The sequence below is a fragment of the Lycorma delicatula genome, chromosome 10, assembly GCF_047948215.1.
Source record: "Lycorma delicatula isolate Av1 chromosome 10, ASM4794821v1, whole genome shotgun sequence".
Taxonomy (NCBI): domain Eukaryota; kingdom Metazoa; phylum Arthropoda; class Insecta; order Hemiptera; family Fulgoridae; genus Lycorma; species Lycorma delicatula.
Genome location: NC_134464.1, coordinates 87854901 through 88143258, shown reverse-complemented (window position 1 = coordinate 88143258; position 288358 = coordinate 87854901). Strand labels below are relative to the sequence as shown.

Here is a 288358-nt window from a genome sequence, read left to right as displayed (position 1 = left end):
CATGAAGAAAGGAGAGCCCCTAAATTTCCTGCACTATTATTGAAAATTGGTGATGAAAAAGAACTGTAGAAAATAAGATACATAGCTTTCGTTCAAGAAAAGATAGGATGTTAGTACGCAATACAATAATTAAAGTTATATGATCTCTGAAGTTTACCTTGATGCTTTATATCCTCGGTAGCGGAAATGAGTCTAGTTTTGCAATGAATATAATCTCGGTAGAAATAAATTACGTTTTTGAAAAAAAAAATTATGGTAATTTCCGTGAATATGTATTCAGAGATTTTTAAGTAGCGATGATGCAGTCCAATAACCAGTAGTTTAGTAGTGCTCTCAAGTAATCAGGATTCATATCTCTTAACTGGAATTAAAAGTTACATCCAACGAGACTTTAAACTAGTATCAGAGCAACATAAACGTATCTGCTACATAGCCAAGAGATCTGAGATATGCGTAACAATCAATATCATCGACTATATTTCTTACATTTCATGAGAAATTGCATTTAATTCATGAATCCCTATTATTCGTACCAATCCACCACTTCAATTTTACTATTCCCCGTCACAATTTGTTTTTTTGCCTTTTTTTTGTTTTCAATATAATACGAAATATATTAATCATGTTTTATTCAAAGATGGTTAATTTTAAAATTAAAATAGAAAAGTATAATAATGTATGTTTATTGAAAGAAACCATGGTAACCAAAAATAACTTAAAAAAAAGTTTTCTTAATTAAAAATATTAACACCAAAAGTAGAAGATAGCAATCAAGTAACTGGAGCTAGTAATTGATTTAAATAGTAGATGTGATATGAAGAAGTTAAAAAGTATTGGGACTGATTCCAAAGTCGGAGCCGCAAGTGCCTGACTTTAGCCAAGCTGACATCGCTGGAGACCATTAACAAATAAAACAAAGTAAGCTTTTTGTTTTATTTGTTTTTCTTAGCAAGTTACAATTTAAAATTTTTTATTTATAATTCATATTTTTGTATTGATAAACTCGTTGATCAAACATTCGCGTTCAATGTTATCGTTGATAGTGTGGTCAGCGATTAAGGCAAAGTCGTTTTTTGTTCCCAATGGAACTTATTACTGCCTCAAGTAAGATCTACAGGTATTGCAGCAATCTCTAAATGGGGATAGCCACAACTCACTCAATGTTAAAATAAGATTGAATGTATTTTGTAAAAAGAATTTGTTAATTTCTGAAAACTGGTTCCGTTGGAAAGGTTCTTCAAGAAACATCATTCAAATTATGAGAAGAGTGTACAATGAGTTCTTGGGTTCATACTGAAGCCATCGGTTGAAATACAGGTTTTTACTCAAAATAATAAAACTACAGGTGGCGAAAGCTTCGTTTTTGTCGGAGATTTTAAACAGAATTAACTGGCATTTCCAAGAAAGAATCCTGTCTGATATAATAAAAGCATGTCTAAAGCCTTGCCGTGTGAAATAACACCGAAATACACAATAACTGAGAACATGAAACTCATGTTGTGAGAGAAGACCTCCTACCGATCTCCGACACTATTATTGAAAATTGGTGATGAAATGGAAATGTAGAAAATGACGATGGTTACATAACTGTTAATCAAGTGTTTTCCATTAACAACAAGTGTTTCGTAATGCCCTCAAGCCACCATGATTCCAATCTCTTACCGGATACTTACAATCAACGAAAGCTTAAATTGGTAGATTGAACTAACCGTATCCAGACAGTAACATCCGGTACACAGATAACAGATCTGAGATATGCGTAACAATATAAATGACTATATTTCTTACATTTCAAGAAAAATTGCATATAATTTTTGAATCCGTATTATTCCTACAAATCCACCGCTTCAATTTTACAATTCCGCCTCAGAGTTTTATTTTTTGCTATTATATTAACAGGTCGCCAAATATTCAAATATATTGGAGTGGATCTCTGTTCAGAATAATTCTCCCACAATCAGTTACATGTAAGATTTTCCAGAAGTGGAAATCTTAATATCCAAATAATTTTGACAAAAATTGAAATTATTATAATTGTTGTTTCCAGAAGTTTTATAATTCTCTCATTTATCAAGATTTAATGAAAGATGGCTAATTGTAAAATTAAAAGAGAAAAGTATAACAACGTATGATTATTGAACGAAACCATGGTAACTGCAAATAACTTAAAGTGTATTTTTTTAACAAATAATATTAACACCAACAGTAGAAAATTAGATAGTAATAACTTAAAATAAATGTAATTCCAAAATAGATGTAACTTAAAATAGATGTGATATGCAGAAGTTAAAACGTAAGTTTTTACTCATCTATACTTGTTTTGTAATAGGGTATAAATACATTAATATAATGTATTATAATGTATATAATGTATATTCCCATAGAATATTATGGGAGGTCTAGCTTTATCTTACTAGGCTTTATTTTAGTGTTCAGTGAAAGGAATAATTTGCTAAATTACGATTACGCAGCTGAAAATATATATTTTTAAAAAAATTATATTTCACTTACTATGTTCTACGACAGGGTTCTAGGTTGATATGTTATCGATGATAAAAATATATTGAGTATGAAAAAATATAAAATGAATAGTAAATAAGGTATCTAATAACTGATTAGCTTTAAAACTAAAAACAAAAAATTAACCAGTAAGTACCTGAGAAAATGAATGTTTGTATAAAATTCCAGTGATCCTAAATGAAAAATAAAACAAACACAAATTGAATTAACGAAACAAATGTTAACATATTTCTAGTAAATAAAAATCGTTCAGCAGAAGGAAATAATGCTTATCAGACGCATAATTGATATGAGTTTATTAGCTGCTACTGAATAATGATAGCAAAATGTACCATCTGATGAAATTCTACAGGTACAACATTAAAAGTAGGGTAACTCTTTTTCATAAAAATCCAATCTGCAATAGGATTTATTTTTTTTAATAGAAAAAAAAATTGGATAATACGGTAAAATTAATAACTACAGTTATAAGTTTTACTTTATAATATTAATTATTTATTATATAATAGTTAGTCAAATAAGCACTTATTAAAATGATAATATGGTATGTCTATTATTCTGTCATCTCAAGTCTGTTCTGTAATCTCAAGTCAAAGAATGGAAATCAATTAATTATACAATAAAGAGATAGAATCAATGTAACTTGACTTTAGAATGTAGGAGAAAAACATTCTGGAAAAGTTCATCAGTATAAAGACCAACAGACCCACCAGCAGGAGACATCCAAACATTAGGGTACTCGGCGAGAACCATCTCGGTCGTAGCATGGTATTAGTAACTCCCAGATAACCGCAAATCGAGGCAAGCATGTTGAATATATAAGGTGAACAAAAAGAGCTAACCCAATCCTGGATAACTCAGAGAAGATTAACTTGGCAGCGCCGGCGGAAGATGACCGATGCCGACCCAACATTGCAGGGTTCCAAAGGCTACAACTGCCATGATGTACTGACGCAACTGCCGCTGCGAAAAAGTTCGATCTGATTCTAATGGCCAAGCCGATACTCCTCGACATCCCGAATTTGAGGTAAGCTTTGAGAAGATGTTAGGTCCACAATTTAGAATATATTAAGTCAACCATGTAGAGTATATTAGTTACAGCATTTATAATTTATTAGGTCCACCAACAGGAGCAATTCAAACCAGGGATAATGGGGGAGTTAGGCCGCGCCGGCGGATGATGACCGATGCCGAACCGACACTGCGGGGCTCTGAGTGCTACCACTACCATGCTGTAGTGGGGACTCAACTGCCGCTGAGGGAAAGCTCGATCTGATTCTAATGGCCAAGCCGATACTCCTCGACATCCCGAATTTGAGGTAAGCTTTGAGAAGATGTTAGGTCCACAATTTAGAATATATTAAGTCAACCAGGTAGAGTATATTAGTTACAGAATTTATAATTTATTAGGTCCACCAACAGGAGCAATTCAAACCAGGAATAATGGGGGAGTTAGGCCGCGCCGGCGGATGATGACCGATGCCGAACCGACACTGCGGGGCTCTGAGGGCTACCACTACCATGCTGTAGTGGGGACTCAACTGCCGCTGAGGGAAAGCTCGATCTGATTCTAATGGCCAAGCCGATACTCCTCGACATCCCTACTTTGAGGTAAGCTTTGAGAAGATGTTAGGTCCACAATTTAGAATATATTAGGTCAACCAGGTAGAGTATATTAGTTACAGCATTTATAATTTATTAGGTCCACCAACAGGAGCAATTCAAACCAGGAATAATGGGGGAGTTAGGCCGCGCCGGCGGATGATGACCGATGCCGAACCGACACTGCGGGGCTCTGAGGGCTACCACTACCATGCTGTAGTGGGGACTCAACTGCCGCTGAGGGAAAGCTCGATCTGATTCTAATGGCCAAGCCGATACTCCTCGACATCCCGAATTTGAGGTAAGCTTTGAGAAGATGTTAGGTCCACAATTTAGAATATATTAAGTCAACCAGGTAGAGTATATTAGTTACAGAATTTATAATTTATTAGGTCCACCAACAGGAGCAATTCAAACCAGGAATAATGGGGGAGTTAGGCCGCGCCGGCGGATGATGACCGATGCCGAACCGACACTGCGGGGCTCTGAGGGCTACCACTACCATGCTGTAGTGGGGACTCAACTGCCGCTGAGGGAAAGCTCGATCTGATTCAAATGGCCAAGCCGATACTCCTCGACATCCCTACTTTGAGGTAAGCTTTGAGAAGATGTTAGGTCCACAATTTAGAATATATTAGGTCAACCAGGTAGAGTATATTAGTTACAGCATTTATAATTTATTAGGTCCACCAACAGGAGCAATTCAAACCAGGAATAATGGGGGAGTTAGGCCGCGCCGGCGGATGATGACCGATGCCGAACCGACACTGCGGGGCTCTGAGGGCTACCACTACCATGCTGTAGTGGGGACTCAACTGCCGCTGAGGGAAAGCTCGATCTGATTCTAATGGCCAAGCCGATACTCCTCGACATCCCTACTTTGAGGTAAGCTTTGAGAAGATGTTAGGTCCACAATTTAGAATATATTAGGTCAACCAGGTAGAGTATATTAGTTACAGCATTTATAATTTATTAGGTCCACCAACAGGAGCAATTCAAACCAGGAATAATGGGGGAGTTAGGCCGCGCCGGCGGATGATGACCGATGCCGAACCGACACTGCGGGGCTCTGAGGGCTACCACTACCATGCTGTAGTGGGGACTCAACTGCCGCTGAGGGAAAGCTCGATCTGATTCTAATGGCCAAGCCGATACTCCTCGACATCCCGAATTTGAGGTAAGCTTTGAGAAGATGTTAGGTCCACAATTTAGAATATATTAAGTCAACCAGGTAGAGTATATTAGTTACAGAATTTATAATTTATTAGGTCCACCAACAGGAGCAATTCAAACCAGGAATAATGGGGGAGTTAGGCCGCGCCGGCGGAAGATGACCGATGCCGAACCGACACTGCGGGGCTCTGAGGGCTACCACTACCATGCTGTAGTGGGGACTCAACTGCCGCTGAGGGAAAGCTCGATCTGATTCTAATGGCCAAGCCGATACTCCTCGACATCCCTACTTTGAGGTAAGCTTTGAGAAGATGTTAGGTCCACAATTTAGAATATATTAGGTCAACCAGGTAGAGTATATTAGTTACAGCATTTATAATTTATTAGGTCCACCAACAGGAGCAATTCAAACCAGGGATAATGGGGGAGTTAGGCCGCGCCGGCGGATGATGACCGATGCCGAACCGACACTGCGGGGCTCTGAGTGCTACCACTACCATGCTGTAGTGGGGACTCAACTGCCGCTGAGGGAAAGCTCGATCTGATTCTAATGGCCAAGCCGATACTCCTCGACATCCCGAATTTGAGGTAAGCTTTGAGAAGATGTTAGGTCCACAATTTAGAATATATTAAGTCAACCAGGTAGAGTATATTAGTTACAGAATTTATAATTTATTAGGTCCACCAACAGGAGCAATTCAAACCAGGAATAATGGGGGAGTTAGGCCGCGCCGGCGGATGATGACCGATGCCGAACCGACACTGCGGGGCTCTGAGGGCTACCACTACCATGCTGTAGTGGGGACTCAACTGCCGCTGAGGGAAAGCTCGATCTGATTCTAATGGCCAAGCCGATACTCCTCGACATCCCTACTTTGAGGTAAGCTTTGAGAAGATGTTAGGTCCACAATTTAGAATATATTAGGTCAACCAGGTAGAGTATATTAGTTACAGCATTTATAATTTATTAGGTCCACCAACAGGAGCAATTCAAACCAGGAATAATGGGGGAGTTAGGCCGCGCCGGCGGATGATGACCGATGCCGAACCGACACTGCGGGGCTCTGAGGGCTACCACTACCATGCTGTAGTGGGGACTCAACTGCCGCTGAGGGAAAGCTCGATCTGATTCTAATGGCCAAGCCGATACTCCTCGACATCCCGAATTTGAGGTAAGCTTTGAGAAGATGTTAGGTCCACAATTTAGAATATATTAAGTCAACCAGGTAGAGTATATTAGTTACAGAATTTATAATTTATTAGGTCCACCAACAGGAGCAATTCAAACCAGGAATAATGGGGGAGTTAGGCCGCGCCGGCGGAAGATGACCGATGCCGAACCGACACTGCGGGGCTCTGAGGGCTACCACTACCATGCTGTAGTGGGGACTCAACTGCCGCTGAGGGAAAGCTCGATCTGATTCTAATGGCCAAGCCGATACTCCTCGACATCTCGAATTTGAGGTAAGCTTTGAGAAGATGTTAGGTCCACAATTTAGAATATATTAAGTCAACCAGGTAGAGTATATTAGTTACAGAATTTATAATTTATTAGGTCCACCAACAGGAGCAATTCAAACCAGGAATAATGGGGGAGTTAGGCCGCGCCGGCGGAAGATGACCGATGCCGAACCGACACTGCGGGGCTCTGAGGGCTACCACTACCATGCTGTAGTGGGGACTCAACTGCCGCTGAGGGAAAGCTCGATCTGATTGTAATGGCCAAGCCGATACTCCTCGACATCCCTACTTTGAGGTAAGCTTTGAGAAGATGTTAGGTCCACAATTTAGAATATATTAAGTCAACCAGGTAGAGTATATTAGTTACAGCATTTATAATTTATTAGGTCCACCAACAGGAGCAATTAAAACCAGGGATAATGGGGGAGTTAGGCCGCGCCGGCGGATGATGACCGATGCCGAACCGACACTGCGGGGCTCTGAGGGCTACCACTACCATGCTGTAGTGGGGACTCAACTGCCGCTGAGGGAAAGCTCGATCTGATTCTAATGGCCAAGCCGATACTCCTCGACATCCCTACTTTGAGGTAAGCTTTGAGAAGATGTTAGGTCCACAATTTAGAATATATTAGGTCAACCAGGTAGAGTATATTAGTTACAGCATTTATAATTTATTAGGTCCACCAACAGGAGCAATTCAAACCAGGGATAATGGGGGAGTTAGGCCGCGCCGGCGGATGATGACCGATGCCGAACCGACACTGCGGGGCTCTGAGGGCTACCACTACCATGCTGTAGTGGGGACTCAACTGCCGCTGAGGGAAAGCTCGATCTGATTCTAATGGCCAAGCCGATACTCCTCGACATCTCGAATTTGAGGTAAGCTTTGAGAAGATGTTAGGTCCACAATTTAGAATATATTAAGTCAACCAGGTAGAGTATATTAGTTACAGCATTTATAATTTATTAGGTCCACCAACAGGAGCAATTCAAACCAGGGATAATGGGGGAGTTAGGCCGCGCCGGCGGATGATGACCGATGCCGAACCGACACTGCGGGGCTCTGAGGGCTACCACTACCATGCTGTAGTGGGGACTCAACTGCCGCTGAGGGAAAGCTCGATCTGATTCTAATGGCCAAGCCGATACTCCTCGACATCCCGAATTTGAGGTAAGCTTTGAGAAGATGTTAGGTCCACAATTTAGAATATATTAGGTCAACCAGGTAGAGTATATTAGTTACAGCATTTATAATTTATTAGGTCCACCAACAGGAGCAATTCAAACCAGGGATAATGGAGGAGTTAAGCCGCGCCGGCGGATGATGACCGATGCCGAACCGACACTGCGGGGCTCCGAGGGCAACCACTACCATGCTGTAGTGGGGACTCAACTGCCGCTGAGGGAAAGCTCGATCTGATTCTAATGGCCAAGCCGATACTCCTCGACATCCCTACTTTGAGGTAAGCTTTGAGAAGATGTTAGGTCCACAATTTAGAATATATTAGGTCAACCAGGTAGAGTATATTAGTTACAGCATTTATAATTTATTAGGTCCACCAACAGGAGCAATTCAAACCAGGGATAATGGGGGAGTTAGGCCGCGCCAGCGGTGATGACCGATGCCGAACCGACACTGCGGGGCTCTGAGGGCTACCACTACCATGCTGTAGTGGGGACTCAACTGCCGCTGAGGGAAAGCTCGATCTGATTCTAATGGCCAAGCCGATACTCCACGACATCCCTACTTTGAGGTAAGCTTTGAGTAGATGTTAGGTCCACAATTTAGAATATATAAAGTCAACCAGGTAGAGTATATTAGTTACAGCATTTATAATTTATTAGGCACACCAACAGGAGCAATTCAAACCAGGGATAATGGGGGAGTTAGGCCGCGCCAGCGGTGATGACCGATGCCGAACCGACACTGCGGGGCTCTGAGGGCTACCACTACCATGCTGTAGTGGGGACTCAACTGCCGCTGAGGGAAAGCTCGATCTGATTCTAATGGCCAAGCCGATACTCCACGACATCCCTACTTTGAGGTAAGCTTTGAGTAGATGTTAGGTCCACAATTTAGAATATATAAAGTCAACCAGGTAGAGTATATTAGTTACAGCATTTATAATTTATTAGGCACACCAACAGGAGCAATTCAAACCAGGGATAATGGGGGAGTTAGGCCGCGCCAGCGGTGATGACCGATGCCGAACCGACACTGCGGGGCTCTGAGGGCTACCACTACCATGCTGTAGTGGGGACTCAACTGCCGCTGAGGGAAAGCTCGATCTGATTCTAATGGCCAGCCGATACTCCACGACATCCCTACTTTGAGGTAAGCTTTGAGTAGATGTTAGGTCCACAATTTAGAATATATAAAGTCAACCAGGTAGAGTATATTAGTTACAGCATTTATAATTTATTAGGCACACCAACAGGAGCAATTCAAACCAGGGATAATGGGGGAGTTAGGCCGCGCCAGCGGTGATGACCGATGCCGAACCGACACTGCGGGGCTCTGAGGGCTACCACTACCATGCTGTAGTGGGGACTCAACTGCCGCTGAGGGAAAGCTCGATCTGATTCTAATGGCCAAGCCGATACTCCACGACATCCCTACTTTGAGGTAAGCTTTGAGTAGATGTTAGGTCCACAATTTAGAATATATAAAGTCAACCAGGTAGAGTATATTAGTTACAGCATTTATAATTTATTAGGCACACCAACAGGAGCAATTCAAACCAGGGATAATGGGGGAGTTAGGCCGCGCCAGCGGTGATGACCGATGCCGAACCGACACTGCGGGGCTCTGAGGGCTACCACTACCATGCTGTAGTGGGGACTCAACTGCCGCTGAGGGAAAGCTCGATCTGATTCTAATGGCCAAGCCGATACTCCTCGACATCCCTACTTTGAGGTAAGCTTTGAGAAGATGTTAGGTCCACAATTTAGAATATATAAAGTCAACCAGGTAGAGTATATTAGTTACAGCATTTATAATTTATTAGGCACACCAACAGGAGCAATTCAAACCAGGGATAATGGGGGAGTTAGGCCGCGCCAGCGGTGATGACCGATGCCGAACCGACACTGCGGGGCTCTGAGGGCTACCACTACCATGCTGTAGTGGGGACTCAACTGCCGCTGAGGGAAAGCTCGATCTGATTCTAATGGCCAAGCCGATACTCCTCGACATCCCTACTTTGAGGTAAGCTTTGAGAAGATGTTAGGTCCACAATTTAGAATATATAAAGTCAACCAGGTAGAGTATATTAGTTACAGCATTTATAATTTATTAGGCACACCAACAGGAGCAATTCAAACCAGGGATAATGGAGGAGTTAAGCCGCGCCGGCGGATGATGACCGATGCCGAACCGACACTGCGGGGCTCTGAGTGCTACCACTACCATGCTGTAGTGGGGACTCAACTGCCGCTGAGGGAAAGCTCGATCTGATTCTAATGGCCAAGCCGATACTCTCGACATCCCTAAATTGAGGTAAGTTGTCAGAATATGTTAGGTCCACAATTTAGAATATATTACGTCAACCATGTGGAGTATATTAGTTACAGCATTTATAATTTATTAGGTCAATCAACAGTAGCAATTCCAACCAGGGATAATCGGGGAGTTAGGCCGCGCCGGCGGATGATGACCGATGCCGAACCGACACTGCGGGGCTCTGAGTGCTACCACTACCATGCTGTAGTGGGGACTCAACTGCCGCTGAGGGAAAGCTCGATCTGATTCTAATGGCCAAGCCGATACTCCTCGACATCTCGAATTTGAGGTAAGCTTTGAGAAGATGTTAGGTCCACAATTTAGAATATATTAAGTCAACCAGGTAGAGTATATTAGTTACAGCATTTATAATTTATTAGGTCCACCAACAGGAGCAATTCAAACCAGGGATAATGGGGGAGTTAGGCCGCGCCGGCGGATGATGACCGATGCCGAACCGACACTGCGGGGCTCTGAGTGCTACCACTACCATGCTGTAGTGGGGACTCAACTGCCGCTGAGGGAAAGCTCGATCTGATTCTAATGGCCAAGCCGATACTCCTCGACATCCCTACTTTGAGGTAAGCTTTGAGAAGATGTTAGGTCCACAATTTAGAATATATAAAGTCAACCAGGTAGAGTATATTAGTTACAGCATTTATAATTTATTAGGTCCACCAACAGGAGCAATTCAAACCAGGGATAATGTGGGAGTTAGGCCGCGTCGGCGGATGATGACCGATGCCGAACCGACACTGCGGGGCTCTGAGGGCTACCACTACCATGCTGTAGTGGGGACTCAACTGCCGCTGAGGGAAAGCTCGATCTGATTCTAATGGCCAAGCCGATACTCCTCGACATCCCTACTTTGAGGTAAGCTTTGAGAAGATGTTAGGTCCACAATTTAGAATATATTAAGTCAACCAGGTAGAGTATATTAGTTACAGCATTTATAATTTATTAGGTCCACCAACAGTAGCAATTCCAACCAGGGATAATCGGGGAGTTAGGCCGCGCCGGCGGAAGATGACCGATGCCGAACCGACACTGCGGGGCTCTGAGGGCTACCACTACCATGCTGTAGTGAGGACTCAACTGCCGCTGAGGGAAAGCTCGATCTGGTTCTAATGGGCAAACCGATACTCCTCGACATCCCTAAATTGAGGTAGGTTTTCAGAATATGTTAGGTCCACAATTTAGAATATATTAAGTCAACCATGTAGAGTATATTAGTTACAGCATTTATAATTTACTAGGTCAACCAACAATAGCAATTCCAACCAGGGATAAACGGGGAGTTAGGCCGCGCCGGCGGAAGATGACCGATGCCGAACCGACACTGCGGGGCTCTGAGGGCTACCACTACCATGCTGTAGTGGGGACTCAACTGCCGCTGAGGGAAAGCTCAATCTGATTCTAATGGCCAAGCCTATACTCTTCGACATCCCGAATTTCAGGTAAGCTTTGAGAAGATGTTGGGTCCACAATTTAGAATATATTAAGTCAACCATGTAGAGTATATTAGTTACAGCATTTATAATTTATTAGGTCAACCAACAGTAGCAATTCCAACCAGGGATAATCGGGGAGTTAGGCCGCGCCGGCGGAAGATGACCGATGCCGAACCGACACTGCGGGGCTCTGAGGGCTACCACTACCATGCTGTAGTGGGGACTCAACTGCCGCTGAGGGAAAGCTCGATCTGATTCTAATGGCCAAGCCGATACTCCTCCACATCCCGAAATTGAAGTAAGCATTGAGAATATATTACGTTACCATTTAGAATATATTAGATCCACCAACATCAGCTATTCCAACCAGGGAGTACTTAGGGAATTAGGCCGCGCCGGCGGAAGATGACCGATAACGACCCGATTTTTTGTGGCTCTGAATGCCCCGCAAAACCCACGTTGTAGTTTCACTAGTCTCTCGCTGAGGGAAACTCACCCTGATTCCTTAGGACGAGGCTCAATTTCCAACCTAGATTTTAGCCCATATTATCCGAGACGTTTACTGTAATTTTTTTTTAAATAGACTATGTAAGTTTTTTAGTTTTTTTGTTTTTTAGCAAGTCACAATTAGGAATGGTATTAATTTTTTATTGATAATTCTAACCTATTATAGGTGTTTATTTAATGTCATAATCATTGTCAATGAGTTACTTCTCTGTGAATGAAAACCCGTCTTACCTATAACTATTCTTCATGAAAATATGTAAATGCTTATACCGCAAATGGGATATTTTAATTCATAGATAATTATATACAACAAAAATTCCAGTAATTGGATGTTGTTTCTGAAAATCTTCCAGCACTCAGTGTGCTAATGAATCATAAAATTAGATTGTAACAATAAACAAGCGTCACTGTGGTAAAGTGTGAAAAAACAAAAGTAAAAATAGTAATTTTTATGCTCTATGTATTTCAGATACACTATCAAAATTACCTTTAATATCTGATAAAAAGATGCTGTCGATGAATCGTATGGTTTAACAGTACACCATGTTAATAAGCATCTTCAAGTATGCTTTCATCTTGTGGCCAAAATAAAATTCTGGTGTACATATCAAAACGTAAAGAAGACAGTTGATTTCCTTTTTTTTTACTATTTAACAAACCTTTAAGACTTTTGGGATATGAGATGAAAAATTAGCACATGTTAATTTTTTGTCACGTCCAGATATTTTCTTACGCTAATTTATATATACAAAACCTAAAGAAAATATAACTTTCGATGATGATTTAATTAACTAGCAGTTATACTACGAATTTTACACGCCATACAATGATCTGTAGTTGTAATACTAGATGGGTAAATTCTAGTTTCATAACTAGAGTTTAGATAATAAAAGTTTTACTTAGTCTAATAATTTGTGGCTACCACTGATCACAGACGGTTTATGATCATTTTTTACAAATTTTTCCCATAGAAGTTTCTAATGTTGTATATACTTATTCATATACAGCATATTGATGAATGCTCGTAGATTAAATGAACGGTACTTAGTGTTTTTAAACAGAATTTGACATTTATTTTGTTCAGTTGTTAATTTAATAAATGTAGGAGTACTTGTATATGAAAATTACAAGGATGCATTTCTAAGACAGATATTCACCTTGAAAAAACTTTTGGCAGTTTTGCGAGAGAAGACCGACTTTTCGTTATTTTATTTAGTTTTCCTTTGAAAAAAGATGTACTCATCACGCAAGCATGAAGTTTCGACTCGCTCACCACTATGACTCGCTGCATAAGCGCGTATGAAAAATACACCTGTCTCTAAAGAGAGACAGGAGGATAAAAGGAGTCTCTGTTTAGCCTCCGGAACCTCCCTAACGTATTACTTCAGAGGATGAATGAGGATGACATGTTTAAATGAATAAATTTTAAATGAATTGCACCAAAAAATGTGTATATGTAATTTAATAGGCGTACAAGGGAATAATGTGATATCCATGCCGTATCTTTTAGTTTTGTTCTAAAATCCTGGATAAAAATACTTAGTTTATAGTAGTTCGTAAATACTGTTTGCCATTTAACATTGTTCACTGTTTTTCGTTTTTTTCTTCTTTCGATTAGAACTTTTTAGATTTCGTTGCATTTCCTTTTTTCTTTCCGTTGTTTTCAGTACTTTTTAATTCTTTCCGAGAATGCTTTTCTGGAGCTGTTCTTTGGTTTTCCTTTTCATCTAGTTTGAAATTCTCAATTGTTTTTCAAAACTTTAACAAAAGTTTTGAGACAAAAAAATTATAAAAATATTGTATCGGGCTACTATAAACTGGTTTCCCAATTAAGAAGAAAGAATGAAAGAGAAAATAAAAGAAGAATCAGAATATCGGGTCCTTTTAACAATTTGTTTTTTTAGTTTTGCACCTTCTAGAGCTGTTTTTCGACCGGAAGGGTTATCGGACCGGAAAAAGAAGGTATAAAAAAGCATAAGAACGCGGACAATGAAAATTATTATGGTTCAGCAGTTGTCGAGTACTGGTTCTGCAGGACGGGATTATGAATACTGCCGAGGACCAGCATACCGAGTGAATAGTTTTTCTTCCTGTTTAGCCTTCGGGAATACCGTCAAGTATTACTTCAGAGGGTCAATAAGGATGATATGTATGAGTGTAAGTGATGTTTAGTCTTGTTCAGTCTCAGGTCGACCATTTCTGAGATGTGTGGTTAATTGAAACCCAACCACCAAAGAACACCGGTATTCCACGATCTAGTATTCAAAACCTTATAAAAGTAACTGTCTTTACTAGGATTTGAACGTTGGAACTCTCGACTTTGAAATTAGCTGATTTGCATTTACCACTAGACCAACCCGCTGGGTTAGAGCGAGTAGATTGGCGAGACCGTGTTCAACGCAGGTGTGATAACAAGCGATAAGAGTAAGCGTTTGGTTAATAGCGAGTGAAGCGTACGTCACTAGCATTCCAATGTGGACAGCGGTTGAATACAAGTTGTTCGATGAGTTATTAGTAAAAAATAATGAAAGTTACAGTGTTCTATTCATTCATAAAGTGTAGGTTTGTTATTATGAACAATGAAAGTAATAATATTTGCAGAAAGTGGAATTGTATGAACTTTAGACTTTACTCTGGTTATATTATTTTTAATGCATTATATCAGTCATTATAACGTTTTTAGTAAATTAGATTGTATTTTGGTTTTTATAATTTAACTGTCGATAAATAAATCTTTTTTATTTGAATTACTGTTTTGTTATTGTTATTATTATTATTATTATTATTATTATTATTATAAATTTAAATCATCGTTATTATGTTTTTAGAGTAATAAATTGTATTCATAAGAAATCTTTGTTTTACAGTCTTTCAGTATCCTTGTCGAACAATGAACACGCGACAATATAATTTTTAAGCTACATGTACTTATGAAGTACACATGAAGTATTTATAAAATTTGTTAAAGAGATGAAGTAGATGATTCCTAGGATTATCTATTGTATAAAGATCATCTCTTTAATACGTTAGTTCCATTGTATATTTCAGCAGCTGGAACAGAGTTTATTTACCTTCTCTTGTATTATTTAAGAATCTTTCAAGACAGGTGGGCTAAAAGAAGATTGGAGCAATCTTATGGAAAGAAAAATTCGTATGTGAAAAAATGTTCATTTTTTGTCACGTTCAAAAAATGTTCATTGAAAAAACATAAAATTTTCAATTTAGCTTTTGAATATAAAATATAAATAACATGCATTAGTTTAATCACTCTTTTATGTAACTTAAAAATCTGGATAATTTGTCTATGTTTTATATAACTTATTTTTTGTTTTATTCTGTAACCAAAATTGTTAAGTATCCATACATACTACACGCTTTTTTTGCTCTACATTAGAACAAAATTAAATATACGCTCTTAAATATAATTAATATGTATAGCTTTAAAATTGCCACTGCCTAAAACTTCACCGGTTAAGTAAGTGAATTACTGCACTTTTAGACTAATTTAGAGAAAAGAAAAGTTACATCTTTATTATCATCGAATGCTTAACAGCTTCAGGTAAAGATATCAGAGTCAGCATTCTTTGCCATTGACAGCCCGCGTCTTTTATGAGGATTAGGGTTTCATCATTTACTTGGATTTGTAGAAAGCTAATCTGACAGCCTGCATCAACGGTCATTGATTAATCTTAAATAATAACAAAGTAGAATTATTCGGATTAGAGATCTGGTCGCTATTTATAAATATGAGGTCTCTGGAGACCACTTTGTAGTGTGGGCTAACCTTAAACTATCTACAGAACAGTGTTTAAAGTTAGAAATTCATAAGGACTTAAATCAACTTGAGATAATCCTAGAAATCACTAATGATAATCAAATGCTTAAATCGTCTGTAATAAAACTACCTTAGATTCTTATCAAATTGAAAATATATTATCAAACTACAAAATGTTTAAATTATTTATAAGAATTATGAAGATGTAACAACTGAATTGTACATACTTTTAGTAAGTTTGATGCGAGAGTACTTAGCTATAACCTCCTTCTATAGAATGCTGTGAAGTAGCTGTTCAGATTCATGTGTTGTAAACATATCCTGTCATTTTCTTATTTCTTATTCTTTAATAATGAATCAGCTGAGCTAAAGTATTATTATGCAATTAAAAACTTATAATTTACTTTCTTTTAATCTGTGAACTAAACACTTCACTAATTTTAAATCTGTTCTAAGTATAACATATTTATATATAAGTAAATAAAGTAAGTGTAAATTATCCATAATTGATTTATCCGGCAATTACTTAGTGTATGCTATTATCACAACCAACGTATTACACCGCGGCTGGAATGACTGTACAGTAGCCATTAAAAATTGTATATAAAAGAAATTGTATTTAAAATGTTAATCATAATAACATGTAGTTGGAATTTTTCATTTTGAACATAACTCACTTATGCCGTTACCTCTCGATGGTCTGTGTGGAACCACCATTTTGGAATGACAAAGAAACCTTTGTCAATCCAAAATGACAATCCTTTGTGATTTAATAGTAGATGAATGAATCTTTCCACGTTTAGGTACATTTATCATGTAATGCTGTAATGCTAGTGTTAAAATATTAATGTTTCTTGATAAGCTTAAGCGATATTTTGGTAACTCGAATTGATACTGGCCCAAAAAAAAATTCAATATACTGCATTTAATTTTTCTGAATACCCATTCACCCTGAATTACACATTCCTGACTATACTTTTTTCTCCTGATTTTTGCCTCATCATTTCCAATTACCTGACTGGGCCTCCCAATTTCACATTCTATATATTTTACATAGTTAAGAGCTCCTGACGACAAACCCTGCATTTATTTTTTTTATTAATTCATTGCACAAAAACTCCTTGAGGTTATTGCAACAATATCCAAAACATTATAGGGCAGTATATTATATCGTACAATTAGTTGTTTTTTTTAAAATCAAATATCTGTAAATTGAAAATTTGTAAAATCATAATGTATAGAAATATTTTTTTTTTTTTTAGTTGATTTATTATGTTACATGTTTCTTACACAGAAAACGCTGTTACAGTATTTATGTGCAAACACTATATATATATATATATAAATTTTTTTTTTGAAGTTGTAGATTTTGAGCTATCAATTTCGTGACTGGTTTGATGCTATTTCCACTACTTTCTGTACTTTGATATTTGATAAAACTCAATTTATTTAGATAAGACATTTCTCCTAAAATATAAAGACTCTGTTAATACGTCGTAAATATTTAAAGAAAAGTCTTTTTCCTAGAAATGTGTTTGTAAAAATGTGATGAAAATTCAATTGCTAAACGTTTAATTTTAATAATCTTTTACGAAAAAGCTTTGGTTGATTAAAGCGGACGTTATGTCAATTAGAATAATTGTTAGGGGCATTGTCTTTAATGCTGAAGGTATTGGGTTCAAACTCTGGTTACTTTTGGTATTTTTGACACGGTTTAAATACTTTATATCGCATTATTACCCACAAACCCCGAGATTTAATTAGTGAAGAAAGAAAAAACTTTTTTTTCACAGTTCCAAAAAATGATATCAGATACGGCTTATTTGTGATTTGCAGCACTTGAAGGAGAACAGCCGGTGCTTTTTATGAGGATTGTATCAGTTACTTAGATTTGTGGAAGGAAGGCTAATCCGGACGGTTTTCATCATCTGTAATTGATTGATCTTAAATAATAACCCGAGTAGAATGATTTGGATCCAAATCAGTACCGGTCAACATTAAAAATATTTTATCATTTGTTGGGACAATTAGTCGAGACAAATTTTTCGAATGTATCTTAAGCTAACTCAAGATATGTACCTCTCTAAAAACCTACTCTCTCTCTCTCTCTTACCTCTGAGAAGACCTCTTTTCAATGCGGGCTAACTTTATATTATCTATAGAACAGCGTTCTGAGATTATAAATTTTTAAGGACCTAAATTAACATGATAAATACATGATAATTAACATTCCATATTTAAAGAGAATTCCAAAAATTACAGAAATTTTAATTTAAAGAAGTATTTGACACAATATGAATCGTGTCAAATCACATTACTTCTGGGATAAATGCTTCAATAGGGAACTTTTCTAATCATTAATAACTCCTGTAAATTGAAGAAATCATGCCATCATCATCATGAAATCATTGTCATCAGTCAATGACAATCAAATGCTTGAATTGTCTAAAGTATTGTAGTACCTGCCATAGAATGTTTTCAAATTGGAGATATATTATGAAACAACTTCATTATTTCAAAATCAAGTTCAACCTTCGAGAAATATATTAATTATCGCTTAAATATAAGTTTAGATTAGTGATAATTCTGAGAGTAAAAGACCAAATATAATTTCCAATTTTTTAAGTTCTATATGAATGTAACGCGAGCGTGAAAGTGTCTATTTAAGTTTTACAAATGAAATAGACAATTTTGATGGTTTTTAAATTTATTTTTTAATTTAGATATTATTGTTTTACAAGGTTTTACAGGAAAGTTCTGTAAGTTTGAATTTTTGTTTATATTTTTATTTGGATGTTGATGATCAAATAGAAGAAATTAAGTTGACTTTTTAATTGCAGGATGGGGTATTACGGGGGTTTTCTCGAATGTAGAATATTTAGCTGATCGTCGATGAAGACCTACTTCTTAAAAGTATCTTAAAGTAATTTAAAGATTTATTTAAAAATTGTTATAACATAGATAATCGCATTATAAATTTAACGTAGAGAAATTTTAAAACCGAAATTTTTTTAAACTTAAAATTAAGTTAATCAGGCCATCTTAATTTTTTAAATAGGTCTAATATTTTATGCATGACTCATTACAAAATATCATTAGTATTCTTTGAACATTAAATGGAAAAGAAAAAAAAATGTATATATATATATATATTGGACGATGTTTTATACATTTTTTATGACCGCAGATCAAAAGCAAATATTATGTTATATAAAATATGTTCGTGCGCGTGTGTGTGTAGACGTTTAATAATATTCTTTTATAGCAGTTCGTTAAAACCAAAGTGCATTTTCCATCCCTATTTTCTTTCATTTTAATAACATTTAATATTCTCTTATATGAAAAAGCCATGATGTTGAGAAAAAAATTATCTTTTCATAATAATAATTTTTTTTTTTTTTAAAGAGTTTCCTTAAAAGCTCAATTTGTTTTGAAGACTAGAATTTTCCTTTACCCTACTTTAAGGACACATTTTATGATGTCCATCTATCAAAACATAAAATAATCGTTGTAAAAACATTTATATTTAAAATATTTTACGACTCAATTTACGTTTCATTATTGTACTGAATACATAAATATCGTTAACTTGTAATAAACTATTTACAGAAAGAAACATAAAGTTTATTAAAATATTTCTTGCCTCCTTATTTTGTAAAATTTTAAATCTATAGTATCAAATTATTTTATTAAATTACAAAAGAAATTCATCAGAACCCTTAGTTTACTGAATAATCTACGTCATAAAATTTTTAATATAGTTATTTATACGTTGTATAAACTACTTAAGCTAATAGATAAAATAAGGCCCTAGGATATGTAACTACGGTAACCAAATATTTTCACGGTGGTTGATCTAAGTTATATTTACTTTCCGTAATCCCTCCTCTCTTGGAATAATTTTTATTTTCATACCTCATATTACCAATCTATTTTATAATATTACTAATCAACAGTAGTTTCTTAAAATTTAACATCCTGAATTTGTACGTAAAAACTGAAATTCTATTTACTAAAATTCTATACTCTTAAAATCAAAACCGTATACGAAAAAGATTATGAAAATAAAAATGTGATTTTATCAATTAAGCATATTTTACATTTATATGATAAAAAAGCTTACAACACAGTTACAGAACTTTAAAGTCCAGCGGCTTACACATGCATACACACACAATTTAGCACGTCATTAGCGCTCCTTATGGTGACAGGGGGACAACAATTTACGCAGTATTACACCGATGGAAATATCATTCGTAGCATTTACATCGATGACATTCTGACAGAGAACCAAGATCATGGCTGTAAGATGTCAATCAGTCTGTGCGTCTAAAAGTTGACCTCTGGTAAATCCCATCAGAAACGGTTAGGAGGGGGTAGTGTGGCGACCGAAATTGTCACAAGGCGGGATCTTGTGGGAGTCAGTACACCCACTAGCCACTACTTTAGAGTATTTTTTTTGGGGTGGGAGTGTGATTTTTGAGAAAATTATTTTTGAAATATTGTTATTTTTTAATCGTTAAGAAATGTGCCAAGAAAAATATGATCTTAATTAGGCGAAATCTCAAGATACTAGAGGTGATATTATTCTATAACCTCACCCCCTTGATCTTTTAAGTTGAAAATTTAAAGCATCAATGCCCCATATATAGAAGTGATCTAACTAAGTTTGGTCAAAATCGGTCAAGTTTGGTAATTCTGGAGATAATTCTGAAGGTGATTTACAGTGAGACACCGAACACTCACACGTACATACGAACATTAACAACTGGTTTCTTGGGTTCCGTAGGTGTCAAAATCCGGTGAAAACCGCATATGCCAAAATTAAAGTTATTACAATACTTTCTCTTCTACAGTTAATAACTCTGCTATAGCGCTAGACGGGAAAGTAAAAATTATGAAATAATTTTTACACGATAATATTATGGAAAGTAAAACAATTTTTTTGTCATATAATCGTACACAAAATAAAAACTAATTAAAATCAATGAATATAGGAGACGTTGAATTTTATAATTAATTAATTTGTATTTTCAAACATATCTGAGATTAATATCGGATTAATGGGCGTCTACCGCGCCCAAGACAAAATGCAAATCTGTGTCTCATTTAAATAAGTTGCAGACAACTTCAAACAAAAATTGAAGGGTACTCGGGGAATTGCCTTTTCGGCATCAGTAAAACCATAAAGACCATTTTCCCATATTTTGTTTGATTTTAAAAAGAAAAAAATTATAATTTTTGCATGACACAAACATTTGTCTTATTTGTCTATCGGTTAATCCAGCTCAACCTGATATTTTTTTCAACTATAAATTTTCTGTCTGGCAAAAAAATATATATGTAAATTAAAAGTTTGGTTACTTGACATACATAAACAGAAAAAATTTTAATAATTGTTTTTTTTTTTGTTTTATTTAAAAATATATTCAGTAATAAATTTAATTTATACAGACCACATGAAATCCATATGGATGAGTCAATGAATATGTATATTGGGTCTATATGCGCTTGGTGGAAAATGAGAGAGAACTTGGAATATTTTACCACTCATTCTCTCCCGCCCACTTTATCTTCACGCGCTTGTATATGAGAGTATTACTACTGTCTATGTCTATATGTTTATTTTCTACACCTGGAAATAAATGCATTCAAGTAGTTTTACGTGTAAGTGGAAAATAAAACAAAAATCTTCAGGGGGAACCAAAAGCCGCAATATTTATTTAAAACAAAAATAATTCACCGACGAAATTGAAGGATAATATAAAAATAATAATTATTATTATTATTACTCTAACTAGCCGGTTAGGGCTTGCTTCATTCATCCGACCGTTTAGCCAGGACCCTCGATGACGAGTTTGTATCATCATATTTGTGCGAATATTAAATATTTTACCCATATTCATTAAAGAAAAAATTCTGATACGGACACCACATGACTTCCTAGTATGTCTATTAAATTACATATACTCTTTTTTTTCTCTTTTTCTTTTTAAATGAGTACACAAAATTTTATTTAATTAATAACGTATGATATTTTTTCTTTTTTTTTTATTGTTATTACTGAATTATGATTTATATTAAAAACGTTTTTACAATCGGAGGTTAATAATTATTACAAGTAAAAAGATTAGTAGTTTTACTTATATTTCTGTTGCCATGGTGACAAATATAATGAAGTAAAGGGTTAACACATTTACATATTATATATACACATCGTCCACATCAAGAAGCACAGTGCTTTTCTATTTATTTGCTTTTATAAAATTTTAAAAAACTTATGTCTGCAATAATCTTTTTTAACAAAATGTAAAAAAATAATAAGTATAATAAATGTTAATGTAAACAACGTACTGTGTATAGTAAACAATACAATTTATTATACAGTTGTTAGTTAAATTTTTTTCCACTAGATAGCGATCAACAACGGCTGCGCGCAGCGGCCTGGTGCACCACGTGGTCCGCTCTGCACAAATAGCAGCTACACTAAAATCGTGAGCACAACATGTACCGTATACTATTATTGGAGAGTTTAAGATAACGGTCAAGTCATTGTACTTAAAATTCCTAGATAAACTCTACCGTGAACTAAAATACTGTAGAGTCTTCATGTATGCAGATGACATAGCAATCTTGCTGCTCATAAACTGTTTGAAACAGACGAATAACGTCTTCAGGAAGATTTTACTCTTTTATGAAATGGATTCGTGAAAGGTAACTTTTCTAAAATAAAGAAAAACGGTTGCGGTTCACTTCGAAACCAGTCACAATATTACTAATAAATTTCCAATTATCAAAGCACGATTGTAATTGTAGTATCAATAATAACGGATGTGATCGTAAAATTTTGCAAAAAGTAGAGGAATCTAAACATTTAGGAATTACTTTAGATAGTAAATTAAAATGGAAAAGTCACGTAAGAAATCTACTAAAAAAACTTCATATAGTTACTAGTAAATTTTACTATCTCAGTGGCATATTACCTTCAAAAATAATGATTTTGTTATATAAAATCGGTGTTTGAATCATTAATTAAGTATGGAAATGAAGTACGGGATTGAACAGCAAATTGTTTAACTGAAAAAATTAAAAGGCTCAGAAAAGAGTATAATTTCGAATAAAAACCATCATCGGAAGATAGAAAGGAGAAAATATTTGAATGCTGTATCAAATTATCACCTGACGTTTTTTATCAGTAACTATTAATACGTATATTCCATATGAAAAATTAATTTAAAACTAAAAAAAAAATTGTTCATCAAACTTATAACTTTATTTTTTTGACGTAATTATTAATGCATTTTGTTTTGTATTTGTATTTTTGATTGTTAATGTATTTGTACTGTATGAATGGACACTTGTCGATAAGTCTTAGAGCCTTGGTGAGACCCAAATATGTATAATGAGGAATAATTTTTTCTGCGTTTCTGTTCACAATTTTTAATTAATCACTGTATTAATTTATACGCTTTATATGATTTAATTAATATTTATAAATAACAGGCTTCAAGTAAATAAAATATAAATTAATTACTTTCACGCAATTAAAATTTCAATAATTTTTTTTACCTGAATAACCTATGGAAGTTTTTAAATGTTTTAAAAGGGGAATATTAATTATACATTTTCATTATAAAAAAACCTTCGACTTTTTGAAATACCTCGGCCTTAACATAAAAAGATAAGAGTTGTTATTAATTTGTTCACGATTAAGGTAGCAGTTATGAGAGTAGAAGAGGAAGAAAAGCAAGAAGCTTAAGTTAAAAAATGAGTTAGATAAGGATGTAATCAGTCTCCGTTGCTCTTAAATAGTACACTGAAGATAAAATATATAGGAACTAAAAAAAAAAATTAACGGTAAACTAAATACCCAAGGATAGAGAATATGGAAGTAAGATTCACTGATGACATTGTTATTTTAGCAGAAACTAATAAGTTGTAAAAAAAAATACTGGATTGCATGGGGATTTTGTAGCTGAAAGAGAAAACGATAAAAAACGCTCTATGTAAAAAAGATAAGAATAAAACAAAGGTAATAAAATGCAACAGAAAGTAGTATAATTAGAAATTAAATATTAAAGAAAGAGAGCATTATGTACCAGAAGGAAGAGAATTTTGTTATTTAAAATTAACAAAGGATTAATGAAGTAATGCAGATATCAAATGTAGAACGAAAGAAAAAAAAGAAAGCTTTCATGCAAAAAAAGATTTTCTAACATCAAATATGCATCTAAAAACAAGGGAAAAAATATATTAGTATAATACTGACAAAAATAAAATATCAGATGACTGAAATACAGCGTTACAAAAGAATGGTGAAATTTAGGTGTACAGATAAAATTGTTCTTAAAGAGAGATATTTGCGGTAGACTATTGAAAACAGATAAATTAGTTTAGTGAACAGTACATTTACGTAACCAGGTTTAATTTATTAATGAAGGTATGCGAAGGCAGTAAAAACTATAAAGATAGCAATTTATTAGCAGAACTGAGGCTGTAGGCTTTTGTAATAATGTTTTCATTAAAAGATTAGCAGAGAGTAGAAAGGAATATAGAATAGCTTCAAATCACTTTTAATCAACTGACTGATGGCAAAAAAAAAATATATTAATTGAAAATATCAGCTATTTTAGCCTTCAGAATATATATACTGTATATATATATATATATTTATTTATTTATTTACAAGGGCCAATCGGAAAGTAACTTCCGTTTGGTTATAAACAAAACACACTTGCAGGTAAATATATCTTATTATATACATCTTAAAACTACATCTTTCCTCTACTTTTCAACATAATTACCGATTAAATTTAGGCACTTATCGTACCTTTCCAGTAACTTACAAATCCCGGCTGCAAATAAAAATCTCTCGCCTGTTCTTTACTTACGGAACTTACGGTAGCCTAACTTACCGTCACTATCTCGAAAAACAGTCCTGAAAACTTGTGGGAATTCAATGAAAAGCTGGAGATGGTAAAACGTCGATTTACTTTTTGTATTTTGTATTTACTTTTTTTTACCGACTTTTTAAGAAAACTACAGCACTACTTTCGGTCTCACGGTGTGAATGGAGGATGAAATTGAATTTTCTTTACTTTTTAAGGTGCAACGAGTACGAAAATACCATTTATGTATAAAATTTTACGGCTCGAAAATCTCCAAAACTATTAGATCAATTTCATTGAAATTTAGATATGTAGCAATATCAGAAGTTGTGCGTGCAAAATTTGGTGAAAATTGGTTGAGTCATTCTTCAATTACGCTCAATTTATAGGAATGGAATGGAATGCAAAGTTGGCGGGAGTTTAGAGATTCTCCCTTCGGATCGCAGAACCTGGACAGAGTTCCTCGCTGCTGGATGATTCTAATACGGGCGTGTTTTTTTAAAAGGTTTATTTTAAGTGGCGGGTCTAATTTTTCAAGTTTTGTCTTATTTAATATTTAGTATTTTTAAGGACGGATTTAATTGCGTTCCGATCCGTTGTTAAACCAGCGTTATCGAACCCATTTTTATGGGCCGATCGCGGAAGGCTAGGCTTATGCAACCTGTCCTCCCGACGTAATTCCCCTTCAGACCGTCCACTGAAGTCCTTTCGGTGCTAACGCTTCATAGGCTAGCAGGAATACGCCACAACGGGGCACTAACTATATGGAAGGAGCAATGCGCCTCCTTTTCCGGAGGAGTCGCAATTGCTGATTTATGTTAATTAATATGTAAGTTTTAAAGGAAGGGTTGTGTAGAAGGTCTTCATCCACTTCTGTTGTGGCTGCCTTTCAGGACGCATCTCTGCTGGGCTCTTTTCCGGACTCCTGTCCGTGATGTTGGGACGAGTAGAGGGTCTTCCTTCTTCTTCATCTTCTTCTTCCTCTTCTTCTAACAATTTATAATAAACAACATAACCTTTGAGGTTACATTGACTTTGAGGAAATTTTGGGCCTATTTTTTTTTTAAATTGTGACAGGCATGCACGCACGCTTAAGCTCAGTAGCTTAATATAGAGTGGAATTTATTTGTAAAATTTTTAGAAAATTTGTTCCAAAAAAAAAAAAACTAACCACCAAACTCCCTGGAGATATTGACCCCAAAATTTTAACAACAAATTTCGCGATATACACGAGTTTTTGTAAAAAATTTCGTCAAAATCTGTTTATCCAGCTAACGTTACTCAACTTCAAATAGGTCAACATACGTACATTAGTGCGCACGAAAGTTACTCCTCTTTTGAGTTCCTCGGTCATGAAACTTCGAGAGATATAAAAAATACACACCTCTTTTTTAAACTCTTCACCGTACTTTTCTTGCATTATAGCTCTAGATCTATGACACCAAGAAAATAAAATTAATGTATTGAACCCAACTATTTCGTTTATCTTCTAAAAAGAATGAATTTATTTAATACCGCCAATTAGAGTAATTACTATAATATTATTCAACCTTCTGAAAAGTCTTTTATTCCATTTCTTTATGTTTTTAATTTTCAAAATTAAGTTATTGAAATAAATATATTCTTTACTGGATTAAATCAAAATTGTTCATTTATCAATCGTAAATTTGGATTCTTTGCTTCTTCAAAAACTCCTTAATGTATATACATATTAACAATTCGTAAACTGATTTTTGCAGTGTTGTTTAAAGTACAATATTTATTGTATCGATAAACATTCTAAAATTTCATTAAAATCGTATGAAAACTTGGTTAATAATTTTACCTTTAAAATGTAACATCTTTAGACAATCTACTTATGGAATATTTTTGCCTTACATAAACCGCAACAATTTTATTCGGTTTAGAATATTTAAATATTTAGATCAAACTAAATAATCTTTCAATTGTAATTCATAACCTATATAATAGAAAATTCCTTTATATATCTACATATCGACAAATACCATTAATTTTAGATCGGCTACTTTAGCACAGCTGTTCGTAATTAATGAAAAATCAGGAACAGACTTATGTATTTAACAATTTATGTTTATGTGTATATATAGATGTGATAAATATGTTTACAAGTAATGAGGAAGTAAGAAGGATGCTCTATAAGAAAAACAAAAAAAGAAATAGGAAGTTAAATGTAATTTTAGTATACATATCGCCAGATTTTATTTAACAGATGTCAAAATCAACGAGAGAAAGTTTTGTGAAATATTTTTTTAATAAATTATATTAGTAAGTAAAAGATCGATATAAAAAAGAAGCGCAGCTGGCACTATATATACATAATTTCTTCCATTTTAACCCACTAATACATCTGGCCTTGAAAGGAACAGTTGACAAATCTTATATAAGATGTATTAAAGATTCATTACTGACAAAATAAAATATTAAGGAGAAAAAATCTACATTTATACAGCAATAAATTTGTATAGTAATTAGCTAATCATAACTACTCACTCGTATTCTGTACAAGAAAGTAATGTAATTGCGAAAAATTTCGGTTTTCAGATTTCAACGGAAATATCCATTTTGACCATCCCTGAATCCATTTTAACTAGATTCAGGGATTATGTATCTGTACGTATTTATGTATCTCGCGTAACTTAAAAACGATAAGCCGTAGAATATTGAAATATTGGATTTAGGACTGTTGTAACGTTTAGTTGTGCACTTCCCCTTTTGATTGCAACCAGTTGAACCAAAAGTCTCCAAAATAGCCCAAAATCCCAAAAAAATGGATTTTGCCCATTAATTTAATTAAGCCCTCATTGGAGTTTTTCAATGATATATCATAAGTGATACATCGGTTCCAGAGTTATAGCCAAATAAAATTTTATTTAACGAATTATTTGGATGTTAAAAGGGGAAGGCACATCGGTTCGAATCCGACTTCATTTTTTTTTTAACTTTTTTTTAATTTAAATATATTGATTTATTAATAACTCTGATTGTAAAAATATTTTTACGGTAAATAATAGTTCAATAATAATAAGAAATATCAGAAGTTACTAGTGAGATAAAATTTTATGTACTTAAAAAATGTGTATATGTAATTTAATAGGCTTACAAGGAAGGTTATGTAGTATCCGCATCAGATCTTTTATTTTTTAATAAAAGAAAGCACCTAAGAAACCCAAAAACCGGATGGAAATTTTTCGTATGTCAATGTTCATAGGTACGTGTGTGTGTGTGTGTGTGCGTGTGTGTGTGTGTGTGTGTGTGTGTGTGTGTGTGTGTGTGTGTGTGTGTGTGTGTGTGTGTATGTTGTCTGTATGTGTTCATTTTTGGCCTCTAAATTACCTTATATCTCCAGAACTACTACCAAACTTTGTCAGATTACTTCTCTTTATTGGGAATTGATGTTATTAAATTTTCAACTTAAAAGGTTAAGGGGGTGAGGCTGTAGAGCTAGGTCATCCTCAGTACCTCGAGATTTCGCATCATATTTTTCTTAAGCACATTTGTTAATTACATATCCCCTTTCACACATTTCCCCTTTCCCACCTCTTTTAAACATCTTAATCCTTTTTCTACCCTTTCCCCTTTCAATTTCCTTTTCTCCGTTTTCCCCTTTTTTCATTATCTCTTTCTCCCTTTTCCCCGCGCGTAAATCGGTCCAGTAGTTTTTACTCTATAGCGGACACACATATCGGAAACGCTGAAACGGAATCGTAAAATATTTAGTATAGCGTGTGTTGCTTTTACGTCCAACAGATAGCGCTGTTTTTCAAACAAAGCATGTTTTTTACCTGTCACAGGTGAGACATCTTAGGTATATAAATAGTAGGTTTATAAAAACACGCGCGTATTCGAGTTAAACGTTGTGTCAAAATTTCAAAGCAATCGGTGAAGAACTTTCGGAGATTTAACATTTTCAACAAACGAACATTTACATTTTTATTTATATAGATTTGAAAAAATATTTTTTTCCAAAAATCGCATCCTCACCCTAAAAAAATGCTCTAAACTTTTAAGCTTTTTTGTGATCGCTATGATGGTTGATTTTCATTGTCGTTTCTTTATTTGTCGTCTAATTACGCGTATAAATTCGTCTTTCCTAAATTGTGAGCCCCAAACGCCACCAACCAGCTGTCATGCTTTTTTTAACATTTTTCTTCTTTTCTTTTATATCGTAACCAAGAATGCTTTAGAAAGAGATTTTTTATAAAATTTAACTTTAACTCCAACTTTGGGGTCACTCAAATAACAAATATGGTAGAGTGAGTTATCAATTTATACATTTTCAAGGGCGCTGAAAACGATTTTAAAATTTAAAGTTGTTGAAATAGAAGTGCTTTTTGCTAGAGTAATACCAGATTTGAAATTTGCGGTTTTGAATCTCAAGCCAATATCTTGTAATTATAACGTGGAATTTTTTCACATGTCATTAATATATTATATTTATTTAAAAATTTCCGCGTGACGGGAAAATCCCTAGAACTGTTATCGGTTTTTATTTAATTATTAATTTAAAACTGTAAATAGTCCAAAGAAACGAATAAATTTAATCATTAACGTCAAAAAATAAATAAAAATAATAAAATTATATAATTTCGGCAATTAAAAAATCTTTGATATTTTAAAAATATTTTCGAAATTATTATAACCAAAAATTTATATCTTTACTTGAAATACAAATTTTTATTTTTAATTATTCCGTGATGATTTAACTTGTTTGAAGGCCTTCAATAAGTTTAAAACCGTTTTTTCATATCATTTTATCTGAAAAGTGCCAGATGATTTTAATTGTACCAATATTACATCTATTTTTATAATCAGTAAAGAGCGAATTTACAAATTTATGATGAAACGTTTAATATCTTACTCGTAAAAATCTGTTAAACCTCTACGGAATTAAATAATTGAATTGCCTATTACCGATTACAACATGTAACTTAAAAAAATTCAAACTTTTTTACACCTATTAATTTTTTTTTTCCATAGTACGCAGTTGTACCCATACCCATTTTCATTTTTCAAATGAAAATTTATTTTACAAAATACATTATTTTTTATATGGATATTAAAATTTTTCAATAAATAAGATTCAATTGAATTGGAAATTAACAAAGTAAAAATTAAAGTATATTTTCATTTAACTCATCATAGAAATGATATTTCTATTATCAAGGAATTATATTTATAAACTAACTCTAGTTAGCCGTTTTAACTTAACTGTTAAGTGTTCTATAGTACTCTATGATATTATTATCAACTCATCTCAGACCGCTTTCACGATATAACAAACATTCCGAGAATTAGTTCAGTTTACTTTTCAAACACAGATAACAAACCGTGTTTTTTACTGTGTATACTCGTGGGAATCTAATAACATTTTGCAACTGAAATTTTTAACTTGAGGTTATTTATTTATGCACAATATAATCTTTATAATAATAAAGAATGTAAAGGAAAAATTATTTTCATTCTAAATAACATTTCATATATATATATATATATATATATATATATATATATATATATGGAATTAAAATAGCCAATTCTAAATTGTATTCTAGCCAATAGCCAATTATGAATTGTAGGCTATTTTAATTCCATTAAAAACTAATATTTCATATTTGAAAACATGGCTAACTGTCGCATATGAAATAAATGCTCAGAGTGAAAATAAATTCTATATGTTTAATTATCTAGCATTAATTGATTTATAGCAGGCTTAAAGAGTAATTATTTAGAGGATTTTTTTTGTAGTTTAGATTTAATTTAATTTTATTAAAATATTAAGGTCAAAACTCCATAATATTTTTGTATGCTTCCACCTGATATATATAAAATTGCGGCATATACTACAACGATGAATTATTATTAGAAAAAAAACCTGCTACACTAAAAGTAAATAGGTTGACAGGTCATATGAAATTTATCTGTTTTCTGAAATAAATTTACATGATAAAGGATCAATGCACCTTTTGCTTATCAAAGTACAAAGATTTCTTCACTTTTATCTATCATTTACCGCAATTCTTTCAATCGGATCCCTTGAAAATTTCTTGAAAGCATTAATCTCCAAATGTAAACTTCCATCTATCCGTGCTTTTTATCAACGGGTTTCCGTGCTTTAAAAGTCTACCCGCATTTATTTTGATCGCATACCCCACAACCGTTCCAAATTATTGACTTTCTGTCATCTCCGATAACCATTTGTTCTTGCACGGATCAAAGTTGTTTGCTCCTAAATTTGATAAAATTATACTTCATTTCCCACATCTGTATTCTGTTCTTGCACTTCTCTAATAATCTATCTGATCAGCAATCATATTTACGTGCTAGAGGATGTTTTTGATGTTCAAACAGACACCATATACGTTCACTGATTTCTATTTTTTTTTTTTCAATAAAATAATTTTTGAGAATAAGGAAACATTCCATCATTTTACCCCGTTTGTAAGTGCAATTCCCTTCTGGGTATGGAAGATGTAGGCGCATTGTAATTTCCCAATACTGTTTCCCCGTTCTTAGACCTTTGATATCATTCTGACCATCTAGGGGAAGACATCTGCCTTTGACGATCGAAGTCGCTACACCCCCCACCCTTTCGTTCCTTGCCATAATGGGTTTTACCAGAGGTCGTCTTTTAGATCCTCTAAACCTGAAAACACCTCACAGTAATCAGTTTGGCCTCTGCCTATTTACACAACTTACGATCGCCTTCATATAGCTTCTTCCAAACACGAACACCTACCGTAACTTACAACCCTCAACTATCAAATTAACCGATTCGCGGAAGCGCGATCTCGCGCCTTCCCACAACACCAAAGGTTCCACACTAAAACTCTTCTCATATTTAACTTTAATTGGACTATAAGCTCAAATCATTACTTCATTGAGTTTTGTAAACACCAAAAATACTATTCTCATACCAACAAAACAAGTCTTGATCACAACTATAATTTCGTCCAACAAATCGATTTTTCTCAAAGTCTTCTTGATTTACTTAAAGATCAAGAAACAAATTCAAAAATTTAATAAGCTTCTAATGAAAATATACTCGCTTTGGCCCGCTTTCGGGAGTGAGGTCAATGCCCACACCCTCCCACAACGCATCTCCCTCACTGAGTTCTCAACACATCCATTCTCATCCTATCAACGAATATCTCAGCTGACCGAAGCTCGATGCTAAACGCCTATCTTGGCAAAGTATGCGCCCACTAACTGCACTGATAATGAATGGACTGCTTTCACGTAATTGTAATCAATTAAAATATCTGAATATCTTAATAAAAGTTATATAGTTCTGAAAATATCGTTTATCAAAATATTCTGAACAAATCAATAAAACTCACATATATTTCTTCTTAAAATAAATTTAAAAATATAACATAAAAATTTCCCTCGGATGAATACATAATTACAGTATGAAAATAAATTTATTATTTAATTTCTCTCTCTTTGCTGTATTTATTATTATTATTATTGTTGTTGTTGTTGAGTAATTAATTAGATGACAGAAATGGGTGAATTCTCAATAATTTATCATTTCTGTATCACGTTGTTAAAAATATAATTTAAAAAAAAAGAAGAGAGCCATGTCATACCCAGCGATACACACATGACCCTACGCATATATTCAGATGTAACATTATATACTAATATTTTATTGAATCTACAAGGGGAAGGCACATAGGTTCAAACGAGACTTCATCTCCTTTTTTTCTTTATTTTTTTAATATTTAAATATGTTGATTATTAATAACTCAATAATAATGTTTTTTTTTTTGTCTTCAGTCATTTGACTGGTTTGATGCAGCTTTCCAAGATTCCCTATCTATTGCCAATCGTTTCATTTCGATATACCCCCTACATCCTACATCCCTCACAATTTGTTTTACATATTCGAAAAGTTAGCTGCCTTACAATTTTTTCCTTCTCGCTGTTCCTCCAGTATCTAAGCGACTATTCCAAGATGCCTTAATATAGGGCCTGTAAGTCTGTCTCCTTGTTTAACTATACTTTTCCAAATGCTTCTTTCTTCATCGATTTGCCACAACATCTCTTCATTTGTCACTTTATCTGATTTTTAAAATTCTTCTATTGCACGGCATTTCAAACGCTTCTAATCTTTTCTTCTCAGGTACTCCGATCGTCCAAGTTTCAGTTCCATATAAAGCTACGCTCCAAACATATACTTTCAAAAATGTTTTCCTGATATTTAAATTAATTTTTGATTAATTTAGGTTTGAATAATAATAATAATAATAAAATATGAAAAAACATCAGAAGTTATTAATGAAATAAAATTGTATGTACTTTTTATTTAAAAAAAAATATATTTATGTAACTTAATAGGTGTACAAAGAAGTCATTTAGTGCCCACACCAGGTTTTTGTTCTACACAAATATTTAACCGCTTATTATAATTGTTGAATATTATATTTTCAGATTTATATAAGATTCTAAATCAATAATCAATATTTTCAGTATTAATTTATTTGTACCGAATATAGTTGAGTTTTAAGACCTGCTACGATATTGAATGAATGAATCGCAGTAATAAAATTTATAAATTTGTTTTATAATTATTATTTATTGTTAATAAACATTTAAGAGAAGATATTATGATTTTTTGACGGGCAGTATATTCGATCATGTAAGCACGTTCTTTTTACTGCTAAATATTAACTAATAGATGAAGAAAGAAGCATTTGGAAAAATATAGTTAAAAGAAGAGACAGACTTATAGGCCACATACTAACGCATCTCCTGGAATAGTCGCTTTAATATTGGAAGGACAGGTAGAAGGAAAAAATTGTGTAGGCAGACCACGTTTGGAATATGTAAAACAAATTGTTAGGGATGTAGGATGTAGAGGGTATACTGAAATGAAACGACTAGCAGTAGATAGGGAATCTTGGAGAGCTGCATCAAACCAGTCAAATGACTGAAGACAAAAAAAAAATTAACTAATAATCCTTTTCTTTTATAAATAAATAAAAATACAAGTATAAAATGTGAATAAACATAATCTACCCTTAGAAATTAAATAAAATTATCTGTAAATTAATTGACAACGGGCTGCTTCTTGAAGGAGAGAGTCGTGGAGGTGGCCGTGCGCAGCCGTCCGGCGCACCACCATTGAGTCTTTCTGCTCCACAATTTTATTGTTAGTACAGTATTAATTAATAATCCCTTTATTTTATTTACACGACTGCCCAAGGAGTATAATGTATTTAGGGGGTATATATGTGTGTGTACGTATGTTCCACCGTAGCAGCTCAACGACTGAACCGATTTAGATGTATAAACCCACGTTGGTATCTTACGTTACCGGGAGTGTCATAGGCTGTATAAATACGTATATATATATATATATATATACATTTATATAAATTTATAATAAATTGAAAAATCCATCAGATGAATGAGTCGTTTTTGAATAACTCGCATCTCACGTATGAGGTACGAGGTTACCGAATGGTTCCGAATGAAGCATTGAAATATGAGTTATTCGAAAACGACTCATTCATCTGATAGATTTGAACACATCTATCATTTGAACGATTAAATTATCAATTTTATTCATGTAACTAGTGTTTTTATACGACTGCCCATAAAGGAGTGTGAATTTTTTTATATATATATATATATATATATATATATATGTATGTAAGGTTGTTTCATCGTAGCAGCTCAACGGTTAAACCGATTTAGATGTATGTACACGCGTTGGAATCCTTACGTTACCTGGAGTGCCGTAGGCTGCTATATAAATATGTATATCTGTGTTTAAATAGATTTAAAAAATTTGAAATAAAAGATATATACAAAATTGTCACCCGCATACTCTTCAATTATCCTATATTAAACAGCAATATTTTATTTTCGGCAGTCTTTTTTTTTTTTTTAATAATTATTACTTGTTTTAAGTATCTTTCTAAATTCGTAGATTTATAATACATTCTAGTAGATTTCTTTTCTGGATGAAAGATTCTATTGCTTATACTACTTTTTTATCTCTACTTTCTTCATATTTTGCAATTTTACTCGCAAAACAGAAAACCTCTATAACTTCTTGTATATAACGTTCACCTGTATATTTCTCGGCAGACTTAATTTAGTAAGCATAACAAAAATGTGTTTTTATGTCAATTCAAATTATTCTTTATCTTCAAAACCTTTTATGAAAGAATCTAAATAAAATGAAATTTTTTGCTTTACATAAATAAATTTCTATCCTTAGAGATATGCTATTTTTTCAGCGCTTATATGAGTTGTAATAATTTATTATTATATAGTAAATGTATATTCTTTGAACAGATGAGACCTGTTATATTTTTATCAATCCACCTTTAACAACTTCTACTAACACCGAATTTTAAAGCTCTCTGTTATTTTCCTTTCTATTTCACAATTTTTCATGTTTTACGATAAATATTTATATATTTTTTTTTCTTTTTTTTTCAATAATTTTATTGATATTTATTAACGAATGTGAAAATAAAATGTTTGTATCTGCAGCAAAAATAAAACATCTCCTATTTGCAAAGATTTGATGAATTGTTATTAAGAGATTAAATTGTATATTTTAAGTATTTTTTAAAAGAAGTATATAGAAAAAAATTATGATTTTTCTTTTTTTAGAATTATTTTGCAAAATGTTTGATGTTATCCAAAAAACTTTACAAAAAGTATATAGCACTACACGTAAAAAGATAAATTATACTATTTTTTTTTTTTACAAAATAGAAGTATTACTGTCATTCCCCCCAAATAAAACTAAATTTAATACTTTTTTGTCATTTTAACCGATTATAATCAGTTGAATTAATTCTAAAATTTACTTTCAGAATTTCAAAGAAGATTTTAAATAAGTTTTGAATATTTAGTTTTATTTATATCTTTTTATTATCGGTAATATTTTAACTCCTTTCCAAGTAAATCCGAAAATGGCAGTGTTTATGTAACAATGATCAATTAGGCTGAGGTTTTTATTTCTATAACTCAAAGCATTCTAAATAAATTAAAAAAATTTTTAAACATTTCTAAATTAATCTTTTAAACAGATTTATCGGACCTCAAATCATTAAACTGAATACTTTTTCTATCTCTTATTATTTTCATTAAATTCTGGTATTTTCCCAACTACAATAGGTGAAGATGTATGATACACCTTGTTATATTTTTGTTACGCGATTCGTTATTTGTAATTCACTGTTGCAAATTAACCATTTAAAGAAAAACTATTTGGGGCAAATATTTACTATTACTTTCCTACGTAACTAAATATTTATGCTCTACAATTAATTAATTACGAGTTTGAAAGGGAAAGTTTTTTAATCTGATTAATTTTACAAGTCTGTATTCTTGCAGATTTTCATTTTATGATCCCGTCTAACCAAAAAACACAATTTTAGTATTAAAAGATTTCATATGAATATGTAGCCCTATGTATTGCCAAATATTTCCAGACTGGACGGATCCATTTGAATGAAATTTCGAAACATGATTTGATATATAGGGTATTTATGTCATTTAATTTTTGTCCCAACTGGTCAAAGTCCAAGGAAATAAAAATCTTGTGGGTTCAATATTTAATTTTTTTTTTCAAAGTTTACGTACATTTTTTCATATAGTTTAATTCCTGAAAGGTACCTAATATACTTTTTGATAGTCCATGTTCTTATTTAAACCCCCAAAAAGGGAAGGGGCAATACAATTTTTCTTATTTGTCATTTCTGGACTCTAATCTTGTACTAATTAGATGATTTTATTTCATTTTAAAATTTTCCTTTTTTTTTTCTTTGATTATGTGGAGGATAGTAAACTTTTATTTGTTGTATCTTCGTCAGTTACCATTTTGCTTGATATTTTTAGACTGCATAAGCCAACCGTATAAAACATTATAAGATACTTTCTCAATATAGGTAATTGATGATATTTAATTTTGGGAGCAATCGGGCCAGAGGAAGGGGATATACGATCATGATGTCTCAAAATTTTATTCGTATAGATTTTTTTTCCATATAATTCAAGAACTGTTTAGAAACTTATACACTTTTGGTTAGCGTTGATGTATTCCATCGAACCCTAAATTAAAAGTGGGATAAAGACTAAAAACATATTTTTAACCTTTTTTAGGATCGTAAAAATTTCCTTATCTATACTATTATAAAAAGAGGAAGAGGATTTTTGTTTGTTCGGGAGAAACAAAAAACGACTCGATCAATTGCAATAAAATTGTTACCCATGTTTTTTTATATAATTAAAAAGGTTTTTATATATATATATATATTTCTCAAAAAATCTCGAAGAACCAACCGATCGATTGCTTTCAAATTTTCAGGAGACGAATGTATCCTGAAAGGTGATATGATACATAAATTATCAGATGATACTTTCGTACCATGGAAGATTTAAAACCACAGACCGAGGCCCTAACTACTCTGAAGGTTAAAATATTAAAAATATTGATAATTTCTTCACTCCCAAGGAGGGTGGTTGCGAATTAAAGATACTGATTAAGGAAAAAAAGATTAAACTTTTTACTTCAATATTTTATTTTTACCTCCACTGTCAAGAAATAAATTAATGAATTTTTCGACATCAAAGATGTGTTTACTTTAGTTACCATAGTTACTATTACTCTATATTTGTAATTTAGTTTTGTTTTCGGGTTTCGATAAAGCCTGAATACTATAACTATTATTATTTCCACAACCATGAGGATAACTTACAGTCCCGGCTTCCAGGGGGTTGAGTTCTCTGGGTAGATGGGAATGGCGACCGAAACAAGCTCTACGGGTGTCCAGGGCGCCGGTCCCCCTGGCAAACTGGGAATGGCAAGCGAAGCGAGCGGTCACGGAGAAGACCCCTAGGCCGCGGCAGGCCCCTTGGACCTGGAAGTCTCCGAAGAACCTCTGAGTTGGCTCCGGGATTCGCCTGTGTTGATCTGAGCCCCGAGGTTCCAGGTTCTGGGTAGAGGGGCCGGCTAGTTTTTGAATAAAACAGATCGCATGTTTAAAAAGTCACTTGTTAAAAGTTTTCCTCTTAAGTAGTAAGCTACTGAAGGTAAAGCTCTCGGTTTGCAGAATATTTTCACCGGTTTTTTCAGATCTTCAATTACAATTTATTTTATTAATCATTTTGTGTTGGACGAGAGAAAATAAGGAGAGAAAGTTGCCAGATTTCTTTTTGCAAATAAGTTTTAGATCTACGAACAAAGAATCAGTTAGTTTTCCTCATCAATTACATTTTTTTTTTTTTTTTGTCTTCAGTCATTTGACTGGTTTGATGCAGCTCTCCAAGATTCCCTATCTAGTGCTAGTCGTTTCATTTCAGTATACCCTCTACATCCTACATCCCCAACAATTTGTTTTACATACTCCAAACGTGGCCTGCCTACACAATTTTTCCCTTCTACCTGTACTTCCAATATTAAAGCGACTATTCCAGGATGCCTTAGTATGTGGCCTATAAGTCTGTCTCTTCTTTTAACTATATTTTTCCAAATGCTTCTTTCTTCATCTATTTGCCGCAATACCTCTTCATTTGTCACTTTATCCACCCATCTGATTTTTAACATTCTCCTATAGCACCACATTTCAAAAGCTTCTAATCTTTTCTTCTCAGATACTCCGATCGTCCAAGTTTCACTTAAAGCGACACTCCAAACATACACTTTCAAAAATCTTTTCCTGACATTTAAATTAATTTTTGATGTAAACAAATTATATTTCTTACTGAAGGCTCGTTTAGCTTGTGCTATTCGGCATTTTACATCGCTCCTGCTTCGTCCATCTTTAGTAATTTTACTTCCCAAATAACAAAATTCTTCTACCTCCATAATCTTTTCTCCTCCTATTTTCAAATTCAGCGGTCCATCTTTGTTATTTCTACTACATTTCATAAGAATGCTAATCATCATTTCTATCAATTACATAAGAATGCTAATCATAAACAGCTTAAATATTTATATGAAAATTTATTTATTAGTTACGGACATAATTATTAATAAAATTGATAGATATGAATTTATATTATTTTTTTTACTATAAACCAATATAGACATATTTTAAATATGATTTTTAATAAACAAAAAGTAAGAAATTATTGAAGGTATAATGTACCTGTTAAATAAAAAGTATAAAATCATTTTACCTAATTCATATTCTATAAATTCATTTTCCATTATTCTTGTCATAAAATTTGTGAAATAAAAAACCAGGACAAAGTCGTAAATTAAAAAAAAAATCTATAAATAAATTATATACAAAAAAATCAAAAGATTACATAATGGAAGAAACAAAAAAAAAGTTGAAATCAATTAAAAAGTTGCTAATGTTAATTCTTTGATAAAGCATTTCTTTTATTTTATTGACATTACATAAGTTAAAAATTCAATAAAAAATACTTAAATAAAATTTTCCGCAGATCGATAAACTGTGTCATCACTATGCAAAAAAAAACTAGTGCTTTTAATGGGAATTAAACTTAATTGACTTTTTACATTTTCAAGTAATTCATCTGGATTATTTTATAATGTGTCGGTGGTTTATTTTTTTTTTTTTTCATTTTCGCTCAATAAAGTAAAAATAACATTAAAAGCATTGAATAAAAAGAAGCCATTTTGGCAACCACCTTACACTTTTATTCATATTTATAAAATAGGTTACTTCCTTCCTGATAACACATTTTACAGCTTGAAATCGGCTCTTATATTTTTATGAGGTTATTCGATCTATAACTTGTAACATTAAATTTATTTCCACCGTTACAAATATTAAATATTCAATAATATGTAAATATCGATTACCACTCGAAAATATTATTCGATATACCACTTTTTTTACAACTAGTGTAATATTTACTTAAGAATTAGATACAACAAGGGATATTAATAATCTTTAAACGTTTTAATTATCATAAAACGAACAGCTGGCTTCATAATGTAGCCAATACGGACCTAATTGGTTAGATAAAATGTTAAATAATTTAATCGAAACATTATCTCGTTACGTTTGGTAATTGACAACCAAAAAACCCCATATATAAATGTATATATAGATTATTTACAAAAGACACATTAACTCCGGTAAATTAAGTACATGAGCGACATCTTTTGAGTGTGTCTTTAACATACATTAAACTGCAAAAGAAAAAAATCAGATTTAGAGCGTTTAGAAATAAAATATATTTTTCCTCCTCTGCCTGTTTGTCTTTTTCTTAAAATAAACTAAGGTAACTTCTAAACCAGATCAGATATATACGCTTTGCGTAACTTTTACTTAAGATTTATATAAACGATGTAACCGACCGTAAATGAAATTTGAAACTAAAATAAAATATACGCACCATACAACTCCATATTACACGCACCTAATTCCTCATTATCTGATGATGACTGATGACAATTGTTTTTTAACAGATGAAATGATCTACTACTTGATTATAATTTTTTAAGGTATTTTATTTAAAAATTTATTTCAATAACTGTCATATATTTCTTTATATTCCTTAAATAGTTTTGAACATCACTCTGAATTCAAATTCGACACAGATCAACAACTTTGTAAAAAATTTTGATATTTTTATTTTTAATAATACGATTCATTACAACTTGATTACTATAGAAATTTCTATAACTAGATAAGTTTTCGGTTATATTTATAATATTAAAAATCTGAAAATAATTGTGCAGTAAAGTAGAAAATGCACTAATAATAAAAATAAATGAAAAATAGTGTGTTTAAAATAATTAATTAAAACGAATTTTCTTCTTATTTTAAAGCGAAAATTTACGTTCAATAAAATGAATTTATAATTCAAACGAAATTACTAATATGTCCCACCGATAAGTAACAAAATAAAGTAAAGAAAAAAGATAAATTATTTAGTTATTATAATTCTTATAAATTATTAAGGATTAATTTAAAATAAAATTTATATTGTGAAGGTGCGTACGTACGTACGTGTATGTCAGAGGATATTTATGTGTATGTATGGTTATGACAGGAAATACTGTAGGGAATTAGTAACTGGTGTCGGGAATGAAATGCTCAACAACAGTACTCGGTTTTGGATGATAGAGCGAGTATGATTCGCAGGGAAATAGAAGTTTGGTGTTACACACCTGCTGTCGCGCAATGACTACATGAATATCTACAGACTGTCGCCGACGACTATATGCACATCGGTTAGGCAACAATTTCCGCTATGACAGATAATAAATTGTTGGAATTCATATTATTTGCATATGTGTGTGTGTATGTGTGTACACACATACACACACACCAATGCCTAATATCGCTCATAAATTATAAACTTTCTAACTGAAGTAATACGTATAATTAGCATTAATACATAAAATATATTGTGACCTTTATTACACATTAATTTAATTTTAAATAAAGTTCTAGAAATACATTTACGGTCTAGTTTTAAGAAAATAAACTTTTTTATGTATGAAAAAGTTGTATAAAATAAAACGTTAAATAGAATAATTAGTTTCCAAACTATTACAGGATATAACAACAGGAAACAATTGGTATGATGTCAAAATTGACCCGTCGAGATATAAATACGTATTTTATGATTCAGTGAACCATGGCATGTCGATATCCGGCAAAAATAGGGTTTACAAATATTATTCTGCGACTTAAATATCCCTTTCGGCACGCCGGAAGGCGGAGGTAGATTTCATCGGTGCTAAGTAGAGGATAAACCTTATGTAGGGATTTCCACCTTAAGATTAAGAAAAACTTCAAATTTACTCAATGTGAAAAAGGTTTGACGTGTTTAGCATACGACAAGCCCATCTTTTTCCAATTCCCACAAAACTTTGGTCGTTCCTTGCCATAAGGGTAGATCATATCAAAAGTTGTCTCAGACAAAGGTTTTAGGTAATGTTTAGAGGACTAACGAAAACTTAAAACCGATTCGACACTGTACCTGTTAAGGGGGTATGATGTTTTTTGTATTCAAAACTCGATTTTTTCCACTCCTTGGGAAAATGGGTGGTGATATCAAAAAACTTTACTGAAGTAAGTTTTAGGTCCTTATCCAAAATATATAAAATAAAATTTTATTTCACTAATAACTTCTGATTTTTTTCAATTTTTTTTTTTTTTTTTATTGTTATTGTTGAATTATTATTTATTGTAAAACTCTGTTTTACAATCCGAGGTTAATAAATATTAATAAATCAATGTTATATTAAGTTAACAAAAATTTGAAAAAAGATTTCACCAGTGCTAAGGAGGGAATAAAAAATATTTCCATCTTAAAGTTAAGAAAAACTACAAATTCACTCAATACGACAACGGTTGTACGTGAAAAAAAGTTTCACATGTTTAGCATTTGACAAGCCCAATCTTACAATTCCAGCAACAGTTTGGTCGTCTCTTGCCGTAAGGGTTGGTCGTATCAAAAATTATTTCAGACAAACGTTTTACATAATCCTTAGAGGATTAACTAACACTTTAAACTGATTGATACTGCGCCTATTACGGTAGGTATGGCTTTCTTTTGTCTTCAAAATGCCATTTTTTCCACCCCCTGGGCAAATGGTTAGTGACATCAAAAACTTTATTTAAAAAAGTTCTAGATCCTTATCCAAAGAACAGTAAGAATTTTAATTGAATTCGATATTTTACTTAATAAGAAAGTTATAACGATATGATGTTTTTTTGTTGTTTTTGTCATCACTTGCCGAAAGGGTGGGTCATATCAAAAATTGCTTCAGACAAAAATTCTAGGTAATGCTTAGAGTACTATCGACCACTTTAAACCGATGCGATACTGCGCCTATTACGGGAAACATGATTTGTTTGTTTTCAAACTCCATTTTTTACATCCCCTGAGTCAATGGTGATATCAAAAAACTTTACTTATATAAGTTTTAGGTCCTTATGCAAAGCATCATAGTAATTTAAAGGAATTCGACATTCTAATTAATAAAATAGTTATAGCAATTTTTTTTTTTTGACTAAGATTTTCGGTCGATATTTTTTATACGGAACAATTTGAAACTGATTGGCGCAAAAATACGGCAGTTATCATCTCCACAAGAAAGTGAAAAAAAAAAAATATATATATATAATAATTTGAGCTGACGGTGGTTTTGGGGTCTGGGGATGTGAAATGCGAAGATTCGGGAAAATGTCGAAATTTTCCCGAAGTCGAATCATGGTATCCATTACAATAGGTAGCTTTCTTATGAACTCTACCTAAAAATGAAGTGTGTGTGTTTATATATTTATATATATATATATGTATATGTGTTTTTGTGTGTGTGTTGCCTAAGTCTGTTGGCATCTATTTTTTGACTTCTCAGGAACCAGCTGATCTAAAAACTTGAAATTTAGTAGGGTGATCTCAATATATACACGGCATTAATTCAATATTTTTTTTCTGAAAAAATCTTTACAGGGATAGGGAGAAAATAATATGGTAGAGTTTAATATATTACGAAAAAATATCCGATAGTTAAATTATTTTTACTATGCTTTTTTTTTTGTTCCTTTTTCATACCAAACAAACCTTTCTTTTTAAATAATAAAATGAAATAAATCTACTAATTTTCTTAAATATTATTTTGATTAATTTAACCTCAAAAATACACAGAAAATTATTCTATTATAATGATATAACATTAATTATCTGAGTAAAATGTATTTAAGGAATTCTCTATTCTCATTGGGACGAACTGTTCCCAGAAAGAACATTGGAAGGTAAAATAAAACTTAGTTACATTTTCAGATCTTCAAATTACATAAATAAAAGAACCTGTAATCTGGTTAACTGGACATATGAGAAACTACTAATACATCCCATTATCGGTAATACTCTGTGCAGTTAATTTTGTTTTTTAAATCCACGAAGTGGATAAAAGCTTTGACTTAACAGTACCTTTTTCAACCCTATTCAATCTTCTATGATTCATTCAAAAAAGATTTATTTCATTCCCCCGCACACAAGTTACACTTTATTTCTATTTTACTCACTATTCTATCGTATTAAGCTTGTTTTTTAGTTATACACAACAACTTAATCTTTTTTATATATTAATAAAAAAAAATCTGTTATGATTGGTTATTTTAAACGATTATTTTCAATCTATGAGGTAAGACTGTTATTACTTTATATAATACGATTTATTTTTTAGTGATAAACGTATAGAGAGTTATGCACAGACAGAAATAAACTACCCGAGTAGAATCTGATGAAACCAGGCGGACCCCCTTTTTGAGCCAACTTTGTACAGAACTTTGTTCGCAAACATTTCTAAAACTGTTCGACCAAGTGTTTTGAAATTTTGCACCCATGTTCTACACTACTCAGAAAATTATAATTCAAACCTTGTATTTCCAGGTATATTGGTTACTAATTTACAGTGAATTTTTAGAAATAAATGAATATTTTTTCTACAAGTCGATTCAAAAGTAAGTTATTTGTGTTTTTAAGGTCGTTGAATAGGAGTTTTTTTAAATCAAATGTCAAAAAAAAAGAAAAAACATATATATATATATATATATATACGGAGTTTATAATTTTTCCGTTCGATTTGCATAAGCTATCAAAAAATAACAAACGTGAACAGATTATGTAACTGATATAAATAAGAAAGTGTGAATAATTACTTAAATTAGTATGCCTCACAGACCAAGAGCAGGTTGTACTTTTAATCACAATTACGCTTATGTAAAGGAGCACATGTTATTCTAAGGCGAAATTTTTGGGTCACAAATGGTCTGGCTTAGGGATAAGTAGGAACAGTAATTGATATAATTTATGATTCTGCAATTGAAAGCAAAAATTTAAACAATCATACACCAGTTGCTCTTATGAAAAATATACAAAAACCAACTCTCTTTGATATTTATGTGCCTTTTGCGTCAGTAACGGTATCATTTAAAAATAAATAAAATTTCTTGTTCATAAAAACAATTCCCATTAATGCCGACATTGCGAATCAATAAAGAGTCATTGCGAATTTCTGATGTACGTAAATACGTGTATATTTTATTATAAGTTCTTCATTAATAATTAATACACATATTAAAATTTTATAATCATTTCAATTGAAATTGAATGCATCAATAGAAAATGAACTAGAATCACTGGTTGTGCCCATTTGTGTTATTAGACACCCCTAGTGTAATTGTTATTGCAAAATTCATTCTTTTAGACGTAAGAAATAACTTGGAATACCTAAGTTAATTATTCATTTTATTCTAATCGCTTTAAGATAAATATTGTAACAAGACCGGTATACCTGATCTGATAACGGATTCCTGCCAATTAAAATGAAAGTAGTAGAAAATATAATGATGGGAGAAATTCATAAAGGGGCTAAAAGAAACCCTTTTAGTAAAGGTAACAGGTCCGTTTAACAATCGTCTTTTGTAATACTGCCCGTAGACACACCTAAACAGATGTCGTTCCGAGAGAAGAGTTACCGGACCAGGGTAGGAATTTCATAGGAATGTTTGAGGGCGGACGTTCATTCCTCATCCTTTTGATCTGTCCGGCAGATCAATTGATCTGCTTTCGATCGATTTGCAGATCGATTTGAGTTTGGTCTGGTCCGGCAGGTAAAGAAGATAGGATTATAAATAACTCGCTGAAGACCAGTTGAAATCGGTCTAAGCGAGACGTTATGATGTCAGTCTGCGAGGAGCGTCTACAATAGAGTGCTACTATAGAGGAGTTATGCGAGTTTGAAGTGAGAATATTCTGCGAGGAGGACAGTGAAGGAGCGAATTTCTAGTGTGAATTAAGTTCGACGCGATTAAGATGACGTCACAAGTAATTCCAGTGTGGACAGTATACGAAAATAAGAAATGGTTTGGTGAGTTACTGTTAGACTATAAATGACAGAGATAATGTACTAAATTTCATTCATAAACTGTTAAGGTAACTCTATAAGTGAACAGCAAAGGTATTTGCAGTAAAAGAACTGTATACTTGTCTCATCTTTTGTATTATTATTGTTAACACAAGACTAGTGGTTGAGAGTGTTAACTAGTAGTCATGCTATGTCTTTTGTATTTGGGACTGAATTCTGCTTTTCAATATTCAACTGCCTGTGAATAAATCCTGACGATTACTTTGAATTCTGTTTTGTATGTAATCACTGTCTATTATTATTCGTATTACTGTGGTTGTGAATACTATTTTTATTATTTGTTTTGTTATTGTCGTTTATTATTACTATTGTTATTATCATTGTTAAGATTCATGCTTTCGTCCTCCCTTTATGTTGTAAAAATAAAATAAAACTATAATTATAGTTCTTCTTACTCATTATAGATTAAATGGATTTCTCTATATTCAGTTGGCTCTGTTAATAGCTGTTATATGAATACTGTAACAATGAATCTAATTCTCTATTGTTCAACCTAGTGCCAGCCTCAGACGCTCAACATGTTTTATAATATTAATTTACAACTAATTATCAAACAACAATGTTATATGTAGAAAACAGAAATTTAAAGATTATAATAAAATATAAACTAAAAGGAATATTATTGAATCAGTAAATAATTAAACCATTAGAATAATTAATCCTAACCGAGGTAATAAACCAAGGGGGACGTTGTTCAAAAAATTATTATTATTGATTTGTCTTGTTTTAATTATGTTTTTAGACCAATTATTGTAATTATATGAACATTTTCAGTTGTCAATCTCTCTCAATAACCTGATCGAGCCGCGAACAAGCGACAATATTATTTCCAATACGTTATATAAGGTTTTCTTTCGACTAATTCAAGGCGTCGGATACTATTTACTATACAATACTATATTGCTTATTTTATACAGGCTTTTGTAAGGCGTAAGGTGAATGTGCATTAGTTATCTGATTAATAATCATTAGTTAATACATAGTTTTTTACTGATTTGTTTAAGGTGTAAATGCACTTCCAATACAATAATCTTATTTTTTTCAATAAAGCAGCTTTTGTAATAAATGGGAAAATTTCCAGACTCGTGAAACAAGATTCGGTAAAAATGAAAATATAACTTAAAAAATAGACTAAAAGATGAAAATCAAGGTTTCCAAGAAAAACCAAAATCCAAAAGAGTGGTGAAAATGTTAAAAGAAAGGAAAAATTAACCTCAGAAAGAATGAAAAAATATCGGATAAAACGGAAATCATTCAAATTGCATAAAAAATAATCCATCAAACATATTTCAAAGCGAGTAGTTCGTAAAAGAAAGTTAATATTTTTTCCTTAATGAATCGAGATAGTGTATATATAGTTTTAGAATATAAACACAACACATTAATCTGAGACAGAAGAGGGCAGCGTTGCTTTTTCTGAGAGTAAAATTTCTTGTTGAGTGTCATAAGCATTTTGATGCACCTGAAATCTGCAGGAGTAAATTTGAAACAGTGAAATCAGTGGGAAACTAGAACACATTTCACTTTTTCTGGATAGATTTTCCTTGTAAGTAACTGTTATTCTACAATACGTCTTTGCCAAAAATTACGTTAATATATCTTTTAAAAAAAATATATATATTTCTTATAGAATCCATTACTAAGGTCTCATAAATAAAACGTACCTCAAAAATTATTTTTAAATACCATTAAAAATATAAATAATGAAAAATTCATTGTTTTCTTTTAAAATAAAATATTCTACCGTTCAGTTTTTACGTTAAGCAACCTATAAGAATACTTTTACTACAAGTAATAATTTTTTTGAAAAAAGAAATGCGGTTAATGGAACAACAGCAGAAACTACTGGTAGCTGGAAAAGAAAATTCTTTCATATACTACTATAAGTGGTATTCAAGGAAAAGCCATGTCTCGAACAGATGTCTCTTTCACTTTACAACAAATAGCTTAAGTTACTTTGTACTTTTACATTTCCTACATTTTAAGTTTTTCTTTGATGACTATAAAAATAAGATGTAGCTATAATATTTACAGTCTAGTAAAATGCCAACCCGAATAAAATACAGTTACATACAAAGTAAATAACATTATAAAATTAGATTAGTTAGACCTACGAGAAAAAAGTTTGGAAAATACCAAATAAGAACAGTGTCAGTAATATACCGATTGCACGTAAAAAAATTCGTCCATTATTTTGGTATCGTGTTCATCGCACATCAATACAAAAAAAATTTAATAAAGATACGTCCACATATGCTTTATTTCCAGTGTTTTCCTCAAGACAATGTTGAAATATGTTAATATGCTAGTACGTAACACGCTTGAATAAGTTCAATAAATAAAAATGTGTGTTTCACTTCAAATAAATATAAAATCGGACAACACAGTTGTAGGACATTCCGGATCGCGGCCTTAGCAGCGTTGTTTCTGATGCACGGCTTAGATACGCATTCACACACAGCTTAATTTAGAATATTTATCATTTTGTTTAAATATAATATTTTTCCGCTAATTTAATTCAATGATTCTAACTAAAGCGCTCGCGCATACCGTATTTAATTCGCGCGGGCGTGGCGGCGGTCGGGACTAACTAAACTAATGTAATTTTATAACTTACAACAATTAATACATTTACAAATTTCACTTGTTTGGTGAGCAGACCGGTGAAGCCGCCAGGCATTACACACTAGGTACCGAGTCAACAGGGCGATCGAGTTCGAAACCCGGCCAGATCGAGTTACTTCTTTACACTTTAAATATTATTCATTTATTAAATTCCACTGCTCACCATGTTGTGACGTCACAACATACCAGACCACTAAAATAACAGTGTTTAATGTAGGAGTGCGATTTTGCAAATTTTTTTCGCAGATATTGATATTTTCTAATTGTTAAAAAATGGGCGTAATAAAAATATAACTTTAATTAAGCGAAATCTCGAGATACTGAGGGTGAGCTTGCTCTACAGCCTCACTCCCTTGGCTTTTGAGTTGAAAGTTTAATTGTGGCAATGTCCTATATATAGACGTAATCCTACGACGTTTGGCCGAAATCGGTCCAGCAGTTCTAAAGATAGAAGGTGATTTGGAGGTCAACATTAAACACATGTACATAGGAACATTTTCTTTTTGTCTTCAGTCATTTCACTGGTTTGATGCAGCTCTCCAAGTTTCCGTATCAAGTGCCAATCGTTTCATTTCGGTGTACCGAATTCCCTAACAATTTGTTTCATATTCTACTTACCTGCCTGCACAATTTTTCCTATCTATCTGTCCCTCCAGTATCTATCTAAAGAGACTATTCCAGATTGCTCTAAGGTGTGACCTATAAATCTTGTCTTTTCATTTAACTATACTTTTCCAAATGCTTCTTCTTACTTGATCAATTTGCCGCAACTCCTCTTCATTTGTCACTTTATCCTCACCCATTTGATTTTTAACATTCTCGTATAGCACAACATTTCAAAAGTTCCTTATCTTTTTTTGTCAGGTCCTCCAATCGTCCAAGTTTCACTTCCATATAAAGCTACGTTCCAAACATATACTTTTAAAAATGGTTTCTTGACGTGTAAACAAATTATATTTATGACTGAAAGCTCGTTTCGGCTATGCTATTCGGCATTTCATATCGCTTCTGATTCGTTCATCTTTAGTAATTCTCCTTCCGAAATACCAAAGTTCTTCTACCCCCATAATCTTTTCTCTTCCTATTTTTATACTCGGTGGTCGATCTACATTATTTCTACTACATTTCATTACTTTTGTTTTGTTTTTATTTATTTTCATGCAGTAGTTCTTGCGTAGGACTTCATCCATGCCGTTCATTGTTTCTTCTAAATCTTTTTTACTCTCAGCTAGAATTAATATACAATCAGCAAATCGTAGCATCTTTTTTATTTTTTCACCTTGCACTGTTACTCCGGATATATATTGTCCTTTAAGATCATTAACTTCTGGTTCAATGTAAAGATTAAAAAGTAACGGGGATAAGGAACATCCTTGTCGGACTCTCTTTTATATTACGGCCTCTTTCTTATGTTCAATTATTACTGTTGCAGTTTGGTTCCTGTAAATGTTAGCAATTGTTCTTCTATCTCTATACTTGAAACCTAAATTTTTTTAAATGCTGAACATTTTATTCCAGTCTACGTTAACAAATGCCTTTTCTATGTCGATAAATGCCATGTATGTCGGTTTGTTTTTCTTTAATCTTCCTTCTTTTATTTTTTATAAATATTTTTTATCTATGACCAGCTAAAGGTGTTAAATCGGGCGATGTAAGCGGCCAAATATGAGGACCTCCACAACCAATCCATTTTTCAGGGAAATGATGATTTAAGCGAGCGAAAACGATACAAGACAACTGGGATGGCGCGCCATCGTGCAGGAAGTATAATTTACGTCTTTGTGCTTGAGCAACAACATTTTAAAGAAGCTGCAGCAATTCTTCTTGAAGAAAGTGCAAGTACACTTCAATATTTAAGCGCCCAGGTAATACGAACGATTCAAACAGCCGATCGCGATGAAGGCCGCATCGTACATATTTGCTAAATCGGTGTTGAAATTGCCTTCCACCATTTCATGAGGATTTTCTTTTTCCCATGTATGTTCACTGCGTAATTTGTTGGCGCCACCTCGATTAAAATTTGCCTCGTCGGTAAACAAAACATATTTTCACAAGTAGAATAGGTTATGAAAGTCCCGGGAGATCTTTTTGAAACAATCTGTAGATGTGAAGGATAAACCTTTAAACAATTGTTGAAAAATATTTAAACCAAAGGAACAAGAAAAAAAAAGTTTAAAAAAATTTTGGGTAACAAATTTAATAGTTTTCTCTGAATTGCCTTTGAAGATATTAATTTTTCGAGATATCCCGCCACCCCCTCGACGAATTTAAAAAAAAATTATAATGATCACTGCTCCAAATATAAAAATTTCTAGCCAAAGTTGAAGAAAATCGGTTTCTTCAACCTTGAGATATTAAGAAAAAAGCAGTGCAACACACACCTGCATATTATGCATTTACATAACTTCATATATATCTTTAGTATAGATGAACTACTAGATGGATTTATAAACGTAAAAATTTTCAAAAATCCTGATACTCCATTTTTAACATAATCACCGTACTTTCCCCTTTAATATAGCTGCTATTCTAGCTGTATTCGTCGGGAAAGAAAAGATAATAAATTGAATTTTACACCTCAAAAATGTTCATTGATTTCAATAAATTATATCGTTATGAACACAGAAGAAATACCAAACTTAAATTGGGCTCTTTATCTAGATTCAGGCAATTTTAATCTCGAAATTAAAAAAAAAAAATACAACAGAATAAAATTGCTAGCAACTCTAATATTTATTTGCGCCTTTTTTTTTCCTTTCTGGTATTCATTTTATTATTTCTCCATCCTCAAACCATTCGACATATCTTTGTTCTTCTACGTCATTGTTGGACGGAAATTTTTTTTTATTCTGATCTACCATTCACAGCTTCTATCTACGCTGTGTTCTTTATTGTAATTTCCTACGTCTGTTTTCAATTGGTGTCACTTGCAGACTCAACGATATTCTAAATAGTCTTCTCGTCTTGTTTTTATCCTTTCGCTCTTTCATGGAATTAGTAGATAGAAATAATTATATTCTATTCTTCTTCAATGACACTATTTCATATTTTATTGTTTTAATAAAAACTTCTGATCATTGAAAGTATCGATGAAAGATATTTTCTGATTATAATTGTAAATTTTAGTAGATCACCGTAATTTAGTAAGCTCTTAAAAATAACATAAGTATTTGTTATAAATCTCATATAGAGAGATTTGTTTCCGATCTAAAATAAAAAACAATATTTTTTTTTTAATTGATACGACCACTGTTTAGAAAAATAAATGATAAAAACCCCGAATAAAAAATAAATCGCTTTTTACGAAATTTAATTTTATAAATTGGAGATTCCAAAATTATTTAACAGTTGATTATGATAAAATCTTAATTTTTGTGCGAATAGACCAACAAAGGATTACGCAAATATCATTCTTTCGTCTTCTTATTTCTTTCTTCTCAGAATTTCTTCATCTGTTCTGATTTGATCTTTTTATCTTTTTCATTCCATTTTCTATTACTGGGATTTTTCTTTTCCGCAGTTTTGTTCAAATTGTATAAGTTTCCAAACTCATCTCCATGTGAGAAACTGTTCTGAATTAGATTGATTTTTGCATTTCTATTTTCATTTTTTTACATAACCCTGCTGGTTTTTGTATTTGTAAATTTTATCAAATATTCGTTTGTTCACTCTAGGATTCGTCCTCATCATATGTCCAAGAAATCTTAATTTTTTTTTCTACAGTCTGTTTCTAGTGTATTAATATTTTGATAAATTTCTTTATTGGATCTTAATTTATAAGAATTTTGGTATTTTTTAGTTCCGTATATTTTTAAGAACTATTCTCTATCTACGTTTTTCTAAATTTTTAAAGTAAACTTTTGTCGTTAGAGAATAACAGCTGCAATTAATGTATTGTAATGTCTATCTTTAGCACTGATGGATGCTTTTTTTTTTGTTGTAATTATTTGTAGTTAAAAATTCTAGTTTTTCCAAAATACTTTGAAAGGAATTTTTGTCCGTTTCATTATTATTGAATATGTCTCCTAGACATTTAAAGGTTTTAGTTATTTTTACACTTCCAAATTTGATATAGATTATTTTATTTTTAATATTTGCCGTGATTTCAATCTGTTCAGCTATAATTTTAAGGTTTTTCAAATTGTATCTTCTTCTGATCCCGCTAGTAAAGCTAAATCATCAGAAAATGTTAAATATTGACTATTATCACGTCTTTTTTAACCCAATCTTATTCTTGTTATTCTTTTCCCAAAATATTTTCACAATTTTTTTCTGAACATTAGAAAAATAAATGATAAAAACCCCGAATAAAAAATAAATCGCTTTTTACGAAATTTAATTTTATAAATTGGAGATTCCAAAATTATTTAACAGTTGATTATGATAAAATCATAATCAACTGAAAAGTACGGGTGACAAACCATCTTCCTGTTTTAACCCCGTTTTGAACGGGAATAGTTTGCTGATTTTTCGCCAGAATCTAACTTGCATCAATAAGGTTTTAAGGAGTAACCGCCTTTTAATCAACTCCATACTCTTCTAAAAATTTAATTAATGTTTCTCAATGTGCAGAGTCACATCAGACACAATTTTAAAATAATACAAAATGTATGACATTTTAAGTTATCTATTTTAAGCTGGTTAAGATCATTTTTGTGTGGGTTGTGAGAACGGTTCTTCGGTTCCATTGACCTTGATTTCAGTGAACAATAGAAAGTTGGTCCTTGCAGCAGCGCTTAGGTTTTGTGAAACTTTCGCGTTAATAAAATCGATTGTACCCGTGCAGCGAGAGTTTTGTAGGAAATTTGACAATGATTGGAAACGTGGAGAAAACCTTCAAGAAAAATAATCGGTCAATGGATACATCAGTGGTGTAAGACTATATCCTTATAGGAAAAAGTCTGTAATCGTCTAAACACCTTTCGATCACTGAAGACAGCAGACGTTGGAAATAGCCTTGGAAGTGAACCACGTCGTTTAGTGTGACGACATTCCTAAAATTTCAATTTATCGAACAGAATTTTGCAAAATGTTATATTGTGATTAACAATTTCATCCGTATAAACTTCACGTCGTCCAGTAACTGACTGATACACAGAGTGTTGCGCGTCCGTTGATGCCAACAAATGGCGCATCACAGCGCGATGAGCTCGAGAGTTTCCTCATCATAAGTTTTGAAGCAATATTCTCGTTCAACCGTTGCAAAAAGAAAAAAAAAAAAACTGCTAATGTTGGACCCTAAAACTCCACTTTGACTCCAAGAGCGGCCATTACATATTCCCAAGGTAATTCTGTGGTGTACTATTTCAGAACAGGGATTATTGGATCCACTTTTTCGAGGGTAACGCTGGCAGGTCTCTTTTACAGTAAAACTCGAACGTTATAATTACATGTTGGAAATATTTCTACCTAAGCAGTGACGTCAAAACTGGAACATAGCAAGACCGTGGTTTCATCAGGACGATGCCACAGGCTTTTCATGAACCCATCCTAGGTACTACATTCACCGGCTGAATTTTCTCTCGATTAGATGACATTCAGCGGATCTTTTTTTCATCGGAACATACTACAGCAGACTTTTTTATAAGGGAGTTTGAAAGCATCATTTTTATGCTTAAAAGAGTTTTTAATAATAATTCACGATCAAAATAATCAGTCTTTAAGTAATTTCTGCTTGAGTGAGAGTTCACAATTTCATACATAGATATTTATTAGATTATTCATTGATTTCTTAAGGAACTAGTCAAGTCCTTTTGGACAATTTTTTTTTTAAATTTATGATTTCAATCAAAACCGCTGATTTAATTTTCCAATCCAAATTCACACTTTCTGTAATCTTTTTTCGAATTTAATTTACTATTATATGATTTTAAGCAAAATATTTATATGAAAATAAAATTTTAAGGTTCCGAATAATTTGGTTCAACATACAAAAAAAATAAATAAATAAAAACTGTCATTCCTTGATATTTATTAATATCAAATTCTGTATGTTAATAAAATTTTAAGTCTCTTGGAAATAATTTAGTTTTTATACAAACTGAAAAACATGTGGATTATGTAACCATGTGGTGACTAAATTCTTCACTTCGTTAGATAATTGATTAATTTGAATCATTCATCCATTTGCTTCTATTCTACCTAAGTCTTTTAGTTTAAATATCTTCAATCGTTTTCTTGATTTTCCTAAACTCTTAATTTCTTCATTTAGAATGTCAACAATTTTCACTTACCTTGTAAACATTTTCTTGTATCGGTAATTAAAACCCTTTATTTTTGTCTTTCCTTTTTACAATGTTTCACTTCTACAAAGCGGTAAATTCCATACAAATATTTAAAAAAATCTTTTTCTAATTTCTAAATTTACGTTTTTTCCCCCCAAAAAAATATCCGTAATTATGATTTTCTTTCCTTATGCAAATTTTCTTTTATCTATGCATTTAAATTTTATTATTAATTTATCAAACATCTTCCATCCTTTACGTATTACTACCGCTTTAACAATATTACTTTATACGTAATTTATATTTCTAAAAATAAGAGACGTGTTTTTTAATATCATTTACCGAAATTAATAGCAGATTTAGTGACAATAGCTTTCCAAGAAAGTAGGTCATAATAAATTTAAAAAAAAATCATTACTGTTTAACGAGAAGTAAAGCTATGAGCCTACCCGCATTCATACAATGAGCGAAATAAAAAATAAACTTAATTTTATAAAGTATTTAAATTTGTTACCACCTCGTTTTCCTAAACCCTACAACAATTTTCCCTGTTATTATAAAATTAAAAAGTAATATATTTTTATTTTTTTAAATAAAATATTTTAATTAAAAAACAAGATAAAGTAAATTTCGTATTTGAATATAAAACATAAAAATATAAAAGTAGAATTAAAATTTCAACATTTAATTTTTAAATAATGGATGTTTCAGGGGTTTTAGTTCTTCTAAACTCTTTTACGATAACAATGATCTTAGAGAAAGATTCGAGTTTGTCAAATATATTCACTTCGTAATTATTAATAAATCAGGTGTTACAATTCTATTTATAAAATAATAGGCTACGCTTCGTAGTTTTTGAAATAAGATTTCCAATTTAACCGATGAAGAGAAACAAATAAATAAATGCAAAATTATAATTAATAATAAATAAGTAAATGAATACCTGATCGAAAGAAAGAACAGAAAGCCCGAAGAATGACAGAATATTGGGCAAAGAATACGAAAACTGGAACGTGGTTTTAAGGAGCCAAAATCAAAAAGAAAAAAATCCATAAAACCCTGAAAATATTTTTTGCTAGCCTATAAAAAATAACGAAATAAAAACAACTGATAATTAAAAATGATACGAAATAACTTACAACTAAACTCTACGAATAAGTGAAAAATTAGCTTCATAAATTTCAAACCGTTGAAACTGTTAGACTGATTGATGAAAATGTAAATTATTTAAACTTAATTTTTATTTTGAATTCATTAATTTACGTCTTTTTAGTCATATGTACTTTTAATAACTTAATTTTATTTATTCATGATAATTGCTTAACAATCAAAATGAGGATTAAATTAAAAACATTTGTAAACTGCTCTTCAACCCTTTTCTGTTTACGACTTCTTAGTTTCTTATTTATTATGCGTTTGCTAAATTTGAGACTTAATAACTTATTTTTTTATTACATAAATAAATGGAAGACGTTTAAGAAAGTAATATTTGCTATGATTAAATATAATAATTTTATATCTTAAGCAGAATACTCTAAGAGAAAAATTTTAAGCAAAATTTTTCAGGTCGACAAATTTCATTAACATCAACGATATTGTGTGACGATTCAAAATACAATAAAAATACTCGTATACGAATGGGGTACATCACGATGAACTTTATGATTCATATAATAACAATTTCAATATTAACAATAGATTCTGTTAATTTTTCAAAATAGAGGGGTACAAATACAGACTCACAATTTTACACACATACATACTTTCCCGGATGTATCGATATATGCTGCTATAACTAGAACGGGGAAATATATACAATGGTAAAAAACATTTTAAATGTTGGTATTTTTTTTAAGGTTTGTGCCTAAAGAGGTATTAATAAAAATGTATTAACAAAACGAAGTTTATATAATAAGTTATAAGTTTATATAAGTAAATAAAGTTTATATAAACTTTATAAGTTTATATAAATAGTAAGTAGTCTTTGAAAAAAGAAATTTATTCTAATTCTCCAGTCAAAAAAAAAAAAAAAATGTCAGACGTACGTTTTGTGCTTAAGTAAGTGTACGTGTTTCCCTTTATTTGGTCTTACTCTGGAACCCGTTGACCGATTTTCTTCAATATTTATCTTTCTTTAGCTATACCTTGCTTTAAAAACGGATTTAAGGGAGTTTTTTTGCAACTATATATTCTACATCAAACGGCTATAAAATTCTTTTGTTCTTCCCGCTCCAATGGTCTGTGGAAACAAAAAATATGTTTTTAATTTCTTTTGAGTTTATTCAAAATCTAATCCATTTCCCAAGATATCCCATGCGTTTAAAATGTAAAAATCATAATTTTTTGATAGCTCGTACTTTTTAGTATTTCTTGAAAAAAAAAAAAATCCACCAAAAATTTTCACCGCTTCTTAGAAAATTACAACTTTGTTTAATTAGAATTATGACAGTAGCTCTGTATTTTTTAAACAATTTTTAAATAATTTTTTTTTTAATTTATCACCACTTAGTGATTATTACTTCATTAAAATTAATTTTACCCGAATGTTTCCTCTTGCAGGAACTCACAAAGTTAAAAAACATTTTGCGCCTTTTAAAATTTTTAATGCTCAAAACGTATTTTGTTATAACACCAAAATAACTTTATACTTGCTACCAATATACTTGCTAAGTGGAAGCTACCAAATTTAAAAAATAAAAAAGATTTTTTTAGATTTCAATTTTAATCTATTTGAAATCAATTATATTGAATATTTTAATCGTTAAAAATAAGGTCTATCGTTGTGACAAAGTGTTAAATACGTGTTAAATAAGTGTATAATACGTTTTAATATAAAAAGTTTCCAAGTTGTGGTAAATTCCGGCTGTAAAAAGTGAAAAATATTTATCGGTTTCCAAAATAAACCGTGAAGAATTTATTACACCCCTTAATAGGTGTGAAGCGAGATCCTGTTTTAACTCGATCTTTTGGAGTTTTGTTCATTATTTTGTGACTCGGTTAGGATTGTGTTTTCATAACTGTAATAAAACTTTTAAGTGATCTTCTTTTTTCCTGTTTTGTGAAATGAAGTAGCGCGCGGCCTTTCATACAGAATTTTATAACAAAAGTTTTAGGCCTTTGAATTTTTATTTTTTCTGTTTAGCCTCCGAAACTACCAAAGATATTACTACACAGGATGATGTGTATGAATGTAAATTCCAATCTTGTAGAGTCTCAAGTCGACCATTCCTGAGATGTGTGGTTAATTGAACCCCAACCACCAAAGAACACCGGTATTCACGATCTAGTATTTAAATCCGTATAAAAATAACTGGCTTTACTAGGATTTGAACGTAGGAACTCTCGACTTCGAAATCAGCTGATTTCCGATGACGAATTCACCACTAGACCAACCCGCTGGGTCAGGACAAAAGTCCGACAAAAACAGTTAATACATTTAAATGGATAATAAAAAATCAGCTGTAAAATTCAATATGTAAAATTAATCGTAACTAAATTTACATGACTAACCAAAAAAAAAACTAACCATAATATTTTTTTCATCTTTCTTTAATTAAATTGTAAATTATATTGATTTTGTAATTTATAGAATAAATCAATATAGTAAAAGTGTTAGACGTTTATCACATACAGATATTTCATTCATAGAATCTGCAAGGTAGACAATATAAAATAAGTATAAAATGATACTGGTAAGATGAGAAATAAATATATATATATATTGAATAATATGTAAAAGGTTTTAAATTTTAAAAGAAAAGAGAGCAAAATAACAATAATAATAAATTCGTATTAGAGATGAAAGAACAACAAGATCTCATCTTTGTATATATATATATATATATATATATATATATTAATAAAATATGAAACGAGAAAACTCTAACATAAATTTCAATTAAAATTATGTGGATATATTAAATAACATGACACAAATTTATATCCATACGAAAAACTTTACTACTTAATTTTATATGAAGTTTTAAACCTTTTTATTGTAACTATAAATAATAAATCACAAGATAAATCCAATTTAAATGTAATATACATATAAACTACTTTAATTTTAATTCAAGAATAACGGCTTAATAGAATTCCCAAATACATTTTAAATAACATAAGAATTATAATACAGCTTATAACTATACAATTACAAAAATTATCTATAACAACATTCTTATAGTAAATTTGATATGAGGTAAAGCCTGACATTGAAACAGGAACAAACACCGAAATTTTTAGCGTTAATAAAAACGAACGTTTGTCCTGTAAAATATCTAGTTGCCCCGATTGGTACTCAAGTGTCAAACTACACATTACATTTTACGGACTGAAAAATTTTTAGTAAGTGGTTAATGATATTCATACACTTACGTAATATTATATAAACAATATGAAGAAACAATAATCTAATGAACAGAAAGTTTCCGTTTACGTATCGGCCAGCATATTAGGATTCCATTTGTTTTGATACCTCTTTTCCACAGCTGAAATTTCCTGATGAAAGTATTCCGCGTGCTCATCGCTCACTGCGCCAAGATTTTTCGGGAAGAAATTTAGGTGCGAATGCAGGAAATGTACTTTTAAGGGCCTATTACAACCAACATTTTTATAAGATGTTCTAAGATCGTTGACAATATTAAGGTAATTTTCCGCCTTTCGAATTTCCAAAAAAAACTCTGAGTAACATTTTTTAATGCTTGCCAAGCTGTTTTCTCTAATGGATTCAGTAGTTCCGCAAACTTTTCATCGTGTATTACTGATCGTATTTATGGACTCACAAATTTCCTTCTTTAATTTTTGCATCACTAATTTTAGGAAACTTTTGTTTTAATTACATGAAACCAGGAGTATTGTCCACGATCTTGACGAAATTCTTTTTTAATCCTAGTTTCATATGTAACGGGGATAGATACACATTTTTACGATTACACAACGGGTCATGTTTCACATTTTTCTATTCAGGAATGAGTGATTCACGTTTAGGCCATTACTTTCTAATGAAATGATGTTTTCTATTCCTGCTATCCCATTCTCAAAAAAACAACTTTGTGTATCCAAATTGCAGATCAAGAATAAGTGCAATTATCTTCATATCACCGCAAATATTCCTTTCATACACTGCATATTGAAGCTTTTCCATTATAAATTTAAAGTTTTCATATGATTCTTTCATACTAGCAAAGTGAGCCACAGGTACTGATGGGAATTTATTGTTATTATGCAGAAGCACAGCTTTTAAACAAACTTTAGAGGAATCAATTAACAAGCACCATTTCATTGGGTTATGTTCATTACAAAGCGTCTCCATATGAGAAGAAATGTTATTACAAAAAATTAAGCCATTTTCTTTAGAAAATAGTTTTTAAATTCAGAACGACGATTACGAAAAGTAATCTTAGTATTTTTTTGAAGAAAATTCCATCCTTTTTAGCCGGGAAGCAAGCATTTCAGAGTGTTCTTTCGGATAACTTTAAATCTTGTATGAGATCGTTAAGATTTTCTTGAGTCAATAAATGAGGATCAGAGAAACGGCCTTGTTCAAAGGTTGTATCAGCAGAATCTGTTTCTTTTTCTTCCCTACTTTCACCAGACTCTGAGCTTTCTTCATCTGATATCGCATGTTCTGGAGGCTTTGGTATGGGAAATTCTTCACTGCAGATTGCAAGTTAGGGTACATTACTGAATGTTTTGATTTTGATGTAATCCCTTTAATGTTTTTTAAGCAGAAATAACAGTCAGAAGAATGATTTTTGGGTTCCCTTCAAATCACAGGGATAGCAAATGGCATGTGGCGTGTGCCATTTTTCCATGCAGTGAGAAGCCTAGAACACGATAAACAACAGATATGTGGGACTCACGGCCTTCTTTGGTCCCCGACTTTACACCCAAAATAAAGATTTTTAACACTTTTTTATTGTGAGTAATTTATTATGAGTAATTTATAATAATTTTATTATGAGTAAGGTTTCGCGTTTGGAACTTGAGCGTCACTTCAACACATACATAACAAATATTGTTAGGATGATTTAAACAGACTCTAGGCATTTTGTAACTAACGACTTATTAAAAGAAATAAAGTTGTAAATATTTAATACACAATAATTAAGATACACAAAGCACTCACAATGACGTGTTTACTGGTTCACTCACAACTGGCATCGCTCTGATGAATATGTGCTACACTAGATCACGTTTGTAGATGTCTATGCACGTCTCTTAACCTGCATAACAGTAGCAACGCTACCCTTTGCGTTAACTCATTTGGTTTCATCATATATACAATGCTCTAAGAGCTTTAACTTGACAATGGACAAATGGACGAACATTTTTTTAAATATTAAAAAAAATTAAAAAACAAAAAATCGTGGATGATGGAGAAATTCCGAATACATTTTAATATCAAAATAAAAAACTGCATTATATACACCTATTGGTACTCGTGAGACAAAAATTATGTTGAACAGTGTTATTATCTTCTTTTATTCAATTTGAACATCTGTTTAAAAATACATGATCTGTTTTTAATAAATTTTACCAGCTATTTTATAATGAATAAAAAATGTAGTTTATCTGAAATTGAAGTTTTTATTTGAACGCTTCTATAAATTCCAGAAGGTTGAAATTTTCACAGAACATCTTTAGAACCTTCGTTAAATTGTCTGTAAAGTTTCAATAGAACCAATGGGGAAATGGGTGATACTAAATCAAACGCGTATAATTCTTTATGGAATCTTAAAGTCATTGTATGTGTTTTTTTTTTCAAAAAAAAAAAAAACAATTTTGCTCTCCAAAATCTTCCTAAACCACAGAACCGATTTCAATCAAACTTTGGACAATTATTACTTATTAACTTAGTAAATATCCTATGAGTATTAGACATTCCTACCGCAACCGCTTTGGGAGAGGTGATGGGTGCGAACTTATAATTTTTAACAAAACATTATAAAACGTTTAAATTCTGGAACGTTCGGGAATATTTTAAAAGACTATTAAATTTTGAAAATTTTTAGAGCTTCCTAAAAGTTTCTAGAATATTTTTGAGCATTCTAGATCATTCTGAATGCTCAAGTTCATACTGGATCAGTTTATCATGATGTGCGATCTCAATTCATGATATACAAATCTAACAATTTGTTTGTTACTCAATTACAGAAAAACTACTGGACCGATTTCGATGAATTTTTTTTAAATTTTCTTTCTTTTTACTTCCTTGTAAGAAGTAATGGAAGTATTGTGATCGCAAAAAATTTCGGTTTTCAGATTTCAACGGAAATATCTATTTTGAACATCCCTGAATCCCTTTTGACAAGTTACGGCGTGATGTATGTACGTACGTACGTATGTATCTCGCATAACTCAAAAGAGATTAGCCGTAGGATGTTTAAATTTTGGATTTAGGACTGTTGTAACATCTAGTTGTGCGCCTCCCGTTTTGACTGCAGTCGATTAAACCAAAAGTGTTCAAAACAGGCCAAAATCCAAAAAACTCTAGATTTTGGACTTTCTCTAAACTTTAGTAATAAGCACTCATAAAGAGCTTTTCAACGATATATCATAAGTGTTTCATTGGTTCCAGAGTTATAACCAAATAAAACTTTAATTAATGAATTTTTGAATATTTGGGAAAGCACATCGGTCCGAATTAGATTTAAACTCCTTTTTTACTTTTTTGTTAGTTTAAATATGTTGATTTATTAATAATTATTAACCTCTGATTGTAAAAAAATACTTACGATAATAATAAATCAATAATAATAAAAAAATATCAGAAGTTATTAATGAAATAAAGTTTTACGTAATTTTCATTAAAAAAAAATGGTTATATGTAATTTAATAGGCGTACAAGGAAGTCATGTGTTGTCCACATCAGATTTTTTTGTAAATAAACTAATAGGTTACAAAAAATACACCGATATCATAGGTTAATTTTTCGGAAAATGAAGAAATTATACAATTTTGATAAAGTTTATTATTTTGGTGGAACGTGTAAATTTCTTTATTCAGCAAGAACCCTACATCGATTTTGATGATTTTGTTTTTCATTTCTCTTTTTTTATGATTTACATTTTTACGCTTGCGAAGCCACGGGTAGCTGCTAGTATATATACAGGGTGATTTAGGAGGATAAGGCAATACTTTGACAACTCATTCTAGAGGCTAACAATAAGAAAAAAATATAAACATAGGTCCGAAAACGCTTCGGTAGCGAGTTATACAGGGTGAAAAATTTCGTTCCCGAGTTTCAGTTCCTCCGGGTAAATTAAGGCTTTCTGAAATTCCGGGAAGGTCAATTAAGGGACAAATTCAATTGTTTCTTTGTTTCTTATGGTTTTTGAGCTGGGAAATCGAAAAAATAGGTCCCAGAATCGTATATCTCTTAGTTTCTAAGATATTCCATGTGAAACGCCAAAAATAGAATCAAAAAACTTATTTTTTACGTTTGGCGTACAATAACGTTGTAAAATTGGCAATAAATCATACATTTTTTAAACATAAATTGTAGAGAATTTAATTATAAGAAGATTGATGTAAATAATGTCAACAAAAAAGAAATAAAATTTTAAACATGTCGACTTTTATTAACTCAAAACTTATAAGAAACAATTGAATTTGCCCCTTAATTGACATTCCAAGAATTTCAGAAACCCTTAATTAACCCGGAGGAATTGAAACCTTTCACCGATCGAAATCTTTCACCCTGTATAACTCGCTAACGAAGCGTTTCGGACCTACGTTTATATCAACTTTTTTCTTATTTTTAACCTCTACAATGAGTTGTCAAAGTATTGCCCTAATTGCCCTATCCACCTGAATAGGAGGATACACTGAATCTCTCTCGCGCGCGCACGCACACACACACACACACACAATACATACATACACATTACAAAAGAGAATAAATTTCTTAATAATCAGAATTCTTTTACTTAATAAAATGCCTAACCTTGAAAAATTATATAACTTATAATATAGATTAATTATTAAGCTTTATTAAGCAAAATGTTTTAATATTCTTGGTTCTTAATCTATAGCTATCAACATTCACTTATGACATAACTCATTAATCATTCCTATAATGTTAATTTTCCTCTCGCTTTTGTTCATCTATCTAGCTAGCTAGCTCTTACCCTATTTTCTCCATACATGGGTTGACTTACGATAAAATAAAGGAATTTAGTGTACTGTTAACTAAATAAAGTGTATAAAATTGTTAGGCAAAGTGTATATAAATTAATAAATAATAGATGAAAATGTTTACACTTTTTATTATTTTTTATATTATTATTTTATTATTATAAATGAATGTTTCAAGTATCTAATGATTCTGAGAGGGATCATAAATATAATGATGAAAGAAAATATAATTTATACAGAAATTATCTTTCAAAAAAGCATCTGTTATGAACGAAGTACGCTGAAGAAAATAAAAAAAAATAAAAAGTAGACGAAATATACGTACTGTTTTGTAACTGGATCATTTTTTTTAAGAAATTTTGTTAAATAGAGTTCTTTATGAGGAATGGTAAAACTTATTATTACGGAAATCTTAAAGATTAAGGAAAAATAAATAACAATGATCAAACATTAGACTTAAGATAATTAATTCGAAACTCTTTTGTAGAATATAGTTAACATATTTTTTTAATAAATATATGTTACAGAACATTAAAATTATGTTTGTTTACATATATCTCTTTATATGAAATTTTAACCAGAAATATTTCATACATTGTATGAGATATGTTAAACGATAATTTAAGTAAAATTTAAGTAAATAACTAAGAACATACTTTAAACGAAATGAGCATTTCAATTATTAATCGATCATCATTAATTATGATTTAATCATAAGGTTAAGCTAAAGATAAAGTGTGATTATTAAATTTTTTTTAATGTTTTTCGTTATAATAAGTGCTAGTTGCTGTTTAGTTTTAAACGCTTAATTAATTTTAGTAATTATAAATTTATTATTATATTATGTCTCACGGATGCGTAGTTTAATTTTATGCGGTACTAATTAGTTTTTGTTCATCGTTGTATGCTGAAATTATTTTTAAAAAGGTAAATTTTCAATAAATCCTTTATTTTTAAAATGCATTTCCCACTTAATAAATTTACAATTTTCAGCTATGAAGGGTAACCCGCTTATGCATCGTCTCTGCTTTTTTAGTTAAATAACCTCTTCATTCTGCCTTAATAATTATAAAAATTCTACTTCAAAATATTTAATATATTATTCCATACCCATCATAACGTGCTGGGCAGGCATAATTATGCCAACTCAGTTACCTAATTTAAGAGGAAAAAAATTACTTTTAAAAAGATAGGATGTTTATCTACCGAATTATATTACTAAAATTAACATATCAAGTTTCATTTGTGTGCTAGCATAAATAAATAGCAAAATCAAATTATTTAACTTTTGAAAGAATCGGGTTGGTCTAGTGGTAAATTCGTCGTCATAAATCAACTGATTTCGAAGTCGAAGTTCTCAGTTTTAAATTCTAATAAAGAAAAGTTGCTTTAATTCCGATTTGAATACTAAATCCTGGATACCGGTGTTCTTTGGTGGTTGGGTTTCAATTAACCACACGTCTCAGAAATGGTCGGCCTGAGTTTGTTCTACACATTTACCGGTACAGCTATACTACATTGATAAGTAGTTAATGAATTAAATATTTGATGCGACTATAAATAAAAGTATTAAAAAAAGAGTTATGAAAGACATTATATTATAATTAAAATAAGAGAAGAAATTAACAAAAGATAGCAATAAAAGTTCTTTAAGGTTCTCAACGAGGGAAAAAATCCCGTTATAATATAGATTAAATAAAAAAAATATTGCGGATATAAAAACCAAACTGATTTATTCTTTGATAACTGTTTATTTTAAGACCGTGGTCAATAAACTCATTATTAAAGACCATGAACCTTAGCTGTAAGGATATGAACTTTAATAACTTAAAAGTAAATTCCGGAAAAAGTATTTTTCTTTAGGTCGTATATCGTTCCAACATTTCCGCTATTTTTACCTTACTTTTCTTTCCAATAATAACCATTTTCGAATCATAATGTGTTAATATTAGAAATTAAATTGTATAAAGGATTGAATTATACAGTATTTTAAAAAATAGAATTGAATCAATAAAAAAATAAAAATAAACAATGTTATAATATCCGGGATTGGAAGACACGAGTAAAATATTACAGAAAGACAAAAAAAAGATTTTTAATGTTTCTGTAAGTGTGATACCATTTCTTGAATTGCCTTTTTTTGTACATTACCGATCTGTAAATACATGATACTTTGGTTCACGCCAAACCATAGGTACACCAAATGGGAAAGCCTTCCGTGTGCCTTTCAGCTATTCTCTTAAATATACAGAACAATTAATGCATACTATATGAGGAGGCCGCGTCTTGATTACCTCTCATTACCAATTTTACACTGAAAGTACAAATGACATGCTTTTTTAATTAAAGGTGTAATGTTTTTTCTACTTGATTTTACGGTAAACTCACCACATGCATAACAAAAGGCAGCCACATCATTTACACAATTTTGAGGCATTATGACAGTGCACTGTTAACAAACTTACAGCAATAAGACTAAACAAAATTAATTCATTCCTAAATCCATTACAAACAACACAGCTGTGTTTTCAGCTACATGTTTTGACCTGCACAGACATGATTAATCCTGTCCATGAAGGTTCACTCTTCAGTATTAGATATGATGTTGATATATGACTATATGATTTAATTCTCCGTCTACTATTGTTTGTTTATAGCTTACATATTATGTTAACAAAAGTAAACGATAAAAAATGAACTAACAAAATAAAATATAGGAGCTTAAAATGCTAACTATTCGTTAAAAATGAGAAAAAATCCTTTGATTAAAATGTAAAGCTTTTTCAAAAATGGTGGGTGATAGAAAGACTGAGTTCATATTTATTTTCAGAATAAAAAAAAAAAACAAATTAAAACGTGTATAGCATGTTAGGAAACAAAAATTATGTTTAACAGTGTAATTATTGGTAAATAAAAGAGGTCAACTAAAAATCCGGCCATATTCAGGCATTTTGTTTTTCTTATCTATTTCAATAAAGGACATAAAAAGGGTCATTCAAAAAACGTTTCATTCACTTAGAAATGGAGCGTTTATTAAGGAAAGTAGTTAAAATTAATTTCACTCTAGTTCACAAACAATAAATTTTTATTTAATCAATCTAGTTTTCATTATGTTATATAAATAGGTCATCAGACCTATTGTTTAAAATATTTAGTTTTTAAATTGTTTTATGAAAAAAATATTATTCATGATTCGATCAAAATAACTGTTTCTTTTTTATTACAGATTTTTTATAAAATAAATAAAAAATCAAACCATTTTATAATACTTTATAATATTTTATATAAATATTAACAAAACCGAATTTAATTAATTGTCTGTATTTTTAATTATTCTGCAGTATAATTAAAAATATAATTATCATTAAATCCTTCACCTGTTGAATATGTATATATATATATATATATATATATATGTATATATATATATATATATATATATATATATATATACATACAGTAGTAATAATAATAATAATAATAATAATAATAAAATAATAATATCGGGTTTCCACTAGTGGTCTTATCCAATCATTATAAGCAGACTACCGGCTAAAACCACACTCCTTTCTACCAGGACTCGACCCGGAACCATTTTATACATTACTTCAGGCCGAGTCCTCCTATCCTATCCCAGCTCTCCTGCACCACCCCCGACGTGATCGCAGTCCTACACCAGCCAGCCGCGGTCGCGTAGATGAAACCGCGGTTCCTCAAGTATGCGTCCACCATTCTGCGGAATTATCTAGGCACGTGGAACGAATGTTCCAGGGCCCGAAGCTGATCGCTCCACCGTGCAAAGTTGAACGCCTTTTCACGTCCAACGTAACGAGAAGGACCCTCACGGCGCGTAAAATGGTTGTGATCCTCTGCCCGCCAAACTACCTTAAAAACTTCTTGTACTGCATGTAGGGTCGACCGACCCTGCCGGAAACCATACTGGTTGAGCGACAGGCTGCGTGCTTGATTCGTCACTGCGACCAGTTTCTGCCATAAGAGCTTCTCCAGTGCCATCTCAGCTATGTCAAGCGTACACAATGAGCGGTAGAATGTACCTTCAGGTACTACTGGTACCCTTAGGAATCAGCAAAAGACGCGCGGTCCTCCATCTGGCGCTGAAATCATCAACCTCCAGACAAACATTATACGTGTCTAGAAGCATCGGGGCCTGCAGCGCCCCACCACATAATAATAATAATAATGATAAAAATCTTATTAAAATTTTGAATATCTGAATCCTAAAAACAATTTATTAAAATTAATTTAATTCTAACTGTAAACGTTATGATGCTCTGCAGCTTTTGTCCGGTCTATAAATTTTTGGCACGATGTAATAGAACACCTAATCCCAATCAAAACAAAATATTTGCGTAAAAATTTGAAAATATCCCTGAAATTACGTGTTCTGATATTATATCTTTTCTTGTTGTCAAGAATCTGATAATTTTTAATGTAAAATAAGTCGGCAACTCTAACTTGTAGGCGGGAATCGAAATGGTAGTTGTAATCTTACATACCAGATACAATTTTTGTAGCAATAGACCAGTGGACTGCTGTACACCGTCTTTTCTTAATATAAATGACTGTGAAAATAATGAGAAAACTAAAGATAGATAGTGAGTGAGGTTGTGGTAACACAACCCCGGCATTTCAAACCCACCGGGTTGGTCTAGTGGTTAACGCGTCTTCCCAAATCAGCTGATTTGGAAGTCGAGAGTTACAGCGTTCAAGTCCTAGTAGAGCCAGTTATTTTTACACGGATTTGAATACTAGATCGTGGATACCGGTGTTCTTTGGTGGTTGGGTTTCAATTAACCACACATCTCAGGAACGGTCGAACTGAGAATGTACAAGACTACACTTCATTTACACTCATACATCATAATCATTCATCCTCTGAAGAATTATCTAAACGGTAGTTACCGGAGGCTAAACAGGAAAAAGAAAAGAACCCCGGTATTTCAATATCCTACGTCATGGAGCTGTTCCTAACCGCAATACGATGAGTCTATAGATAAGAATTTTCAAATTACTGCTTCTGCTACGAACGTCTATCCATTATATCCTATGCACTTGAGAAGTTTTCCAAACACTGACAGTCAGATGAGGAGGCTTCATCGCTCAACCGGAAACTATACTGCAGCCCTTTATTTATTTCCACAGCAGAAAAATTATCTACAAGGATTTGAATTTTCATTCGTATAAAATGATTATGGTGCAAAATTAAAGTGAGAGTGACAATGCAAATCGGGTGACATTTTGTTCAAATTTTATTAAGCTGTTTGCCGATGAAATGATCCTGATAATGAGTTAGAAACTCCATTTACATATTTCGGGTAGAGTAAACAAACAAAATATTCGTTATTGGAGTGATATGAGTCTTAAGCAGCTTTATACGCATCCTCTTTGTAGTCCATGTATAACTGTCTGGTATTTTCTGGTAAGTTTTGGAATCACCTTTTTTGAATGTACACGTCGGGAGGATCTAAAGACAAAATATAACTTACAAGAGATTACCCCGGAAACTGCAACAAGAATATGCTGAGAGGTAAAGAGGAATGTCTGAAAATGGAGAGATTCATTGCTGAGGTTATACGAGGAAAGGAAGTGGATTACAAGAAGTGGGAAAAGTTACTTTAAGAAAAAAAAACCACCAAGATCCGGCTGCTGGGGCAGACCCGGGAACGGCATAGCCGGGCCTGGTATCCCTGGCCTTAGCGGTTAGAGGCAGAGGCTTTATGGAAATAAGGAAAAGATACGAAGCCGGTGTGCTGACCTGCCATGTCAGACGTACTTGCAGTTGGCGGGGAGGCTCATTAGAATCGCAAGGACACTCCCCTGGGCTGAGTAATACTTGATTGTAGAGCCGGCCCGGGATTCATAAGCTTTTATTTATTCGAAAAGAAAGACCACGTTCTGACAGTCAATTCTGTCTGTTTACCGGGCGATAATAACGTGAAGCGTTTTTTGAAAAAAAAAAGAAGAAGAAAATTCTAATTGGTAAAGATTTCCTTGCTTCTGAACTACTTTGTCATAGCGTCAGTTCATCATACAAGGTGCGAAAATAAAGTAATGAGACTGATGTGAAAAAAAATGTTTCTTACCGTTTTATTCATGTTTAGTGTTGTCTCCTTCAAAGTAGTTCACCTCTGATTGCACACACTTATTCCTGCGCTTCTGCCATTGATGGTAACATTTCTGGAACTCATCTTCTGTAATATCCTCCAAGACCCTCGTCACAGCTTTTTGGACATCTTGTGTTGTTTGAAAATTGTGTCCCTAGACCGCCATTTTGACTCTTGGAAATAGAAAAAAGTCGCACGGAGCGATATCTGGTGAATAAGGTGGCTGTGGTAGTACTGAAATATGTTTTGAGGTTAAAAATTGCTGTACTGACAGAGCAGTATGGGATGGCGCATTATCGTGATGCAGAATCCAATTATCAGCAATGTTGGCACGGACACGAAGAACTCGTTTACGAAGTCATTCTAAAATTTCTTTGTAGAAATATCGGTTAACTGTTTGTCGAGGATGCACCCGCTCTTTATGAACAATTCCCTTGGAATCGAAGAAGCACACAAGCGTGCGTTTCACTTTTGACTTTGACATGCGAGCTTTTTTTGGTCTGGATGCTCCCTTTGAGCACCATCGCGAACTTTGGCGTTTTGTCTCTGGATCGTATTGAAAAAACCGACCTTCATCACCAGTGATAACACGGCTCAACAAATCTGGATTGATTTCCGTTCCGCTCTAACAGATCGACTGCCACAATTTTCCGTGTTTCTCGCTGTTGTTGTGCGAGATTTTTGGGGACCATTTTTGCACAAATCTTTCTCATACCGAGATCTTCAGTTAATATTAGACGAACCGTTTCTCGATCTATGTTGAGTTCTTCTGCAATCATTTTCACGGATAATCTTCGATCAGATCGTACGATTTCACGCACCCTGGTCAAGTTAACATCTATCCGTGAGGTTGATGGTCGTCCACTGCGGTCTTCATCTTCAACATTCGTTCTGCCTTCACTAAAAATTTTATGCCACCGAAAAACTTGAGCCCTTGACATAACCTCCTCTCCAAAAGCCTTCTGAAGCTTACCGTAAGTTGTCGTCGCGTTTTCACCCGATTTAACGCAAAAATAAATGGCATACTGTTGCGCAATATTTTGCGGTTTCATTTCTGTGACGAGCAGCTTGTACTAGAAGTAGCTTATAGACCAAGGTCAAAGATGGTGTGCTACGCAGCTGCAGGGTTGCCATATCTTGCAAAGAAAAATCAGTCTCATTACTTTATTGTCACACCTCGTATATATGGTTTGGTTTCAGCACAATATGGAGGAACCATCTACAGATGCAGAGAGCATCATCCATGAGAGTGGTTCTAGAAATATTTACAATACACGTGACTTCCAAAGGAGGAAATTCTGCATGACCGGCAAATTCTTCAGACCTGTAAATATGCAACTGTTTTCTTTGAAAGTAATCTAAATTCTAGATTAGAGTGCTCATCAGTAGATTCAATAACAAAACGAACTCAAAGCCTCCATAAAAGAAGAAATCAAAGCCATCTCAGACAACATGGTGCAAGCAGCGATGCGTGATTTGCGTGACAATCTATAACTGTTTGTAGAAAAAGATGGAAGACATTTGTCTAATTTGTTACTTAGAAATTGATGTTAAATAGAATTATATTTTCTATAATTACAAAATAAAACATATAGGTAAATTATATTTTTTGTTTTTTATTTCATTTTTAAAATACAGATTCCCGAGGGACTCACTCTGTATCGCGGTGATAGGGAAGGCTGTAACTGATAGTACATAACACACCTTTCTTTGAGAAACGAAGGATTACATAAAATATCTTCATACAATAAAGAACGCATTATATTTACTTTTTTTTTAAATAATCTGATAAAAAATAACGGAAGCTTTTACCATAACAACATATTTGTGATTATTTTTATAGGTTTTCTACTGCTGATTATTTTTTATTATGTGAATATAATTATTATTATTTATGTGAATAGCCGAAATTGTCTGAAGCATTAACAATACTTCGTTGGTAAAAGATTGTTGTTATTATTATTACTATTTCCGCGATCGACTGAGCGTTTTTACCCCGGAAGCTTCGGGTTCCTACTGAATCTCGCTTAGGTATGGTATTTTACTATAGACTACAAAAAATTATATATTGGTAGCTGTTATAGAGCGTAATTCTGATGTTATTTTATAAATAATTAAATGATTTAAATGATATGAATGAATTCCTAACATTAATTCTTACTTTTTTATCTTTAATCTGCCTTTATTGAATAAAAAATATTTTTAAATTTTACGTTGTCAGATGCGATAATAGTATAATTATCTTTGCGTACCGTTATTATTTAATTATATTTTTTAACAATTTTTACTCTACAAAACTACTGTAATAGAGAATTTAATTCAAAGAATAAGTAAATTTTTAAATATATCGAGTTTTCAAAAAAAATATTGTCCATTGAAATAAATAATAAAAAAAAAAACAATTTCTTAATATTCAATTTAAAAAAATCTCAAGTCGATGAACTTAAAGTATGTCAAATTTAATTTTATACCTTATTTATATAGGTAAATAATTTAGCCATAATGTATATTTATAAAGTTCATGTTATTATTTCAAATATTGTTCTAAATAATTCTCTCAAACTGTCACTCTATAAACTGTCAATTTCCTGAAAACTTAATTATGTTCATTAAAAAATTTCACAAGTTACCTCTTGACTTTAATTATTTTGTAACATTAATCGCAAAAAAGGTTTACTCTATAACTTCCGTACATAATTACTATTATTGGAGTTAAATTAAAGAAAAACTACTTTTAATCGATAACAATAATTAAATCTCGGGCGAGCTGAGAGTCATTTTCTCCAGCGATTTATTTGGTAGACGAACGCGCATTTGTTTTAGAATTATTTTTGGAAATAAAATTGGTTTAGTTTAAAAAGTACTGCGTTAATAATCGTTTGGGATTTATCGTATTATCTGAAGAAAACACAGTTCAGAAATAAAACTGTACGAAATAAAATAAGGTAAAACTTGATTTTTACGAAGAATATTAAAGTAAAATAAGTTAACAATTAATATAATCCACTTTACCAGCACGTTGATACGTTCTCTAGATGTTTCGGCTTACTGGGAAGCCATCATCAGAAGTTAAAATTAGTGCATTAAAGTCAAAGTTTAAAAATATAGCTAAAATTTGAAAACAGTCATTACTGTCCTGGTCCTACTAGTATACTGAAGGAATATATATATATACTCAGGTGGATTAAAATGAAATCAAACAAAACCATAATTATAAAAAGAAATAATTATTAGATTAGATTATTACTTCTTTATATTTATGTTTTTAAATAATATATCGTCTTTAAAAAGTTTTGTTCATTAATTAAACCTTTATTATTATAATATATATGATGTCTTTCCAAATTACAAGTATTATAATATTTGTAAGAATTACCGAAGATATTCATAAAATTATTATGATTCTATGTATGACCGTGTTCTAATATATGTTTGGGAAAGTTTTCTCATTTATTATTTTTAATGCTTTTGATATACTCTTTACACGTGCGTGAAAAATTTACGATCGGTCATACCCACCCTATAACAAGTCGCAATCATTGCAAACAAGACTGCATACTCCTGCCTGTTCATGAAATTTGGAATCATTATCATACGATTTTTTAGTAAAATTATTATTAATATACACATTAATTTGTTATTAATAACATATGCAGGTGTTAAGCCGGTTTTTTAATATATATTTTTTTTTAATTTTTTAACTAAAATGGGTATATATTAATTTTTTATGTATATTTTATCCCTTTTATCGGGTAATAAATTTGTATTGTTATTTATATTAATTTTATTATATAATTTGTTTATAAAGCCGACACTGTAACCGTTAGCAACAGCAATGTTTTTAATTATTTCTATTTGTTTATTTAATGAAGTTTTATCACGTTTGAGATATTTTACGGCTCTATACAACAATGAATTAAAAACAACCATCTATTGAGACCACGGATCGTGTTATTTCATCTGTCTTTACGATATATTTCTAATTTTATTTAGATATCTATTTTATTATTATTATTTTTATATCAAAAAAGTTTAAACAATTATTTTCTATTTCCACGGTAACTTTTAAGTATTTATTAATTTTATTAAATTCATTTAGTATTATATTTGAATCGTTTTGAACATTTTCATTATATATAATTATAGTGTCATCGATATAACCTTTATACAATAGTACATTATGTCGAGTCAGAATTTTATTGATATAAGTATCTTCTAAAACGCTAGATTGTCACTGCCAAAATTTCCGGCAACGATTCACCCATAGCCAAGCCAAATGGTTGTTTATAATTTTGATTGTTAAAAGTAAAGTAACTCATTCGCAACATATTTTGATCGTATTAATTATTTTCGTCTGTATAATGTTTATTTATTTCATGATTGTTGTTCAAATGTTTTTAATGATACTTAAAGTTTTATTTTATATTAGAGTGCATATCACAAGTATCTTAAGATATAAATTTTGTGTTACTGTTTATGTTAATATTATGTAAAATATATACGATAACCATTTTTTAAATTATAAGTGTTATTTAATTTAATTCTTTAATATATTGGCTAAAAATTTGCTTAAAAAATATGTTAATGTAAAATCTATTAATGGTCTTATCGGTGTGTTATTTTATATATTTTTGGTAAGGTCCTTTACATATGACCCGTAATTATTAATATATTTTTTTTTAATTTAGTTTTTGTTTTATTGTGGGAAACATATTTTGACTTATTGATTAATATTTTGATTTTATTTATATATGTATTTGTAGGATTTTTTATTTTTGAATATTATCCTTCATAAACGCATTAGTTTTATCTATATAATTTTCGATATACTTCATAAAAATTTATAAGATTCACGAGAAAGAAATAGGAGATAATATTAGAAACAATATATCTAATATAATCAATAGTAATAATTACAAAATAAAAAATAAATTCATAAAGGACGATATAAATAATATAACTTCTAAAGAAACACAAAAAAAACCATTAAAACTAAAATAATTAAAGCTCATATAGTAAAAACTGATAAAATAGATACACCCGTTATCATGTACATCGAAAATTATATAGATAAGACTAATGAATTTATGGAGGATAATAATCAGTATATATCCTTCATAATAATTTATGCAGGATAAATAAAATCAAAACTTTAATCAATAAGTCAAAATATGTTATCCCGGATAAAACAAAAACTAAATTAAAAAAAAAATATTAATAATTACGGGTCATATGTAAAGGACCTTACCAAAAATATATAAAATAACACACCGATAAGACCATTAATAGATTTTACATTAACATATTTTTTAAGCAAATTTTTAGCAAATATATTAAAGAATTAAATTAAATAACACTTATAATTTAAAAAATGGTTATCGTATATATTTTACATAATATTAACATAAAAAATAATACAAAATGTGCATATCTTTAGATATCTGTAATGTGTACTCTAATATAGAATTGTATTTGCAATTTCTAGAAGATTCTTGCATTGATAAAATTTTGACTCAACATAATATACTATTGTATAAACGTTATGAACGTTAAGTATTGTATAAATTAAGTATTGTATTGTATAAACGTTAAGATGACACTGTCATTATATATAAGGAAAATCTTCAAAATGACTCAAATACAACATTAAATGAATTTAGTAAAATTGATAAATACATAAAATTTACCACGGAATTAGAAAATAATATTAATAATAATATGGTCAATATAAAAAAAAAAATTTTGGATATAAAAATACGTAATAATAAAATAATTAACAAAATAAAATTACAAATATATCGTAAAGACACATTAAAAAACACAATAATTAATTAGCATTCATTTCATCCGTGTTATCAAAAGATGGCTGTTTTTAATTCATTGTTATATAGGACCATAAAATACCTCAATCATGATAAAACTTCATTAAATAAACAAATAGAAATAATTAAAAACATTGCTGTTGCTAACGGTACAATGTCGGTTTTATAAACAAATTATATAATAAAATTAATATAAATAACAATACAAATTTATTACCTGATAAAAAGGATAAATATACATAAAAAATTAATATACACATTTTAGTCAAAAAACTGAAAAAAAATATATATTAAAAAAGGTGGCTTAACACCTGCTTACGTTACTAATAACATTAGAAGTTACTAATATCTTTTAATATATATATTAATAATAATTTTAATAAAAAAATCGTATGATAATGATTCCAAATTTGATGAACAGCGAGTATTCAGTCTTGTTTGTGATGATTGCGACTTGATGTACGTGGGCATGACCAATTGTAAATTTTGCACACGTGTAAAGAGTATATAAATAGCATTAAAAATAATAAACGAGAAAACTCTAACTTTCCCAAACATATAATAGAGTACGGTCATACATATAATCATAACAATTTCATGAAAATCTTAAGTAATTCTTACAAATATTATAATACTTGTAATTTGGAAAAACATCATATATATTGTAATAATAAAAGTTTAATTAATGAACAAAATTAAAAAAAAAAAAATATCCTTTTAAAATTATTTAAAAACATACTAAATATAATATAAAGAAGTAATAATTGAATCTAATAATTATCTCTTTGATAACATGGTTCCGTTCGATTTCATTTTAATCCACCAGAATATATGTATATTCATTCATTATATTAGTAGGACCGGGTCAGTCATGACTGTTTTTTTTTTTTAATTTTTAACTATGATTTTTTAAACTTTTTAATATATTAATTTTAACTCCTGATAATGGCTTCCGGGTAGGCCAAAGTTCTAGAAATACATATCAACGTGCTGGTAGGATTTATTACATTAATTAACCTAAAAACTCAGCAGAAATTGGATAACGTGAATTCACTCGGATCATTTTTTTCTTCAATAAACAGTAAACGTTCGTAATGAACTCATTTTTTTTTTTTTTTTTTTTGTCTTCAGTCATTTGACTGGTTTGATGCAGCTCTCCAAGATTCCCTATCTAGTGCTAGTCGTTTCATTTCAGTATACCCTCTACATCCTACATCCCCAACAATTTGTTTTACATACTCCAAACGTGGCCTGCCTACACAATTTTTCCCTTCTACCTGTCCTTCCAATATTAAAGCGACTATTCCAGGATGCCTTAGTATGTGGCCTATAAGTCTGTCTCTTCTTTTAACTATATTCTTCCAAATGCTTCTTTCTTCATCTATTTGCCGCAATACCTCTTCATTTGTCACTTTATCCACCCATCTGATTTTTAACATTCTCCTATAGCACCACATTTCAAAAGCTTCTAATCTTTTCTTCTCAGATACTCCGATTGTCCAAGTTTCACTTCCATATAAAGCGACACTCCAAACATACACTTTCAAAAATCTTTTCCTGACATTTAAATTCATTTCTGATGTAAACAAATTATATTTCTTACTGAAGGCTCGTTTAGCTTGTGCTATTCGGCATTTTATATCGCTCCTGCTTCGTTAATGAACTCATTAACAAATTTTTTCTTTTTAGTGTCTGGGACGGACCACCGTTACGTATTGTTTTATAAGTTGAAATGAAACGGCAATTTTGTAGCGTTTGAAAATGCCAAGCCCGACCGGGATTCGAACTTGGAACCTCCGGATGAAAAGCCGAGACGCTACCATTCACGCTACGGAGGCCGGCTCTTTAACACACTTAGATTATTTCACGTACTTTTTTTTTCATTTCAAACATATGATTAATCAAAATAAAATAAAGTCCCAAATTTTATTAACTTATTTTAACATAAATGTAATAATTTTATTAAACAATATTCTACTCTACAATATTACATTTAAAAAAATCTAAACCATAATTTTATAATTATTTAAACGATCTAAATATGAATGTAATCTAAAAATAAAAATTGACATTCTAAAAACGATGACAATTATTATTAAATACTGTTGGAATCGCTTCAACAATAATAAACGGGAAGAGACAGCAAGTAATTTTAATAAAACTTTCCTCCTACAAATACTAAAGCTTTTCGTTAAAAGGGCAATCAAATTGTCAATATAACTTCTTCTTTACTTAATGTTTACGTTATTAAACCTTCATTCTAATTTAAAATAGAACAAGAAAATTATTTCGAAAACTTTTAGAAATATGTGTATTATGTTTAATAAATCTACTATTAATCTTTTCATATAAAACAGTATGTTTGTGTGTACATTTATTTCAATATTTACATAAAAACTGAAGAATCTTTTAACGTGATTTGAATAACTCTTTAACTGATAAATTTATTAAACTTTTATGGTGTAAATTTGTTCAGACAATCCTATTATTAGATAAAAAAATAAACTCTTTTTATAAATATTAAACCGACTAATTTATTAAAGATTAGCAAACTTTAAAAAAATCATAGATTCTATTGAGATTGCGGAAAAATTAGTTTTTCCTTTTCAGTAAATTTTTCTTTTGGACTGGTCAAATTAAAAAAAAAAAACTTTTATTTTAATATTTTTAGTTTTATAATTTCATTCTAAAAATTTCATTACGAATTCATTTCACCGGGATAGCTGAAATATAACCGAAATCTTTCAAAGCCATAACTGGCAAACGAAGCATTTTAGGGAATGTTTATATAAACGTTTTTCCGTGTTTTCACGAGTGGAATAGGTTATGATAGTCTCGGGAGAACTTCGTGATACATTCTCAATATTCACAATTTTATAAAAAAGCAAAACCACACCATTATCTTATCAGCAAAAGCACAACGTTCCGACTTTATAACTTAAAAACAAATATTTTTTTATTGATTTTGCTAAATTTCTAAAAAGCTTAGAATAGATTTTTATGAAATTTATAAATACTTGTAATTTTTAAACCAGTATTTACGTGGTATCATCAAGAAAAGTATTACTTTCAAATACCCAAAAATCAGGTGTTAAAATGTTTAACCGTTACTAAATTATACGTAAATATCACCAAAAAAAAATACAAACTTAGATACGGATCGAATTGAGAACCAGCCCCTTTTTTTGAGGTAGTTAATAGTCCGTAAACTAAGAAAACTTGTAGTATTTTATGTTATAGTTTTTTTTTTGTGTTTTTGTTAACATTTCTGGTAACTAAATCACGTCAGGTAAAAAAAAGCCAGCAAACAATTGCATAACTTCCCCTGGCTTTGCCCGGGAAAGATTTTTATTTTAAAATATGCTATAGAATTTTGAAAAATTAATGACTTAATTATAAAATATTTTGAGTGTAATTGTGAAATAAGATAAGCATGTTGAGTAAACGATTGCCCCCTTGATCAATTGACTTTTTTATCTTAAAAATTATGCAGTTTAAAAAGTATAATTTTGAAAAAATATTTGTAAGAAAAACCTTTTTTTTCCTTTAACCCAATGAGATTTCCATCATCAAAATTATAATGTATTTAGAACATAACTGCTAAAAAAAAATCTATTAAAAAAAGTTTACTTGCCGTGTGACTCGGTTGTTCAACAGCTATCTCATATAACTTTTTTAATAAAAGTCGCAACTTGAAAAACAATAAATTGTCAGAAAAAAAAGAATAAAAAAACGTTTTTTAGTTCATAAATTGTCATTTTTTTATTGAAAAAAGTTCCCATATCGTCTACATTAATACTACATATAAATGGGTTATCAATTATACAAATTAACTTTAAAACAATAATATTTTAATTACGGGTCCCAATTATCCCCTTGCATTTTGGGGCTTAAAATTTTAATTATCGGAATACATCAATAAATTGGCCCAAATTGCTGCAATGTTATTCAACAAGGCTAAAAAATATAATTTACGGAGCCAAATTTTTAATTTGTTAGATAATGGGTTTCTGAAATACGACGTAAAAACTGTTTAGAGATAAATTTTGAAAATCCCCATCCTAAATCCGATAAACGTTTTTAAAATTTTGGAATTTTAAATAACTTTTGACGTAATTTCATCAAATTAAAACTCAATTTTCTACGACCGTTATGCAAAAAGTCAAAAATGCAAAATGGGAAACGCCTATCCCTCTATCTTTTATAATTTTTTTTCAAAAATTTAATTCAGAACATGCTGTACAAAGGAAGTTTTAGTCATTTTTGAGAATTTTTGTTTGGCCAAAATACATCAAAATACATAGGTAAAGAATACAACTTCCGGAAATTTCTATTATTTTTTGTGTTTTTTTGGACTAAGACATTTAGAAAATCCCCGACACCAAATATGTTGACGAATCGGGTATACCATCCCTTTATGTTTATACTGCTGCAACCAAAATAGTCCTACAGCTGGATAAATAAAAATAGTTATGCGATTCCTGTTTATAAAATTTATAAAAAAAATCTGATGTGGACACTACATGACTTCCTTGTACGCCTATTATATTAAATATACACAGTTTTTTAAAATGAAAAGAACGTAAAATTTTATTTCATTAATAACTTCTGATATTTTTTCATATTTCTTTTTATTGTTATTATTGAATTATCGTAAAACATTTCGTACAATATTTATTTTTTTATTCTTTTTTGTCTTCATTTGACTGGTTTGATGCAGCTCTCCAAGATTCCCTATCTAGTGCTTAGTCGTTTCATTTCAGTATACCCTCTACATCCTACATCCCTAACAATTTGTTTTACATATTCCAAACGTGGCCTGCCTACACAATTTTTCCCTTCTACCTGTCCTTCCAATATTAAAGCGACTATTCCAGGATGCCTTAGTATGTGGCCTATAAGTCTGTCTCTTCTTTTAACTATATTTTTCCAAACGCTTCTTTCTTCATCTATTTGCCGCAATACCTCTTCATTTGTCACTTTATCCACCCATCTGATTTTTAACATTCTCCTATAGCACCACATTTCAAAAGGTTCTAACCTTTTCTTCTCAGATACTCCGATCGTCCAAGTTTCACTTCCATATAAAGCGACGCTCCAAACATACACTTTCAAAAATCTTTTCCTGATATTTAAATTAATTTTTGATGTAAACAACTTATATTTCTTACTGAAGGCTCGTTTAGCTTGTGCTATTCGGCATTTTATATCGCTCCTGCTTCGTCCATCTTTAGTAATTCTACTTCCCAAATAACAAAATTCTTCTACCGTACAATATTAAAAAAAGGAAATGAAGTCGGATTCAAACCGTAAACCTTCCCCTTGTAAGATCAAAATATTTCATTATTTAAAGTTTTAATCGGCTATAACTCTGGAACCGATGAAAATAAGTAACACTTATGATAGATCGTTGAAAAGCTCTCAATGAGGGCTTATTACTGGACTTAAGAAAAAGTCTAAAATCCAATTTTTCTTTTATTTTGGGCTTTTTGGACACTTTTGATTCAGTTAAACAGTCCTAAATCCAAAATTTCAACATCCTACTGCTAATCGTCTTTGAGTTATGCGAGATGCATACATACGTACAGACGTCATACCGAAACTAGTCAAAATGGATTTGGGGAGGTCGAAATGGATATTTCTGTTGAAATCTCAAAACCGAAGTTTTTCACTATCAGAATACTTCCTTTACTTCGTACAAGGAAGTAAAAATTTATATTTACTTTGTTTTTTTAATTTATAAAAAAGGTCGGTTATGAAAACTAGAAACATTCGTACAATTCTATTTATACAAAAAAGAAGAATATCATTTATATCTACAGCATTTTTATTTATAGAATAAAAAACAACTAATATATAATTCATCATTGTATTGACTAGAAAGCAAGCAAATTGAAAAAAAAAAAAATTATTAAGGATAATGTAAACGTAAATAGTAGTTATATATCTTATTATTCGATAAAATACATTTACGATAATATTCTTTGACATATATATATATATATATATATATATATATATATATATATATATATATAGCAAAAGCTTTGACAAAGATATATGTGTATTAACGTGCAAACAGTTATTTTTTGCCATGAAACCAATATAAAGTAATCAACAAAGTAAAGCAAAATTCATATTTTTTTGATAACCTTATGTATATAAAGATTTTAACTTGCAGTTGCTATTTGTTTATACAGTTAAATTATATATTTCATGACATTTTATCATTAAGGAAATATTTTCCTATAAAAATTACTTTAAAATTAAAAAAAAAAAATATTATAAATAATTAAGAAAAATAAATTTTAAATAAGAAAAACAACATTTCTAAATTATAAAAATAACAAAATGTTATTATTGTAATTTTGTAGTGTTCATCTTTTCATCCGGAAAGTTTTAGGTTCGAATTCCAGTAAGTCTTAGGATAAGCCTGTAATTACATGAAAAAAGATGATAATGTAATGAAAATTGTAACGGTATTTTTCAAGTATATTTTTATTTTAACTTTAAATATATTTTTATATTTGTTAAATATTTGGAAACCATTAATTACGGGAAAAACTTTCACTACCTTCCCGTGCAAGATAGAAATACTGGAAAAACTTCTGAATGTAATATTTTAAAAAAATTATTTATTTAAAAAAAATGAGGATTTTTTTAATTTCAAATTAGAAAATGAATATTTGTTATTACATTGATTCATTGAAGTCGGGTTATTAACAATTTGTTCGTTTCTTAAAGGTACGGGTGTTTCAAATACAACTGTTCATCTAAACAAAATAATCTGGATTTTAGTCAGTAAAGTGCAATTTAATTTTTAAAGTGCAATGAAAGATTTATTCTTTTATTGACAAACTTAATAAAGAAGAAATGTTGAAAATTGTATTAAGAATGAACAACGCAGATTTGCTAAATTTACTGCTCGTATTTTTCAGGGATAGGCTCTTATGGAAGCATATCTGGCCATCAAGATTCCCAGATCTTACACCTAGACATTTTCTTTTTCACAGGAAGCAGTGAAAGGATCTATTTACAAGAAAAAATCCTCATACCCTAGATGAAGTAAAAATTTCACATCGAATTTGTACATTCGATCACTTCTTTAGTGTTTCAGCATATGATTTGAAACGTGTTCAGGCACGGTTAAAGAAATTTGATAGCCCTAATGAACATCACGTGTAAACGAAAATTAATAAATACTAATCCTGTTTCTATTATTATTATTTGAATATATAAATTAAATGTCTGCAAACTTTCCAGCAACCGTTTCACCTAGAACATGACTAACCCTATTTTCAAATAAAACATATACAAACACGTATAAAAATCTAGCAGAGGTAGTTACTCTTTCGCGCAAAATCTTCTCGATCGATTGACTGAAATTTTGCAGAACGTAATTTTTATTCCTTGAATGAAAATAGAACCGTTGTTGTTACGAAATGGTTCAACGATTCTAAACGATAGCCGTTTTAATGGCTAGCGATAACAACCGAATTATGTTCTTTGCCGATATTCAACTTTACTATGCCTAAACAGCTAGTCAAATTGAATTCAAAGATAGGTTTAGTATCTGAAATTAAAATTTCTACAAAATAGGTTTTCGTCTTTTTCGATATCTCGTTTGGATATAGATAAAAGTAGTTATAAAGGTGCGTCGGAGTACAACGTACGTTCCTTTAGACTTGCCTTTCTCTTTCAAAAGCCTTCAATTTCAACTTAAAGTTGCTTTGTCGATGAAAATAAGATACAAGTACAAACGATTCAAGTGGGTGATCTCCACTTGCAGAGTCAATGCTTTTCGCATAGGCAATTGTATGCGGGTTGCTCCAGAGTCTTCTGTGAGAACAATCTGTACATATACATTTCAAAGAAAAAAGCTGTAACTATTGTATATAAGTCCATTCTTTTGATTATGTTGTTTACAAAATGTTCTAGCAAAAAAAAAAATGTTTAAATGTAAAATACATAAAATAGAAAATCTGATGTGAACACCGCATGACTTACTTGTACGCCTATTAAATTACATATGCACATATTTGCTGAACTTCATTTAAACTTATTTCATTTGAAACTGAGATACGATCCTCCAATTCTTTAATAAAGTGGACAGTTACACGATTGCTAAAATATTAGTTTTTATTAACGTGGAATATTTATACAATTGTTATTAATTCAACAATTCTACCGGAAATAATGGTAGAATAAAAGTCCCTTTATTACTCTTTAAATAAATTTGTGTCTTAGATCTAATAATATGTTTTTTAAATTATTATGATGTAACCATCAACAAAATTAAAACAAAAACGATTAATCAGACTTTTCACCAAATCTGATGTGGACACCACATGACTTACTGGTACGCCTATTAAATTACACATATATATATTTTTTTTTAAATGAAAAGAATATAAAATTTTATTTCATTAATAACTTCTGATATTTTTTCGTATTTATTTAAATTGTTATTTTTGAATTATTAATATTGTAAATTTTTTTACAGAGTTAATAATTATTAATAAATCAATATAGTTAAATTAAACAAAAGTTTTAAAAAAATGAAGTCGGATTCGAACCGATGTGCCTTCCCCTTATAAGATGCAAATATTTCATTAATTAAAATTTCATTTGGCTATAACAGTGGAACCGATGAAAATAATGCCACTTACAATATATTGTTGAAAAGCTGTTAATGAGGTCTTACTACTGCAGTTTAGAAAAAGTCCAAAGTCCAAAATCCAAACTTTCTAAGATTTTGGGCTTTTTTGGACACTTTTGGTTTAGTCGACTGCAGTCAAAACGGGAGGCGCACAACTAGATGTTACAACAATCCTAAATCCAAAATTTAAATATCCTACGGCTAATCTTTTTTGAGTTATTCGAGATACATACGTACGTACAGACGTCACGCCGAAACTAGTGAAAATGTATCCAAGAATGTTCAAAATGGATATTTCCGTTGAAATCTGAAATTTTTCGCGATCACAATACTTCTTTTACTTCGTACAAGGAAGTAAAAAAAAAACAAATGATGTACGGTCACCTCCACGTGATGTTTGAGGAAACCCTAAGAACCGTGTAAAATACATTTTTCCCAACCAAAGGACTGGTATCACGTAATAACAACTATTTTTAAGTTGGAAGCCGTTTATTCTGAAATCCCCATACTTCAGATCCCTCTAAGATTCGATTCCCGTCATAACTAAACAGCTTCCTCTGAAGAAATTACAACACGCTGATACTTTTTATAAATTTAATATTTTTTTAGTTATCAAATCAGTATTATTCTCACAAACAAGGGGATAACGAATATTGGAGTGTCAAGTGGTCGAAGATTAATAAAATTTTTATTTCTTCACGAATGTAGTAGCCGAGGAAAAACTATATATAAAAGAAACAATAAATTCGTACAGAAGATACGCTTTTTCTTTAAAAAAAATAATAATAGATTGCCACTGTACATAAAATTACTACGGAATGACACAAGTTTTATGAACTTAAATATTGAATTTAATTAATAAGCACATTTATGGGTATGATGAATTTTAACGATGTAATATTTTTGGAGTAGTCTGTATATTGTGGTATTTTTATGACTATATCATCTATTCCAACTGATATAGTTTTATTAGATGCTTATTTCAATAACAGTTTTTATAACAATAAAAATAAAAGTTATTCATTTGTTTTATTTAGTTGTCTTTATGAAAAGTTTTTCTCCTAATTTTTACTTTTTAATTCAATCTATGATGTTTTTAAAGGCAAAGTGTTGTTCTTATTTTTATTATAATCGTATGTATGTGAATTAAACTATAATTCTACGCATTTGTTTTTTAATTTATTATTATCGGTCGAATTTCAATATTAATTGAAATTTATTCGCTTTTTTTAGCTCAATTGCGTCCTAGCTCAATTCTAATGCGATTTTGAAAGGCTGAAGCCAAGGGGTACTTTCCGATTTTTGAATCGATTGGCACTAGTTTCATCCAGCCAAGTCCACCCGTTTTTGAGTTACGCCCTTTTCACAACATTTTTTGAAACTGATGGCGTATGAATTGCCGTATATGTGTAAATTAATCAATACATTCGAAAAGATTCTGCCGAATGTTAAAAATAGGCCATGTCTCAAGAACAGTGCATCCTAGCCCAGTTCTAAAGCGATTTTGAAAGGCTAAAGAGTACTTTCAAAATTTTTGAATCCATAGTCGATAGTTTCATCAGTCTAAGTACGGCCGTCCTCAAGTTACGCCCTTTTCACAGCAGTTTTTTAAATTGGTACCGATATGAATAGAAATTGAGTTTTTACCACTCGAACAGTTTCAATCACTTTTTAATTAATTTTTAAAAATCGGATATCATTACTTACAGTTAAAGCAGAATGTATTCTTCAATAATCGATTTCAATCTATTAATGATCGCCCTCAATGATTACGAAATCCAATCAGAATAGGAAAGCCGATAAAATGTAAACCGATGAAAACACACATTCAAATATCACTATCAAAGATTAAAATTATCGTTACCCGCCCTCAAGGATAACGATATCCTGTCAGAAAAATAAAGCCGTAAAAAAGTAAACCATTAAAAACACACATTCAAATAACAGTATCAACGATTACGATAGGAATTACACTACGAGTAAAAAGTGTTTTTATAATAGTCTATCTGCAACTGGATTACTATTTTTTTTTTCTTTCCAGAAATTCGCTTATTTAATGATGATTTAATGATAGATGGTTAATTTTAAAATTAAAACAGAAAATTATAATAATGTATGTTAATTAAACGAAACCATGGTAACCACAATAAATTAAAATTTAGTTTTTTTAAAAATATTAACACTAACAGTCGAAGATTAGGTAGTAATCAAGTAACTGAAGCTAGCAGTTAATTTAGATATTTTTTTTTTGTCTTCAGTCATTTGACTGGTTTGATGCAGCTCTCCAAGATTCCCTATCCAGTGCTAGTCGTTCCATTTCAGTATACCCTCTACATCCTACATCCCTAACAATTTGTTTTACATGTTCCAAATGTGGCCTGCCTACACAATTTTTTCCTTCTACCTGTCCTTCCAATATCAAAGCGACTATTCCAGGATGCCTTAGTATGTGGCCTATAAGTCTCTCTTCTTTTAACTATATTTTTCCAAATGCTTCTTTCTTCATCTATTTGCCGCAAAACCTCTTCATTTGTCACTTTATCCACCCATCTGATTTTTAACATTCTCCTATAGCACCGCATTTCAAAAGCTTCTAATCTTTTCTTCTCAGATACTCCGATCGTCCAAGTTTCACTTCCATATAAAGCGACACTCCAAACATACACTTTCAAAAATCTTTTCCTGACATTTAAATTAATTTTTGATGTATTGAAAATTAAATTTTGGAATTGTTAGTGCAAAGTAAGCATTTTAGAGAGTGAAATGTTTTAAACATGAGAGCATACTCCCAGTTCAAGTATAGTCGAGTAGTCAATGCAATTTCAACAAAACTGAACAAATTTATCATAAAATTTAATATTTCATTTTTTTTTTATCTGCATACTTGCTTATAAAGGGATCACTGTATGTTTTTACAATCTTAATGTATTTTCATTATTCTAGTATGTACATATATTTAACTCATACTATCTCCATATGATTCAATAAGTTTAGGATTTCTTCCATATTCTACACTTATTTCTTCTGAATAACCAAAAAAACAAAACAAAAAACAACCATACAAGCAAAAATGAATTCACGCTTAGCAGACTCAATATAATATCACTAATGATTTTTTTTTTAATAAATATACAGAGGTGAGCAACAAAAAACCGAACCCATAATGTAACTGCTGCAGAATCAGTAGGTTATGTCGGAATGAAATTTTATGAATGATTTTTTTTTTGTCTTCAGTCATTTGACTGGTTTGATGCAGCTCTCCAAGATTCCCTATCTAGTGCTAGTCGTTTCATTTCAGTATACCCTCTACATCCTACATCCCTAACAATTTGTTTTACATATTCCAAACGTGGCCTGCCTACACAATTTTTCCCTTCTACCTGTCCTTCCAAAATTAAAGCGACTATTCCAGGATGCCTTAGTATGTGGCCTATAAGTCTGTCTCTTCTTTTAACTATATTTTTCCAAATGCTTCTTTCTTCATCTATTTGCCGCAATACCTCTTCATTTGTCACTTTATCCACCCATCTGATTTTTAACATTCTCCTATAGCACCACATTTCAAAAGGTTCTAACCTTTTCTTCTCAGATACTCCGATCGTCCAAGTTTCACTTCCATATAAAGCGACGCTCCAAACATACACTTTCAAAAATCTTTTCCTGATATTTAAATTAATTTTTGATGTAAACAACTTATATTTCTTACTGAAGGCTCGTTTAGCTTGTGCTATTCGGCATTTTATATCGCTCCTGCTTCGTCCATCTTTAGTAATTCTACTTCCCAAATAACAAAATTCTTCTACCTCCATAATCTTTTCTCCTCCTATTTTCACATTCAGTGGTCCATCTTTGTTATTTCTACTACATTTCCTTACTTTTGTTTTGTTCTTGTTTATTTTCATGCGATAGTTCTTGCGTAGGACTTCATCTATGCCGTTCATTGTTTCTTCTAAATCCTTTTTACTCTCGGCTAGAATTACTATATCATCAGCAAATTGTAGCATCTTTATCTTTCACCTTGTACTGTTACTCCGAATCTAAATTGTTCTTTACCATCATTAACTGCTAGTTCCATGTAAAGATTAAAAAGTAACGGAGATAGGGAACATCCTTGTCGGACTCCCTTTCTTATTAGGGCTTCTTTCTTATGTTCTTCAATTGTTATTGTTGCTGTTTGGTTCCTGTACATGTTTGCAATTGTTCTTCTATCGCTGTATTTGAACCCTAATTTTTTTAAAATGCTGAACATTTTATTCCAGTCTACGTTATCGAATGCCTTTTCTAGGTCTATAAACGCCAAGTATGTTGGTTAGTTTTTCTTTCTTCATTCTTCTACTATTAATCTGAGGCCTAAAATTGCTTCCCTTGTCCCTTATACTTTTCCTGAAACCAAATTGGTCTTCTCCTAACACTTCATCCAGTCTCCTCTGAATTCTTCTGTGTAGAATTAAGATTTTTGATGCATGACTAGTTAAACTAATTATTCTGTATTCTTCACATTTGTCTGCCCCTGCTTTCTTTGGTATCATAACTATAACAATTTTTTTGAAGTCTGACGGAACTTCCCCCTTTTCATAAATATTACACACCAGCTTGTATAATATATCAATCGCTTCCTCACTTGCAATGCGCAGTAACTACAGGTACTCCGTCTATTCCAGAAGCCTTTCTGCCATAAAAATCTTTTAATGTTCTCTTAAATTCAGATCTCAGAATTGTTTCTCCCATTTCATCCTCCTGAACTTCCTCTTCTCCCTCTATAACGACAATTTCTGAGCCATTCCAACAAAGGATACTCGGGGAGTTAGGCCGCGCCGGCGGAAGATGACCGATGCCGATCCGACACTGCGGGGCTCTGAGGGCTACCACTACCATGTTGTAGTGGGGACTCAACTGCCGCTGAGGAAAAGCTCAATCTGATTCTAATGGCCAAGCCGATACTGCCCGACATCCCGAAATGGAGGTAAGCTTTCAGAATATGTAAGGTCCACAATTAAGAATATATTAAGTCAACCATGTAGAGTATATTAGTTACAGCATTTATAATTTATTAGGTCCACCAACAGGAGCAATTCAAACCAGGGATAATGGGGGAGTTAGGCCGCGCCGGCGGAAGATGACCAATGCCGAACCGACACTGCGGGGCTCTGAGGGCTACCACTACCATGCTGTAGTGGGGACTCAACTGCCGCTGAAGGAAAGATCGATCTGATTCCAAGGGCCGAGCCGATACTCCCCGACATCCCGAAATTGAGGTAAACATTGTAAATATATAGGTACACTATTTAGAATAACTTAGGTTCACAAACAGGAGCAATTCCAACCAGGGATACTCGGGGAGTTAGGCCGCGCCGGCGGAAGATGACCGATGCCGATCCGACACTGCGGGGCTCTGAGGGCTACCACTACCATGTTGTAGTGGGGACTCAACTGCCGCTGAGGAAAAGCTCAATCTGATTCTAATGGCCAGGCCGATACTGCCCGACATCCCGAAATTAAGGTAAGCATTGAGAATAAATAAAATCAAACATTTATAAAATATTTACTCCACTATTTAGAATATATTAGTTACACCATTTGGAATATATTAGGTCTACCAACAGGAGCCATTCCAACCAGGGATACATGGGGAGTTAGGCCGCGCCGGCGGAAGAAGACCGATGCCGACCCGACACTGCGTAGCTCTGAGGGCTACCCTACCATGCTGTAGTGGGGACTCAACTACCGCTGAGGAAAAGCTTGATCTGATTCCAAGGGCCGAGCCGATACTCCCCGACATCCCGAAATTGAGGTAAGCATTGAGAACATATTAGGTCCAAAATTTACAATATATTTACTCCACCATTTAGAACATATTAGGTCCACCAACAGGTGCCATTCTAACCCAGGATACTCCGGGAGTTAGGCCGCGCCGGAGAAGATGACCGATGCCGATCCGACACTGCGGGGGTCTGAGGGCTACCACTACCATGTTGTAGTGGGGACTCAACTGCCGCTGAGGAAAAGCTCAATCTGATTCTAATGGCCAAGCCGATACTGCCCGACATCCCGAAATTAAGGTAAGCATTGAGAATATATTAGGTACAACATTTACAATATATTTGCTCCACCATTTAGAATATATTAGGTTCACCAACAGGAGCCATACCAACCAGGGATACTCAGGGAGTTAGGCCGCGCCGGCGAAAGATGACCGATGCCGACCCGACACTGCGGGGCTCTGAGGGCTACCACTACCATGTTGTAGTGGGGACTCAACTGCCGCTGACGAAAAGCTCAATCTGATTCTAATGGCCAAGCCGATACTGCCCGACATCCCGAAATTAAGGTAAGCATTGAGAATATATTATGTACAACATTTACAATATATTTGCTCCACCATTTAGAATATATTAGGTTCACCAACAGGAGCCATACCAACCAGGGATACTCAGGGAGTTAGGCCGCGCCGGCGAAAGATGACCGATGCCGACCCGACAGTGCGGGGCTCTGAGGGCTACCACTACTATGCTGTAGTGGTAGTACTCCCCGACATGTACTCCCCGGCATCCCGAAATTGAGGTAAGCATTGGGATATATTACGATCACAATTTAGAATATATTAGTCAACAATGTAAATTACTCAGGGAGTTAGGCCGCGCCGGCGGAAGATGACCGATGCCGATCCGACACTGCGGGGCTCTGAGGGCTACCACTACCATGCTGTAGTGGGGACTCAACTACCGCTGAGGAAAAGCTCGATCTGATTCCAAGGGATGAGCTGATACTCCCCGACATCCCAAAATTGAGGTAAACCTTGTAAATATATAGGTACACTATTTAGAATAACTTAGGTCCACCAACAGGAGCAATTCCAACCAGGGATAATCGGGGAGTTAGGCCGTGTCGGCGGAAGATGACCGATGCCGACCCGACACTGCAGGGCTCTAAGGGCTACCATTACCGTGCTGTAGTGGGGACTCAACTGCCGCTGAGGAAAAGCTCGTTCTGATTATAATGACCAGGCCGATACTCCCCGAAATGCCGAATTTGAGGTAAGCATTGAGAATATATTAGGTCCAACATTTAGAATATATTTGCTCCACCATTTAGAATATATTAGGTCCACCAACAGGAGCAATTCCAACCAGGGATACTCGGGGAGTTAAGCCGCTCCGGCGGAAGATGACCGAAGCCGATCCGTCACTGCGGGGCTTTGAGGGCTACCACTTCCACGCTCTATTGGAGACTCAACTGCTCTTGAAGGAAAACCCGTTCTGATTCTTATGGCCGAGATGCTACTCATCGACATTTCTAAATCGAGGTAAACATTTTTCTGCATATCCATTCGCTCTGAATGTTTGCATACAGTTTGGCTGCTGATGATTGTACATTTTAGCAAAATTTTCATGTCGCTAAGAACCGTTAATTAGTAAAAAAATCCCCGTTAATAAATTGATGATAATGCTCCTTGAACTTACGCAACCTCGTTTACATGCATATTTTCTTAGTGAAAGGAATTATCATATTTGTGATACTGTCATTTCAATTGATTAAACAAAACGAAAATATATTTTTCTAAGGCTATATTTTAAATTTAAATTTCATGTGACCATTACATTCAATATTTATGTCTGATGATTCATGATGCTTAGAGCTTGTAAATAAAATTAATTCTCTTCGATCATAAATTAGAAGTGCGCATTTTCCTCGTCTAAATTACTATAGCGTAAATAGATTTGTGCTGTTCGTGATGTTTGAAGTATATAAGTATAAAATTTAAGTATAAAGTATATAAGTTAAAATTTTGAATTTTTTGACTTTTTAAACTGCCTCCCTGCGGTATTGGAAATTGGAATCATGAAAACTTCGAAAGATCGCCCAAACTTGTGCGCTAGCGCAGCTATGAAGACTATAATGTAGAAAATAATATTAATCGCACTAAAAGATAAAAAAAATAATTCTAGGACGGTATCTCAGAATGGATTTGACAACAAGCTTTGATGGTGACATGCAAGATTATGTGAAAGTCCTGATAGCTTCAAATTAAAAATTTGATATTTTGGCCAATTTCTTCATATGCGTGATCAACGGCTTAAAGAGTGGGAAGCAAAGATTTGTATTCTGACATGAGCTCCTCACTCCTTAGGCCATTCATAACGCAAATGAAAAAATTGGCAAAAACACCAAATTTTTAATTTGAAGCTATGACTTTCACATAATTTTACATATCACCATCAAAGGTAGTTGGTAAATCCATTCTGATATACCGTCCTAAAATAATTTGGTTTTTACCTTTTAGTGCGTTTAATTTAAGAGTAGTGTTTTAAAAATTTTTTTACACATTTTTTACGTAATAATATTTTGTTTGATGAATTTTATTTGAATATTTTTTCCATAATTTAAAATACGGGTCTATTATATAAATATTTACGCGATGTAATTTAAAAAGAGCGGCTTTATATTAATATGTAAATGACTATGAGTAACATAAAGTAATGTAAATATCACTTTTTAAATACAAATTAAGTAATTAGTACGTAGATAGATGTGTATAAAGGACGAGTATATATACATATAAACTCTAATTTTGCTACAATATATCAAAAGAAAATATTTACACAAGAACTTGAAGGTTAAAACACATATAGCCCTTTGAAAAAGAACTATATGTTTATAAATTATCAAAATAAAATTTTAAAAAGTAATCGATAACTCGTCATAATCGACTGTTAGTTAAAAAAATATTTATTTGTAAATGTAGAATAGATATAAAAGGTGCTTAAAAACATAACTGACACATTATACTGTAATTATCAAAACGTTCGTGTAGTAAATTAGGCGTAATTTATCAAAAATTATATAGCGTTTTTACGTCACCAGGAGAACGCTATTTTTTCATAAATAAAATGAACATAATTTCATTCAAATGGCATGTATTGAGCTTTAATTTCGTCTCGATAAACATAATTTTATATTTCAAAATTAACAGAGTATTGCTTATTTAAAAACCGTCCGTCTTCCGTGTGTCACACTCTGCACCATTTTGTAAAGAGATTTTTTTTATATCAGATTACTACAAAATCTTTTCTAATAAGATATCAAAAATACAAATCAAAGGTTTTTTTAAAAATATTACCGGTTCAAATGTAAACTTTTTATAAAGATAGATTATATATTAAATCGTTTTTTATTTTTTTTATTTTATAGTTCAAACGTAGTACCGACTTAGAACTGTTAAGCGTAAGATTAGGCTCTCCTCAGAAGATCTGTGAAGACTTGCAAGGTCAAACGGTTCGTGCACTATCTGCTGTCTGATTGCCCAATTACTGGAACCGTCAGATAAAACTTACACCTGGGTTCAGATATGAAATTTCTATTAAACCAGAAAGAAGGTATAAAACGTTTATTGCGATTCCTCTCCTGCAGTGGAATGAAGAATACGATTTAGTGGTTTTTGACTGATTTATATATTTTAGTTTGTATTTGTTGTTGTTACTTGTCTATGTTTATTCTTTATTGTTTATGATTATATTGTTACTTTAGTCGCTAATGACTCTAATTATTGATACTACTATAAATAAAAGCATTAAAAAAAAAATAAATAAAATTGTAAACCTAAACAATTAAAATTTTAAAATAAAATTCTTGTTAAAAACTTGACGAATAATAAGGAACTTATTAATTAGTTTTAATGTAATTAAAATAAAATTAGAAAAATAAACAAAGGATGAAAAATATTTATTTAAAAAATAATAAATTAATATAATCAACTAAATTAAATAATTAATTAAAAAAAAAGAAAAGAAAAAAGATGCGTTATTAAAAATCTCATAAAACTTTATTTAATTTCTACAACTGATAACTGAAAAGAAGAAAGAAGACAGAAGAAGAAACAACAAGGAAAAGTGTAAGAAGAAAAATAGTATTATTAATAAAAAGGTAAGGAATTAAAAGATGAAATTCCATTTTTTAAGATGAAAGTAAATGATAAAATTAAGAAAGAGATGAATATATGTTAATAAGAAAGATGAAAAAGGAGTAGGAGAGAGAGAGGTTGCGTGTGTGTGTGTGCGCGCGCGCGCGCGCACGCTATGTGTACTTCTAAAGAAAGAGAAATAGTGAAAGGGAGGAAGCATCTGTTCTTTTATTGGCATCAAGTTCCAACAAGATCTCTTTCTTCTCCTTTACTTATTTATTACAATAATACAGTAAGCAATTCTAACTCCCTCGTACCCCTATCCCTATATTATCAAAGGAATAACGCAACAGTAAGCTTAGCGAAAACTTGATAAAACCTTTGCTTTAACACAAGTTAATAAATATATACAAAAGTATAATAATAATAATAATAATAATAATAATAATAAATGCATTCATAATAACAATAACAATAAAAACTTATAGCGATAGAAAAATTCAAAATAATTTTTAATGCAATTTTTACATCTTGTAATTTTTGATTAAATTATATGAAGAAATGAAAATTAATTAATTTTAATGGTAATTATTGATATTCTATTATCATTATTCAGATGAATTGTGTATACTGTTTAAAGTTAACCTTTATACCCTCTTTTTTGTTGATAAGAAGATAAGATTCAAATATTCAGCAGACTTTAGTCTGCTGAATGATTTTCAGATACGATAACTGGACTAATTTATTTGTCTAGAAGCATTAAATACCTAAGCATCTTTAATATACTACAGAGTCATCGTAGCTGTCATCGTAGCTCAAGAGCTATGATGCTACACGATGAAAAATATGGAATTATATGGTAAAAATATGGTAATCAGTCAAAAAGTAAGGTGTGGTGTTTTTTAATTTCTCGACATTTCATGACCCAGGGACCCAAAAAAACAGAAAAAAGTAGAGGGTATTATTCGTACATATCTTCTTTGTACGTGTGTTGGCGTGTTTGAAGTTTAATAACTTTTGACTGGACAAATCCATTTTGATGAAATATTGTACAGAGAATCATGTTTATGGGGCAATTTGTAAGTAAAATTTTGGGGTCAACACCTCCAGGCGAGGTAGATAGTTTTATACTATTTCAACCAGTTTGTCCAGTTTGTTGCCAGATTTCTCTGGCAACAAACCAGAGTGTGTGTGTGTGTGTGTGTGTGTGTGTGTGTGTGTGTGTGTGTGTGTGTGTGTGTGTGTGTTGCAGATGCAATTACATCTACCGGCTTGCCAGGTCTGCAGCTGCAAATGTAAGTGTAAACTTGTACCGATAAACATGTGTACCTGAAATAGACTCAGGTCGACAATTCCTGAGACGAGTGGTTAATTGGAACCCAACCACCAAAGAACACTGGTACCACAGTCTAGTATTGAAATCCGTATAAAAGCAACTGTCTTTAAAAGGACTTGAATCTTCAAATTCTCAACTTCGAAAATCAAATGATTTAGATATACATAGTTTTCTGGGATCAATTGACTCAAAATTTTGCAAACATAACCCCACTTTATATTATGATCAGTTCATGAGTACATGCTTATTTTACCAGTTTTAAAAAAGTTTTTCCCTAAAATTCTGCCTTCCCCAAAAATAAAAAAAATGGCCTCTAAAATCTAAAATTCCCTAAAATATTACTTCCATACTTTTTCAACTAAAAGTACTTCTCTTTGTCTCCTGGGCATATTAGTAGTGTAAATGACCCCCAAAATATATCGGAGGCAATATCAGGAGTGAGGGAGCACATCAGAATTTAAAAACATAGATTTTGTGATTTAATTTTTTTTGTTGGTTTATTTAAAACTTCTGATTATAATATTTGTTAGATCCCCTGCGATGTAGAGGACAATAAAATTTGTGTAGGTTTTAGAGCGAGTGATGAATTGAAACAACGCCTTGTTGCTTATTGAATTTTTATTTAATTTCTTGTCGTCTTGACATTTCGATAACATATAATTGAACATCTAACAAATAACGTAACACATATAATTGAACTTAATAACATATAACTATACAAATAAAATAAGCGTTCATCCGAACATTAGTATGCGCGTCCATCCTTTTCTATTGCCTGTTAAGCCACCGGTAATTACCTTTCAGATAATACTTCAGAGAATGAATGAGGATGATATGTATGAGTGTAAATGAAGTGTAATCTTGTACAGTCTCAGTTCGACCGTTCCTGAGATGTGTGGTTAATTGAAACCCGACCACCAAAGAACACCGGAATCCACGATATAGTATTCATATCGGTGTAAAAATAACTGACTTTACTAGGACTTGAACGCTTGACATCTCAACTTCCAAATCAGCTGATTTGGGAAGACGCGTTCACCACTAGACCAACCCGGTGGGTTTATGCGCGTCCATCCGGACTGAATGTACAACACGACCGCTCTCGGTCAGATTCTGGAGCCGAATGAATAAAGGTCGCTACATCATAATGACCACTCCTTGCGGTATTATGACGTAGGACATCGTATGACCATAGCTTGCCGGAGAGCTCTAGCCCTCGCTGGGTAGCAGCACCCGACGGCACAAGTGGAACGTAACAATATTAAAATAAAGTTTCAAAATAATTTCCCTCCCACCAACCCCAAAAGAGAAAACTTAGGTAAAATTCTATTTGTTGTTCATTTTTCAGAGGAATAATTTTTGGTTACTTCCAATTAACCAATAATCATAGAAAAATAAAAAAATCTTCTTGGAAGGTGATTTTGGAGGTGGGAAAGCAGAAAAGATGACAAAATATAGATTTTTTTTTAAATTTTTTTAAACATATTAGTTTTAAATATATAATGATAATTTTACAGTAGAACTTCATCATAAATTATAACCCATCCCCAAGAAAAAATAATTCTTAGCTAACTTTTTTCACGTATCCCTGTCTTTTTTTGAACAAAATTGTTATAATAAATATAGTATAAAAAGTTTTATAAATGTTATATACATTTAAATATGTTATAAAACTAATATAATAAAACGAGACATGATATAAAAAAAATAATTAGCGGCTGTTCACAATTTGGTTTTAATCACATATAAAAGACAAAGTACGCCTATAGAATTGGATGACGTATAGAGAATGAAAACGTAGTACAGAAAGGTTTTTTTTGCAAATACCGGGAAAATTATTGACAGTAAAAAGCAGTCAGGCGTAGTTACATTTTATAAAGCTGATAAAATAATTTACAGAAATTTTATCTTTTATTTTACTATTAGGATGTGTATTAAAAAATAAATTAGTTATCTCTTTTTTCGTTTTTTGACTCCTTTCTCACGGAAACGAGTTCGGTGTATGCTTATCTTACGTAGTTAAATTGAAGTTCAGAAACATATAATATATACATATATTCTTAATAGCTCACCTATTTAGGGTGAAGGCAAAAATATTGTAATCGATCCAATTTGAACATATGCGGTTTTCGCCGGATCTTGACGTTTTGACACCTAAGAAACTCAAAAAACCGGATGGAGATTTTCCGAATGTTCGTATGTACGTATGTGTTCGGTTTCGCACTCTAAATCGTCTTATATCACCTTAACTGCTGGATCTATTTTTACCAAAATTGGTCAGATTACTTCTACATACTGATGCCATTAAATTTTCAACTTAAAAGTGAAACGGGCGAGACTGTAGAGCAAAGTCTCCCTCAGTATCACGAGATTTCGCCTAATTAATGCCGTATTTTTCTTAGGCAAATTTGTTAATTATAAAATTACAACATTTTCAAAATGCAAAATCGTACTCCCACCTCAAATGCTTTATCTAGTATGTTGTGACGTCACAATTGAGCGGTAGAATTAAATAAATGAAAATAATTCTTAAAGTTTAAAAAAGTAACTCGGTCTGAATGAGTTTCGAACTCGATCGCCCGGTTAACTCGTTACCCCGTGCGTAAAGTCTCACGGCTACACCAGTTTTCCTACCTTGCCAGCGAAATTTGTTCTATGTAAGTTGTGAAATTACATTAGTTTAGTTAGTGCCGACCGTCGCCTCTAGTTCTGCCACACCGTACGAATTAAATACGGTATGCGCGCGCGATTTAGTCGTAATATCATTTATTTAATCATTGAATTAAATGAACGAAAAAATATTATATTTAAATAAAATTATAAATATTCTAAATTAAGTTGTGTGCGTTAGCCGTGCATTAGAAACAACTCACAGATGTTGGGCTTTCCCGGAACGCGATTTTAGCCGCGTGATGGGAATATCCGACAACTATTTGTCAGGTCCTTTTTTTTAATTGTCTTTTTTGTAACTTAAATTTCATAAAAAAAGGGGAATTTTTAACGATAAACAATTTTTTTTAAATTACAGAAATTACGTAAATTTCTGAATAATGAGCAAAATATGAAAACAGAAACTGATATAGTTTTCTGAAAAATTGCTTTCCTTTTTATATTCTGATAAGTGTTTTAAATTGTAATCAGTATGCTATGGATTCATGTTTCTATTTACTTATTTATGTTTATTATATATTTATGTGTACTTTATAAGATATGCATACGTATGTATACGTACACATTCTTTGAGGGATTTCAATGGAAATCCCTCTCTGCATGTCATTTCGTTTTCTGATATTCAAATTACTTATGTTTCCAATAAACTGAAACCAATTGTAATTTAAACAGTGCGGCAAAAAAAAATTCTTAAAGAACTTGATTTTTCCTCAAAATAAAATACCTTTTCTTATTTCCATAAGAAATTTAAATTTAAAAAAATAATCACCAACTTATTTCTCGCTTTATATTAACAGGATTTCCATGTATTTTTTGTTTTAAAATGAAGCCCATGATTATTCATGTTATTACTGAAAATATATACTAAATAAATAACCTATTTCTCGATATATCGATATATAATAATATAACAAGTTTACACCTCACCACCACGAGACACTACTAACGAATCGAATTTTCCGCTAGTGATCGGTACATGTCGATGCTAAGCTAAGGGGACGGACACACACACTGACAGACTCACATACCCTCTTTAGTAGGGTAGGATGTTTGTTTCTAATAACCGTGAAAACTACTGAACCAATCATCACGAAATTATACTGCAGCTTTCTTATGACTCTCGGCTTGTTTACAACAGTTAAAAACCTTACTGATTTCACTAATATATTGATCGTAAATAAAAAGTATATTTAAATACCGTAGAACATCTTTCAGCAAATATAATGTCACTGTTTACATCGATCATTGTCTATATCAAAATCGATTTCTTAAGACACTGATTATGTAACTTACTAAATGTAATGACGTGTCTATAAAATATTAATTTATATTGTTATCGCAACATAAGTAAAAAAAAAATTAGTTTGTTAATAAAATTAACGGTAATGACGACTATATACGAGTACGTATTTAACAACTGAAACGTTGTACGAGGTGTGTGAGAAAAGTAACGCTGGCAGGGCTTTTAACTGGTCGGTCACAGTCTTTTGAATGTTCTCCAGAGTTCCAAAATGACGTCCTTTTAAGACGTGTTTCAATTTCGGGAAAAGGAAAAAGTCATAAGGACTCAGGTGAATAGGGGAGTTGAAGAACCATAGAAATGCGTTTTGAGGTCAAAAATTCCCTGATGGAAATGGCAGTGTGATACGGGGCATTGTCATGATGAAGCATCCACTTGTCTGCGATGTCTGGTCTCACGCGAATTACTCTTTTCCTGAGCCTTTCAAGACCTTTGTAAAACACTTGGTTTGACAGTTTGTACTAGAGGAACAAATTCTTTATACACGATATCCCTGCTGTCAAAAAAGTAAATCAGCATGATTTTGATGTTTGATTTGTTCATTCGACATTTTTTCGGTCGAGGAGTTGACGGAGTGTGCCACTCTTCGCTTTGCCGCTTTGTTTCAGAATCGTACTCAAATATGCAGGATTCATCACCTGTGATCACACGATCGAAGAATTCTTGGTCATTATCAATCCTCTCAAGAAGATCAACGCACACGTTTCTTCGATTGTCCTTCTGTTCCGTTGTGAGGTTTTTCGGCACGGTGAAAGTGTTTAAATTTAACTGTTCACTCCTCATCCTTATTGTTAAACGTCAGTCTGATCTCACAAGAACCCTCACACGCTCAACGTTTTCGTCAGATTTTGAAGTCGAAGGTCTCCTTGAGCGAGGTTGATCTTCAAGGTGTTCTCGGCCTTCCAAAAATGATTTGCGCCAGCGGAAAACTTGTGCTCGTGATAAACAATGTTCCCCTTAGGCCTGTTTCAACTTTTCAATGGTCACACTCGCGGATTCCCCAAGTTTAACACAAAACTTGATCGCACAACTACGCTCTAAATTCCGATGCTCCATTTTCGTGACACACAAGAAAAACACAACTTCACTGATGGCGCTGTAAAAAATAATGTGTTGGGTGAACGGAGTTGAAACTCGTACTGAGCATGTGGAAGAGATGAACAAGCCGGTCTATCACAGACCGGCAGACACAGCGTTGTCGCATCGTTCGCAGTGTTACCAATCTCATTACTTTTTTGCACACACCTCGTATGTAATTCATCCAAATTAAACCGTTTTATTCCGGAAGGTGCGAATACCAGTAACTCTGAGACCATCAGATAATTATCCACACTTAATTACTAAAACCTTATTTCAAATTTTTATAGTCCTATATGCATATAGGGCGAGCGAATCCGCAACGGGTATTTTTATAGTTTCTGTAGTTATCAAAGAAATATTATTTGCAATCCTTGGAATAAACAAAATTAAATATAATTCTCTTAAATTGTTTTATATATTTCTGCATTCTTTGTTGAAAAATTACATTATATTAATTTTTTCAATTTTATTTCTTAATAGTTTTTTATCGAAAAATTTATTGTTTACAGCGCTCTGTAGAAAATATTATACAAAATTTAATAATGTATTTTACTGCAAATTATTTTCGCGTTGTTACAAAAGTAATAATTTTATTTAAGTTTTATAAGCACAAGCAATAATCTAAAAATTTATGAAGTGCTTAACAATCTTGGACCAAAAAAATATTTTTTTTTTTTAATTTTGAAAAAAAAAATTATGAATCTCGTTTAGGATAGTCAAAGATAAATAGCGTGGTTGATTTTTGTGTAACGGAAAGTACTCAGCCAAATAGCTATTGTTTTCAACTGAATTTGATAAATGCTTTCTTTAACCTTAAATCTTTTAATCTAAAATTCCCCAAAACTGTATCAATAAGAAATCCCTCGGAAGGATATTTTAAAACGGTACCGTACAGTTTAAAACTTTTTAAAAATTAGAAAACGAAACAGAATTTTCTTCTAAAAGATAAGGAAATTATCTGAAGATATATAAAATAACTGGAGAATTTTTTATTTTATATAAAAATATTTAATTTAATCAAAATTGTTTGAAATGTTTTTGGTAAATTTAGCTGTAAAACTTTTAATTTGACATAATTAAGTAATTTCACATTTTTCAGTAATTTCAGTAGAATAAATAAGATAGAAGTTTTTAATAATGCTTTGTGTTGGAAACATGTGATTAATGCTTCAATATAACTAAACAGCGTTTTGTTTTAATGATTAATTTAAAAAAAAAAACTTCAATTGAAAATAACATATCATTGGGAGTTTTTCGCTCTAACCATTAACAATTTAGATATAATAAATGAAGAAATCTTTTTTCTTTTATTTAACTTTGCTTCAAATAATATAAAGAAGATAACATAGTGGATGTTCTGGCAAATTGTAGGATATGGCAATTTATATTTTACAGCACATACTGTAATTTCAGAATCGGTTAACAACAGTGGAATTAGATATAAATATATGCATATTCCTACTACTAGACTTGCCACTAGCCTATGTTAGTATACATGAGTGACATGCTTAGACGATGATATATTACTTGCATTGCATATTACTATAATTAATACCGTAAATTATAATAATCAGGTAATTACATGATAATTATTATAATAATTATTCCGAATTAATTTTGTTTATTTACAATTAACATTAATGTAATGAGATTTTGAGATAATCTGTTTTACGTAGATTCAATTTAAAATAAACTTATTTCTTGAATTAGATATCTCTCCGATGATCGTAGTAAAAATGAACTGAATAACGGGCAAGATGTTAGTTTCGGGTATAAATCATATTAAATTACTCGAGATTACTTTACGGGAAATTATTGTTGTTTATTTACAGCTACGAGATGATGAATATTAAATTTTGCGAGTGAATTACGAATACACCACAACGCAGTTGTGGATCGTTGTAACTAAATTAGCTATTTTAGAAACACGTAAATTAATAGGAGAGCCAGGGTTACCTGACAAATCAATGAAACCCTATTTGTAAAAATTAAATATAATGATGGCCGGATTTCCAATTATCAGTGGTTTTTGAAAGCATTTGCCGAGAAACAGGTGAGAATTTTTCGTTTGCAGTATAAAATAAAACAGCAGATTATTCGTTGCCTATTATTCTTAATCGCATTCCACTCGGAACTCAAACAATTTCAGACAGCGATCACCATACAAATGTACAAAGAACATGAATAAACATTACAAACGTAGTACTGTCAACTACACCAAACAGTTGACAGAAGTTGCAAAACTTTCAGTTCGTAGACGTGTGGCGTTGGGGAAATTTCATTTTAGACGGAATTATAGGACTCTCTCAAAAATTATAGACAATTATCTTTGCGAATTTATATGAAGTAAAAGCCTATTAGCAGAGACTAACCCGATTTAAGCCGTTTAATCTATTAATCAATTTAAGGATATATTGGAAGGCATCAGTATTTATTGTCCGCCACATTAACATCGGTGTAAATGTTTTGGTTTAATAACAATTTAAAGCGTTCAATTTCTTCAAAACTAGTTATAATAAAGTGAAATAACTTGCGTTTAATAGATTTTATTCTTTCAGATAAAGTGTCATTCATTGTACGGAAAAAGGATAGAAGCTGTACAAAAGTAGAACAATCTCAGACAAAAACGATAGGATTTAAGAATGGATAAAATATGAAAAAATAAAATATTTAAATTTTCTAAATCCTTAGTTGCTGAAACAGATTAGCAATGGTATGTGATGTAAGAAGTAGAGGGACACCCACGAAAAGAGGAGCGATGGTTCGGCGACGATAATCTTCCATCTAACACACCTATCCAACATTTAGCATGTTTTAAAAAAAGATAACAGCGGCCATATTGTCACCGGAAATTTCATGAAACGTTATTTTAGTTACTTTTTACCGCCTGATACAAGGAACCTTTAATAAAAATTTAAATATGCGATAACTGAATCATAAACACGTTAACAGATGATATGTGAAAAGATCAAGTTAAAACAAGACATAAGACCTCGATTCACTTGGTCAGTAAATTTGCTGGTCTTTACAAAGATGCTACGATTTGCTGATGATATAGTAATTCTAACTGAGAGTAAAAAGGATCTAGAAGAAACAATGAATGGCATAGATGAAGTCCTACGCATGAACTAACGCATGAAAATAAACAAGAACAAAACAAAAGTAATGAAATGTAGTAGAAATAACAAAGATGGACCGCTGAATGTGAATATAGAAGGATAAAAGATTACGGAAGTAGAGGAATTTTGTTATTTGGGAAGTAAAATTACTAAAGATGGACGAAGCAGGAGCGATATAAAATGCCGAATAGCACAAGGGAAACGACCCTTCAGTCAGAAATATAATCTGTTTCCTTCAAAAATTAATTTAAATGTCAGGAAAAGATTTTTGAAAGTATATGTTTGGAGTGTCGCTTTATATGGAAGTGAAACTTGGACAGTCGGAGAAGAAAAGATTAGAAGCTTTTGAAATGCGGTGCTATAGGAGAATGTTAAAAATCAGATGGGTGGATAAAGTGACAAATGAATAGGTATTGCGGCAAATAGATGAAGAAAGAAGCGTTTGGAAAAATATAGTTAAAAGAAGAGACAGACTTATAGGCCACATACTAAGGCATCCTGGAATAGTAGCTTTAATATTGGAAGGACAGGTAGAAGGAAAAAATTGTGTAGGTAGGCCATGTTTGGAGTATGTAAAACAAATTGTTAGGGATGTAGGATGTAGTGGTTATACCGAAATGAAACGACTAGCACTAGATAGGGAATCTTGGAGAGCTGCATCAAACCAGTCAAATGCCCGAAGACAAAAAAAAAATTTACAAATTATTTTGTTTCTATTTTAAAATATTTCAATTTAGTTGTTATACATTAATTTCGTACTAGTATCACTTATTATTTTAGATTAAAACTGTAATTATACAATTATAATGTATTGTGTATGAAAATGAAGTGTATTCACACATTATGTAGTTATATTATTTAAATAAACATAAATTTAATTAATCCAATTTGTTTATTGTTGTTAAAAATTTACACTGTATATAAAAGCTACTTTTATTTTTTCCAAAAGAAAAGAGCAGAATTTAATTCCAGAAGGAATATTTTTTAAATAGTTCTTTTATTAGTACGATTAGTCGACAATTTAAGTTGAGTTTTCATAGTATAAAATATTTTTATAACCTACTTGAAACAAGTACAAAGATATTTTAAAAATAAACGTTTAAATTTTCTTTTAATCTTATATTAAATGCCGTATCCCCTCGGGAAATAGATGTTAAAAAGTATCTATTTTCAATATTAAATGACAAGAATAAATTACAATTCTATTTATTAAAAAAACCCAGTTAATCTCCCTCAATTTGACAAAAAATAAGTACAATGAAAAATAATTTAAACTGATGAATAAAAAAATAGCAAGGCAATATTGTAGTGATAAAATTAATAATATAATGACAAACGATAAAAGTAGCCGATTTTAAATACCAGCACCAAAAAAAACATTCCCGGAACACAAAGAAGTTATTATTTTTATAAAATTATTTAATTGTCTTCTAAATAAAAGTAAATTAAATACGCAACTAAAACATTTCTGATAAGCTTAACTTCTAGTATTTCTACCGTTCGTTATTCTATTTATTTTGAGCATTAAGTTTACTTTTTTTTTTTTGTCTTCAGTCATTTGACTGGTTTGATGCAGCTCTCCAAGATTCCCTATCTAGTGCTAGTCGTTTCATATCAATATACCCTCTACATCCTACATCCCTAACATTTTGTTTTACGTATTCCAAACGTGGCCTGCCTACATAATTTTTTCCTTCAACCTGTCCTTCCAATATTAAAGCGACTATTCCAGGATGCCTTAGTATTTGGCCTATAAGTCTTCTTTTAATTATATTTTTCTAAATGCTTCTTTCTTCATCTATTTGCCGCAATACCTCTTCATTTGTCGCTTTATCCACCCATCTGATTTTTAACATTCTCCTATAGCACCGCATTTCAAAAGCTTCTAATCTTTTCTTAGATACTCCGATCGTCCAAGTTTCACTTCCGTATAAAGCGACACTCCAAACAAACACCTTCAAAAATCTTTTCCTGACATTTAAATTAATTTAATTTAATTAAGTTTACTATTATGTCCAATAATATTTTACGTTTTGTTCATTATACCATTATATAGGTGTTTATTTTAAAACAAAACCAAAAAAGCAACCCAATTTTTAAAAAATGAACGTATTTAATGGCATCAGTTAAAAATATTATAATTATTTGTTCAATACAATACTGAGATAAAAATTTTTATGCCGTTCAACTACGAGGCACGCAAAGCAAGGCAAATGTTGAAATCATACAGCGGTTTCAGAACGAAGTAGCGAGGTAAAGATGAGGCGCCGTAGTTTACTAAAAACAATGAAATCGACGAATATTTTTGTCTACGATACGTCCAGGAAGAAACGCATTTATTTCAAACAGTTTCAGTTTGAAATATGAACATCGGAGAAATGACCACACGTTAACCTTCCAGGCCGTAAACCTCCCGGACATCAATGAAGATTTTAGACGACTTAAGCGGCTACACGTTCTGGACCTTAGTAAACTCAATTGTGTAATTACACAGTTTTGTACGTTAACAAATTCTTCATTCCCTTTCTCGCTGTTTTTGTTTTCACTTTTCTTTTCTAAGCGTTTCATCAATCTGTTATTTTTATGATTCTTGCTATTTTTATTGATTTCTACTATAACACTACAGTACAGTTTTTCAAAACTATTTTTTGAACGTTCTACCTTCAGAAGTTCTATATAGTACAAGTATATGCAAGTTTTGAGAAATTTCAACGGGGGTTTCTTTTTAATGTGTATATATGTGATATAACTTAAGGTTCCTAAAAAAATGTAACCGATTGTAAATAACAATTAAAAACAAGAAAATGATCTCTAATTAGAAATTGTATCGTACTGAATACAATACGCGCAGTTTTGGTAATTGTATTTGAATTTCTTCTCGGGTTACGAATGGTTTCAGGATTTTTTTTGTAAATATATTATAATGGATGTTATTTGTAAATACTGGATGTTTGTACGTATGTCACAGTTAAAATATCGCGACCAATCGATCTGAGATTTTAACGATAGCTTCTACTACTCGTAGCGGTAGAAGCGAAGACAAAAATAATTATTCAGATTTAAGTTTAGGTTTAGATTTAACCTGTTATATTTTAGTAATGGCTCGTCCATGTGGATTGCAATTCTGACTGTAGCTACTGCTGTACCTTTTTCATCGAAAATTCTAATCAAATTTAAATTAATGTAAATGCTGAGAATGTATTTCGGTTGTACACCGTAAGTTATTCGGCGCTCTGACCGTTTTTGATGTAAGGGAAGATATTATGTTAGCATTTTAAGACGCAGAGGATCAATGCTCACTGTTTTTACTGTACCTATATTAAATCTAATTTTTACTTTTTTAACTGATTTTGGCATGCTGACAGCCAATCTGCCATTCATTTCTACCTACAAAAAAACTTACAAAAACGATTGATGTCTATATATCAGGGAACTGTATTATAGTAGATTTAACCTTTTCTTCTGTTGTATGATAAAAACCAAACGTAAAAAAAAATGCTCAAAAATGACTTTCTTCCGATCTAATATGTATAAAAATAAAAAATTAACTTTGCGATACTGAAACAAGAAGCGAATTTAATTGACGAGAAATTGGTAAATTGATGAATAATTCACATGGTATAATGAAACTCAAAGAATAAATCTCTTTGAGTAAAAAAATATCTCTTCTAGTATAAAAAAAATCTGATGTGGACACCACATTCCTTGTACGCCTATTAAATTAATATATACATTTTTTCGGCACTTCATTTAAACTTATTTCATTTGAAAATGAGATTGTGATGGACACCACATTGTATCATATTTTTTTGTGGTGTCCGTATCAGCATTTTATAGTTATGTGGTGTAAGTGAGAGCGTGTCAGATTCGTAATCATACACACATCGGTTCGAATTAGACTTCATATACATATTTTTTTAAACTTTTTTTTAATTTAAATATATTGAATTAAATTATTAAAAGCTATAAAAATTTTTTGATTAAAATGAAAGTATATAAAATTTTATTTCACTAATAACTTCTGTTTTTTTTTTTCATATTTTTACGTTATTATTGAATTATTATTTACTGTAAACAATTTTTTTACAATCAGAGGTTAATAATTATCAATAAATCAATATATTTAATTTTTAAAAAAAAAAGTTAAAAAAATATGGGTGTATGAAGTCGGATTCAAACCGATATGCCTTCCTCTTATAAGATCCAAATATTTCATTAATTAAAATTTTATTTGGCTGCAACTCTGGAACCAATGGAAATAAGTACCACTTATGATATACCGTTAAAATCTCTCAATAAGGGCTAATTACTGTAGTTAAGAATAAGTAAAAAATCCCTTTTTTTATTTTTTTATTTTGGGTTCTTTTGGATACTTTTGGTTCAGTTACAACAGTCCTAAATCCAAAATTTCAACATCCTACGGCTAATAGTTTTTGAATTATGCGAGATACATATGTAGGTACGTATAGACATCACACCGAAATTAGTCAAAATGAACTCAGGGTTGGTCAAAATAGATATTTTCATTGAAATCTGAAAACCGAAATTTTTCGCGATCACAACATTCTTTACTTCGTACAAGGAAGTAAAGAACTAGAATAAATGCAAGAGTAAAGATAACGGAAATTTTTGATAATCAAAGAACATATTTCCGATGGATTGCCGTTAAATTATCGTTGAATTATGTCAAGTGTAAAATAAAAATATGATCATTATGAAAAGTAAATGCCGAATTAATATTTAACATCTGAATTATCATTTTAATTTTTTGTTACTCCAGTTGATTTATCGCGGTATTATGTTTAATTTTATTGCAAAATAATGTTGAAAATTATCTGTAATTGCGCACACTGTCGTTAAATTGTTGTAAGAATGTTAAAAACTTTTAATTTCTTTCTTCGGTGAAGTAGAGAAAATTACCATTTCAGTCGTCACCTTTCCTTATGGTTTCACAGGTGGCAGCGAATTGCTGTCTTTGACGAGATATATTTAATTATTGATAGTCAAATATGTATTAGTAGTTGACGGGGTGCGCCTATCCATTTTAGTGATATGTGACAAGGGATGGAGCTTTATATCCTGATCTCAAAGTCTTGATTAAACAACTTGAGATACCCTCATGTACGTCAAAAACACGCAAGCCAGTGATGTATGGTACCGCGCTTATTCCGCTCGCGCTTTTAGGTTAACTGTAGGAGCTAGTTAGGAAACCGGTGGCTAAACAGTTTCGAGGCTCAGTATCCGTTTGCGGCACAGATATTCGGCCTTATGCTTTAGGGCGACCGAATGGGGTGGTAGCGGGAGAAATACCAAGCAAACCAAATCAGCTTTTCCTTAATGAAGAAAATCAAGAAAAAATAGTATGCTTATTATTCTTTAAAATAGTTATGGCATTCGTCAGGTCAAATATAAACATATGTTTAATATCAGGTCTTTAACAGTTACATTTTGATACCCGGCATTAATGCGTAGTATAAACACGTAAATATGTTTTATAACTTCGTAAAAATTCCTATTTAAAAGAGATGATTCAGTACCAAGAGGATTTCATCGTTACCATTCTTCATCCTTTACAGTATAAAAATTACTTTTCATTGTTTTATGCTGGCATTAAAATACTTACAGAGCGTAAATTTATTGGAATCGGTAACAATCTAACGTTTCATTTTTTCCAAATTTTATGTTTTATTTTAATTCTATTTAATTTTTTATTTTTTCCAAATTCTTTCACTGAATCGAATCCATGATCAGTTGATAAAGAATATAGCATGCTAATCACTGTACTGACCCACTGATTACGCAAAACACTGTATAAAATATGCTATGCTGGCACTTTTTACATGATTAATAGAACAGCTAATTATTTTGTGATATTTTATACCAGATTAAAATTATAAATTTATCTATGCTGCGAAATTAAAAAATTTGGTAGATAATTATCTAATAATCCTTGTATATTTTTCATATTATATGGAAAAAAATAGAAATAAAATACATATATTACAAGATTAGAAGATTAAAAAATTTTGTGATATTATATAAAATATTAATGCTATAAAAAAATTCTAATAAAGTATAACTATGGCAAGGACAACATTTAATATATTTCAAATCTAATAACAAAGGAAATAAAAGTTAGGCTTTATAAATATTCTATATTTATGGTAACTTTTAACAATTTAATGACGGTTAACATAAAACAATATACGTGTTTCAGTAGTTAACAGTAACAACCGAATTTTCCAAAACACCCCAAAATGTATTGGGGTTGTAACAGAAAATTAGTTTGGCGCTATTGTATTCCCCCACTCCTACAGGTTATGTAATGATTCTTGTTTTGTTCAGATTCATAATTTTTTTCTATGATTTCCAATCAAAAAATAAAAACGAGTGGAGTTTTGACGTAACAGTGCGTAAAAGCACTACTAGACCGAAACGCCACTCGCTTAAGTTCAGAAATGCATTGTTTTTTTGTGTATCCCACCGCGGATTTTGTATTATATTTGTGCATTGTATAGGCCACCGGGCTGGTCTAGCGGTTAACTCGTCATCGCAGACCGGCTGATTTCGAAGTTGAGAGTTCTAAGGTTCAAATCCTAGTAAAGGCAATTACTTTTAAACGGATTTGAAAATTATATCGTGGATACCGGTGTTCGTTGGTGGTTGTATTTCAATTAACCACACATCTCAAGAATGGTCGACCTGAGACAGAACAAGACTACACTTCATTTACATTCATATATATCATCCTCATTCATCCTCTGACGTAATATCTTATGGTAGTTCCGGAAGCTAAACAGAAAAAGAAGAGTGCGGAAAGGCAAAACCACATTAAAAAAAAGATATGTAATTTTGATATTAATAATATTAATTAAACGAAACATGATCAAATGTCAAATAGAATACAAAAAGATAACCTGCTGTGGTCTTTCAGATTCAAGAACGAATAATTTTTATTTTTTCTTCTTTCAAAAGAAGTAACAAAATCTCGGCACAGCTTAGAGTTAAATATTAAACCGTCAATATGTAAATTATTAAACCGTCAATATATAAAGTTTTTCATGAAAGACTTCATATGTATGCACACGGTGCGTTTTATTTCAAAGAGAAATCAAGGTGACTAATTGAAAAAAAAATTAAATTGTTATAAAGATAATATTTACTATTTCTTTTCTGCTAAGATTACTGTAGTTTCTACGTTTACTACTGCTTATCTATCGTAGGTTCGTTCATTTATCACTCGTTAACGCGTTTCAGAACCACTCGACTGTCAAAACTAATTGTACTGGTACTTTTTAATCTTTGTTAATCTTTATATAGCGTTTAGTCAATGCCCCTACCTATATTTGACGCCATGCCTTATCTGGCCTTCTTTTTTATTTGTTGATAAATCTTTTAATTTTAATGATATATTTTCTATTTTCAATAAATTGATATTCTTGAAAAAGACAATCGCTTGATTGTTGGTCTGTTCATATATGATCGTTTAGAAGGCCATATAAGGCATGAAATAAAATATAGGAAGTGTCTTTGACTATACGCTATGCAAGGATTAACACATTTAAAAATACAAGTACGTTTTGACAATGGAGTGATTACGAAGCACGTGAAAAAATGATAAAAAAATACTCCAAAAGAAGATAAGCAGTACTCAATACAGAAAAGAATCTAAGTTTGATAATTAATTTATGCTACATCAGTTAATGTAAAAAAAATTATTTCATTTTTATATATGAAGATATATATATATACATTTATAGATACTACATATTTTTTCATTAAAAATGATAAAGTAGCAATCTTTGTTAGTACATGTATTTTGAAAGATGAATTTTTACTCCTATTTTAATTAAATATTTCTGTTATAAAATGATAAAACAAATCATTTATTGTCGTTTTCGTTTATTTTTTTACGCTGTATTTAAAACGTATATATTACACTCCACACTGTATTTTCTTATTGAGTTTTTCTATAATTTATTTGTGTATTTTACAAGGTACACGAATAATAATGTTTTCCCCCCTCATCATTATCAGATGCTTTGTTTTCTACCGCAAAAAATCAAAACTTTTCTCTTCTAGAGATTTTCGAACAAACTCAGTCGATATAATAATGAGAAAATTAAAATCCATACTGTGATTTTATAAGTAAAGGTTTAATTTTTTTTTTTTTGGACAATGTTTTGTTTTAATTTCCATAATCGAGTTTTATTCTACATTGAAAATTTATTAATGAAAATTTTTATCAATTTTTATTTATTAAATTTTTATTTATTAAATAAACATTATTTCGCTCAATAGGAAGGATGTGTAAACGGGAAATCATTTATTTCCGGCAACATTATCCATCAGTAAATTAATTTAATTGTTATCCGGTATTCCATTAAATCCTAATTTATGTAATTGAAAAATATCAGAACGCTAGAAGCTTTATATCCTGATCTCAAAGTCTTGATTAAACAACTTGAGATATCCTCATGTACGTCAAAAACATATTTTATTAACAATTTAAACAATCTTAATTCATAAATGAAGAAAATTAAGGTAATAAACTTAAACTATAACAGTTGTAAAATAGGTTATTATAATATTGCGTGGGAAGAGATTGAATATTAATTGAACATTTTCCAAGTTACATCGACAAATTTATCGATTATGTAAAAAGCTATTTAAGTTGAAGACATTAATATACAATAAAGAAACTAAATTTTAAAATTAAATTTAAATAATGTTCAAATCCTCCCGCTATACGATATTTAAGATATTAAATTCACTTTAGCATATATTACAACTTCATGTTAGCTCATTCAAATCGCATTAAAATATTGAAATACTTTTTATGAAAAATACCACTTTTATATTACGTAATCGCATAATAATTTAACTTAAAGTATCTTATTTTCTCACAAATTTCTATCTAATACATGTCTTATATAAATTTCTATTTTAAACAATTACATTAGTATAAAAAATTTGATTGAGAAATGGATGTAAAGATAAATCATTTGATACTTCATAGTATCAAAATGTTTCTTCGTAGTACTAACTTTTTAAGACGTAAATTTACTCAAAATGATATGCAGATATTTCTAGAATAAGAGTGATCTAGAAACGGTCGGCAAAGGTGAAATAAAAGTAAAAAGAAGTATATGTTTTTGCAAATTAGCATAACTTTTTTTTTTGTTTGAAATATCTATAGTTCTATAAGGATCTGCAGGATTTGTTTGCAATGACTTTAAAAATTGATAATTTAAACTCAATATAAGGATCTTTTTAGGATCTTTTTTAAATCAATACCATTTCCTTAGAAATTAAGTGTACTTATTTTACTCCATGCGATAAAAAATAACCGATTATGGCAGTTGAATATTTCAAATTTAATTTCCCCCGTAGAAAAATAAATTCGTTTTTATTCTTATTGTTTGCGATTAATTTAAAATATCTTTCACAATTTGGTGTTTTGTTTTCTTCAATACAAGTTCAAAACTTATATTATTAAGTTACACAAAGAAAAAAAATTTAATAGCTCCAAATAATGTCATTATTCGGCTCTTTAGTACATCTTTGATCTAAGATTTCAAACATGGGAAAATTATTTTTATTTCTATTTTTGATAGCAAATTAAAATTAAGAATTATACCGCTAATTAAAATAAATTTTATCCCACGCTGATTCTCTGGGGATATCTCCGAAGTGGAGTGGTAGTAACTTCGTTTTTTATCCGGAAGTCCCAGGTTCGAATCCGGTCAGGCATGGCATTTTTCATACGCTACACATTTATAGCTCACGAACAAGCTTCAAGCTTATGTGGTGATATTAAAAAAGTAAAAAGTTATCTGAAATTATCATCAAGAGTATACATAAGAAATTATCTGAACTTATCAAGAGTCGCACGGACTCTTTTCAGCATATTAGCAGAAACCTTTTTAAGAGTCGCATTGAAAATATTCGTGATTTAAGTCTGTAATATTGACTCATCATTAGTGCGAGGATTGTTTTTGAAGGCCTCGGACTTAATATAGCCCCACAAAAAGTAGTCAGGAGATGCGAAGTCTGGGGACCTTTGAGGCAATAAGCCCTTGCTTATTATTCGATCATCAAAGAACTTTTGCAGAAAATCCATTGGTTTCTCGAGACGTGATGCATGAAGCGCCGTCTTGCTGAAACCAGCATTACCGTTCTTGAGGTTCCAGGAGGGACACGAATTGGCGCACAGTATTCCTGTATACTTCACCGTTTACTGTCTGTTCGAAGAATATGGGTCCGACTATACGATGACGAGATATCGCACACCACACACCAATTTTTTCAGGATGCAAAGATGTGTGTCTTGTAAAGCGTTTTCGGTACTTACGTATTTACGCCACCGCAGCTACAGCTTTATTTAAAAACAAGTAGTCAATCGGATTTCGGTAGAAAATGGGCCGATATAGAGTTTAACATAGATTCAAAACAGTCTCTTTATTAATTTTAATAAATGGTTATTTATATTTATTTATTTTATAAATATAACCAAACTTAACCTATGCTCGCTTCGCTTGCTAACCTTGACTAATTAACAGGAGTGTTTTGATTATTTAAATAATAAATAATTTCAATAATTATTGAATTTTTTTTTATTGAATAAATACTCCAAAAATTACGGTGTTAATTAGTCAAGGTTAGCGAGCGTAGGTTAAGTTTGGTTAAATTATATTTATAAAATAAATAAATATAAATAACCATTTATTAAAATTAATAAAGAGACTGTTCATTTTCCACCGAAATCCGATTGACTACTTTCTTTTTAAATAAAGCTGTAGCTGCGGTGGCGTTAATACGTAAGTACCCGATTTTCAACCGCCCAAATTCGACAGTTTTGACTGTTCACATAACCATCGAGATGGATACAAGCTTCCATCACTAAAGAACACCGTGTTTAAAAATTAGATTCCGTTATCGTTTACGAGAGACCTAAACCGACGGCAATATTGCAATCGCTTGTTTAAATCTGGTGGCTGAAGCTCTTGGACTAATCGTACACGATACGGATACAATTTCAATTTTTTAGCGGCTTTCTGAACACTCGAATATTACAAACCAACTTGCGTGGAAAGTTTTTGTAAACTTTTCCGTGGAGAATTGAGCAATCTTGTTTTCAGATTTTCTAAAACGTCATCTGTCAAGCGAGTTGGTCAACCGCTACGTTTTCTGTCGCAAACACTACCTGTCTCTCGAAATCGGTTTGCTAGCCTAGAAATTGACATTTTTTCTGGCGTAGGAACACCAACAAATTTAATTTGAAATGATTCTTTTACACTCGCGTGCGATTTCGTAGCAAAATATTGTTCAAGAATGAAAACTCGTTCTATAGTAAAAGACATTTTATTCGTAACACGACCGGAAACGGCACAAAAGTTTACACAGCTCAAGGAGAATCAACTCACACTGCCGTATCTATACCGGTTGATTTGCGCTTCCAACTTCGTGTCACAAAACAATATTTCCCTTTCTTAGAAAAAAAATTACGAGGCACTAACAATTGAATAACAGAACTAAAAAATCACTCTGTATATGTGAATTAAAAAACAACTTAAACATATTTAGTTTTGAAGGATTGTTTTTAAATCTCTTATTTTTATAGGATTTAATTAATAAAAATTTGTCCCTTCCTTCGTATATAAGTTTTTTCCTGTTACCTATGTATATTTATGAAGTTTTATTTTTATTCATAATTTTAACATCCAAATTAGGTTAACTTTAATGTACTTTTTTTAATATTTAATAATTTAATCTTTTTATCAATGGAAAATTGATAAAAAGGATAAATAAAAAGTATATTAAAGGATGTATTAAAGTATATTAAATAAAGGATAAAGTAAAAGGATATTTACCCGGATAAATTTTATCCGGGTAATGGATACGAGAATCATCAAAACATCAAATGGCCGGCCCCAGAGATGGCCGGCCATTTGATGTTCTCAAACCTGAAGATAAGACGGTTAGGAAACAGTTTCTTCAAAATTCCATATAGACTGTGGCATGTAGCCTCTCGTCTTCTTGGAAAAAACATTTCTTCGTTTGACTGAAAGACGGGAAATTGCTGGAAGAAGGAAGTTCTTCAACATGTGAACGTAAAGTAGTCCAGTAAGGGTTACATCCACTTCCTTCTTATTTTAAAAAATATTTTCGAAATTTAAAAATTTCGTATTATTTAAAAATTGTACTGAAATACAATATTAGCTTCTTATTTTTTGAAAATAATAGTTTTTGGAAGCCCATTTTCAGAAAATATGCTTTTCATTAACTTGAAAGCCCTTGCAGTAAAGTTTGACAGAAATACACACTGTTTTCACAGTCACGTTTCTGTATTTTGCATGAGTTATTTGAATTTTATACGGGTGAAGTTTGAAATCGTTGTGTAAAATTCGCCATATATTAAGGTCAGACAGTCCGAGTGGCACAGAATGGAACGCGTTGACCGACGTGGACTTCGCCCGAACACTACTCTTACAGTCACGAAATTCTGGGGTGTACGTACAGTTTTAACGCTACCAATTTTTTTCATTATCGTATAGCTCAAAGCTTCGAACCCAGGACTTGATAGCACGATCTGATACAACAGCACAATGACGATCATTTGAGTAATAATTTCATTATGAAATTCACGCTAAGTGATAACGTGACTGTGTTTGTGTAAAACACTTTCACAGCAAAGGCACGTCGTTTTCCAATCCACTGCTTGATTACAACTAAAACGGTTAGTAAGGTACAAAATTGCAGTAGCGGTTTCATTCCTATTCAACTCTATCTCTGAAAAAACAGTAGTATAAAATCACCCGATTCATTGTGGCATGAATCAGGCCACAATCGCCGCCAAGTAACGGTAAGTTTGGAATGGTAACCATTACTACCCAGTGTAAGTTACATCATGTTTATGCTACTAAGAAATGACTAATCATAATCTGCCAATAGTTCAGAAAACAACAGTATAGCAGTGACACGCGGGCTGATCGTCCAAGCACGCCGTTACGTGTGTGTGTGTATATGTATATATATATATATATATATATGTATGACAAGTGAGCGGTGGGACATGAAGCAAGTGGTGTGTGGCACCATGGTTAGTTCGCTCACGGAATTAGGTTAGCTCTAGGAGCTAGTTAGGACACTGGTCGCTAAACTGATTCGAGGCTCAGTAACCGTTTGTGGCACAGACATTCGGTTTTATGCTTTAGGGTGACCGAATGGGGTGGCGGCAGGAGAATGCCATGCAAATCAGTCATACGTGTAGACAAACTCGATAAATATATATGCGAGTATATATTTACGTATATATATATTCACATTTAAAATCAATATTCATTCAAACCTTTTATGATATTATATCTTTAATTTTCATTTTATAACATGATTCTTTCTTTCTTTATAGGAGTTTTTAATTATAAATAGGCTATTAGTTTATTTTTATGTCTCTTGATACTTTTATAACTATAAAATTGGCACCACCTTATTTTTGCATCCGAAAATGCATAAATTTGTGTAAATTCTTATAATTAATATAATATGATCAGTTTTATATCTGATTGAGAAAAAGCGGCATGCGTAAATGATAATATTTATCGTTCATTCATCATTTTGAATTTATAAAACTCGATAAATATAAAACTAAATTTATAATATTCGAACATCAATATCAAAAACGTGATATAATTTTTTTATTTTATGAAAATAAATAAAAATCCATCCGATTTAAATTTGTATAAACAAATATACCACCCAAAAATGTTATTTACCTTCAATTTTAATCTGATAAAAACCCCAGTAAAATTTAAATAAATATTCCACAAGTTTATTGAATGTTAAGCGATAAAATAATTGAAATACAATATTAGCTGAACTGATATAACTTACTTTATACTTTTAAAAACATTTAAAGTTTTTCTTCGCAAAGTAAATAGAAAGTTTACTTACACGTAATATTTTATGCAAAATAAATATTAGAATATATCTAACTGTGTATAATTTGTATAGCTTGATTAAACTAATTATTAATTTACTACCGATTCTCATTTATTCGTAACAAATAACAAATCAATGAATTCTAATTCATAAAAAAAATTATTCTGTGGAAGTCGAGGCCGTAGGTGTAAGAAAAACTAGGCTCCGATCTACGGCTTCAAGTATGAATAGCTTAATAAAAAAATTAAAAATAAAGAGAAAAAAGTATACCGCTTTAATCTTATTTTTGTTCTTTTTCAACTTCATTTTATTTATTGGTAACAAAGGAATTGTTGAACATAGAAATTCGTTTTACGTCAGCATCAACGATTTATTTATTTTTATCATCAAAATTAATAAATAAATTAAAAATTATATTTGTTAAACGGTTTTCAAAATAAATTTGCCATTAGAAAACGCTTAATAATAGTTTGCTGAAACCAGATACTCGTATCTTAATTGTTATAATATTATTATTAGTATTTTAGCAGCTGAATTTTTAAAGTAGAATATTACAAGAAATTAATTTAAAAAATATAAATATGTGAACATAAAAGAAATGTTAACGACAAACAAAAATAATTAAAAAAATTAATTACAAAAAATTACTTTATAAATTCTAACAAAATAACGGTGTTTTGAACGTAGTGTTTTCTATGTATAGTTAAGTTTATTTGTTTCTAACACTTATTTTATATTAACTTATTTATTTCAAGTTCTCTTTATGTAGATATATTATTTTCATAATTCCTCTATCTTTTACTGATGATTACTGTTTACCGATCAAAATGCGTATTACGTTTTAATTAAATTTTTAAACAGTTCTTAACTGCTTTTATCCTTGTGATATAACAAAAATGACTTATAATAAACAAATAGCTTGTTAAGGCTACAATGATAGTTACAATATCAGTTCTATCCGTTTTCGAAATTTTCTTTATTACAGTAATAAAATAAAAATAAACTAAGACGTTTTCTTAGCTAATAATATTAATTTATTATAAAATTTAATTAAAAATACCTTATGATTTATAATATTTATATAAAAAATTATTTTTTAAACCATTTAAAAGTTCGTTCTTAATCTCGGATTAAAACTAAAACTTGAAAAAAAAATACCTTCATTATGTCTCATTTAGAAAAAAAATATTTTAAGACGATAGGATGGAAGGGTAAATTACTTAATAGAATTTCTTTTTTTTTTAAGAAAATAGGTGTGTTAAACTTTAACCCTTTAATAATTTTTTTTTTTTTCAAGCCGATAAACTGTCATTACAAGAAAAATAACGTAGAAATTAAGATAAAATAATAAAAAAAATTTCATTTTCCTGATGTTTACGTTAAAATCTGTTCAATTAGAGAACTATAAGCCACCCCTCACAGACAATAAGATGAGGATGGTATGTATTTCATGTATAATAGGTGTAGTCTTGTACAGACTCAAGCCGACCATTCCTGAGACGTGTGGGGTATTGAACCCCCAACCACCAAAGTATACCGGTATCATCGTCTAATATTCATTCAAAGAAAGATAATATAGAAATTAAATCAATAGGTTAAATATATATATATATATATATATATAAAGAATAAAAATATACATACATATACTCGTATATTCTTTTTATTCTCCTAATGTTTGTTAAATTGTTTTTTCAAAAACAATTCATTACATATATCTTCTATGATAATTATATTATTGTTATTATTATTATTATTCGATTAGGTAATAAATATGTGCAAAAATAGAAAATAAACAAAATATGTTATTAGAGTTTCACAAAATGTATTCAAAAAATCACAATCTGTTAAATCCTATAATATATCTTATTTTTTTTAGTTATAATGGATTTCAATCAAGTAACGGCCTCATCCATCGATTACTATATACGAGAATATTTTCATAAAGTTCAATTTCTTTTGGAACACAGCACCACCCGTTAATTTTTATCCAGTTTCTGAGAATTTTTTCTTATTAATTTTATAATTAATATTGATTATTAATTAAATATCCATCATTTAAAGTATAATATACCATACTAAATTGAAATAATATAGGTAAAGTAAGCCTTTCTTGATACATTAAAACAAATAGTGGGCAGTATAAACGCGCATACAAAATGGCAATATTAGTACTATTTTAGATATGATAAAAAAAAGATATGTCTTTTAAAAAGTGGTACAGTCGTCCCACTTATCATTATAATAACCACAAGTAATTAAAATCATTTAAATAATTAAACTTTATCATGTACAATCGACATACATGGCTATATTTTAACATTTAATTTTGTGCTAAATTAACTGATGAATAATAAATTGTAGTAGTGCACGTTAAATGTAATAAAATTATTTAAAAATAATAAACGTAAGTAGAAATAATTAAATTAAGAATGGTAATGAAATGAATTTCTTTTAATAGGTTATTTATCAAAAGATTTTTACAAGTATCGTCAAATTTAAATAAAAAATTCAGTACCTAAAACCTGGTTTTCTGTTGATGTTTTCTGTTGGTGCCGGTTTTCTGTTTGACTCTGCCAAATTAATTCATTATAAGCATTAATTAATTAATTCATTATAAGCATTTAATAAGTTTAGTGAAATTGTTAACTTCAGTGTTTCTAATTGGTAAAAAAGTCTACAAAAATAGAAAAATATAAAATTCCCCCTCATAAAAAAAAAACGAAAACGTAAAATTGAATATTAACACACAATGAAAAAAAATATATTTTTGAATAAATAAATTGTCTTTATTTCATGTAAAAATAAAATTCTTTAATAAATAAATAACTTTTTTAATTAAATTTGTTTAATAAATAATTAATATAATCACACAATTTATTTTATATAAATTGTGCAGTGTATATTTACAAATTTTCTTTAAATGACCCCGAGAATGTTATCTACATAAAAATTGAAATTTTCAATTATTTATTTATTTTATATGATCAACATAGGTGAGGTTACACACAAATATATATATATATATATATATATGCAAATAATAAACAAAATAATACTTACGTGTATTCAAGATGGTCCATTTTTACACTTAAATTTTACGTTGACTTCTATTTAGTTATTTTTCACAAAAAATATATCAAATTTAAAAGTTAATGAAATATATATTTCCATATTTATACTTAGGATATCACAAATTGTCACTGAAAAGAGATATCAATCTTTTTAAATACACATTTTTTTTATCTTACTTATTTAAAATGTGTGTGTTTGTGTGTGTGTGTGTGCGCGCGCGCGTAAACTTTCTCTATCACCCATTTTACTTTACATGATATATTACTTAAATTAAGTGGAAAAGTTATTTTATTTATAACAGCTCTCATTTTTTTTTACTTATATACGAATATATTTATATATATTTATTTTTTTTTTTATTTTATATTGAAAAAATAATGTGTTAAAAGTGAGTGTGAGTTTGTGAGTGGTTTTTTTTTATTAAAAATATTTTAAATTCGAATATTAGAGGTAGAAGAAATTTTTTTTTATTAAGAATATGAACAAAATATACGCTAAGAAAAACGTTTTTGATGTAATGATGTAATGATGTTCTATTATAAAGACCATTTTGATTTTATTTTAATGAAACGTATAACGATTAAAATTTTATGGTAAAATCTCTTTATTTTATTTATAAAAAAAGTTTACAATAAATCGTTTAACAATATTATACATCTTTAATAGCGGATTTACAACATTTGTTCAGTTGACCAGTTTTCTATATACCATATTGTATTGTAATTCAGTATTCTTGAATAATACAACTTTAAATAGAATTTTTATAAATAACGCTTTAGATAATACTTAAAAGACTCAATTACTACATTATTTTCATTCCTTTCAGGTATATTTTTAATTACGGTGTAGTTAAAATTTTTAACACTCGTATTTTATCCCGGTCAACTATAGATTTCTGATTTAAATATTTGGTGGCCTACAAATTACTTTATGCCCTTCAATTAACAGAAATAAAAAATCCTGAAAAAGGTTATCAATAACAGAAATGTAACAATAAAAATATTCTCTATAACTCACTGTATAAAACTTTAGGAATTTGATAACATAAAAAAGAAAATTTTTAATCTACCAGAGGAAATAACCAACAGAACAAAATATGACAAAAATATAAATTTATATATAGTTGTAGTGGAAAAAAGCTGAATATGTAATGAATTATTAACTCAGTGAATCGGTGAAATACGAAATTATTAAATTGCACTAGCTTAATATTTTAATAGGAAAAAAATCAGAACGGTATTTATAATTTATAAATGTTATTATCGAAATCACCCAACAACCCTGAATAAAATGATAAAATAAAGGGATATGTTTGATTAGTCTCTTTATCCTTCCCCACAGATCCGCAAATAGAATATAAAAAGAGAATATTATTTAAAATAAATATTGTACAAATAATTAAAAATATTTATTAAAGTTTAAAGATTATTCATTATGAATTGATTTAAGGTTAATATATATATATATATATGTGTGTGTGTGTGTGTGTGTGTGTGTGTGTGTGTGTTATTTATTATAAAAAAAGGGTAAAACTTGGATACAACCCATTTTTTACTTAATTTTTTATTTATTTAGTAATCCTAGTTTACTTTAATCCTTAAATGATATACAGCGAATGATTATTAAGGCACAAAACCAGCTCTTTTGAGACAAAAATTACATGATTGAGATATCATTCAAAAATATAATTAGTGACTAAAAGAAATATTTATATATATATTTTTTTTAATTGTAAAATTAAAACAATTTTTTTAATTTATTGATAAAAGTTAATTAATTTATAATAAATAAAAATTATAAAAACAATAAAATTATTGTTCAATATTCGTTTATAACGAAAAACTATTATTATAATAAAGTATGTTATAAACAGAAAAATCATAATTATAAATTTTTTAAAACGAATTACAAAAAAAATTAATTATGAAACCACGAAACTAATCTTCATAATTTAAGATAAAATATTTTATTCTTTTTATAAAAAAAAAAAAAAAGGTAATTCAATTCAGGTAGTTTATGACTTGTAATTTATAATAAAAAAAAGTAAAATAAACGATTTTATTTTTTAAACAAAAAAAAAGTTAATTTTTGTTCAAAAATGATTATAATGCAAACTAATTCAAATTAAATTTTTGTTAGTTCTACAAAACTATTAAAAAATATTTATCAGAATTACGTATATATATATATATATATTCATTAGAGGTAATATTAAATAAATAATTGTGGTTAATAACAAAAAACATTTAAGAGGAAACATTAAACAATCAGTAGTGATTAATTACAGTAAGAAAAAATATTAAATATCGCGCGAGTTGATGACCAACATTCAAGCGAATGAGACGCGTTGAATTCCACAGCAAGAAATTACTACAAGTGGTTAGCAGGCGGTCACAAAACGTACTGAAACCATGGGCTGATACGGAGCGCCGACGCAAGCGTCGAAGTGTTACTACGACATACACACAAATAAAGCGTATCGACGCTTTCAACCGACCATCTCTATTTCACATCTCACTCTAAACCTATCTACAAATTTATATGCACACGCGCGTAATTCCTTGTCTCTCTCTCTCTCTCTCTGTGAGTGTGTGTGTGTGTGTGTGAATCCAACTGGCATGCGTACGCATAAAGAGTTTACTCTTGAATCTCACCCAATGTCTAGTTTAAGGGCACTACAAAAGGGAATCAATCAATATTACATTGTTTTTGGTGTAAAAGTAATGAAAGTTAAATTAACATTTTTTTAAGTATTTCATTTTACTTTGATTTTTATCTTAAATTATTTATTTCATTTAATCTCAGACTATTGTAAACGGGGCAAGTACTACGTAACTGTTTAACAAACTTTATACGTACAAAGGAGCTTTGGCCTGTAGATTACTGTGAAAGTAGAACGTGACAGAAAAGCGCAACATATCAGATAAAATATCGTACGAAAAGTATTAAATTGTATTCTGATCTAATAATCTTGGGCTGTAAATTACATTTTATCTTTTCGACAATTCTTCACTCGTTTTCCGTAAATGAAAATGTTGAATTAAATTAAAAATTTAATTCAAAAATAAAATCTGATTTTTGTGAACATCGTAAATCTTATCGAAACGAAATACAAATAGTTTACTTCGGGATTGTCTTTAATAAGAAACATCTTACTGAGAACTGCTAATATACACGAGAAATGAAAGTCTCATACTGGTCATAAGCCATCGGATCTCCGTACTTCGGATACGATAGCATTAGCGTAAATAACGATTGTAAAAATGGAACAGACATTTTCTTCGTATAAATAAGTTTCTATACCGAAACTATTTTTAATCGGTGAAGAGTAAATTGATGGAAAATGGTATATTTCATCCATTCCTAGTCACCGTAAGAATGGTTCATTGACGTGTTGTTAGTGAAAGAGAAAAAATAACACGAAAAAATTTATTTCACCTCTCATCCTGGCAATTGCATTTAATTAATAACACCATTATTTCATTTCCTTGCGTTTACATAGTGTAGATATGCCGATTCATTTTTAATATAAGTAAATTATAAATTGATCTTTATAACCTGAAGACAGAACAGTTATAGAAACTTGGCTCGGACATAAAAGATATCACAATGTCACAAGGTAATGTCACAATGTCATAAGGTAGAAATACAGATATTTATTTATTTCACGGTTTTAAGGAATTTTCATTGTGGGTTTTAAAAAAATTTTTTTTTTGCTGGTTTTTTAAATTTCTCTCGTCGTGGGTTTTTTAAAAATCTTTAATTTTATTTTTTATTTATTACATTTTAAGATTAGTAGGCCTGTTTCCAAAAGTGGGAGGTTTATAGGCTGATGATGAATGTTTAGTATTCTTGACAAATTATTTAATAAACCGCACAATAATGTGGCCTTGCTGGAGTTAAAAAAACTTAGAAACATTCAAAAACGGTTTTATAGAAAAATATCTACTGCAGCGCCCCCTGGCGGTTTACAACCGTAAAACTAATCTCAGAACCTGCTCTGAGGTAAAACCGATGTGATGTAAAAAATTCCATAATAATCGGTCCAGCCGTTTTAGAGAGACACATTTATTGCAGCGCTACCTAGTGGCCTATAATCGTAAAACATGTCTGAGAACCTGCTCTGAAGTGATACCTAATAATGCCTAATAAAAAAACCGATGCGGTTTTTTGCATCCAGTAGTTTATGAGGAAAATGGTAACAGACAAACACACGCACAATCTCTTACCCCAAACGTATATATCGTCTCCGTTCCGTTGTAGGTAAAATTCCGCTTCAACAACCACCTCAACTACTCATACTGAATTGAAGGTCAAAATCTATCGAATCGATCGCTACATCTTATCGATTCAGCAAGATGTTGTGTCACACCCGACTTATGTCGCTGTATAAAATTTCACCGTTGAGATCGGAAAATGAATTTAATTAAGGTCGCAAGATTTGAAGACACGGATGAATCATTGTTAAAGAATAAATTAACCGTACGTTAAAAAAAAAGCATGTAATAAATAATAGTTAAACAAGTGAAAGAGTAAAATTTCTTATACACTACATAAGCAGAAGAGGAAAAAGTGAAAAGTAACAAAAAAGAACTAAATTCAAAGAAGCAGAACAAACAATAATTATAAAGTAAGTTTCTTTATAACTAATGATGCATCTTATTTATTTTTATGTATACAGAGTAATAGAAGAGTGGCATGACGTCAACAGTACTTTGTAGAGATGCCAAGCCATCTGTGCGCAGTCTGGCGTGTCTTACGACGGCTTACGGTGTCTTACGGTGGAAGTCTTACGGCGGTAAATGCCTGTATCTGGAACAAACGCTCAGGCCTACCGCTCTGAGACGTATGGATAATTGGAACCCAACTACCAAAGAACACCCACCGGGTTGGTCTAGTGGTGAACGCGTCTTCGCAAATCAGCTGATTTGGAAGGCGAGAGTTCCAGCGTTCAAGTCCTAGTAAAACCAGTTATTTTAACAAGGATTTGAATACTAGATCGTGGATACCGGTGTTCTTTGGCGGTTGGGTTTTCAATTAACCACACATCTCAGGAACGGTCGAACTGAGAATGTACAAGACTACACTTCATTTACACTCATACATATCATTCTCATTCATCCTCTGAAGTATTATCTAAACGGTAGTTACCGGAGGCTAAACAGGAAAAGAAAGAAAACCACCAAAGAACACCGTTATCCGCAGTCTATCGTTCAAATCCACGTAAAAGTATTTGCCGTAACAAGGGCTCGAACCTTATAACTTTCAACTTCAAAAATCAGCAGATTTTGCGACGATGAGTTTAAATACTAGACTACCTTAACGGGTTATAGAATAAGTTTAATACTTTTTATGTGCTTCTATAGATTTAAATCATAGACATTAAAGGAAATAAATAAACACTAACAGCATTCAAAATATGAACATGGTAATATAGAAACAAATTAATCGGGCAAGCCGGGTGAAAAATCAAGTAGAGAGAAGAATGAACGATAACAGAAGCTCGATCAAAGTAATTCAAGATAGGAAAGCCAACTTGTTCGTATGAGAATAGAAGAATTATTAAAAACCGTGATAGAAATGGCAACAGAAGAAAAGAAGGACAGAAATGAGTAGTAAAAATGATAAACGACCTAGAAGGGGAAATGGGAGCTAATCTCTTCACCTTGAAATAAAATGGTGATGAAGCATATGACTATCATGAAAATAATGATATCAATTCTAAATGAAGTACTTTTATTAAAAAAAAGTATATATATATATATATATATATATATATAAGTACTTTCGCGTTCTGCTCTAAGGGATACACTTAAAAGATAATGTCAGTGTAGGATTCAACCCCCTCAGAACCACATATGACTTGAAAAATTGTCTACGCTGGTGTAATAAATCTTCTGTATCGTATACTGAGCAATGTAAACTATAATTGACTACTATTCATGATTTTTTCCAAAATGATAATGACCTTATAGAAAAAAGATATAAAACATTATGCTACACTCACTTCACTATTGTGTTTGTTAAGCTATTATTTTCATCGCTAAAAAAACAAGTTGTCGGTTTAGAAAAACAACTAATTTTTTTTGTTAAATGGTGCGTCTAAGAAAAAGTCTAGATGTTCTTGTTTTTTATTATTATTGTTCCAAATATCAAAGATAAAACAAAATCTCACTTCCATTAGCAAATTACATTAAAAGAAAATGTACTTCTTATAATAAGATAATAATTTTCAATCCATGAATTTAAACCATAAAAAACATCTTCATTATACGAGTATAATTTACTAACTATTTTAATGAATTTTTCCGTTCCCAAAAAAAAAACAAAATAAATAAATTTAAAAAAATTAGAACTGGGAAATGTTTCTTAATACAACTTTTATATCGTAATAAAGGCATAAGTATTTCCTTACAAAAATGATATTAACATTTGTTTAAAAATTATCATTTTTCATGAGAAATTTTTTTATTTTATAAAAATTATATAAAGAATAAAAATAATTAAAATATGACAAATTACTTTAAAACGAGTTATTTGTTGAATAATTTAATTTTGAAGTAGAAAAAAATAATAAATAAAATTTGTTAATCTACATTAAAAAATCTTGAGATTAATACTTAATTTACATAATTTTAGTATAAAGAATTTTTAATTATAATTAAAGGGAAAAAAATTAACCTCCATTTTATACAGCAGTACGGTTAAAAAAACTGGAATCAAGAAAAAAGGGAAGAGTCAACACTTAAACCGGCTGTGAAAAACTCTAGAAATCAACGACCTATGGTTTTTCTTAATGAGAAACAGTGAAAACCCAAGGGTCTGTAAGAGATAAAAAGCTTTAGCTTTTATGTTATTTCTAAACTAAAAATATTACAGAAACTTTTTAAAAACTTTTTTTTTTCATTCAAATAGTTATAATTTAAAGTTTAGTTAATATTATAAACTTATCTTATGTCGCTATGATTATTATTATTACTCTTATTATTAATAGCAGGTACCCGCGGCTTTGCACACGAACTACGATTATTGTAGCAATTGTCAAGTTTATAAATCGCATCGCTAATAGTACGTGCAAAAATTTCTTACTGTGATTTATAAATATCCAAAGTATAAAGTAAGAGATTCAATACTCATGTGTCCTCGATGTTTGTAAACATCAATGTTTGATAATTTTGAGATAATTATAAACATGCAGTAACAATATATATAGTAACAATATATATATATATATACACACACACACACACACAAGGTAGAGGCAGATGAAATCTTTACTTCCGTAGAATAATGCAAATAGTGTTTTTGTATTCATTTTTACACCAGCGATTCGTTATATACTACGAGTAAATTTTTGGTCTTCCGTTATCACAGCAAATAAAGAGCTCGCTGTTCTTGCCTATTTGAGAACATGCTACATTCAATTGACCATCAGAAAAGCAAGCACCTCATAAACCTACACACGTAAACGTTTAAACGTAAATGTTTATGACGTACATACGTCACACACCTACGTACACCTGTACGTAAAGTTTGACCTTGTGACTTCTTGATTGTCATTGCAGAACATATATTAACCGGAGTCTTTTAAATTGAAACGTCAAGTTATACACTCAATGAATTAAACCATTTTTATCAACTCCGCCATTGAAGAAACTGCACGAAATAATGACGGTAACAGAGAGCGAAGCGAGTAATGCGACACGCTGGTAGACTAACTTGTGGCGTGTCAAGAATGTAAGTAAATAAAATCTGTAATAACGCCGGTTTTTTTTAACATATCGATATCAAAGTGTAAAACCTTCTGCTCATCGCCTGCTATGAACGTATAAAATTTAATCGAGATCGGATTTTTAGATTCTGATATTAGCGCGGACAAAAACCCAAGAGATTTATTTATTAAATTTATATAGGTATAGATGTAAATTATTATCATATTATTACTGTTACTATTAATTATTTTAATAAATTGTTAAACAGTTACCGTTCAGTTTTCAATATTCTACACTACATATATTTTACCCGATTTCATGAAATAAATAAAAATTATAAATTCTACGTATGATCGGGTGAATTTTATAATTTACGAATAATATAACTTCAATTCGATAAAAAATTAATTATTTCCTCGATAACTGCCGTAATATTAAATAAAATATTCCATAATATAAAATTTGATCTACGAGCTCTACGACCTTAATTATAATTTCAAGATTAAATCATTTCCTTACAGATATCTTGAGACACTATCTGACTAACAATTGTTATGAAAGATTAATAAAATTTTTATCAGTAATGAAATAAAAGGATTATAATATATGATGATCGTTAATTAATTAAACAAATGACTGTAGAAAAATTATTGTTTATTTAACGGTAATCAAACTACTGCTACTTTTCAACATAATTCCCGGCTAAATTTAAGCAGTTGTCCCGTTTTTCACTTTCTTAATAAAATTTAAAAAAATTATTCATCTCGTTGTCTGAGGAATTCTTAGACAGCACTCTTCACCGAACCCATTGTTGTCGGACTCGGTGCCACATAAAAGCTCCGAGAAGCTAAGAAAAAAATATGATATTGTGAGATCGAGACTGAAAAGTGGATGCGGCAACACTTCCCGATCCGATTTTCCTACGGCTGACTTTTGGGCAATATAGAGGGGACTTTATAAAGCAAAAGAATTAAAATCTTTCAGAGAAATCGAGTAGTTCTTTATCGGGGGTTACACTTCTATGTATGCTTTAATACTGATTAGGCACATTCAATTCCGACGTATGAGACATTTACAACCACCTAGAATTTGATAAATATGAACTAGGCGCGGGGTTCGTGCTTCCGCGAACTCGGTTACCTAGTTCAGAGAGCAACGATGTAGAACCGAAAAGGGAAGATGCCCGAAAGAAGCCTACAGTGAAGACAAAGGTCGCGTTTAAAATTCACTGGCATTTACATCGGTGACATCCCGACTGAGGCCTGACTGATGACTGTGAGATGTAATCAGTTCGAGGGTCACGACTAGAGACGTGCGGGGCGGATGTGGCGACCGGAATAGCCACAAGGTGGGTGTCTTACCCTACGGGGGTTGGGATGGGGATTACACTTTATTTTTAACATTCACAATAACAATTACATCGGTTGTTCTAAATAATTACGTCAAAGGACACTTATACTTCTAAAATACCAATAGTAACAACTCATTTACGGGATGACGCGTAGGATTTTTAATTTTTCCTAGGGGGAACAAACTCGAATGAATGACTCCATTTCATACAATGGCGTTTGGATTCCGGCTAAAATTTTGAATCCATCACTAGTTATAATGCGATGTTCAATAAATAATATTATTCCGCTACAAACAGCGGTTTAAGTTCCATACAAATGTGAATTTGGATGTTTTCATGACTACGAGTTAGCCGTCTAGACACCCACTTTGAATAGTTTTATCTGTCATGTTTTGCGTTTAGGTTATCACGAATAATAATAAAATGGACAGTGCCGATACTCGCACTAAAAATTTCAACAATTTCACATTTTTTTTTGTATCTGTAGTTGCAAATAAAACCATGAAACGATATCGTACAGCATCGGTCGAAATGTGTACCGGTCTTCCGCTATGTAATATTTGTTCTGCCCGAATTAAAATGTTCGATCAACTTAGAAAAATTTACAAGGTTAATACACTTTTTTCCGTACTTTTTTACATCCGCGAATGAATTTCAGTCGAATTTACACAATAAGAAAGTAAAACCTATTATCAATGTAAGTTTTTTCAAGATATACTTTTCAAGGGAGGCCCTTACATTTATAAAAAAAAGAAAAATGGTTCACGTATGAAAATATTTTTGGGCAGTTGATGTTTTCTGTAAGGGGTGAATAATTGAATGTCAGAAAATTTTAGTTTAATAAAGTATACAGTCGCATTTTAAAAAAATTAGGGTTCAAATACAGAGATAGAAGAACAATTGCTAACATGTACAGGAACCAAACAGCAACAGTAGCAATTGAAGAACATAAGAAAGAAGCCATAATAAGAAGGGAGTCCGACAAGGATGTTCTCTATCTCCGTTACTTTTTAATCTTTACATGGAACTAGCAGTTAATGATGTTAAAGAACAATTTAGATTCGGAGTAACAGTACAAGGTGAAAAGATAAAGATGCTACGATTTGCTGATGATATAGTAATTCTAGCCGAGAATAAAAAGGATTTAGAAGAAACAATGAACGGCATACATGAAGTCCTACGCAAGAACTATCGCGTGAAAATAAACAAAAACAAAACAAAAGTAATGAAATGTAGTAGAAATAACAAAGATGGACCACTGAATGTGAAAATAGGAGGAGAAAAGATTATGGAGGTAGAAGAATTTTGTTATTTGGGAAGTAGAATTACTAAAGATGGACGAAGCAGGAGCGATATAAAATGCCGAATAGCACAAGCTAAACGAGCCTTCAGTAAGAAATATAAGTTGTTTACATCAAAAATTATGTCAGGAAAAGATTTTTGAAAGTGTATGTTTGGAGTGTCGCTTTATATGGAAGTGAAACTTGGACAATCGGAGTATCTGAGAAGAAAAGGTTAGAAGCTTTTGAAATGTGGTGCTATAGGAGAATGTTAAAAATCAGATGGGTGGATAAAGTGACAAATGAGGAGGTACTGCGGCAAATAGATGAGGAAAGAAGCATTTGGAAAAATATAGTTAAAAGAAGAGACAGACTTATAGGCCACATACTAAGGCATCCTGGAATAGTCGCTTTAATTTTGGAAGGACAGGTAGAAGGGAAAAATTGTGTAGGCAGGCCACGTTTGGAATATGTAAAACAAATTGTTAGGGATGTAGGATGTAGAGGGTATACTGAAATGAAACGACTAGCACTAGATAGGGAATCTTGGAGAGCTGCATCAAACCAGTCAAATGACTGAAGACAAAAAAAAAAGTATACAGCCATATTTGGCGATCGGTCGATAACAATTGAAATATAATAAAAAACTATCTCATTAGGAAATAATATTATTGTATAATTTTGCAAAATTGTTCGAGACTTTTATTTATCCCGTAAAAAAAATCGTTTTAATATATGAATTTGACTAGAAAGATGTGGACTTCAGACGGCATTAAAATACCGGTTTACTTTTTTCAATGACATACGAAATTAAATTTATCGATTATATTTTCGCATAGGAAAAAACTTATTTAAATATCAATTTAACATACCGAGTCTGTACAAGAGTGCACATCAGTTACAAGTCACACACATTATCCTCACTAACTGCCTGAAGGGAATAGCTTATAGTTCATGAATCGGACAGATTTCTACATACAAAATAGGAAATAAAACAAATAAATTTCTATGATTTATCGAGTTTGTGTTTTCTCTTTTACTTTACAGATATCTATCTATTCATCTTCAGAGAACGAGAAAATCAGGAATGCCATTTTAAAAAAAACACAAAAAAACGATAATTTATTTTTGTTACAGATCGTCGTATTATGAACGCGCGGTTTTAATGTCTTAAACATTAAGTAACCCCTTCAAAAACACATTCCCCCTTTGAAAATCATAAAAACTGAACGACTTGAAGCGATTGAAGATATACGCAAAAATTACATTTTTAATTACGAGAGCGTGAAACAATTCCAAACTTTTAGGGAATTAGTGTCCGTAAGAAAAATTTTCATAATTTGGCTATAAAAAAAACGAACGGCATAGTTCGAGCACAGTAACCTGTTCCTTATAAATCCGCTGAGAACGAAAATAACAGCTAATAATATTGTTTTACAAAAGAGGTTACGACCTCTTTTGTAAAACAATATTATAATCGGAAATATTTATTGTGAGAAATAGCAAGTATTCCTTAGTTTTTAATCGTGTAAAGTAATGTCTAAATCCAAAGTTGATGCTTTTATCGACTGGAATATATATAATTTACATAGTCCGAGTTTTACCGAACAAATTCTATAATGGAAAAATTCAGATGATAAAACACAAATTTAAACGTATACAACTTTTGATACTAAAGGCATTTGAAATCTTTTGTTCAACTAAAAGTTAATAACTCATAAAACCAATCTTAACAATCAGATATACATAATGTATGCCCGACCTATATCAACACTCCCCGATTGTTAAAACAAATTTCTCGCTTGCCTATTTACGGAAAAAGAGCATAAAGTGAATCAATTTAACAACTGTTAGATTAAAAATAGTGCAAGGATTAAAGCAAATAAAAAAGAATATTTAACAAAATCTAGCTATTATGTTGAAACTTTAACGACAAGTACAGCTGAACTGTATTTCTCTAAAACAAATATATTTAATATCTTTAATCGTTACCCTGAGGATATCACGTTGTAAAATACCATTTATTCTCTGTTTATGTTATACCGCATTCCGACTAGTCAGGAAATCTGAATAACAACAGCTAAACGCATCGGAAACGTTTTTGTATGATTTTCGTAAAAGAATCAGCCATATCTTTTCCGCCTATAAAGCAGATCGTCGTTAATGTTTCATGAAACGATCCGGAGAAACTTTGCCGTCAGTAGATTTTCGAGTGCATCTGAGTAAGCAAGCTTATCAGACTTCTAATCTGTTGTACTAGGAAATCTATATTTAAAGAAAGCCTGTCTAACCTATCTACATTATTCTAACCGATACGATCAGCTGCTCAAGCATATGTTCGCCGACGTTCCCAGGTACTCCATGTTCCAAATTGGGGAACTTGTTATCGTCAAATGCGAGGCCGTTTGATCTACGACTAGCGGATTCGACTTTAGGAGTAAGCTGTTAGTTCCCGATTCGCCTAATAACCTTTTTCTTCTCTAATATTTCTTTGTGCATTCTGCGACCCCGATAGTTTGCCGGACGGTCAGATCGGCATAAAGCACAGGTTGCAGGAGCGCTCCTGTCCTTCCTGGGACGATCAGCTGTTCCGTGCCCTTTCCCACACTTTACACAGCGGAAGGCCCTCGTGTAATTGTTTTTGATGTGCCCGTACTGTTGGCACCTCATGCTCTGGACGAGGCCTGTCGGTTTCCGTGGTTTTTCGAAGGACACGCTGCAATTCGCTATGTATTTTAACTCGCATATCTTTTACTGTTTTTTTTTTTACAGCTCTAGGTTCGTGAAAACGTTGATCGCCCTTTGGTTATTCTGCGGCGTGCATCGACAATGTTCTTCACCCTATGCTCGTGACGTCGATTTCTTCCCTGATCATCTCCAATGAGATCGAGTAATGCATGTTTATAATTTTTTTTTTTTTTTTTTTTTTTGTCTTCAGTCATTTGACTGGTTTGATGCAGCTCTCCAAGATTCCCTATCTAGTGCTAGTCGTTTCATTTCAGTATACCCTCTACATCCTACATCCCCAACAATTTGTTTTACATACTCCAAACGTGGCCTGCCTACACAATTTTTCCCTTCTACCTGTCCTTCCAATATTAAAGCGACTATTCCAGGATGCCTTAGTATGTGGCCTATAAGTCTGTCTCTTCTTTTAGCTATATTTTTCCAAATGCTACTTTCTTCACCTATTTGCCGCAATACCTCTTCATTTGTCACTTTATCCACCCATCTGATTTTTAACATTCTCCTATAGCACCACATTTCAAAAGCTTCTAATCTTTTTTTCTCAGATACTCCGATTGTCCAAGTTTCACTTCCATATAAAGCGACACTCCAAACATACACTTTCAAAAATCTTTTCCTGACATTTAAATTCATTTTTGATGTAAACAAATTATATTTCTTACTGAAGGCTCGTTTAGCTTGTGCTATTCGGCATTTTATATCGCTCCTGCTTCGTCCATCTTTAGTAATTTTACTTCCCAAATAACAAAATTCTTCTACCTCCATAATCTTTTCTCCTCCTATTTTCACATTCAGTGGTCCATCTTTGTTATTTCTACTACATTTCATTACTTTTGTTTTGTTCTTGTTTATTTTCATGCGATAGTTTTTGCGTAGGACTTCATCTATACCGTTCATTGTTTCTTCTAAATCCTTTTTACTCTCGGCTAGAATTACTATATCATCAGCAAATCGTAGCATCTTTATCTTTTCACCTTGTACTGTTACTCCGAATCTAAATTGTTCTTTAACATCATTAACTGCTAGTTCCATGTAAAGATTAAAAAGTAACGGCGATAGGGAACATCCTTGTCGGACTCCCTTTCTTATTAGGGCTTCTTTCTTATGTTCTTCAATTGTTATTGTTGCTGTTTGGTTCCTGTACATGTTAGCAATTGTTCTTCTATCTCTGTATTTGAACCCTAATTTTTTTAAAATGCTGAACATTTTATTCCAGTCTACGTTATCGAAAGCCTTTTCTAGGTCTATAAACGCCAAGTATGTTGGTTTGTTTTTCTTTAATCTTCCTTCTACTATTAATCTGAGGCCTAAAATTGCTTCCCTTGTCCCTATACTTTTCCTGAAACCAAATTGGTCTTCTCCTAATACTTCTTCCACTCTCCTCTCAATTCTTCTGTATAAAATTCTAGTTAAGATTTTTGATGCATGACTAGTTAAACTAATTGTTCTGTATTCTTCACATTTATCTGCCCCTGCTTTCTTTGGTATCATAACTATAACACTTTTTTTGAAGTCTGATGGAAATTCCCCATTTTCATAAATATTACACACCAGTTTGTATAATCTATCAATCGCTTCCTCACCTGCACTGCGCAGTAATTCTACAGGTATTCCGTCTATTCCAGGAGCTTTTCTGCCATTTAAATCTTTTAATGCTCTCTTAAATTCAGATCTCAGTATTGTTTCTCCCATTTCATCCTCCTCAACTTCCTCTTCTTCCTCTATAACACCATTTTCTAATTCATTTCCTCCGTATAACTCTTCAATATATTCCACCCATCTATCGACTTTACCTTTCGTATTATATATTGGTGTACCATCTTTGTTTAACACATTATTAGATTTTAATTTATGTACCCCAAAATTTTCCTTAACTTTCCTGTATGCTCCGTCTATTTTACCAATGTTCATTTCTCTTTCCACTTCTGAACACTTTTCTTTAATCCACTCTTCTTTCGCCAGTTTGCACTTCCTGTTTATAGCATTTCTTAATTGCCGATAGTTCCTTTTACTTTCTTCATCACTAGCATTCTTATATTTTCTACGTTCATCCATCAGCTGCAATATATCGTCTGAAACCCAAGGTTTTCTACCAGTTCTCTTTATTCTGCCTAAGTTTGCTTCTGCTGATTTAAGAATTTCCTTTTTAACATTCTCCCATTCTTCTTCTACATTTTCTACCTTATCTTTTTTACTCAGACCTCTTGCGATGTCCTCCTCAAAAATCTTCTTTACCTCCTCTTCCTCAAGCTTCTCTAAATTCCACCGATTCATCTGACATCTTTTCTTCAGGTTTTTAAACCCCAATCTACATTTCATTATCACCAAATTATGGTCGCTATCAATGTCTGCTCCAGGGTAAGTTTTGCAGTCAACGAGTTGATTTCTAAATCTTTGCTTAACCATGATATAATCTATCTGATACCTTGCAGTATCGCCTGGCTTTTTCCAAGTGTATATTCTTCTATTATGATTTTTAAATTGGGTGTTGGCAATTACTAAATTATACTTCGTGCAAAACTCTATAAGTCGGTCCCCTCTTTCATTCCTTTTCCCCAGCCCGTATTCACCCACTATATTTCCTTCCTTGCCTTCTCCAATGCTTGCATTCCAATCTCCAACTATTATTAAATTTTCATCTCCTTTTACGTGTTTAATTGCTTCATCAATCTCTTCGTATACACACTCTACCTCATCATCATCATGGGCGCTTGTAGGCATATAGACGTTAACAATCGTTGTCGGTTTAGGTTTTGATTTTATCCTTATTACAATAATAAGGATAATAAGGATAGTAATATCCTTATTACAATGTTTATAATAGGTACACGAAAGGCTAGTTGATCCTTTCTTGTGAAGATATGACCTATTAATTCACGTTCAGGAACTAGATTTACGATCCTTTTAGTACAGTATCTTCTGAAATTATTCTAACTTGTTTCCCTCCTTCCAGTCAAATATTTTTAATATATTTATCTCTTATAAATACGCAGATTTATTGTTTATAAAAGATAAACGTGCGAATTTATTACGTAATTAACCCGGGCTATAAAAAATAAAACGCTAGAAATAATGAATTAAAACTAGTTTATTCTTCATCGCAATAAATTAAACGTAATTAAAATTTATTTGGCCGACTTAAAATAAGCAAAATCATTTAAATTTATTTTACAAACGCACAATAATAGTTTTTAATATTTTGTGTTGTTGATAACAGAAAACGTTTTATCAATATAAAGAAATAAAAAGTGCATACCACCACGTGCCATAATACAGCGGTAGATTGGTATTTCATTGCTGTTATGAAGTCAAAGAAAATATAATCCTTGTTCTGACACGTGTAAAATGTTTTTTTTTATGTCAGTGGAATTTATATACAATTAAATTAAAATTGATTGTATTAAATAGGCATTTCTGAGGTAAACTATAAAATAAAAAATTGATACGGAGGGGAATTTTTAATGGAGCGTTCAGAAAATTATCAGAGACGGTTTTAATTTAGGCGCCCTATAAGAAATGTATATTCAAACTGATTACGTTGTTGAAAAATAGATAGCCCAACTCCAGCGCGGAAGTAACTACGTAATTATTATCATTTTAATTTTGAAAAGTAGAAGAAAAATTCAGCTTACAAGATATTTATTACATAGAATGAATTTTTATTTCTAATTTTAATCGTTGTGATCTGATTAATTTCTCAACCGTTGTCGGCAATTTTGGCAGAGATATATTTGCAATTTTTAGAAGATTCTTGTATCAACAAAATTCTGACTCAACATATTATACTACAGTATAAACGTTACGTAGATGACACTATAATTATATATGATGAAAATGTTCAAAACGAATCAAATATATAATAAATGAATTTAAAAAAATTGATGAATACATAAAATTTCCCATGGAAATAGAAAATAATTATTTTAATTTTTTGGAAATAAACTACACAATAATAAACTAGATAAGAAAATAAAATTACAAATATATCATACTCATTAAATAACACAATAATTAATTACCATTCATTTCATTTACGGTCCCAAAGGATGTTTGTTTTTAATTCATTGTTATACAGAGCCATAAAGTACCTCAAACATGATAAAACCTCCTTAAATAAAGAATGAGAAATAAGTAAAAACATTACTGTTGCTAACAGTTGTAATGTAGGTACTACAAACAAATTATGTAATAAAATAAATAACAAAATTAATATAAATAACAATACAAAAATCATTACCTGATAAAATAAAATACCTGATGAAATATACATCAAAAATAAATATACACATTTTAGTCAAAATATTGAAAATATATATTAAAAAAATGGCTTAACACCTCCATATACTACTAATAACATATTAATAATAATTTTATTAAAAAATTATATGATAATGATTCAAAATTTGATAAACAGGGAGTATACAGTCTTGTTTGTGATGATTGCGACTTGATATCGTGGTCATGACCAATCTTAAATTTTCCACACGTGCTATAGAGCATATAAACAGAATTAAAAATAAAAAGCCAGAAAACTCTAACTTTGCCAAACATATAATAGAATACGGTGATATACACAATCATAATAATTTCATGAAAATCTTAGATATTTCTTACAAATATTATAATACTTCTAATTTGGAAAAATATCATATATATTGTAATAATAAAAATTTAATTAATGAACAAACCTTTTTAAAGACGATGTATTATTTAAAAAACATAAATATAAAGAATTAATAATCTAATCTAATAATTATTTCTTTTTATAATTATGGTTCTGTTTGATTTCATTTTAATCCGCCGAGTATATATATATTCCTTTAGTATACTAGTAGGACCGGGACAGTCATGACTTTTCAAATTTTAACTATGATTTTTTAAACTTTTGACTTTAAAGTTATTAATTTTAATTCCTGATGATGGCTTCCAAGTAAGCCGAAACATCTAGAATACACATCAACGTGCCGGTAAGTTGGATTATATTAATTTATTTATGTGATCTAATTGTAATAAAAAAAATTGGTTTTGTTTTAATTTTTATCCTCTTTTATAACTGTTACTTACTACTCTCCCTTGGAATAGCTAATATAAACAATCATTGTTTTAAGAAATAAATGAACATATGGTAATTTAAATAACCCAAAAGTAAGTATAATTAAAAATTTTACTAATTAATTAAAATAATAGGAATATGCTTAGCAAATAAAATACTTGCATAAAGGAAGAGATTTGTATTCCATTGCGGGTTTCCGCGGTGGTAGTGTCTTTCAACCGAAGGTTCCACATTCGAGTCTTGGTCAGGAGCTGAAATTTTTTACACCCTACAAAATTCAATAACATCAGTAACTATTATCGGGCATGCCTGAAAAATTCTAACCTGCGAATTTTCTTTTTAATAATTCTTAATATTATAATCCTAACTTAATTTACATAAAGTAAGGATCGTATTATATTGCGTTTGACATATGCAGCTAAAAGTAAGTAGGTTTATTACAGATGAATTTTTATAACATATGAAAATTTATATTACGTAATAAAATTGCAATTTATTACGAAACTTTACTGCTACGTATTTTTATATTATTTTATTTCTAAACTGTGACGTATGTATATAGTTTATGATTTCAAGTACGACCTTCATTTTTTCTTTTTCAAGTTTCGATGCAGATATGATATTACGTACGACACATTTTTATAATCTACCTTAAACAAGAAAGATGAAGATGTTATGAAAAGGAGAATGTTACGAAAGCCCTTGTATTTTTTACACGTTCCTACATCGTTTAGGTCGTTTTATAACCATATAACTATAAAAAGTTTTTTGTTTTGTTTTTTTATACAAAAGGAGTATATTTCCAAGTTTTTGTCTTTTTTATATCTAAAGCTAAACTCGGTTATACGTTTTAATACAATGACGCCATTCTACTTTAATTATCATAACAATGATAATTGCATTTTATTATTAATCTCTTTAAATTATGAAATAACGTAGTTAAATTAGCTAAACCGACAAGAATTTAAATTTTAATAAAATATACTTCCCTTATTATACCGTTACATTTTATAAAATTACAAAATAAACTAAATAAAATATCAGCGGTAAGCGTAGTCATTGTAAAAACTACGAAATGTGAATCGTTCTCTTTTTTTTTTTAATAATAAAAACCTTCTCATTTCTAAATATGTGAAACTGTTTTTCCAAAAGATCTTATCACAATTACCTCCATTAATTGTTGAGAACGGACAAGAGTAGAACAATAGCTCTGAAAGTATCTTCTGGGCGTACAATTTTATACACTACAAAATTAAATGTTTATAATTTCTTTTGTAAAATAAAAAATAAACTTTATAAATAAGTGCCTTATGCTAAGAGATGAGAGGTCATCTGTAAAACTAAACCGGCGTTAAAAGATAATTCCTAGTTACGTAAGGAAAAAAGATTTTCTTTATTCAGAAGGAAAATATCTGCAGCTCTTTATCAAACGCACATTTAAAGATATTAAAATGCAATTTATAATAATATAATATATTTAAACGGATAATAGGGCTTTGTAGATTAAAATTAAAACCATAAAGTAAAAGAAAAAACGTTTTTAAAAGTTTGCCGATTTCCGTGACGGAATGGTAACGTCACGGGCTTTCATCCGAGGGTCCCGGATTCGAATCTGCACTTTTCATGCGCTACAAAATTCCATTTCAATATTCCTACGTAAACGCTTTTCAAATCTTCTATGATAAATTAATTCAAGCAAAAAAAAAAACAAAAGGTGTGATATCAAAAAAGATTTAGAGAATCAGACGTTCTCCTTTAAGTTTAAAATTAAGATTTCAGCCAAAAGTTTTAAAAATACAGAAAGTCGTTTGATTAATTAAAGTAAACACGTTAGTTATATTTTAGCTATAAAGATATGTAAGAATTGGTTTTTTTTTTTTTGTCTTCAGTCATTTGACTGGTTTGATGCAGCTCTCCAAGATTCCCTATCTAGTGCTAGTCGTTTCATTTCAGTATACCCTCTTCATCCTACATCCCTAACAATTTGTTTTACGTATTCCATACGTGGCCTGCCTACACAATTTTTTCCTTCTACCTGTCCTTCCAATATTATAGCGACTATTCCAGGATGCCTTAGTATGTGGCCTATAAGTCTGTCTCTTCTTTTAACTATATTTTTCCAAATGCTTCTTTCTTCATCTATTTGCCGCAATACCTCTTCATTTGTCACTTTATCCACCCGTCTGATTTTTAACATTCTCCTATAGCACCGCATTCCAAAAGCTTCTAATCTTTTCTTCTCAGATACTCCGATCGTCCAAGTTTCACTTCCATATAAAGCGACACTCCAAACATACACTTTCAAAAATCTTTTCCTGACATTTAAATTAATTTTTGTTGTTAACAAATTATATTTCTGACTGAAGGCTCGTTTCGCTTGTGCTATTCGGCATTTTATATCGCTCCTGCTTCGTCCATCTTTAGTAATTCTATTTCCCAAATAACAAAATTCTTCTAACCTCCATAATCTTTTCTCCTCCTATTTTCACATTCAGTGGTCCATCTTTGTTATTTCTACTACATTTCATTACTATTGTTTTGTTCTTGTTTATTTTCATGCGATAGTTCTTGCGTAGGACTTCATCTATGCCGTTCGTTGTTTCTTCTAAATCCTCTTTACTCTCGGCTAGAATTACTATATCATCAGCAAATCGTAACATCTTTATCTTTTCACCTTGTACTGTTACTCCGAATCTAAATTGATCTTTAAAATCACTAACTGCTAGATCCATGTAAAGATTAAAAAGTAACGGAGATAGGGAACATCCTTGTCGGACTCCCTTTCTTATTACGGCTTCTTTCTTATGTTCTTCAATTGTTACTGTTGCTGTTTGGTTCCTGTACATGTTTGCAATTGTTCTTCTATCTCTGTATTTGAACCCCAATTTTTTAAAATGCTGAACATTTTATTCCAGTCTACGTTATCGAATGCCATTTCTAGGTCTATAAACGCCAAGTATGTTGGTTTGTTTTTCTTTAATCTTCCTTCTACTATTAATCTGAGGCCTAAAATAGCTTCGCTTGTCCCTATACTTTTCCTGAAACCAAATTGGTCTTCTTCCACTCTCCTCTCAATTCTTCTGTGTAGAATTCTAGTTAAGATTTTTGATGCATGACTAGTTAAACTAATTGTTCTGTATTCTTCACATAAGAATTGGTAAAATTTAAAATTAAAACTTTTCAGCTGGAGATCAGGGGTTCGAATCCCGGTCAGGCAAGGCAATTTTCATACACTAAAAAATTCCTTTTCAAAAAAAAAATTATTTTTAGTATTTAAATATTGTCATTTATAATAGAAAAATGACTTATTCAAAAAAATAGATCATTGTCATAAGAATTCTAAAACGTTTGTCAAATGTCAACCCAGGGGACTCTAAAGTTTCTCCTGTGCAGATAAATAAATCTTGTGTGTTGTAATCCATTAGCAGTTTGCCGTTAAACGTTATTTATAATTATAGGATTCTATAATAGATTTAAATTCTGTTTGAAACTGATATGAACAATTGCCAAATAGAAGCAGCTTAAATATATGCGCCTTCAAATGTTTAGTATCTGATCGGTTGTAAAGGTCTGGTGAGTGTCACATTTGATTTTTCTTATTAGAAGTATTAAATTAAATGCTTATTTTCCTTCTTATTCTTCCTCTCTCTAGTCGTATTGGATTAACTACCTTTTTGTGTTTTTCTTTTGTATTTTTATTTCAGGACACAGATGTGCACTCTCTCACTCTAACTCTCTCTCTCTCACACTCTCTCTCTCATTTTCTCGTGTAGATACATAACACACATATAAAAATTTTTTGTTAAAAATGTAATAAAATGATAACTAGGGTCGTCCCTGTGCGTGTATCAGCAAAACTACTGTATAGATTTCAATAAAACTTTGCAGATTTAAAGTATAGAGAATTGGTTATTGCCTCAAATTAAAATTATCACGATATTCCAAATGGTGGTTAAGGTATTGGTATTAAAGATTTTTATTAAAGAAAAAATGTAGTCCTTTTACTTAATTACTTTTCTGTTAAAAGATTAAAGCAAAGATTTCCGAGTTCAGTTCTATATACTATTAAATAATTAAATATATTAATAAATAACTATAAAATTATTATTATTCATTACATCTTATTTTAATTACAATTCTTATTTAATATTTTTCTTTACTTACTCATTTTAAAAATTATAAACATTAATCGGTTAACATTAAATTTTAACAATATTAAAAAATCTCTGAAAGGACGGTTAAATTTTTGTATTCAAACTGTTTTGTTTTGTCTAAATCTATTACTCTATTTCTAGAAACATATAATAAGTTTATTTTACGAAAATGCGTTGCTGTTCTGAGAACTTTTATTTTTTATTTTTTTTTTTACACGAGGCATTCATTAATTTGAAAATAAAAACAACAGAAAAGAATAATAACCATTGAAAAGCATAATAACAGTTTTTTTTAACGGCAATACAGCTTTACAATCTGTTCTGCAAGATAATTGAACAATAAGTAAATAAGTTCTATATTTGAACTAACATTAAGTAGTCACAGACCCAGCGGCTGGTGACTTAACTATAACAACGAAATGAAAGAACACTCCGTACAAGACCATAAAGTCACCTAATATTACTTCAGAGAATGAATGAGGATTATACGAGAATGTCAATTACTACCCGCAATTTAGATATATTTTTGTTTATGTTGGTAGTAGTGTCCTGTTGCGTAGATGACGCATGCGTGGTTTAATTGTTGTTATTTCTGTGCAGGTTTGATGCTGCTAAGTTAGTTACATTATCGCTGCCCAGCCGTTAACCATGGCTGCTCCGCTTTCTTGCACCAAAGAAAGCAACGTTCAATGATCCGTTTTTTTGTGGTCGGAAGGTCAGAGGTCGAAAATGATCGAAGACTTTCGGTACAGTACGGGAACAGTGTGTTGCCGAACAGAGTGTCTACGAATGGATTGAGAAATGCAAAAATGACCGCACTAGTGTTACGCACGACGAAGGAGCCGGACGACCGTTTACCGCCACAAATGAGGAAAACATTGAGCGTGCACGTGACATGGTTTTATTAGATAGACAAGTAACAATCGATGAAGTGGCACATCGTCTGCGAATTAGTCACGGTTCTGCCTACGAAATCATCCACAACAGACTTGGGTTTCATAAAGTCTGTGCAAGATGGTTCCCAAAACAACTCACACAGTTGCATAAACAAACGCGCTTGGACATCTGCCGATCAAAAACATTTGGATCGCTATGGTAACGAATCTTCTTAGACAGAATCATCACCGGTGACGAAAAATGGATCCATCATTACGAGCCGGAGAGTAAACGGCAGAGTATGGAATGGAAACATCCTAATTTGCACTGCAAAAAAAAGTTCAAGACCCAACCGTCCGCAGGAAAACTAACGCTTACAGTTTTTGGGGGCTCAAAAGGCCCAGTACTGGAACGTTATGAGGAAAGAGGCACAAAAATAAACAGTGCACGTTACAGTGAGATGCTTACTGCCAAGTTGAAGCCTGCAATTCAAAGCAAATGCCGAGGACTGCTGTCGAAAAGTGTTGTGTTGTTGCACGACAATGCCCGTCCACATACTGCTGCCCGCGCTGCTGAAACGCTCAAGAAACTTACCTTTGAAGTACCAGCTCATCCTTCTGTAGTCCTGATCTTGCCTCTTCTGATTACCACTTGTTTGGTCCACTCGAAGAGGCATTAAAAGGCCGTCGATTTACCTCGGACGAAACAGTGAAAGAAGCGGTGCATTCCTGGCTCGCAGCTCAACCAAAAACGTTTTATTATGAGGTCATCAGGATGCTTGTGCAACGATGGACCAAGTGCGTTGAAATGCAAGGGGACTATTTTGAAAAACGATGTACATGTAAGTTTCCTCTCTGTATTGCAATAAAATTTATAACTACGTTGTGGATAATAATTGACTTACGCTCGTATATATGAGTGTTAATGAAACGTAGTCTTGTACAGTCTCAGTTCGACCATTCCTGAGATGTGTGGTTAATTGAAAACTAACCACTAAAGAATACCGGTCTAGTATTCAAATCCGTATAAAAATAACTGACTTTACTAGGACTTGAACGCTGGAACTCTCGACCAGCTGATTGAGGAAGACGCGTTCACCACTTGTGAACGCGTGGTGGGTCAGTCCTGTCATAAGCATTTGACACTGTTTAGTATGATATTACGTTAGAAAATTGAGCTGCTAATGGTGTTGGTGGAAAGTTATTAGAGTGGTTTCAGAATTATTTTTCCAATAGACTAGTAGCTTTTAAAATTCATACATATTACTGTGCTTTTAAAATGACATACTCTAATTCAGACATACTTGTTTTCGGTTTGATTACCACAGTTCTTGTGAGAAGATTCAACATTCTCATAGTCAGGTATCTTGGTTCGATGTTTGATTATAATATGAAACGGTCCTCTCATGTTGGTTTTTGTGTAAAAGACTAAGAATTATCTTCTTTAAATGCTGTCAGGTTTCTGATATATTTTTTTTAACAATAAAAAGGATTCTATATTTTCTATTAGTCGAATCAGTTATAAGATATTGTCTTACATCTTATAGTTTTGCACCACAGTATATTTAGAATCCGGTCGAAAACCTTTTAATTAGAATTTTTAAAGTTTTATTTGAACATACTTATATGGCCAGCGTGGGAATTATGAAGTTACGTAATTTGTTGATGTTCATTGTACTTTTGAAGAACTATTTTGGTGACGCATAAAAAATATAAAATAACGAATTAAAAGAAACGACTATATCTTTTAACCTGCCGCGATATTTCAAGAGTTACGGAAAGTCAACACCCAAGATTTCTGTTCCTTCTTATCTTAATAAATTACCGATTCATTTGAGAACTTGCCATTTAAATCTTTTAAGAGAGCATTAAAAGATTTAAATGGCAGAAAGGCTCCTGGAATAGACGGAATACCTGTAGAATTACTGCGCAGTGCAGGGGAGGAGGCGATTGATAGATTATACAAACTGGTGTGTAATATTTATGAAAAAGGGGAATTTCCGTCAGACTTCAAAAAAAGTGTTATAGTAATGATACCAAAGAAATCAGGGGCAGATAAATGTGAAGAATACAGAACAATTAGTTTAACTAGTAATGCATCAAAAATCTTAACTAGAATTCTATACAGAAGAATTGAGAGGAGAGTGGAGGAAGTGTTAGTAGAAGACCAATTTGGTTTCAGGAAAAGTATAGGGACAAGGGAAGCAATTTTAGGCCTCAGATTAATAGTAGAAGGAAGATTAAAGAAAAACAAACCAACATACGTGGCGTTTATAGACCTAGAAAAGGCATTCGATAACGTAGACTGGAATAAAATGTTCAGCATTTTAAAAAAAATAGGGTTCAAATACAGAGATAGAAGAACAATTGCTAACATGTACAGGAACCAAACAGCAACAGTAGCAATTGAAGAACATAAGAAAGAAGCCATAATAAGAAAGGGAGTCCGACAAGGATGTTCTCTATCTCCGTTACTTTTTAATCTTTACATGGAACTAGCAGTTAATGATGTTAAAGAACAATTTAGATTCGGAGTAACAGTACAAGGTGAAAAGATAAAGATGCTACGATTTGCTGATGATATAGTAATTCTAGCCGAGAATAAAAAGGATTTAGAAGAAACAATGAACGGCATAGATGAAGTCCTACGCAAGAACTATCGCATGAAAATAAACAAGAAGAAAACAAAAGTAATGAAATGTAGTAGAAATAACAAAGATGGACCACTGAATGTGAAAATAGGAGGAGAAAAGATTATGGAGGTAGAAGAATTTTGTTATTTGGGAAGTAGAATTACTAAAGATGGACGAAGCAGGAGCGATATAAAATGCCGAATAGCACAAGCTAAACGAGCCTTCAGTAAGAAATATAAGTTGTTTTCATCAAGAATTAATTTAAATGTCAGGAAAAGATTTTTGAAAGTGTATGTTTGGAGTGTCGCTTTATATGGAAGTGAAACTTGGACAATCGGAGTATCTGAGAAGAAAAGGTTAGAAGCTTTTGAAATGCGGTGCTATAGAAGAATGTTAAAAATCAGATGGGTGGATAAAGTGACAAATGAGGAGGTATTGCGGCAAATAGATGAAGAAAGAAGCATTTCGAAATATATAGTTAAAAGAAGAGACAGACTTATAGGCCACATACTAAGGCATCCTGGAATAGTCGCTTTAATTTTGGAAGGACAGGTAGAAGGGAAAAATTGTGTAGGCAGGCCACGTTTGGAATATGTAAAACAAATTGTTAGGGATGTAGGATGTAGAGGGTATACTGAAATGAAACGACTAGCACTAGATAGGGAATCTTGGAGAGCTGCATCAAACCAGTCAAATGACTGAAGATAAAAAAAAAAAAAATTTGAGAACTATAAACTGCTTTTTTAAATTGAAGACTGAATTGAGACATCAATTTCTAGCATTAGCCTAATTTTTCACTAAATTTTTTGTTCTATCTGTCAGAATACAGTGTTTTGATTTATATGCGAAATTAATTTATATTCATTTTAGACGTTAAAATTGAAATAATTTTCTAAGTAAAGACAATATTTTTATAACATAAGAAAAATGTTATTCCAATGAGAAAATATTTAAAAGTGACTTAACATATTATTTTTTATTATAAAATACTGTATTCTAATTAATATTATGAATAAATAGAAATAGTTTTGTATGTAATTCCTCAAAAAAGCTTACTGCAGCTAAAAGAAAACTTTATCGTGATTGTAATACAACTCAATAAATAAATAAAAATTATTATTTTTGTATTTCTTTTGAAGTTTTAGGTGCATCGACTGCTATGGCCATTAGCCCCTTTCACATCACAAAAAGAAAAAAAAAATGTTCTTCCCCTAAAACAGTACACAGGTGACACAGTCAAGGATAGTCTTACAAAAAAGAGCATCTAAAGATAGTCTTGTCGATGGTTATTGAAACCCCGAAAACATAACATTACAAGGGTTTAATGGTTCTTGTTATTTTAAAATATTCTAGCCATTGCTTTTGAAATTTGGTAAAAACCGTCAAAGTAAAACTTGTCTGTGATGAAAATTAAACCGCACGTTTAAAATTCTATTAAACACAATGTGAATGGATTTAAAGGGCTCTTGCCATTTAACTTTACACAGAACACTTATAATAAAATATCAAGAAATTCATATAAAAATTATCACGTTAATAGAAAATTAAAAATAATTAAAATTAAAGTTTTATTATAAAATTCTTCATTAAGACATGTGATCTAACTCTTCTTCAATTCTATCTTCTTAGTTTCCCTTTCGGCTATCCTATTACGCTTTTTTTTCCATCTTCCTAAAGGCCTCGATGTCGAAATCCATGGTATTTGAGGCCTGTAGATGGAATCTTCAGCTCCTCCGCCGTAAGTCTGGGAGGATCTCTGATTTCCGGCATCGGATGACACCGGCTGCATTGGCGCAGTCAAGTACATCACAGTCGAGGCTGATGTACGCACTGCAAGTACGGCCGAGTGTCTCGCTCTCTCAGCTAAAGACCTCTGTGATTTTGAAGGCTCCATCGTAGTCTTTTCTAAATCTTCCTATTCCAAAATCAGTATCGCTGGTTTCGCAGATCCCAGAATTGGGATTTTTTCAGTCTGAACTTTAGCTTTAGGTTCCTTCATTTTCTTCTCAATTTTCTTCGCTTTATAACCGGTCAAAGGCTTATTCTTCGGAGTAGTAGGGCACTTTTGTTTTGTCACGTCTACTTTTGTTGATATTAGACTGCTGTCCCTAGTTGTACAACTCTTAAATTTCTTATCGATAATCCATTTCACTAAAATTGTTAAGGCTGGCTCCAGTTCTGTTACCACCTCCTTTGGTTTGAAGATAGCTGCAGGAGCAACAGCAAACCGTGCATAAGACGTGGTCTTTGGCGTTCTACTATGCACGATTTTCTTTGCTTCAAAATAACTGAAATTCTGAACGATCTTTACCCTCTCTTTCGTAATTTCTTCCTTACACTCGTATTTTGCACAATTCCCCGATCTAGCACTACGTTGTCCATTATAGTTAACACGTATCGGCGGTTCCCTGCACGGATCATCCGGGTGCAACAGGTTGCCACATGTGCAAATCTGTCTCTGCGTGCATCTTGCTGCCGTGTGTCCGAATTTTTGACAACCGAAACACCGCAACGGTGTTGAAATAAACGGACGCACATCTAACTTATGAAATCCTGCCCTAATTTTTCTGGATATTTAGATCTGTTAAACGTTAACTCGTGTGACGCGGAGGGTAAAACTTCTCCATTTCGTCGAGTATTTAGCCGGCGACATGCAATGATTCCCTGTCCAAAAAGTACATCAACAATTTCATCTTCAGTTCAGTTAAGCAAATCTCTGCACACAGCTACTCCTTTAGAGATATTTAGAGTACCGTTGGTACAACTTCAATGTCTATAAGTGCAATCTTCTTGCTTTTAATAATCGGGTCGACTGTACGTCGTTGACGGTCTCAACAAATAATCCCGTCGCAGTCTTCCTTGTATTTTTAACCGACCCTCCAGCTGCTTCGATGATGCCACGAGCTACCACGAAAGGGCTGATCTTAGAAAAATCACCTTGTTTTTTGTTATTAAACACTTACTAATAGGTCCTCCACATTTTAGGTCGAAGCTTGATCCTTCTTTTCGGTTCGATCCTTCTTTTCTAGAACTATAAGCTCTTCCTTGTTACTAAACACACTTCCTCCTCTTCGCTTCCGAAGAAAGAGGTTCTCCAGGACGAAGGTTTTTACGTGGACCGTCTGCTACGGAAGATGTGAATGATAAATTATCCATAAGTTTTATTTACGCCAGTCATGATGTCACAGGATGTCTGAGGATGATATGTATGAATGTAAATGAAATGGTCTTGTACAGTTTCAGGTCAAGCATTCCTGAGGTGTGTGGTTAATTGAAACCCAACCGCCAAAGAACATCGGTATCCACAATCTAGTATTTAAATTCGTATAAAAATAACTGCTTTTACTAGGATTTGAAACCTTAGAACTCTCGACTTCGAAATCAGCCGATTGAGGAAGGCGCGTTCACCAGTTGACCAACCAGTTGGATAGATTAGGGGTACAGCAAGTTTATAAACGAGAATAACATTTGTTCTATCCGTTCTAGGTTAAGCGCAGTAAACTTACTGTTGCAATGGTAAACGACGGCCAGCGTGTTTTTCTTGTAAGAGAGAGATATAGGACTCTGAGAACGGATTTATATTCATATCTCTGCATTGATATAATATTTTTTACCTCAGAACAATCTACGTTTTAATCGGTATGGAGTTCGGATGGAAATAATTTACCTCAAAATAGAAGTTTTAATTCAGAATTGCGGTTTAAATTATAGAAATATATAATTAAATAAATTATAAATTATATATACATAATTTATAATATACATATACATACATGTTTATATTATGTACATAAACATAATATTGTACAGAAATTCAATAGGCGGGTTTTTTATTCTGTTTTTGACAGTCCTATAATATCATAAGTTAACAGTAACTTACAAAGGTCTAAAATATTTGTTTCGACGAACGGAAAATCACATGACTTGAACAGAATGTAAGAATTTAAGATTGGTTTTTCTTTTGTATAAAAATAAGCTAGCTTTGTTTTGTTTAACCAAATACAATATGTGCATCAGAACAATTTTTTTTTTTTTTTACTATATAAGATAGAACACAATATATGTATAAAAGTATAACTTTAACTGAGATAAGCTGGTTTAACTTTTAACGAAGATTAAATATGATTTCATATATACCAGATTCATTCAAGAAACTGAGACGAGAAGTATTTTAAAATTAAAGTTAATATTTTTATGCTATTAAACAGGGGGTACACTAAACGTCACAAGTGAGAACTAGACAAGAAATGGAATTAATACCATTAAATCTACGGTAAATTTACATTAAAACTATTTTAAATTTAAATAAATTTTCAGTTATTAATTTACACTTGAATTACAGACTTTACAACTAATTGCCTTTCTAAGGAATAAACACATACATATATTTTACAAATCAAAAAAAAAGTATTTAACAAAAAATAATAAATTAAAAAATAGAAAATCTACCAATATTTTCTTTTATAAAAATGAAAAAGATTTCAGTTTGGATCCATATCTTTCTGCACGATACATATCCAAAACAACATTAAAAAAAATTTAATTTTAGTTGTTTGAACAGTTAACTATTCTGAAACTATGCAAATTGTTTATCTTTAGTGTTCTTTGTTTTTTATTGGTGTAATGATTTGTGAGATAACCATGTTGTTCCTAAAGCTAAGATTGGATTGTTAAAAAATATTTTATATTTCTTGGTCCGTTTTTATGTAATAGATTACCTTTATAGATATTAAAAGTTTTAAATATTTGAGTGGTTTTAGTAATATATTTAAAAAATTGTTTTGTTTATTTTTTTTAATGAGTTTTACAGTACTGAAAAATTGCGGCATGATGATTTTTGGATGATAAATATATTATTAAATCTTTAATTTTGAGTTTTTATGGGCTCAAAATTGACAAATATAATTTTTTTATTTTTTTTATTTTTGATGGGATACATTTATATTTTATGTCTAAAGGAAAAATAACCAACACCATACCTCACTAGCTACCATATCACTTCAATATTTACTACATCATTCCACATCATTTTTTCAATTGTCGAAAAAATCTCACGCATTCGTTCTTCCAGGCTAGGTAAAAGTATACAGTGTCCGGAAAGTCTGGATTAATAAATGTAGTTGATTACTGTATAAAAAAAACCTACTCAAGTTATGCTTGAAATTATTTTCGGCCATCTTGAATCCGGCATATTGAATTCGACTTTAATTTTTTAAACGTCATGATGGTTATAATATACATAATTTCAATGTAAATATTAACGAGAAAAACTTTAGTAAAAAACTCGCATCGGTACCTTCATAAGTGTTTTAGATTGTGTACCGTTGAAGGTAAATATTTTCGGTAGAAAGGTGAGGTAATTACACATCATGTAACATTGCAGTTTCTGGAGAACATTCTGCAGAACATTTTCCAAAATTTTTTCTAGTTAATTATTCGAAATTTATCGTTACAAAATTCGATAACGGTGAATCAGCTGTTTCTAATTTTGTAAGAAATTTCGTTATCTTGTATAGAAACTTACTTGTACGAAGTAACGGAAGTATTGTGACCGCGAAAAATTTTGGTTTTCAAATTTCAACGGAAGTTTTATTCTGACCATCCCTGAATCCACTTTGACAACTTACGGCGTGACGTCTGTACGTTCGTACGTACGCATGTATCTCGCATAACTCAAAAACGATTAGCATAGAATGTTGAAATTTTGGATTTAGGACTGTTGTAACACCTAGTTGTGCACCTCCCCTTTTGATTGCAATCGGCTAAACCAAAAGTGTCCAAAAAAGCCCATAATTCAAAAAATCTTAAATTTGAACTTTCTCTAAACTACAGTAATAAGCTATCATTGAGAGCTTTTCAATGATATATCATAAGAGGTACTTATTTTAATCGGTCCCAGAGTTATAGCCAAATAAAATTTTAATTAATGAAATATTTGGATCTTTCAAGGGGAGGGCACATCGGTTCTTTGTGTACATATATTTTTTTTTGTTTAATTTAAATATATTGATTTATTAATAATTATTAACCTCTGATTGTAAAAAGGTTTTACGATGAATAATAACTCGATAATAACAATAACAAAAAATATAAAAAAATATCAGAAGTTATTAATGAAATAAAATTTTATATACTTTTAAAATAAAATAAAAAAATTGTATACGTTATTTAATAGCGTACAAAAGAAGTTATATAGTGCCCGCATCAGATTTGTTTTTTGAGAAGAAATACTTGAACTAAATTACTTGAATTAAATTAAACGAATGAATTTAATTGAACGAAATTACTACTTGAAATAAATTATAATTTATATCGGGTAATATTTATTTTATTAAATAAAAAAATATTACTTATTGCTTAGTATTACTTACTCGAACTTATTTTATATTTATATACGTATATCTACTTCATTTAAGTGTTTTGTAACGGATTTTGCATATTTTTATAATTTATTATGAAAATAAAATAAATAAATTATTATTATTTTAAGTGAATATTGTATCGCATTCTATTACTTAACTTTCCTTCAGAAGAAAAAAAACGTTAAAAAATTAATTAATAGTTTTTACGAAGATTTTGACTTCAAATACTTGTCAAGCACGTCATTTTTCTCTCATTAAAGATTTATTTCAAATCGTAAAAAAAAAGAATAGTATAATTTTCTTAATTAGGAATCAGTTGTAATTAATTAGTGAATACATATAAAATACTGAAGAGATAAATGGTTCTTTATTAAACTTGAGCTCACTTTATAAATTGAATAAAAAAGTGTTGATGAAGTTACTGTTATTATTTAAAAATGACGTCAAAAAAAATATTAAAGACAAATAACATTCTGAATTATTTTAATATTACTTAAAAGTAAAATAGTATTTCTTATAAAATTTTATAAAATAAAAAGTTAAAAACTCGTATGATATGAAAAAAGAAAGTTTTATATATCAAGTAAACTTTTTTTTTAAATTAGTTTTATTTAGACTAATGCAAGCGTTTGAAAATTCATGGACAAAATCATTAAAAGTTTTTAAAAGTTTCATTTCATAACTTAAAACTAAAAGATACTACTAAATTATAATGAATAACGAAGGGAATGGTTTTTGGGTAAGGTAAAGAAGAAGCGGTGGGCAGATATCTTTAGTTACCAAAAGATGACAAAGCGACGAAGTCATTTAAAGTTATACAGTAAGTTTATATTCAACGTCTTTTTGCTGATGGTAGAAAGTAACTGTTAACTTTAAAACAAAATATAATCTATACAATGAAACAAAAATAATTTTAAATGAATTTTTTAGATACAGTAAAACGATATAATTTTTTTTAAATTACCGTTTTATTTATTTAGTTTGACTAATAACCATATCTTACCGGTATAAAACCTGTTGGATTAGCATTATCTTTTATCCATAAACATGAAAATATTACACTACAGATAAAATCCAACATTCGTAAACGATAACAAAATTTATATATATATATATATATATATATATAACAAAATTGTTGTTTGTATATATATATATATATATATATATAAGGGCACAAAATTTATCATATATGACGTACAACAAACAAGAATAGCAAAATCAAAATGGAGTGATATAGTGACACGGAAAATCTTTTTTATCGCGAAAAATATCAATACAGATTATTTCACTCAATTTTCGACCAAAATAAAAATAATGGAATAAACATAATAAAAATTCAAGTTAATTAATTTTTTTTAAATACAACGTGAAAAAAACGGAAAATTTAATAAATTAAATTCTAATTTAGAATTTAATTCTAAGAAAGAGAAATTTAGAATAATTTATATTTCTATATAAATAGAAATATAAATTATTTATATTTCAGAATAAGAAATTTAGAATTTAAGAAAAAAGTTTATAATGTGCATATATATGAGAGATTCACGAAGAATGTAATACAATTTCAAAGCATGTTCTACTAGTGAAAATTAAGAAAGTTCATAAAAACGTAAGGTTCACTTCGTAAGCGAGTGTCGGCTGGCAAAATATTTCTCCTTGATTTCTGCGCCTCGGTAAAATATGCCACGCTGTAATTAAGGACTAAAACCTAAATTAAGGGTAAATTTTGGAAATCTGGCCTGAAAAAATATTTTGGAAATATAAAAAAGTAGATTCCAAAACGTTATTATTTTTTGAAAAAACTGGGATAAAAGGTAAAAGATTATGTCAAAAACTGCACTACATATATATCTTATGTAAAATAATTTTGTTAAATGGGTAATAAACGATGGAAAATTTTTAAAAAAACTTGTAGATAATCTAATTCGAAGTAAAATTGTACGAATAAAATTTATGGAAAGTAATATAAAGATAAAAATTAGTAAGTTTATTAAAAACAAAACAAATCGAAGTGTTGAAGATTTTTGACTAGGTATTAAATGAAACTAAATTTTCAATAAACAAGAAACAAAATTATTAGGAAAAAGTATTATAGAAAATAAACGTAAAAATTTTTTTTTTAAATAACCACGAAAATAATAATTAAATGCGCTAAAAAATCAAGTGGTAATACATTTTTAAATGTTAAGAGACAATAAAAACTGATTTGGACAGGAATGTATGAGGCTTCAATCTGATAAGATTGAACAAAAGCAAATTTGTTTCAACTAAAAACAAAATTAATCTATTCTATTTCATAACAAAAAATATATACGTTTTTTAATTTTATTTCGATATTTTTTGTTGAGAAATTTATTTTTATAATCGCTCACAAAAATGATTGCGACTTAAATATCTGGCTAAGAGTACGTCAGGATACCATCAAAAGGTAGCTCACCTCAAATATAATATCGATATTATGCATCACCTCTCATGACACAATCGAAAAAAGTAGTCTAAAAAAACAAAGATAACAGATAATAAAATGCGATAAACAATAAAGTCACAAAGCATTGAAGTAACATCCAAATAAAGTCGCAAATAAAAAATGCAAACAAAAACAATAGAGTCACAGAACAATAAAGACCCCGAATTTTCCGCAAAGAATCAGACCGTCAACTCCAGAGTCGACCACCAACTTCAACAGTCAGATTCCAGTACAGATTCTTAAAGTTTAAACTACCTTTGACATAATAACCACTGCATCATCCCACGGGTCATGCACTCCAATGATCATTACTGCTCTCAAAGATCAGCGAGGTACATGCACCTCCTCAATTGTCTTTATATTCTCACCACTGTCAGTATATTAAGCGCCAAATAATTCACATGCTTGTCCAGCTTTGATTTGAAGTCCCTACTGGTCCTCCACATCTCCTCACAAACACGTAATACCCAAGATGCCCGTGCACCTCATCGTTCCTAGAAAAACGGTAGAGCCCTTGATAAGCCATCCTGAACACGTTCTTTTGAAAACGTTGGATGATTTCAACGTTACTGTTACAAGTAATGCCAATACTTGGGCACCATACTTACAAACTGGTTTCAGGAAAACCTCATCAAAATTGAAAACAAAAAACTGTACAAGATAATTTCAGTATACACATCATTCCAATTGTAACAAATTTAGTGAAAAGTTTCTCTCTTCACTGTTATTCGAAAATCAGAAAAACTAATTGAAACACCCAGTTTTTACTCATACTTACACATCCGTAACTCTCATAACTTTATTATGAAAAGTTATTCTTTGTAAAAATTACTTCCATTATTCACTTAGATGATTTTATACTACCTCATACAGAATAGCTGATAATTGCTGTTGGGTTTAAAAAAAAATATAGGTAGATTACATTTAAACTACATATTTTTGGATATCAGCCAAATATTCAATAGAATGTGAAACCAAGATTTCTTTAGAACAACCAGATAGATTTTTCTAGCCACTTAAATTCTAATATTAATTTAAGTAATTTTGAAGATATTTTCTCTCTTTAAAATATTTTGCTAAAGGAAAACTATAAATATTTTTCTATCTACCCGATTAGGGTTGTGTAAATAAAAAACGTATTATCCCACTTTTCTGTATAATATTCTTACTACAGGCAAAACTCCCTCTATTATAAAATTGTAATAAAATTTCTGAAAACACAAAAATTGCAATAACTAGAGACCTAATTGATCAACTGGCACGGACTAAGTCTTAGAACGCTCGGCTAATGAAGTCACGCCTAATGAGGCCGTTTTCAATTATATTATATTAAGTTATTGAAGGAATGGAACAGGTTCCATTCCCTTAGTAGGAGCGGATCCTAATCCTGTAGGCTTTTTTTTTCTGTTTAACCTCCGGAGCCACCGTAATATATTACTTCAGAGGATGAGTGTGTATGATATGTATGAATGAAGTGTAGTCTTGTACAATCTCAGGTGGACCGTTCCTGAGATATGTGGTTAATTGAAAGCAAATCACCAAAAAACACCGGTATCCACAATCTGGTATTGAAATCCGTATAAAAGTAACCGCCTTTATTAGGATGTGAAAAAATCCTGTAGGCCTGCCAAGAGTGTGAAAATCATTGCTCAGGTATGGAAAAAAATTATCTTGCTGTTAACTAGTTTATGCACAATTTATTCAATCTTTGCCATAATAGAAATATGCCATTAGGATGAAAATTTTACTGGACGTCAAAAGTATTAATTAATATATCAAAAGTCTTTTTTTTCTGGGAATAATGACAAAGTAGCAAATATTGAAAGAAAACAGAATAATTGATAAGACTGTTAAATTATGACATAATTATGTATAATAAAGAGCAAAATTTATAAATTAGTTTTCCATGATTATCGGCAATAAAAAACATTTGATTTCAGAATTTTTAGTTAAAATGTGTGTGTGAGCGCGCTCGTGCACGTGTGCGTGGTTTCTGTTTGATCTATTGTCATTTCTTTATTTTTAAAAAAACTCATGAAATACTGTCAGTTTATAACCTCTTCCAATATTGACGCTTGAGGGCAGTTATGGAATGTTTCCCTCTTACGTAACAAGGTAAAAAACAAGAAATGAAAACCTCTTGGAAACAAGATTACATAGTGTACAATTGTAAGATTCTAAGAATTTCTTTCATTTCTTTTCTTGTTTACTTAAAATTCTGTCATGTAAAATACAAATTATTATTTTACTTGATTAGAAAAAGAATTATTAATGAGCCGAAAAAATGAACCATTCACAATTATTATAATATTAACATAAGTTGTAATAAATCTATCAGTAAATTATTTCTGTGTCTTTCTTGCATACACGTGTACTCATATATCACATGAAATTCTTAAAAGAGGTACGCAATAAAAAGATTAATATAAATTACCTATATTTTGCATATACTAAATTTAAAAATTAAATTTTACGGTGTCAACAAACTGTGCTAAAATGAAAAAGCGGGCCGGCCTCCGTGGCGCGAGTGGTAACGGCTCGACCTTTCATCCTGAGGTCCCGGGTTCGAATCCCGGTCAGGCATGGCATTTTCAAACACGCTACAAATTATTCATCTCATCCTCTGAAACAATACCTAAGAGTGGTTCGAGTTAAAAAAAAAAAAAATATATAGTTAAAATATTAAAATATGAAGCAACATAAAGCTATATTTTAATAAATAAATAAGAAATTTCTTTAAGATGTTTTAAAATCAGTGGAGTTACTAACTAAAAAAAATTCAAGAAAATAAACGTAATTTTTAATCTAATTAAAATTGTAATTTTTTCCCAGATAAGGGAAAAATAAATATCTACGGAAATAAACAGACTTTTAAATATTACAAAGTCAGTTGATATTATTTTTTTTTTTTTATGAAAGACCGAGTATCAATACCTATGGTCATTATCCAGGTGGAAATTTGAAGCGTATGAAAAGATGCCATCCCTTACCGGGATTTGAATCCGGGACTTCTGCATGAAATGCCGGGACGCTACCTACTCAGCCATGGAAGTTGGTAAAATTATTATTTCTTTATTTTAATCAATTTTTTTTTTCACTCAAATAAAGATGAGTGTAATAATTCATTATCATAAAGAATTAAACACACAGAAATAAGTGTGCTAAATTAGTTAAACGGTTATCCGAACGTAAACACGCTTAATTTAATATTACAATTTCTATGTGTTATAATGCGCTGTCTTTCCTGTTTTATGTATATTAAATGTATTTTACGTTACGTATTTAAAACAGAGTACAATGCTTGTATCTATTACGTGGTAATACTATAATTTAAGCATTTTCAGATTTTCTAATGGAAAAATGACACAGCAATTTTAAAGAATAAAAATCATGCCATATCAAGTTGTAAGGGAAATTTTATAGTGGTTTCCCGTTGGCCTTTTCTCTAAGATGAATGTAATACTAGAAGTCCTCAAAACACGCAGAATTTGTATTGCATTTCGGGGCAACATCAAAAAATTTGGAGATATTAAGCCCTGAAAGCGAAATTCGGTTTACTCTGTGAGACCCGGTTGTAAATGAACATCATAATTTTCAGATAAAGCTCACAGAAGAAGAGGCATAAGAAAAAACTACAATTGATTGCGTGTTTACCTTTTTTTACGCACTCTATGTAAATCCACCTAACAGAAGTTAACTTTTATTATTTCAATAACGATTTTTAAAAACAATCAGACTGAACAGAAATTATTTCTACTTAGAAATCGTAGCTAATTTTTTTCACAGGAAATAAAGCAAAAACATTAGATGAACTAAAATAAACAAACAAACACTAACTTGGAACTCTAAAGTTAAACACAGCAGCAAAATCAGAAACCTTGAACGATGTGGAAATATTAGCAGTGAATAACGAATAACCCTAATTTAGAAAAAAAGAAAAGAGAAATCATTAGGAAAATATAACAGATTAAAAAAAATCTTTGAATTTCACAATTCTAGATAGGCAGAGAAAAAATGGTTCAAACTGAAACAAGAAGAAAAAAAATAGATGAAAAAATTAAAAACGACAGAACTAAAAGTATAATGCACGAAACACTTCGAAGCGTAGGTCACGGGTTTCTGTCACAACCCAAGACTTGTGTACCGGCTCATTATCGTATTAAAATATCATGAAATTCTTAGGACAACTACGTGAATTAAAAAATTCTTATTTGTAAATTTTGGAAATACGGTTGATACCTCGACTTCTAGAACAGGTTACATGGAATGCTGCTACAGCAAGATGCGGCTTCAACTCATTTTGCTCTTCGTAGCGCTCGATTTTCCTAACTGAACAGTTTCTAAGCCGCTGGATCGCTCGTGGTTCTCAAGCACCACCGGTCCTGCTGCTATGACCACCACAAAGTCCCGAACTTAGACCAAATTTGACAATCAAGGTTTATTATGTACCTCAACGTCAACAGGCAACAAATGAAGAATTACCTAGCAATGTGAAGGAAGCCTTTCAAAGTATAACTCTAAATGCTTTGCAACATTTCAAGAAAATCGTGGAGAAGCATACCTCTGTGTACTCAGCAGGATTGTCCATATATAAATCCGTGGATAAATAATTTATAAGTTCAAATTTATATAATCGTTCAAAATACGTACTAAGTTCTCAACGTACTTTTGTCTAAGGTACGAGGAGATTTTTGATATACTATACTTTTAAAAAGATAACAATTAACTAATTACGCAAACATGTTGGAATTACTATTATATAAAATTATATTACACATGTAATGTTACTAACGAAATTTAAATATATATATATATAATTGTCTTTTTTTAATTTCAGCTACTCTTTTTTTTATAAAATAACAATCTTTTACAAGATTTCTTTATTCATAAAACTGTATATTGCATTAATAATTTTCAGTCTGTAATGTACGCTGCAGTTTTCTTCTTTCTTAAAATTTTATTTTCTTATAATTTACTTCTTTTTAATGAATTTAAAAAAAAAGGAAAAATTTCATATTCTTTTTTACCTTTATAAAGACTGAACTTTAAAAAACAGAAGATTTAAATATATAAATTTAATTCGACAAAAATCATAGCTATGTTTTAAGAAAAAAACTTTTAAACAAGGTAATTTTTCTTTTTTTTTTAAGAACGTATTCAAAGTTAAACAATGTGTAAGTCAAATGTAAAGTTGTTCTTATTCTTTATCTTGAAAAAAGAAGTTAATCAATAAACACAACGAAGGATTAAATTACTTCAATTTTTTTTAAAAATGCAGACTGAAAGTAAGTAAATGAAGTTTAATTATTTAAAAATTTCAAAAGGAATGCATCAAAGAAAAACAAATAACTCTAAGTAAATGTTTAAAATAATTTTACGTAATATTTTCTTACAACAAAGAATATACTTCTTTTATTGATTTTTTAAAGACGTTTAAGGTTATGATTCTGTGGGTAACTCCTTTCGGGATTTAATTAATAGAGAAATTTTGTAATTGTACTTTAAAATATTTACGTTTCAAGACTGTAAAAGAAGTGTATTCAATGAATCAGCTGATTGAAGTGGTAAACAAACTTCTCTATAAATTGAATGTTTTAAACAAAGATTTAATTACCATCAGATGACTAGACTTGTTTCAAGAGCGCAGTAAACACAAATGTCAACAACGCGAGTGACAAATATTTGTAAGTATATTTAGAGGTCTGTGCTAACGTGAAAGTGTTCCACAGTAAATATTGTTAATAAGTAAGATCTTCTTCATGTACCAGATTATTGCAAACTAAAGCAGTCACATTCAGTTGTTGTGAATCTTTTACTGTGAGCGTATTATATCGTGCCGGTACAGTATTATATTTTACGTATCCTGTGTAATTCATTTAATAGTGATTTAACTATGACTTCGCGAAAAAAAATCACGATAGAGGAAAAGGAGCACATTATCTGGCGGTTAGAGAATGTTGAAACTAATAAGGACATCGCCCAAGAATTAGGCGTAGGTCATTCGACAACATCGGTGATATGGAAGAACCGTGAAAAAATTCCATGAAATCAAAATTACGGTCTATTCAACATAATGTAGAGAAAGTGCTGTTAAAATGGTTTAAATACCAGAGGGCTAGTGATATCCTTCATAGCGGCCCTGTATTGCAAACTAAGGCGAACGATTTTTCTGAAAAATTCGGTAAACCACGTGAAATAACTTCTTCAGCTTGGATACAACGGCTCCGTCAGCGTCACGATATTGCGTCTGGAAAAAGAAGCGGCGAGGTTGCAGCAGCTCCAACCGGTGTGTCAGAAAAATGGCAGAAACCATTTGGCCAAAATTAAAAGAGGGCTATTCGGACGAAAAAATCTATAATTCTGATGAATCCGATTTTTTTTTTTAAGCTGACGCCAGAAAGAACCCTTCGGTTTAAAGGTGAAACGCGTTCGGAGGAAAAATTATCAAAAGAAAGACTAATAGTACTAATTGCTACAAATATGACTGGAACTGACAAAAAAACTAATGGTTATAGGGAAAAGTGCTAAACCCGACGTTTTAAAAATTTGAAATCGCTTCCTGTTAGGTACGAAAGTAACAAGAAAGCTTGGATGACAAGTACGTCTTGGCTATGAAAATGGGACCGTGAATTAAAGATTAAAAATTACAAAATACTGCTGCTCAATGACAACTGTCAGGCTCACCCACACGTTGAAAATCTTTCGAGTATAAAGTTATTGTTCCTACCACCAAAACAACAGCAGTCTTACAGCCCTTAAATAAAGTCTGTAAAAGTCCACTACAAAAAAAAACACCTAATTTTACAAATGATACAGGATTTAGATAAAAAAAGGAAACAAATAACTATTCTGGATGCATTAAATATATTAGAAAGATCATGAAATGAGTTTCTCCACCGACTGTAAAAAATCGCTTTCGACATGCAGAATTTTTACCACAGGCTGGTGAAATTACTGACGTCTCATGCGAAGAAGAATCTTTAGCTGAACGGGGCAATAATCTGCAAAATCAATCGATGTCAAATGCATTGTTTAAAGATTATCAAGAAATTGAGAAAGATTTAGAAACGCATGAAACTGTAGCAGATGATGATGTAGCGGCTTCAGTACTAGCAGAAATAGATGGGGACGTAAATAATGACAACGAAGGTAACGATGAAGACATCAACCCGCCAAATCATCCAGAAGTTTTAGCGGCAATAAAAACCGCTTGTCGGTTTTACAACATGAAATGTTCGAAACAAAGCAAAATAACAGACTTTTTGTAGAAAAAGTAATTTTTACAATTTTTCTCTATCTTCTTTTACTCTGTGTTTGTATTTATTATTGTATATTTTTGCTTTTTTATGTTATTTTATTACGGAAATAAATTATTATTTTACTGTATTGCAATACTCGTGTAGATGGGATATTAAAATATTACCACTAAGCTACCTAAACATCGGTTATTGCGACTATCGGGTATAATGACCTAAAATCGTCGTCGGTTCCTTGGAGATCACTATAAACGATATGTACTGTATATATATATATATATATATATATATACGCTAAAACAACACAGAAACATTTGGACTTTGATTCAAATTAAAAAAAGACACATACACACACAGTAGTGAAAAAAAAATCGGTGTTCTTGGCCCAATAGAAGCTTACATATGCACACGCATACCGATGCCTACACATGCACGATGCAGAACTTTTAACCTCATTTTTCAACAAAATATTTCAAGTTTTCCAAGTTAGCAATAATTTTCCTCTGTTTTTACAAGTCGAGAATGTAACTTATAATCGTAACTTATAACTTATAATCGTTATAAAACAATCCATACGCAATATGAACGGATTAAGTAAATCTATAATAACGAAAGAAATAAAATTTAACATAAAAATTCATCGCCCCAAAAACAAAGAAAAACTATTCTACTGTTGTGGCAAGAGAACAAAACCATTTAACAAATCTTCCTAATTTAAAGAGTAGTATTTAAAATAAACAACAATAATCTTTGTTTATATTAAATATTTTAAATACATTTTTTCTGAATTCATAAATTATGTAATATTTTTATTTTTTTGAAATTTGTTTCGAGTAATATCTATTTACAATAGTGTACGTTTCTGTGCATTTTTTCATTATATAAGTAAGTCAGATTTATAAACTTAGTCGATTAAGCCGTAGTTAATTTCTAAAATAATGTTTTTATATAATACTTAAATGTATCTCTACATACATTACCTGGAACAGAATCGCTAACACTGAAAACTGCCGAAAAATCAGCAGTGAATATTATTGTTAATCTTATTGTATAAAATAATACAGTTAAATAAAAAATGTTACCGATTCCTATATAAATAAGAAGTTAGAAAGAATTTAACAAAAAATTAGTATTCGTAATTCTATATAAGAATGTAGTCTTAAAAAAATTTATGTAGACACCACATGACTTCCTTGCACGCCCATTAAATTGCATATACATATTTTTGATGCGCTTCATCTAAACTTATTTCATTTGAAAGTGAGATACAATCCTACAATTCTATTATAAAGTGGAAAGTTACACAATTGATGAAATATTAGATCAAATATTATTAACATCAAATATTTTAATTCAACAATAAAAGTCCCTTTATTACTCAAGTATCAGTATTATTCTTATCTTCGTGAGTTGCTGATTAACAAAAGTTTTAGATTTCTGGTATGTCGTATAAACAAACGTTAATAATAATTAAACTATTCCGTTTAGTGAACTCCTGTATACCGGTTACAAATGTTAATTTCGACCTTACGGTGTAAAATATTTAGTTTTTATTATTGGATTATGTGGTGAATAATCAAAAATAAACAATCACACAGGAAATAGAAAGATAACATGAAAAAATATATCTCAAAAAATGACAAGAAGATGAATATGAAGAGAAAGAAAATGTTAAGAATAAGGGAAGATTAAAAAAAAATAAGAGGTGATAAATTTAAAGAGGAAGAAAATTGTAAACCAAAGAAAGAATAAAAAACAAGAAAATATTGCAAACAAAAAAATAATAAACAGGAAGAAAATGTCGCAAATAAAGAAGAACATTAAGAGATGATAACTATAAAGAGGAAGAAAACGTTAACACCAAGGAAACAAAAAGAATATAAAAATGATGATGAATATAAAGAGAGAGAATTTGAAAAACTAAAAAACGTGTACACAAATTAAGATCAGAAGAATAATATGAAACCAATGATTGGCAACAAAAAACAAATAAACGAAATGATGGTAAACTCCGACTTAGGGAGAATATTGTCTGACAATATCAGAAGTAATGAACTAAGATAGAATTTTTTGCAATTTATTAAAGATCGGGCCTCAGTGCCTCAGTGTATATGTTGTTCTTGTGAGGGTCTATTTTTTAGTCGCTCTGTAGTTAACTTTAATGTAGATAAAATTAAACAGAAATTTAACTATAAAATCCAAAAAAATAATACGATTCTAAATTATAATTTTCAATTTATGACAGATTGTATTATGTATCTATGTGTATAGACATGACATATACACATGTAATAATGTCTATTAAATTACATTCACATTTTTAAAAGTACATAAAATTTTATTTCACTGTATGATTTTTTTTTCATATTTTTTTTTATTGTTATTATTAAATTATGTATTGTTAATTTTTTTTTCCAAACACGGGTAAAAATTATTAATAAACAAATATATTTAAATTAATACAAAAGTTAAAAAATGTAGGTTTTCGTTCAAGTACTAGCTAAGTTCTGAGGAATGTAAATAATACCTAAGATCCGTACACTTTTTTGTTATCTTTAGATACTAAACAACCGGCCTCCGTAGTGCGAATGGTAGTGTCTTTGCCTTTCATCCTAAGGTCCAGGCTTCGAATCCCAGTCGGGCATGTATTTTCACACGCTACAAAATTGCATTTTCATCTTATCCTCTGAAGCAATACCTAACGGTGGTCACGGAGGCTAAAAGAGGTGTTAAATTAATCTGAAAAAAGGTTTCGGTTTAGTGCCGTTTTTATTTCCAAAATTTCTGGTTTTAAACGGAATTGCGCACAAACTGCAGTATATGAAAAAGTAAAGAATAAATTACTTAACTGGCATAAGCTACGGAAATTTATCATATTACGAAATTCTAACATCACCTAAACTTTACTGAAATTTATTATAACCAGTCGGAAGTCGATTTAGACAAAAAATACGTTTTGGCAATAAATTTTCGTTTAAAATATAAATATCTCTATCGATAAAATAATCGAATTACATCGATAATATGTTTTTTAATTAGTTCTGATTTTATAAAGGACGATAAAATAAAGACACTTTTTTGCCATTAGCGAATAATGAAAATGAAAAACCATAACGACACGACGACTATTTATGCAGAGTTGTACTTCCGTTCGTACTTAATGAGTAGCGTATCGATACAAATACCTAGGAACAGCGACTAAGTTTGCGACGACCGGAACGTAAGTTTCACACGCCCTTTTTTAACCCTCCCCTGTTTTATCAGAACTTTCAGGATCATGACTACTGGAAGAAGGTAATGAAATTTAAAAAAATTATCACATTGTGAGGTTGGAGTTTTTTTAACGTGCGGTCAGCACAATTCACTTCTGTTGTAAATACTGAATATCGAACGGGTAAAATGAATCCATTTTTTATGATTAGTTAAATAAATACGGTCTTGGAGATCGGTTGGAGATGAATTTATTAGGCTGAACGTTCCGATTGAATTACAAAAAATTTCATTTCAGTTAATATAAAAATAAAAAGATAATGAAATTTAACCTTACTTATCAATTATAAGTTATTACATAACTGTGACGTTAGTTATATGCTCAGAACATAGATGTTAAAAAAAGTTCCCGCTAAAAAACGTTGTAGTTTTTTTTTAAAGAAACTGTGTTTATAATTTTCTTACAAAATATTCTTATAATTTTTTTTTTGCAATATAGAAATATTAATTACTATAAATTGAATATAATCAGCTATTTTCAATAAATATTTCTTCTTTTTGCCAAAATTTACTCCTCACTGAAACAGAGTATTTTTCTGTTATAACGCATAAATTTGAATAAAACCGGTCCTGCGGATTAAAATATAGATCTTACTGTAGAAAACGGTGAAGACCGAAATTTTAGGTCTTAATTTTTTCAAAAGTTTTAACAGACCAGCTTGTTTCGTAATTCACAAAAAATGAGTTGAAATTTTTCTCTTTCCTATGAAAAGAAAGAAAGAAGTAAAAATTAATTTATTTGGTTACTTATTTTGTCCTCATATACTATTTACCTGTTTGATCATAAACCAGTTTAACTGAAAAATAAAGATATTTAATGGAATCATCTCTCTACAACCCATAAATTTACAATAAAATATTCTTTGTAATCCTTTTTTTTCGTTTTACGTACATACGTTAGAGAAAAATTCTAAATATTTTTATGTATTCTTTTTTAAGGGTGGTAAAATAAAAATGAAATAGAAAGAATAAATGAAAACGTTGTTTTAATATCATTGTATTTTATTCGAAAAAAATTTACTTGAATAATTTTACAACCGTATTATTTAGATTATTCAGGATTACTCTTTACACCGATGGTGGACTTTTACTCTTAGCATATGAATAGAACATACAAATGTACAGCGTAAACGATTAAATTTAAATATATTTATATTTTAATAAGTAAAGATTCTCAAAATAAAGTTTAGTTGTTGTAACAAGCTTCGCCCAGGTATTCGGTTTACCTCATTCCACTATCAATGCCTTCAAAAGCAAGTCAAAAAACCGTTTGTTTAAGAACAGATGAAATAAAATTTGAAATTTATTCATAATAATATTGTTTCTAAATAAATATACATTCCAAAATTAAAATATAAATTTTAACTAAACAAAACAAAAAAAAATCTAATATAATAAGTAATTTAATTGATATCTCGCTAACTATAAATTAAATAAAAATTAAAGTTTAAAACAAAATTATATTAAAAATAAATATATATTACCAGCTTCAAATCCAGAAAAATATTTTCAAAAAGGAAAAAACAACTTTTTTTTTTTTCTTCATTCATTTGACTGGTTTGATGCAGCTCTCCAAGATTCCGTATCTAGTGCTAGTCGTTTCATTTCAGTATACCCTCTACATCCTACATCCCTAACAATTTGTTTTACATATTCCAAATGTGGCCTGCCTACACAATTTTTCCCTTCTACCTGTCCTTCCAATATCAAAGCGACTATTCCAGGATGCCTTAATATGTGGCCTATAAGTCTGTCTCTTCTTTTAACTATATTTTTCCAAAAGCTTCTTTCTTCATCTATTTGCCGCAATACCTCTTCATTTGTCACTTTATCCACCCGTCTGATTTTTAACATTCTCCTATAGCACCGCATTTCAAAAGCTTCTAATCTTTTCTTCTCAGATACTCCGATCGTCCAAGTTTCACTTCCATATAAAGCGACACTCCAAACATATACTTTCAAAAAACTTTTCCTGACATTTAAATTAATTTTTGATGTAAACAAATTATATTTCTTACTGAAGTTACTGAAGGCTCGTTTAGCTTGTGCTATTCGGCATTTTATATCGCTGCTGCTTTTTCCATCTTTAGTAATTCTACTTCCCGAATAACAAAATTCTTCTACCTCCATAATCTTTTCTCCTCCTATTTTCACATTCAGCGGTCCATCTTTGTTATTTCTACTACATTTCATTACTTTTGTTTTGGTCTTGTTTATTTTCACGCGATAGTTCTTGCGTAGGACTTCATCTATGCCGTTCATTGTTTCTTCTAAATCCTTTTTACTCTCGGCTAGAATTACTATATCATCGGCAAATCGTAGCATCTTTATCTTTTCACCTTGTACTGTTACTCCGAATCTAAATTGTTCTTTAACATCATTGACTGCTAGTTCCATGTAAAGATTAAAAAGTAACGGAGATAGGGAACATCCTTGTCGGACTCCCTTTCTTATTACGGCTTCTTTCTTATGTTCTTCAATTGTTACTGTTGCTGTTTGGTTCCTGTACATGTTCTTCTATCTTTGTATTTGAACCCTAATTTTTTTAAAATGCTGAACATTTTACTCCAGTCTACGTTATCGAATGCCTTTTCTAGGTCTATAAACGCCAAGTATTTCGGTTTGTTTTTCTTTAATCTTCCTTCTACTATTAATCTGAGGCCTAAAATTGCTTCCCTTGTCCCTATACTTTTCCTGAAACCAAATCGGTCTTCTCCTAACACTTCCTCCACTCTCCTTTCAATTCTTCTGTATAGAATTCTAGTCAAGATTTTTGATGCATGACTATTTAAACTAATTGTTCTGTATTCTTCACATTTATCTGCCCCTGCTTTCTTTGATATCATTACTATAACACTTTTTTTGAAGTCTGACGGAAATTCCCCTTTTTCATAAATATTACACACCAGTTTGTATAATCTATCAATCGCTTCCTCACCTGCACTGCGCAGTAATTCTACAGGTATTCCGTCTATTCCAGGAGCCTTTCTGCCATTTAAATCTTTTAATGCTCTCTTAAATTGAGATCTCAGTATTTTTTCTCCCATTTCATCCTCCTTAACTTCCTCTTCTTCCTCTATAACACCATTTTCTAATTCATTTCCTCCGTATAACTCTTCAATATATTCCACCCATCTATCGACTTTACCTTTCGTTTTATATATTGGTTTACCATCTTTGTTTAATACATTATTACCACTAGTTTGAAATAAAATTTAACAAAGAATTCAAATGATGTTATTTTTCCCTTTTACTCACATTTTAAAAGCGGTTTTACTTGTTAACTTTATAAAAAAAAAATTATGTTAATTACTTCGATAGCTGCTTAAGTACTACTGCATGTATGAAATACGCCTACTATGACGAAAAAAAAGACAAGAAATCTGAAGAGATGTCAACTATAGCTCAGAGTATTGGTTTCCAACTTTTTCGATAGGAGGCAGACTTCACTGAACGCCCACAATATCGCAACACACTTGTTTGTTTTTGATTAATAATAATGGTGATACCGATGATTATAATAATAATATGTAATTCCAAGCTTCAGATACTCAATGTACATAGACCGATGTTAACACGCAAGCGGGCGGATTCTTCTAAATAGAAGCACCAAGTCAAACGGCGTCAGAAAAAGACAAAGGTAAGTACGTGGGTTGCCGTCGTATCTGAACCGGAAGTCCAATTTAAAAAGTATATATTACTTTTTTCTTAAAGTCTCACCACCACAATTATTGTGAAGTGTGCGCTAAGTGTGTTCCACAGAGTTTGTAAACACGTGGCCTTATAGTTGACCGGCCAATAACTAAATCATCTTCAAGATGTAACAGACTATTCCTCAGTTTAGATTTCACTATTTTCATCGCAAAAATTGCTGATTTGTCCAAGTATTAAAAACAGCAGAAAAATTTTTACGGCTCTCTTTGCGATTCTGGAATCACGCATAATCCAAAAGCATTGCACTGAAATGTCTAGAAATTTTGTTTTCGTGGTAGAATTGCACGATGAGTTAAATTCTTTTTATTTCATTTACAGTTAGGTTGGAAGCATTTTGTAATTTGATTCCATCAGATGCACCAAATTAGCTATTCTACTTTGACAAGGTGGGGAAGTATTTTGTTACTGAAGTTTGTAACGCATTTAGGTATTCTTCTGTTAATGTGTTCAGGAATTCTTTCTTATTTTGTGAAAGCTGATTTTCAAAACTTTCCTTCGGTTATGAAAAGTCACTTTGTCGAGAAATAAATAGCTCAACAATGAAGACTCGGTTTATTACCGAGTGGAAAGAGTATAGTTGCAGGTGTTTAACATCATTCAATATTATCGGCAGGAAGAAAAATTAAACTATAGCCAAGTTGTTGCGTACAATACATATTATATAGGAGTTATGCATATTGTATTGTATTAGAGTTTTCATATTAACCCTATCTTCAGTTATTTTAACTAAAGATAGGTTTTTTAACTTTCAACAAATTTTAATTTTTATGATCCCAAGATTAGGAGGAATATTCCTCTTATTTATATATAACAGGCGATCTAAGAAACCTTTTGCAACTTAATTACATTTAGATTAATTATTTACGACGACCTCGTACGGGGAAGTGTTATATTTGATTTTATACATTATAATAAACACCACTTCCATATTACAATCGATTTCGAAATTCGACAACTTAAAATACAATAATTATTAAATGAATAAAGTATAAAGATTATAATAGGATTATAAAGAGATATTTATTATACTCGTTAACAAATGTAGAGTGTTTGTATAATAATGTAGCTGACGAGTAATTATTGGAGATTTCAAATTACAACTGTAACATAATATTATTCATGTAAAAACAAAATGTACGGTTTTATACATTTATAATAAATCTGTAATACTTGGGAGTATTTAAGTGCATGAAGAAGGATGCTAAACCCTTATTAATATAAAACTTTATTGTTAATTATAGACTGTCGACCTAAAATGTAAATTATATTTCCAAATTTAATTAAAAAAATAAAAAATATTAAACCTACTATCAAAACCAAAATAATAATTAAACTCGTTTAAGTCGACAAAAAATTAAAAAAATTCTAAACATATATTAATTTCATGCCGACTACAAAAAGTCGTTAATTTAAAGGAAATTTAAAAAGAACACTTTTTAATTTTTAATAGTTTTTTATTATATTTCATCGTTTTAAATTTATAGTTTTGTATTTATTTAATATTTAGATAGGAATAAAAAAATTATTTTGTCCGTATGAAAAACAACTGCTCGTAAAAAAGATTAAAGTGTACTAATGGGTTAATTCTTTTAGAAAAGAGGATTGCATAGAAACAACATGAGACAACACTTCATTATTTTTTCTTTAAAAAAATTATTAGAAATACTGCCACATTGTGGAAAAACAAAACCTTCTTTATATCATTGAGTGTGACAGTCAAAATTTATCTGTAATGATTAGAACATAAGACCTATAAAAATAGAAGACCGATTTGATCGCTTAAAAAACCTCTCAAAGTACAATAAGATTGATCATCTTGTAGGTGAAGGGAGGCGGCCTCATCCGGAATACCTAACTGGCGAACAAACATCGTTGTTAAAACTTAAATTTATAATCGATTTGGATTTTTACGTACATATTTTCCGAGGAAAAATATTTATCCGGCATGAAAAGACTTTAAGTACTAGAGAAATAATGATATTGTATCCATGATCATTATTCTGAACTAAGCTGTATATACACATTCATAAATTTCTAGTAGAATATTTGTTAATAATTTACTTAAATTAAACATAATGTTATTTTTACGTATTAAAACAACCACAATTTTTTTTTTAGACTAACTAAATTTTTTCAAGAATAATCGTCCAGTGTTTGCTTACCAGTGAAAGCCTAAATAATTTCCTGTAACCTCCTTTACTGAATCAAATATACTACAGAATACCACTCTGATAATTCCATTAAAATGGAGATGTTATTCATACCGACTGATAATATTTTTCCAATAGGAACTCTCTGTATAATACACATCAATACTCTCATAGAAAACATTATTGACTGGTGTTTTGTATTTCAAGTTATTTAAACGTGATAAATCTTTAGCGTTTTAACAATAGTGTTAAAACGCAATTGTATTACATTAGATTTAAGTATTACTGAACATAAGGTACTTTTGTAAGCTGTGCTTCTATGTTACCTAAGCAAGTTGATTTACCTTTCTTCTTTTTCTGTTTTAGCCTCCTTAACCACCGTAAGGTATTACTGCAGAGAAAGAATGAGGATGATATGTATAAATGTAAATGAAGTACTCTTGTACAGTCTCAGTTCGACCGTTCCTGAGATGTGTGGTTAACTGAAACCCAACCACCAAAGAACACCGCTATCCACGATCTAGTATTCAATTCCGTATAAAAGTAACTGCCTTTACTAGAATTTGAAATTTAGAACTTTGAAATCAGCTGATTTGCGATGACGATTTAACCGCTAGACCAAAAAACAGACAAGTCTGAAGATTGAAAACAATACTTGATTAATCTTGTTAAACAAAATTAAATAATCAACCAAACTTAAATTATTAAAAAAATTTCGTATTACGTAATTAATATGTCATTTATTTATTAAAAGATACAATTTATTGATAAACACATTTTTTTTTTTAATGAAAAAACTAAACAATAGATGACGTAAAACAGTACGAGTTGAATATTTCTGTAATACCTAAAATAAAGGGCGTTACCATCGTCAAAATACGTTAACACCGACTGGTACGAGTTATTATGAACATTTACCCATCTGTCAAGCGATGACCCTATACTGTCACGTTCTGTTTGTCAACTTTACCTATTATTATTCCTGGAACAACTTTTAACTAAATCATGGTTATTGTTGTTGTTGTTGTTGTTGTTGTTATTGTTATTGTTGCTAGTTATTCTATATTTCAAAATTTATAAATCTGCATTAACCCTACGACCACACTTATATATATATATATATATATATATATATATATATATCTTTTTTTATACGTTATCGTTACTTTGATTAAAATATTATACAAATAAGTTCGTATTTCTATAATAATACAAAGAGATTATTAAAAACGTTAAAATTTAATCAATAAAAAAAATTGTCCGGATGGGAAGCTGAAATTATTACATCATTTTGCTCCTTTCGTTCAAAACAAAAGTAGTGTTAAATTTTTAATAAAACTTCATCTAATTTATAAATAAATAGAAAGTTTGTAAAAATTCATAATATTTTCTTCAAATTTTTTTAATCGAAAACTTAAAAATTTTCAAGAATATAACATTCTAGAACAATTTTTTTTAAATTTCTTATTTAAAAATAATCATATAGAATAGAATGGTAGAAAATGAATATTTAATGGTATAAATTAATATTTTATTTTCATCGCATTTATATTATTTGTAATTGTAATAAAAAGATAGATGGTACTTCCATTGTTCTTTTTTTTTTCAGCCAACTACCCGCTTATGTTACGTAAATAAACTATCAAGTCTATCAGAAAGTTACAAGTATATTTAAAAAATAAAAGAGCGATAAAGTAATTAGGGAAGCAATAAAATAATAAAAAAAAATGTAAACGATAGTGAAGATTAAAATAAACAATTAGAAATGAACGAACAACACGATAACATTAATTATACTATGCAAAAAGAAAAAGACAAAACTATTTAGATTTAACAATAAAAAGAAATGATAATAATCTAGATTTTAAAACGTACAGAAAAAACCTTTACAGATAACATCATAGAAAAAATGAATAAAAATAGAAATAAATTAAATGCAATTAAAACAAACGATAAAAAAATGGATTAAATTAACACTTACTGAGAAAGAAAGAAATTTACTACATTAAACAATTCTTTAGTAAATATATTATAAAAATAGCTATAAATACAAATAATGCACTAAAAAAAGATTTCTAATAGTAACATAGAAGAAAAAGATATATAACACGGTAATGGTACATACAAAATAAAACGTAAATGCAATGCAACATACACAGGACGAACGGGAAGAAAATTAAAATTAAGATGTAACGAACACATGAGATCTTTTAAAAATAAAAAATAAAAATTTAATTATGAAACGAATATAAAAAAAGGACATATAATTAAAATGGAAGAATGAACATTTTAGAAAATCTAGAAGTATTTAAATTAAAAATTAACAATAAAATGATCATAAATGAACAGATCAATAATCAAGCGGATGTCCTTTTCAAGAACCTCAATCTATTAAAAACGGTAAATAGATAAATAAAATTGAAAAATAAGTATAAGTAAAATTAAAAGATAAGTAACATCTTGCAATAAACAAGAAGAAAGCTAAAAAGGCGTGACGTTAGATACAGCTTTATCATTAAAAAAAAGGTGCGGTTTTTCAACATTAAATTAAAACAGAATTACATACAGTTTATGTTTTTTATTTTTCAAATTTGTCGTCTCAAACATTTTTTTACATAATTAATAAATTTCAATATGTGCGCCCTTAGTCGCTCGTCAAATGTCCAAACGATACTCAATTTCTCTCCAAACATTAGTTAACATTTCTTCGTTAACGGTTGTCATTGCTTCATTAATCCTGTTTTTAAGTGGATTTGGTCGCGAATTTTTTGTGTATAAACAACGCTTTTGATGTACCCCCACAAGAAAAAATCGCAAGGTGTCAGGTCTGGACTCCTTGGAGGCGAAAGTATGGGTCCTTGCCAGTCTATCCATCGATCTCTAAATTTTTCGTTCAAAGCGTCCGTGACCGATGCATTGAAGTGCGGGGGAGCACCGTCTTGTTGGAAATGAAGTCGATGAATGTTTTCGAGTTCATCCAGATGAGGAAAGCAATAATCGGTTAACATGTCAAAATACACAACTCCATTAATTGTTTTTTCAGCAAAGACGGAAGGCCTTATTACACGATTTTTCATCACACCATACCAAACATTAACTTCTATCCAACATTTCAACAGCGAAATTGTAATGTTTTACAGAATCATCGGGTTTCAATTCCTGCAGTATCTGGATTTTATAAGCGTGTAATTTCAGTTTTTTACGTAAAACTTTGTGAACTGTTGATTTTGGAATACCTAATTCGACGCTTCGACGGGGGATGGACTTCCCAGGACTTCTAATTGCCGATTGTCTAATTAGTTCAACCGTTTGGTCTGGTACACTTGATCTGCCGGTTGATTTCTGTTTCTTAACCGATCCGGTTTCTTCGAATCGTTTGAACTAAAGTGTTATGTTATTTTTTTGTGGTGGATCTCTTCCGAATTCACGTCGAAACGCACGTTGAACTAAAATTACGGATTTTAATTCAGCCATCAATAAAACACACTTTGCTTTGTCTTTATCCGAGAACATAGTAACTCACTAAACTCACCGCAACAATACAAGAACTGACGTTGCGGTTACAACTGCTGATAAACAAACTTTTGGGTTGAAGGCTTTCAGGGATACCGATACAACATCTAGAAATTTCCCTACAATCTTCCTATGAATTACTGAACCGCACCATTCTTTTATGATAACGCTGTATAGGGAGAGGCGTTGACTAAACGCTATATAAAGATTAACAGATATTTAAAAATGCCAGTACAATAATTTTTGACATTGGAGTGGTTCCGAATTTTGATTTATTTTTCTTTGCAAATCAGATGATTTTTGAAGTCGAGAGTTCTCAGGTTCATATCGAAGTAAAGGCTATAAAAGTTACTTTTTTATGGATTTGGATACTAGATCGTGGATACCGGTGTTCTTTGGTGGTTGAGTTTCAATTAAACACACATCTAAGATATGTCGACCTGTACTGAACAAGACTATACTTCATTTACAGTCGTACATATCATCCTGTGAAGTAATCCTGACGACGGTTCCGGAGGCTAAACAGACAAAAAAAGTACAAAATTAAAAGTAAAGGATTTTAAAAAATAATCATCGGCGATGAAAAATACATTGATTTGATATCTGCAGCTAATTTTATCTATAATATAATGTTTTATGTTATATTATAAATCGATAGTTTTCACTGACCGGTTCTAAAAGTATTACGTTAATTATTATTTTTTTTAAATTATAATTAATATGTTGTTAAGTCATTAATTAATTTAGTTAAACCATTAACTATATTTTAAACTATAATGCTGCTGAATAGCTATAATAAGACCTGATCGTAATTACGTGTGTATTAAGAAAGTTACCGAAACAATGTGTAATTAAAAAATTCATCGATCTCCGTGGCAGAGGTGTAGTGACTAAACCTTTCATCAGGTCTCAGGTTCGAATCCCGGTAAGACATAATATTTTTCAAACGCCACAAAACTTTCATTTCATATTCCTACGCCACAAACTTTGATCTTATGCGGTGAGTTAATCGTTAAAAAACAATTTTAATAAAGAAAATTGTAAAAAATAAAAATACTACTTGTAAAATATGTACAAATGAAATTTAAGCGGAAATAAAAGTATCTAATGGATAGATTAGCAAAGAGCATAATATTTAAATGTAAGCGAAGGCATTTTAAATGTTTTAAGTTTGTAGTAATAACACAACGACACTCTTTTGGAATTGCAAATGGATTGTAAAACGGAAGTTTAAATTAGGTAGTAATTTAGGTTGAGATTAATAAAAAGAGAAACAGCAGGAGAGCGGTGGGTACTTGTGACAGGAGAGGGTCCATATATTCGCCCCCTAGTCGTTGCCTGCTTCATGAGTTTGTGGTCAGTAAACCGACAACAACGCCAGTTGACCGCTGTTATTCTCTTTACTGGGTATTTAATAGTATTTAGTACATAAATCGCGCAACTTTGAATTATATTTAAAAGCTATAAGGTAAGCCTGTTTGTGATTCAAGCTTATAAATTTAAACAGCTAACTAATCGCACCTCTATGTGCACGATGTAACTACTGCTTGATTATGTGCCATATCCTTGTGGATTGCATATGCAGCCTTGCATCGTAAATTTAAATTACTACGAAACATTCGCTGAATCGTAGGTAATAATAAGGAGGTTTTAAACCGAGTATTGTTATTTCTACAACATATCAGCATGCTTCATAGAATATCTTATTTCTTTAATTTTTTGTTATACACACACACTCCTTTCGAACTTCGTTAAATTTTACTTATGTTTACTTAAATTTTATATTTCCAATATTTGCGTTTATTTTGAAATAAATATATCTTATTTTTAAAATTACGACTGTAAATTACTACCAAGTAAGTTTTTAGTGACAGTTTGACTGCGATAGTTGAAATTTTTTGTTTTTTTAGATTTTAGTTATAGTCTAATTTCATTATTTTTTTACGTTTTTTTCCGGGCGATGATAACACAAAAACTTTTTCTCCCTTAAAAAAAAATTAATCATAAATTCTTGATTACGTATTAAGTATTTCTGGATAATTATTCAAGTTTAAATGCACGCGTGCATACACACACACACACAAACGTTATTTTTTTAATGAACCTGGAAATAGGGCTTCGATAGTTTATGTTCCCTGTCACACACATACCAACCCACACACTTTCTTGAAAAAGTGGAAAAATAAAACAGATTAATATTCACTAACGTATTTTATTTTAAGACTACGTTTAGTTGTTTTCATTTATAACTTAATCATGCCTATGAATAAGTAATAATTGCAAATCATATTTAATTATTTCATTTGACACTATTTGCCACTGGTAAGATATAAAATGAAGTTTATTTCTTCTTTATTCTCGTAAGAGTCCTGTGGTCCTGTAATTTTCTTCTTTATCACAACATAGATTGTCGTGTCATCTATTGTATTGTTCAATTCAGATTTGGAACGCGTTTCGTTCATAATATAGTATCCTAACCATCAATAGTCATTTATCTTATTTTCAATGCAAATATGAAATAATATCAATGTATTTTATAATTCAAATGCGTGTGTAAAATTAACTCCTAAAGAAACCCCACTGGTCACAGGCCTTCTAAATATTTTATTTATTTACGTATTGCGAAAATAAATATCAATTAATCTTAAAATATTTTCCTTTACATTCATGTAAAGAACCGGCATTAGATACATGGTTGCCGATCAACCACGCAAATGAGCACGATAACATTTGTACAACTACTTTTTTTCATTATTTCTTTACTTCAATTATTTTTCTATATTAAAAGTAACTTATTTAAAAAACATAATTGATATTTCTTACATATGTAGAGCAACAGAAAAAAAAATGTATTCTATATATTTTGGTGATATTAGCCGCTTAAATTTTCAAATCAAAAATAAATCTACATAATAATAAAAAAGGAAACGTGTAAATTCAACTATTATTACACGGAAGTAACAATTTCAATCGATTTAGTTTTTAATGGACACCATCAATGTAAAATTACAAAAGCAAAATAAAGCTTTTTACATTTACAAATATTCCATTATTTTACGTAAAGATTGATTTTTAATAGTATAATCATTAAATGATTACTGTAACAAAATTAGCTAAAGTTTTTTTAAAAATAAGTTAACACACATATTTATTTACAACTTAAATAATTTCTCAAAAAGAATTAAAATTTTGTAATTAAAGAATTAATTTAAGAATACTAAACTTAATATTTTACACTGAATAAGTAAAGATTTAAAAAAACTAATCGTATAAAATATTTTTTTTAAAAATTAGAAATTTTTATCATTTTGTGAAATAATACGAATGAATCAAACGTTAAACTGTAAAATCGTATTTTTTAAATGAAGGAAATAAGATTATAAAAAATACCAAAAAAAAAAAAATATATGTATATATACAGGATCGAAACGTATATAGATCTACACAGTAAACAAAGCTAAAATAAGTTAGGAACAAAAACATCAATTATGAGAAATAAAATTAAAGATAAATAATAAATTAATGTTTAACTTATGTTAAAAATTTACCGGTAAAAAATATATCAGATATCTTCTTTTCTTTAATCTGTACCTATAAAGTTTCTATAATCTGTACTTGTACCGACTGACTGATTCATCAGTGCCAGCCAAAAAACTATTGAAGATACATTCATGAAAATTAATGTACACATTCTTCTTACACAGTATGTACACACTAAGAAAGGTTTTTTGAAATTTCCAGTTTAAAAAGTTAAAAAGGAGTAAAAATGAAATTTATTATTTTTTTAATTTCTCGGTAAAAAAAGAAGATATCAACTGGATTTTTGGTGTGTGACATCTTCATGTGAATAACTAAAAACTAATTTCTAATTTTTTTTTAAATTCCGAGTTAAAAGGTAATGAATTTTGAATTTGTTTTATTGAATCCCGACTTTTTTTAAATTTCTCTATAATAATTAAATGTGTCAACTTGATTTTTGGTGTGTACAATTTTTATGTGAACATCTAAAAACAAATTTTAGTTTTTTTAAATTCCGAGATTAGGGTTAATGTTAAATTTTACTAATTTTTTTTTCTGTAAAAAAAGAAATATCAACCTGATTTTTGGTGTGTATAATATTCAAGTTATTACCTAAAAATCAATTTCTAGATTTTTTTGAAATTTTACCGTGAAAGGGGTAAGAAAACTTCGAACAATGATTGTAAATTTTCCCCGTTTCCGACTGTACTAAACGAGATATTCAATCCATTTGGGCTTGCAAAAACTCTTCAGATGAATATCAAAAAACCATTTTCGGGTATTTTTGAATTTTAATATTTTAAGGGGTTGTTTTGTACATTTTTTGGCGTTTTATGCTACAGCTATTAAATCAATCTATACGAGATTAGGTAAATTTGTGATGGTAATGTTTTTAATTCTGATTATATTTCGCGAGCGAAGTAGTGATGGAAAATCCAAAAACCAATTAGTTGATCCTATATTGACCAAACTTTTGATGAAATTAACAAAATGACCAACATATTAACAGAACTCAAGCCACCCTGGAATTAGAAGTCAAGGAAAAGATTGGCCACTCATAAACGGCGAGTCAATGTGGCGAGAGCCTCATTGTCGGAATTGTCGGAACGTCTGGGTGTTCCTTGATGCCGTTGCGTTGTTGAACCGGCATCAGTAGTTTATTCAGGGAAAAGACTGCTACCGTGCTGCTGTGGGAAGCTACCCGAGAGTGATGGCTAGCCACCAGCCAACTAAAGCTCCAAGCGCTTTAATAATGGCGGACAGGTACTTGCTGACATTCAGCGACTAAGGCGTGGCAACGAATTGCTGTCTCGACGAAGTAAATTTAATTTATTGAGTGTCATATATATTTTTATCAGTTGACGGGGTGCGTCTACCCATTTTAGTAATATATGACAAGTGAGCGGTGGAACACAAAGCGATTGGTGTGTGGCACCACGCTTAGTTCGCTCACGCAATTAGGTTTGCTATAGAAGCTATTTAGGACTTGTCGCTTAATTGATTCAAGGCTCAGTAGCCGTTTGTGGCGCAGGTCTTATGCTTTAGGGCGACCGAGTGGGGTGGTGGCGGGAGAAATTTGATGCAAACAAATACAGTCTGAATATAATTTTAATAAAATAAAACATTTTCTTTTAATAGGAATAAACATTTCCTTTAAGCTATTTTTTTCTAAAAGAAAAACGATTCAACACGATACAATATAGATCTGAAAATTTTTTCAAGGAATAAATTTAAAAATAATTTTCTTAAAAATTGGAACCGACTTCAAGACCATCATGTAATGTGACGCACATACATAGAATTATAAGATTCCCACTTTCCTTACAGTTGCCGTATATATATATAATGTATAATTGGGTTTGAAAGGTTTAGGACGAGATATCTCGATTTTTTATGATTTTATTAACGGTGCTACAAATCTTGTGCAAAACTCACATTTTATATCTAAAAGGTTTTTTCAACATTATATTACCAACGCGAAAGCAGTGCACGATTACAACAAAATTTACTTAAATCTAATTAATAGGATAAACGTTATTAGCGAACAAATAAAAAAAATATACGGGTCGAATACATAACCTTTTTTACTGAAGTCTGTTAAAAAAGTATCATTTTAGAAGTTGAGTCATTTTATTTTATTACATTTCTAATTACAAATATACAAAAAGCGATAAAAAATTACGGAATTTTAATTTTGCGGTCGCTGAATTTTCAATACATGTTTTTATACGAAACAAATAAAAACAACGTAGTAAATTTATTCAGTTAAGTTCCTATAAAAAATAACTTAGGCCAACGAATCCAAATGGTGTTTCACATCATGTCAGTACTTTAATTTACAAACATGAATACTGATGTTATTTTAAATCGTTAACTTCATTTAAAAATAAAATTAAAAAAAATATATTTAAACAAGATTAAATATTTTAAATGTTAATTGTATTATAAATAAAAAATTTCTAATATCATGGAATGGTATATCCAACCTCCTTCCTTGAACCTAATAGAATATTAAAACAAGAAATATTGTGGTATAGATGAATATTAAAAAGTTTTTCAAAATTCAATTTTTTAATTTTAGCTTATTTTGTATTCCAAAAATGGTTAAAATTATACTTAAAATCTTAATTTTAGTCTATAAATAATTACATGCATAAAACATAGATAAAAGAGTCAGGCGTTAAAAAAAAGCTTATCAATTAATATTCGTAAAACTTGTCTCAACGTATTCCTTTTTTTTGTAATACCTGAAATGAATTTAGAACCGAGTCAAAATAATTTACAATTTTTCTTTAAAAGATCTCTCAAAAACTGAAAAAAAAACTTAAATTCTCAAACTGGTTATTCATTTCAACTGCGGAATAATCATCAGTAGATACAGAGGGGGAAATAGTATGTACATTAAAATAAATACCTAAAAATTTATGTATACATTTCTTATAAAAAACGTGAAAAATATGGTGAACTCTCGTTTTACACTATCACAAAGAAAATTTTTTTTTAAAACTGTAATGTAAATTGATAGTAATTCACCCAACAGTACTGAATATTTAATTAATGATACATTTAGGGAATTTCTTATTAAATTAAGCAAATTCCTCAAAAGTTTTACAACGCCGATAAAGTTTTCTAATCAATTTTAACAATTCCTAACAAGAAATACAGCTTGTAATTACGTGAATGTTTGTTAATGAAATAATATGTTATAAAGGTCTAGTTGAGCTAACTGGTAGTATTTTACACGCGCACGAAAAATGTGTTTTTCCTGTGTGTAAACGTTAACGTGTATCCTTTATTTTAGTAACATGTAAAAAGTGTGTGTTTCGTTGCGTACGAGCGTACTTGCATGAGAGAGAGAGAGAGAGAGAGAGAGAGAAAGAGAAAGAGAGAGAGAGAGAGAGAGAGAGAGAGAGAGAGAGCGAGAGAGAGAGAGAGAGAGAGAGAGTGTGTGTGTGTGTGTGTGTGTGTGTGTGTATGTGTGTGTGTACGAATGGCGACGGAAAACATTTCAAATTTGTTTTATTTTTGACCATCGTAATAAAAGATTATTGTGTATACAGTAAAATATAAAATAATAAATAACTGAAAAAACACATCCGTTTTTAATAGTACTATAATTGCATACTCACCTAGATCACCAAGCCAATCAAAAATAAAAAATCTATCAGTAACCTACAACAAAAATAAATCAGCAAAAACCGGCATTAATTTCCCAAATATAATGCATTAAATATTAAATTATTATACATTTATTTGATTGAAATTATAGCATTTACATATACATCGTGATTCACGAAGAATGTAATAAATTTTCAGGACATTTATACTAATCAAAATAAAGAACATGAACTTTTTTCTGGCATTGTTAGTTTGAAGGAATCGTTAGATAATGACATGCAAGCACTCTTCCGTTCGATTATTTAAATATTTATCGCTGTTAGAGCTTTCCTCAACCGAATTACTTGATCTTGCACAGCTACCTACCTGAACGTTTCTCCCAAGTGCGGTATACAATCCGGGCTTGTCGTATTCTTTGATACCGAGTCGGATGTTCCTCAAAATCGGTTCTAGGACCTGTTTTATTCTCGATTTTCTCGGCAGACCTCCCGACTTCAGAGGACATTACTGTTCCATCATTTGCCGACGGCACGGCAATTCTGGCTGTGGAAGCCGACCCTATCGTAGCTTTAACTAAACGTTAAACCGCATCCGATTTAATTAACGAGTGGCTAGCTAGACGGAAGATCTAGCTAAGTTAATCCGGCTAAGTCTATGCACGTTACGTTTGCGATGAGGAGGGAGGACTGCCGGCGAGTTCAACTTAATGGCGTTTTCATTCCGCATGCTAACACAGCGTGTGATACCTGATGTTGCATCTGGATCGTCGTCTGATGTTAACGATTCACATCAGAGAGAAATGAAAACAGCTTAGCATTAAGTTTAGGGAGATGCTGATCGCAAGGCAGGGAGTCGCAATTATCATAATCCGACGAGCAGTTGGTTTACATGATGATCCTGAAACCGATTTAGACATACAGGATCCAACTGAGAGTAATATTGATATCGTACAACGATTCCAAAACAAATTGTTGAGAAATGTAACAGAACCGCCGTGGTTTGCGAAAAACATTGATATCCATGATTACCTGGGAGTGCCAATCGGAAACACGGCGATTCCTTACTAAATAGACTGAACAGACATGTGAATTGGCTTGCGGTTAATCTTCTGGATAACAAATATTACTAATAATTCGCGGCTAACGTCGTTAGGCGTGTAAGGCGGCTGCACACATTAGATTTTGAGGTTCTTCAAGATCAGCTACCTTAGGATGTTATCCATCGTCAAATTTTTCGTTTCGTTTCGTCATTCCCTTTTATTGATTCTTTTTTGTTTGTATTTCGCTGTTTCTTCGATGGGTTCTGTTTTTTTTTTAGCGATTTCTTGTGCGACTGATGCTTGTACTTCTCGGTGCTTTCTTTGTTTTCTTTTGATCAATGTTCTTTGAACTAATCACTGTATATACTTTTTATCGCTGTTATATATTTACGTGTAATGTATTACGTATACATATTCATAGACATGTATGATAAACGATTCTTTTCAATGGAAACCTCTCTTTGCATGTCATTCATTTTTTGTAATCAAATATACATACGGTTTCTTGAGGTATTTAATTCTTGATTTTTGATAATTTTAAAAATTTATTACCGAGACGTTTACCAAATATTAACGTGATTCGTCTATCCGAACTTGAGATATAAATTTTTATTAAAAGTAACAAAATGGCGGACAGGAGGAGAACGAAGGAGAAATCCCCATTTTTCCCTATGATTCTTTTTGTTTAATTTTACAAGTAGAATCCGAAATAGTATAGCCAGCCCATCATTTTAGAAACACCTGTACACATATTCTGTATCAAAAACGTATATATATCAAAGTCAAAAGCGTATACCTTTTCGTGGGACACATTGTATATAATATTCAATACAAGCTGCATATAATTCTATTAGGACTTTAAACTCCTTCGTTTTCCGAGGCATTCACAGTCACGAACGGTGCTGTCAAATCTGGACTAGGCGCGGGGTTCGCGCTTCTGCGGTGTCGATCAGTTACTGTAAGGGAATCATGTTGTTAGATTGGATGTGAAGATGTCCGTTTGAGGCCTACGTGAAGGCGAATTTGATTTGTATTTTACCGATGCAAATGTCTGCCGAGGCATTTACATCGGTGGCACCATGACCGAGCCCTGGCTGATGAGTGTAAGATGTAATCAGTTAGAAGGTTTAAAGACGACATCCGGTAAAGCCCCTTAGGGCTTGGAACGGAGTGGGTGGTGTGGCGACCGGTAACGTCACAAGGTGAGCGTATTCCCCCTATGGGATTGGAATGGATATATATCGTGTGTCCCACGGAGGTATACGCTTTTGATTAAGTATCACTCGCCTACTTCCCCGTGGATTCTACTGAAACTTGATTAAAAACAATGTTAAAAAAAAACATTCAAAGACTTTTATTAAAAGAATTGTTACGCACAGATGATATTTAGAACTAGAATAATTAAAAATAGTTAGCTAATTAGTCATGATTATGACCAATTATTAAGTTGTTTTATTCAATTTGAAAACAGCTATTTAACAATACATCATCTGTATTTAATCATTTTTACCAGCTATTTTGTTTTGAATATCTGCTGATTTAGATTCGGAGTAACAGTACAAGGTGAAAAGATAAAGATGCTACGATTTGCTGATGATATAGTAATTCTAGCCGAGAGTAAAAAGGATTTAGAAGAAACAATGAACGGCATAGATGAAGCCCTACGCAAGAAGTGTCGCATGATAATAAACAAGAACAAAACAAAAGTAATGAAATAACAAAGATGGACCACTGAATGTGAAAATAGGAGGCGAAAAGATTATGGAGTTAGAAGAATTTTGTTATTTGGGAAGTAGAATTACTAAAGATGGACGAAGCAGGAGCGATATAAAATGCCGAATAGCACAAACGAAACGAGCCTTCAGTAAGAAATATAATTTGTTTACATCAAAAATTAATTTAAATGTCAGGAAAAGATTTTTGAAAGTATATGTTTGGAGTGTCGCTTTATATGGAAGTGAAACTTGGACGATCGGAGTATCTGAGAAGAAAAGATTAGAAGCTTTTGAAATGCGGTGCTATAGGAGAATGTTAAAAATCAGACGGGTGGATAAAGTGACAAATGAAGAGGTATTGCGGCAAATAGATGAAGAAAGAAGCGTTTGGAAAAATATAGTTAAAAGAAGAGACAGACTTATAGGCCACATACTAAGCCATCCTGGAATAGTCGCTTTAATATTGGAAGGACAGGTAGAAGGAAAAAATTGTGTAGGTAGGCCACGTTTGGAATACGTAAAACAAATTGTTAGGGATGTAGGATGTAGAGGGTATACTGAAATGAAACGACTAGCACTAGATAGGGAATCTTGGAGAGCTGCATCAAACCAGTCAAATGACTGAAGACAAAAAAAAAAATCTGCTGTTTATCTGATATTTATGTTTTTATTCGAAAATTGCCCGTTTTTTCTATAAATCCTACAAGGCTGAAATTTTCATAGACATTTTTAGAACCTTCGTAAAAGGTCTAAATTTTTAATGCAGTCGGTGGGGAATGGGAAGTGATACAAAATCAAAAGCGTGTACCTGTTCGTGGAACACATTATATATAATATTCTATACCAGTAGCATATTAGCACAATTTTTTGTACTACAGAAACTTTTCAAATAAATAATTTTTTGGCTCAAATGCTCAAAATGTACCAAAGTAAGCTTTTTATCAAACTTTAAACATCAAAAGACATGACCCCATCGTAAACTACTTCTTCTCTTCCTTAAGACATCAGAATTAAATTTTAATGGAACATCAATAAAGAGCAAATTTCATATTTTGGGTTATTCTGGTGCTGAGATATAAAGTGATTTGGCGGGAAAAGAATGTATACTTTCATATACGTGAATTATTTATCAAAATGTTTAACAAATGAGGTCTTTATGAGTTCCTTTCGCTCAAAAATTCAAAAATCTTGGAGGTTATATTTTTATCCGCAAACGATACTTAAATTGTCACATTTAATTAGATTTTTTATTCTGATCGATAGGTAACAATAATTCATTATATCGATCACGTCAGAATTTTTAGATATGGTACCATACGGTTAAAAAAAACAACTGCCTCCGCCCAACTCCGGATGAATTAAAAAAGTCGTGAAAAAACCTAATACACCACAAAATACGCAATTAATTAGAAAAAAAGAAAAACAAATTAAAGTTCATATTTATTTAAAATATAAATATATGAATAATGTTATAGTAAATTTTAGAAAGATGTTAAATATAAAAAATAATTCACAATTCGAAAGGCGTTGTTAATGAAAAATTATTTGAACTAGGCACAGAAAACTCAGAATTTTTTTAAAATTTGTATTATTACATAATAGTTGGAAAAACATGAACGATGAAAAAATTTAAAACGAAAATCAGTTTCACTTTCGCGGTTATAATGTGCTGCTGTAGCTATGACGGGAAAGTATATATATCGGTAAAAAAATCAACACCAAAAAATTGGTCTTATTTACGTTTTGTGCCTTAAGGAGCCATTATAAAAAAAATATAGATTTACATATATTGTAAATAAGCTGCGAAATATTTTTTTATTCCGGTATTCCCAAGTCTAGACGTTTGTGCTTATGTACGTAGGTCTGTATTTTGGCCTGTATTTAATCTTATAATTGTGAACCCTGTCAACCGATTTTTTTCAAACTTCGTATAAATAACATGTAGTGTAAAATAGTGTGGCGCCCCCAATAACTTTTGAATTTATTTTGCGCCCTTAGTGGCAAAAAGGTTTTCGACCTCTGCTTTATAGCGTAGCCAGAAGTAATGGTATACATTATTCCTAATTTTGTAAAATTTTTATAGTATTCTAACAAAAGAAATTTGTATCCAAATCTATCTTATTTCGTACTATTTAAGTGTGTAGTTTTGTACTATCATTTTCTCACGCTATTCTACATATTGTAACTTACATATTGTTGAAGTCAAATAATAATAATAATAATAAATTATTAAAACTAAATTAAATAATCGATTAATTAATAAAAAATATAATATTTATAATATCCTTACAACGGGTTTACAGTTTACATGTTGCTTTTACCTGAATACAGAAAATACAGTTTGTTCCAGTTATGAATGAACGTCAAAATATATAATAATATTATTACGTACGAGTAATATAATATACAATAGCTGAAAGCTGCTAAACGCAAGTACTATAGTTTTACGTAAAGAACATGAAAATTATATTTGAATTATTAATGAGAAACTATGAAATACTTAAGTTTAAATTTGTTATTTATTAACCGATAACTCTTTATCTAAGTTAACAAGTTGAAAAAGCTAGCTAACTTTTCAGAGGTTAAATGTAATTGAGCACTGTTCTCACCACATCAGTATTATTTAACTCGGTTGGTTGGTGAAATGTATGGATGTTTTGACCTAGAACTAATTCTTTTTTTTCACGGTAGAGAGGCCACATGTACCAAAAGGTCTTCTTATTTAAAAATCTACTTTTTATTTTTTTAACTCAAGTTTGTTACATATATATTTAAAAACAAACTGTCTTTGATCAAAATGATAAAAAATAAACTAATACTTAAAATTTGCTACATTAAAATTAAATCGTAAAATATTATTATATATTATGTAGTAAAATATTATTGTTATGTAGTAAAATTTAAAAGTTTTGGTTTAATTTAATATTAATTTTAATTCATTGAAAACTATTTCCACAAAAATAAAACTTGAAGTAGTAAAATATTTATGAAATTCCTATTATTACAATGGGAATTTACACAATTTATTTCCTAATCCTCAGATATAATTTTAAAATCCTTCTCATATTTATAATAGCTCATACAAAAAACTTTGAAATCTGTAAATAACAATAAACGGCCGTTAAAGAGCCGTGATTTACTGCAGAGGAACATCCTGAGCCCCCATTCGGGAAGACACCCTCCTAGTGACGATGGAGGTTGCCATACCACCCCCTCCGTTCCTATCTCAGATAAGCTTTAACCGGAATTCGTCGTTTACATCCTCTAAACTTGAAAATACAATATCAGTGAGGCCTCTGTCAGGAATGTTACCGATAAAAATGCCTCGGCAGACTTTTCCAACACTGTATTTAACCTACTTTCGCCTTCGTATCGACTCTTCCAACCACGACCACATACCATAACTTACAACTCCCAACTATCAATATCGATTCGCGGAAACGCGATCCCCGCGCCTTCCTCAAACACTGAAGATTTCACGCAAAAACTCTTCTTATATCTGCAGAGGAACAGAAAAAGTCTACCTCCAAAGTCTCATACACCCTGGTGATGGAGGAGGTCAGGATGATGGAGAAAAGAAAGAAAAAACGAAAGGGAAACAGGGTGATAAATGGTATAATTGAAGTTTTTTGAAAAATTTCATTATGAATGAATTTTTAAGAATTACGGGATCATTATAACCGTTTTGACAGATATGAAAACATTTTTTTGAGATGAAAGTATATTTTAAGTGACAAGGGCCTTATACACCCTTGTCATTTTGTGTTTTTTGGTAGGTTTTAATGATCTACGACAAGTCTATTTTTGTTTGAATACTAGGTCGTGGATACGGGTGTTCCTTGTTGGTTGGGTTTCAATTAACCACACATCTCAGGAATGGTGGAAATGAGAATGTACAAGACTACACTTCATTTACACTCATACATATCATCCTCTGAAGAATTATCTAAACGATAGTTACTGGAGGCTAAACAGGAAAAAGAAATAAAAAAAGAAAGAAAAATTGATTACTCTTGAGTCGCTGGACGGATTTTAATGTATTTGGTTTTATTTAAAAAATGGTGATCACTATTTGGTCCAATCAAGTTTTGTTTACGTTGGTTTGATTATTTTCCTAGTAGTAGTAATTTTGCCTAGTACAAGTCATTTAAAATTCCAGATTATAAGCTTGCAGGTATAAATCGTTAATAATAATAATAATCCCAAATCCGTGCAATGACATCTACGCATACGTCTGGGATAGATAAAGACTCATTACTTCGGTACCACAACTTATGTCGGCCAACGGGGCAATGATCTTGCTCAGAAGTTCCTCTGGGGAGTACGCGATTGGCGAAACCGAGTTGGTTGCGGTTGTGCTTCTCGGTTTCTGTGTTTGCAGCGGGGGCGGAAGGTGTGCCCGTGATCTAATTTTGCCAACGCTGGGCGGACTGCGGACGGGAAGTGCCCATTCTTTTGAAAAGGAGGTAAAGAAGATTTTTGAGGAGGACATCGCAAGAGGTCTGAGTAAAAAAGATAAGGTAGAAAATGTAGAAGAAGAATGGGAGAATGTTAAAAAGGAAATTCTTAAATCAGCAGAAGCAAACTTAGGCGGAAGAAAGAGAACTGGTAGAAAACCTTGGGTTTCAGACGATATATTGCAGCTGATGGATGAACGTAGAAAATATAAGAATGCTAGTGATGGAGAAACTAAAAGGAACTATCGACAATTAAGATATGCTATCAACAGGAAATGCAAACTGGCGACAGAAGAGTGGATTAAAGAAAAGTGGAAAGAGGAATGAACATTGGTAAAATAGACGGAGCATACAGGAAAGTTAAGAAAAGTTTTGGGGTACATAAATTAAAATCATATAATGTGTTAAACAAAGATGGTACACCGATTTATAATACGAAAGGTAAAGTCGATAGGTGGGTGGAATATATTGAAGAGTTATACGGAGGAAATGAATTAGAAAATGGTGTTACAGAAGAAGATTTTAATACTAGATTGTGGACACCGGTGTTCTTTGTTGGTTGGGTTTCTATTCATCGCAGATCTCAGGAGTGGTCGACCTGTACAAAGACTACAATTCATACATATCATCCTCATTATCATATCACCTGAAGTAATGCCTTACGGTGGTTCCTAAGGCTAAACAGAAAAAAGAGTAATAAAATAAATAGTATAATATAATTGTAATAATAATTATCATTCATTTAAAAATTATTATTTGTTTTTTTTTTTGGTTTTTTTTTTAGATGCTGCCGCTATTATTGTGGTTAATCATAATTATCGACACCGGTCAATCACAATATCTAAAAGATGGAACTTGTAGTATGAATCCATGTGAAGCTATCAGTTCTCTTCGTAGAGAACTTTTAGGAAATCACCACATTCCGGATCATTTTACTTTATCAGATGTATCGTTAGAAACGCAGCTAATCAAATTAGATCGTAGATTACGATCTGTTGAACAACCAGGTATGTTTTTAATTTTTTTTTATATGCGCGCGCGGGGGTGTGCGTGCGTATATATATATATATATATATAGTACTTTCCCGATAAACATAGATATTCTAGCTATGTTGGCGGCTAAATAAAGTTACGTATGTTGATCATGTAAAAATTAAAAAATGGGGTATCGGTTTTTAGTAAATCTTTAGGTTTTGGAGTCTAACTAGCTCATCTAGACCAAAAGACACATGTATATATAAGTATGCGGGTAGGTGAGTATATCTGTCGCACTATTTTTGAGCATACATTTCAGGATTGACCGTACCGATTTTCTTAAAATTTGACTCAAATATTTCTTTCTCTGTGTGGAGCATTATCACATTACTTTTTTCAAAATTTCTTTAAGAGGGTTGGGGAAAATCTCAACAAAACCAATTTTGATTTTCTTCAGAGATATCTTAGAAAAAACTTTATCAAAGCAATTTTTCAAAAAATTTACCCCCTATTAAAATTTAAATATACTCGTATTTTTTTGTTCTTTTGCTCTGTCTCCCTTCTGCTGAAATATTTTTTAAACCACTTTTAAAAGTTTATACTTCATATACACAGCTATCAAGTAATGTTTACAATTTTTTTAAAATTACAAACCCCGTACCTAAAATGCAAAAAGGGTTTTGGGGAAACATTCTTTTTCTTATTTTAGCGTCCATTGAAGGGAAGGGATGTTAGATTTAGAAAAAAAACTTTATTTAAGCTTGTAAGAATATTTTTAGAAACGTTTTTCTTAAAATTTATTCTCCACCACTAAAAAACATATATTCTGTTCTTGAATTTTTTTGGCTGTAACTCATCTAATTTTAATTATTAAAATACTTTTTTGAGGGTTTTCTTCATCACAATGGAAGATAAAAATTAAAATAGCTTTAGCATCTATATTATATTCCTGAATTAATAATTTCATTACTTACTTTAAAGCTATACTTATTTTTAAAATAAACTTTTAAAGCATTTACATTTTATTATAAAAAAAATAATAATATCGTAGTTAAAATGAACCCTATTCATGTTTAATTAAAAATCAACTTCTCAACCTTTTAAAAACATCAAAACAAGACTGACTAAAAATATAAATTATATTTTTATATTTTACTAGCTAATCTTTCTTCCTTAGAACTAAATAAAAAGATTTTTATACTCTACGGATAACTACAAAATAGAGAATTTTATCACTATTATTGAGCTATATTAATTGAAAAGAATTTAATAAATATGACTGCATTTATTTATATTTACTGATTCTAACTCAAATATATCATTATAAATATTCTCGTTACAAAAATGTTATTTTCATCAAAGAAAACAATTCAGAAAAGAAAACTAAGCTAAATTTTTATTTTTATCATAATATAGATATTTTGAAAAAAAAGTTATAATATTTTCTGCATTTATATTAGTTTTTCTCACCAAGAATTTATTTTATGAAAATATTTTATATATTTTCATATATAACTTTTTATATATTTCAGGACTACATTCGGGAAGCTAAAAAAAAAATATTATTTCTTAGGTTTATTTCTATAATTCAAATAATGATTCCAAAAAGTAGTAGTAATATAAAAAAATAAAGGTTAATCTAAACTTTTACGGCCGAGATCTATTCATCTAATTAAACTATAATTAAAATTCGATAAAATATTTCCATTTATAAAAACAAAAGTTTTATTTACACCTTATGATTGGTTAGAAAACGGGGACCGCCTACTTATTGGTCAGTTTATTTTACAATTTGATTGGTGTGAAGATGTGACTTTGATTGGTCAATCGTATTCGTACTTGTGATTGGTTAGGAATAGGGTATTCTGATTGGATAGCTACTGAAGTAATCCTTATGAGGCGGTGAAATCTAAGTCTAATCTGCGATGTCAAAGGACGAATGTGAATAGACCTTTGGGAGGATTAAATCTTATTTGGTCATTCTTTTTATGCAGGTTAGGTGACTTATGAAAGGGCAGAAGTTAAATAAATTTTAACCGAATTGCACTATTTTTAAAAACTAGTGAATGCAGTATATTAATTTTTTAAATATTCTTAAATTAGCCTCTGCTATAATAATATTTCATACAAAAGATATTAATTTTGAATGAATATTTTTTTTCCGATTTCCCGTTAAAATTTAGCATTTGGAAAGTAAAGTGATATTATTTCCAGTTTGAAAGATTTAATAGAATTGAATATTTACTGTGGAATTTCATTAATTAGTAATTTTTTTTTCAATTATTAGTCTAATTCATTTCAGATTATGACTTGTAGGATATACCGTTAAATTAGTTTCCCGGTTTTTCTAAATAAAATCCATAATATTGTAGTTACATGTAGTTTTTAAATAGAAAAATATGACAGTTTTTTTCAGTCAATTTACAAAATCGCTTGTCAATTTTGTAAATTGACAAGCGGTAAATTGAATACCGCTGAATGCCTTTTGGATATTTGCTTCGTAAAAAAAATTCGTGAAATGAAATATAAATTTGTAGATTTAGTTTTTAATTCCTATAAAATACCTTTCCTATACTCTCGTGTGCTAGAGATCGCTAAAGCATTTAAAAGTTCATAAAAATTAATTAAAACACAAAGGTCTACGTGTAGTAACTAGTAAAATAATAATATTAGTCCCTATTAATGGATAAATAAAACATACATGTCTATGATTGTCTTTAACGGCATATGAGGATGTTCGTTAAACCTTCTCCAGTGTGACTAATTTTTTCAAGAAGATTTCCAATAAAATATTTTTGATTCGTTTAGTCATTAAATTATTCAGATTTCTGGTCTAATAAAGATGCAGTAAAACATAAACAAAAAATTAATATTATATTACACCATCAAATTCGAATTAAAAAAAAATCACAGAAAGAGGAGATTACTAAATTCGATAATTATAGAAATTGAATTTTAACATAAATTTTTAATATGAAAAAATATAACAAATAAACATTTTTTTACTATAATATCGATTATTTACCTACCAAAGATGTATTATAATTTTCTAACACTCCCTAAAAACGTAAATTAATATTCTAGTACCAATTTACATACACATATTTCTAGACTAATTCATTTGTTAAATTTTACATAACGGGAAAACAAAAAGACAAAACTATTTCCAAAATGCTACACAGTAGTTTTCAATTAATATGATTATTTTTATTACTAATCTCAGTTGTTGCCGACCGATCACAAAGTAGGACTATATATCTCAATAATGTGGATCCTGTTTTACAAACCTAACGAGAATAGGGATCTATCAGATACGCTGTGTTTTAAGTGTGAATGAAAAATGGCTAATTTTTAAACTAGTTTTTAAAGTAGTCTATATTACATGTAAATAACTGAAATACTAAAAAGAATAAAATTTACCAAGTGGTCTTACCTAAAACGATCAATTTTCTCGTATGAGATCAGTTTCTGTGATATGCTGTAGGCCACTCTTGAGACTAGCTATGAAAAATATTAAAGGGTGTCATTTTGGTAAGGACGGCCTAGCCTTATGTTTTCTCAGTATCCTTTAAAACAATATAATTCTATCCTATTTATTAAAAATGTCTTAATTGCCTTACCTCTCGTGTGTGAATAGGGGCTTAAAAGAGGGTTTGGACCAAAAAAATAGATAGTTTAAAAGTAGGAATAACAGCTTAATTATATTATCTTCAGCCTTTCATTGTTGATAAGTTGTTTAATGGTTCCTGTACTTTGTTAACACTTTGTATATATATATATATATATATATATATATATATATACGAGGTCTGTAAATAAAGTAATGAGATTGGATCAGGAAAATATTTTATTTACAATCCAATTATATATTGACTATAACCTTCGAAATAGTTCCGTTGGGAAGCCACGCAACGCTTCAACCGGTTTTCCCACTCTTCATAACAGTATTGGAACTCAGAAACCGGAATATCCTTCAGATGGTCGATTACATTTTTTTTAATATTGTTTGCTGTTCCAAAATGGTGTCCTTTAAGGTGTTTTTTTTTTAAGTCGGGAACAGGAAAAGTCGCAGGGACTCAAGTCAAGAGAATAAGGTGGTTGAGGAACTACAGGAATGTTTTTCTTTTCCAAAAACTCATTCATTGAGAGTGGAGTGTAATAAGGTGCATTGTCATGATGCAGTCCGGTTGTCTTTGATGGCTGGTCTCAGGCGAGCAGCAGCCGTGACAGGACCTTTACCTCCCCAATCACCGGCTAAAAATCCGTCACGGCAGGTCGGCTCCACTCTCGGTTTGATCTTCTGTTGCCTGCCTCAAATCTCCAGCGGACGGTAACCAGGCCCGTCTATGTAGTTCCTAGCCCGCCCGTCAGAGACCGGGTCTCGGTCATTAGCATTGCCTGCCTCTAACCAAGGGAAGGGGAACAACCAGGCCCGGCTATACCGTTCCCAATACCCACCTCCCAGCCGGGTCTCGGTCTTAACTTTTCCCAACCTACTGACCCCTGGAGTCCTCACCCGATTATTGTAGGCCGCACACCTAAGCAGGCGACCATTCACGGATGCGGCTGTCCGCCATTCCCTACTCTGTCATCATCTAGAACCCTCTTCTTCATCACCTCTGCCACCTTGGTGGGGAGGACTTCGGTCGCGAGAGTCTCAAACTTCCTCCAGTTGGCCTCCGACCCTAAAATAGATGTCAAAAGATTCCCTACCTGAAGCCCAGTAAACCCGGCCGTTCTTCTCTGATTCTGCCATTCATTACACACAAATATGGTGTGTTCTACATTATCCTCCGCGTCATCCGTGACAGGACCTGCCCTATTGTAAGAACACAATGAAATAAAATGAAGTACCCTTGCGATTCCGTTCCGTTCCGTTTTACGATAACGGCTTCCACACCATGTTTTTTTATATATACCTTTTTTTAATGATGATAATAATAACTATCATATAAAAAACCATGTTCTAAGATATCTTAACTGATAAGTAACCTATGAAATTATTTTTTACTAGATTAATTTATAATCAAATAAAAAATGTATTACTTGATTTTTTAGTATGGACGAGATCAAACGAAGATGATAGATGGTTTAAATGTTGTGAAGGACCATGTCGTTGTAGACCAGAAACTTACGCATTAAGCTGTTGGAGACAAGATCTTGGAGAGTTACCTTCACATCAAGTTATTCCAAAAGATATTAGAGCGATGTAAGAATTTTATTTAATTATTTATTTATGTTTTTTTCGTAATTTGCCTTTATTTTTTATTTTGTTAATATCTATAAATGTAGCGTTAAAACATGGGCTAATAAAAATGAAGGAAAATAAGGACATCCGCAAAGGAAGAGGAAAAATTAATTGTTTTTTATTCTTTACTCATAGAGAAATTTAAGTTATATCCTTAATATAAATGTAATTTATACGTAAATTTTAACTTAATTTATAAAAATTAAAATTCTTTTTTTGAGTTTAGAAATGTTTATATGCAATTTTAACAATTTTTAGAACAGCTTCAAGAATCGATCAACTGCATTTTAGAGAACGATAAATAGGTTATCATTTAACAGGTTTAAATAGGTTATTCCTAAACTTTTTACTTGTTCATTGTCTTAATATACAAATGAAATTTACATATGATCTGGGTTTGAGCTGAAAATTTTCTGTATGTTATTCTTGTTCGGTGTATTCTTTCGTTAAAACAGTATAAAACAGTATGTAAATTAGAAAAAGAGTAATTTAAATCAAATTTCATTAAATTTTTTTTATTATTAATTTTAAAAGGTTTATGATTTACATGTGTGTATATATATATATATATATATATATATATATATATATGTGTGTGTGTGTGTGTGTGTGTGCGCGCGCGCGCGCGCGCATGTGTAATTATAACGTTGAAAATTTTCGGCTCAGTAAAAACTAAAACATTTTGATGCTGAAATCGGTTTATACGCTGATAAAACTGTAGAATAAAGTTTTTTCAAACAATATAATACTTCACGATTTCTTTTTTTTTTTATATAATAGATAGTAATAGGGATAAAGTACTACAATTTTATAAAAGATGTGGATGTCATTTTTATCTTTAAATCCTAATTTATGGAACAGGCTTTATACAGCTCACTAGTATCTCCGTATATAAAATATATAAAATAAAATGGGTTTAGAGTTATTTCAAAAGCGTGTAAACACAATAAATTGTATTTTATTGTGTGATGTATTCAAAAATTATTTGTTTAAAGCAATATGCATTTTATTTCATTTTGAATACTGAAGATTCATGTCAGAATCATCGATTACAAAAGAAAATCTTTTATGACTTGTATTTAATAAAATATCTTAATTTTATTAATGTATTAATTTTTACACACACACTCGCGCGATCAACTTACACACGCACGCACGCATACATACACATCTCTCTATCTCTCGTTCGCTCTCTCTCTCTCGCACGCGCTCACAAGGTTTACTGAACAAATATTAATACGTATCGTCTCTAATGATTATCTATCCTGAGATTTCATATGTTAAAAACGCGGGTGGGGGAAAGAGAGAAAGTGTGCCCGCGTGTGTGTTGATCTGGGAATATAAAATGAAACACTGCACTGTATTTCAAATCTAAATGTATTTCATTTGTATTACAAATATTTTAAAAAATTATTTTTTTTTATATTACTGAATAATAATTTTTGAAGTAAGCAAAAGCTGATTATTGTCGTGTTAGTTTTATTAAATAAATAATTTTGTCAGGAAATACGTATGCGTGTAAAACTACTTAACAAATGCTATTTTAACATAATAAAAAAAAATTTCACAGGCTAAACTACGGTTAATATTAAATTTTTTACCACGTTTATTGAAGCAGCTTAAATAAAATTAAATATGTTATTTCTGATCGAGAAGGATTTGGGTAATAAACAGTCACAGAGAGCTTAGTAAACGATATGTTTTGAAATTTTTGCATTTTTCTAGTATTTAACTGATATATAATTACTGGCGTTCATACTATTAAAATAATAACTTTATAACGTTCGATAAATTTACAATATTTTTATTTTTTAAATGAAATAATATTTGATTGGTTTTTGTTTCTCTTAGTATGGAAACAACAGAGTCTACCGTTCTCCTATTTAATTGTTTGTTTTAAATAATGAATATTATTAACTCACTATATCGGGATTAAATTACTACTAATTAATATTTTTTTCATGATAACTTTTACGGCTATGTTGAAATTACACAACAAATAATATACATAAACAAACATTTTATTCCTCCTACTGTAGAAATAGAACGAAAAAAATGATTAGCAATAATAAATAGATAAGGAACAAAGTATATTAAATAATGCCTAATAGACAATAATTAAAGTTACCAACTTCATTACAAATCATTAACCGTATCCGTATATATATATATATATATTGTAGCCGGCCCGTGTAGCCAGAACCTGGGCCCTCGGGCTCGGGTCAGCCCAGCCAACTCAATTGCTCCTCGGGGTCTCCCGGGACCAAGGAGCCTACCCCATGGCGGCAAAGCTCGATTCGCTAACCATTCCCAATTTGCCAGGGGGGCCGCCGCCGTGGACACCCGTAGTACTTGCTTCGGTCGCCATTCCCATCTACCCAGAGGGCTCCACCCACAGGACCCCACCACTGTACATTATTCTCATATTGTGACAATAATGTTGGTAAAAAGTAATTGAAGCACACACACACACACACACACACACACACACACACACACACACACACACACACACACAACGACGAAAAATTCATAACATTTCTTTGCCATGGTGGCAGAAATAAAATAATGAAGTAAAAGGATTAATCTATTTTTAATGAATATCTTTAAGTCACATCACCCTCGTAAGGTGATACACGAATTTATCGTGAAAATTTGAAAGTAATCGGTCACTTGGTTCTCACGTGAAGCGATAACAAACAAACAAACAAACTTTATGTCCTGTTAGAATTTTGAAAATCGGACGATTGTTTGCCGAGATATTATAAGAACACCCCACTGCACCTCCCAAAACAGCGCTCCAGGGGCACTGCGAGGTACTTTCTTATTGCGAAGTAGTTTCATTGCAAACAATGTTTTCCTACTCAGCAGCTCAGAATATCGCAGTTAAAAAATATTAATTAATAACGGTTTAAGTATTTCTTTATCATTTAGTCTTCTAAAGAGCTCTTTGACAGCGTTAATAAAACTAGCTACGTCAAACTTATTCTCATATTTATGTGATCTCCACGCTAGTTAAACATGTAATCCCGAGTTATCAGCATTTCTAATTTATGTAAAGTAATTAATTCTAGCTTCCTTTCATATATATCACACCGCCACTCCTTGGTGGGGAAGTGAGATCTCCTTGGTATGATCTCGCATGACTTGTGACGTGTCTACATTGCATAAGTGCAACTGCAGTTTTCATAAAACAATATACAAACACTCTCTCTTAGTTAATATTCGCTGTAATCGAAAAATGTTACGGTGAATCCAACAAATTGCCACGGTGGTCATCAACCGTTTTACTTCACGTATAGATGCATAGCCGACTTAAGGTTAATCTGACTGTGCAAATATTGAATAAGTAAAAACGGAAAGTGGCTGAGGGTAAAGATGGTGACGTATTTATACAAACTAAAAAAATATGATTGCGTCAACTGTAGTAAAACGGAGGGGATTCGCAAATACAAATTTCTATTTTTTTGTTATACCATTAGTTTCCGCCTTGCTTTCACCCGTAAAAAGTACGATTGATTTCCGCTACTGTAACTGAATCCGCTACACGTCTACTAGACAGTGCGGAGGTCCTGGGGGTGGAGCCCTCTGGGTAGATGAGAATGGCGACCGAAGCAAGCTCTACGGGTGTCTAGGGTGGCGGTCCCCCTGGCAAATTGGGAATAGCTAGCGAATCGAGCTCTGCCGCTAAAGGGTAGGCTCCTTGGCTGCGGGAGGCCCCGAGGAGCAACCGAGTTGACCGGGCTAACTAAAAATTCAAAGATATCGGAAACAATCTGAACAACCATTATCTACTCGGATGACTTTTTCAAACAGCTTAAAGTTTTCTCGAATAAATACGAAAAATAGAAATATATTGGTTATTATAGTTATTTAAAAATACGCATAAATTACATTAATCGTTGCTGTTCTACTCTTCCATAATCTTGAGAGCAGTTTAAAATTAAAAACCTATTCAAAATATTTTTTCTACTGTTCAAAAAAGGAGAGCATTAAAATCTATCAATCCATCCTCCTATTGTGAGGATATAGATGTCTAACGAAAAGTGGGTTGAATACAAACGTTCTTTCTGTTGCATTAAATGTTTAGAAGTAAAAATAAGAGATTGGTTTGTAAACCAAAATACCCGACACTCTATCTGAAAAATATATTCCCTTCCGCATTTTCAAAACTTTATCCTTTCGATAAAAAATTATTTTCTAATAACATTATCAGAAATATAATTTCTAATAACACCGTTGAAACGAACGAGTTATATTTATTTATACGAATACAAACAAAAAATAAATAAATAAACGTACCACACTTTCTCCTCATAATGAAATTACTTAAGCAGAATATAATGGCGACATTTGAATAAATGAGTGCCACACAGTGGCCTTCGGTATTCATCTGCACTATTATGAAATACGACTAGTATAACCCATTAGTCATGCATTCAGTCACCGATGTAAAGTCACCCATCCGTTTCTTACTTCGTACAGCAGATAGCGTTACTCTCTTATAACAACCGGCAACCGGTCGTTAATCTTCTTATACAACCGCGCTTACACACGCGCACATTCATATCATCCATTTCTATATTGCGACATCATTTTTTTCGATCATTATAAAAGCAAACTAGACGAACAAATTTCCCTTAGTCTAAAAAAATAGCGGAAAAAAAAAATTAATTATATCGCAACAGTTTAGTGTATTTTTGCCCTGTATAGAATGAAATATATTGTTTTTTTAGTATTTAAATATAATTTAAAAGAAATATAATTATTTCATTACCTGAAGAAATATATAAATCTTTTCAGATTTGTATTAACCACCTAAAAAATGTATCGATTTCAAACGAGTGGATTTACAAATCTTAATAAATTTACATAGAGCATAGACTATCTAATTATTATTCAAAGCACGACTAAATTTATTGAGTTTTTGATAAAAAGTGTGACGTACTTTCATCTTTCTTCAATGACGTATTGTTGACACAATGATACGAATAGATTGAAAATAGAAAGATTACAAGTAAAATTTAACGGGAATAAAATTTAATTTTAATAAAGTTATTCATTGTAAAACATTTAAAAAACAAAATTATAAAAATGTTAGTAAAATTTAGGTTATTCCAAAAAAATACACAAACAATAAATTATTAAAACATTTCTATTTTTATGTTAATCGAATATAATTTTACTGAGCATTAATGTTATAAATACAGGAAATCAGAAATGATGATTAAAAATTTAAATCTACTAAATTTAGTTTTATTTATTTATTTTTTTTTTGTGTTTGTGGGCAAAAAATGCCTGGGCGTTATCATCGCCCGGTAACTATTAGTAAAAGGGTAAAATAACTCCGAAATAATAAACTATACAAGGCGTAAACGTAATACCAATCATATAATAAAAATTTACTAAACAAGCTAAGAAGACAAAATAAAACTCAAAACTAATACCACAGACAAAGTTGATAAAATATAACAGTTAAAATAATAGATTAAACATGGCACTAAATTTAGTGCCACGTTCAAAAATGTCAGGTTATTCAAACGGAAATTCACTAATATCGTATCCGCTGTGCATGAGTATTATTACTGCATGCGATATTCGATCAAAGGAAGAGTGGTTTTCTATCTTTCTTTTGCCCACTCCATGATATATCTACCTACATTTTGTGTGTGTGTGTGCGCGAGCGCGCTTACGTAAGTGCTTGTAAGGTTTGATCGTTTTATTCCGTTACGATGAGGAATTATAAATTCTATGATTATCAAAGAATTATATCCACTGAAACTACACCGTTATCCCCAATGATAATTTAACCGATGTAAGTATTGTGTTTTTTGTCTGGCATGATCACATGGTAGAACATGTGGTCGTGTATAATGTACCGAAATGATCAGTAGAACAAAAAGGAACCGAGAAAGAAGAAGGATGAAGTTAATAAATGAGGTGAAAATTGTAAACTATAAGGTGAAGAAGAATAAGAAGGCGCGGGACAAAAATGGATAGAGACAACAATAGCATAAGTGATCTGCCCCCAGGCAAAAAAACACGAAATGATGATGATGTCACGACAACATTAAGATAGGTAATATATGAAAGGAAGAAATAAAAATAGAACTAAAAAAAGAAATTTTACACACAAGACCTTTATCCAGTAGTACAACTCATTTCTGGAAATCAGGATGTTAGAAAATTGTTGTAGAACAGTAAAATGAGACCCGTACGTCATTTGGGTGATATTTATTTATACTACTCATCTATTAAATACTTTGCGAATTTACGTCATCTAAGTTATATTTTAATTTGCGATTTTATTTGTAGAGATTTATTTTTAAATATTTTACAATCACTACGTAATGAATGAAAATATTTCTATTAATGGCTTACTTAAATAATAGCATGTTTATATGAAAAACGTTGTATATACTGCAATCGTATAAAAATATCTCAATTTACGAGAGTCATTCAATAATTAAAGACAGAAATAGCTATATAGCTAAAACGGTTTATTTAATCGGCGTGATATTTTTTCACTTTTCAATATAATCTCCCAGTAATATTAATACACTTTTCCTATCTCTGAATCGGCTTGTTTATAACTGCTGCAAAGAAATCTTTGTGCTGAATCGGAGCCAATTTTGCACATTTTTTATTATCTTCATCATTATCACTAAGCGTTCCACCGCGTAGCGACTGCTTGAGTGAACACGAACAGAATTGAATGGGGGTGAGATAGTACAATCCAATGTAATTATTCAACGGTCTCTCAGTTATCTAAACGGTATCTCAGTTATCTGCTTCGCGTTACCGTGAAGCAGACCGATGCCTTTGTGCTGAGATCCAGAACGTTTTGCCAACACTGCTGGCTTCACTTTATCGATAAACATGTCATAGTAGTATGCCCAGTTCATTGTTTTCTGATCTACAAAATCGACAAAAATCAGACTTTTTGCGTCCCAAAAGATTCTTATAATGATTTTTCCTGCTGATAGTCGGGTTCGGAATTTTTTTTTACCCATAAATTCATGCGCCTCCACTCTATACTCTGTCTTTTTGATTCCGTTTCATTATGGTGAATCCCAGGTTAGATCACTGCGTGTAAAAGCATGACCTTTCTGTTGATATCACTGTTTCAGGTCTATGCGCGTCAGACGTTTGTATCCTTACGGTGTTCTGTCAACTCTCTTGGAATCCATCTTGTAATTCTTTTACGGTAGTAGTGCTTGTTGGTGATAGTGTTATAAACTATACCGACACTTACTTGTAATTTTTTAACTATAATTTTAAATTTAATCTATCGATCTTCTTGAACGAGAGAGTCTATGCGAATTTCAACCGCTGACGTCGAAATTTCAATCCGAGTCCAGAAAGGTGTTCGGCAGGCAGCATAGTTCAACTAGACTTTAAAGTTTTCTACCCGCTTGAAAAAATTCCTGCCGTTCATGCGACTTTATCCGTATTGTTTGTAATACGAGATTAAATGCTAACCGGGTTTCCACCTTCGGCAAGAAAATAACGAATCGCTGCACAACTGTGCAGCTAGCAGGAGTACTGTGCTTTCAACTAATTAGCAAGCTTCAAGAAAACTCGCCGTCATAAAAAAAGATGTTGAGGTTATAAACAAAACAATTATACTCTAACGGCCTATCAAAAGTCATAACAGAGTTACAAACTAAACCCTGTTATCAACGGTTTTATCTCTACAACTATTTGAGTCTTTAAATATTGAACAACCATCTGGCATTGTAGATCTGAAGAAAAGATCCTTTTAAAAGATCTTAAAACTATTTAGGAAAACAAAAGGTCAAGCAGACTGTTTAAACAGTTTTTAAGCGCAGTTAATCATTAAGACTTACTCTTGTACTTTTCAGATTTGAACGCTAGATTTAGGCGGGAGGAAACGTAGCTTTCTCATAGCCGTTGGCTGTAGTCGCTAGAAAAAACCTCTGTTACCACTTAACCAGGATATGTGGTCAAATCATCAAGCAAAGGCGATCGGTTGATATCTACTTTATTTTTGTTGCTCTCACTGTGTATGTGAATATCGTTTGGAAATTACGGTTCAGGCAATCAAAGTCCTTCCCTAAAACAGAGCGCAGAATTCAGAATAAGATTAAAATAAATATTTTTTATTCGTTTCTATTCATTCGGTGAATTTGTAATTTTCGTGTACATCCCTTGTGCCGGGAAGAATACTTCTGAAGAATAGATTTAGTCGTTGTTCAAGTTTATTTGTTAATTACAATTGTGGAAAGAAGAAGACTGCATGTAACCTATCCAGTACATATTTAACGGATATATTATTTCGATCAAGCAAGTACTATAATTTTATAATTTTATTTCTTATTTACTTATTTTGTAAAATATCCAAAATTAATATCAATACACGTATAATCTTTCACATCAACTATTATGTCCATATAATCCATATCTCTAAAACGGTCCCTCTCATGTCATTAAATAAGCAAACAAGTCTAGAGTTTAATAATATTGAAGAGTTCTTGGCTGTAAAAATAACCTTAGCTCAACTAAAAAATTATTAAATTATATGTTTGTTTTTTTCAGAGATTTGGGAATAAATCAGTTAACTGCACTGAATAAAGATGCTTTTGAAGGTTTAGAAAGATTAATAGAACTGTAAGTATATTAAGATGTGTACTTGTTTTTAAATAAATTATCTCGTTTACATACAATAAAGTAATAATAATACAAATGGCAACCGTTAGAAAACTATATAATATTATATTTTATTAATTATATATTTATATTTACTAACTACACTGGTCAACATAAAATTTGGAACTGAAAAGGGAGCAGGTAATCTATATAGTATTTTATATGATGAATCTGAATACGTATTCCGAAACAACCCATAACGTAACGTTCTTAAGTTATAACCCCATAAATTTATACTTTTTATGTGTGCTAAGTGCCGGCTCCATACTGGCGTTTCATTTTTAAATATTTCAGTTTCGTTTTCTTGCTGTTCTTTATTTATTTGTGTTCCGTGTTAATTCTACTTGCGATTCTATTCGTTTTATTGTGTTGTCGGTTTGTTATTTTAGTTTAAATTCTTTATTTCCTTCGCGTTTCCCCGTTGTTGGGGTTGGTAAACCTGGTTACGGTGGGCTACGAAGACTAATTTTGTGAGCTCTTCTTACTTATATATACTTTTCGGGTTTATATATCCTTTTAATTGCGCAGTGCCCGTTTTCACAAATTTCGGTGATTTCCACTATAATTAATTCATTAATTTTATTTTATGAAATTTTGTTTCAAAGCTGACTGCTGTTTATATATTAAGAAATCTTTCGAGACGTCTGGTGTAGACGATTACGACTCCTGTCAACTCCCAAGCCTCAATTAGTGGAGGGGACCCGCGGGTTGTGACGGGTCTCGAGGGAATATTCCTAGAGGAAAGTACTCGAAGAACTCTAGAGAGAATATATTCAACGAACCTATAGAGATTAGATTCTGAACCCGGAAGTTCTTCAGAGGACGAGGGTCGCGGACCAGGCAGGCTGAGGTCTCACTGCCTTAACACGAGGCCGAGATGGAGGAAGACAGACCACAGCTCGAACACCATCAATCTAGTTCCCCGATCTCGACGAACGTTAAGAAGAAACCGTGTGGTGCGAGCCCCAGGAACTCGGCTGAGGAATCGTATAGAAGCTAGGGTTCAGAGAAGCCAGCGGATACTCTGGTTGTGACACGCAAAGGCAGCCAATCGGCTATGACCTTGGACGAATTTACGGCTACTCTTACGAGCTTGGCCGAACAAGTGGGTTACATTGCACTCCCTAGTGAAGGACATTCCCAATACTAAGACCGAAATTCGGACATGCTCGGCGGACTTGTAGCGACTGGTGAAATCGGTGAGGCCTACTTCGGCCAGCATGCTTGGATTGTTACAGAAGTTGTCTCCCCCTGTTACCACAACGATCCGCAGCGCCTTTGGCGCCGGAACCAAAACAGAGGTGGATGTAGTCACGCAAACGCCCAGGCGGGTAGGATTGGAGGATTTAAAAAAGAGATTAGACGAGGGTGTCTGCGAAGAACAGGTACCTACAGTGCTCAATCAACACTGGGCTGACGACGTCTTCAGGATGGTGCGATTGGTGGACGGCCCCTATCCGGAGAAGAATGGGCAAGATGCCATACAGTTCCTTGACCTGCGAGTTGCCACTTAAGGCCCCGAAAAAGATCTCAAGAATGGCCCCGAGCGTGAATAGGCTAGCTGATTTAGGCAAGCTCAGCAGTCTGTATGTTTGCTTATTCACATCTGATTTATATTGCGATGCATGCTGAAGAACTATATTTGATACGTAACAACCGAATGATGTCAAGCCGGACATACATATATTCATATACCGTTATAATACATATTGTGGTACCGAAGTAATGAGTCTTTATCTATCCCAGACGTATGCGTAGATGTCATTGCACGGATTTGGGATTATTATTATTATTAACGATTTATACCTGCAAGCTTATAATCTGGAATTTTAAATGACTTGTACTAGGCAAAATTACCACCACTAGGAAAATGCTCAAACCAACGTAAACAAAACTTGATTGGACCAAATAGTGATCACCACCTTTTAAATAAAACCAAATACATTAAAATCCGTCCAGCGATTCAAGAGTAATCAATTTTTCTTTCTTTCTTACTTTCTTTTCCCTGTTTAGCCTCCGGTAACTACCGTTTAGATAATTCTTCAGAGGACGAATGAGGATGATATGTATGAGTGTAAATGAAGTGTAGCCTGTTACATTCTCAGTTCGACCGTTCCTGGGTTGTGTGGTTAATTGAAACCCAACCACCAAAGAACACCGGTATCAACGATCTAGTATTCAAATCCGTGTAAAAATAATTGGCTTTACTAGGACTTGAACATAATCAATCTACAAAAAAAAAAATCTTACACATCCATTTGAGAAGAACTTCCATTTTTGAAGTCGGTTAATAAGACTATAACAAAATTTATTTTTTAAAAATAATTCTGTTTCATCTAGTAATCTGTCTGAATTGTTAATTAAATAATTATAACAATTTCCAATACAAGAATAAATAATTGTTCGTTGCTACTTATCTAGACGTAATCATACCGCAGGCATAAACTATTTGTATTTCGTAACTATTTGTAATTGTTAGAATTTAGTTTATCCTGTTAATAGACATAGTGGAATAATTTTTTTTTTTTTTTTTTTTTTTTTTTTTTTTTTTTTTTTTTAAATAAATGTAATATTAATTTTATATAAATTATCTAAAGAACATCCATAAATAATGGACCAAATAAATCCTTTGTTGGAATTAAGCATACAAAGATAAATTGAATGACCTCTACTTATGTTATAAAGGTACTAAGTTACATTTCTTTAAAATAAATAGATTAAATTCATATTTTTTTAAATCTGTAAAAGATATCATATTTAAAAAACAATAAGAACTTTTTTGAAGATGTAATTATGAAAAGTATAAATCGAAATTTGTGCATAAAAATAAAAGTTCTTGAAATAAAATTGAACTAAAAATGTATAAAAATTACTAATTTTTTTTTAATATTTTCAATAATTTAAAAAAAGTAATAGTTAGTGCCAACCTAATAAATCTAATACAATTTGAAAAGCAGACAATATGATAAAATATATTATCTGATGCTACCTCTAAATTTCTGCTTTAAAATTTAATTTAAAAAATCGTTAAAACAGATACGCTTGTGGGTAAGGTCTGTTCATCATCCTGGTATTTAAAATTTATAGAATCCTCTTCTGTAACTATTCTTGAATTTTATAAAGCTTTCTATACAAAAAGAATTTCTCTCCGCATATTAAAATTATGTGACTTACTATAAAAAAAGAATATAAAGTGATATGACAAAAACAGCTGCCATCAAACTGAAGTTTACTTCAGATTAAGGATACATTTGAAAAATTTATTTATAATGCGAAAAATAATTTTTTAATTTTATTTGAAGCAAAATGTAAACAGTTTTTAAAAAGGAAAATTTAAAATCGAAGCCGTTACCAAGTACATTTAAATTCACGTTGAAATGCCGTTGAGGAAGTTTTAGTTCCGAACGTAAAGCGCTTCACTAAATTAATATTTATACCATAAAGGAGTTAGCGAAAAACCTTTAAACCATTTATTTTCGATTTATTTAACAGATTAGTAATTATGTATTTTATAAATTGAGACGCAACGTTTTAAGCAAGATTGAAGCTAAACTACGTATTCAAAATGGAATTGCGTCAGATGGGTTAAAACTATAACCCAATCTTCATTATGATTTCTACAAAATTAATTTTAATAAACAATAATATATTATCGCCCTAGATTTTCATTTGGACAAACCTTTTCTCTAAAAATTTATGTAAATAATATAACTTTGGCACATTTAAATTTAAGTATAAGCGGTTGCTAGGTAACATCAAAAGCAAAACAAAAATATTAATACCACAATTCAATAAATAATAATATTAAACACCATACATAATAATAGAACGGAATCAAGTCGTTAACAGATAACAGAACTTTACATACAACACCTAAACAAGTATTATAAGAACCGACCAAAGAATGAATTGCGCATTTATTCTTTTAAATTATGTCGGTATTGTGAGATTTTGAATAGAAAAATATTAGTGATTTTAAATCTTGTAATTTTTATTAGATAGAAAGTGAACACAGAATAATTTGAGCTACCTGCTCCCAGTTTATACTTCTGGGAAGTTTATTTTGAATGGTATTATTTTTTATTTTTCTGGCATCATAGATCTAGAACTATGCTGCAAGAAGGAAAGTAGTATGGAATCTGTCAATAGATTGGGTTTGGATTTTTTTTTCATCTCTCGAAGTTTCACGACCCAGAGACCCTTAAACACAAAAAAAAATGTGGAGGTAATATTCGGAAGTACGTAAGTGTGTTAAGGTGTTTGAAACTTCATAACGTTTGACTGGATGTACTTATTTTGATGAAGTTTTGCAAAGAATCTCGCGTATGCAGCACAATTTCTTGGGAAAAGTTTGGAGTCGGTATCAAACAAACCTTTCCCAAGAAAATCTTTTTTGGGTTCAAGTTTTACAAAATTTTACAAACATAACACCGCTTTATATTAATATCAGTACATGCGTATATGCTTACTTTACCATTAAAAAAAAAATATATAGCCTCCAAATACTTCCCCTTCCAAAAATTTATTTATTTTATATTTTTAACCGAATTTTTTTAAATGTTTTCCTAAGCATAGTAGTGGTAAAAGAGATTTAAAAACATATTTTAGTACAATATTGAAGGGAGAAGAAAGAAGTAAAAATATCGATTTTTCTTTTGTTTATTTTTATAACTTTTCATGTATCATTATGTTTCCAGTATATAAAAATATATAACCAATGCCAGGAATATATAAAAACCTTGTTGTCAGCTCATTTTAATAATTATAAATATGGAAGGGATTTTTATCCTGAAATAAGATGAAAAAAATTAGTAAAAATATTTAAAATGGCTTAAGACAATTGATACATGATATATAATATAGGAAATAAAATAATTCAATTCTAAAATATAAAATATTCTTCTCCTTTTAAATAAACCTTTTTTTTATTTTATGTTTAGCTTAAGTAATAAATAATTTAATCGACGTAAATGCACAAGAAACATTACTTACCTAGTTAGTATTAGTGATTTACATTAAAGATTTCTGTATCATTAATTAAATTAAATATTTAAGTCAGCAAAGCTATAACGGTAACATGACCTTGTATCCAACACTAATCTGCTCAATAAATTACAGTTTCCACAGATCAATCTTAAACAGTAGACAACAAAACAGTTAAGTCAAGGGTTAATGGTATATCAAGTTTCATACAGATTACATATTATTACGGATTGTGATAGAACACTTTCTTTCTTGATTTATACTTGGTTTAATTAAAATAAAATCAATTGGTATCCCTTTTTTTCTAATTATTCATTCAAGGTTATATTAATTACATTATATATATATATATATATATATATATCGTGTATGAAACGTTCTCCCGGGACTTTCATAACCTATTCTACTCGTAAAAATAATGGAAAAAGTTGATATAAACATGTGTTCTAAATTTTTTTTTTTTGTTTTCAGAGATTTATTCGATAACCAAATAGATTATTTACCGTCTGTGATATTTGATAACCTTGATAGTTTAGCAAAACTGTAAGTATTTTTTGATAATTTATGATTAAATTTTTTTTTTCTGTCATTAATCATATGATTTTTTAACGCACTTTTTGTTTCTTACTATTCTGCGTTAATAATTTTGTTTCAATCTATTTTTTATATCCTACGTCCTTCAATAACTTTTGATAAGCGTTTTAATTTACGAATCCAGTTTTTATATTGTAATTCCTACTATCCTTAAATCAACTAAGCTCCTTATATGCCTTAATATATGGTTTTTCAAATTTAAATTTTAAACGACGAATTAAAAGTGTTTTATACTGATATTTGATAAACAGGAGAAGTTTTATTTTCTAAATATTCAACTACATCAAAAATTATCAACGAGCCATAACCTATATATTTGGGAAGAAAAGATCTACCGCAGCAACATTTATATAAAGTGATTTTACGCGAGGAAACTTATCTCCCCATCAGCTATATCTGACATTGTCTGATATTGGTATGTATTTAGCCAGAGTTACGTCACGGCAATGTCGATAAATACTACCTTCCATGAATAATATCTTAATTCTACTGGTTTCCACCCACCTAAATTTACGTCACAGCAATCTCATTCAGAACAGAAGACTACCTCGATTTATAAACAATAGAAAATTGTTATTGCCTGTAAATTAATACTTCTGTTGAGAATTTTATATAGTCTTTTTTCCCCGTTTCGTCTAAAAACAAATTCCCCATTTCAAGCTTTATCAATCCAAAATAATTAACATTTTCAATAAAACTATACTTTCTCTATCCAGCTTTCCTACTATCAATGTTCCATTCCGGTGAACAAATATTTCTAAATATACACTTGATGCACAAAAAAAAATTTCTGCATTAATTAATTTACTTTTTGTATTAATCTGTTGAGAGGTAGCATAAATCGTCCATCCTTTGTAATCCTGCAGCCTAAAAAATGCGTTAAAAATATAAAATCATTTTTTTTAATATCAAATATTGTTTTTATCAACTTTTTCTGATACATTGAAATACATCTGAAGGAAATGTACTGTTCGTTGTCAGATCGTTTCGTATCTGTTTTTAGGACACAAGAATGGATTACCATAAAATTATTACTATAGTAAATAAGTCGGTTTTTTCTTTTAAATTAAAAATTATGATGTTTCCATATATTTATAAATATGAGTGGTGCATTTAAAAACGTCTCGAAAAAGGGCTTGGTTTGGTGATTACTTGATTTAGCTTATTGTAACCAATAAAATCATTTTCTTGATATATACCGTATTTTCTTGAGGCTAGTAAGAGGTGCAAAAAAGTTTATTGGAAATGCACTAGTGAAATTCTGTTGTACGAATTCTGCCCCGCCAGACTTTCTTCTTTCCTAGAATTTCTTACACAACTATACTTACATTTACATCCGTACATATCATCCTCTGAAGCAATACCTTACGGTGGTTCCGTAGGCTAAATAGAAAAAGTAAAAAAAAAAGACTTTCTTCTTGCCAAGTATATAAGCTACGGGTTGTTGATACTTTTAGATGTAATTGTATATGAAGAACTTCTCTTTTCATGTTTATTATAATCTGGAAGAGTATACAATACTTTTGTTTAATTTTTCTTAGGTTTAAATTTTTTTTAAATATTTTCTTCCTGATAATTTAAACATGCTATTTATAATCGGTTAAAATAATTCTTAATTTCGGTGAAAAGAACATATCATCGATTCTAATAAATTTATTTCATCGTCAGATGATTCTCTGATCTCAGTTTTTTTTTAATTTTTTTAATAGAAAATTAAATAAACGGAATAGTCCAAATATCCTTAAAGTTAATAAATAAGATTATAAAATATCAATGAATATATTATTTAAAAATGAAAAATGTACATACATATATATACTTTATTCTTTTAAAATAAATTTTGTAATATTTTAGGTAGGTTTCATAAGAAAGCTACCAATTGTAATGGGTACCATGATTCGTATTCCGGAAAATGCGACATATCTTATCGTTTCACATCCCCCAGACCCCAAAACCATCGTCAGTTCCAAAGTTTAAATATACATTTACATATATATATATATATATATATATATATATATATACATATTTCACGTCCTTGTGACGCGATAACTGCCGTAATTTTTCGCCAATCATTTTCAAATTGATAGATAAAATATAACGACCCAAAATCTCGGTCAAGTTCGTTAATGGGTAAAATCGAACCGTGGGGGTGGAAATGGAGGGGCTTTTTCGAAAAAACAAAGTATCACCATAACTTTCTTACTAAGTAAAATATTCAATTCGTTTAAATTTCCTATTATTCTTTGGATAAGGGCTTAAAACTTATCTAAGTGAAGGTTTTTGATATTACCAACCGTTGGCCCAGAGGGTGGAAAACATTTGTTTCAGAGACAAAAAAATCATATTTCCCTTAACAAGCACAGCATCGAATCGGTTTAAAGTGGTGGTTAGTCCTCTAAACACTACCTAAACGTTTTGTCTGAAAGAATTTTTGAGATGACCAGCCCTTACGACAAGTGATGACGAAAATATTGCTGGAATTGTAAGATGGAGCTTGTCGTATGCTAAACATGTGAAAATATTTCTCATGTAACCGTTGACTAAATTTGAAGTTTTTCTCAATAAATTTAAGGTGAAAATCTTTTTTATTCCCTAGTTAGCATCAATGAAATCTACCTCCCCCTTACGGCGCACCGAAAGGGATTTTTTTATATTGAAATTATGAGTACGTATTGTCTCAACAAATTGTAAACTGGAATTTGTATTAAAAAAAGTTTTTTTTTAACCGTACTCCCCCTAATTATTGACACCAAACATATTAAAAAATATATGCTATGTATTAATAAAAGAAAATCTTTTTAATTCTATAAAGTAAATAATATAATTTGTCTTTTTTTACAGAAGATTACATAGAAACCGATTAGAGGAATTACATCCAAATTTATTTCAAAAACTTCCTAATCTAGAATCATTGTAAGTAATTCTTATATTGAATAGATATTTTATTTTAAAAGAAGTAATTATAGGTTGTATTTGCTGTAGAAAGATGTATCTCCCGTGTTGCACTATGAAGTGAAACAGGGAGTACTTATTTAATAAGAATTTATTATATAAATTGTTATGTAAATTATATAAACAGGGCCATTCACGGTAACCGGATGTTTTTAAAATAATCATAAAAAATTGAATATTTACTTTAAAAAAGTTTTATCGGTACTGAAACACTTGTTAAATAATTTGTTACTTACTCATGAACGAAAAATTATGTCCGGCAAGTGATGTCCATTTTGGGCAATACATTGTTGTAGCCTTTCACGGTAACCGGCCTCAATTCTTTGCAGCATGTCTACATCAATCTGGGTGACGCGATGACGAATTTGCGATCTTTGTCATCCAATGTACGCGGTTTATTGCCGTACACACGCGATTTCAGAAACCCCCACAGAAAAAAATCACAACTACTCAAGTCGGGGACCGAGGGGGCTAAGGAATGTCGCCGAATCTGGAAACGATCCGTCCCGGAAACAAGTTACGGAGAACAGCCATCGTTGCCCTCGCTGTGTGCGCTGTAGCTCCATCCTGCTGGATTAACACATTTTGAAAATCGATTCCCCGGTTTCGTAACTCAGGGATGAAAAACGTATTCAACATCGCAATGTAACGATCAGCTGTTACAGTTACGGCAGCGTCATTTTCTTCAAAAAAATATGATCCGATAACACCGACCTTTCTTATGCACATCAGACAGTCACCTTTGGGCTATGAAGTGGTTTCTCGTGAAGCCGATGCGGGTTTCTTTCTGCCCGATACCGGCAATTCTGTTTATTGACGAAGTCATTCAGATGAAAATGGGCTTCGTCACTCATTAACGATAACAAATTTTCATTTTCTTCAAAAACGGTAAGCATTTGTCGACAAAATTGTAATCGCTGCGTGAAATCTTGCTCGTTTAACTGCCGCACGACGGCTATCTTGTAAGAATGGAAATGCAGGTCTGTATGCAGAATTCGTCTTACGGTACTTGTGCTCATTTGAAGCGCTGCTGAATGCCTCTGAATAGAGCGGCGTGGGCTTCTGACAATGGCTTCCCTTACTCGTTCGATGGTCTCCGGAGTGCTAGCGGTTCGTCGGGGACCCGGTGGTTTTTTCTTCAATATTGAACCGCTTGTTCGAAGGTTGTTTACCCGTCGCAATATTGTGTTACGAGAAGGGACACTTGCATTACGATGGATATTAAACTGACGGCGGAAATCTCGCTGAACAGCAGTTACGGATTCGTCATTTCGCACAAAACTGTCATACGCGTACAGGCGTTGGTCTAGCGTCCACGGCTCCATCTCAACGACTAAAATGTGAATGCTATGAACAAAGGACACATAGACACCAGCCACGTGCCCCTCCCACCGCGAACGCCCGAGTACAACCCACTTCAAAAACATCCGGTTCCCGTGAATTACCCTGTATATCCTGGCTTATAAAAAAATAATTTTTTATTTATCTGACTATTTACGAATCTCTACATTGCACATTACAACATAGTTCTTTATTTATTATTCTCTTTTTTATTAATTTTTATTTACTAATTATATTTTTCTTTACTAAATCTGCTGCGTTTAAATCAAATTTCATAAACCCCGAAATTCTCATCGAATTTTGGATATTGTTTTTAGCAGTTTTTTTATGAATTTTCTTAAACAATTTGCTTCTTTAATTTTTACTTTTTTTACAATACAATTTTTTTAGTGTACATTCACAAATTATTAAAATAATAACAACGCCCGAAAACGCCTGTATATTTACAATCGGTTTCTATGAAACCGATTGTAAATATCGGATAAATATCGGTTAAATTTCGGATAAATTTATAATGGGAGTAAATTTCATCATACGTAATAATCAAGTTATAAATGACTTTCCCTTGAAACCTTTTAATTAATAAATTCTAGACATCAATGGTAAATGAAAGGTAGCTTATGTATTGATAAAGATTAACCAGTAATGAATTAGAGATCATAATAATGTCCAGTACTCAGAATAAAACCGCAACATAATAAAAAGTAATAGTAACATTGGAACAAATAGAATTAGAGACTCAAACGATCATAAACATAAATACATTGATGATGCACGACTTAAGAAGAGAGGCCTCGTCCTGAGTATCGCTATTAGGTCCTTAGGTCCAATTCATTCGCCTTACATCTTCCCCATCATATAAGAGGTAACAGCTATATCTAATTCAATTAGCTTTTAGAGTTCAAGTAGACTGCGCGTACGAGTGTTCAAGCAGCCGATTTACAAGCATCTCCTGTAAACCCGGATACATATTAAAGAAACTACGCGACGTTAATATTCTGTAATCACGCGCTATTGTATTTTACAAAAATTATACATATATTTTAAATTTAAATAAATTAAGACACGTTAAATGATCAATAAATATTTTTTACCAAGTTTGGCACATCTGATAACCCGTGAGTATTTTATTCATTAGAATTATTTAACGTTATATAATTTCGTCGAGTTTTTTAAGAGTTATGAAATTATCAATCGTCCACTGACAGTAAAAGTTCATTAATGTATTAGATTTAATTTCTATGACGATAAAAAAACAATAAATTCAATTCGGTTTTCGTCATATGATTCCTAGAAATCCGTATTGCTGTCGGTATTAAGAGGTACAACGAGAGGCTCAATTTTATTTTCTTATATTATCCGATCCCTAATAATTCGGTTCAACAGTATCCATTATGTGTTTTATACAGTTTTTTCATTGCTGCTAACGATCGTATGAAAAGATTATACGATCATACAACATTATATAAACGTGTTATTACATGACTACTATACGAGATACTTAATTATACGACGAATAGTATTGTATATAGATATGGCCGCGTTGTGAATCGCCACTGATACACGGGACGTGACATAGCAGAATCATGACAGACTCGCTCACACAAACGCATCGTTTGTTTATTCTTCACTCTGTAAGCTAACTGAATACGGTATAGATAGTTTACGTTGTCAAGTTTTATTTTCTACTTAGTTTCAAATCAATCCACTTCGTCTTGAATACACGGTAACCCTAAGCGCTCGTGAATTTCGTGGTTTCGTAAAAACCGCTTCTTACATATATATTCTGGAAATAGCTTTCTTATTGCTGGTACTCGCCGACCTCTAGAGTTGAATTCCGTATTTCCAAATCGGTTTTAAAATTACTTTATACAGAAGTAGCTTGTTAGGTAGGGGTAGATGCTATTTCCTACCTAATAACCAGTATAGCTCTTTAAAATTGATATCTAGCTGTTTTCTTTTTCCTTAATGTGAACCTTCTACGTTAATCGACTAACACATCTATCATTTATTGAAAAATAAATTTCAAAAAGTATGTAAATAAGAGTCAAACAAAAGTTATGCCAAGCTATAAAGTATTAGATTTATTATCGGTAAATATAACCTAAAAAAAAGGATTTTATTTTAAAATTAACTAAAGAACATTTAACGACTGTAGTCAATCCCTCGAACAATGACATTAGAAATTCTACAACCGACAGTTAAATAGGAATTTTTGCTGCACGATAAGAAACTAAAATTTTTGTAATTATAAACTTATCTAGGAGGTTAATATTTTTTTAAATCATCTTGCATATTTTTGACACATATTTTTTAGACACTCAATCCGATATCGCTTTATTTTTCTATATAGTATATAAATAAACTAGTTGCAACCTTGGATTAAAATACTAGTCGCTTAAGTGTATGAACCTGTCTTTAATGACCTCTCTATTAAACAGTTTATGCACATTCTAAAGTTGTATTTTTTTGTTTTTACAAATTGATAAATTTAACTCCAAAAATATATTTTTTTAATTTTAAATTTAACTATATTAGTTTCTAATAATTTAATTTTTAAGATTTATAAACTCTAAATATTAATTTTTTTAAATATAAATTAAACTTAAGATTTTTAATACTAGCATTCGTTTAACATAAACCCTTTATCGGACATTTTCATTATAGAAAACCACCTTTGACCTAGTCAAGTTTTCCGGTTTCCCTTAAACCACAAAGAATCTCATTATTAAAATGTATGCCATACATTATCATACTAAAGAAATAATGACGTCATTGAAATTACGTCATACCGTTCAGTACTAAGAAGATCGATTTATCTTTAAATAAAGTAACCCGATCGGTAAATAAATTTATTAGAAATCCGTTTAACCGACGTTTATAAAAATTATATAAAATTCAAAAAACTTTTTAACGTGTTAGAACTGTACATTTATATCACAAAATAATTATATTATTATAGATTGGAAAATCGTGTTAAAGCACTTTCATAGATCATTTCCTTGATAGATGTAAATATTTGACTTGATGAAATACGGATAAAACCGCTACATTGAGGTTTCAGGCAAACGTGCCATAGCTAATCGCACGGAAAGTATTTCCGTTAATTATAATAGAAGTATTTCTGTTGCCAATCGTGTAAAATATTTGAACGTCCGGATAAATTCAGATTATAAATTTTTGCGGTGTGATAATTTCGTTTGTAACAATATTATCAAATCGCATTGTTTCACTTTAAATTTTTCATTAAGTTAACAAACGTATCTTTCCGCTTAAATTATTATTTTATACGCTAACGCTGCGTGAAAAATCGTTTTTAAGGTAAAAGAGAAATATTATTATTGTTACAATACATTTTTAGTAAATTAAAAATTAAGACTTTTCCATGTATTTATAAAGAGCGGCGTATTTAAAACCAGACTGAGAAAGTGCAAGGTTTTATGACTTTTTTTTATAGCTTGTTTCCCTAACCCCTGGGTTGGTAACTATTTAATTTAGCTTATTATTACGGATTAAACTTTCTTTTGATACTTAGATTTAAGATTTAAATATAAATTATATTTATTATTATATTATAATTATACCTTTTTATAATTTAAATACAATTTCAATTTATTTTATTCGGCGTGCTTAAATTTTTATTCTAATTGCGTGAGTGAATTACGGGTTATTGCTAAGCCTATTATTTATTATCGTAAAAAAAAACTAACCGCAGCCAATTCTTACTCGTGTTTCAAAGTTATCGTAAGTAAGTACACCTATTGTTCGTCATATCTCTCCGATGTTATTAGCGGTTTTTGTTAGTGATTTCCACGAGCTAATTTTTTAACTTTAATGTTTTAATAAAAATTTTTTATTTATGAAATATTCTATTAAATTTTATTCATCAGAATATCGTTTGGCTGTACCTGAGCTGTACTTGTCTGGTACTATCTTACCATTAAAATGTTTGAATCAATTCAAGAGAAATACGGTAAAAATTCCTGCTTTAGATACACCCGCGGAGTCTGCATTATAAAATTCAATAAAAAAATATTGTTCGAAGTGTTCTGTTTCATCATATTTTGTCAAATGTTCAACCGATTTGCTTAAAATAGGGAGGAGAGTGGAGTATTTCAAGACGCATAGCGATAGAGTCATTGTAATAAGGATAAAATCAAAACCTAAACTGACAACGATTGTTAACGTCTATATGCCTACAAACGCCCACGATGATGATGATGAGGTAGAATGTGTATACGAAGAGATTGATGAAGCAATTAAACACGTAAAAGGAGATGAAAATTTAACAATAGTTGGAGATTGGAATGCAAGCATAGGAAAAGGCAAGGAAGGAAATATAGTGGGTAAATACGGGCTGGGCAAAAGGAATGAAAGAGGGGACCGACTTATAGAGTTTTGCACGAAGTATAATTTAGTAATTGCCAACACCCAATTTAAAAATCATAATAGATCAAATATACACTTGGAAAAAGCCAGGCGATACTGCAAGGTATCAGATAGATTATATCATGGTTAAGCAAAGATTTAGAAATCAACTCGTTGACTGCAAAACTTACCCTGGAGCAGACATTGATAGCCACCATAATTTGGTGATAATGAAATGTAGATTGGGGCTTAAACAATTAGTTTAAATAGTCATGCATCAAAAATCTTAACTAGAATTCTTTACAGAAGAATTGAGAGGAGAGTGGAGGAAGTGTTATGAGAAGAACAATTTGGCTTCAGGAAAAGTATACGGACAAGGGAAGCAATTTTAGGCCTCAGATTAATAGTAGAAGGAAGATTAAAGAAAAACAAACCTACATACTTGGCGTTTATAGACCTAGAAAAGGCATTCGATAACGTAGACTGGAATAAAATGTTCAGCATTTAAAAAAAATTAGGGTTCAAATACAGAGAGAGATAGAAGAACAATTGCTAACATGTACAGGAACCAAACAGCAACAGTAACAATTGAAGAACATAAGAAAGAAGCCATAATAAAAAAGGGGTCCGACAAGGATGTTCCCTATCTCCGTTACTTTTTAATCTTTACATGGAACTAGCAGTTAATGATGTTAAAGAACAATTTAGATTCGGAGTAACAGTACAAGGTAAAAAGATAAAGATGCTACGATTTGCTGATGATATAGTAATTCTAGCCGAGAGTAAAAAGGATTTAGAAGAAACAATGAACGGCATAGATGAAGTCCTACGCAAGAACTATCGCGTGAAAATAAACAAGAACAAAACAAAAGTAATAAAATGTAGTAGAAATAACAAAGATGGACCGCTGAATGTGAAAATAGGAGGAGAAAAGATTATGGAGGTAGAAGAATTTTGTTATTTGGGAGGTAGAATTACTAAAGATGGACGAAGCAGGAGCGATATAAAATGCCGAATAGCACAAGCTAAACGAGCCTTCAGTAAGAAATATAATTTGTTTACATCAAAATTTAATTTAAATGTCAGGCAAAGATTTTTGAAAGTGTATGTTTGGAGTGTCGCTTTATATGGAAGTGAAACTTGGACGATCGGAGTATCTGAGAAGAAAAGATTAGAAGCTTTTGAAATGCGGTGCTATAGGAGAATGTTAAAAATCAGACGTGTGGATAGTGGCAAATGAAGAGGTATTGCGGCAAATAGATGAAGAAAGAAGCGTTTCGAAAAATATAGTTAAAAGAAGAGACAGACTTATAGACTTATACTTTTTTTGTCAGAATCTGTTAAATCTCTTTAATATACTGTAATGTTTTGAAATTTTTTTCACAAGAGGGTAGACTATGAAGGAAAGCAATCAGATACCAACATATTTTCGTGGAGCGCTAATCAAGCTCGGATCATTCTGATGGGAGAAGGTTAATTAATAAGTATAAGTTAAAAAAAAATAAAAATGTATATTTTTATATACCTACTATTTCATCGAACGTGTATTTAAAACATACTCGTGTACTTAACAATCACTACCTTTATAAATTATTATTCTATTGAATTCTAATCTTATTTATTTATTACATTCGCACTATTTTATCAATATACAGAGTGATTCACGAAGCAAAAGCAAAAGAAGGTTCAGTATATATTGTATTGGTATAAACATAGATCGGGAAACGTTTCGTTAGCTAGTGTAACGGAACAAAAATATCGCCGTAATTTCTGGAACACTTATTTCTTAACAGACTACAAAATTCCTACGTTTGTATTAAGTTTCTGCAGATTATATTCTTATCATTTTGCTCATAATTAAGTTTTCTACAAGTTTTATTCAAAACGTTTACGTGTTTACTATCAATTTAACAGTTATTTTACGCTAAACATAAAATATTTTTTTCAATCTCAATCTTTTGTCTTTTAACACAGATTTCTCGAAAACTACAAAAAATAAAGTTTGGGACCTATTTTTTTTTTTATTTTTTAACACCATTATATTTACTCTTGGATCCCAAGAATTGTAGTCTCACTTAATTTTATCGAAGGTGCAAAAATCAGGGCGAAATCTTTTGCCAGCCGACACCAGCTAACTAAATGTTTCCCGACCTATGTTTATACCAATATAATATATACTGAACGTTTTTTTCATTCTTTGTGATTCACTTTGTACAATTAAACAGAAACCTTAATGTAAGTGTAACGGTCAGTTTTTGTGAATCATTTGTATTATGTGAAGAAGAATCAGAAAAGAATGATAAAAGCAGAAAATGAAGAATTGCTAGTTCTGCTTTAGGAAGAAGTGAGACAAGAACGTAATTCTTCTCGATTTGCTAAAATGTATTTAGGATTATCACCGGAATCGTAGGAACCATTTAAGAGTGGATAAATTCAATTAAAAGGAAGTGATAAAATTTTTGTGATTCGCACATGACTTTTTTAACAGAAACGAATTAAAGAAATGTTAGATATCAAGTATTAATTAATAAGAGAGAAATTTCATTTTAAAATAAGTAACTGATAAATAAGCTTAATTAAATATAACAGAAAGAAGAATAATGATAAATTAAATAATAAAATAGGGATTATCTATTACAAATAATGAGCGAAGTAAAGCAAAGAGCAAAATCAGACTGACACAAGTAAGAACTGCTAAGCAAACTTATATCAAATATAGATCTAATAATTTCAAAAAATATCCTGAAAATATCTATGATCAGTGTAACCTTTTTAAATAGAAAAACATGGACAATACGTAAAATAGAATGGAAAAAAGTAGAGTTTTTTTTATTTACTAGAGAATGATGGAATTAGAAGGGTTGGTAAAGTTTGAAAGAAACAGGTTTTAAGACAAATAGGAAGTAAGAGAAATTTGCGGTAAAATGTTCTGAAGATACAGAAATAGATTGATAAATATACATTAAGACATCTAAGTTCAGTTGATTTGTTGATAGAATGATGTGTAGTAAAGATTGTCCACAGAATAGTGTTTTAGGACCCCTGCTCTGAGTTGTTGAATTTGATGATTTGATACGGTTGTGGTCGCCAAGTGGATGCCGCGTCATCGAGTAAGTGGATGATGGGTTTGCTTGTTAATGGAGATTAGAAAAATGAGGTTGAATTCACAGCAGCCCAGGCTTGTAAGATACTCCAAGTTGTGAAGCTTGCAACTTAAGATGGTGTGTAGCCCGGAGAAAACAACGATGATGTTGCTCAAGAGCAGAATTACTGTTACACGGCGACCTCGCGTATCAGTGGCAGGTCATCGAATTAGGTATGTTCCGCAGCAGAAGTATCTAGGTGTTATGCTTGATGAGAAACTTCGATTCAAGGAGCACTTTCAATATGCTGCGTAAAAGGCTTGTTCTGATTTCTTCGGTGCTCGGAGAGCAGTTCATCCCGATCGGGGGTTTAATTTCAGAACCGTGCTTATTCTATATAAGGGTGTATGTAAAGCTATGATGATGTATGCTGAACCTCTCTGGACTCATCGAATGAAGTACAAATATTTTTGAAATATTTGGTTATGAACCCAGCGTCTTCTATTGTTATCTATGATTGTTGCCTATAGGCAACAATCATAGATAACATATAATAATAAGAGGCGTCTCAAGAGACGCCTCTTATTATTTACGGTATTACGGCCATTGATATCCTTGCTACTGAGCGCCAATTAAGGTATGATGTTAGAAGGTAGACCGACTTACCTCTGAGCGCATAAAAGATTCCATTTACGGCAGGTCAGGTAGACTTAATCGTCTGATGGCCGTTTCACAAATGGTATTTTTCCTGATGAGAAGTATCCAGGTAGTTAGGTGGATTTCCCCGATCGGCATATTAAAATGTTTCTTAATGTACACTGTGCTTTTCGAGATAGGTGGGATAGATTTGGTTTGATTAATTTGGCTGTATCTGTAGTGTAGGATCATCGATGATGTGGACCGTGTCTTATACGTCTCTCCCAAGCGCAAAGCTGAACGTACCAAAGTAACTAGAGAGCTGGCGTGGATAAATTTTGGTTTTGATCGGTAATTTAATTGGAAAACTAAAAGGAAATGAAACACAGCTGCTTGCTTCCTTAGATTCTTAGCCCTGCAAAGGATGACAAAGGGGGTCTGATGCTGTTATGGATGTATAGAAAGTAACTCGGTGGCTAGGGGCTCGCCTAGGTGCTTACTTCGCCAACATAAGCGTTTTGGCAACGAGCACCGGTTAGCTTAGATATTAGCTGTTAGGATGAGATGGATGTGCGGAGAACTCTGTGAAGGTGCTCAGGTGTGCAATCATTGACCTCGCTCCCGAAAGCGGACTAGAGCAGAGATGATAGGATATGCTTTCATTAGAGAACTAAATTTGCGAACTTGTTTCTTGATTTTTAAGTAAATCAAGAGTACTTTGAGAAAATTGAAGCGTAGGAAAAATTGTCGTTGTTGCGATCAACACTAATTTTGTTGTTATGAGACCAGTAATTTTGGTATTCAAAGACAAAGTAATGATCTGAATGCATAGTCTAATTAAAGTTAGATGCGGGAAGACTTTTATATGAAAACTTTGGTGTTACAGGAAGGCGCAGAGATCGCGCTTCCACGAATCGGTTGATTTGATAATTTAGAATTGTAAGTTACGGTAGATAGTCGTGGACCCGATAGAAATGTCTGCCGAGGCATTTGCATCGGCAAATCTTGACAAAGACAAGGTAACAGGTAACAGAATGTAGTAAATATGCTGCGGTAAAAAAAATTATTATAGAACAGAGAGGAATAGAGAATACCATCAAACCAGTCGACAATCGATAAATAAAACAACAGTCTAAAAATACAGCAGGGTTGCTGGAGTTTTTTTTAGGGAAGTTTTATGAAAAACACTTATTCTATATAAAATAAAGTTATCCAAATAAACATCCAAAAATATGTTGTTTTTTTTTAGAAATTGAATTATAAAAATATTATTATTTTTATATATTAAACTCTTTGTAAACACAAATAAAAAATGAAAATAAATAAATAAATGAAAATAAATAGTACACTCTATATCTGTGTAAGACACATTAATTTTATATAACATAACAATTATAATTTTTCTATAATTAACTTCCCTTCAAAATAATCGTAAAGTAGAAATTCAAGAACCTAATAAACAACCACATAAAAAACTAATTTATTTCATAAAAGAATCGTTTAATAGAAAATTATTTTCAACTGAAAATTTATCTCTATCTTTTGTTTTTGTAGTAGATATAAAAATAACATTTACAAGATTTATTTGGTCGTTTTATTCGTAACTTCCCCTATCGAAATCTCATAACAGCATTTCTAGAAGACTGAAAACCGGTAACGCGTCAAAAACAGATAACCCAAAAGGAGAAGCTAATTCTTTTATAAAATTTCTTTCACATGCGTAAATCCTAGATTTACGATTATGTATTTTCGTATTTTCAAATAACATTAATGTATTATCAGACAATGTTTTTATTTTCATCCCGAGAAGTAAATTAAAAAGGTATTTAATAAAATATTTAACAACAGTATCTTTTTATAATAAAGAAACTTTCATACAATTCACATAATAATTTTTGTAACCGTTACAATATTTTTAATAATTATGCTATAATCATATATTTGGACAACCGTATCAAATGAAATAGGACAAATGCTGCTGATTACTTAAGGAAACAATTTAGGGCGTGAAGGCAACCGCGGAACGATGATAGATTCGGTAAACAAATAAGAGGTTAGAAAAAATTACTTAAAAAGTGTTTGAAAAGTGATTTCTTACGAAGAAAATACAGAGGCGTATTGATGCCACTAACCGGAATATCCTAAAGCTGGGAGACTACTAAGAAAGGAGACATTTAAATATACATAAATTTCAAGTGGCATCGATTGTTATAGTCATTAACAGCTAACAAATGGTAATAGTATACGGTTGATTTGCACACAATGTTATTAACTTCAATTGTATATAAGAACCGGTTCATTAAAAGATAAGTTAGATGTTGTCATTTTATTTATTATTATTTTTTTTTTTTAGTTTAAGGAGTTTCAAAGATATTATTTCCTAGGCTCTTCCAGATGTTGCAAAACCATCACGAATTTTTTATAAAGCCTCTTTTTAATTCTGGTGAAGCCTACTAGGATACTTAAAGCATTTTTTTTTCGTTTAGATCAGCGGTTCCAAAAATTTTCAGAGTCGCTACGCCCTTTTTCAATTAAAATTTTTCCACGGCGCCCTACCCTAAGTAAAAGTATGACAACTGGTAAGTAAGAGATAAAAATAAATAAAACTCGTGTATCTTCATTATTTTTTTACTTTATTAACATTAAATTAATAATTATAAATGTCTTGGTTCGATTAACTATGAAGCTTTTACAATATATCGCGGGGCCCGTGTAAAGAGGCCGCAGCTCCCCGGGGCGCCGAGGTGCACAGTTTGGGAATCACTGGTTTAGATCCTTTTATAATCCGGCCGTGAAAAATAAATCATGCTACTTAGATTACATAAAACCATCGTAAATATCCTACTAATGGGCATTTATGTGTGTCTGTCTGTTTGTGTATCCGTCCCCCTTAGCTTAGCACCGGAATGTAACGATCGCTAGCGGAAAATCCCGATTCGTTAGTACATGTCTCGTGGTGGTCAGGTGTATACTTATTAATTATTATAAATCCATATGTCACATATTTATCGATACATTTGCGAAATATATATTATTAATATATTTTTCTTCCTTTTACAAGTAAAGGAAGTATTTTGATCGCGAAAAATATCGGTTTTCAGATTTCAACGGAAATATCCATTTTGGTCATCCCTGAATCCATTTTGATTAGTTTTGACATGACTTCTGAACGTACGTACGCATCTGGCATAACTCAAAAACGATTAGCCGTAGAACGTTGAAATTTTGGATTTAGGACTATTGTAACATCAGATCGGTGCACCTCCCCTTTTGGTTCCAATCGACTGGATCAAAAGTGCCCAATAAAGCCCCAAAAAATTGGATTTTGAACTTTTTCTTAACTGCAGTAATAAGCCCCCGTTGAGAGCTTTTCAACGATGTATCATAAGTGGTACTTATTTTTATGGTTACAGCCAAATAAAACTTTAATTAATGAAATAGTTGGATCTTAGGGGAAGGAACATCGGTTCGAATCAGAATTCACCTCCATTTTTTAACTCTTTTTTTTAATTTAAATATATTTATTTATTATTAATTACTAAACTCTTAACGTAAAAACATTTCCACGATGAATAATACATAATTCAATAACAAAATAAAAGAAAAATATGAAAAAATATCAGAAATTTTTAATGAAATAACATTTTATGTACTTTTCATTTTAATTCAATTATTTCTAGAGATGTTAATAATTATTAACGAATCAATATATTAAAATTTAAAAAAAACTTAAAAGAAAAATACATGTGTATGAAGTCGGATTCGAACCGACATTTCCATGGTTACGGGACTGACACGTTCTCACTTACACCACATAACTACTTGAGCAACATGAAACAAAATATATACATTAATATAAAATACTGATAATGATACCACCAAAAAATGTGATAAAATGTAGTGCCCACCATTAGCAATTGTGTAACTGTCCATTTTATTAAAAAATGGATCGTATCTCATTTTCAAATGAAAATATTTAAATGAAATGCAGCCAAAAAGTGTATATGTAATTTAATAGGCATACAAGGGAGTCATGTGGTGTCCACATCAAATTCTTCTATTTATGTGATTGTTTTTCTTCATAAAATAATGAACTATTACAAAAAAGTAAATAAAACACGAGGGTCAAATCAAATCGTAAACAATAATAAAAATTATAAGAATTTTGTATCATATATATCCTCCTTAGCGATTTGTTAATTTTGAAGCCAACTTCTCTTTTTTTTATATTGCGTCAAGGAAGGTTAGTTTCGTATTACGATAATTTGTTTCGTAGGCTGAATATAACATATAAAGTGCAAACGGATGTTAATTTTACAGAAGAATGTTAAAAGTCAGATGTGTGGATAAAGTGACAAATGCAAAGGTGTTGCGACAAATTGATGAAGAAGGAAGCATTTGGAAAAATATAGTTAAAAGAAGAGACAGACTTATAGGCCACATACTAAGGCATCCTGGAATAGTCGCTTACAAATATTCGCTGGAATATTGGAGGAACAGGTAGAAGGGAAAAACTGTGCAGGCAGGCAACGTTTGGAATATGTAAAACAAATTGTTAGGGATATAGGATGTAGGGAGTACACCGAAATGAAACGACTAGCGCTAGATAGGGAATCTTGGAGAGCTGCATCAAACCAGTCAAATGAATGAAGACAAAAAAAAATTTTTAAGGAAATTCACTAGTATTAAAACAAATACTTTTAATTTAGTTTTAATAAATAATTCATATTTTATAAAAAGTTGGAAAAATATTCCATGACTTTCACGGATATTAATAATAAAAATTAAAACAGAGAAAAAACAAAACCAAATATATATATTTTTAGAGGTGGGGAATATATTACATATATTTAACAATTTTTTTATTCCAATTTATTTAGATTATATAGGTTCAATTTAACAAATTTCATGTAAAGTTTTCTCTAAATCTAACACATCCTTCAATAAATGCTAAAATAAGAAAAATAAAATTTTTATAAATACTTTTCTGAATTTTAAGTCCAAGGTTTATAATTTTAAAAAAATTTAAGCATTTATTGATGACTGTATATATAAAGTATAAAGTTTATACTTCATATATACAGCTATAAATAAATGTCTAAAATGTTTTAAAAATAATAAAATCTTTTTTAAAATAATATTTAAACTGAAGGAAGAACAAAAGAATAAAAATAACATTTCAATTTTAAAGATGTAGTGGTAGATTTCTTGAAAAAGAATTTGTTGGATTATTTATACATGCATTGTAGGTGATAAGTTTATTATTATTTTGCATTGTTTATTTATGGAACCTTTAGAAATTTTTTAGTATTTGTTTTCTAATTTTTAAGACCGTAAACAAATGCAAATCCGCAAATATGAGAAAACCGTATATTTTTATGAATTAAATTTTTAGCAAATTATTATCAATTTTATTAAATATTTTAATGAAGAAAGAAAAACATGTAGATTTGTTCAACCTACTTCAATCGAAAACTGTTAATTCATATTTTTCCCGCAGATTGATTGTGATTTAAACTGTTTTTGATTACACCACTGTGGCGATCAAGTTCAAATTCAATGTTAATTTGGCTATATACAGTAGTAGTACCTTTGAAAGTCTTAATTTATAAGTTATCCAGTAAAAATTAAATTAAATTGTGTCATATAGATTAGATTAATTAGTGTTATGTAGTGCCTTTATTATAATAAAAAAAATTTGTTAAAAGTATTTTTCTCATTTCAAGTTTAAACCTGGATTATGTAACACCACTGAACAGATACCATTTTTCATATCCAAACTAAATTTGAATCCTCGCTTCTAAATGATGTACTCTTCGTAATAAATTGGATAATAGTATTTTTTTTTTTTTTTTAATTCTGAATATTCTAAATTTTTACTTATAATCATGAAATAACGAAAAATATATTTGATACAAAGATTTTAATATATATTTTTTTAATTGACTATAAATTTTCAGAAAATTTAGTTTGTATTCAAAACATAATTAAATCTCGTTCGGTTATAATTAACAAACTTTATTTATCGTCTAACTTGCTCGTGTCATAAACTCATGCTTATTGTTTATGCTCATGTCATAAACTCAGTCCTGTATGGAATCACGGTCCGGAATACTGCACTGGAGAAGGACTGGAACAGTCGCATCCTGAAAGGGTACCAAAGGAGAATAGTCCTCAGGATCGCGACTGTCTACTCCTCAATCTCAACAGAGGCTGCCCTAGTTATTGCTGGAGTTCCCCCTCACAACCAGTTGGTGGTGATGCGGTGTGACCTCATTAGGGGAGGAAACAAAAACCTGCCCGTGCGGGCATGACGCGAGAGTGGCAGAGGAGGTGGGATCTATAATCAACGGGGCGTTGCACCCACCGCTTAATCAAACAGGTTGCACCATGGATTGACCGCAAATTTGGCCGACTCAATTTCTGTCTAATCCAGTTCTTTATAGGGCACGGTGTCTTTGTCATATTTTTTTCGGGAGGAGGAGGGCTATCTCGTCTGAATGCCTATATTGCAGAGACTATGACTCCCCTGAACATGTTGTGTTCAGGTGTCGACGGTGGATAGTCGAAAGAGGCATTTGCGAACAACTAACTGAACCCCTCAATGTAGACACGATTTTACCGAACATGCTATCTGGAGTCGAAAAATTCAGGAAAGTGTCAAGATATATAACAACGATACTACAACACAAAGGCAGGGACGACGAGATAGCGAAGAAGTGATGAATAGCCTCCTGTGAAGTTATCGTTCGTCTGGGCTTGCCGGGATGGGCGACGACGATCAGACACGAGGACTCCATTGCCATCGAGCTGTTAAGACCGAGATCCGGCTGGGACACCCTCGGGGGACCCGGTTAGAGGCAGGCACCTGTTAAAAGACCGAGACCCGATGTGGGCCTTCTTTGTGGGATGCTCACATTGGAGGTATTGGCGTCAAGGCCGAGTCCCGGCCCCTAGGGATGGGTTCAGGAACGACATAGTCGGGCCTGGATACCTTGCCCTAGGAGTTACAGGCAGGCACTGAAACGAACCGTTATGAAAGTGGACAATCCCCTGGGATGTGCTATGCTTTACGGTGAATCCAGCCCAAGGGGGTACGGAAAATGCTACAAAAAAAAAATTTATTTATTGTCCGTATATATAGCATTTGTAAAAATTGTAGACTTAAAAATATTTTATTAGATACAAATTTTTTTTTGTATGCATTTTATCTATTTATTTATTTTCTATTTTTCAGAGACTTATCGTCAAATTCATTAAGACGTTTTCCAAAAGAATTATTTCAAGGAACGCCACGTTTGTTATTATTAATAATAGCTAGTAATTCTCTCGAAGAACTTCCTGCTAATATATTTCATAATTTAGTAAAATTAGAAGAACTTGATATATCAGGAAATCTTTTGACTGATTTTCCATCTGGAATATTTCAGGGACTTGTTAGTCTTAAAAGATTACGACTATCAGATAATCGTATCAGGCAACTTCCTCCAGGTTTGTAAAGTATTTATTTATTTCAGCAACTACAGGATAAACGACCAAATTTCAGTTATTTGTGAAAAATGAATTCTATATGGTATAAAAAACACCAGAATTAGAACCCAGAATCTTCTTGATGTTAAGTAGAGACGTTCTCTGCCACGGAGGTCGGCAGTTATAATTATTGTATAAATGTTTGCTGTAGTTTAACTTAAAAAAAAAGTAAATTTGGTTTAAATACGATGCATTTTTTCTAATTACTTTTAGCTTATACCATATAAGGTTTCAGCTAAACCGATATTCGAAACCCAAAATAAATCTTTCTTGTAAAACACAATTTTATCGAGTAAGTTTATTTTATGTGCTTTATATAATAAATACTAATACATTAATGGATAAGGATTTTATAACATTAAACTTATAAATTTACTATAAAATATTAATGTTATTTTAAGACGTTAAGACGTCTTAACAGACGAATTAGACGTCTGTTATTTTAAGACGTTTAATGTTAAGTCAGACGTTAGAATCGATATAAGAAGAATGAAAAATCTTAAAAGATGTCTTAATTATTCAGATGGATATCTATGTAATCAAAAAAAAAATTAAGTGCGTAAGATTGTATATTGTAGGAGAATAAAATTATTAAAAAAATATTGAAAATGAATGATGCAGTAAATAATTTGAAATTAAAAAATACCACAAGTATGAGAAAGAAAAGCGGATTTGAACCGCTAAAGATGTTTGATAATTTTCGTAATATAACAAAATAATATGTATTTTAAATTTAAGTCTAATTTGGAGAAAATATTTACTGCATAGTATTAAATTGAAGATACGGTAGGAGGTAATGTATAAATGCTACTAATCACAGTTATTGATCGCGCAAAGAGAATTTCATTTCATCCTTTTGGTATACCGTCTATTTGTAGGTCTGTAACGTATTTAAGATCAAATGCGTTTTCTAATTTTTATGAAATTATACGGTGTAATTCCTTGCTACGAGGCAGAACGGCATACGTGTAACGATTTTTCATAAATGTTTTTGTTTTAAAATGGGGGCTGCTGATGTTTTAGACAGTAATGATGGAAACGTACAGTAGAAGCAAGAAGTTAGCGTCGATTTTATAAACGATTGAACACGTTGTTAACTCTACTCCTGATGTCATCCGCTGTTTCCAGTCGGTCCCTCGATGACTACGAATAAGATATTTTAAGGTTTCCCATTTTACTTCTTCTTTAAGCATAAATTTGTCAGATGAGATTGTTCTTGTATTACCGTATAGCCTAACGTTTTTCTCAATACAGATCTTATTTCCTAACCTAAAATCAACCAAGATTTGTTAAACGCATTTTAGGTTGATTTTCGATAGACTAATTTTATTATTTTTCCTTCAGATAACTCAGTAAAAGTCATAAATCTTTTTAATAAAAACATGTAGTGGAAATAACTCCTTGACAGATATCAAACATTTATTCTAGTTTGTCTGATAAAACAGTTCAATATTACCAATGGAAGCTGTTTTTTTGAACCGGTTAAACCTTCAAAAATGAATTTTAAGCTGACAGTCTAAAATTCAGTTTAGTATTTTACATATAATTTTCACTTTATTAATTAAGCATCATTATAAGGATTAATAATTTATTAAATTTAATACAAAATGAGAAAGGTCAACTGTTTATAAAGTACCAGTTCAATAGAAAATAGTTGCTCAAAGAGAAAGAATGCGACTAGCCCCAGTCGGTAAAAGTATATTGAAAAGAGAATAATTTTGCTTGGAATTAAATTTTACGAGAACGGTTAGAAAACTGAGGAACACTGAACTGTAAGTAACAAACGCTATAAACGGTTTTCTCAATTCAATTATAATATTAATCCTTTCCTCCTCTCTTGAATAAACCTTGATCGGTTGCATTATCATATGGATTACTACGCATCCATTCATCGTTTTAACTGTGACGTAATGTACCGATGTATGACAGTAAGAAATCCGTTTAATCTTTTGTGAAAAGGAGACTTGAGTCGTATCACTCTTGATATCATTAACAACAAACTGTAAATTTTTTATTCCCGTATTTTTCAAACCGTTTATTAAATAGTAATTTAGTTTGACAGGTTTCGATCACAAAATTGGATAAATGGAAAAAAAAATAGAATTATGATTATTATTAACCTATTAATTTGATAGTTATGATCAAAAATTTTTTTCTTTCATTATAATTTACAGATAAATTATTGACAATATTTATCTCATCTGTTAAATTTTTAACAGAGATATAATTTGTTATTTATTTATTTTAAGGTGATCTTACACATACAGAGTAAATCACGAAAATCTCAAGGGACTTTCATTGACTTTCACTATTCTACCCGCGAAAATAATGGAAAAAGTTCATATAAACGTATGTCCTAAAATGCTTCTAGTGAAAGAAATTCGGCTATTGAATACTCTTAAATGCAGTTAGTGAAAGATTTCGCTCAGATTTCAGCTAACCAGGTGAAATGAAATCGTACTGAAATTTTTAGAACGATAATTAAGAAACAAAATCAGTAACTTCATTTGGTTTTTGATATGAAAAATTGAATAAAATAGCCCCCAAAACTGTATCTGCAGTAGTTTTTGAGAAATATGGGGTGAAAACCAATAAACTAGATTAGAAAAGCCAGTTTTGTTTTATTGTTGACGTACAAAAATTTTATTAAATGGATAAAAAACACAAAAAAAATTTTAAACAAAATTTATAGACGATTTCAATTTGAACAAAATGATGTAAGATACGGAAGTTGAATAAAACAAAGAAAAGTTAGAGAAATTCGAATTTTATTTAGAAACAGTACATTAGTGCAAAATGCACTGTACGTAACGGTTTATAATAAATGTTCAAAAATGAGCCCGCCATTTCAACATATTTCTTGGCAAGCTTCTGTACTTTTTTTGTGGCTCGTTGTAATACTTCAAGGCTATGCTCAAGTTGCTCAGCCGCATCCATTAATTGATCACGAGAATGTATTTCTGTTTTTGTAATATTTTAGGTGTTAGATCAGGCGATTTCGGTGGCCTGGAATGTGGACATCCACGACCGACACATTTCTCAGGGAAATGACGAATTAAGCGAGTGGAAACGGCACAAGAGAAGCGGGGAAGCGCCCCATCGTGCTGGAAGTTATACTTCGTGTCTCAGCGCTAGAGGAACGTATTGAAGCAGCTGCGGCAATTCTACTTGAAGAAAGTGCAAGTACACCTCGGCATTTAAGCGGCCAGGTACTATTAACGGTCCCAACAGCTGATTTTGAGGGGTCGCACCATACATAAGACAAAAAATCGGTGTTGAAAATACCTTCCACCGTTTCGTGAGGATTTACTTCTGCCAATGTATTCTCATTGCGTACGTAGCAAAAATCTATTTTTAACGTTTTGTGTATTTATTACCCATCTAACAAAGTTATTGCACGTCAAACATTAAAGATAAACTTTTTTATCTCAATATTTTAGTTTTAATCCCAGATTTATCAAAAACTTCTTCTAGAACCTATTTTATTCGATTTTTCAGTCCAAAAAACACAAGAATTTACTAATTCTTCTCCTTAATCAACGTTCTAAAAATTTCAGTACGAAAATATTTCACCTTGAGCTGAAATCCGAGCGAAATCTTTCACTAGAAAACGAAGCATTTTAAGATATATGTTTATACTGAACTTTTTTCCATGATTTTCACCAGGAGAATTGGTTATGAAAGTTACGGGAGAACTTCATGATACACTATGAACAATTTATTACCATTAAATTACGATTCTTCGATTGTTTAAATACAATTATTATTTTTTATATCAGTTAGATATATTATTATTAGTAGTAGTAGTAGTAGTAGTAGTAGTACTAGTAGTCGTGGATTGCAATTACCAATATATTCTTTGATATAACATAAATAAATACATATTTTCAGTGAATGAAGAAGACACGCAGCTACCTGGAATTCCAACTTAATAAAATTATACAAGAAATCCAAATTATATACAATTCAGTCATTTAATGATTTATAATGTTAGAATTATTATAAAGCATGATTACATATATCAGTAATGAAAAATCAAATAGTTAGTGTACAAAGATAATCTGAAAGATTATCGTGTGTACATATATATATATATATATATATATATATATATATATAATATATATATTATCTCACACGTGTGTCAATTCCAAAGAAACGGATTTTGTGGATTTACAACATGAAAAATTTATAAAAAGAAAAGTTCTGTTTACTTTTAAATAATCTTCCACGTGATCAGCATTAGAAAAAACGCTTATTTTTCATGTCTGAAGGCCATAACAAGATAACTAAATTTTTTAATGGTACTTGTACAAGGAAAGAAAAGTTTTATTTAATAAAATTTTAAATCATTTATTTACTTCCCCAAAAATAATGTCTTTAGAATTAGTAAGAGTACCTTCAGCATTAAAAATGTAATGTTTTTTTTGCTTTATTAAGGATTAAGATTAATACTAAATAGTATTACTTTTAATAAAATAAATTATCGATATTAATATTACCATCATACTGATAAAATACTGAAATACCGCTAACAATATTTATTTTTATTTTTAAATAATTATTTAATTGACATTATTTATCTACTAATCTAGACAGGGGCTTCGCCCCTTACACCCAGACGCATTCGTTATCCCCATGGTCGTTAGAATATTAAATATTTTACAGCCATTCCTTAAAGAAAAAAAATTAATCATTTTCCTTCGTTATATTTCTGTTGCCACGGTGACAGAAATGGAATAATGAAGTAATGAAGTAATAATAATGTTTTTTCTTTAATGAATAAATTTAATTCACAAATTCACTTCTGACGTGTTTAGGGCCTCGATCTGTAGCTTAAAACCTTCCCTGGAATTACACAAAAGTATCCGAAAAATTTGAAAAGAAACGGTTGGCTGGTTTTCGCGTGATGCTCTTAAACAAACTTTCGCATTACAATAATACAATATTTTTAAGTTATGATTTTTAACACAGCCCAATGTTTTCCTTTTTCATCCCCAAAGCACAAATATCATTTTAGATAAATCCTTCGAGAAGTACGAATCACTCGAACGAACGAATAGTTCGTGCGCTTCTTTCAAAATAAAAATGTGACCACATACACCAAACAAACCAACGCACCGTCCTTTTTTTATTTATTGAAGAGATTCTCATATTCATAGATTAATTAATTTATTATTTTTAGGTGTGTTCAGTGATCTAAGATATTTGGATTTTCTATCGCTTCGACGAAACCAATTGACATTTTTAAGACCTGGACTCTTTGATTCATTAATGCACTTAACTCATCTTGAATTGACTGGTAACTGGATTTCAACGGTAAGTGAATATTATATATTATATATATATATATATATATATATATTTCCTAGTCATATAGTTAAACTAAGTTTATTAAATTTAAAAACGAAATAAAAATAAAACTTATATACAATGTTACTGGAATATATTAGGGAATAAGATTATGCTTTAAAAATTGTTTACAATAGACTTTACTTAAAATATAACCCTAGAAGCCCATTTCGATTGTTAAACAATGAAGATCAGTAGAAATACTACGTATAAGATATATGTAAATAAAAAAAAATATATAAAAAAATTAAACTAAAAAAGTTTTTAATTGATAACTGGAAAGTATTTTTCCGGAATTTTAGAAAAAATAAAGATAACTATTCTAGACAATCCCAAGAATAAGCATAGATTTAGTTTAAAAAAACTTCAAAACTATTCAAATCTCTCAAACTAAACTTGAACTAAAGAACGATTGACAGCATGAACCTTACACCAATTAAAGAGATATATTCCCACCCAGAAACAAAATTAAAGGGCAGGGATGACTCTTTAATGTACTTAATAACCCAAAACTTACAGGAAAGTATTTTTAACAAATAAAAACTTCAAACATTCGAACATTCATTGATTACCAACCGTTATTCAAGAATACAGCTTCGTTACCGATAAACTAAATCTCTCAACTATTCATTTCCTATTTATCAAGCGCATTTCTTGAAACCGTTATTTGTAATAAATTATCTTTTCAACTAATTTCACTTAAATTTAAGCTTGCAGAACAGAATAATACATATTTTGTGTTGCTGTAAAGTACTGAGATTCGGATTTTATTAAAAGCTGAAGCCTTTGAGATGCGAGTCTATCGATGATCGCTTAAGATTACTTGGAGACATATCGTTTGCAATGAAAATACATTCAAGAAGCTGTATATTACCGCACAGATCCCTACGATAATTAAACGGAAAAAGCGGAGTAATTAGTTAATATGGTAAGATCTCCAAAGAAGTACTTAAAGGGAACTGAAGGAAGTGGTTTTTCCAGAGAAATCAACTTTTTTATTTTGGTCAGCTGTTTATAAAATTATAATTGGTTAGATGCTTCTATAACTGACATGGTATGAAAAAAGTAGGACCTGAAACAAGCACGATATCATTAAATGATAGAAAAAAATGCCAAAAGTTGTAAGGAACTTGAAAAAGTAAATTATTTTGAAAGATTAACGCAGTAAATTGATAATCGTTAGAGGTACAGACAGCGCAACCTATCTTGATACTTGGTACCACGGCAACGACAGTCGCAATTCGAAACATTCTACTACGCTTTTAGCATAACATTTGCTTCATTACCTAAATATACCAAACATTATCCGAATTACACAACCCTGGTATCCATATCTTGGTTCACCAAACGTTGTCCAACCTGAATTCGGTACGGAAATCCATCTATATCTTTAAACAATCGTCGAAGCAACGTTTTTCTGATTTTTATTTTCAAGGACGTTCGTCGAAGACTTCGTTTAGGCGAGTCCAAAACCTGATCTAGGATATGTCCACAATTCTCATTTGTAGACAATTACTGGCCTACCAGACCTTCCCTTCCGTTGACACAGTAAACTACCAGTTCGACGAAATTTCGAAATAATAGACAGCATAACTGTGTTGCTCGGTGCCGCCTTTTTAAATTGTTCCGCCACTAACTTCAAACTCGGCCTGCCTTGATTGTCAATTCCGAAAGAGCGAATATAACGCATGAGAGCTGCGCGAAATCCAGTACAATATATTTTGACGTATACGTTACTTCTTGAGAAAAGGGCTACATTTTTATTACATTTAAAAGTATACCAAACATTACTTTTTACGACAAAATACTTAATCATTTATAAATTATAAACAATAAAATCATAAAATATTTAAAACTAATCCATAATACCATCCAGTAACATAATATAATAAGTTATATTTACAAGAAAGCAATCTGTGCGTGAAAACTAAACTGAAAGTTTGCAGTTTGGATAACAGGCACCGTACGGCGTCGTAGTTCAAGCTTCAAAATGATTCCGACTGCTATACAAAAGTTTATAAATTATTCATGAATTAAGTGAACGATTTTTATTGTATCTTTTAAATATCGAACAGTAAAACTGTTAGTTCATAAATAATTTGCGAAAGATTTTTATTTTTACTTTTTTGTGCCTACGTTGAATACTTCACAGAAATCATTACTTCTACAAAACAGATTTTTACTTTCTCAGCTATATAGATATATGCCGCTGTAGCTATAACGGAAAAGTATATAGATCGGTCAAAATAAATCTAAAAATGGCCTTTTTTTATTTTTGAACCTAAAGGAGACATTTAACAAAAAATTGTATGTATAAATAAATTGTAACTGCAAAACAAAGAATTTATTTCAACGTTCTCAAGTCCAAGAAATCTATTTTTGTTGTGCGTGTGTATGTATGTTGGCCTGTATTTGATCTTATAACTCTGGATCCCGTTAACCGATTTTCTTTAAACTTGGTAGACCTTCAAGCAGAAAGAATTTATTAAATTTCTGCAAAAATTGGAAAAGGGGTAGGGATATTTTGGCCAAAATTTCAAATCTTTACTCGGGCACTTTAACAAAGCATTTTTTTTACAACAGTCGCATTATTTTTTTATCAAAATCACAAATTACCAAAGATTTTTATTTAATATTCACCCACTCAAAAATTACTTCACATATTTTTCTTTTTTTACCTATATATCGATTCAGAATAGTAGTTAACTGGAGCTTTTTCATCTATATTTTCTACATCAATAAACTTTCAAACTAACTTAAGTTTTTGTACATCTCTGTCCGATGATCTGTGGTAAAAAAAATATATTTTTAAGTTTTAAAAATTGTTTTAAAATTTATTTTAAATTATATCCACCTCGCAAACTACCCATTGCATTTAAAATGAAAAAAAATTAAGATTTTTTTTCACATTCCTTACTCATTAGTATTTGTTGAATACAAAATTAAACAAAAATATTCACTCCTTCCTAAAGACTTACGACTTTCTTTATTTAGAATTGTAGCTGTATCTCTGTACTTTTTAAACAATTTAAGAAAAAAGTTTTCTTTAAAAATTAATTATCACCTCTTCGGGATTATTTTCTTAAAAATTAATTTTACTTGAATGGTTCCCCTTGAGTATGGGATCCCAAAAATGGAAAAGCGAGTTTTTTTCACAATATTACAAATATCTATAGCTCAAAAGCTATTATATTAAACAATAAAGTCATTAAAATAACTTAATATCCTTCCCCTGACGGGGAGCTCCCGGATTCAAAAAAAAAATCGTAAAGTTTTTTAAAATTCAATTTTAATTTTATTAATACGATTAAAGTGAATACTTTAATCCCTAATGTATGAGCCACCAAATTTTCCAAAAGTAGAAAACATATTTTCTTCAAAATCATGATGGTAATATACTGTTACTAAACATTTTGGATATTTTTATTCAGCATGGCCCGTTGGTATATATAATATATAAATTATAATTCATATATTTTATTTTTGTTGAGCATCTTGGCTTCAAAAATTAATATTATAAAAATTAGATATAATCAAACAAGAGTTAGTTACTTGTTTTTATTTAATTTAAAAAAAATTTTTTAATCAGCATTAAAATTTATAGTTTTTTTTTTATGTCCTTGAATAAATAACTGAAGCTGGCTAATTGAATATATTTAGTTCATATTTTAACCAAAATTCATAATTCTGGTTACTGTTTATTTTTCAATGAAAAGGGATTATTTTATTAAAAAGACACAAATGGAGCTTAAAATTATTGAATCAAAAGTGAATCGCGTAACTTGATCGGTGTAGCCGGAAATTTATGCAATATAATGTCGGCTTTTTTTATTACAATAAAGTCATAAAAAAATAAATTACTTTTAAAATTGTAGAGATATTTATCATCATTAATTGAAATAAAATTAAATTCAACGACTAATTATCAATCGTATTCTCTTTTATATCTCGTTTGACTATTACGCAGATCTCTGCTTCCAGCGCTGTAACGCGAAAACGTTTTTCACCCTATAAAAAGAAAAAAAAAAGAACTCCGCTTGTTCAAAAGATTTTTTTTGATAAAAGTAATTTTAAAACGTGTAATTAAAATTTTTTTATTGTCTTGAGAGGTATCACTTGACTATTACTCTATACAATTTACTTATAGTTTCATTTTTCAAAAAACTGATTGTAAATAAAGCAATACACAAAAAAAATATTTCTAAGTAGATATATATATATATATATATAACTCAATCACCGAAATAAATATATATATATTTGTTTTAATACCATCGACTAAGATGATGAATGTATATCCCGCCAATTAAAAAAGTTCATTAAATATAAAAATGTATGCTGAAGAAACAGAGTTCTATGAAAATGTTTTCAACACATTCAGGGTTAAAGCAATATGTGAACATTTTTTTTTAGAATTTATACTAGCTGCAGAGGCGTGCCATAGGCACGCCCTCCGTAACTAGGCCTTCCGGGCGGGTTGCCCTGACGGAGGGGGCGTCTCGAAATGCGATTATTAGGTATCCAAAATTGATTACCTATTTTGTAGTTTTTTTTTGTTTTTTTTTAATCATGAAAACTAATATAACGAAAGTTAAATTAGAAATTGATACTAACGAAACGTGATTTTCCGCTAGTGATCGGTACATTACGGTCCCTACTTTAGGGTTATATTTCATTATTTAAAAAAAAAAAACAATCACATAAATAAAAAAATATATATTATTAATATGTATTTCGGATATATATGCGATATATCGATATATATATATATATATATATAACAAGTATATACTTAACCTCCACGAAATATGTATTAACGAATCGGCATTTTCCGCTTGATCAGTACATTCCGGTGTTAAGGTAAGAACGGACACACACAAACCCACATACAAATGCCCTTTAGTAGGGTAGGATATTCTACTTCTTCAATTCAATTACTTTTTATTTTCATTACTAGTATATTTATTTACATTAGTTAGTACCGACCGTCGCCGGTAATACCGCTATACCAGCGCAAATTAAATACGGTATACGCGTGCGCTTTAGTTAGAATCATTGTATTAAATAAATGAAAAAATATTATATTCGTATTTAAATAAATTTATAAATACGATAAAATGATTATCCCGGAACGTAACCAACGCGGTTTTAGCCGCGTGACGGTAGTCCTACATCAGTGTAATCAGCTATTTTTACTGTAAAACATAGTAATATAGATTACTCAGAGCTACAGAGCTCTGATAACAAGAAATATGCAGAAAAGATTATCAAAGGTTAAATGAGAATAATAATTCCAGCTATTTTAATTTAATTTTCTTGTAAATAATATTTTAACCGTTTACATTTACAAACAATCGCGTATACGTATGAACAGAAGCTTTATTTATATAATAATGAAAAATGAAACCGTTATTATAATTAATTACGGATATAAATATCTAATACGGTGTTAATTATTACAAAAGCATTTTTCCTTAAAAATGAAAATTTAGCTACGTTTAACTATTATGAAATAAATCTTTATTATATATGATTATAAATCAGTAAGTAACTCTTAACGAATATTTTATAGAACACATTCTCAAAAAATATCCCGTTAAAAAATAAAGTGTACAATTAATTTTAAAAAACTATGGAAAAGAAGCACAACCTTGAACCTTCAATAAGAAGGTTATCGGTGTACTTTCACGATAAAATGTCTTATGACAAAATGTAATTGACAAAATGAACAACATCTTTGCCGTCGACTTCACTTAATTTTAAATAAATGAATCCTTTTTGTAAAGTTGTCTCTAATATTTTTTTATATAATGTAAAAAAGCAAATTTTCTTTAGATAGAGAATTTTACTTTTTTATTACCGAATCAAAAAATAATAAATAGAATAAGATATAAAATAATAATAATCAAAACACGCTTACTTAACTTCAAAGAATAATTAACCGATTTATTTATTCTCACAACGGAATAAATCTGGTCAGATTAAACCGCGTGAGAATTGCAGTAACTTAAATACTAGTACACTGTAATAGTTCTGATGAAAATCCGTACCTTACTAACTAATTATTTCATACATATTTAAAAAATTATGCAAATAAAAAAACGTATATATGTTACACTAACAATAAAAGCTAATTAAAAAAAAAAAAACACGTGGTTAGGAAATTTTGCCGGTTCTATTTAACTATAATTTCTGAAATACTACCGTCATCAAAAAAAAAAAAAACTAATGCCTTCCTCCTTCCCCGGTTAAAACGAGAGCAGCCTCATCATTGGTTGGAGTAATAAGGAGATTTTAAAAATATAAACCAGGTTGGTTTAGTGGTAAACCGTCACCGCAAATTACTTATTTAAAGTTGATTTTCAAAGCCTAAGAATCTGAGGTTCAAATCCTAGTAAAAGTTAGTTACTTTTATATGGAATTGAATACTAGATCGGTGTACTTTGATAATTGGGGTTGGAACACATCTCTCAGGAATGGTCGACCTGAGTCTGTACGTACGAGACTACACCTAATTTACACGTCATATGTATAACATCCTTATCACCATTGGGCAATGCAAGGGTTGCTTATTGTTCATTAGTTTAACAAATTGCAACGTACACACCAGGAATAACAAATACGATAAGCAGTGAAATTTTCAAAAAAATTAAGACTCTCAAGAGATATTAGTCGTTAAGTATAGGACAAAATATCTTACACATCGTCAAATTTCCATAAAATTTGAATAGTAATGTCTCGTACAACAATCAACATAAATTATTTATTTTACGCGTGTTCAATTGTTCCAAAATTAAATAATATATGTAAATATACTTTGTTCATTTAAGTGGATGTCTGTGTAAATATATCATATTTATAAACCCGCGCGCGCGTGCGCACACCCACACCCACACCCAAATCTACATACACACACACACACACACACACACACACACAAAAAAAAAAAAAAAAAAAGCTTGACAGGACGTTTGTTAAGTTTAAACCAAACGAAATTGAATTTTTTTTTTAAATTCGGATTGTCTGTAAAATAAAACCTATTTGCATTTCTAGTGAGCTAGAAGTTAATTAAATTATTCCTTTCCCGATGAATGTAGCTTTAATAGCAATATTAAAGAGGGAACTCTTGTCTTGTTTTTTGTCATAAATGAACTATCGTTTTTTTTTAAACTCCTCATGTTTTAGGATCCAACTAGTTCATCTGACAAAAAACACATGTGCATCCTTCTGTAGGTATGTTTGTCGCATTGGTTTTGGTCTTATATCTCAGAATTGATGGAACCGATTTTCTTCATATTTAGCTCAAATATTCTATATATGGGACGTTAATCAAATTAGTTATTTCTTTCAAAATTAGTTCGGGGGGAGGGGGTGGAGCGATATCGCGAAGAAACCAATTCAATTTTATTCAGAACCGCTTAAGAAAAAATTTTACTTTGGCAAGAAAAAATTTTTATTTGTTACAATTTTAAAGTTTATTCAAAACAAAAACATAAAAACATGTGTCAGATTTTCAATAACCCTGTTGAAATATGGAAAGCCACCAAAAACATTGTTTGTCGGACAGAGAGTTTTTTCCAATGTGTTAAATGATATTTTCAGCCGTTTATTAAATTGTGTTTTGTAATTTTGTATTTTTAATTCCAAGTTAAAAATCTGGCACATTTTTTTGTGTTTAGTTTCTGTAAACTTTATTTAATGGATTTTGCAAAGAATTAAATTTCTGTAAGATTTTTTTAAAGCGTTTATGCGCTTATTAACGATTTAAGAAAGTTACTATACGATGAACAGAAAACAGTATATTTTTTCGACTTGGGAAATCTTTTATCCCGGAGTTCCCGAAAACTATCAAAATTACAGTTTTGAGAAGTATTTTTCAATGTTTCAGGTTAGGTTTTTACAGAAAACCACAAAATTTATCCCTTAATTTGGGTTCCAGGAATTACGGTATGATTTAATTTTACAGAAGGCGTAGAAATCAGGGCAAAATTTTTCACCACGATTTTTTTTTTGATAACCTCCGGATCCACCGTAAGGCATTCTTCAGAGGATGAGCTGAATGATTTGTAGCGTGTGTAAAAATGCCATGCCTGACCGGGATTCGAACCCGAAACCTTCGGATGAAAGGCTACCACTTGCGCCACGGAGGCCGGCATCCGACACTTGCTAACGATATGTTTCCGAACCTATGTTTATATGAACTTTTCTCTTTATTTTCAACAGTAGAACATATTTTGAAAGTTTTTTACATTATTCGTGAATCACCTGTTTATTCAATATAAGTAAAGAATATTTGTTTTTTTTTTTACATCATGTCCGAAAGACTTTCTGATTACAAATAGTGCACAGTACATCTCTTTTTGTGTCATTTTTTACTTTTTGATTTTTTTTTAGTAATACTAAAAACGTTCATTACATATATATTTTAAAATCAGACTACTTTTTAACATCAAGTTTTTTTATAATTTTAACGTGTTTTTTCTAATAAAATGGAGGAAAAAATTTTGTTTTCAAAATCATTGAATGGTAGTATAATTTCGACAATATTTAAAAATTAAAAAAATATTTTAAATAAATATAACTAATTTACCTCCCAATATGTTAGGAACGCAAAGTTAATTTTAATGAATCACAAATTTCAGAAAAAAGATTTTTTTTTGATTTTTTTTTAGGACAATTTAAGTAGTTGGAGAACTCTTTTTACAGCGTATATTCACATCCGGATCTCAAAACTTGTCCCATAAAAAATGAATAAAATTATGGTAATATTAAAAGGTTATGAAAAAAATAATAATTTTTGGAATTAAAATGTAAAAATAGATATAATAGGCTTCAATATACGATTTTATTTAATGGTGAACAAGCGATTTTTAAACATTAAAATTGAATTGAAACGATGTTAAATATCTTGCTATCGACATTTTGTATTTCACTAGACCTTAATCTATAATATCAGCATTTTCCTATCCTTCACGATAGTGCAAATGCGTACTAAATATTAATTAAAATTCTTAAAGAATTATATAGAAGTAAAAATTTTCGCTTGAACAATTAACTAAATTAAAATAAAATTTTGTTTAAAAAAATAGTTAATTAAAATATAACATCAACCGACAATAAGTTAGCATTTTCTATTTATAAAAATTATTCTCCTGAGTTATTACCTTTCCAATAATTTTGTATTTAAAAATTAAATTTTTATTTTATTCGATGTGAAGTAGAAAATCGCATACCCTCTACTACAAGTTGATACCACATCTTAACATTAATATTAAGATTTTATGGAAGTTACATTTTCTTTTGTTTTTCAATTATTCAATTACTATTATTTTCATTCTTCGACGGGCACTCAAAACTATATATAAATAAAATTATATTTTAATCGTTAAGTTATACACTTTAACTTTTTCAATATAATTAAACATATTTAAAAAGTTAAAAGTTTTTATTTACGAAAGAACGGGCATCAACAGTTACGGTCGTTAACCGGTTGGAAGTTGGTAGTGTATGAAATAAAAAGATGCCGTGCCTGACCGGGATTTGCAGTCGGAATCTCTGTACGAAGTGCGGAGGGGATACCTACTCAGCCATTTATAGATTTAATTTCGTTAAAATATAATAAATTACCGCAATTAATATTCTGAATTATTATTCCTTATTTTATAGATCTATAATTGTTTTTTTTTAAATATATTTTATTATATATCTTACATATCTGTCGGTCTATTTTTAATATTTATAATCACTTTTATAAATCATTTTTAAACTTATTCTGTAAATTTTGTTATATCTTTTAGGCTTTAACCCGTTGTATTTTACCTTATAATTTTCATAAAAATATATTATTTGAAATCAAACAGTAGTTCTATGAGTAACAATAAAATAGCAATTGTCAACTAATGACATTAAATAAGATTTAAAAAAACATTAAAGAGAATGAAATTTTCAGCAATTAAATAACCCGATAGAACTACTACAAACAAACAAAAAGAAATTATTGTAAGCACACTAAAATACTTACGTCACATAAAATGGAATTTTAATAGATTGTTGGAAGTAACGCGACAATGCCAACGGTAGACATAACTGAACGACAACATCCACAATATGTTACCGACGCAAGAATTAAATTATTGCTTTAAAGGGTTCATTCATAAATCTTTCTTTTTTTGAGATGACGGGCATCGACTGCTTCGATCAGACTGCTCTTTGAAAATGGAAATTTGTAATATGAAAGATGGCATGTCTGACCGGGATTTGAAACCGGGATCTCCGAACGAATGGCTGAGACGCTACCACTCCGCCGCACCTATTTTTATAGAATATATTAGAATAGCACATAATGATTAATCGGACGTAATCAAAACCATTTTTTTACAATTACCAAGTAAATAAGAAAGCGATATTTATATGTTGATACATAATTTATTTTTATTTATTGAAATAAAAAAGGTTCAAAAGAACGTATATAAAAAATAAAATTTATCCTACTTATCACTGCTAAAAGTCATTTTTTACGTTCATGAATTTATCGTTCTAACAACAACGAAAACCTTTAATAATTTTTTTTTTAATCGCAATAGCAATGAAAAAAAAAGTAATAAAAAAGAATTGCAATAAATTTCCTTAATTATTTTACAACACAAAAAAGGAAATTTCCCTCCAAAAAAATAAAGCAAACAAATGCAGTTTGCTACTTTGTTGCATTTTGTCAAGAAGTGCTTCATTCAAAATAAAAACGTCGCGGCATATACAGCAAACAGACCAACGCATCATGCTTCTTCCACAGGTTGATACATAGATGATTTTGTATTTTAAATCCTAAGTAGATTATAAATCATAAAATAAGAAAGTATTTAATAAAATATTTTTAAATAAAACCGTGCCGCTCTTAATAGAGAAGGAAACAAGTGAAACGTTTTTTTAGTTAACTTTTTTGCCAAATCAAATAAACTATTACATACCGATTTATCAAGTCTACTTAAATGCAGGCGATGCACGCATCTGTACAAGCGAAATCCTCCGTATACCTCAGGGACTGACGTATAATAAGCAACATTACTCTGATTAGAGCTGCTTGTATCTCAGATGCTTACAGATGTCGAAAACTAGAACAAAGAGTGCAAAGTAACAGAATTAATGTACTTCTCTTAATTAAGAAACAAAGCGTTATATGTACTGTCTCTAATTTACCGGAAAAACATACAAATATAATTGGTTTTCAAAAACATACTTCAAATTTTTTATTATTAATAATAGAATGAATAAGCTTTTTAATAATTATTTTTAATGTTAATTATTTTAGGTTAGCGGTCCAGAATTTTCACGACTTATAGCATTAAGAGAATTACATCTTGGGCAAAATTATTTACAAAAATTACAAGAAGGTATGTTTGAAAATTGTGGATCGCTTGAAAAGTTATTTTTATTTTCAAATAACTTACAGCAAATTCAAACCGGTGTTTTTGTTGGATTGACTAATTTAACAACTCTACTATTAAATAATAATGTATTAAAGATAATTGGCGATACAGTATTTCAACCGCTTCGTAATCTTAAAAAACTGTAAGTATTTATAAATACTTAACAAGTAATATTATGTATTTTTCATTAGATGTTAGATTTATTTTTTATTATTTAAGAAAGTTAAGAATATTATTTTATAAAGATATATATATATATATATTAGAGTGGTCCAAATAGGGCAAAATTTTTGTCGAAAAACGTGCACCCCCTGATTTAAAAGTACTCTCAAAAACAAAATTTTTGACGCGTTGATGAACCCTTTCCGTTCGAAAAAAGTCATCCCCCACTCGACTTGAATTTTAAAGGGGATTTAACATGGGTTTTAGGTTATTTTCAAGTCGTTACGATATAGCGCTTGCATGTTTCATCACAAAACTTCAAAAATAACGTATATAAGGTTTTTTGGTGTCGGAGAACACGAATTTGAAGTCAAAAACTTATTTTGACACATTGTAACTGTCAAAATCGCTGTCAATCAATTGATAACTAGCGTTCTTATGAAGGAAAATCAATGTTAGACATTACAAACAACGCTAATTAGGGTTTTTGGTGTCGGAGAACACGAATTTGAAGTAAAAAAACTCATTTTGGCTAGCTACGCTAGCTCTTTTTGATGAAGACATCTCAATTGAATTAAAACTGAAAATGGTTGAAAAACTAACAATTTCGGGTGAAACTTACGAAAATTTATTATCTGCGACAGATGATGATTGTGATTATGATAACGAACCTGCTCACACGAAACGCTACGAAACTAAAAATGTTAACGAATTGTTAAACAAAGAAATCAACTTTTTTGTCAACACGGAGTCCTTGAATTTTTTTAAACGATTCGAACTTGCGACTAGCTTTCTAGAAATTGATCCATGTAAGTGGAGCGAAAACGAAGATTATTTGGCTGCTTTGAATTGTTAAAAATCTAAAGGTCGTCAATGACTGCTCAGAAAGAATGGTTAAGTTGGTGAAAGAATTTAGATGTAAATTCACTAGAGATGAAAGTCAATTGCAATATATACTACAAATTGTAAATGATCATCGCAAAAAACACACAAATGTATATAATTACATTACGTATGTAATTAATATAATAATAGAAATAGAAATCATAAAATTTTAACAACATAATTTGAATAATTATATACATGAATATAAATTTTTTTAAATAAAATGAGAGTTGATCTTTTTGAATCTATCCTTCAGATTTTTTTTTAATTGACAACGACTTCAACAGTTTTAATGTGTCAAAACAATTTTTTCACTTCAAATTCGTGTTCTCCGACCTCGAAAATCCTTATTAACGTTATTTGTAATGTCTAACATTGATTTTTCTACATAAAAAAGCTAGTTGTCAATTAATTGGCAGCGAGTTTGACAGTTTTAACTTGTCAAAATAATTTTTAACTTAAAATTCGTGTTCTCCGACCTCGAAAACTCTTATTAACGTTATTTGTAATGTCTACCTATGATTTTTATAAAAAAAACGCTAGTTGTCAATTGATTCACAGAGATTTTGATAGTTACAATGTGCCAAAATGAGTTTTTTTACTTCAAATTCGTGTTCTCCGACCCCAAAAACCCTTATTGACAATTTTTGTAATGTTGAGCATTGATTTTTTTTTATAAAAACGCTAGTTGTCAATTGATTGACAGCAATTTTGACAGTTGTGATGTGTCAAAATAAGTTTCTGACTTCAAATTCGTGTTCTCCGACACCAAAAACACTTATTAACGTTGTCTGTAATGTCAAACATTGATTTTCTTTCATAAGAACGCTAGTTGTCAATTGATTGACAGCGATTTTGACAGTTACAATGTGTCAAAATAAGTTTTTGACTTCAAATTCGTTTTCTCCGACCCCAAAAACCCTTATATAAGTTATTTTTGAAGTTTTGTGATGAAACATGCAAGCGCTATATCGTAACGACTTGAAAATAACCTAAAACCCATGTTAAATCCCCTTTAAAATTCAAGTGGAGTGGGGGATGACTTTTTTCGAACGGAAAGGGTTCATCAACGCGTCAAAAATTTTGTTTTTGAGAGTACTTTTAAATCAGGGGGAGCACGTTTTTCGACAAAAATTTTGCCCTATTTGGACCACTCTAATATATATATACTTAAAGGCTGTCGGACGATATTTTTAATAACTTGCTTCCACGCCAGGCCACTCCATTCCATCCATAGATGATACTATCAGAAGACAACAATATTTAGTAACAATTAAAATAAACAAAAATTATGCATTATGTTTGGAACTACCGATCATTATAATCTTATTTTATCACCTTCTCTATAATATGTGTAAAATATTCTCTGAATTCATTCAGGGACGCTGTTGATAACAAATATAATTAAATGGAGAAATAAGAGTACAAATATAAATTTAAAAAGAATATGCAATCTAATATTTATGAAAATTTATTTTTCAACATTAAACGAAAAACAATTTGTCAAAAATTGTAGTATTTTTTATATAAATAATTAAGGAAAACTATATGCATGGCATGCAAAAGAAACTGACATAATAAAATTCCTTTGCTTTTTTATATTAAGTTAAAATTTATTGTATCAGAACGTCAATAACCTACGTCTCGTATCCTGCTCTATCCGTACGTGCTATTACTTCAGCTACTATTATGTTCAGCTACTTCAAAATCTATTCCACTTTTTTTACTTTCTATCATCTTTCAACTACAACTCGTAAATTATTTAAAATGACAGACTTATTACGATTAACATGTCATCCACACAAAATAGCGAATATCGATATTTTTTCTTATAAAACGCAAATCTGAATTATTCACTATTAATAAAATTATTATTTTTCAAATTTTACATAAAAGGTTTTGTTATTTATAAAAATACTATTAATTTTAAAATCTATTTTTAATTATATAAAGTATAAACGACTTGCAAGAAAATACGCGATACAAATTTACAAATTCTTAAGCCCATTACATTTAAGGCAACAATTCTTGCAAAAGTTTCAACAAAAATTAGCGTTTACAAAATAGCAATCTTTAATTTTATAATTTTTTTGCTATAAAACAAAAATTTAGTCGGTTTCTTCTGACGAAACCATAAGTAAATAATATATTAAAAATGTTCCATGAGAGAGGGCCATCCAGTGATGACCCCCACGAAAATAAACAGTAAAAGATTATAATGACATAAACGTCCACGTTCATAAACATACTTACAGTAACAAGTAAGATTCAATAAACACTTCTGTCAAAAGCACTGGGTTTTAACATAGTTATCAATACTGGGTTCTATAACCCGTCCATTTATGGACCACATGTGACCAACGAATTCAGTTCACACGCGATGTCTTTTATCAAATAGAAAATAAATAGAGGTAGATAAACGAACAAATAAAATTTTTATAAACGGTAACAGAGTTAAAACAATAGTAAACAAAAACCGTTAAAAAAATAGTAACAAGAAAAAGTACTGGAGAAAAAGAAAGAAAAACATGAAAATAGCCTATCTTCAAAGACCGTTACTAACGTCTAGCACATGAACCCTTTTCAATCGTATAATTTCATCACTGTTGTCTAGCAGGTTAAAATCAAGGAAATTTACATATCTGTTTAGCCTACCAATGTATTTAGATCTGAAACGACCAATCCGATCCCGAACATACGGGATCCCAATCCCGTAGGCGGTTGGATCACGTTCCTTAACATCTTGTTTCTGTGACTTTTAGATCGCTTTAATACTGCTGTCATCAGTCATTCCCCAGAGTTGAATCTCCTACGTCCATATCGGTTTCCAGAAGATCTTGTGTAGAAAGAACTTGTTAGAGAGAAGTAACTTAGAACCCCTACCCGTTAGCCAATACATACGTTTGAATTTCCGGTCGACTTGTGTCTTCTTCTCTAGTACATGACTTCCCCGCATCATAAATCTAGGTATACGCCAAGATATCTCATATTAGTTGTATGATGAATTTCAATGTTGTCCAAGTAGACTGGAGGCAGTCTCCTTTCTTAGTCGTAAAGGAAATACGGGTAAATTTATTGAAAGACGTACTGCTCTGCGAGGTTTTTATATGTGCAACAGACCTTCGATAAGTTTTGGATACCAGGCCTGCTATTGAATCTGAAATCTTGCCGTCCTCAACCTTATTATTTGATTCTGCGAAGTTACTTAGATGGTCGCTTCTCGCCGGTTACGTATAATCAAGATCTATCTAACTTCTATGAGAATTCCGCAGGGCTGGGTATTGGAACAGGTTTTATTTTTATTCCTAGTGTACACCCCTCACCTTCCTTGTACACAATCTGTTGTAACCGCATTGTACGTAGATAATACGGCGATTTTAGCGGTTGACAATGATCGGATTTTAGCCTCGGAGAAGCCTCAGTCGGGGTTGGACGAAATCAGTTCGTGGTTGCACAAGTGGAAGATTAAATTCAGTCCGACGAAATCTACCCGCGTAATTTTATAACAAAATAAATATATAATAAAGTTATAATTTATTACTTCAAGATAATATAAAAAGAATAGAATTAAATAGTTTTACAAATATTAACATATCGCGATAAAAATTATATTAATACATATTCAAAATAGAACCGGATGAGAAGATCAATTTGCTTGCAGGAGCTAACAAGATGAGCGACTTAAATTTTATTTAAATACAAAATATTTCAATTTAATTGATATTTTATCTTAAGCGAGACGTGTTTTATGAATTTATTTAGAAAAATAAGTTTTAGTCGAATTGCGGTCAAATAAGGCTGAATAAACATGTGAACTGGCTCGCGGTTAACCTCCTGGATAACAGCGAGGACGTTAGGCGCCTAAAGCGACTGTATATATATTAGATCTGTAAGTTAGTCGAGATTTGAGGTGAATGAGCTGCTCTAGGGTATCGTCAGATCTATTTAACGATAACATCTGACTTATTATTTTATTTAACGTACTACCACGACCTTCACAATCATAACCGACACCAGACCATCAGTTTAATACTTTTAATTTTTCGCATAAATCTTACTCTAATCGGATTTTAAAATTATAATTAACTATAGCCATATTATTTTTACGAATTTATATTTTCTTAGTATATTATGCTCTTTTACTAACATACATCACCTGCATCTTTTATTTGAATGTAATTTTTAAAAACAGTCAAAAAAAATAGGGCAATCAGAAGTAACTGAAAAATTTTGTATCACCGGGTATTTTTTTTTTTTTTTTTTGTCTTCAGTCATTTGACTGGTTTGATGCAGCTCTCCAAGATTCCCTATCTAGTGCTAGTCGTTTCATTTCAGTATATCCTCTACATCCTACATCCCTAACAATTTGTTTTACATATTCCAAACGTGGCCTGCCTACACAATTTTTTCCTTCTACCTGTCCTTCCAATATTAAAGCGACTATTCCAGGATGCCTTAATATGTGGCCTATAAGTCTGTCTCTTCTTTTAACTATATTTTTCCAAACGCTTCTTTCTTCATCTATTTGCCGCAATACCTCTTCATTTGTCACTTTATCCACCCGTCTGATTTTTAACATTCTCCTATAGCACCGCATTTCAAAAGCTTCTAATCTTTTCTTCTCAGATACTCCGATTGTCCAAGTTTCACTTCCATATAAAGCGACACTCCAAACATACACTTTCAAAAATCTTTTCCTGACATTTAAATTAATTTTTGATTAAACAAATTATATTTCTTACTGAAGGCTCGTTTAGCTTGTGCTATTCGGCATTTTATATCGCTCCTGCTTCGTCCATCTTTAGTAATTCTACCTCCCAAATAACAAAATTCTTCTACCTCCATAATCTTTTCTCCTCCTATTTTCACATTCAGCGGTCCATCTTTGTTATTTCTACTACATTTTATTACTTTTGTTTTGTTCTTGTTTATTTTCACGCGATAGTTCTTGCGTAGGACTTCATCTATGCCGTTCATTTTTTCTTCTAAATCCTTTTTACTCTCGGCTAGAATTACTATATCATCAGCAAATCGTAGCATCTTTATCTTTTCACCTTGTACTGTTACTCCGAATCTAAATTGTTCTTTAACATCATTAACTGCTAGTTCCATGTAAAGATTAAAAAGTAACGGAGTTAGGGAACATCCTTGTCGGACTCCCTTTCTTATTACGGCTTCTTTCTTATGTTCTTCAATTGTTACTGTTGCTGTTTGGTTCCTGTACATGTTAGCAATTGTTCTTCTATCTCTGTATTTGACCCCTAATTTTTTTAAAATGCTGAACATTTTAAATTAAAAACATTATCACCGGGTATAAAATTATGAAACAGTGCATTAAATAATTTCTATCTCTACTTATCCTGATTAATAGATTTAACTTTATAGTTTTTTCGAACATTTCTTTTAATTGTGTCAAAAAGAAAATATAATGAATTCACTTTTTTATAGTTTCTTTACATAAACTAATCTGTGAAAAAATTCAAATCGGTGATTCTGAGAATTTGCAAGAAAAAGCTAATATGATGTAATGTGAAAGTAAATGAAGAGACATCAGGAAGGAATTTTATTATTTACGGATAACCTACTTATTTTTTTCTTTTTTCGCCTTTTACTTTCCCAGCAAATACAGGTAGAATAGCTATATTAGAGGGAAAAGTATTTTGGTTATATAAAAAAGGGATATCGGGTTTTTTCCAAATCGTTAGGGTTTTGTAAGTCTTTGCAAAGTTTTAGGGTACAACTAGTTCATCTAGACAAACATATCATATATGTATCTGAGTACGTATAAGTGTCTCATTACTTTTGGCCTTATACTTCAGGATTGACCGAACCTATCTTCTTCAAATTTGGCTCAAATATTTCTATATATGAGACACTGATCGCATTAATTTGTTTTTTCAAAGTTCGTATCACGTTATTTGCAACACGTAATACGCATTCAGAATGTTACCATTGATATTGTTTTCTTTACTTCCAAGCGCTTAAACTATTAAAAATAACCTATGTAAAATTTTTATTTCGTACTTTTTTAATATATACGTTTTAATCTGTCCAATATATGAACAATAAGCAACTCCACGGACCAATAAAATGAGGGTGATATGTAAGACATGTAAAAGAGGTGAAGTTTTGTACAGGCGCAGCCGAACATTACTGAGTGTGATTAAATTTTTGAACCGCGACTACCAAATTATACCAGTATCCTCTGACTAGTATTCAAATCCTTATAAAAATAACTTCTCTTTAGTAGGATTTGAATCTCAGAACATTGGACTTTAAAAATCACCTGATAAACAGACGATTTGCGATGACGATTTTTAGCGCTATACCACCCCAGTGAATTTATAAATAAATAAATTGATGAATAAATAAAACCAAATAATTTTTCCATAAAACTACGCAATATACCACGTATATAATAAAAAAAATATAAAAATCTATTACGAAACAATTTTTAAAAAAATGATTACTTTATTAAACGAAATAATGATTTTAAAAGATTTATTTAAAGCTAAAAATAACATTCTACGAGTCGGAGCGTGGAATGTTAGAAGCTTAAATGAAAATTGGACAATCGGAGTATCTGAGAAGAAAAGATTAGAAGCTTTTGAAATGTGGTGCTATAGGAGAATGTTAAAAATCAGACGGGTGGATAAAGTGACAAATGAAAAGGTATTGCTGCAAATAGATGAAGAAAGAAGAATTTGGAAAAATATAGTTAAAAGAAGAGACAGACTTATAGGCCACAGACTAAGGCATCCTGGAATAGTCGCTTTAATATTGGAAGGACAGGTAGAAGGGAAAAATTGTGTAGGCAGGCCGCGTTTGGAATATGTAAAACAAATTGTTAGGGATGTAGCATGTAGAGGGTATACTGAAATGAAACGACTAGCACTAGATAGGGAATCTTGGAAAGCTGCATCAAACCAGTCAAATGACTGAAGACAAAAAAAATTTGATTATAAGTATTATTTTTAAAATTAGCAAACTATGTTTCATAAACAAAAAGCAAAAAAAAAATTTCGCTAATAAAAAACGCGGTAGAAATGCGCAAAAAAATTCTCCAATTAAATTATCGTAATTTTTGTAGTTTCAATTTTTTTATTGTTACAGGCATAAAAAATATCCAATCGTAACGTTATTTTTTTGTCAGAATCTGTTAAATCTCTTTAATATACTGTAATTTTTTGAAATTTGTTTCACAAGAGGGTAGACTATGAAGGAAAGCAATCAGATACCAACATATTTTCGTGGAGCGCTAATCAAGCTCGGATCATTCTGATGGGAGAAGGTTAATTAATAAGTATAAGTTAAAAAAAAATAAAAATGTATATTTTTATATACCTACTATTTCATCGAACGTGTATTTAAAACATACTCGTGTACTTAACAATCACTACCTTTATAAATTATTATTCTATTGAATTCTAATTTTATTTATTTGTTACATTCGCACACATCCAGGCATCCTGGAATAGTCGCTTTAATATTGGAAGGACAGGTAGAAGGGAAAATTGTGTAGGCAGGCCACGTTTGTAATATGTAAAACAAATTGTTAGGGATGTAGGATGTAGAGGGTATACTGAAATGAAACGACTAGCACTAGAGGGAATCTTGGAGAGCTGCATCAAACCAGTCAAATGACTGAAGACAAGAAAAAAAAATTTAATGCTATTCTGGATATTTATGGAATCAGGCTCTTACTGGCAAGTTAAATCTACATGAGGACGCGGGTCGTATTTATGTTACATAATCATTGTGCGAAGTATAAATTAATACGTCACTGTCACTAATATGATGGACCACTGTTGGTATTACTTCAGAGGATGAGATGAAGGACGATTTCTGTAGCGTGTGAAAATGACATGCCAGACCGGGATTCGAACCCGAGACCTCCGGATGAAAGGCCGAGACGCTACACTCGTGCCACGGAAGCCGGAAATATGACGTATTAATTTATACTTGATCACCAAATAAATAAAATAAAACGCTGACAAAGTGTATTGTCATTTTGACAATACACTTTCCGGGGTATTAATAATAAAAATTAAAAGTGTTATGAGCCAAACAAAATATTTATTTTTTTTGTTAATTGGAGAATAAATTAAATTTTTTTTCTAAAAATATTCATAAACATAGATTAAGCTAAACAAATTTGCATAAATAAAGTTATCTCTAAGTCTGACGCCCCTTTCAATAAAGACTAAATAAGAGAAAGAAAATTAATTTTTTTTTATTTTTTTAGATTCAAAATATAATTGAAAAGATGTAGACATTGTTTCATTGTTCTATATATTAGTATAAACTTTAAAAAAATGATTAATTACATTTAAATCAAAGGAAGAAAGAGAAAAACCAAAAATATATATATATTTAAATTTTAAGAGGTTATTAATGGTTGATTTTTTGGAAAAATCTTTTTTCAATAATTATATATGCATCATAGTTAACATATTTGCTTTAATAGTTTTCTCTAGAATGCCTCTGAAGAAAATCAATATTAGTTTTTTCGCGACCTCTCCTATCTCTTTAATGAGTTTTGAAAAAAATTAATATTATCAGTTCCCCATTTATAGAAATATTTGACCCAAATTTGAAGAAAATAGGTTTCAATCATAAGATACATATATATATATATATATAGTTACCACATATATGCCTAACTTAATATCGGCGGGCGATAACGGTAGCAACGATGTGAGAGGGGCGCACAGCGGATACAAGCATCACTCCCACTGCGCAGATGATCGCGCACTTCTCCCACCATAGCGGCGACAATACATATATGAGTGCGACAAACATACGTATATTATTTTATCTAGATGATCTTGTTGGACCTTAAAAAATAAAATTTTGCAAAAAAACTCGGTACCCCACTTCTGACATGATAACCATCATCATTTCCGCTTTAATGTAGCTGTTGTAGTTACATTCGCCGAGAAAGTAAAAGAGAAGATAGAAGTAATTTCATGAAGAAATGTAAAAGAGGAAAAGAAGAATTTTAAGAAAACGTTTTGAATGCAAAAATAGCACGAATCTGCAAAAAAAATTCCGAAATATCCTAAAATCCGAAAAAATGTCTCATTCGACAATAAAGTAAATATTAATATTTTATGGACATCTTTCAAGAATAATTGTGATCATCCCACTGATAATAACATTCTTCCATGATAGTGTAAAGGAAAAAGTAGGGTACGACCGAGGATGTTTGAAAAAAATGTTGAACGTGTCAGAAATCTTTCCTGCGTAGTCCTAAAAAAGTATTAGGATTAACCGCGAACTAGCAGTGTCGGTGATGACAGTCTGGATGTTTTGAGAGAATACTTTCATACGCAACATACCGTTTACAACTGTTACAGGCTTTGAAGCCTATCAAGTATGCTCTGCGTGCCGACTTCGTAATCGAGATTTTGCAGCATGAAGAAGACGAAGTTTTTGATCGTATCGTGTTTAATGACGAGTCGACAGTTCATTTTAATGGAAAAGTTAACACTCATAATGTGCGGATCTGAGGTTCAGAAAATCACCATGAACTCTTTACGCGAAAGGGATTACCTAAAATTATTTTTTTTCTATGCGATATCCCGACGGGAAGTATACGGGCCGTTCTCTTTCACTGAAGCAAAGGGTTGCTTATTTGGGTATGCTGCGCACACAGCTCTTTCCTCAGCTTCAAAATGAACGAGAGGATTTTATTTGACAAAAGATAGTGCGCTTCCTCACTGGCTCACCGGTATAACTCTGTCCAGCCTTCTTTCGCTAATCGCATTGTTTCGAACGATCTTGTCTGTTTTCTCAAGGGGATGGTTCATGGTGAGCGGCAAACGGAATGGAATGCTACCATTAACGATAAAATTCGTCCATTTAAAAATAATGTGTCCACCGTGTAGCTTCTTGTGCAGGAATAACTCAAGAGGAGGTTGTTATTTGCAGTTTGCTAATAGGGCACACTAGACTCGCTCATGGATATCTGATGAGTAAAACAGATGCACCCATTTATGCTTGCTGCGACTTCAACTAACTGCGCACAACATTCTTGTGGATAGTATCTTTTATGCGGCAAGTGTGTCTCAAGTTTAATTAGGTACCGACATGCGAAGTACATTGGGAACAATGAAACAAAGTTACCTAATCTTTTACGATTTCTCACGGCCGCCCGTTAATATTCATATATTTGAGTATTCAGCAGTATGTTTCAGCAGTTTATATCATTTGCCGTTTAACACGTCGTAATTTTTTTGTTTTAATGTACATTATTGATGTAATATTTCATTGTGGTTTTATTTCGCTTTGGGGTTTTTAGTTTTTAATTGATAATCTTTAACACTTATTTACGTGCTATATAAATATCGTGTGCGGGCATTGATAACGACACTTCGTTGTGCTCCAAGAAAAAAAATATACAGGATTGGTTGACGTTTCCCCCCAAACGCTCTACTGGTTTTATGCGGTGACTTCTAGTCATCCGATCTGATCCCATGTGCTTTTTTTCCTGAATGATTTTATAAAGGATCTTGTATATTGTATATACCTACCGATCTGCCTGATTTGAGGCACAGTATTGAAACAGTTGTCACTTCCATTATTCCAGACGTGCCTCTTTAATGTACGGGATGAACTCTCCAATCGGATGAATTTCTGCCGCGAGAAGAAAGCTGCTCGCATTGTTGGGAATACAAAACTGTTGGGAAAAACCGTTACAATTACCGTTTCATTTTATTTGCGATTCATTACTGTAAGTCAAGTTAGGAGATATTAAATAGCTTTAAAATTCTGATATTCTTGTTTGTACACCTTTTTATCCGGGAAGAATAATGGATTCCTTATATTTAAAATTAATTAAAGGCTTGTTATATATTTATTTCAAATTGTTCTTAAGATACTGTTCGCGGCTCGATCAGGATATTGAGAGATTGACAATTATAATGTTTATATAATTACAGTTTATCGATTTAAAAACATAAGTAAAACAAGAAAAATTAACAATAGTAATAATAATAAAATAATTAATGAAAAATATTAATAAACAAATAATCATAAATTTCAATAAGCAGAGATTACATACAAAACCGAATTTAAAGTAATCGTCACGATTTAGATAAATAAATAATGAAAACCAGAATTCAGTCCCACTGACAAAAGAGCTAGTCTTGTATGAAAATAACAATAGTACAATAGATAAGACAAGTATAAAGTTCCTTCCCTGTAAATAGCTTTGCTATTCACAAATAAAACGACCCCAACAGTTTACGAATGAAAATTAGTACATTATCTCTTTCATTTATAGTCTTACAGTAACACACCGATAGTATTTCTTGTTACTGGAATTACTCGTGGTGTCACCTTAATCGTATTGAACTTTATTTACACTGGAAATTCGCTCCTTCGCTGTCCTCCTTGCAGAATGCTCTCGCAGAACTCACATCCCGCAGACTGACGCAGCAGACTTCCCTCGCAGAACTGACGTCGTAACGGCACGCTAGAACGAACTGATTCTTAACTGTTCTTCCCAGGCGTGTTTATACTGTTATCTTCTTTACCTGCCGGACCGGACCCGACTCGAAGCGTGAAAACGATCGAACGAGCCCTTTCGATCTGATCACGCATTCCTTGCGTTGGTCCGGTAACTCTTCTCGTAGTACAATCATTGGTTAATTGTATGTCAGTGGGAATTGTTATAAAAGATAATTGATTGTTAAACGGACCTGTTACCTTTTTTTTGTTTTTCGTTTTGTTTTTTTATCGTTAAAAGGAACCCTTTTAGTAAAGGAGTCCCTTTCTGTATTTCTCCCATTATTATATTTTCTACTACTTTTTTCTTAATTGGTTGGAAACAGTTACTCGGGTCCGTTATGCCGGTCATCTTACAATACCTTTTTCTTGTAATATTGTGTGTTAACAAACAATTCGCGTTAGCTATTTTGGCTGCTGAAAGCTTTCCAATATCGGCTTATATGTGTATATTGTGTGTGTATATATATATATATATATAAAATGTTAATCGGTCCAGCCGTTTTGGTGAAACGGTTGATACCAGTGTAATATTTAAACACATTATTCACTACGAATAAAGAGCGTATTTACATAAAGCAAAAAAGAGAGACTAAAAATATGTATAACCCTAAAGGAAATTCTAATACTAAAACACGATATGATCTATAAGAAAAATATTCTTATCAAAAGTATTCCTTAGAGAATTTAAAATATTTTTCGTTTTGTTTACTTAATAATTTTTCATCTTTGATCATATTAAAAAAAAAGAAGAAAATATGAAAAAAAAACTTCGATTAAAGTAACCACAGTTTTCTTGTTCCTGTGTATAAAGAAAAATGCTATGAAAGAATTTGTGATTTTATTATTCTTCCAGTTCTAGTAGAGTAACATTACAACTCTATATAAAAAAGTAAACAATTCTTATTACGTTAATAGAAAAGGAAAGAAAATATAAACTATCTTAAAATCTAGAACTCTAAACAAAAAAAAAGGGGTTAGATTGTTTTTATATAAGTTTAATACTTATTTTAAAAAGTATATTTATAAACAACATATGTTTTACAATTAATGATAAAATATATTTTTAAATTTGTTTGTTAAAATATTAAGTTAAAATTTTTATCAAAATACATTTTGATCAGTGTTCTCTCTCTCTCTCTCTCTCCTCTCTCACTCTGTGTGTATGTGTGTGTGTGTGTGTGTGTGTGTGTGTGTGTGTGTGTGTGTGTGTGTGTGTTCACACAAAAGTTTGGTTCATGAGATTGAATCTATAATGTAGAGAAAGATCAAGTTTATATGTCAGAAAATTAACACAATATTTATTATTATTTTTAAAGAGGAAAAAAAAAATAAAATTCCATCTGTGAAATTTAGGTACGTTATGAATATATTTTTTATTGAAAAACGATACTTGAAAATATCTTTCCGATTGAACGAATACTTTGATTGCTTACATTATGATAAAATTTCTTTGAATTCCGTTCATAAAATATTTTGAATTATTATTTACATGCAGCACTTATAAAAAAAAATATTTTTTATATGGAATAATACTTTTAATTATTATTTAAATATGATGATCCATTACACCGTAACTTTTGGTAATAATAAATTATAAAAAGTCTTTCTATTAAAGTTTAATTACTCATTTTATGTATTTGTAATCAAACCGTATGTTTTAAGAACTAAATTGTTTATATCAATTTACATCTTCTAATAACCAGATCACTAAAGACTTTTATTACCTAATCGTTATAGTAATTTTGATTTGGTATATAAAAACTAAACCGTAACTTAATCGTATACTTATGGTAAAATCAACTGTACCGCTCTTTATAAAACTATCTCGTATGTAATAGAATGGAAAGTTTGTTTGAAAAAATTTTAATTTGTAACAACAAGAAATGTATTAATTACCGATTAAAAATGACATGACGATCAACTAACGAATTACCTTGTAGATGTTTAATTCTGAACCTAATTAAATATGTAACATTTCAAAAACTCTAATGAAGGGTATAAAAAAACAAGATCAGAAAAAATAAATTTAGTAGATATATTGAAGGAAAATTAAACTGTATGTTTGAACCAAACGAAGGTTGCGTCAAGAGAGGGACAGATAATGCATGGATTTAAATTTACACCTGTTATTTTTATCGATTCTAAAATGAGAAACACGAAGTTATTTTGGTATAAAAAGAGATCGAATGCAAATATTTAATATGAGAAATTTAACTTGACGAATCTTTATTATAAGAAACGGCAAGCTGACTGGACAAACAATGTATTATTATAATCCCAGCTGTAAAAATGTGTAACATTAATTCTAAAAAAATCAATACAATTTTAGGAAGATATTATTCAACATTTTTATATAATTGCGGTCAGCGATTTTTAGCTTTAGCCGACTGGCAGACAAGATCAACAAAATAGATATTTAAATAAGTGCTAACCGTTATATTTTATTCAGATAATAGATTTAAATTAAAACATTATATTTCATTATAGAAAAAAGTAAAATTTAATTCATTTTAATAAAATATTTTCCAGTTTTATTCAGGAAAAAAGTGAAAAATTAAAATCAGTTATTTCGTGTAAAAACCGCGGGTTCGAATCCTGGTCAGGTAAACGACTTCTTTTCATAATCCACCAATTTCCATTGAGCTAATGACCGTAGCTGTTGATACCCGCTCGTTCATAAAAAAAAATCTGATTTAGACAACATATGACTTCCTTGAACGCCTATTAAATTAAATTTATACATTTTTTTTTTAATTAAACGTAAATAAAATTTTATTTCATTAAAAACTTCTGATAATTTTTTTTTGTTATTTTATTGTGTTCAGCATAATTTTTTTTTTTTTTACAATGACAGGTTAATAATTTATTAATAAATCAATATATTTAAATTAAAAAAAGGAAATAAATCTGATTCGAACCGATGTGCCTTCCCCCTGTTAAATCCAAATATTTCATTAATTAAGATGTTATTTGGCTGTAACTCTGGAACCAATGAAAACAAGTACCACTTATGATACATCGTTGAAAAGCTCTCAATGAGCTTTTATTACTGAAGTTGAGAAAAAGTACAAAATCCAGTTTTTTCTTTTGATTTTAAGCTTTTATGGACACATTTGGTTCAGTCGATTGCAATCAAAAGGAGAGGTGGTTTAATAGTATAAAGGGAAAGCGCATATATCGGCCCAAAATTTCAATGTCGGATTTTTACGATTAAGTAGTTTGTAAGATAAACATAAGCGTTTTTCTTTCATGGTAATTACCAAATTTTCTATTCAGATTAATTAGTTTTCTTCAACAGCTGCGAGATTTCATTATTATAATGATATTTTTATCAGAAAAAGTTTTATTTTCAGAATCAAAATTTTTAAAAATAAGAAATAAAAATAGCAGTAGATCTTATGATGATTATTGTTCCTTATTTAAAAATCGATTACCTAAATGATTTTATTACGAAAAAAACTAGTTAAAAATTTAATATAGAATCATTAAAAGCAAGGACTGCTTTATTAAAAATTATATTCCTTTTATAATATCTTTAATGGGTTTGTTTATCCTACATTCTAACTTTTAAATTTATGTCTTATCTGTTTCTCACAGTTTAGTTTTTGGTTTTCTTATTCCACATTATCATTCAAAGTCTATAATATTTCTCGCAATTATAGGCGATATAACTTTTTATTAATAAAATTTTCATAAAAAATTATTCAAACGGTAAGGAAATTATTATTAATTGATGATTCTTAACTTGTTTATTTTGAAACTTATTTGGGTTTAATTGTACTACTAATCATTTTTTTTAAATTGATGCCCGTTCCAAAATATCTCAGTTAAAGGTTGAAATATCAGAGAGAATTAAATCAGTTGATTTGTTGGCATTATTTACATAGTACTACTTTCTACTTATAGCCGTTTACTTTTGAGTTTTTCGGTTTAAAAATTAAATATACAATATTCGTAAACACATATTGTACAATTTTATTAAGTTTATTTTTCATGGATTTACAAAGCGTGATACTAGCTAAAATTTACAGGCAAGTGCTTACTGTGTTCGGTAATAAAATTAACGAATGAAAAAAATGTTTTTTTTTTTTTTGTCTTCAGTCATTTGACTGAAGACAAATGCAGACAAATGGTTTGATGCAGCTCTCCGAGATTCCCTATCTAGTGCTAGTCGTTTCATTTCAGTATACCCTCTACATCCTACATCCCTAACAATTTGTTTTACATATTCCAAACGTGGCCTGCCTACACAATGTACAATGAAAAAAATGTACAACTACGATAAACTAGAAAATTCCGTGATACGTTTGGAACAGTAAATTACGAACAAACACGACGTACAGCATCCGGCCAACCCTCTACAAATAACGAAGGACTTAAAAGATAGTTCATAATAAAATTAAAGAAAATTCTCAAGTCACCATCACAGATTGGTTATTGATTTTTGTGGATGTTTCTAGCTGATGTTTCACCGTGCAGTCCAAAATGAGGTAGCTACAAAGAATCTTGTTGGAAAATAAAGCGAGTCAGTATTTCCCATATGTGATATGTTCGCTAAGAAAATTCGTACAGGATGCTTTCAGTTACCTACTGACCGACTTACATCAGCTAAAAATGTAAAAAAGGAATTTTTTGTTGGCAAACAATTCTCGAGACTGATGGATTGAAAGAAATTTTTTAATATAATGGTGAAAGTAGTTTATCGAGAGACACTTTGGAGAACAAGAAAATGTATATATATACATATCACCACGACAAATACCGCATTATTGAGATGCTCGTACTGAGAAGCATTCCTCATTAAATATGTGTTATTTAAACGTATTTTTATTATTTTTCGGTCTATTTTAATGTAACCCTCTAATTTAACTCAAAATTTTTACACAATCTTTTTTTAATTCCCACACCTATGTAAGAACAGAATTGGCTAATAGTTAGTTTTCCCTGTACACAGACTTAAATTCTATAATATTCTGATTATAGGTGGGAAATTTCTGTTTTCAACCGTTAATAATTAGCCGATTCAATTACTATGTAATTGTTGTTCAGATCAATGTTATATCTGTATAAAAACTATTGGCGTTTAACTATACAAAAAAACGAAACCTTTACGCTTCAGTTTTTATATAAAATTAATAAGGATACTGCTATCGTAAATAAAGAATTATATACGAGTTTCTTAAATTTCCACCACCAACCCGTCAACATTTCCGCAAACTGAACGTGTAAATTTTAAAATACCGGATGTTGAATATACTCCATAATAAAATAAAACCTATAATGTGTTCATTTTAGAAAACAAAAAACCTGTTGCGAAGACATTATTAAAGAGCCTTCAAATGTCATCCGTAAAAGTATTAATTTGGAAATACCTAAAAAAGTAGGCGAAATATCCTACAGAAACCTTAACTTCTCGGCTAAGATTATTTCATGAACGTATAAAGATTATTTTGACTAATAGTAGAATATTTATTAGGAATTTATTATCATTTGCAATGTAGATCCTCATTTCTCTAGCGACATGGTTTGCCGATGCATATTTCTAATTGAATGGCTTAATAAACCACCAAAATTGTATTTATTTATCTGACTAAAAATCGTAATTATAGAAAAGAAACTTGCCGTGTGATTAAAAAAAAGGAATCTTGGGACTTTACAATATATTATTATGGAGCTGTTAAACAGGCATATATGTATGACTTTTTTGTCCTATGTTTGACAATAAGATGTGGCAACACCTTACTATGCTCTGCAAGTTACAAACTGCCAACATCAAACTTTTTCTGAATCGATAGAACGCTGAGGAACAATTGAATGGCCGCCATTTTTATGTGATTTGATGACTTAAGATTTTACATTAAGGATGTAATTAGGGGAACAGACCCCCTAACGGGTGGGTTTTACGCCACCCGATATTTATGTATGTGAATATAAGTATATTTATACTCAAACACAGTATTTACATTTTTCATCAACTATTTTTTTTATTTTTAAGAAACATAACCATATAATCAGTTGTTATAATTAATATAAAAATATTAAAAATAATAAATAATAACCTCTTACAAATAATGTATAATAAAAAAAACTATCTCTTTTTCAATACAGGCCATCATCAAGATTACCCATGTAACATGTATCTTATATATAATGCCGAAAGTTTATCTGTTTGTTCTCGCCTCATGCCAGAATCAACAATCAACCGATTGCTTTCAAATTTGCAGGATAAATTTGTGTTATCAGAGGGAAGGCTTTACGCCTTAGACGGAGACCCTACTCCCTTTCAGGGTGAAGTTGTGAATTTAAGATATTCATTAAAAAAAAAGATTAATTCCTTTATTTCATTATTATATTTCTGCTACCACGGTAACAGAAATAATTGATGAATTTTTCATCCTGAAAGGGTGTCTGTACCTTAATTACTACAGTTACTACTATTCTGTATTTTGTTTCTTTTGCTGGTTTCTATAAAGCCTGAATTCTTTATTTGTTATTTATCAATATTATTCTCACAACAAAAGGTAACGAACACTGCGGGGGTCCAGGAAGTACAGCTCTCTTGCTAGACGGTAACTGCAAGTGAAGCTAGCCGCGGTCCTGGTTAGACGGTCTGGAATACAAAGCAAGCCCCGACCGGCTAGTATATATTTCTTTTTGTCTTCAGTCATTTGACTGGTTTGATGCAGCTCTCCAAGATTTCCTATCTAGTGCCAGTCGATACATCATTTCGTTTCATTTTCATTTTCATTTCGTTTCTAGTTTCATTTCGTTACACCCCCTACATCCTACATCCCTAACAATTTCTTTTACATATTCAAAACGTTGCCTGGCTGCAAACTTTTTCCCTTGTACCTCTCCCTCCAATATTAAAGCGACTATTCCAGGATGCCTTAATATGTGGCCTATAAGTCTATCTCCTCTTTTAACTACGAACTCGCTTCTAAATCGAGCCCAGTATGGCATCATGAGAGGGGTTGGCACCGAGAATTGCATCTTAAATGCTCTTGCCAGGTGGAAGGCGCCAACTGTAAATATGTTTTGGACATTTTTGACATAGAGGCAGCATTTCCTTCCTTGTGTTGGAGTTCTGTCCTCTATGAGTTGGAACGCCGCAATGTTCTCGTAGCCCTGCAGGTCGTGGTACGTGACTATTTCACCAACCGTAAGGATCTGTTTAATTATGCGCACCTAGTTGTGGAAAAATACGTCACCAGGGATAGCCCACAGGGTTCCGTTCTCGGTCCCCTGCTGCGGAAGCTGATATTTGACGGATTTCTGGGACTGCCATTCCCAGAAGGAGTCACGGCCCAGGCTTTCACCGATGACTGTCTCCTGATAGGTCGTGGTAATTCACAACCGCAGCTAGAAGACCGGACGCAGGCGGCTTTGTCGACCGCGGAGGGCTGGATGGACATGAGCGATTTAAAGAATTCTGTGCTCAATACGAAGCTGATGCTTCTCAAGAGTGCAGACAAATTATCGTACAGTCGTAATCCCGACATTAAGTATAAAGTCTGTGTAATTAGCCAAGCTAAAGTTCATAACTACCTAGGTATTTTGTTTGATGAGAAGTTGCTGTTTAGAAACTGCATTAGGCAAATAGCGGCGGACGCCATCTCTGTGATGCGTAAGCTTAGGAGGATTGCTCGGAAGGATTACGGGCTGTCCGGCCGTCATTTGTAAATTGTGTACCGAGGTGTCTTCGAAAGTATCGCCTCTTAAGCTGCGTCCGTTTGGGCGCATAGGTTGGACAGAAACAGAGCACTTATTCGGAATTTTAAGGAGTGCCCAGCGCAAATCATTAATAGTATGCACTGGTGTTTTTAAAACAACCTCCTACGAGGCTACCACCGTATTGGGAAAGGCTCTTTCAATCGATTTAGTGGTGAAAGTTCAGGCGGCCATGTGGAAATTCAGAAGAGGCAGGGGGGCCGAGGTATTTGGGATGCGGTTTCGAGCCGGTTCTGTACCGGAGCGGAACGGTGATCTCAATACACCGGTTCTAAATTTCGTTCAGTTGAAACTTGAATACACCTGAAACTTAGTGGTCAAGGGGAAAATTGATCACTCATAAGTGGCGAGTCAATATCAGCCCGTGAGCCGCATTGTCGGACCGTGTGGGTGTTCCTTGATGCCGTTGCTTTGTTCAACCGACATCAGTAGTTTATTTAAGGGAAAGACTCCTACCTCACTGCTGTAGGAAGCTACGCGAGAGTTATGGCTGGCCATCAGCCAATTAAAGCTCCAAGCGCTTTAATATTGGTGGACAGGTACTTGCTGGCATTCAGCGACCTAGGCGTGGCAGCAAATTGCTGTCTTGACAAAACAAATTTAATTTATTGAATGTCATATATATTTTAGTAGTTGACGGGGTGCCCTACCCATTTTAGAACATGGCAAGTGAGCGGTGGGACACAAAACAAGTGGTGTGTGGCACCATGCTTAGTTCGCTCACGCAATTAGGTTAGTTCTAGGAGTTAGTTAGGATACTGGTCGCTAAACTGATTCGAGGCTCAGTAGCCGTTTGTGAAACAGACATTCGGTCTTATGCTTTATGGCGAACAAATAGGTGGTAGCGGGAGAAGTGCCATGCCAATCAATCAATCTTCTTTTAAGTATATTTTTCCAAATGCTTTTTTCTTCATAAATTTGCCGCAACAACTCTTCATTAGTCACTTTATCTACCCGTCTGATTTTTAACATTCTCCTATAGCTCTACATTTCAAAAGCTCTAATCTTTTCTTCTCTGGTACTCCGATCGTCCAAGTTTCACTTCCGTATAAAGCTACACTTCAAACATATACTTTCAAAAATGTTTTCCTGTCGTTTAAATTAATTGTTGATGCAAAAATTATATTTCTGAATGAAGGCTCGTTTTGCCTGTGCTATTCAGCATTTTATATCGCTCCTGCTTTGTCCATCTTTAATAATTCTACTTTCTAAATAACAAAATTCTTCTACCTCCTTAATGGTTTCTCTTCCTATTTTTAAATTCACTGCTTCATCTACATTATTTCTACTATATTTCAACACTTTCGTTTTGTTCTTTTTTATTTTCATGCGGTAGTTCTTGCGTAGGACTTCATCCATGCCGTTCATTGTTTCTTCTAAATATTTTTTATTCTCAGCAAGAATTACTATATCATCAGCAAAACGTAGCTTCATTATCTTTTCACCTTGTACCGTTACTCCGGATCTAAATTGTTCTTTAACATAATTAACTGCTAATTCTATATACAGATTAAAATGTTACAGGGATAGGGAACATCCTTGTCGGACTCCCTTTTTTATTACGGCTTCTTTCTTAGGTTCAATTACTATTGTTGTTGTTTGGTTCCTGTAAATGTTAGCAAATGTTCTTCTATCTCTGCACTTGAACACTAATTTTTTTTAAATGCGAACATTTTATTCCAGTCTACATTATCGAATGCCTTTGGTAGGCCTATAAATGCCAAATATGTTGGTTTGTTTTTCTTTAAACTTCCTTCTACTATTAATCTGAGCACTAAAATTGCTTCCCTTGTCCCTGTACGTTTCCTGAAACCAAATTGGTCTTCTGCTAACACTTCTTCCACTCTCCTCTCAATTCTTCTGTATAGAATTCTAATTAAAATTTTTGATGCATGACAAGTTAAGCTAATTGTTCTGTATTCTTCACATTTATCAGCTCCTGCTTTCTTTGGTATCATGACTACAACACTCTTTCTAAAGTCTGACGTAACTTCCCCATTTTCGTAAATATTAGACACCAGTTTGTATAATCTAGTATATATATATATATATGAAATTAATCATAATAATTATGTAGTCATAGAAAATTGTTTTGTCTGTTTTTATCAGAATAAAAAAAGAGTACATTGTTTATTAATATTATTCATATATTGATAATGACATGAATAGAAGATATAGCTGAAACATTTTTATTTTTATTTTATTTTGTGGTAAAGAAATTATTTTTTGTATTATAAACTTTTTTATCTCCACTTTTATTTTTAAATTATTATTTTTTTATATTATCATAATTAACGGAGTTAGTGTCCATGTGGAGACTAAACGATGTGTCCAATGGCCCAAACGTCGAGCTAATGTGAAGAATTAATCATGAAAAAAAAATAATAAGTTTTCGTTTGCGTATTAAATGTATAAAAGACGTTTCTTTTACAAATTTCTGATAAAAATTCGAGCCGACTTGAAGTATTTTAATGCAAGAAATTTTTCGATAGTAAAAAGTGTTAATACACATAAGTAAATGTATATGAACTGGTATGTGTAGTGAAAAAGATAAAATCTATTTTCTGTAAAAGATGAGGTAAAATTTGGCAAACCAATCAGATGATGTGGTTGTACATTCTGTCGTATAAAAACTGATACTGCATTAAGTGGTGCAATACTCAGCCGGTGGGCGATACGTACCTCTTCATGGATTATCAGATTTTTCTAAAGTTATGTTCATCACATCGTATTTTTCACTGCATTTCATAATCTTGAAATTGCTGCTTGTTTTTAAATAATATGACATTATTGATGAAGTATTACAAAAAGATCACGACTTTGTTAGGAAGGAATTTTAGGTTCCTTCTAAACTGCAATGTAATTTTTAAGTATATATATAATGTATCAGGAGGAATTTGTATATATATATATATATATATATATATATATATACAAACACAGAATGTATCACGAGGTTCTTCCAGGGCTTTCATAATCAATTCTACTAGTGAGAATAATGGAAAACGTTTATATAAACATATGTCCTAAATGCTTCGTTAGCGAGTTACCGCTAGTGAAAGATTTCGCTCGGATTTCAGATACCACGGTGAAATGAGGTCATATTGAAATTAATAGGACGTTAATTGACGAACAGAATTAGTAATTTCTTATAATTATTAACATGAAAAATCAAATAAAATAGATTCCAGGACAATATTTTGAGTAGCCTTTGAGAAATCTGGGATGAAAACCAATAAATTGGGATAAAAATCCTATTTTTGATGTTTGACGTACAATAACTTTAAGTGGGTAATAAACATATTAAACTTAAAAAACACCTTCAAAATTAAATTCTATTTAATTTGGTATAAGATAAGTTGAATAAAACAAAGAAAAGTTAGAAAAATTCTAGTTCTATTTAAAAACAGCACATTACTACCTTGGTCAGAAAAGTACTTATTTAGTTTAAACAAAGACCAAATCTGTTTTTGGTGATACGTAGAAACAAAATTTACTGTTAAAATGTTTTTCTAAAAACTGGAGATTAAAGATAACTGTAAAATAAAAGATAAATAAATAAAAATAATTTAGATAATAGTCTAGTATACGGTAGTAAAGTAAAATTTTACACCATTTTCTTCAGAATTAAATTTTCTTCAAATTTTGTTTAAATGTTTTGTGTTTTTTACCCATTCAACAATGTTATGGTACGACAAACTAGAAAACACTGTTTTTTGCCCCAATTTATTCGTTTTACCTCAGTTTTCTGAAAAACTACTGCAGATACGGTTCCGAAACCTATTTTATTCGATTTCTCAGGTTCAAACCTATAAGATATCCCTAATTCTGTCCCTTAGTTAACGTCCCAAAATTTCAGTACGGCCTTTTTTCAACGGAGTTGCTGAAAGCCGAGCGAAATCTTTCACTAGCCGTAACTCGCAAACGAAGCATTTTACAACTTTTTACATTATTTTTACGAGTAGAATAAGGTTGGGAAAGTCCAGGAAGAACTTCATGATACACTCTCTCTCTCTCTCTCTTTCTCACTCTCTCTTTATCTGGTGTGTGTGTGTGTGTGTGTGAAAGGTAAATTTGACGACAGGTATACAAATAGTTATTTTATGAAAGTTTAATTAAAAATTGTATTTTTCTAAGAAGAAACAATTTAACTGAAATGAAATAAACAATAAAACCTAATCAAACTTTTTGGTTACGAAAAATTGTGTTATGTTATATGAGTAGAAACGCGTTTTCTTTTACTTTTTTTGTATTGTTTTTATAAAAAGAATTGATACTGTGATATTGATGTTATTTTGCAGGCAGCTGGACAGTAATAAATTTCAGTATCTTCCAACCGATTGTCTTAACTACGTACCAAATCTTGTGTCATTGAAATTAGCAAAAAATCCATGGCATTGTGACTGTGCAATTCTTTATCTAGCCAAGTAAGTACTAATAAAAAACATGTTCAAATAAAACGTATTTAAATAAATTATTATTATTTTTATACGAAGGAAAAGCTACGCTAAATATTTGATATTTGAATAAATTGGAGGAAAACAAAACAAGAAAACGCTCGAGAAACATTTTACAAAACTTTATCTTAAATCTAAAATTGGATGGCCATCATTAGAAGTAACTAAAATGTTAGTACATATTAAAAATAAATAAATAAATGAAAAAATAAAATAAACGTCATAAAAATAATATTTCTACTTTCTAATATTTATATATTTTATTTTTATATTATATAAAGATAAAAACAACTATGCCCAAAAATTTAAGAAAAAGTATTTTAGGTTATCATAATCGAAAACGTAAAGTTACCTCTAAAGCAATTTAAACCGTTATGATGTAGCCTAATAAAATTTAGATAAGATAAAATTTATCTTAACATGGAGCTTAAACCGATCACATGAATTTTTTATAAATCAAGTTTTTAGGCGGTAACTAGTAATTCTTCTAAAACTAGTAAGTCTTCTCTATAAAAAGTAAGTATAAAAGAAAAATAGTCTTGCAAACGGTTGTAGAGAAGTAATTTTTTTCCTAAATGGAGAAGACATCGCAATTTTATATAATATTTACCACTTAATCACCCAAGAACTAAAGAATAATTTTAATATTGTCTTCATAAAAAAATGTTTTACTCTTTTGAAGAATTTTTATGTAACTACTGTTACGATGTCTTTCAGAAGCTGGATCCGTTCCAGTAACTTTTAGCTTATTAGGGGATGTAGAAATTTAAAACGGGCTATAAAACTAAAGTCCAATCTTTAAGACAAATGTATTTTTTTTTTTTTTTATAAACGAAGGCTTTAAAGTTTGTACAAACATTATGAAATGAAATTATTCCTTCCATGTCATACAATTTTTTTTTTTTATATGTAAATCGTTCGCATCATATTTACTGTTTGTAAAAGATAATTTTAACTTTGGTTAATTATTGTCCTATAATTAAAAAAAATATGTTCAATGAAAGTAGATGAAAAAATAATTTTTTTTCGTCTTTCTATCTTTTCTTTTTTATTCACACCAGGGCAACCGGTAGCTAAAAGACGTTGCGGCCTGACGTGACGCGGCGATGACTAACCACTACCCTTCAGCACCGTCCACACATTGGACATCCCGCCGGGGTCCCAACTGGTTCATTGAAGCCGCACGACTTCTGCTTCTGAATGCCGTGTAGCCCCTCTCCAGACTACCTCCCCATCACTACCTCTAGTTGGGGTCCGAGTATGTTCCACGCATACCCCCCTCCCGACCATCGCGCGTCCAGCCCTCAAACCTCGAAAGTCATTCATGCGTTATCGAAATGTTTCGACCCAATCACCCTTGAGTGTGATCGGACCAAGACATCCTCAGCATGAAGGATGCCTCCCTGGCCCAGCACGGTTCAGCGCTTCGAGCCCCCGTCGACCTTATTATTGTCGCCGGTTCCCCTCTTCTATCGTAACATGCAATATTATCTCGTTCTATTCTAATCTTCCATATTATCCCGTATTCCCCAATCTATCATAACACGCCTCCCTTTTCCATCTATCGGCACACTTCCTGAGCCGCAACCCAATCTATCTGCATTCTTCCTTCTTTCTTCTTCCGTGTCCGTCCGTCCCGCTAACAATTAGTTGTGCATATGGCGTATTCGGAAGTACAAGCGCCTTCGATCACGTAATTCAGGCCATGCACAAGAAAGCACGACAAATTATATTGTAACAACAGTTCCAAAGTACAAAATCAGACACAATTAAAACATATAAACGGTTATTTACACAATAATCAGCACGACATATTCAGGTATAGGTCGTCACCGCGCGACCTAGAAACAAAATATAATAACACTAGTAAAAACAACAAAACATAATTTATAAAATAGTAAGTAACACAATAAAACACATTATTATTGATGACAGCGTGTTATAGCACGTATTACACTAGAAAACGCAACAGAATATTACAAAATATCAGTTACAAACGGGCAAAGAAGGCTATATCCACATAAATAGCCAGAGTACGAAAATCAAATAACAATCATATCGTATTATATCATACTAAACATATCCAAAGGTACAAAAATCAAATACAATTAATAAAAGATACTAACAATTATTTACATAATAACCAGCACGACGCATGGAGTCGTAATTCATCACCATACGATGCAAGTATACAATATAATAATAGAAATGGTACACTAGTATACAGTTATATTTACTATGACACATAATTGTTCATCGCGGTATGGTATGCCAGATAGTATACTAGAAAATGAAAGAGAACATTCCACTATAACAGTTTCAAGTGCGTAAAGATGACCGTTTACACATATTTTAATTAATAATCCCCCATGCGCCTTTAATAATCTCCTTAACTGTCCCCTAGAAAAATTATAAGAGAATGGGAGAAAGAGCTAAAAAAGTTAAACGTACATCAAAACATAAAAATAGATACTAAAACTAGATTCATAAATACAAACATTCTGGCCTTCACAGACGATATTATAATTTTCGCAAGAGATATAGACGAGCCTAAATCAAAATTCAAAAAACTAAGCGAATGCGCAAGAAAAACTGGCCTTCAAATCTCTGATGAAAAAACTAACTGGTTTTCCAATGACAAAGAGAACAGAATTTGAACCCTAAAAATTTTCAACGACAAAGAAATAAGTAGAGTTAAAAAATTTTATTATTTGGGAGAAATCATAACACCGAATATAATTGAAAAAAATGCGATGATGAAATAGAGTACGAAAAATGGAAACTGCCTGTCACCTCACGAAGAACATTTACAATAAAAATCCTCGTCATATAATTGAGGCACTGTAAAACTGTAGTTCTAGCAGAAGTACGGAGCAGAATGTCCGCAGTTTTTTCAGAACAAGAAATAACAAAAGTAGAACAAAGGATTTTAAGAAAAGTTTTTGGACCAAAATATGAAAATTGAATTTACAAATTGAAAAGTGACAAAGAAATTTACAAACGTACAGAAAAAATAGCGTAATTAATCCGGAAAGAAGATCACAGTTTTATGGGCATTTATGCAAAATGAACATACCGAAGATAGACAAAACAAATATTTCATTTCTACATAAACAGAGCCACAAAGACCAACCGACCGTTTAAAGAAATAGAAACAGATCTAAAAACGTTAAACATTTCTAAGAATCTGTGTAAAGATAAATTTAGAAAAGCGATTCGAAAATCTAAGTTTCCAGATAGATAGAAAAAAAAGGTATGAACTTGAATAAATGAAAGGAAGAAAGGCGACAACAACAGAGAAAACCTTTTGGGAAAAGAAAAAGAAGTCAAAACTAAGTAAAAGTGATCCGTTGTCGGAACGAAAAGAAAAATATCTCTCATGTAGATAATAATATACAGAATCCAAATTGAATTTACTCATTTTTTTACATAATCTTTTAACGGTACACTAAAACGCATGGTTTTATTTAAAAGTAATACTTATCCAAATATCTTTTTTTAAATCAATCTTAAAAAAATTATAATTTAAAGGTAAAAAAAAGAAAAGAAAAGGATTTTAATGTCTGAAAATAGTGCCACTTTATAAGTTAAAGAGAAATTGAAATGTTAATTTTTTGCTTAAAATATTTTATTTTCATTCATAATGAGATGACAACAGATATAAAAGTGTATGGAATGGCATGGTAATATAAAAATACGTAATATTATAAAAATCAGAACAATATAAGTCTAATTATGTTTTATTAGAACGTGTTGCTGTCTTTTGATTCAATATTTTGAAAATTTAGACGATCAACACTGATCTGTTAACAACATGATATTTTGACTTAATCGAATATTTTTATCTAACATGAACAATTTTAAATATCAAATAGCCGATATTACTAAAATCGTGTTTAAGGTAGATATTTAAAAAACGTTTTAAATTTACTCACAAATAGTCCAAAAAGCATGTCAATAACTTATACGAGGTGTGTGCGAAAAGTAATGAAATTGTTAACATTGCGAGCAATCTGGCAACGGTGTGTCTACGGGTCTGTGCTAGACCGGTTTGTTCATCCCTTCCACATGCTCAGTACGAGTTTAAACTCCGTTCAGCCAACGCATTATTTTTGATAGCGCCATCAGTGAAGTTGTGTTTTTGTTGTGTGTTACGAAAATGGAGCATCGGAATTTAGAGCGACGTTGTGCAATCAAATTTTGTGTTAAACTTGGGAGATCCGCGAGTGTGATCTTTGAAAAGTTGAAACAGGCCTACGGGGAACGTTTCTTATTAAGAGCACAAATTTTCCGCTGGCACAAATCATTTTTGGAAGGCCGACAACACGTTAAAGATCAACCTCGCTCAGGGAGACCTTCAACTTCAAAATCTAACGAAAACGTTGAGCGTGTGAGGGTTCTTGTGAGATCAGACCGTCGTTTAACAATAATCATAATGAGTGAACAGTTAAATTTAAACGCTTTCACCGTACATCAAATTTTATCAGGCGATTTGGATACGCGAAAGGTTTATGCGAAACTGGTGCCGAAAAACCTCACAACGGAACAGAAGGACAATCGAAAAACCGAGTGCGTTGATCGTCTTGAGAGGATTGACAATGACCAAGAATTCTTCAATCGTGTGATCACAGGTGATGAATCCTGGATATTTGAGTACGATCCTGAAACAAAGCGGCAAAGCGAAGAGTGGCACAATCCGTCATCTCCTCGACCGAAAAATTGTCGAATCACCAAATCAAAAATCAAAACCGTGCTGATTTGCTTTTTTGACAGTAGGGGTATCATCCATAAACAATTTGTTCTTCCAGGACAAACTGTCAACCAAGTGTTTTATAAAGGTGTCCTTGAAAGGCTCAGGAAAAGGGAGATTCGCTTGAGACCAGACAACGCAGACAAGTGTTTGCTTCATCATGACAATGCCCCGTGTCACACGGCCATTTCCATCACGGTATTTTTGACCTCAAAACGCATTCCTACGGTCCGTCAACCCCCCTATTCACCTGATTTGAGTCCTTGTGACTTTTTTCTTTTCCCGAAATTGAAACGTGTATTAAAAGGATGTCATTTTGAAACTATGGAGAACATTCAAAAGACTGTGACCGACCAGTTAAAAGCCCTACCAGTCAAAGCCTCCGGCGCTGCTACCAGGAGTGGGAACAACGACTCCGCCGGTGTGAAACTGCCGAAGCGAACTATTTTGAAGGGGATAATATTGTTGTTTGAAGACAATAAAAACTTTGATAAATAAAAAGTCAATCTCATTACTTTTCTCACACACCTCGTATATAAAGGAGGGAAAAAACAAATATTATACAAAGGAAAAAATTAACTTCAATTTGACTTGTTAATTTTAAGATGGAAACGACTGTAAATTTAACACTGCGGTAAAAAAAAAAGTAAGCTAACTCGTTAATCTCCAGTGTTTAGATGTGTAGTTTCAATTTTACAAAATAACAACAGATCTAACTAATCGACGAAATTGGATCGAGTTTAAATTTAAAAGAAAATTGGAAAAATAGGGCCAAATGGACGATTGTGCTGAGGGGTTAATAAAGTTCTTGAGAGAATGGCTGAAGCAGTTTAGGATCAATGGTTACATTATAAACCAGATGGCTAGGGTTCCGTTTGGCTGCTCTTTCCACCAAGATTCACTCTTTGGTAATCTTCCTTCGATTAGCTAGATTTGCATGCGAGTTTATTATTGTTATATTATATATTGTGTTGGAGACTCTATGATGTTCTACGATTAGGAATGGAGTGTTGGCCTTAACCTCGGAGCAGGAGGATCAGAGATCAGTAAACTTGTATTTTGTTTTTGTTGTTTATTAATTAATTTATTAAGATCAAAATCTGCGCTTTTGCGAAAACTTATTTTATGTGGTGTGCTATTTGGGTGTGTAATTAGGTTTGATAGCCACAAATTAACATAAATTTGAATAAGTTTAGGTTTTTGGTAATAACGATTACTTGAATTTGTGATTAAGTGGTTTCTTCGGTTACAATAGGCGCGGTGTTCACGCTTCTGCGGGGGCGGCTAATATAGTAATATGGGTGCATTTGGTGTAGGAGCATGTAATTTGCATCGACCAACGACCAGAGGCCATCCTGATAGAAGCCAAACTGATCAATGAGAGATATAATCAGGTTTGAGGGTCTGGATGATGAGAAACGATGGGGAGTGATGTGGCGACCCTATCGTAACAAGGCGGGTGTCTTCCCTTATAGGGTTAGATCTAATTACTTAATACGGTATGTTTTTAACTCAAAAGTATTCTACAGAAGAGATATTACAAATAAAACGTAAAAAATAATATACATATTTCTTTAAAAAATATTTACAGACTTCAAAATGTTTTATTTTAAAATAAAAGGATGCGTTAAAGGAAATATTTAAATGTATTTTAAAATTATTTAAAAAAATGAAAGTTACAAAATGTTAACAGAATGAGTAATTTTTTTATTGTAACGTTTATAAAAATAAAAAACAATTAATAAAGATAGTTATTTCCTTTCTTTTTTTTTTTTTGAAGGTGAACAAAGTATATTATGTTTGCTGATAAAATATAAAATAAAAATATGGATGAAATAGAGATCTGTTCGTTCATTGAACTTTCAAATCCGATTATTACTAGTAGAAGATATACGATTTGAGATGCTTCAATTGAGTGTTGGGTAAATATCGAGTTGGTTCCCATTCAAAATACTTTCCCCAAGACACGATTCGAAACTAGAACTGACGTCAGAGAAAATTCTACAACTCAACCTATATTTTACTTCCTTTTACGTTCCCTACGAGAAAATATGACAGGTTAAAAATGTAAATTAAAATAGTTCTCGATTCAATCTGTTCCTGTTTTAAATCGTATTTTACGCCAATCTCCTTGTCTGAGTGGTAGTATCTCGGCCTTTTATTCGACGGTCCTGGGTTCGAATTCCGGTGAGACATAACATTTTTCAAAGTTACAAAATTCAATTTCCAAATTTTACGTACAATCTTATGATATATGAATCGTATGGATTTGTAATATAATGGAAATGTGGAAATCTTTAAAACGGTTGCGGCTGTTTTTAAAATTTTTAAATAAAAGTACCTTTATAACTTTTTTTTTATCTTATTTATTTTCATTAATTATTGAATGCTATAATGCGTTAAAATGATTTCAGTATTGTCTTATCAAGTTTAGAGGATCTAAAATACGACCTCCGGTAAAGCCCATCCGGTCTTAGATCGGAGGGGGGCGATGTGGTGACCGGGATCGTCACACAGCGGGAGTCTTCTCCTACATGGGTCAAGATGTTAAAGAATTTTAAAAAATAATATTAAAAAAAAATGTAAATTTAAATTGAAAGGTTGCCAACCAAAAAGAAAAGCAGTATTTTAAATCTGAAACGACAGTTTAATCGATTCAAAAAATTGGCACGTCATTCATAAAATTAGCAATTACTTCTTGCTAATTTCAATCTAATAAATAGAAATAATTCAGTTAACAAACCCTAAGGTTTAATTTTATTTTTTTTTATCGTTACAAATACGACTAAATAAATTTAATTTCAATTTGAGAGGTTTTTTATAAATTTTAATGATTTATTTAAAATATATGTGTAATTTTTTCTGAAAAAAGAAATACAAGAATTAATTAAGAATTAAAAGTGCTGTACACTGAACGCCAATGTTTAACATATAAATACATTTTAATCTCACAGAATTAAATGTAATTTTATCAAAAATATTCTAGAATTACAAGCCGTTATATATTAAATATATTTACCTTAAGTTAAGAACCTTAAGGATCAAATTAAGGTAAATATGATACCTATTTAACTAAACACACCGTTAGTAATACAGTGGATTTAATGTGTGTTTATTTCGTGCCCAAGCTACAATCAACGAGAAGGAAATAATGAGAATAAATTTTCTAATTCGTTTCTTTAAGAAATAAGAAGGTTTTCGGGTAAAAAATTATTTATTTATTTTTTTAAAAGAAACGATAAAGTCAAAAATATGTTAGTGTAATATACATAAAATAGGGGAATCACAAAACATGTTATAAAAATAAAATAAAAAAGTATATGATAGAACGAATTAAAAATTATTCAATCTCTTGCAAATCAATTATGGTCTAATGAGAAGGAAAAAATACAAAACCAGATTCATTTATTGTTTAGTGACGTCATCCCTGTAATGAGATAATCAACACGATTCTACAACATGCGAATAATAGCAGCTTCGAAAAAATTAATGACGTATCGAGAGAGTATGTTTTTGCCATTTGCCTTCGTAATTTTTGTACTTAATGCAAATGATTATATTTCATCGAAATTACAACCTACCGACACAAAGATTTGAGTGTGTATGCATGTATACGCGCGCGCATGAATGATATCACGTTGGTTATTTGGTCACGTCAAGATTATATTCGAACATAATTCAAACGCTATAATAAACAAATAATTTGTAATTTAAATAACTAAAAACTAATTTCTATACCAAAAAATATAAAATTATACATATTTTGCTTTCCCCAGCTTGAATCCCATAACGAATTTTGTTTCAACAATGTACTGCTCAGGTCTTCATGGGTTGGCAATCATGTAGTATCTTTTATCATCAGTAAATTAAGCTCGCCAGTTAAAAGCTTAATATTTATTAATCGTAAAACATCAAGAACGGCTAATTTAATTCCCTAGTCCTTTTCTGTTAACCGACCGATTATTCTTTACTTTGAACTCTTTTGTCATAGATACCTTTATTAACTAGATTTATTGCGCTGAGCGACTAGTAGCAAATAATGCTTTGGAGCGTTGTCGGTTGAAACAGGCGGTGGGAAAACCCGTTATTTTATTAATTGTGTACAGGAACCGAACGCGTAAGATTGATCGTTATTTTGACCGATGACGTAGATCGATCAGCCGATCACGAGTCTCAATTCATTACAAATTTTCCGGTCGCTGACAAACACGCGTACACAGCCAGAAAAGAGCAACTATAATAAAAGACCAGATGGACGATATCCGAAGAACAAGAAGATGATTTCGGCACAATTCCAAACCGAGGAACTCAACAACTTCATCACTGCTGACCTGTGCAGCGATTCTTTCCGCCCGTTAACTAATACAATGCCTCTTTTCAGAACCGTTTAAAGTATCAACTGCTAGCGCCAGACTTTTGACTCCGGCGAATTGGATGGCTAACCGATTTGCTTCTATAAAGTATCCGCTAGAGGCTAGCTCGATTTTCCCTGTGCTAACTCTAGGAGCTTGTTAACTGAACGGCTTTTTTTACCGTAACCTTGAATATTTAATCTAATTATCCTTTTAGGCTACCGACTTCGACCGCCTGTAGAAGAGTCATAATGGTTCTTTTAAGGAACAATTTCCGGTTTGGCACAAATCAAACACCGCTTTTCAGAACTAACCTCTAAAGGCTGGTGCCAATTTTAATCGTCTCTGTTGATTAAAACGGCTGCTGATTTAATGATAATGGTGAAAACTCTTAAACCAGTCGAAAAAAATTCTAATGGTTTGACGGTTATTTAAAAAAAATAAAAATAATATTTTTTTGGGGTAATAGGCCTGTTTTTTACCTTTTAACTCTTAGGTACTAGTACTACTTATAAAAAAAGTGAACTGTTACAAAGTGCTTTTCATTAAAAAAAAAATGGCCGCCAAATGGTAATATTTTGAAAATGTCTCATTTTTGGGGCCCAAAAATCACATTTGGAACAGGTGTCAAAAACCTGAAATTTTTACCGTAGTAAGTAAGTACGTTTTATGTACTTTAAAACCATATAAAATTCATTTTTTTGCTCAAAGGGGTTGACGAGTAATGAAGCCATCAAAACCGCTAAAAACACCGTTCCTTCTAACCGCGAACAATGTATTCAAAAATTTCAAAGCTCGTCTAAAAGGAGGGAGGCTTTATGATTTATAAATAAATTATAACTCATATCAGACGTTTATTTATTACGAAATTACATCAAAAATCTTTTGAAACTTAGAGCGTAAAATCTTTAATTCATTATTAAATTTATTTTTTATTTTTTATTTCTATTTACAGTTGGTTACGAAACAATACAAGAAAAGTGTGGGATTCAAGTCCGACCTGTAGAGGACCAGGAGATTTAGGTGGTAAATTAGTCGAACAAATGACTTTTGATGATTTATGTGATGGACAATGGGCAAGTATGGTTAGATTGACGCCTAGGATACCGGTTAAGTAAGTTAAAAAAAAAAATTATTATTTTTTTAACATACTCTCTGTTAAGTTTTCCATTACCAAAAAGGTTTTGTTTATCAGACATAAGGCACAGGTATTTTATTATCTCATTTCACGCCAGGCTTACTGGAAAAAATTATGAATGAGGTGACTGTTTTCTTCCTTGAACCATGTGTCTTATTCTAACGTATGGAAATCCCTTCAAAAAATAAAATGACTAATCACACCGTAGAGATTAACCTGAATAGGTCATTACTTTTAAACCCACCGGGTCGGTCTAGTGGTGAATGCGTCTACTCAACTCTGCTGATTTCGAAGTCGAGAGTTCCAGCGTTCAAATCCTGGTAAAGGCAGTAACTTTAATACAGATTTGAATACTAGATCGTGGATATCGGTGTTCTTTGGCGGTTGGATTTCAAGTAGCACACATCTCAGGAACGGTCGAACTGAGACTGAAGACTACACTTCATTTACGCTCACACATATCATCCTCTGAAGTAATACCTGACGGTGATTCCCGGAAGCAAAACAATCAAAAAAAGAAATCAAAACAATCAAAAAGAAAAAAAATCATTACTTTCATAGAAGGCAACTCTGACTGCAGTCTCTTATAACTCAGATATATTACATGCATCATAGCCTTGTGATAGATGGGTGCGTATTAATCAAAACAAATTGAATATATATGCTTTTCGATGATAAATTTCTATTTCTATTGATTACTAATATTTCTTTAACGTAAATTTTTTTAAACACTAAATTTCTTTTTTCTACGGCTGTATTATAACTTTGAATTTCACGGATAGAACCTGTATCATAATGAAGCTCATTATGATACAGGTGTTCAACCGATGAAAAACCTACTTTTTTCAAACACTCATCAATCAGAAGCGGGTCAGCTATTTATTTACTTCGATTTTAATAAGATTTAGTAGATAACAAACAGAGATTAATTTGAAAATAAACCAATAGGTAATTAAGTTTCTAAATTACACCGTTTATCCTTTCGTTAATTATGTCGGATTCTGAAGATGAAGTGTCTTTAACATCGATTAATGTTAATGAAAAGTCAGTAATTGCGATCGATCACGTATCTCTACAATAATGTGTAGTTTCTGAAAAATTAAAAAAATATTCTGTTTTACAACGAAAAGAAAATTATTTCAATAGAATTTTTTTTTAAACCGGAAAATACGTTCGCTAATATTTAAAAGTATTTTGAATTTTCTAATTTTCTTCTTGTTTTTGTTCCGTTAAACATTATTTTACAAATAGTAAATGCATACAAATTTAGAATTACTGTAATATATCAGTTTAATTAACCTCTTGTGAATAAACCATTCATAAAATCTACGTTAAGCATCATCTGCGCATCACATCATTTTCAGTAAGCGTAGGTGGTATTCAACGACCACCGTTCATTAAATGAGGTAAAGATATAATTACATCTAATGAATTAATTTACCGGATAGAAGATTTTATAAACAACTAGTATAATTAAATTAACATATTAATTAACTAATTGTAATTTTGTTAATATATATAGTCGTAAATACAACGATATATTTCAAATTAAAACGAAAATAATGTAATATTTCAAATTAACGAAAGGAAAGGATGAAGCACAACTATGCGTATTTATGACTACAAGTTAGAAACCGGAAGCGCGTGGTCCATTTTTGTTTTTTTCAGGGAGATTACTAATATACTAATTATTTTAAGTTAAACTATTGAAAGAAACAAATTCAGCTCGTAGGAGAACATGTTTTTTCTCCAACAGCGTAGGCTTTATTAACAAATCCCTTTGAACTAAATAACTTTGTTGACGTTGCTACTAAATACATCTAGTTATACAAAAAAAGGTGTTTGACAAATGATTGTTCCTTTTAATTTGTTTCTACTTATCCAATCTCACAGCATATAAGTTAGGTTCGTACTATACGCTTCGTATACGCTTTTTTTCTTTTCTTAATGAATTTTCCCGGTAATGGATGGCATTTTCACACACGCTACGTGACATTCATCTCATCTTCTGAAGCAATACCTAACGGTGGTTCCGGACGTTAAACACAGAAAAAAAATTTGTTTGTACAAATAACTTGTTAAAATTACCTGTGTTCGTATTTTCCAAAACTACGGTATTTTTCTGGCAAAAAAATTATGTAATCACGGACACGAAGTGGTTTTGAAGATTTTGAAAAACGATGCGTTGTACAAAAGGGAATACGATTTGACGTTAAGCTGCGTCCGAATGCACGGTTGCAAGGTTCCAAACTAAACCTGGACAAAATATTGTTATTTATATATTCCCGAAGTTTTGAAATTCTGTGAACTTAAACTAAAAATTAACCACAATAAATCTGTTTACTACACAAATTACCTTCGGGAGGTAAGTCCGAGTAAACTGTTAAATGATAACTGTGTTATTGGTAAATAAGAGAATAACTGTCAAGAAGATAAACTTATTTTAGTTAAAAGAAAATATAACGACGATAGAAAACCACAAGATCAATGGATTTTCGGGCGATCTGCCGCGAAACACGCAAGTGTTTTATGTTTACTATTGCTGATCGAAGTGTGGATTCATTATTGCCAATAATCAATTTTATCACCGGGTTCCTTATTTTAGATTAGCGACCGGCCACAACGGGATATGAAATATGAACCGTATTTGGTACAAAACATTATTAATCCCTCTCAATGTTTTATAGATCCAGTTACTGGAGCGCATAATTAAACTACTGAAAGGCTATGGAGAATAACGAAACATAAAATTCATCGAAAATGTGGGACGGCAAGAAATTTAGTAGATAGCTATTTATGCGAAGTTCTCTAGCCCATAAAGTAGAAGAGAGGGTGAAACGAATCCATTTTAATGCTGGAGATCATTGCCGCTTAAACAGGTTTCCTAAATTGTAGTCCGAAATTTATCCCTCAACTTCGAAATTGGACATCCGCTGCTGAAAATTCTTTATTTTGTCTTCATTTCTATCCATTTCCTTTAAAAATAGTTTGTATCTCCAATTACAATGTAACAAATGATTTTATTTCTAAACCGTACCGTCCTGAGATTGAAATATAGTTTTAAGTAGCCCCTAACTACCAAAATACTTAAGTATAAATGACATCGCTTTACGATCAATAATTAACACAAAATTAATACTCTATAAAATAATTTGGGCGATATTAACCGACCGTACAATTATAGAATCTGTTAATTATTTATTTATTATTTATATGAACACGTAAAGACGCTTGCTAACTTAAGCAAGGTAAGGAAAAGAGAGAGTTCACTGAAACTTAGAGAACTTCCTTTGGCACAGACTGTACCATCACGTCAATCATTATCTTCTAAGTGATAATGTACAAGCACACTCGATAGTATCCAAAAGTACAGCGGGCGGCGTATCGTGCACATACGCTGACGGCCGGCTGATAGCGCTATTAACTATCCTGAAAATATGTTATACTAACTTAATTGCTGGTTTTTACTACGTAAGTATACGGAGCTATACGAGATATTTTCGTAAAGGAATGACTACCTAACTGTTCCACCCGACCTATCGTTCTATCTCTCTCGTACGCAATGTGCACAGCTATGCCGCCCGTTTATGCGTGATAAGTAGTAAGCGCCGATTTTTAATAAGTTACCGGTCTACGTGGCGGAGGGGTAGCGTTTCGGCCTATTATTCGAACCCGTGGTCCCGGGTTCGAATCACGGTCAGGCATGGCATTTCTTCACACGCTTAGAAAATGTTATTCCGTATTTCCATGTACAAGCTTCTCTGTAAGTTTCTGAGGTAAATAAAATTCATCACACAAAAAAAAATGTTTGACGATCATGTAATAATTTTTAAACCTATAGTACTTTAATGAAAAAATACTTTAAATAATACTTTTAAAAAAATGAATAAATAAAAAATAAATAAATAGTAGTGTAAATAATTAATTTTTTTCGATACTACAAATGTTTCATTTCAAAATTGGATATTCAATATTTTTAATATTTGTTCTATTATTAATAAGAATGAGGCTTAATTTACCGACTAAATTTTACTTTTATGTATTTTTTCAGGGGAACAGATCAACAGAAGATTCAACTTGGAGTTTAATTATAATAATTTTAAAAGTTTCGATAATTTTTTTCTTTCAGAAAAATGTAGTAATTATTTTAGGAGAAAAATACGTAATAAATTGTTTTAATCGATTATAAAATTGTTGGTTGCATTTTTTCCTTTTGATCTTAATATTGCACAAAAAAGATCTCTGAAAGTATATTAAAATAGATAAAAAGAATCCAAATATGGAAACTATCAAACTGAAGTAAATATTTACAAATTATATCAACACGCCTTTCTTGACGAAAATAATATATCTATTATGTATTATGAAGACTGAAAAATTGCATGATTTGTAATGATAAGCAATTACAAACAATTTTGATTTTCGATTTCCACAAAATAGCATTTATAATTCTGTTTTTTTTTCCAATTGGCATGTACTCATCATCAGTAACATTAAATTTTAACTTTAATATTATTTTAATTTTATTGGGTAAAAGAAACACGGTTATTGCTTGAAAATCAAAATAAGAAATATGCTTTGGGTTAACGAAAGCATATTTTTACTTTTTTACAAAACGCTATATTATTTAACTATAAAATTACATTTTTTAAATTTTTGTTGGAAAATAAAGGTAACTAAACTATATAAGGTTATTTTAAAAGAAACCTTTGTCTTAAGAAGATTTTAAAAAATTCAATCAGGAAAAATCAGGTACAATGCAAGGTGACAACATAGTTGTAGGACTTTCCCTTGTACCTTCCGGGAAACAACCCGCAACTATTGGTTGTTTCTGGTGGACGGCTTACACATACATACATACACAACTTAATTAAAAATATTTATAATTTTTTTAAACATAATATTTTTTGTTTATTTAATTCAATAATTCTAACCGAAGCGCGCGAGGGTGTGGCGGTAGTAACGATGGTCGGCACTAACTACACTAATGCAATTTCACAACTTAGGTAAAAAAAAATTCGCTTATACGGTCGGCAGACTGGTGTAGCCGCGACGCTTAACGCACCAGGTACTGAGCCAAATGAGCGATTGAGTTTGAGACCTAGCTAGGCCGAGTTACTTTTTTACACTTTAAATATTATTCGTTTATTTAATTCTACCGCTCACCACTGACATCACAACATAGCGGTCGACTACAGCAGCATTTTTTTAGGGGTGAGAGTGCGATTTTTCAATTTTTTTTTTTTTGGCAAATATTGTTATTTTTTTAACTGTTATGACCTTAATTAGGCGAAATTACTGTCTTCCTTTCTCATCATCATCATCAATATTTCCTCTCCGGTCCCTCCAGCGTTTCCTCTCATGTCTTCTTGATCTTTTTCTAACCGGTGCGTAGTTTAAGGCTTTTTTGGATCCTGTAGTCTTAACAAATGTTCTGTCCATTTCTCTCTTAAGCAAAAATCTTGTCACGGATAGAAACAATATTTACATTTTTTTAACTTCTTGGTTTCTAATTCTACCCAGACGGGAAACATACCCGGCCTTGGTTTGGTATGCACCTTACCGCTACGAGGTGATTTTCCCTCCGCCGTTAAGTGCTATCTTCAGTGGTATTTTTTAGTTGTTTTATTGCAAATTATTGTTAAAAAGTGTGTTAGTTAGTCATCTACATTCGTACGAGTGCGGATTAAAAAATATTAATCCGTAGATAAGTTATTAACAAATTAGTGCATAGCGATAAAAACACGTGGAGAGCTGTATTTAAAAGTGCTCTAAAATACTGTTATTTTTATCTGCTTTAAGTGTTAGTGTGTATAAAACAACATTATACGTAAGTAATCAACATTTGAAACGTTTATCGTTAGTTAATTTAACTTAACAAATAAAGGAAGTTTTAAGTTAGCTATAGTATTAACCCGTGCCACCACGCGGCACAAAGTTGTAGGTTAATAATTACTTTTACAGATAGTTAATCACATTTTTAGCGTTAAAAGCATTAAATATAGGATAAGATAGGTGTTAGGATTACATTTCGTCTTTGTAGGTGTAATGTTGAGCGAAATATAAACGTTTTAATGTAGTATTAGAAACACATGGTTTTTAGAAAGTTGTGCAGGAAGTCGCGGATGGATACAGTGTAGTCTGACAAAAACAAAAATGTTTGTTCTTAAATAGTGAATCGTTCGAAAGATCGATTATAGGTTTAGTTCACTTAAACTTTAAAATTCAGCTACAGTACAGTGAATTCTATAATTCAGCTCCAGGGCCCCCGACCCCAAAACCCTTTGCTCCAAGCCGGATCCCCAAAAGAACCCCCTTTTTTTTTGCAAAATGCAGAATAGATTAGAGAGGCTACGCCTGTTAAGGCCAGCACCAGCGTTCTGACACCTGATACACAGCCTGTGGGGCCTCACCCCCGTCACAGCACAGATATTACACGAGAAGCTGGCTACAAGGCAACCTCAAATAGCGTGGCTACTCAATTCTCCAGGATTCAAAACGGGAAATCTCTTGA

General features: G+C 31.2%; 1 protein-coding gene across 3 annotated transcripts; it reads left to right on the top strand.

The window, feature by feature from the left end:
- Positions 1 to 176649: 176649 nt before the first annotated feature.
- LOC142331046 (uncharacterized) lies at positions 176650 to 286035 on the top strand. Of its 3 annotated transcripts, XM_075376675.1 has the most exons (12): positions 176650 to 176817; positions 190482 to 190704; positions 195731 to 195881; positions 204480 to 204551; positions 210045 to 210116; positions 213012 to 213083; positions 229788 to 230041; positions 235266 to 235399; positions 246738 to 246997; positions 271449 to 271574; positions 281662 to 281820; positions 285896 to 286035. In XM_075376675.1, exons 2-12 carry the CDS (start codon positions 190482 to 190484, stop codon positions 285930 to 285932), a joined length of 1560 nt encoding a protein of 519 aa, XP_075232790.1. In that variant the 5' UTR covers positions 176650 to 176817; the 3' UTR covers positions 285933 to 286035. The 3 variants fall into 3 exon arrangements, with proteins under 3 accessions (XP_075232790.1, XP_075232792.1, XP_075232791.1); XM_075376677.1 differs by lacking the exon at positions 210045 to 210116; XM_075376676.1 differs by lacking the exon at positions 285896 to 286035 and having other exon boundaries at positions 281662 to 281824.
- The last annotated feature ends 2323 nt before the right edge of the window (positions 286036 to 288358 follow it).

What these genes read in the sequence shown, in the direction of transcription:
- LOC142331046 (XM_075376675.1), top strand. Translation starts at nt 190,482, where the DNA reads ATGCTGCCGCTATTATTGTGGTTAATCATAATTATCGACACCGGTCAA. An exon ending in CTTCCTAATCTAGAATCATT is followed by an intron (nt 213,084 to 229,787) that starts GTAAGTAATTCT and finishes TCTATTTTTCAG; the next exon opens with AGACTTATCGTCAAATTCAT. An exon ending in CTTCGTAATCTTAAAAAACT is followed by an intron (nt 246,998 to 271,448) that starts GTAAGTATTTAT and finishes GTTATTTTGCAG; the next exon opens with GCAGCTGGACAGTAATAAAT.